Here is a 247,621-nt window from a genome sequence, read left to right on the forward strand (position 1 = left end):
GACACGGTGGTTGAGGAGATAAGAGGGACATACCTGAGAACAAGGGCGGGTGTGTAGACCAATAGTGCTATGTAAGAGGCGTGGCTTAGATGGAGCCAGGGACCAGAGTTACCAGAGTCAGCAGACAACAGTCACTGTGATCAGGCAGGTCAGGGAGGGCTGAGGGAGAAATCAAGTAGCCTTCAAGAGCTCAAGGACCCTCTTTATCTATAGTGTGTTCTGGTATAATTGACACTAAGATGCATGTATTTAAGGTGTGCATCATAATGTTTTGATATACATTGTGAGATGATCACCACACTCAATGTAATTAACATCCATCACTTCACATAATTACCATTTGTGTGTGTGTGTGTGTGTGTGTGTGTGGTGAGAACACTAAATATCTACCCTCTTTGCAAATTTCAAGTATCAGATACAGTGTTGTTCACTACGGCCACCATGCTGTGTGCCAGATATTCAGATCTTCTTCACCTGGCACAGAAACTCTGTACCCCTCAAGCAGCATTGCCACTCCCCAACTCCCTCCCCCAGCCCTTGGCAACCACCACTCGATTCTCTGCTGCTATGAATTTGACTAGATTCTACATATAAGTGAGATCATGCAGATTTTGAGTTTGTCTGGCTCATTTCACCTAGCATAATATCCTCCAGTTTCATCCATGCTGTCGCAAATGACAAGATTTCCTTCTGTTTTAAGGGTGAATAATATGACTGTGTGTGTGTGTGTGTGTGTGTGTGTGTGTACATGTGATATATCTATAGTAATAAAAGCGTAATATGCAAATCTACTGAACGGCCAAACAGCAGAACAACAGTCTGGACAACCTTTCGGACACTGCCAGAGCTGCGAAGGCCTACTCTTGCATGAATTTTGTGCATCGGGCCTCTGGTATTATATATTCTTTATTCATTCATCTGTTGATGGGCAACTAGGCTGTTTCCATGACTTGGCTACTACAACTAATACCTCAATGAACATGTGGGTGCAGTTATCTCTTCGAGATACTGATTTCATTTCCTTTGGATAGCCACCCAAAAGTGGGCTTGCTGGATCATATGGTCGGTCTGATTTTAAATTTTGTGTGCATCCTCCATATTGTTTTTCCATCATGGCTGTGCTAATCTTCATTCCTACCGACCGTGCACAAGGACTCCGCTTCTCTTCATATTCTCACCAACGCTTGTCATCTTCTGTCTTTTTGTTGACAGGCATCCTGTCAGGTGTGAAGTGGTATCTCATGGTGGTTTTGATTTGCATTCCCCTGATGATTAGTGATGCTGAGCATCTTTTCATGCATCTGTTGGCTATTTGTTGAGATAATCCTGTTTATTAAATACTCCTTTAAAAGTATGTTCTGGATATGTCTCCTCTCTCTCTCTTTCTCTCTCTCTCTCTTACACACACACACACAATGCTGTATTTGTCTTATCGGATCAGCCCTGTCTCTTGACAGGGGAGATGGCTGGTAGTAGGTCAGTGTTGTCATTGCTTCGCCTCAGCTTGAGCTGGACACCCAGGGCAGGTGAGCTCCCATAGAAACGGCCTCAAGTGATACAGCGAGACAAGAGCAACCAGACGCGTGAGCCAGGCACACACAACAAAGCCTGTTTGATAAGTTCCTTTGAACAGCAATTCTTAGAAAGCTTTCTGGGGCTGCCATCTGGAAGCAGGACTCTCGCCACGATAAAGGGCCCTTGCTTCCACCCGGCCGTGCACGTCTCACAATCATCTCGCCCCCACGGTTTCTGAGCCTTCCTTTGCAAAAATGAAGGGAAACTTTGCACATTTGCCTTTTCAATACAATTGTAGCACATTTTCCAAAATGCCAAGTACTCTGAAAGTAATTTACATCTCAGCGGGAATATGTTGGATTTTTAGGATATTTTCCTTCTTCTTTCCCCAACTGGGCTCTGAATAACGCAGTGGTAGGAGTAAACATTCACCTAGGCACAAGCGGCGTGGTTGGAGGGGTAGCTGCGAGGGCAGAAGGAAACCAGGCGGATTGAAAATGTATCGGGAGATCATTTAATTCACGCAGGGAGCGTTTCCCGTACTGCCAGGGCGCCGGCCGACGGGTTCATTAAGACGCGCCCCACGTGGAGTTAGATTAAGGGGTGATCATTCAGAGACCTCTCTAGTTTTCACACACAAATGCAACCCCATCGTCTTCACAGCACAGACCAGCTTACAGAGGCAGTTTCACCTGCAGGTTGTTAAAGTCAGCCTCTCTGGGCTGCATCCAGCAGAGACCACCGAGCCTGACTACACACAGCACCCCCACCCCCGCCTGAAACATGCTCACGGGCCTCGAGCTGTCTTCATTATAGCCCATCGCGCCACGTGATTTCTCAGGCCTCTGGAAACCAGCCCCGAGAAACCAAATCGAAGGAGGACGCCCAGGCTTTCAACAGACTCTAACCACCAAGGCACCCAGTGGCCCCAGGGGAGCGGGCAGAGATGAAGCAAGGTTCTCATCCAGCTCCGCCCCGAGGACACACACGCGCCTGGGAGTGTGGACTCTGGAAGCTGACCAACTTGGACCTGAACTCCAGTTTTACCACTTCATGACCTTGACAAAGCTGCTGATTCCACCCCCCCCCCCCCCCCCCCCCCGCCACACACAGCCCTGGGCCGTGATGGAGACACGCCCCTCTAACTTACCAGGTGGCAGCGAGGACCAGGTGACGTCATGGCGCATGCAAGCGCTTAGCGCAGCTCCTGACACGCAGAGTCTTGGGTCGAAGCCGACTCTGGACTCTGATCACTCACCAAATTCCTTCCCTTGGCTCCGCCTCCTCTCGCGCCCTCGCTGGAGCAGCTTGAGAGCTTCAGCTAAACCAGCTCCCAACAGCTGGAGGTGAGAAGCAACTGGAGCTCATCTGCCACGATGGTGTGAAAGCAGTAATCAAATCGGAATTACCACCCAACTCAGCCCGGCCCGCAGGGACAGGGTAGGAAGCTGGCCCTGTGTTTTTCCATCAGAGAAGGAGCGGAGCTGGGGTAACGCTGGGGCTGGCGGCAGAGGGTGTGGAACCGAGAGGACCGGGGAGCCCTCCTCACCTACGGCTCTCCCTTTAAGACTCTGTTCTTCACGCTGCGCCTGGACCAAGTTAAACCGAACCCAGGGTGTGCTGTGAGACCCCATTTCGCTCTGCTGACCCCCCGGCAGCCAGCTGCAGCACCTGGGTGCGTGGCAGAGAGGGGGTTAGGTTCTGTGGCAGCGGCCCCCACTCCCTGAGAAGCCAGTGAGGGGCGCGGCTGGCCTGGGCCCTGCCTCACAGGCAGAGCTTCCTGCGTTAAAGGGGCAGAAACGAGCAGGACGGCCATGCCGGGAGGTGCAGCCCCTGCTTTTTCCTGGAGAGGCCTCAGGGAAAGACAACGTCCAGTAGCAAAGTGAGCAAAAAAAAAAAAAAATAACTCAGGATCGAGTTAAGGTGAGTCTCCACTTGCTCAGGGCTCGCCAGGCCACAGGGAATGTGAAAAGAGGTCAGAGCAGCGGAAGGAAGAAAAAGGATGTATGCACGCGAGCACCGCAGACGTGAAATCGGTGTGACTCACCCACAGCGTGGAGATGACCCGGCCGGTTGGACCCAAAGGACCCGGTAGGGACAGAAGGCGGAGCTGGAACAGGAGCGAGGAACCTGCCCTCTGGTGCCACCCAAAGCAGCAGAGGCCCGGCCCATGTTCTCAGCGGTTGAGCATCGACCTATGAGCCAGGAGGTCACCTTTCAATTCCCGGTCAGGGCACAGGCCCGGGTTGTGGGCTCCATCCCCAGTGTGGGGCGTGCAGGAGGCAGCCGATCCATGATTCTCTCTTGTCGTTGATGTTTCAATTTCTCTCTCCCTTCCTCTCTGAAATCAATAAAAATATGTTTTAAAAAAAAGACAGCAGAGGGTCTCATTGTGAAAGCAAGACCACAAAAGACGGAGGGAAACAGCCGAGGTGTCCTGTGCTGGTCACCTGCTCTCCCAAGCCGTGGTGCCAGAGCCTGCCTACACGCGCGGCCCTCCCTGGCCGCCAGCTGCGGAGCTCACAGGTTCATCTTCACCCGCCTGCTGGGAGCGGCCGCTCAGCTGCTCAGAGACGCTAGGAGGCACATAAGCTCGGGGCCTGTACAGAAAGGGCGCTGTCTGTGCCCTCCGCCTCCAGTGAGCCACAAAGAGGAGCCAGTAGACACGGGACTGGGAATGGGAGACTGGGGTCATCTCACCGTCTTCCTTCCTCATTTTACAAGGGAGCCCCCTGTGGCCTGGGAAGGCTCACTGATTTCCATAGGGGCCCACACGCCACGATCGGGGGGACCTGGGGTGAGAATCGGGGCAGCCGTAGAGGAATAAACTGTCAGGAAGTGACACACTGCAGTGTACGTGAATTAATGGGACCCTCCCTAGTGACGGCATGAAAAACAGGCGGGTGTCCTCACAGCTGTAGCTCATGAGAAGCAAAGTCCTGCCCCTGCCGAAGGGTCTACAAACAGAAAAACAAAACAAACATTAAACAACAAAGGACACCCTTTGTTGAGCTGGACACCCAGGGCAGGTGAGCTCCCATAGAAAAGCCCCAAGTGTTACAGCGAGACAAGAGCAACCAGACGCCAGGCTGTCTTTTCTTTCCTAAAAGACCTTCCTTGGGATGGATCACGCCAGAAGCCACCCATTTCGAGTAGACAAGTCACCGGCTTTTCACCTGTTCACGAAGGTGTTCAACCATCACCGCAGTCAACTTCGGGACATTGTCATTACCGTAAAGGTGGCCCACGGACACCGGGATCCAGTCACGTGGGGCCATTCTTCTCCCTTGTAAGAAGGAAGCGCTAGGCATGAGGCACTCTCTGGTCTCGGCTGCAGGAAGGCTCTCTGCAAAGCAGCATCGGCGCTGGGAGCTGGAGAGTGAGCGGGAGAGCCGGGCTGGAAGAGCGGAGGCGGAGGCGAGGCGGAGGCGGCGGGGGAAGCGGGCGCCAGGGCTTTGTGGGGAATCAGGATCTGGGGAAAGAGTTTTGGCTTTTATTTCAGGACAGTTGCTTTCTTATAAAAAAAAAAAAAAAGGTTTCAAGTCTCCCTTTTCGCCACAACCACCACTACCCCATGCTCAGATTTTCATGTCAAAAATCCATTTCCAGCGGATCTGGGCCGGTGGGAGGGCCGCCGGGTGAAGAGGAAGGCGGTCAGGAGGCCCCACAGAGGTCCAGCTGCAGGGTGCGGGGGGCCCGAATCGGGGTGTTGGCCGGGGAAGTGAGAGCTGGGAGTTGAGTCAGTATTTGTTGGGACCTGAACTGAAAGACCTTGGTCATTGATTGACGGTGGGAGTGATGAATCCACATATGATGCAGGAAAACTGGAAGAGAACCAAGATTTTAGGAGTTGAGAGCGAGGTCATTCCAAGTTCAACTATTTTTTAAAAACTATGTTTTTATTGATTTCAGAGACGAGGGGAGAGAGAGAGAATTATGGACCGGCTGCCTCCTGCACAGCCCCTACTGGGGATCGAGCCCACAACCCGGACATGTGCCCTTGACTGGAACTGAACCCAGGAACCTTCAGTCCACGGCCAATGCTCTATCCACTCAGCCAAACCGGCCAGGGCCCAGGTTCAGCTATTGAGAATGTTGACAGTGAAGTGTGTCTAGACTGAGCGTCACACAGGTGGTTGACTGTGAGTCTGGCGTAGAGGTGAGGCCTGGACCGAGGACAACACAGGAGTCACTGTGCAGAAGGTTACTGCCCACCATGGCCTGCAAGCAGGTGAGAAGACCCGGGGAGAACGGTGGCCGCTGAGGAGAGCAGCTGCCCGTCCTGCCCTTGACCTGAGAACTCACGGAGCCTCAGGCGCTGCCCCCCCCCCCCCCCCCGGCAGAGTTCAGGGGCGATGGCCCTCGGTGAGGCGGGCCGGGCACGGGCACGGCTCTAGGGGGAGGGCACCACCCAGAGCGGGGCTCAGGGTCTGCGGGTGAATGGGGTGGTGGCTGGGAAAGGGCTCCAGCAGGTGACAAATATCGTGAGTCACGATGCTGGGTGCACAGGACACGGATTCCCGGAGCCCCTGGCCCATAAGGGAGCTCAGGTGGAAGGCCGTGCTGTCCCTGTTCTGATCCGACGTGCACGTGTGAGTGAGGCCCCCGGTGCCTCAGTGCCGTGCGTGTGCACAGCAAAGGCTTCCGTTCAGCCCCGGGTGATGGAGGAGCTGCAGGCAGGCCTGCTCGGTTCCCAGCATCCTTCAGGCACAGCCCACGGCACATTCAAGTCCCCGGCTCTTGAGACCTTCCTCATGTCACCCGAGTTCTCTGCACGGTGACCCCCTGCGGGTGGTGGGTCAGGACTGGTTTCCCTCGGGCAGCCGCTGGGGGAGGGAGGCCCCAAGAGACCTGGGGGGGCGCCGGGTTCCTGCGTGAAGCAGGGTGCCCTGCGGCCCTGGGTCCCCTCTTTGCTCCAGAAGCTGAGACAGTCTCACCGGCATCAGGTGTTTTAACCAAACAGTGGCCAACTAAACGCCCGTCAAGGATGTGGGGCCCTGGGCACAGAGCGGCAGGAACCCAGCTGGGATCACCCTCCGTCCACGCAACAGGGAGAATGAGCGGCACTGCCCTTCCCACACCGAGAGGACCTCCCGCTGCTGACTCGGGAGTCCTGGCTGCGCACGCCTCTGCTCCACAGAAGCTGAAAAATCGCTTGTTATTAATTTTCGTAAAAGCTTCCAGCTCCGGAACGCGACTACAAAGCTATTTTTGCAAAGCGAATTGGAATCCTCAGCTCTTGCTTTCGAACGACAAGCCATTCATCAGCGGTCGTAAGCAGGGAGCTGGGGATGTCTTACCTTCCATTGTCCCCGCGCGATAAACACGGCGGGGCTTAGCCAGTCTCTCCGGCTCCCTGCACACTCCTCTATGAAACCACCCACACAGCCCGGTTCCAGACAAGCAGGCAATCCCACCGCCCTTTGGGAAGGTCCCCGTTCGCAGCCCATATTTATTACCCAATCTCTTCTGTCAGTCAACAAGCATGCGTTCGGCTTCTGTGCAAGCTCGGCGCCCTAGTGGGGAGTGAGTGGAGACACCCAACCTATTTAGCCCTCACTGGGTGCCCGGCCCCCGAAGGCGTACGCTCCACCTGAAAGCGGTGGCCTCACGCCAGAGCCCACGACAGTGGAGAGCGTGTTCTATGCTTGGGGGGCACTGTCCTTGGGCATTCCGAGACAGACCGGGGGGAGGGGGACGGGGGATGGGCGACTGCGTAGGAGAGAAGGGGAGGAGGTATGTTTCAGGTAAGAGGACCATGCCTGTGTCTGGATGTTTTTCTTTGTGTGTGTGTTTTTTTTTAAGATAAGTGTTCTTTTATTTTTTAAAATATATTTTATTGATTCTAGAGAGGATGGGGGAGGGAGAGAGAGAGAGAAACATCAGTAATGAGAGAGAATCATTGATCAGTGCCTCCTGCACACCCCACACTAGTGCTCAAGCCTGAAATCGGGGCCTGTGCAAAACAAAGTGGGAATTGTCATTTTGCTTTTGAAGGACTAAAGCCATTCATGACGAGGAATCAAACCAGTGACTTCTTGGTTCATGGGTTGACGCTCAACCACTGGGCCGCACTGGCCGGGCCCTGTGTCTGCTTTGAGGACTATGAGTCGCCTAGACTGACTCAGAAAGGCAGACAATAGGGAGGCATTAGAGGTTCGTATACGCGATGAAGGAGGCTGAAAGGGAGCAGGAAACTAGACTTGAGTCCTGACAAAAGATGTACAAGAGATGCTAATACTGACCCCCAGGAGGCAACTGCAACTCGAGCCTCTAAGGTGGGCAACACTAGCTTAGGAGTCAAGGAATTAGGAATACCAGCAGGCGAACATCCTTTGTCCCTTAATGTGGGTCAATCAGAAACAACAACAGAAAGTAAAACCAGAAAAAAATATCTTCAATGAAACGAAATCTCTTCCATTGAGGGCAGATTAGTGATTTCAAAAGGCGGAGAATCACTGTCCTATTTTTTTGTTGTTGTTTTGTTTTGAGGATAAGAAAGTGGACGGAAAAGGGTGGACTCAAAACATGTCATTTCTGCTTGGGTTCATCCTGCTCCTGTTCAGCCCAGAGTCCATGTGAGGTTGAGCAGCAGGAGGACCTGAGCTGTACCTCTGTAACGAGGAACATCTCCATCAAACACGACTGAATCTGACAAGCTGCGGGCGGGCACTGCATCCGAGGCCTCGCACCCCTCAGGCTCAGCAGACAAATGCGTCTACATACCAACCCCCGTGACCCCACCTCCCGACGCTGGCTCAGCAGGGACTGGATCCAAATCGCCACTTCCGCCTGCCGTGCAGCTCACTGCACCGAGCGCACAAGTCGGGGGACCCCACGCCCACCTCACCTGTACCTCTCCACACACGGAACGTGCAGGGTGGGCACGGGCGGGGAGTGACTGACGTTACGGAGTTCCTCCCTTCCCACTGACTTAGGGAGAAGCTCCATGGGTCCCCGTGTGCTGTTCATAAGACGCCCCCATACCACCGAGGGCCAGGGCTGTTGCAGAGTGGGCGTGGGCTACGGGAACCCGATGTCCTCGCAAGAAAACAAATCCATGGCATTTAAGTGTTTACGTCCTGCTTTTATCAGCTTGCTTAAGGAAATGTGGTAGGTACCCAAATGAGTGTGATGGGAGGCACCACTGCGTCTCTCCCACTCCCTCTCCAGATTTAGTAAATAACAATGGTCAGGAGTCGGTATTGGGAACATGAGAACAAAGAATGTGCCAGATAAAACCATTCATTCAGAAATAAAATTCAGTAATATTTAATTTCATTTTTACTGATACAAACTAGGTAAACCACCCATACTTCTCAATATTCTTACACATGCCCTCTCTTTAGTAAGAACTCAACGAAAATGTTTCATCAGGCATATCGGTGTTTGCAATACAAACAGACAAGTCTTACACATGTTTGATCAGATTTATTACTGTATTTTAGTCCAACCGCTACAGTTGCGACAAATACAAAACCATCGTCACGTTTCCAAGGTAAAAACTGTAGAGCAGCTCTGTATCCTACAACGTTACCAATACTACAGCTTCTGAACATCAAGACGTCAGCTGGCCAACGCACTTGACGATGCATTTGAATCCGGGCAGCGTGACACGCCGTGAACAGCGCCGCTCCAGCCGCGTTCGTCCCAGCGCGCCGCGTGGCACATGCGCTTTAGTGGCGGCCAGTGGGGAAGCGATGATTACTTCTGATGAGCAACTGATCACAGAACATGCAGTGGTGACCCTGCCATCGTCTACTATTCCTACTGTTCAGTAAAGGTCACGGCTAGCTGGCGTGACCACGAGGACTTTCTCGCTTGCCTGACAGCATGTCCTACCATTTGCTTGGCGGTGGCAGCCAGAGGCCCAGTCCCTGTGGGAGGCGGGCAGCGCCGCCCTAGCGGGGTCAGTGCACTCGGTAGTGGCTGCCTGGACTCCACGTCCAGGCAGAACGTAACCCGCTCCTCGAACACGTGTCCCCAGGGCCCCCCGCGCCTCCTCACTAGCTGACCAGACACGGGTCCTCGCCGCCGGGCTTGACCTCGCCCGCCAGCAGCAGGTTCATCACCACCTTGGTCAGGTAGCTGCAGGTCCCGCGCCGGCCCAGCGGGGGCGTGTTGTAAAAGGAAGTCATGTCGTCCTGGGAAGGAAAAGGGAGGTGCGTTTGGTTTTCTGCCTGGTGAAGAGCTGACAGGGCCAGCTGGCGTAGCTCAGTGGGTGAGTGCTGACTTCCGCACCAGGAGGTCCTAAGTGCCCTGACGGGGTTGTGGGCTCGGTCCCCAGTGCGGGGCGTGCAGGAGGCAGCCAACCCATGACTCTCTCTCATCATTGATGTTTCTCTCTCTCCCTCTCCCTTCCTCTCTGACAGGTGAAATGAGTGCCGGCCCCGGGAAGGTAATTCTCAGGATTCCCTCCTGGAAAACGCGCTGAGAGCTTCCCTTTCCCGGTCCTGAGGCGTCTTCTCAGCGAACAAAACGAGACCGACATTTTCCGATTCTCCTCTTGGCTGACAATGCTTGTTTACTTGGGCCTCCTGACAGCTGGGCATGAATGTGACAGACAGCCTGTAGGGGGCGCGCACGGCGCCCGCAGAGCCTGGCCCGCACCCCTCCCTGCAGGGTGGAGTCCTGCAGCCTCCTGGGGCCAGCTCCTCTGTAAAGCACACTGGACCTGCTGCCTCCGAACAGGAAATGCACCTCTTCCCACGTTTCTTCCTACAGAACTTCCTGGTGGAATTGACTCGTAATTAAATAAAAAGTAGCCTGAATTCCTCAGGTAAGTCAGACCTCCTGCCCCTCCCCACCCCGAGTTCTCCCTTGTGCCATCTGGGAATCTGCCGGTTACACGGTAAGAGGCTGGGATAGTTTGAAGAATTGAGGCAGGAAAAAAAACCTACGAAAAGCTATTATCTCTACTCACTTGATTTTCAACGCCCTTGAGCTGACTCTCGTCTTTCTGAAATTCCTGAAACGCTTCTTTCACCAGTTTGTCCAGGTCGACTTTGTCCTGAAACTCGAGCTCGGGGTTCCTTTCCAGGACAACGGACACGACCATCAGCAGCTGGGAGAGACGACATTGAGGCCAGGTGAGTGGCCGGAGGTGGCGCAGGCCGGCGGGTTCACCCCTTCCCAGCCAGGTCGGCCCTGCGGTCCCCAGTGCGCCCTGTACAGCGATGGGCTTAGGCTCGTTGTGGCTGGAACCTTCCAAACCTTCCAAACCTTGCAAATCAGCAGCCTGCGTTCCACTGGGATTGACAGTGCTCTTCACTGTGGGTCCCTGTGGCCGTGCTGAGATGTTCAGTCGTTAAGAAAAGCTAGAGACTCGGAGAATGGCTGTCCCACCGTCTACAGTTAGTGCCCCCCCCCCCCCACATCTGTGTCTGCACTCTCCTGGCCGCTGGGCAGTAATCCTTGTCGGCCAGACACCAACATCAGCGTCTGCGGGAGGCTCCCAGAGGACATGGCAGGCAACAAAGCCAGAGGCAGCGGGTAAGTCCGTGGAGACTGTGGATGGAGGCTCACGATCACGTGACTCAGAGCCCAGCACCCAAATGAGTATATTTTTACTTTTTAAAATATATTTTATTGATTTTCCCGAGAGTTAGAAACATCGATGAGAGAGAAACATCGATCAGCTGCCTCCTGCACACCCCCCACTGGGGATGTGCCCGCAACCAAGGTACATGCCCTTGACCGGAATCAAACCTGGGACCCTTGAGTCCGCAGGCCTACGCTCCATCCACTGAGCCAAACCGGTTAGGGCCCAAATGAGTATAAATCCGTGACCCCACAGCAGTTTCTCCGGGGATTGTCATGTTGTTAAAAATGCACTCTCTCCCTCTCCCTTCCTCTCTGAAATTAATAAAAACATATTTTAAAAACCAGAAAAGGTGCTCGCTCTCCATGATGCACTTGCTGTTGAGGGCGAGAGTGCGCTGACAAAGCTGGACATTCTTCTGCCCAAGGACGTGGGACGTGGGAATTGTTCCTATGCCTCGGCTCGGGTCAGAGGTCAGGGCCCTGTCCTCTTCAGGACCCAGTGGGGGGCGGGGGTGGGGGCCAGGCAGGTGGGAAGCTCTGGTCTCCTGGCCCGTCTCTGCCCGGTTTTCAGGGAGAAAGAGAAAGCGCCCGCCAGCAGGCCACGCGCCCACGCACCTCCACGATGAGCTGCCGGTACTTGGGCTGGTCGATGTTGCCCAGCATGTCTTCCACGAGGAGCGAGAAGTTCATCTCGTACATGGTCATGTCCGACAGGGTCGGTTGCTGGAACAGAGAGCCCAGCGTCACCACGAGGAGCTCCACTCGCTCCCCAAGAACCCCTTTCGGTCTCTACAAACCCCGAGAGCCTCCCAGCTCTAGGGCTCGATCTCATGTCGAACTGCGAACCCCACGGGCGCTATGAGAACTAACCTCCCGTTTTCAGGAGCCATCGTCACCTCAGCAGTGTGTTTAGGGGAAGGGACTAGACTAGGAAACCACGTCGGCCCACGAGGGGACAGTCAGGAGCCGAGACGGCGCGTGGAGTGCACGCCGCGGTGAGTGCACGCCAGGCGTTCTGCTCAGCCACGGGCTGAACCGCATACAGAACACGGTGACGGGCCTTAGAACATGGAATGCGCGGCCGACGCCGGCAGACGCCACGTCAGTCCTCGCCGTGGAGTTTACCTCGTGTCTGCGGCAGTCCTGTCTGACCCGGCGCGTAAAAATGCACCAAATCAGCAAGGACAGCGCTGTGTGCGGGGAAGGCAAGCCACACAGAAACAAGCAAAACAAAAGGGTTCTCTCTGCCCTTCACGTGTCGTTTATAGAGAGGATTGCCTGTGTGCCGGGCACTTTTCACAAGCAACTGAGAGCAGGAGGTGAGCTGAGTCTGGGCCTGGGCGGAAGGAGCTCTGAGTGTGGCTCCGCGAGTGGGGGCAGGCGGAGTCGCTGGCATCCCTGGCAGGCAGAGAGGGCGAGTCACACTTTCCTACTTACTTCCGGCGAAGGCCCCTCAGCCTCACCACTATGCGCACCACTCACTCCCCAGGAGCCCGCGGGAACGCCCCCTCTCAGGGGAAGGACAGCACACTGCCTGCCTGTGCCAGGCCCGCCCTGGCCCTGCATTCCGTGCGGCCCCATCGGCAGGGCAGCCCCACCTGCCGCCACTGCCCCATTTCTAAGCGTGCTTAAAGGGGGTGGGGCGGGGCGTCGCATGCGAGGGAGGAAATACGAGAAAAGCCTCCTCGTCGCACTGGACGCATTTTTCCACCTGAGTTCCTTTCCCTTTTCGGCTCGGTGGCCTCTACAGAAGCCTGGCTCTACCGAGTGGCTGTTTGCTGGAAGGTTGTCCTTCCCGGCGTCACTCTCCCCCTGCCCCAGGGGAGCTCCGAGGACCTGGGACACACGGAGAGGCGCTGCCATGCAGAGGGCACAAGGCCCGGCTCAGGCCCCTCACAGCCCACCACGGCCGCGAGGCGGTACCTGCGGCAGGTGCTTCCCCGCGACAATGATGCCGTTGGGCGTCCGCTCCAGGATCTGCCACACTCGGTCGTAGAACCCGGCGGGCGTTCTGTTCAGGGACCCGTTGATCTGACGCCTGTTCAGCCAAGATCTGCAACCAGAGGAGAAGGCCTCAGGGCGGAGACGCCAGCCCGCCCTGGCAGGAAGCCCGGTCCAGCAAGGACCAGCCCTCCGAGAGGGGAGCGCTGGGAGCTGGGACCACCCGCGATGCAGACTCCAGCCCGTGTTCAAGGTGACTGAATATTTCAGAGGGAAAAGCTCGCAGGAAAGGAGAAAATCCCCAGCCTTTAAGAAATGTAACAGGTAGAACAGTATTCACTAGCAAGTTCCAAAGTTAAAAATCTCACCCTGTGATCACATGACTCTAATATCCAAAGCAGTTTCACTTAAAAACACAGGAGCAGCTTTAATAATCATAGGAAAGCCTTTTGTTATAAAAATGTTCAATTCAGTGCAATCACGTGTTTGCTTTGCCCTTATTCTAAGCTCCGCACAAGTCAAGTCTATGGACGGGTTCAGCCTGGAGAGGTGCTCCGTCTACTTAGGGAGGCAGAGAACGGCCACCTGCTCCACGTTACCCACCCAGGCCTTCGTGCCAGCGCGGGGGCTCGGGGAGCGCTGCAAGGCTCAGAAAGGGATGACGGGGGAAGGAGGCGCTATGTTCTGCACAGAATAATGAAAATGAAGGCGCCTTCATGAACGACACCTGAAAAGTGTCTCAATTCAAATCAGCACCGAGTGGCAGCTGAAGACAGTTTGATTCGCATCTGTCTGCACTGTCCCTGCGACTGCGCTGTTCTACTTCCTATCGGCATCTTCGTTCACACACACATCAAACAGGAGTGACTGTGGACCAGGGGGCCTGCGGGGAGCCCAGGGCCCCGTTACCGTCCGTTCTGCTGAGGCTGGAGAATGTCCATGAGGAGCTGTTTGACGGCGCTGGGCGACAGCTGGTACAGGTCCACGGCGGGCTGGTCCCCGGCCCGGATCTGCAGCTCGTACTCCATGGCGTGGATGATCCACCTGCGACAACACAGGGAAGAGCGGATCCATAACCAGGACCAGTCGCCCGGGCTTCTGGCTCAGTGCCCTTCTCAGCACCGCCCACCCGGGGCGGGGACGAGGCCTCTCAACTTCCTGAGCCCAGAGACCGACTCCCATCAGGGTTACGTGACGGGATCTGACCATCAGGGTTACGTGATGGGGTCTGACCGTGGAACGCGCAGCCTGTGCTTGCAGACGAGGTCAGGCAGTAAACGTGAAAACTGGTTAGAACTCGGGATCGTGCCAAATGAGATCCCATCCACCCGGCACGACAGGACACCACATGAACAGATGTCACACTGTCCTTTTTTATTTATTTACTATGTTTTTATGGATTTCAGAGAGGAAGGGAGAGAGGGATAGAAACATCAGTGATGAGAGAGTCATGGACCGGCCGCCTCCTGCACACCCCCCACTGGGGATGGAGCCCGCCACCCGGGCCTGTGCCCTGACCCGGAATCAAACCCTGACCTCCTGGTTCATGGGTTGACGCTCAACCACTGAGCCACGCCGGCTGGGGCTGAGAAGCTTTTCTAAGTGTGTTTACAGTTTTATCTCATTTTGTTCACTTACCGTATCCTGGGGAAAGAACTGAGATAAACTAGGTTTGCAAACCAAGGAAAAGTCTGGAAAGAACACAGTGCCCGAGGGAAGCAGCTGCACACACCATTAGGGAGAGGCAGGGAATGAGCTTCGCCAGCGGGTCCTGTGCGTTACCCGGGGAGCCACGCCCAGGACAGCCCCCATCACCCGGGAGGGGTTCCTACACCCAAGTGCCATTACTTCCTGTTGAAACGCGTCCCAGAAAGCCAGCCCCCACACTGTCGCAGGTGCGGAGAGGAAAGCATGGGGGGAAGGACCCCAAGGTTCAAGTCCTTCTTTCAGCAACGGGGTGCGTCCTCCCGGGTGGCGCTAGTTCTCTCGGGGGAAGGGACGGTTAGAAGACGGTCACCCTCCCCAGCCAACCAGGGACATGGACCCGGCGCACGGCCCTTCCTGTCCGAAGACCCTGACAAGCAGCTGGGAAAGCGGCAGATGCGCTGGGCTGACAGCTCAGCCTTCCTAAGGCTCGGGTTTGACTGGGGGACAAGGACTCCCGGGCACGTGGAGGGGGTGGGAGGGGACGCGCTCCTGGACGGGCCTGGGATGAGCTTTTCCTCCCAAACACTCTCGTGGGAGGCTGGGAAGCACGTTGTGTGCACCGGCAAGTTCCTTTCCCACGGGCCAGTCAAGCAGGGGAACGTGAGTGCATGGAATCGGACGTCACCCTGAACCAGGAAGGCAGCACTTTCCGAACAGAGGAAATGCCATCAGAATGCACCGATTCTCCCCGGAGGCGCGGCTCAGGGGTTGAGCGTCCACCTAGGAACCAGGAGGTCACGGTGCGATTCCCGGTCGGGGCACAGGCCCGGGTTGGGTGTTCACCCCCCAGTGTGGGGCGTGCAGGAGGCAGCCAACCCATGATTCTCTCTCATCATTGATGTTTCTCTCTCTCCCTCTCCCTTCCTCTCTGAAATCAATAAAAATATTTTTTCAAAGAACGTACTGATTCATAATAAGAAACCATTTTTAATAACCACTCTGAAGCTATTTTGAGATGCTAAGAAGAATTCACCCAGGTTGCTATTAAGCGAATGGGCGTCTGCATGCCCCACACCAGGCCAGCCCATAGGGGGCGGCGGGCTGCGGAGGGGACCGGTGCCCGATCCAGACGGGCACAGGGAGGGTGGTCTCCCTTCTTCCCTCTCATCGAATGTCAAGGCCTGTGAGGCATCAGCCACGCTAATGACCTCAGAGCCGTGTCCTCCCCTCCTCCCTGGGCTGTGTGGTCACAGAGGTAGCGGGGCATCGGGAGGGGCCGTGCCTGGACCGTCACTGTGTGGAGGGTGTACAGGCAGATGAGCGGGGATAACGCAGGCTGACAGCACATCCTCGGGCTCTCCCAGGCGCTGGCTGACAGGCCCGGCGCAGAGCCCGCCTCGCAGGCCTTACAGTAATGGGCCTGTCAGCGCTTGATCGACCTCAACGTGAAAGCCGAGCGCAAATCAATACCCGACAGCAAATCAAATCCTTACCGGACCAGCAACCGTCCGACCAGCGGGTTCACTGCTGGCCGGGGCCTGACGGCAGTCTCGCCGAGGACCCGCCCCGCGGACTGACCCTGGAGAGAGGAGGGCGGCGACGGGCGAGGCGCGACTCACCCCACGCGGATCTTGAGCATGCCGCTGAACAGCTCGGGGCTGTTGGCGATGGCCCAGCCCACGTGGATGACCAGCTCCTGCTGGATGACCGCCGCCCGCTCGTCATGGGTGTTGCACTTGTAGATGATGTCCTTGATCACCCGCGGGGACAGCGGGTTGGAGATCACCTCCTCCTCGTGCCCGAAGGCGCCCAGCGTGACCTGGGAGAGGCGGAGCTGGTGGGCCATCTGCTCGCTGCCCCAGCGACCAGAAAAGCCCAGGCTCGGCGACGGGCAGGCTGCAGGGCTCGCACAGCCGGGGGCAGGGGGGTGGCTGCTCCTGCCTTGATGAAAGTGGCTTTGAAAGCATGATTCCCACCGGGCCCGGGTGCATCTGGACTGAAAGCGGAGGGCAGGCGAAGGGGTGGGCGGGGGAGGGTGGGGGGTGGGCGCGGATAGGGCAGGGAGGAATATAAATGACTGTTAAGATGGAAGGACTGGAGCCCAGCAGGGCCCCGGAGGAGCCAGAGTGCACTGAGCGGCGTCTTTCCGCACAGTCCACACACTTAGCGTCTGAGCGAAGTCCTCCGTTCTCTCCCAGTTTCCCGTGGGACTTTTTAACGACACTGTCACCCTTTCAAGGGTCAGGGGAGGTCGCCCTGTGAATTCTAAACACTGGCTGCTCTCTCACCCGCAGAGGCCTCCCCACGGCCTCCCACAGGCGGAAACAAGAAAGCACAGAGGGTGGTGACGAACACTCAAAGCAGGGAGTGCTGCTGAGCAGGGGCCCTGTGTCTGCAGGGGTGAGGGGAGAGCACAGCAGGGCCCTGTGTCTGCAGGGGTGAGGGGAGAGCACAGCAGGGCCCTAGGTGTGCAGGGGTGAGGGGAGACGGCAGAGCATGGGGCCTTTTGCCCCAGTTTTGTGGTGGATAGAAACTGAGAACTTCTGGCTAGTCCAGGTGCAATACGTTTACTGAGATGCCAGCGAGGAAAGAAAACACACAGAAGGCACACGGGGGCCTCCAGAGGCAATGCCGACTGAACCCCAATCCATGCAGCGGCCTCGAAGTTCTCCAAAACCTTCTCAGATGCGGGAGATTAACTCTGCTCCCAGGTAAGGACAGGGAGAGGCTTCCCAGCCTGTCCTCGGCGGGCGCCACCCGAGCTGGCGGAGCGACACTGCGGTGAGGACGGTGGGCGCGCTGCCCTGACCCTGCCTGTGTGCCCGGCAGAGCGGATGGAAGTTCTACCTCAGCAACGTGAGAAAGCGAAAGAGTAACATCAGAAAGGTGATCCAACTTCTCTTCAGGCGTTTCCTTATTACTGTGATCTTTTTTAAAATTGGTTTTATAGAGAGAAACGAGAGGGAGAGAGAACCATCGACGTGAGAGAGACACATGGACCAGCTGCCTCCGTACGCGCCTGACAGCGATCAAACCCACAGCCCGGCATGTGCCGACCAGGAACCGAACCCACAGCATTTTTGGTGCCTGAGATGATGCTCAACCAGCCGAGCACCCCTCCGGCTGCAGCCACTCTGTTACTGTTACTAACATCACAGGATAAATAAATAACTTGCTCTCGCGCTTCAGAGCTACCATCGGGGGGGAATCACGTCAGTTATGAGGAGCTGAGCCCTGCACACGAGCAGCTGGTTGATTTCATTGAAGAGTTAGCCCTTCCTAACTTTAAAGCTCATGGGGCCCCGGTTAACTTCCAGGAAACAACAGTAAAGCACAATATCCCCCAAGAAGAGAAAGCAGCAAACAGGCGTTCACTCCGCCGGGCAGTCAGAGTGCAGGAGCACAGCCAGAAGCTGAGCAGCCCCCCCTCCTAAGCGCACGCCGGCTCCATGCAGCCGCGGCACCAGTGCCCATCGCGCCGGCCAGGCGGGCACACTGCACAGTGCACAGCCCTGCGAGCTGCGGTGAGCGCCATGCTTCCGTGAACTGGGGTCCAGAGCAGCCTGTGAGGGTCACCGGCCCGCCAGGAGGACCCAGAGCAGATCTAACCAGAGCTGGCAGGGGGGGCAGTGGACAGGAGCTGGGGGGGGCGGGGAGAGGGCGCCCCGAGGGCACAGGGCCTGGAAGTCAGTGTACCCCGAGGGGAGAGAATCGCACGTGAGGGGAGGGAGGCCTGCGCTGTGCACCTGTCTCTGCCCACCTGTCCTGCCCTGCGCTAGACCTGCCTTCAGCAGGTGCCCACGTTCTGTGTCGGCGTCGTCCCTGACCTCGAGTTCCCGCGGCAGCAGGAGCAGAGAGGCGACTGCCTTTGGTGCCGGCCTCTCTGAGGCGAGATGCTGGGGAAGACCCCTCTGCACGCACCTGAGATTCTGACAACGTGGCTACGAAGGCCAAGGACCCGAGGGCGCCAGATTTGAAAGCAGGGTCCCCCCAGGACACTTACCTGCTTGCCCTGCACTAACACATTAGTAATGGACGGGGCCAGGCTGTCCACTACTTTACTTAAAAGGCTCGCTGCGTGGCGCACCACCGACCTGGGGGCGAGAAGAGAGCAGCCAGAGGGTCACAAGCTGGTGACGCGTGCCGGGGCCCCGTGAGGGGGACACAGACCTATGCACAGCCAGGGCCTCGCCATGGCCTGCGGGGCCCCGTGAGGGGGACACAGACCTATGCTCAGCCAGGGCCTCGCCATGGCCTGCGGGGCCCCGTGAGGGGGACACAGACCTATGCTCAGCCAGGGCCTCACCATGGCCTGCGGGGACACTGAGCCCACAACATTGGGCCCAGCCGCTGACTGTCATCGGTACCGTCATCAGCTTCACCAGGAGGAGAGGGAGCCTGACAGGCCTGGGGGCGCGGGGGAAGAGGCGGCGGCGAGGGATTCGGTGGGAGCCCTGACTGCACAGAAAGGCTGGCTGATGTCTAACCCTGTCCATCATCTGTTCCTGGTACAAACCACCTTCAACCGTGTGTCCTTCGGGGCCTCGGACCGGAATGCCTGGCTTCCGGGGCTCGCTGAGTGCTGGGTGTAGGAAGCGTTACAAGGAAAGACCAGCATTTTTCTTAGCGGAAGCCAGGATGTGGGAGGAAGGAATTCACGCTGCTATTTTTACATTTCTGCAAAAGTCTTAGCCTTCGGAGAACAGATTGCTTTTAAAGCACAGCACATGCAATTTGTTTCTCCCTCAAAAGTGAAAATTCATGTGGAACTTTTAGATGAAAAAAGTAAAATACAGGTTTAAAACCGTTCTCTTGAAGTTCGGGATATTGGTGAGAGCTGGCCTATAAAGGCAGGTCCATGCCTTGGCCTCAGTGCGGAGGGAAGAGCAACAGCCAAGTCAGTAACTGGTCATCAGTTCGACAGACACCCCTGCGTTCAGAAAAGCTGTCACCCACACACTCGCCCAGCAGGTAGGCTCAACCTGCGGATGCAAGGAAGCCCACACGCCAGGCAGCCGTGGCCACAGGCCGTGCGTGTACCTGCTTCCCGTGGACCAGGATGGTGGTAACGTGCGGGGCTATGGAGGAGGAGAATTTCTGGGTAAATGCAGCCCCGGAGCGAACCGCCAACCTGGGTGTGTCAGTGCGAAGCCATAAAAGGGAAAATACAGTCAATACAACTTCCGGGAGCCTGTTCTTTTCAACATAACAGTCAGCACCGTCAGCGTCTGCTGGCCAATGGCCTAAGGTGCCAGGGTAACATTTACCTAAAAGCCAAGTGAAACATTTATCTCAAAGGCACGTGTAACATTTATCTCAAAGGCAAGTGAAGCAAAACCGGGGCTGCTTAGCCAAAGGAAGATCATGGCCACTCGGGCCCTCCCCGGCTGTCAGGCAGCACCTCTGAGCTCGCACGCTGCACGTGCGGAGGGTCTACAGTGAGAAACGGGGTCCCCCCAGGTTACGGCACTATGTCTCCTGGGCGGGAAGGGTGTGTTGGTGAGCATCACAGAGCTGGAAGGCTGCCAAGAGACTGGCTTATCAATACCCTGATTTCAGAGATTCGAAACCCAAGGCTCACTCGGGTGAAGGGAGTTTCTTACCTATCTTGAGACTTTTTTCCCCCAAAATTAGAAAATAATGGGTCACGTAAAAAATATATATGTATACTCTTACTTTCAAAATGTTAGATTCTGCCAGTAATGCTGTTAGAATTGCTTCAAAATGCAGAGAGCCGTGCGTTTAGGCCAACTGCCCTGCTGTGAATTTAAACTGTTTTATTTCGACTTACCTCATTTTGTTTCAACCCCTGGGAAGAGACTACCGCTGCAGAACTCATTAGTCATTTTCCGCGAAGCCACTGCGGGCCCTGGGAGCTATTCCGTCTAAGTGGTGAGAACTGCCTGCTCAGGGGAGGGGATGACTGGTGCCGGCGCTGACATGAGCCCCTCCCCCCGCGGCCTCCGCGGCAGCGGGCAGGGCTCCTGACACAGCAGAGCCGGAAGCACTGCTGGGCCCCGGAGGGCAAGGTCACGCACAGGCCGCCCGTGCACACCCCCAGGTGCTGCTTCTGGGGAGTCTCCCTCCCAGGCACTTTAATCTCGGGGAGTGTGGCAGGCACGGTGCTGGCCGCGGAGTTGGACAGTGGAAATGAGGGGGAACAGCATCTTCAGGCCCTTCACTAGGACAACACACGGGACAAACACCAGGACAAGGACACTCATACGAACCAGAGCTTCTTGCTGCCAGCTTTCCTACAGACTCTCTCGATGTGATCGGACACGGTACCTGGACATCGGGGAAGAGAGCGCGTCACATTTATTCTCCGCTTCCAAGCCCCTCGCATTTCCATTTTGTTTTGTTCCACGAGAGCTGGTACGCCCACACCGTGATGTCCCGCACTGCCTGACACAGGTAACATGCAGCCCGAATACACAGTGTGGTCCTGCCCTTGCTGCTAGTTCGTCTGAGCAGGTGACTTAGTGAGGACTGGATGTCTCGATTTTTTCTTAATTAATATGCAATCTCTAAGTTTCCAACACGTTAAAGTGTTACTTTAATTCACTGCAGAAAATAAAACACAGAACATAGCCAACTGAGCAAATGCTGGAGCCTCTGCATATATAGGGTGTCCCCCCAAAATGTATACATAGATATTTTTGATAGCTCGATTGATATTGTTTTCTTTTCAGATTTAACCCATGGGAATGAATAATTATTCAAAGTGTGTATACATTTTGGGGGGACACCCTGTATATGATTCTTCACTTATTTGTTCGGCAAAACTACGGAGGCGTATGCGCTGCTGCTCACACCCACACCACGCCCTGCGCTCCCTGGCGCCAGTCCCCACTGGCCGGGCCTCATGTCGGCTTTGCCAATGAATTAACCACGTGAGGAGACGGAGCACCAAGAGGAACAGGGTGAAGAGTAGGGTCGTCATTTTACCCTGAACTTACTTCTCTGGCTCTGTAACTAATTGGGTAAAATCACATTCAGGTTCTATACACGCTCGTGATTTTCACTCTATCGTAAGGTTTTACAGATTTAAACCATCTCAGTATCTAAGTGAAAGATGAGTATTACTCCCAAGTTTACAAAAAATGGTTTAAGAAATGATTCCCTCAGCATGTTCGTGATAAACTATTTACATAAATATTGTTCTGTTTTAAAGCACTACTAAAATACCCATCCTGGAGTCCAGGCTCCTAATGAAATCCTTGCTTTTATGAAATCCCATTGTTTTAAAGTGTAAATTTCAGTGAATGTCCTCAATATAATTGGGATTCTGCTTATACTTATAGTTTCAATACTAATTAGAAATGAGGGATTCTGTTTGAAATTCGCCTAAAGTTCTTCCGCCTTTAATTAGTTAAGAAAATTAAGAGTATTTAATTCGCATGTATAATACTCAAGGTTAGCTCTTAGCTACAATAATGCAAAAACTAATCGCCTTATGTGAATAAGCGATTATGTTTAGTTCACTACCAAAACTATAAATCTTATTAATTACACCGATGCTTAAAATTCTGACTCAATTTCCAGGTCCAACCAAAGCAACATGTCCCAGATGAGCCCAAAACGCTGAGTAGCTGGACAACACCCACATGAAGTGTATCCTGCATTGTTCTCTATGGGAAAACGCCCGATGGAGAACTCAGGGGCCCTTGAGAGCCGCGACTCAACGCAAAACTCGGGTCCAGGGGTAACGGGTTCCCCGTGAACACAGAGTGGTGGACACCACGGAAGGGGCTTATTTCTGCTCATCTTCAGAGCACACCCCCATCCCGTGCCGGTTCCGCCCACGTGGCTGCTTCGGACCACGGGGCGGCTGGTGTTTACAGCTACAACAATTCAATGTTGTTCTTGAAAACGGACAGAAAATAAAACTGGAAAGAGACACTGTCCGGGAGCCACCAGGTTCAGAGTCACAGCAGAACCCCGGCTCCAGCGCCATTCAGACCATCAGAGAAACACCCCGCGTCCCTGAGCCATGAGGAGCGCACACCTCCCCGCCGGCCAAGTGGCACGCATGAGCGTTTCCCACGTAAATGTTTAAAAGGGTCCAAGGAAGTCACTGGTGAGTCTGGTGTTGGGCAGAAGCTGCTGAAAACGTCTCCGCCCGCCCCTACCTTCCTTGGTGATGAAGGTGGGGCCTTCCCTCTTGAGCAGGATGCCCAGCAGGATGACTTGGCTGGCCAGGCCGCTGCAGTCCTGGGAACACAGATCACGGGGGTGACCGGGGGCACAGGCCTCCCTCGGGGCCCCCGGGAAGGGCCCGCCTCACCTCCAGCTTCTGCAGAATGTCCTGGGTGGGTCTGGCCCTCCACTCGGCGAGGCTGACGTCGGGCTGCAGTTCCAGCTCGGTGGCCTGGGAGGCGCTGCTCTGCCGTTTGACTTTGGAATGTTTGGGGAGCTCTAGTTCCTCGAAACTCTTAAATTCCGGAACCCTAGACACCAACAGAGAACGTTTCCGACGCCTGCACCTGCAATGGGACCCGGAGACACACCAGCCCCCGGGCGGGACTCACTCCTCCGTGTCGCTGATGCGCAGGAAGTCCAGCTGCTCCACCACCGCTCCCGATATCAGCGTCTGGAGGGCGGGAAGGCAGGCGCGAATGAGTTCATCAGGCCCAACTGTGTGACCCGTGCACATGCCTGACTGTCCCCATGTCATTCTTCAAATGGGTTTACCCAACACGATATCAACCCTGAAGCCATTTCTTCCGCTGGCGTTCTAAAATCAGACGGGTTTGCACATGCCACACACACACACACACACACACACAGCCCAGACACCGAGCTGCGGCCCACGAGTCAGAGTGAATAAGGACAGCAACACGACACCAACTGTACTTCTCTCTGCTCTCAGAGCTGTGGTCATTTTCAAGCCGAGATAAAATTCGTTGCCTATTAAAATGCTAAAAAATAATTTGAAATCAAAGAAAACACGAAATGCTGAAATTGTCTGGGCAGAGATCCTGTGAATCGCTGGGTGCCGCTCATGGTGGACAGCACACAGACAGAGGGCTCGGCTTCCCTGGGTGAGGGGAAGGCGCTGGAGGCCTATGGGCTGGGGAGAGCAGGAGCAGGGAGCCGCTGTGGCCAATAGGAACTTGGGAGAGGACTGTTAGGACCCAGAGGGGATGGTGGTGGCCTGGACCAGTGTCGGGGCTGGAGATGATGGGAACGGCTAGGCTCTGAGAGGAGAGAACCGTGTGATACTGGATTGTAATGTGGATATAAAGAAAGAGTCAAGAATTCATTTATTCTCAAAGCTGGTAACTAACACTGAAAACATAAGAAAATTAATTCTGATTTAATGTTTTCTGGTTTTATTAGCTTGGCCCCCCTTCTGTACTAATAGCCCGTAAAGGGAATGCTTAATTGGAGTCAATAGGCAAGTGGGCTGGGGAGCCACTGCACGGGGAGGGTCAGGGGGACAGGATGGCCGCGGGCACAGGATGGCGGGAATAACGCCCGAGACCAGCGCCTCCCACAGCACACACGTGGAGAAACACCTGCGCCCTCATGGGACTAACTGTCGTAACTAAATGAGGTGCGAGCTCAGCCTTGGCGCCGGAGGAACACCAGCTACCTGCAGGCGGTCCACGTGCACCTTCACGCCCCCGACCACACCCTTCTTGAAGGCCGCCAGCATGTCCAGGATGGGGTTGAACCGGCTGCCCCTAGAGATAGAAGCAGACAAGCAAGATGCGCACGTGAACGCAGGATGAGAAACGAACCACCTCCCACTGAGAGCCCTTCACACCTGCCCCGCGCCGCCAGCCCGAGGGGCACGGGGAGCACGGGCGGCACCGCCCCGCGCCCACCCACCTGATGTTGTCTTCCCGGACGAGCACGAGGAAGAGGGGCCGCCCGTGCATCTTCCAGTACTGCCGGATGAACTGCAGCGCGTTCTGTGGGGACAGCGGGGTGGGGTGGCACCTGGCTGAGCCGGCAAAGCCCTCCATGCCCAGGTCACTCCCAGTCCACCCTGGGGTGAGCAGGCGACCAGGGCAGAAGTCCAGCACCTACACACACACGGCAGGGCACGCACAAGCTACCGGAACCACCCTGCCTTCATACTTTGTTCTCTAAGAGAACACGCACGGAAGAAGGATGCTTGTTTTTGGTGTGTGGCCTGATGGGCACAGTCAGGGACGGCCCCGGGGGAGGCAGGCTCATGCTCACCTCCACCGTGAGCGTGTGAGAGGGGTGGCGGAGAGACTGGACTGAACCCACACGGACCTCCCGCCATGGGGAGGCTCTCCTCCGACTCAGTGTCTCCCTGCCCATCCCCCTCAGGGCCGGGCAGCGCTCACGCGGCAGCCGTGATGATGAGCAAACAGGGGCACCACGACCCTCCGCAGTGGAAACAGAAAAGGGAGGAGGCTTAACTAACGGGGCTACGAGTTGGCTGTCTTCCTTGACATTCTTCATAATAAATGGCTTCTGGCTCAGCTTTTGTTCCAGAGGAGATGACCCGCGGGCGCCAGAGGACCGCAGAGTCCGAGCAGCCACGCAAGCTTAAGCAGAGCAGACCCTGTCACCCAGACCACCAGGGTGACGGGTCGGAGCCAGGACCTGTGATGGAATTAGCCGAACAGCCCTGCCTGTGGGTGCGGGAGTGCTCCCGGCTACCTTTATGTCATCGATCAGCAGCAGGACGTCCTGGGACATGTAGAAGTCACTCAGGTCGAAGATGATGGGGTAGCACACCACAGTCTTCCCCAGAATGCGGTAGATCTGCGGGGAGAAGTTCAAAATAAACACAGAGCCGGCAGAGGCTGAGGTACCGTTACAGAGCCCTGAAAAAATGACTACGCATGTCCGATCAGAGGAGGCAAATAACAGACTCATAAAAAATATGTAACATGAAGGGTTTTAAAGCCCCTGACTGACTGGGGGTGTGAGGAAGCACATGACCGTCCCTCCACCACGACAGAGCCCCTCAGCAGCCGCCACCATCCCGCCATCTCAGGGCACTCAGAGGTAACGGAGCGGGGCGCTCACTCCCTCCCAGAAGACTTCTGTGACGTCACACAAATCCAAGGAGATTGGCTGTAAAAAATCATGACTCAGGCCCGGCCGGTGTGGCTCGGGGGTTGAGCATCGACCTATGACTCAGCAGGTCAGGGTTCCATTCCTGGTCAGGGCACAGGCCCGGGTTGCAGGTTCGATCCCCGGTGTGGGGCGTGCAGGAGGCAGCCAATCAATGGTTAGCCCATCATTGATGTTTCTCTCTCTCTCCCTCTCCTTTCCTTTCTGAAACCAGTAAAAATATAATTTAAAAAATGACTCCAGGGAGGAGCCCAAGTGCAGCCGCTCCCGCCCGTGGTGCTGCGGTGCCCACCCCCGGAGCCCGCGCACCTTGGACGTGCCGAGGCAGCCGATGGGCCTGTCCGGCCGCCCCGAGAGCCCCAGCTTGTCGTTGACGCCCAGGTGGAAGTAGGCCTGTAAGACACACGTGTTAACAGAGGGGCGCGGAGCGTGCTTTCCCCCCCTGCCCCTGCCCACCCCCGCCATCTCCTGCTCCCTTTCTTCTCTCTCCAGAGAAAAAGCGCGGGAGACCTTATCCCATGGGCTGGAGGCACACAAGCCAGCCGACGGCGGCCACTGGACTCTGGGCCCCGAGAGGTGAGAGCCAGACAGCCAGAGTCAGCCTCCGGCTCTGCCGATGCACAAGGAAACGAGACAGAGGCCCCGGGCCCACCACGTCCGCCAGTTAATGTCAGAGCACAGGCCGCAGGCGCCCTCCTCCTCCCAGCACTTCTCACCCAAGCGGGAGTGTCTCACTGATTTTTCTGATAAAAATTTTATTTTAAAGTTTAAGCCAAATGCTACTACACGGCCCCGCCGACTCTCACCACCCCTTGGGCAACGCTGGTGCATGTTAAAGGGGCGGGAGTTACCTGTGACCCCTAAACCACCAGCAGCAGCAGGACAGCTCCCTGACGCCATAGTCCAGTGATGGCGAACCTTTTGAGCTCGGCGTGTCAGCATTTTGAAAAACCCTAACTTAACTCTGGTGCCGTGTCACATATAGACATTTTTTTATCTTTGCAACCATAGTAAAATAAAGACTTATATTTTTGATATTTATTTTATATATTTAAATGCCATTGAACAAAGAAAAATCAACCAAAAAAGTGAGTTTGCGTGTCACCTCTGACACGTGTGTCATAGGTTCGCCATCACTGCCATAGATGCACGCACACCACACGCATCAGTGTGCAGACGTGGACATGGATGGTGCATAGATGACATCATCTGTGCGCTGCCTGTGCGTTCATCTACATCTCAGTGCTGATGTGACTGAAGGGACGGAAAGGCTGGGCAGGTCTGCGGAAGTCAGGGAAAGGGGCTCCCAGGGCGACGGTGGGGAGCCAGCACCCACCTTCACCAGCTCCTGCTGCGCCCAGATCTGAATGGGCTCCACCTGTTGAGGCGTCTGCGTCTGGATCCCGTACGTGTTGAGGAAAACCTGGAGGCTGCAGGGCCAGGCAGAGAGGGGCCTTGGGGACAGCAGGCAGCAGCGTGGAACCCACGGGCAGAGACCGGGCTCGGGGCAGCTGTGTTTGTCAGCGGAGCAGCACGCCGTCTGCCCTGGGACCCTGGGGCCCGGAGGCCTCACGGAACATCAGGTTGGAGCTCTGGGGACGGGCCAATGGGGGCGGGGGGCAGGCACAGGATTGGGGGATCCCCCTAATCTGTGTGCTCCTGTTTTAATGCTGCACCCCAGGCCACACTGGTGGTCACAGTGGTTAACACTCCCGTCACTAACACTGACAAGAACGTGGTCCTGCACTTACAGGGGCGTCCACGCCGTCCTAAACCCTGCCAAGGGCCCACACGGAATCTCTGCCGCCAGCCTCAGCATCGGGAGGGGAAAGCGAGCGTCCCACCCCCCCCCGCCCCCAGCCCCGCATGGCTCCCCACAGCGCACGCCGCCCTCCACGCTCCATACCGCTGGCTTTCCGCGATGAGCGCCACGTGGACCACCAGGTCGTTCTCCAGGGGGCCCTGCCACACAGAAAGGGGCGCGACTGAGAAGATCCAGTCACCGCGGCTGTGGGCGCCCGGGCAACGGTAACGTCTCCGGGTTCACCGAGAGGACGGCACGAGCTGCCTGCGGGGCCGCCCCTCCTGCTCTCGCTCCCCCCGTCCCTCTGACTCGCACAGTCGTGGGACAGGAGGGAGCCATCAAGCTCACCGCCCGGGAGGTGAGCCCTCGGGCTCTTTGGAATGAGGCCTGAGAGCAGTTTGGGGACATTGAGCCATTTTCCATCACGTCCCTCTGAGGGGAAGAGGAGGAGCTAAAAATAAAACCCAGTGTTTGTATTCTCTGTGAGACAGTGACTGGGAGTGAAGTTACTCGTTTGACATCTTAACGCGCACACGGCTCCTCCCGGTCCTGTTAGCAACTTGCCTCCGCACCTCATGCGTCCGAGAGCCGTGCTCTAAGGTGTGGCTCCCACAGGGGGGCTCCCACAGAGGCCCGCTCACTGCAGTCAGCACCGCGTCCCCGCACAAGCTGGGGCTCAGCGGTCCCCTCGGGGCCAGCGCTGGGCACGTGCTTCTGTTTCGGGGGACGGAGACGGGCTCTGGCCATCTGACGCCGAGCCCTACGTGACCCGCAGGGAGCACTCAGAAGCCCCGGGACCCCCGCGGTAGGCAGCTCTGAGGACACGGGCACACACCATGTCTTCACAGGGATGCACTGTCCACGGCCGACTCCGCCAGGGACTGCCTCTGTGGTTCTGAGGGGGGGCTGTGCGTGGCATGGAAGGCCAGGAGCACAGAACATGCGCATCAGCAGCGAAACCCACGCGGCCAAAGGCACGACCCCCAGGATCGCAGTGACAATGCCATTTCAGGCTGACTTCCGAGTGATTAAATGAACATATGATGTAACAGCCCAACAAAAATAAATATGTGTTACAAATGCTATAAATTCTATTTCTTTCTTTTTCTTTTTCTTTTTTAATCCTCACCTGGGGATATTTTTTCCATTGATTCTTAGTGAGAGTGGAAGAGAGAGGGAAAGACAGAGAGAAACATCGATGTGAGAGAAGCACATCAATTGGTTGCCTCCTGCAGGAGCCCTGACCAGGGCCCGGTGGAGAGGAGCCCACAACCAAGGTACATGCTCTTGACCGGAATCGAACCCAGGACCCTTCGGTCCGCATGCTGACGCTCTATCCACTGAGCCAAACCGGCCAGGGCTATAAATTCTATTTCTATTCGATAAAAACCTTAACAGTTCATGTTACTCCAAAGGGCGAGGAAGTAAATGAATTATTCAGAGGCCCATCGAGATTTCTAACGAGAAATCAAAACACTGAGCCTCATTTCTCTCGGGTGAAGCCTGGTATTTGCATCAGAAGGAGGGTGGGCTCTGACAGGGGTCGCTGAGTCTGCGGGAGTGAGGGCTCCTACCTAAGGGGCGAGGAGGGCGTGGGCTGGCAGGCAGCCCCGGGGCGTCCCAGGAGGGCACTGCAGCTCCCGGCCACGGCCTGGTGTTTCCCTTGGACTCGCAGGTCTGCTTACACCCTGTTCTCTCCCTCTGCCTGGCAGACCGGCACCAGCTCTGAAGTGCCCACGCCCAAGGCACCACGTGAGCATCGGCTGGGGGGCTGCAGGGGCTGAAGGACTCTCACGGTAAAACCCAGCCGCTCAGCAAGCCCCCCTCACAAACCACCTGCCTGCTGAGCGTCGGCCTCCGAGCCCCGCCCGGAGCTCTTCGCCCACCGTCCCCCCCCAGAAGGAACTCGGCGCCCACAGAGGTAAATATGTACGTGATTTACCGATCGATACTGGCTTCCATCCGGCTCTGGAGCTTGGAAAATAAGCTCTGACGATTAAAAAGCATCCCTCTCCCACCTGCCTTTCCCCCCAGACCCGCAGAGCAGCTCAATCCTCTCTAATTGGCCTATTAAACGCAATTCGCAGGCTCAACGCTGGGGTGTTGCAAAAATGATGACCGGGAACCCAAACTGCCTCAGGGTGCTTCAGCACATGTGACCTGCTCTACCACGATAATTAAACCAAAGACGTGAAATACTGCTTCAACGCGCCCAAAATACTCATGTTCTATTCACGAGACAATCCAACTCCCTGCGAGTCTCCGGAGCCTCGGGAGGGGCCCCCACAGCCCCGCCTGCCCTTAGGAGGGGCCGCCCTGGGACTGGGAGCACTGACTAAGGGGGAGTTCCGTGAGGACCAACGGAGAGGTCTTCTTCAGAGACTCAGACCTTTAAACCCGTCAATAGATTCAAAATGAGGAGAAAGGAAGCCCCAGGCAAGTGGCCTCTATTTATGAGCAAGTGGATTTCCCTCAGAGGAAGGAGCCAGGCGTCCAGTGGCTCGGAGGGGCCCGGAGGGGCGGGCGTGGAGGCCTGAGGCATTGGTTACAACGACACCAGCCACCGGCTCCGTGTGCTCCTGGGCGCCGGACCTCAGCCTGGTGTCCTGCCTCCCCCCCCATGCTCCAGCCTGGCCATGGGAGGCCATGGCCGTGTGAGCCGTCACTGCCCTCCCGCTGCTATTGGAGCTGCTCATCTTCATCAGCTCAGGGGCCGCTGGAATGGTGCCAGCAGTCAGCCCGTTGTTTAAACTTCCAGGTTGACCTCCCTCAGTTCTGGAGAGTTCTGACCCGGCGTGTCCTTCCCTTTGGCTCCGGGTAAACAGTGATTGACAGGAGGCTCTTCTTCCCTAAAGATGGGGATACACCTGAGAAGCTCCTCTGTGGCTGTGTGTGTATGTGTGTGTGTGTATGTGTGTGTGTGTATGTGTGTGTGTATGTGTGTGTGTATGTGTGTGTGCGTGTGTGTGTGTGTGTGTATGTGTGTGTGGGGGGGGGGGGGGGGGGGGTCCAGGTTCCCGGAGGCGTGTTTGCCACCTGGGCTGTGTCCTTCTGTGTCATCGTAACGACCACGGGCCCTGTGCTCAGCGCTAAAGACCCCATCTTGCAGGGAAACCCGGCTCTGGGTCCCATGCACACTCTCTCTCTTTGCCAAGCGAGTGAAGTGAAGTGTGTGTTAATCCTTTAAGTAGAAATTGTCTCAAACTGGTCCAGCGATCTGAGACCATTGGCATGAAGTGAACCAAATAAAGCGGAGCCTCGTGCAAAGTTTCCTTAAATCGCCCAAGATTCGTAAACCTCGAAAAACCGTGAGCAGCTCTGAAACAAGAACAACAAAGGGCGCAGGACAAGTCCGTGCTGTAGGAGCTGCACAGGAAGCGAATGCATGGAGAGGCTGCCCCCTGCGATGTCCACGCCATCGCTCCGAGGGTACCCGCAACCAGGTCCTGGGAGCCCGCGACGGCAGTGCCCGACTCACACACCACACCCAGCAACCACGTGACGATGCGTGAGCTGCAGGGCGGTGGTGGGAGCCCAGGCCGGGCGGCTGTGCGGCGGGCCCTCAGGTCTGCAGACCAGCCCCCGAGTTCCGGCCAGTTCTGTGCCCTTCCTCCCAGACGGCACGAAGTCAGCCTTCCTGACTGTCTCAGAGTCCAGCTCTCCCCACCTTCACACCTGCCTCCCCCTCGCACACCCCCACTCCTCTGCATCGCCGCCCCTGCGGGTGCGCTGCGCTGTCCGGACGGGGAGTGGACAGAGCCCGTCCCCGCCTGAGCGAGGGGCCCGCGGCCGGGAGACTCGTCTACTGTGTGCTGACTGCCACTCTGTGTCCTGAGAAAGCCCAGCGTTTATGTAACCGTCTCCAACAGCTTCTGCTCTTCGCATGTTTTGTGGGAAATGATCAAAAGGCTCAGAGAAATAGTGACAGGATCTAATGGGTCTGGTTGGCTCTCCCTTCCTCTCATTAAAACAAGCGTGTGTGTGTGTGTGTGTGTGTGCGCGCACACACGCCCACATGCATGTTTTTTAAACTAAAAGGAGTGCTGCCCAGGCCGGTCTGGCTCAGTGGTTACCGTGTGGGCCAAAGGACCAAAGGGTCATGGGTTTGATTCCCGGTCAAGGGCACGGACCTCAGTTGCAGGTTTGATCCCCCACCTCCATCCGGGCGCAGGCAGGAGGCAACAATCAATATGTTTCTCTCACATCACCGTTTCTCTCTTTTCTCTCTCCCTCTCTCCCTCTCCCCTGCTCCCCTTCTACTCTCTCTAGGGGGGGAAAGCCCATGGAAAGACAAGGAAGGGGCCTGTACACTGTGTGAGCCTCACTCCCGTGAGAGGGCCTTGCTGCTCTAGTCAACAGCGTCCACTGGCTGTGCCGGCCACGCCGACCTGCTCCCGTCCCTCAGGCATCGCCACAGCCCACGGCGCCTCATCTTAACAGTCCTCGTGACCGGTGCCGCTTACCACTGAGGTTTGCTGACCCTGCAAACGTTCATTCTGTGGCCACCACAGAGTCTGCATCCACAGGAATAACTACACAGAATGTAAACACCCCTCCGCCCAGCACGAGAGCAGGCAGCGGAACGCCCGCCAGCCCCGCGGGCCGCCCGGAGCTGCAGCGCTGAGAGGCCCCCGCCCCGCCCCTGCCCCCCCCCACCCCCGCCCGTGCACCCCGCACCTTCTCAAGCCCGAGGGACACCTTCACGTAACCCTGTGAAGAGGACGTTTACCGGGACACCTCTGGCTCACACTTCCTCCTTCACAGGCAGCCCTTCACCCCAAGTCATTTTTTAAATTCAAGTATAGTCACCGGCCCATGTGGCTCAGCCGGCTGACCATTGTCCTGTGCGCCCAGAGGCTGCTGTTCAATGCCCAGTCAAGGCAGGTACAGAAGTGTTTCTCTCTCTCTCCCCCCACTGCCCTCCCTCCCTCCCTTCCTCTCTTTGAGCATGCCCTAGGGCAGCCGTGGGCAAACTACGGCCCTCGGGCCGGATTTGAAATGAATAAAACTAAAAAGAAAAAAGACCATACCCTTTTATGTAATGATGTTTACTTTGAATTTATATTAGTTCATACAAATACTCCATCCATGCTTTTGTTCCGGCCCTCCCGTCCAGTTTAAGAACCCACTGTGGCCCTCGAGACGAAAAGTTTGCCCACCCCTGCCCTAGGGTGAGGATTTAAAAATTAAAGTAAATAAATCAAATGAAAGCAGAGCTGACATACAGACGCGTAAATCCTAACTGCCCGGAAGAGGGAGAGCCTTGCCCTCGGAAGGAGCAATAAAAACCGCCTTTGGAATACACTTCCTCCGTCAGTTAAGCTGCCAGTTCCTTGCATGAGTCTAGCGAGGAAACAGGTGGTCTCCTTACCTGGTTGGAGAACCTCATGCTCACGTTGCGCTGGCTCTGCAGCGGGACGTAGCGCTGGATAGGATCGATGTCTTTAGGACTGATCAGCTCATCCGCTGGGGAGGAAGGAAAGGGTGTTACCCAAAATGCACCTGTTCAACCCCAACACCAGCAAAACCTGATCAGCATTCACCGAACACTCTGCCAACCAGAGGAAATCTTTGTGATTTTAAACTAGATAAAACATCAAAACATTAAGTAACGAAAGAAAAAATGAAATAAATTGGATTTGGTCACATTATAACCTTTGTTTCTCAAAGGACATCATCAAGAAGGTCAAATTGACAGCCCACAAAAGAGGAGAATATATCTGCAAGCCATAGATCTTGTAGGGACTTGTTCCTTGAAAACACAGAGAACTCTTACAACTCAGTAATAAAAGACAAACAACCCAATTTAAAAATGGCCACCGTAGCCATAGTTATCTTAGTGTTTTGCTCACACATGTGAAAGTTAATTGAATAACATAAATAAAGACCCCACTTCTTTTTTATATATATATTTTTATTGATTTCAGAGACTAAGGAAGAGGGAGAGAGAGACAGAACATCAATGATGAAAGAGAATCATTGATTGGCTGCCTCCTGCACACCCCCTATTGGAACTCAAGCCTGCAATCCAGACATATGCCTGACCAGGAATCGGACCACCTGGTTCATAGGTTGATGCTCAACCACTGAGCCACACTGGCCGGGCTAGGCCCTACCTCTAAAATGAGTTGGCCCTGTTTTCACTTTCACTGCAGATAAGCTATGAAAACCCGCTCATTCACTCTTGATCTTCCGTTCTATCGCAATCATGTAAAAACAACAGCCTGCTGACTTCTCTAAATTCACCGCGTTTAATGTCTACTTAAAAAGGACTTCCACCTCGTTTCCTTAGCAGTGACCAGTTCTGGAAAACAGGGCAGGAGTCTGCCACAAAAACGCGTGCCCGTTTCTTGCAGTTTGGGGAGCGTTTCTCAGGGTATCTCTAAGTTGGGCAACGTCCAGGCACATGGCAATGCTACCCTTTACACAGATCGCCACGGCGTTTCTAGGCACATTGGGAAAGGTCTTTAACAATGAGCGAGTGACATTAATAACAGAGGAAGGAGGGAAGGGAGGAGCAGCGGTGGCCACGGCACCAGGTCATTCATCCTCACAACACCCGCATCCTTTTGCAGGTGACAAATCGGAGGCACCGCGTGGCCAAGCACCTCGCACCCGCGCTGGGGAGTGGCAAAGCTCAGCTCACACAGGCAGGCTCTCCGGGGCCTGGGCCCTGAACCACGGGGAACCTTGCCCTTTAAGAGCAATGCCTTTCTCTACACCTTGATGGGAAGACGCCAGGAGGAGGCCACAAACAGATAAGTCAGACCTACGAGGTGGTAGTGTCCTGCCCAAACCAGGGAGCACGTGCCAGAACATTCTCTCACGTACTTTTGCAAAATTTAAGTGGAACCAATATAGGCTTAATGATGGCAAATATCGACCTGTCATTTCCATTTATTAATAGCAGTTTAGCTCATGAGGCAGGGTTGATTAGTGCCGTGATATTCTAAATAGCAGCAAATTATTTCCCGGTCTCATTTGTCTGATCACTGGGATGTGGAAAGCTCCCACGACCATCAGCATTTTACATAATTAATGTTTCGCCGCCAGCCACGGAAACGAAGCTCTATCTTATTATTTTGTTAGCTAGAAAGGACGACAGATAAAGTAAGACGTTATATCCTTGGAAAGCATAAGGGCGAGTCTACTAACACTGACACGAATGAAGCAGTTAGCCGAGGCCTTTGAAAGCGCTGATTTCCTGGCGTGTTTTTCTCGCGCGCTCTGCGCTGCACCTGCAGGCCTGGCTTGCTGCTGATGAGCCTCCCTCCAGGCCAGGCCTTTGACGCGCGCCCCTCCCACCTGGCATGGAGCAGGCCCTCAGGAGAGTCAATAAGCAAAATGACAAACCGGCGCGGGAGCAGGTTAGAAACGTTACTTGCTGTCATCGCTCTCGTGGCCACAGCGATAAACGTGGCTCAGACCTTAAAGGTCAGAAATAGTTGTGTTTGTTTCTCGCTGCACTGGTTTCCGTCACTCGGGAAGCACAGCTGAGCCCCGGAGGTGCCAGCTCCGTGGCACCTGGCACCGTTCCCTGCGGAGAGGGGCCAGCCTGCAGGAGCACACCGATCCAGCACAGGATGGGGAGGTGGCTGCGGCTCCCCGCACAGGGCCACCCTCCGACAGCCAAGCGTTTCCACAAACACAGCAGCCGCCTTCAACCCTCAGCGGGTGGGTGGGCCATTCATATTTGCCTTTTAATGCACAGAAAGGTTTATGAAATAGACCCTGAGTTCAGCTCAAACCATCATTGTTGAGGGTAAGAAGATGCATGAAGAATAATTTTTGTTTCTTTAATGAAATGACAATTTAAAAAACATTTCACAGAGCCCGGCTGGTGTAGGTGGGTGGTTGAGCATCAACCTGTGAACCAGGAGGTCACGGTTTGATTCCCGGTCAGGGCACATGTCCGGGTTGCAGGCTCGATCCCCAGGGTGGGGCGTGCAGGAGGCAGCCGATCCATGATTCCTCTCATTATTGATATTTCTATCTCTCTCTCCCTCTCCCTTCCTCTCTGACATCAATAAAAATATATATATTTCTAAAAGATAAACAAACTAGGAAAATGCAAGAGAGGTTTAATACACGTAATATATAAAACACTATGCAGACTGAGGGGAAAAAAACATAAAACCAAGGTTAAATGGGCAGAGCGAATTAACGAGACATGTTACAGAGGACAGAGAAATGACTAAGAAATACGTTTTTTAATAATCAGCATGTAAATGAAGCAGAATACAAAGTCACATCTTACTAAGTTAGCAAAGTCTGTCTGTTTAATGAGCATATTTAATGCCACAGAGGCTCCGGGGGACACGCTCACCCTGAGGCCCTGACCAAACCCATAAAGTCCTGTGGTCATGGCTGTGTGGCCTGGGCGGGGGGGAGGGCTCTTCTGAGCCTCAGGGATGACACCCAGTACATGGGTTCATTGGAAAGAAGGAACTTGGAGATAACCCATCCCTTTTGGCAAGCGGCTTGCTAAAGCTCGGACCCCAGATGGCCATCACACGAGATGGGAATGTCATTCTATTCTATAAAGTGCATCGGCGCTCCCACAGCCTCTGCTAGAGCCCCACACGCCGCAGGTGCCCTGAGATCGGAGCGGACCACGCCTACTGGACATCTTCTCAGAAACTGCCCATCGGCACGCAGTGAAGGAGGTGCCTTCAGATGTCTGTGCAGACGAAGCAGCTCCCCGCCCTCCGCACCGCACCCACCCGCAGACACACTGTCTGGGCGTGAAGACCGGGGAGCCCGCCGCCCGCCGCCCGCCGCCCACTCACTCAGCAGCTTGGCGATGATGTACAGGGCTTGGCCCCAGAGGAACAGCTTCCCGTCCCGGCCACTGTTGCTGGGGAAGCGCTTCTGGCTGCCGGGGTTTCTCTTCTCCAGCTCCACGAAGTCGGCCGGCACGTAGTAGTACTTGGGGACGACAGGGTGGCCTGGGGGTGCAAGAGTGACTGTCAGGAGGCAGAGCGAGACTAGACTTGTGCAGGAGGTGACGGGCCCCACGGGCTATGGGAGGCGGCTGTGGGGCCCCTTTCAGAAACTGCCGGGAAGAACTTGAGGACCCCAATTCCACGCGCAGGTCACGCTTCCGCCAACACTTCCTGTGGCGCCTGGAAGCGCATCCACGGTACAGCGCGGTGCAGGTGCTGACGGGCGGCAAGGAAGCCAGTTTCAGAGGGAGGGTCAGTCGGGGAAGCTCACACCTGGGACCTGGTGCGGGGGGTCAGACCCGGAGCCCGGCTGAGAGCAGAGAGACCCCATTTCCCACACGGGCCCAGACCTCCGCGCCACACCTTCCCCGGCCGCCTGGTTAGACCTGTCCTTCAGGGGAAGCTACGTGTTACTGTGAGAAGACGGGAGTCTGGGTGCCACAGGGAGACAGCACTCCGAGCTTCTGCACGTCAGCCCGTGGGAAACTTCGCTCTAATAAAATGGCACAGGTTTCCCTGAAGCTCCGTCCCCTGCGTCGGGCAGGACTGACGTGTGTCTGACACCCACACGAGGGTCTGTCATGCGCTGGTTCCTCGGACAGCGCTGACCACTGAGCCCCACCGGCCAGGCTGGAACTTCGCCTGTGAAATTCCTCTGAGAAAGAGTTCTGTCTCACACAGAAGACTCCGTCCTGCTCCTCCCTGGGCCCTGCTGGCCTCTACCTGGAGCCCGCACGCTGCTCAGAGGACGGGGCCTGCGATCATTTCTAAAACATGAAGTCCATCCTCAGAGGGCGGCGTCTTAGCAGACATCGACATAACATGAGGAAGGTGCTACAGGCAACTCCCAAGAGGAGGCCAGAGCGCACCGGGCCCATGGCAGCCCTCTGCAGGCGGACTCCGCTGAGCACCGTGGTTCCGGGCCCTGATGCAGATCCGTCACGTCCGCCCTGGCTGGGGGCTCGGTGGTGAGAGTGCAGCCCCCAGACTGAGGCGGCGCAGGCTCGCTTCCCGGTCAAGGGCAGGTTCCATGGTTTCAGGTTCCATCCCCAGCCGGGTTGGGGCGCGTATGGGAGCAACCAACCAATGTATCTCTCTCACATCAATGCTTCTCTCCCCCTCCCCCACTTCGCTCTCTCTAAAGATCAATGAAAAAATATCCTCTGGTAAGGATTAAAAAACCAGTACTTCCTGTCACACCAGCACAGAGCAAAGGAGCTACAGCGGGTGGCGGAGGAGGACCCGCCGCCCGGCCTGCGTCCTGCAGTGGCTGCAGCCACGACCACCTGAATCCCCCCATCCCAGCCGTGCCACAGGCACTCCTTTCAGAAGACACATTTGTGACGACAAGTGAATAGATTGTTCTTTCTAACTCATCCAAGGCCCCCGTTTCTTTCAGTCTGACAGCAACTGCTCTAAGGGGAATCATGCACATTTGGGAGGCGCCTCCGGGACCCCTCGGGAGGAGCACCTGCAGCAGCCGCAGCCTACCTTCCGTGGTCCGGTGGAGCACGGGCGCCAGCAGGTCCTGGTACTCCTTCACCTGCGCGGCGTGGCCTCGGAAAACCCCTGCAACGCAGAACACAGCGCAGCGCCGCTCAGCGAGCACGCGGGGACTCCCCGCAGAGCCATCGGCCCACCTACAACTATTTTGGTAATTATCTAGGTAAATGGTCAACATAAAATTTTAAAAAAAGGTAATGAAAACGTGTGTGATAGTTTTCCAGGAAATCAATTTCAGAAGGTCATGTTAGCATTTAGGATTGAAAACTGATTATTAATTGAAATTTCTCGATGCTTCAGTGTGAATGTTAGAGATATCCGGTGTCGCAGATTATAGCATTCGTGGTTTCTACGCATGAAACTTTCTTCTTTCTAAATATGAAAATGGAGCTGTATCACTTTAAAAATAATTCAGCCCAGCCAGCGTGGCTCAGTGGTTGAGCATTGACCCATGAATCAGGAGGTCGCAGTTCGATTCCCCGACAGGGCACATGCCTGGGTTGCAGGCTCAGTCCCCAGTGTGGGGATCATTTATGTTTCTATCTCTCTCACTCTCCCTTCCTCTCTGAAATCAATAAAAATATATTTTAAAAAAGAATAATTCACAGTGTGGTTCTAATTCTCTAAGTGATTTAACATTCCGCCGGGAAGCGGGGAGCGTAAAATGCTGATGAGATGGCACAGATGCCGTCTGAGCGGCAGGACGCGGTGGCATCTCGTGCCTGCGCCTCCCGACACACCCAGCCCGCAGCTCCGCCGCAGGGAAGCTCACTCACCGTCGATGATCATGTACAGGAAAAATATGGGGAATTCACATTCGATGCCATCGAACAGCTAGAACAGAAAATAAAACATGGAAATGTCATGAACAATTAGCTGGGACAGTCACAGTGTCAGGGCAACGTACCAATCACAATTACAGTGGGATATGCAAAAGGAGTGGCTTATTGTATAACAAAACGGGGCTGATCTGAGCAGCAGGTTCATTGTTGTTTTTTAAATTCTCTGGACTCATTCAAGGGCTCATGTGCTTCATCATCGCTCAGCGCGCCTTCGCTCCATCATGTTTACGGGACTTAGCACCGCCCGTGCCCGGCATCAGCGGGACCAGAGCCGAGAACACAGACGCGCTCCCTCGAGGGCCCAGCCCACAGGGAGGCGGCGAGGACGCAGCGCCTGCCGCCTCTGAGATGTCCGTCCTCGTGTGTCAGGAACAGGGACGAACCCCGAGTCTGCCAGGGTCAGGAGGGTGTGGAGAAGGGAGCGGGGGTGCCTCACCACACACCCAGGGATTTAACTTCCTCCTCCACACAGCGGCACAGAGGGTATTTGAGGAGGCTCCTGGTCTCGCCCACTGGTAGCGGCCGAGCCGGACGCAAGCCCAGGCGGCACTTCTGACCCGCCGGCACTGGGGGTGGCATTCTCGGGTACCTTAATCTCAGCCGGTTTGTAGTAGCGTCTGTGGGGGTCCTCCAGGGACGTCCTATACCCGTCTCTCAGGAAACGCTTGAAGCCGTATTTCCCTTTCAGCTTCCGAACCACCTTGTCGAGTGTCTGGCTGAACAGAGCTTCGTCATCCAGCGCGAAGGCAGGGTAGCTGATGCAGGGGAGCAGGGCGGCGTCCGTGTTCTGGGGAACGAGAAGGGGGGGGGGGGGCGGTGGACCTACAGCGACATGGCCGACAGCCCGAGGAGACCCAGGGAGTCGGGAGTCGGCAGGGACCCGGCGCCAATGAGGCGCGCCCCAGGGACAGGGGCGTCCACGCGGCCTGGGGCAGTGGGCCTCAGAGGAGACCATCTTATCCATGAGTAAGTCTTCTCAAGGCGCAACACTGACCTCAGGCTTGAGATCTTCATTAAGGCAGTGTGTGAAATTTCACACTGGTAATTAATTAGTCCTTACAACTTAGTTTGTCATAACAACTTGTTTATAATCGCGAAAAACAGAACAATCTAAATGTCCAACAACTAGGACAGTATACTAGCAGCCATTAAAATGTGTACTGTGGACACCATTTTTTTTAATAAGGAAGCATGTCCGTTCATAGAACTCCGTTACGGAGCATTATTGAGAATATCCTCCAGTTTGTAAAGTGAAAACATTGTATATGTACATCAACCATGTGGAAACCCCCAAACATGAGTGTGCCGCCTATGATGAAAGTCTGGGGGTGCAGGAACGAGACGATATTATTTGTCTTTGTGGGTTTTACTTTTATCAAAATCTTGTGCTACGTCTTCTATACAATAGCTGTTTTTAAATAATTAAATACTCTCACTTGGGGTGTTTTCTAAAAAACAGAGCCACAAGCAACTGCCAGAAAACTCTGAGAAAGTCTCCTCCCGGCATATGAAAGTCACCCAGAGGTGACGTCACAAATGGCGTCTAATTCACGGTAAAGGTGCTCACGTGAGATCGCGATTCCCGGGGCAGCAGGGAGCACAGAGTCTGCCTGTTGCGATTATGAGCATCGAGATCCACAAATATGACTGACCACGAGCAGCCCTGGAACGAGAGAGACGGGGCTTGTACAGACTGGGCATCTGAACTGAGAAGAAACTTCACCCAAAACAACAACACTGCGTCATGTGAGAGCGGCGCTACTACGGAAGATTTTAATTTTCTTTTCAGCGCAGTCAGGTCTTCTCAAATATCCTGCAATACACACGTTAACTTTGTAATCATAACAAATGTTATTTTCCTATTTCCCTATTTCTCCTATATTTTCTTATAAATCAAAATATATTGATCACTAATCAATTAAAGATATTCAGTCTAATAAAATGCCAATATTAGTTAGCCTGCGGATAGAGAAAGCAGTAAGACTTACCATGTATGCTTAGGCTACTAATTAGGGAAGTTAACTGCATGCCACATCATGCAAGTCTGCCCCGAGTTGAAATTTTAAAGGCACAATCTAAGGAGGCTAATTTATAAGGAATGAAGTGAAATGGTAGCTTTGGTAATTCTTGCTCAATTTGATTAATTTGATTTGATTTGATTAATATAAACAGTCACCTGCTATTTTCTGCCAAAAAATAAATGGCCTCCTTGTCCAGGCCTCCCCTCTCCCAGCCTCCAAGGAAGGTGCGCAGGGGGACAGGCTCCGTTCTCACCGCATTCCTCACCGGGGCAGAGGCCAGTCAGTCACATGGTTTGCTGTCCTCTTACAAACGGACCAGCCTGCCCTGCCTGCTGAGGCTGCGTTGGCTGGGCATCGCTCTGAGCACCAAAAAGTTGTGGGTTCGATTCCCGGTCAGGGCACATGCCTGGGTTGCGGGCTCCATCCCCAGTAGGGGGCGTGCAGGAGGCAGCCAATCAATGTTTCATTCTCACATGGATGTTTCTTGCTCTTTCGCCCTCTCCCTTTCTCTCTCAAAATCAATTTAAAAATCTTAAAAAAACAAAAACAAAAAACCCAGGCCATGCTTTAGGCATATGGTCCAGATTTACAGGAGGATAAAAATCACCCAGGGCCATAGGCAGCTATTCGTATTCAGAAGCGATTTTTCAAAACCGTCCTTGAGGAGGATGTACAGATGGATTAATTATCACCTGCTGTAGAGATCAGACACATTCGTTCCAGCGGCAGCATTCAGAGGGAGGGAGGCGGAATGCCTTGCTCTGAACGCTCTGCAGAACCTGAGCAATCTCTCCTCACTAGGTCGCGTGGTGACTTCTCCCGTGAAGACAGGAGAAGGGAGAATGTTCTCTGAGGACGTGCCAGCCAGCGTGCCTGTGCGCCCTAGGGCAGCTTTCCATCTCCCACCTCCTCAGTCATCACAACTCTGCCCGGCACCTGCCTCCACCCCTGAGCGTATTTGAAGACCCACAGAGAGACCTGCCCACGCGGAGGTTCCTGACGGTGCTCCAGGGAACGCACCGCGTCCCCTCCCTGGACTCCTGTGTCCTCACCGGGAGTTTCTGCCTGTGACCCTCTCACCGGTTTTGCCCGCCCCCACCTCTGGCAACACCGATCAGTTCCCCGTACCTACGACCTTGTGCTATTGTTTATTTACCTTCCACACATCGGTGAGATCATACAGTATTTGTCTTTTTTCTCTGATTCATTTCATTTACCATAATTCCCTCAGGTACACCCATGCTGATGGAGATGTCCAGACTTTATTCCCTATGGCTGACTCCTATCCTATCGTGCACGCGTGCACCCATTCATCCGTCAGTTCCCATCTTTCTTGGCTGTTGTAACAAGGCTCAATGCCATTATTTATGCCATACTACCCTCCTATTTCTCTGTCGCACACACACACACACTCACACACACATGCACACACTCGCACACACACACACACACTCGCGCACACACACACACACACACTCACACACACTCGCACACACACTCACACACTCACACACGCACACACTCGCACACACACACTCACTCACACACACACACTCACACACACACGCACGGTTAAATGATGTGTGGAGAGGGAGGGTGAAAAGGAAATTAAACGACTGAGAGCTGCGTGAGCGCTGGGCTCCTCGGGAGGAGAGGAGTGTGGGTAGAGGCCAAGGACCCGGTCGGAGGCCCAAAGCCCCGGGCATCCCCGGGAGAGGCACAGCATTAATGCTCGTGATTTTCCACGGGCTCTCACACCCACATCCCACGAGAGGCCGAGTGTGGGCCGTGGGTGACGTAGGGCGGGCATGAGAGCGCCCAGAATGCGTGCTGCGCCCCTTTTCCCAGTCCCTTCCTGTCGGCCTCACTCTTCATCCTTCCCGTCCCGGGTGTGACGGGAGGGAGTCCGTCCCCTGGAGGAGGTGGGAGGGAGGGACAAGGGGAGGGGGAGACCGCTGGGTACCACTAGGAACTGTCTTACACTCACCGCTTGGGGTCCACAGTATTGTCATCGCCCCGACAGAAACGGCCACATTTACACCTCCGTTAACTCCCTCCAGGGCATCTGTACTGGCCTAGCATTTTCATAGCTTGGGGTTCACTGTAATATCAGCCGGAGCCTCCTTTGCCCGTCCGGCTTAGGAATCTTTACGAACATTGCTAAAGAACACGAGCGACTTCTTGACCCAGAGGAGGATGCGGTATTCTTACATTTCATTCCTTTCCATCAACAGCTCGGTCCAGGCTACTTGATTACGTGCAGGGACCGGTTAATGACCTTCTGAACATGTAAGGCAACCCTCAGGGTTTTCTCTCTTATCCCAAAGAAAATGAGATTTAGACATATTCACAGCCAGGTGAGGGTTAAGCTAGGACCCAGACTTGCAACTCTGTGGCTGTAGATGTTACACGTCCCCCTCCCCAGAGCTGGACGTTGATGTACATCACATAGAAACCGATGTGAGAACTGACGTGGGAAATACACGGCATATAAGGCCAGAAATGTCTTAACTGTGGAAGCTCATCAGCAGATTTGAGGGAAAAGTTATTGAACAAAGATGATGAGAATTCTGCCGGGCCGGTGTGGCTCAGTGGTTGAGCATCGACCCATGAACGGAGAGGTCACCAGTTCAATTCCCAGTCAGGTGCATGCAGGAGGCAACCGACCGATGTTTCTCTTGAATCCATGTTTCTCTCTCTCCCTCTCCCTTCCTCTCTCTCTCAAATCAATAAAAAAATATTTTTTTAAAAAAGGTAACGAGAATCCTTTACTAAAAGATTTTAAAAATGAAGCAATGCTCTTTAGTTAGGAAACTAAAATTTCACTGGCAAGTCCCAGGGCAGCCTGTTCGACCGCGCGACACAGATTTCAGACGTTCTGCGATACCGAGTAATGACTTGGCTAATGAGCGGCCAAATTAATTAAATAGGTAATTAAAAAAGTAATCAAAGTTTGCTGCTGCTGCTATGTTTTTTTACCTGATTGCCAAAGAGGTTGAATCCATTAATTGCTTCTAGAGCCGCTTTTGCTAAGCCCACCGAGCTGAAAGGGAAAAGGAACACGTTGTAACTCTGGCACATCTGGCCACAAAATGAGCACCACCGTCTGACGAATATTCACAAGCCAGTGTCTCCATTAACACTTATAACAACTTCCGGGAGAAGAAGGATGTCGGGGAGACCTCGGAATGACGTGCGTGCGTGTGTGTGTGTGTGTGTGTGTGTGTGTGTGTGGTTTTAGTGTTTCTATTTGATCGTTAGTGACCTCTGGGGGGAATGTTCCTAAGATCCCCTCGGTGTGGACAAAGGGCCATAGGACGGGTGGGAGCAGCGTTAACTCGGCAGCACGGGCAGCCCCGGCGCAGGAGGGAAAGGGCGAGCTGGGAGGAGGCTGCTGGGATGAGCGGTGGAGTCACCACCAGGCTGGGCACCGTCAGCTCAGACCAACGCAAAAGGGCTGTGCTGACATCAATCGAGCCTGAAAAGGACCTTGCGTCAGACACGACCGGAGCGTGGTCTGCGCACCCGGCCGAGCATCGTGCTCGGGGACCGGTAAACAGGCAGCGCTTTCTGTCCCCAGACGGCTGGTCAGCAGGCCTCTCATCTGCCGCTGCGTCCTTTCTTTGTGACACAGTGTGTACTCCTCTGCCGCGCACAACTGTGCGCAAAAATGGGGAGACCCAAGTGCCATTAAAAATAGGACACTCTTATAAATAGCAACCTTTAAGCATTTTAGACCTCCTATCCCGTTTATTCTCCTTACTGCAACTGTTTTCTGAAAGCAACTGCGTCCGCCGGGAACACTGAACAAAATTAATGATCTGTCATCCTTTCAGCATGTCTCCCAGGCAGTTAACAAAGCGGGGCTGGAGCAGCAGCCGGGCCGGAGCCTGGCAGCAAAGCCAGTGCTCCCTCCTCCCACTCTCTCTCTCCCTGCTCCCTCCCCTCCCTCCCCTCCCTCCCCTCCCCCCTCCCTCTCTCCCTCCCCTCCCTCCCCTCCCCCTCCCTCTCCTCCCTGCCCTCCCCCTCCCTCCTCCCTGGGAGAGGCCATGCCCAGGGCAGAAAGCCCTGCAGGTGCTGGAGCGTTCTGAGCGATCCGTGTCGCTGTGACCCATGTTTTCCGTGGCGTGGTCATGTGCCATCTCTCAGGTGAGCGTTATTTGTATCACAGGATGGTGAATAGATGGGAAACTTAAACTACGTGGTTGGGAAGTGGCGCACACAACCTTCTCTATGCCTCTCACGAAGTGCAACTAAAAATCCCGGGCGTTACAGGCAAGGAGACAAAGTCCCTGGAAGATGAAAGGCGGGCTGCCTCGCATATTCCAGACGGGAGGTGAAGCAGCACTAACGGGGAAATGCCAGTAGGTGCACACAAACAGAAAGGCCCCGCAAAAGCCTGCTCCCCAGCCAAGGGGCCCGGAAAAGGGCAGCCTAGCAAGACAGAAACTCTCGGACAATAGCGTCTCCGAAAACCTGTGGCCGAGTCTGCACCAGGGACGGCACCCACCCAGCCTCTCAGCCATGCGGTTCATCCGCAACAACAGGTGAGCAGGCAGGAACCGGAGCCGGGCCCGACGATCACGCACCCAGAACGAGGAGGCGGAGGCTCACTAGCCTCGCAGGCAGCAGGGAGGCCGCCAGCAGCCGCACGGGCTCCAGGCTCCGGGCGAGCACCAGGAGAGCCCCAGGTGTGTGGTCTGGGGCTCGTGCGGAGACATCCACCGCCAGCTCCTGTGCTGGCCTAGGAACGAGTCCCTGGGACCTAGGAGCCCCCTGGCCCCAGCGCACAGCTTTCCCCCTCCTGGAGCGGATAACAGAACCCTCCGTGAGTGACCCCTCATCCACAAGGCGAGGCCTGCGGAAGCCGAGCTGGAGGAGACACGCACGTAGGAGCCCGGCTCTGTCTTCTCGTGCAGACGGCCCGCCGGGGGTGGGCTTGGAAACCGTCTCCTAATTGAAGCATCACGGGAAACACACACTGCGCCCGGACTAGCGGGGATGCTCAATTCTTCCCGCTTTATCCTTTTCCCCGTGCAATCGGTTAAATAATTGGACTTAATTGAAATGTACAAATATGTTAATTTATTTTCTGCTGTATATCTAAGTCTCTGGCGACAGCAGGCCATCTAGAAAATAAAAGACTCCTAATGTGATCTTTTTAATGGCAGATACCATACATGCCGTTGTTAGAGCTGAAAATGTTTACCAGCACTGGACAGTCTGAGAAAGTGACTCCATCATTAGCTATGGGTACAGTAATACTAGGTGACCAGTACCAACAGAGCACACACCACTGTGACTTTTGCCCCGCGTGACTTCACCATTCATTTAAGAGGGCCAACGAAAAGTGAGGTTTGCTTGGGAGCTGCTCTGTAATAAAGTGATTTGTGGTATAGGTGAGCGGTCGCCAACCTTTCAGACCTCACGGACCACCAGTTGGTGACTGCTGGGATAGATCAACACTTTTCTAAAAAGATGATGGGTTAGGCCAGGTGATTTACAAACCCACCGTGAACCGGCAAGTGCGGGAACTGAACTCGGCCTCCTGGCGTCAGCACCTGCTCTACCTGCCAGCGACCAGCCCCACCTCCTGAGAGAGGGCTGTGCAGGGCTGTGGTTTCAGTGGATCTTCACGCATGGTTCTAGCAAAACCACATAACACGGCCCTGGCCGTTTGGCTCAGTGGATAGAATGTTGACCGGTGGACTGAAGGGTCCTGGGTTTGATTCCAGTCAAGGCCACATACCTTGGTTGCAGGTTCCCCGGCCCTGGTCAGGGTGTGTGCAGGAAGCAACCAAATCGATGGGTCACTCTCACATCCATGTTTCTCTGTCTCTCCCTCTCCCTCCCACTCTCTCTAAAAATCAATGGGAAAATATCCTCGGGTGAGGATGAACAAACAAGCCCACGTGTAGCAGGAAGTGGAAGAAAAGGACGCGGCCTCTGCTGTAGCTCGAGGACTGGAGCACCAGCGATGACTGGACGAAGCAGTCACTTTGGGAACGAGCGCTGTTGCAGCGACAACTCAGCCTGAGAGCAGCGCAGGCTGGCAGAGCGCTGGGGAGGGGCGCCTCGCCAGGTCCGTGATGGTGAACGCACAATCCCCTTCGCTCGTCAACTCCACTGCTCCCTTGTAATTTCACTGCTAACCTGGAGTGCCGAGAACTTAATTTGGATGATGGCTAAAATGCAGCACTATCTTCCTGTTTTACTTGCCGGGCTTGGCTTAACGTCTGCAATGACTGTCCTCCCGCTGGCGTCTGTTATTAAAATATTCTGAAATGTGCGTGTGCACTTGTATGCTAGTGCTTACCAAGGCCAGGTGTGCAAATGCTACATATATACGCATGTGTATATACACATACACACATACATATACACATACATGCTACACACACACACACACCTGTTAACATATATGTATGCTAGTGTGACCGTTACAACTTACATAGTAGAAACTATCATTGCCTTCGTTTGACAGATGGGGAAACTGAGGGATTAGAGACTTTATGCAACTAGCCATCTGGAGCCAGCCTTACGTTCACTAAACATCTTCCATCGGCTTAATTTTTCCTGTGATCAGCCCTTCAGTCCAAAAGGCACAGAGCGGCACAGCCCTCACCCAGTCTCCCAGCCTGCTTCCCCCTCCGCACACGTCTCGGTGATCTAAGCTGACCTGCAGCTCATAACCTTCACATTCGCAAATCCTTCCCTGTGCAGCACTAGGACCCACTGAGCTGCACTTTTTGCTAAAAGCTGAACTCCTGGGCATAAATTTAGAATGTCTGAAAGGCGCAACCAGGCACTAAAGCTACTTCCCTCACCCCAAGGAGCAAGGGGAATTCATACACTATTAACAAAGGGAATTCATACACTATTAACCGCAGTCGGCGGCCACTGCGGCTGACTCAGACCCACACAGCACAGCTCCCGGCTGCTCGCACCTCTTCCAGAAAACAGCGACCGACGCTACTCTGGATTCGAAAGGTCTGGACCTGCCGGTTAGGGTGAAGCTTGGCCCTGTGGGCAGGGGGACTCCACACAGCGCATGCACACTGGGGTCGGGCAGTTCCCTGGACTTGACTTTCAAAGAGCATCGCTGCCCTGCCGAGAGGAGGGCGGGTCCAGGCCAGCCAGCTCCGACCTGAGCTGGGGGCCGCCTGCTCCTCCCACAGCTGCTGGGACAGGGGAGCCGACTCTTTGACTTTAATTGTAAGTGAATTTCATCTGCATCACATAGAGGAAGGAAGCAGGTGAACATTAACACAGAAGCCACAGTTCCCATCTAATACTCTGATTTTGATTCATATTCCAACTCACACATTTAAATGAATGAAAACCACTCAGAAATCGGCAAGTTACCTCGAATGCAGCTCTGTGCTGCCGTTGTTGTATTTGCTTCCTCTTTCCCAGACACCGAAGTCAGGCACCCGGTAAACTCTCTCTACACAAAACACCAGGTTCTGAATAAAAGAGACCTGGAAGAAAAGAAGCGAAACGTGAGGACACGGGCCACAGCAGACGCTCAGATCCTGACGGAACAGTGGCGCCCAGTCTGAAACCAGCCCTCTGACGAGCTGAGATTCCTGTGCCGCTTACAGCGCTGTGACCCTGTGGTCCGTCCGCCTGCTACTCTCACCTCGGGCCTAAAGTGAGGCGCTAACATTACACCACACGGAAGAAGAGCCGACATGTCAGTGCCCCCACATTCTCCAGCGATGGGCTGCGCATCTCAAGAATGAAGGCAAACAGAAAGCGCTGCTTCATAGTGGGTAGCAGGTGGAATCGCAAATGCCCATATGAGATGTTACATATTCTAAAACCTCGGCGGTAAGAAGGCATGTCTCAGTTCTGAAACACGCCAGTTCCCCGTGGGGTCGACCTGGAGTCTCACTTCTATTCCTCCGGATTCTAATCCCCCACTTTGCACAGCCACGGGCACCCCTTCTTATAAACCCAGAGCTGACGGGGGGTGGGGGGGGGGGGCAAACAAAAGCCAGATCACGCGGCTTTTGCATAAAACTTTCAGACGCCTGATGATGTTTACACTCAGATAGAACGGTGACAGCAGAGACATGGTCCGCTCTTATTGAGCTCAAGTTCACTCATGTTCACGCAGGCATTTTCTAGGGGCCCCTGGTCCCGATTGCAGGGTCTTGTTTAGTCATCGCGTCTGGTTCAATGTGCCCGGCTGCACACATCTGCCCCCCTCATCACAGGCCCCCCTGGAGTGGAGATGCTACCGCACCTCCACCGGCACGCATGCAGCGGCAGCCGTTCTCAGAGCAAAGACCGTGTCTTAAAAGGAGCCTCATCCCTGAAAGGCTCTATGCAGCCCATTTACTGCCGTGCGACCCGGATTCAGCCCCCAGACTCTGCGGGTTACCCGGGATTTTAAGTGCGCACGTTGAAGGCTTATTGATATTGGCTACATAAAAATTTTATATCGCCAGATAAAACCTACAAGGCCGAGAAAAAGTATAAGAAAACAAGGGGGAAAAATTAAAGAGAAAAATACCAAAATTGCTTCAGTATGGATAAGCCATACAAACAGAATGCAAAGCTTAAAGCAATATCGTATTTATAAAATCCGTCAGTTGACAAAATTTAAAATGAGCCACAGCAGATATTGAGAAAGCAAAAAACAAATGCTGAAACTTGAAAATGAAAATAAAATACCGAACGAAACAAAGCCGCCACTGACCAGGCCTGTCACCGCCAGGAGTGACACTGCTCATTGTGCACGGGCCCCGCCCTGGTCCCGCCCGGACCGCCCCTTCTCCCGGCTTCGGGCGCCTCCCGGGGTGGGGAGCACGGGAAGCTGGGTGGGCGGCTCCGGGCCCTCGTCGCCTCGTCAGTCACGCTTCTCATGTTTGTTTACATTTAGGAGGCCGCTTACGACTGGTCTGAGATAGGAGTCCCCACCCCTCTGAGACCCAGAATACCTGAATTCCAATATTTCCCAATGTTATTAAAATTGAGGATGATTTAGATGAAATGAAAACATGCAATTCTTTGATGAATCGAACAGAGAAACCTTAGTGGTTATTGGTAATTTCTTCATACCATCCTTTCTCCTTTGCTATTTCTCTTCACTTCTAAATAGACTTGGCTTTCTGTAGAGCTGCATCTCGAGGGACCTAGGAGACTGAACACCACGAGGGGGCAGGACTGCAGGCACCCACGTCCCAGCGTCTCATGTGTCCACTGAGGGTCCTGGCAGTTCGTGTCTGGCCATGTTTTCCCCGTATGGGTCACGGACGAGGAAGAAGGACCAGTCCACACAGCACGCCTCCTCTTTGGGGATCTCCCACTGCGTGTACCGTCTCAATAGTAAGAGCCTGTGCTCCCACTGCGTGTACCGACTCAACAGTAAGATCCTGTGCTCCTACTGTGTGTACCATCTCAATAGTAGGAGCCTGTGCTCCCACTGCGTGTACCGACTCAACAGTAAGATCCTGTGCTCCCACTGTGTGTACCGACTCAACAGTAAGATCCTGTGCTCCCACTGTGTGTACCATCTCAATAGTAGGAGCCTGTGCTCCCACTGCGTGTACCTTCTCAAGAATAAGAGCCTCGCCCTAGCCGGTTTGGTTCAGTGGATAGAGCGTCTGCTGCGGACTGAAGGATCCCAGGTTCGATTCCGGCCAAGGGCACATGCCCGGGTTGTGGGCTCGATCTCCAGTGGGGGGCATGCAGGAGGCAGCCGATCAATGATTCTCTCTCATCATTGATGTTTCTCTCTCTCTCCCTCCCTCTCTGAAATCAATAAAGAAATAAAAAATAAAAAAAGAATAAGAGCCTGTGTCTGGCTGGGCTCAGCTGAAAGTGTGTCGCAGGTGTGTGTGTCCAGCATTACCGCCCATGAAAGAAACGCTCCTCAACTCTGGGTGGTCTGGGCGGAAATTCAGTTCAAATTTCCAAGAAGAATAAGAGCATGATATCTGTCTTTTAAAAAACATCCAGAACCCTACTGAGAGGCCCGCAAATGAAAATAATACAATATGATAAAAGTATCGCTCTACTTATAAAAGGAGGGTCACAAAAAGGAATGATGTAAAAAAACAAATAATAACAGAAAATCTGCAAATGCTATTGTACTTTCTTTGTTACTAAAATATCCTGAAAGCTCCTATTTCAGATCGCCTTAGAGCCTTCACAGGAGTACAATTTCATAACTTGCTACATGTTTGTTCATTTTCAAAGTGCTGAGCATTGAAAATGTAAAGACTTTGATTCAATATCCCAAATCCAGTCTCTGATTATATGAAATGAAGAATAATCCATTTTTTATTAAACAAAAAATGAGTTTTAAAAAGTAAGATAAGAGAGATCCTTGGAGATGAAATTCAGTGCTAAAGAATTGAGGAGCTCGGCCGGCGTGGCTCAGAGGTTGAGCGTCGACCTAGGAACCAGGAGGTCAGGGTTCGATTCCCGGTCAGGGCACAGGCTCGGGTTACGGGCTCCATCCCCAGTGGGGGGCGTGCAGGAGGCAGCCGGTCCATGATTCTCTCTCATCACTGATGTTTCTCTCTCTCCCTCCCTCTCCCTCCCTCTCTGACATCAATACAATCATTTTTTTAAAGAGCAGGAGGAGCGCGTACCTCGTCGGTGTTGTAGATGATCTGCAGCCCCGAGGAAATCATCTCCACCAGGTAGAGGAGGTAGAGGGACACCGCGTTGATCTGAAAACAAGCAGCACGGGAAGGGTTACAGGGAGCAACAGAAACGCTGTCATCAGATTCCATGTAAAATGAGACGACCAGCCCTCTGCTCCCGCTGCGGCCGAACACCGTCTCCTCCCCATCGTGACAGGTCGGAGCTGCGGCTCTAGCTCCTCATGAAACCCCAGCTTCCGGAGGAAACCCACCCCCTCAAGTCCTCGGGCGGTCCGCCTGGAGAGGGAACGGCCGCCGGAGGACCGGAGAGGTGATTCTACGCCAGTTGTTGTCAAAGACTCACTTTCAGACTTGGGGCTACACACGCCTGCGGGGGCACCGTAAACACTATGCAGCTAAAGCGCCTCCTTCAGAGGGCGCGGGGCTCGGGGGCAGCGGCAGGCACTGTCCGTTTGACTCAGCGGGATAGCAGAGCCTTTCAAATCTATGTGTGAACAAATGGTTTATAAGCAAACGAGTTTCCTTCTTTTAGTTTTTTGGTCTATTAAAGACAGACAAGGGCCTCGTCCAGATGCAGGCGGCCCAACAGAAAGACACAGGATGCTGGTTTTAAGGAATTTAGATGGACGTGGCTTCTGAGCGGCCTGTCTCAAGGGCTGCATGCACTGCCAGCCCCCAAATATTTATTCCAGCGCTGACACTGGCAAGTCAGAAACGGCTTCAGAGAGGTTCTATTTCCACGGACAGCCATTTAGGGCTCCACCTCCAGGAGCCCTCTGCTCCGACTTTCGGGGTGCTGCTGTGAGAAATGATCAGTGAGTGACAACTGCAAAGGGACTGCCAAGTAGCTGGTGACCAGCATTTCTTGAACACCTACTATGTGCCCTGCACTGCGCTTCAATTCTGGGATACAACAATAAATGAGCGGTGAACATCTGAAAACCCTACTTCAAGTAGGAAACATTTGCCAAAGCAAGAGGTGCCTGGAGCCTAATTATGTGAGAGCCCTAAGAGAAGGCTGAGCAACGACATACGCATAGGATCCTGGGTCCCACGTACGCATTGGTCACAATTAAGTACCGGAGTCTGTGCTGCACAGAATGGGGACGCCGCGCTGTTTGGAGGAGTCACACTAAGTAAGACATTTCTGATCGTTAGAAAGAGGGGAACTATAAGAAGGTCTTATTTTAGTACCAAATAATGGGTAGTAAGTATTCTGCCCTCCAGCTCGAGAAACTGCAAGAGGAGCAGGAAGGAGACGCATTAAGGATAAGTAGCGTGTATGGTATCTGGGTCTCAGGGACAGGCAACAGGAGGTCCAGCTGAGAGCAGCGGGCAATGCCAAAGCAGAACATAAAACCCTGCAGCGTGTTCTTAGCCCCGGCACCGAGGTCAATACATTATAAAGACGAAACTCAGGCTCCAGAGCCTCCGGAGTGTCGTTTCAGAGATATGTTTAGCTGTATGGGAAACTGACATATTAAAAATGAACTGTTGTGGAACAGGAACTTCTGATCTGCTGTGACGGCCCTGTCGATGGTCTTTTATTCCCTGGATCCTAAGTGTCGAAACTCTTTCAAGTTTGATGACAAGTACAAGCTTCCGTCACAGAAAAAAACTGTAAGATCTGCCCGACCGGTGTGGCTCAGTGCTTGAGCGTCGACCTATGAACCAGGAGGTCACGGTTCCATTCCTGGTCGGGGCACAGGCCCGGGTTGCGGGCTCGATCCCCAGTGTGGGGAGTGGGAGGGCAGGAGGCAGCCAATCCATGAATCTCTCTCATCATGGATGTTTCTGTCTCTCTCCCTCTCCCCTCCTCTCTGAAATCAATATACAAAAATAGCTTTTAAAAAGCCGTGTGTTCCTCCTTTAGGTGGTCCTAACATCATAACCTTTCCAGCTGCCCTTTTTGCTTGTGGACTCAGTATTCAGCCCCACAACTAACCCCGCCCGGCGGCTCCCAGCCATCCGCGTCACGCTGGTGCCCTTCCACCTTGAACATCCGTGAGTCGCTGTGAAACACTGCGAGGCCTCGAGCCTCCTCTGCGGGGAGGAGGGCAGGCCCGTGTGTCTCCTCACCTGCAGGTGCCCGTACTCCTCGTAGGAGAGGACCTCGTCCCCTGTGCGCACGTTGAACACGGAGTGGAGGCAGGTTGTCGGGCGCGGGTCCTGCTTGAACTGCTGGACCTGGAAGCAAAGGCGACAGGTACACAATGCTCGCCGTTCACGTTCACGGCCAAGCTACGGATCCCAAGTTATTCCTCGTGGAAGGTGTGAGTGAGGAAAGTTACCCCTTGTAGGTAGAGGGCGGAACAAGCCAGAGATGTGACTGTTTCTGAAGAAACAAAACAGGCAGTACCCGTAACTGCTGACTGGACGGCGTCAACCGGCCGTGGGTCCTGACTGGGATTTCACGGACCCAGCCACTCAGAGGAGCAGGACTGCCGCTTCGTGTCCCACTGACCGCGGGGCGCTGCCCTGACACGCGGTGACAGCGCTGCGGGCCACGAGCGGAGTCAGTGAGCACCGAACAGGAATGCTGCTCCAAGGGCGCGAACGCAGCCCGGCTCCTGTCCGCATGGCTCCTGCCCTCCCACCCGCTCCCCTTCCCAGGAACGCCGTCCACACCTTCCCTTGCTCGCTGGACGTCCACGTTAACATCTCAGAACATGACGGGCACCCACCGGACAGCAGCAGAGGGTGAACAGGACGGTACATGACTCAGTGGAAAAGCAACGGGGTTCTCTCTCTGAAAAGATGTGAGAGAGGCCCGGCCGGTGGCTCAGTAGTTTGAGCGTTGACCTATGAACCAGGAGGTCACAGTTCGATTCCCAGTCATGGCACATGCCCGGCTGTGGGCTCCATCCCCAGTGTGGGGCGTGCAGGAGGCAGCCGATCCATGATTCTGTCTCATCACGGATGTTTCTCCCTCTCCCTCCCTGTTCCTTCCTCTCTGAAATCAATAAGAACATATTTTAAAAATAAACATTACTCAGACCGTAACTGCTGGCCGTGGTCGTGGACAACACAGATAGACATCCATGTGGTCCCTCCTTCCACACCATGATTATCATCGCAAACACTGTCCTGGGAGATTAGACCAAAACATGGTCAAATTAGAACAAAAGCCATCTTGCCTGCCGGGTAAGGACCTATCGAAGGAGACGGTCTGATCCGTTTAATAAAGTGGTTGCCGCAGCTGCCGGGCAGCGTTTGTCATTTGTCTCCGAGACACACAGCACCCGGCAGAGAATTCACATTCAATCACTGAGTCTCGGGAAAGGCAACTGCTAAACGATTCAAGATGCTCAAATGGAAAATCACGTGCCTCTGCTTTCAGCCCTAAAGCTGCTAGAAGACAAGTAATTTAACATTTCAGACAAAAATAAGGCCCAGACTCTCTAGCTTTGGAATGCAATGGGGTGAGTTGCATGTGAATCATTGACAAAAAGCTCTCGTGAAAGCAGCCAAAATCAAGGAGACATTAATTCGTGCTTTACGGCGTCGGCCATCTGGCAAGTAAAAGTGAGGAATGATTAACAGAAAATTTGCTCGGCTAAGAAAACCTAGAGCCCTAACCAGTTTGGTTCAGTGGACAGAGCGTCGGCCTGCGGACTGAAGGGTCCCGGGTTCGATTCCGGTCAAGGGCATGTACTTTGGTTGCGGGCACATCCCCAGTGGGGGGTGTGCAGGAGGCAGCTGATCGATGTTTCTCTCTCATCGGTGTTTCTGATTCTCTATCCCTCTTCCTTCCTCTCTGTAAAAATCAATAAAATATATTTTAAAAAAAAGAAAACCTAGAGCCTTAGCCAGTTTGCTCAGTGGTTAGAGTGTCAGCCTGCGGACCAAAGTGTAGCAGATTCCCGGTCAAGAGCACGTACCTCAGTTGCAGGCTTGATCCCTGGCCCAGGTCAGGGTGCCTGTGGGCGGCAACCAATTGATGTCTCTCTCTCACATCGATGTTCTTTCTCTCTCTCTCTCTCTCTCTCTCTCTCCCTCTTCCCTCCCTTCCATTCTCTCAAAAAATCAATGAGGAAACATCCTCAGGTGAAGATTTTTTTTAAACCTAGATTCATGTTTTCTCTGTCTCTATTTTATTTGGCTTTTCTGAAAATGTGTCCTTGTAAATAAACAGCTTCTCATTTAGGAAAAGGTAACAGTACTGTGTCCTCCATTCCCAATGTGTAGCCTTAAAACATGCACTCAGGTAGGAAAACCCATCTCTCAAGGCAATCCTGAGAGAATCAGCTTTATGAAACTTTAATGGTTTCTCATGAATTGGAAATTACTTAGTAGCGTTTTAAGCAAACAAATGTTTAAGTCGATAAAGACATCAGTGTGCACGCCTGGTGTGAGGCAGATCCCACCCCACCTGCAGACTGAGCGACAGCATAGGAAGGCCTCTCCTTAGCGAGCGGGAACAGGAGCAGGAGCGGGAGCAGGAGCAGGAGCGGGAGCGGGAGCAGGAGCAGGAGCAGGAGCAGGAGCAGGAGCGGGAACAGGAGCAGGAGCGGGAGCAGGAGCAGGAGCGGGAGCGGGAGCAGGAGCAGGAGCAGGAGCAGGAGCGGGAGCAGGAGCGGGAGCAGGAGCGGGAGCAGGAGCGGGAGCAGGAGCAGGAGCAGGAGCGAGCCGGTGAAAGGGGAGGCGCGGACGCCGAGAGGGAACAGGCCCGGCAGCAGGTGAGCCCTGAGACTGCAGGACGGCAATAGCCGGGAGTCAGCTGTTCTCCCTCCTGCAGATCTAGGACCACCCCTCACCCCCTCAAATCCATCCTCAGTTCACAGCCTCTCTCGGGTGGTGTTTTTGGAAGTTACGTTGGGAAGCGTGTCTTATGACGAGAGATCAGTGGGAGTAGAAAGCCTTCGACTTCCTCCGCATGGTTTCACCTAAGACGACGGAGAAGGCCAGCCGTCCGGGCAAAGCCCAGCCAGTGAGCCCCACACAGGCTTCCTCCGGCTTTACAGAAAGGCCGAAGGACACAGTGCACGTTTTCCAATACGCAGAGCGACATGCCCTACTGCTGCGGCCCTAAGGGTAGGTGAGCAACAGGAAGAGGCGGAGGTGAGGGAGGCAGCGGGTGGGGGGAGGGGGGCTGCCCAGGTTCAGGCTCCCTGGGTCAGCCCCGCCCGGTCATCCGGGGGCTACAGTAACACCCTCCAGCCCTGCTCTGACAGGTGTGGGAGCAGGAAAGATCACAGCAGGAAAATGCTTAGAAGCTTTAAGTCCGGTGCCCTGTGGTCTGCACAGACTCCCAATCCCGCCCTGTGGTCTGCACACACTCCCAATCCCGCCCTGTGCCCTGTGGTCTGTACACACTCCCAATCCCGCCCTGTGGTCTGCACACACTCCCAATCCCGCCCTGTGGTCTGCACACACTCCCAATCCCGCCCTGTGCCCTGTGGTCTGTACAGACTCCCAATCCCGCCCTGTGCCCTGTGGTCTGTACAGACTCCCAATCCCGCCCTGTGCCCTGTGGTCTGTACACACTCCCAATCCCGCCCTGTGGTCTGCACACACTCCCAATCCCGCCCTGTGCCCTGTGGTCTGTACACACTCCCAATCCCGCCCTGTGCCCTGTGGTCTGTACACACTCCCAATCCCGCCCTGTGGTCTGCACACATTCCCAATCCCGCCCTGTGGTCTGTACACACTCCCAATCCCGCCCTGTGGTCTGCACACACTCCCAATCCCGCCCTGTGGTCTGCACACACTCCCAATCCCGCCCTGTGCCCTGTGGTCTGTACACACTCCCAATCCCACCCTGTGCCCTGTGGTCTGTACAGACTCCCAATCCCGCCCTGTGCCCTGTGGTCTGTGGTCTGCACACACTCCCAATCCCGCCCTGTGCCCTGTGGTCTGTACAGACTCCCAATCCCGCCCTGTGCCCTGTGGTCTGTGGTCTGCACACACTCCCAATCCCGCCCTGGGCCCTGTGGTCTGCACAGACTCCCAATCCCGCCCTGTGCCCTGTGGTCTGCACAGACTCCCAATCCCAACGTCGTCGCATCGCCTACAGCTCACTGATTTTAACGACCGGCCACGTGCTCACAAGGAAAACACGCTTAGCCCCTGTCACTGAGGGCTCAGGGCCGCTGAAGGCACACTCGAGCTGCACGCGAAAGACGCCGTCACTGAGGAGGCCGGGTAGTGAGGGTGAAGAGTGTTTAGGAAGGAAATGAAGAGCTAACTACAGCAAACCACAGAGAACAGCCTCGCTATTACATCCTTTCCCTCGGTCAGCGATGCTCACTGAGACCTACCTGCTCTCAAGGAGGCCTACCTCCCGGGGGAGAAGCTGGGTTCACAGACCACAGGCGCTCAGGTACACTGTGCACTTCACACACGCGGGAAAAAACAACGCGCATGGTAATCGCTTCAATTATAGGTGACACGCTCTGCGACAGCGTGTCAGCCTGACGCAGAGCTGCATTCCAGGCCTTAAAAACCTCATTGATGTTTCTATCTCTCCCCCTGAAATCAATAACATATTTAAAATATATATATTTTTTTAAGATGCACTTCTAAACCTTTACACTCGTGACCTGCGGAGTCAGGTCTCAGCAGACAAATGACAGGTGTGTCACGTGTCCCTATTACCAGCCTGCGACTAAATCTACTTCTTCTGCGAGGGACATGCTCTTGTTGCCATATTTTGACGGCAGAATAGAGGTGATTTTCTTTTTAAGTTTTAACTTCAGATATAGGTCTTAAAAAGGAAAGGTACCATCCCATTTTTCACCATTCCAAGCATAAATTAAAACAATACAATATTCACATGATAAGAACATACAAAATGCTACATACCCAAGACTGCCCGAGTAATCACTGGTGTGCACCTCTGCAATGAGCCTTCCGCCTGGGCTGGCCTTGGGGACACGTGACACACTCACAGACACTCTATTAGGACCCGGGACACAGGCATATAGGCAAGTAGGGAAATACCTCATTACATGTGTATGGTGCTTTGCCGTTTACAAAGCTTTATTGTGTATATTATTCCTTTAATTTCCACAATGACCTATACAGTCTGCTGTTTTCTTTGTTTTCTTTTTAAAATATATTTTTATTGATTTCAGAGAGGAAGGGAGAGGGAGAGAGAGATAGAAACATCAATCATTAGACAGAATCATGGATCAGCTGCCTCCTGCACGCCCCCTACTGGGGATGGAGCCCACAACCTGGGCCTGTGCCCCGACTAAGAATTGAACCGTGACCTCCTGGTTCATAGGTCAGCGCTCAACCACTGAGCCCCGCCCGCTGGGCCTGTTGGCTGTTTTCTAAGTCTGTGATTCCTGTCTTCTTTACAGGTAAATGAAGTGTTATATTTTTAAGTGACATTTACTTAAGCCAGAGTATTCACATGTGCAAAGGGAATTTTTAAAAAAATATGTTTTTATTGATTTCAGATACAAGAAGGGAGAGGGAGAGAGAGATAGAAACATCGATGATGAGAGAAAATCACTGATTAGCTGCCTCCTGCACGCCCCACACTGGGGATCGAGCCTGCAACCCGGGCATGTGCCCTGAGCGGGAATCAAACCGTGACCTCCTGGCTCATAGGTCGACACTCAACCACTGAGCCACACTGGCCAGGCCCAAAGGGCATTTTCAGGAGGGTTTTCTCCGGTACTGTAACCTTGGGTAGAATACGGATATTGAGGCTCCCGAGAAACTTCTTATCGAGCAAACACCAGATGCAAAATGCAAACAGACTGGAGCCTGAACAGCCACTCCCGACCACCCGCCGCGAGGGCTTCTTCGAAGGCGGTACTTCGGGCCGCACTGGGCAGGCAGGGGCCGTGCTGGCCCTCTGAGTGCCTCCCCCTCGGGAGAAGCTGCTGTGGGCCCATCGCTCCGGGGGGCCGAGGCCCCAGCCCGGCCGGCGCCTCACCTTATCGGCCTGCCGCATGTAGCAGTACAGGATCCCCCGCATGCACTTCACGGCCGAGTGCTCCAGCTCGTGCGTCCGCCCCTTGTCGTCGTCGATGCGCCTGGGCGGGAGAGAGAGCTCAGGCAAGAAATCGGAAAGGGACTTGGGAAGGGAGCTGAGCTTCCGATAATTACGTATTTAACTATCTGGCTAATCCCACGTTCTGGCGACGTCTACTAATTCTCTAACAGTGAAGCTCCATTTTCCCGGCAGATGCAGAAATGCTGCCAAAGAAATATAAAAATCCCAGGATGAAACTTGTGCCGATTTCTCCTTCTTTTAAGGACGGAAGGCAATTGCTCTAAAAATAGCAGACAATGTTTTCCACACGGAATTGGCTCAAATTTTAAGCGATATTTCTATATTGGAAAAATCTACCAAAAGATATTTTTAAAACTCCTGTTACAGGGTAGAGGCAATTTTTAATATTGATCCTTTTAGGTTATACAATGGCCACTTGATTTCTGAACCCTCCATACAACTCCATTGATATCTATCTCTCTCTCTCTCTCTCTCTCTCTCTCTATATATATATATATATATATATATACATACACACACACACACACACACACACACTAGTATATATATGTTTCATGCTAGTACCATACCGTTTTGACTATTACTTTACATTTTGATTTGCATTATAGTATTGACATCAGGGAGCCTGATCCCTCCCTCTTTGTACTTCCTCAAGATTTGTTTAGCTACTTGGGATCTCCTGTAGTTCTGGATGCATCTTAGGATTCGTGCTCCAGTTCTGAGAAGCAGCCGCGGGTACTCTAACAGGGCTGCATGCGTCTGTACACGGCTGCAGGTACTAGGACAGCTTAACAATATCAGTCCTTCCAGCCCGTGAACAAGAGGCTGGGGGCTGGGCTGGCACAGGAGCCCTGTGGCCTTGACTTAACCCTCCAAGTACTTGTATCTTCTCCCAGTTCCTTCCTGTGGCAGTTCCTCCTGCCAACACCTAATGCTGATCTGCAGGCCCAGAGGTAAGGAATTATGTGAAGCATGAAAACCAGTCCCCTGTCAACCCTTAGGCAGACGGGAAGGTGCCGTGGGTCCACAGCAGAGTCAGGGACAGCTGACCCGGCGTCCTGGGTGCACACCCCTCCCTAGCGAGGGACAGCGCACATGGCTCACCTGTACGCGAGGGCCACAGCCCAGGCGGCCGCAGCGCAGTACAGGCTGTCCTGGACCTTGGCCTGCTGGTCCCCGCCGCAGGTCTTCGTGGGGAAGAGGCCGGTGGTGGGACTCTGGTACAGCAGCACCGTGGCCTTGACTGCGAGGAGGCAGGAGAAGGGTGAGCGGCACAGCCCCCGCCCCCCGGGCCGCCCCGCCTCACCCCCTTCTGACGGTTTTGCTGCTCCTAAACTGAGCTGCAGCGTAAAACCTTTGATGATATGGGAATAGCTCCACGCTAAGCCACTGCAGCCAATCTTTGTAGCCAGTTAATGAAAACAGAGGAAATAAAGGGCAACATAAAATATATACCGGAATCCTGGACAAAGGAAGTTGAATTAAGGTAAAGTTGAAGCAAACAAGCAAAAATCCTTACTGTAAGGGAGACAAATAAATCAAATGTTACAGTATCTGTCCTTCCAGTCTAAGCATATGGCACATAAAGTAAATTGACACAAAACACAGGCATTTCCACTTAGTTCTGAGGAAAAATAGGGAACCTCCCCCCACACACACACACATATACACATACACACATGTATACATACACACACATGCGCGTACATACGCACACACATACACATGTACACATACACACACATACACACACCCACGCATGTATACATACACATATACACATACACACGCGTGTGTGTACACATACACACATACACACACGTGTGTATACACACACATAAAAAACAAAGCAACAGCAGGATAGGGACCTGACATGAGTGCCAGTGACCCGAGGTCACCGTCTGTGTCTCGATGAGTTAGAGACAGTTATGCGAGGTTCAGGGCTGCCCGGGAGCCAGGCCTAAGTGAATGAGCAAGCGAGCCCATCCACAAACCAGGCAAGCGCCCTCAGGAAAGCCTCTGGAATGTTCCCGAAGCCTGAAGGGCACCAGGGACCCCGGTGACAGCGCTACAACTATTCCAGGACTGATGTGATTGCCGGCTCCTTCTGCAGCCCCAGCACCCCATGCGGCCGGCACAGAGCGGCCTCCACGCGCCCCCTCACAGCCCAGTGTGGGGCATGACATGACGCTGATGCCCAGCGCATGACGGAGGGGAGCAAGCAGAGCAAGCGCTGGCCCGAGGGCGCGTCCCCGCCGCTCACCGATCCTGTAGTAACGATCCAGCTTCTCCCACAGACTCTCATGGTCGGGCTGCAGAAGGTGGATGCTCTTCAGAGGTTCGTAAACGGAGCCTGCGGGGAAGGAGCCTCGTCACCCTCGGTGCTTTCACCCCGCGCCCCAAGGAAGCCGCAGACCGAGCAGCGTTTCGTGCTTACGGGCGAGCGATCGTATCTCACTACGGTTTGCGTTTTGGGTGGAGAAAGGAGAGAAGAAAGCTCCCCTGTAGCAAGTCCGAGGGTCTGACTGTGGGGAGATCCCCCCCCCTCACCCCGCAGCCACCAGCAACTCGAACAGCTCTCCTGCTCAGGTGCCGTCACTCGCCCAACAGTTTCCCTTCCGCCTGAGGAATCCGCCTTCTAACCTGCCCTGAGGTCCGCGCGGCATCCAAATGCTCCAGCCGCACCAGGCAGCCCTCTGCCAGCCGCTCACCCACAACGCCCGGGAGAACAGGGCGCCCACATGCTCCGCAGCATCACCCACCGCTACTCGGGCGCAGGCAGGAGCTCTGATGCCCGGTCACCCCCCCCCCCGCCGCCTGGTCCCCGGCACGATGCTCTGGCCTCACGGTGCGGCCCGGACTCTAAGGGAGACCATTCCACGTCTGCCCGGGGACTGCTCCAGCACACGGCTCGAACGCCACAGAACTCACCGTGACCAGGACCCTTTGCCACTCAATCGTTCACCTGACCAGCGCCCACTCTCAGCGGCTGAATGACAGGAAAGCCTGGGAACCCTCAGCCATGGGCTAAGGAGCCCCCCAATTCCTGTGGAACGCGCCCAGAAACCACCAACTCAGGGTCACGAGGCCACCTCCGACCCAGGGAGCGCGCGGCGGCCTGCCGCCCAGCACAAGGACAAACTGTGATCTGCCTGGTTTCTGCCTAAAAAGGGGTGTGTAACCCCTCGGTTCACAGACAGCCACCCCAATTTTCTGCTCCATTTTTATTCTGTAAGAAAATAGCTCTTCCCATTGAGGTATCTGATGCACTGGGAATTAGGTTCCTAACTGATTTTAAAGTAAGAAGTCAAGTCCGTACATTTTTAAAAGATCCAACTGGCCCCTCCTTTTTTTTTTAGGTTACAAAATATTGAATAGAAAGATCCATTTATCCTAAATTCTAAGCAGAGAGCATCCCAAATTATGGGATTCAAATAGACCATTTCCTCTTGAGATAACTGCAATTTCATTTCCAAAACAGCATTAACACTGTAGTATCTGATAACGGAGCGTTTGGCCTACATGCATTTCCTCAGATGGAACAATGTTATGTAAGATCTCAAACCGACCATGGACATGTGATGTTTACCAATGTCTTCAACAATAGGCAGCTTTTGTGTGGCTGCATGAAGGTCTCAAAATCTCCACGCCTGGGGCAGCACGCCCTGATCTGCACACAGGATCTCAGGGAGCCCTTAGTACTGCGTACTGACGCAAAGTTGAAACATAAAGCACTTCCATCTTCCTATGGGTCTTGGGTTCTAGCAGAAAAATACACAAAATTCATGAAAGCAGAATCTTAGGCCGAGGGGAGAAGCAGCCAGTGTCCCCATCTGCAGTTTACAAACAATCCTCTCACACGGGGGCCGCGCTGAAGGTCAGAGGGTGCACGTTTAGGGTCTCCTGCCTTCGATAACGGTGAGCAGCCAGTTGCGCAGACCGAGACCGGGCTAAGGGCTGTGACTTCCGGGAACGAGTCTAAGAAGCCCGAGCCCACAGCTGTGCAGGCTGTGAGGGGCGGAGGCTGAGAGAGCAACAGGGCGTGTGCAAGGCAGCAGAGAACACCAGAACCCCTGGGCCGTCGTGCTGCACAGCGAGCTCACAGCAGTGTGCAGAGCCTGCCCTGGGGAGGGGCACAGTGCACAGCTCCGAGAGCTTGCAGGCTCCCTGCCCCCACTCACATATGCACATGGACAAGGGGGGAGGGCAGGCAGGTGCAGACCAGTAGGCACGGGATAGCAAAGAGGCGGACTTGTCTATGAACACACAAAATGCAGGCAAACCACACCTCTGGTTTATCAGGATACTAAAGGCCCAGTGCACGAAATTTGTGCCCGAGGGGGAGGTAGGGGTGTCCATCAGCTCAGCCTATACCCTCTCGCAATCTGAGACTGCTGGCTCCTAACCGCTCGCCTGCCTGCCTGACCGATGGCCCCTAACCACCTCTGCCTGCGGGCCTGATGCCCCTTAACTGCTCCCCTGCCAGCCTGATCGCCCCTAACTGCCCTCCCCTGCTGGCCTGATGGCCCCTAACCGCCTCTGCCTCAGCCCCCGCCACCGTGGCTTTGTCCAGAAGGACATCGGAAGATGTCCAGTCTAATTAGCATATCACCCTTTTATTAGTATAGATTAGAACATCAATTTTTCAGCTGCTAAGATTGCAAGGGTCCGCAGAGTACAGAATCTATATGTTTATCCTACACATCATCTATATATGACACAATATATTTTCCAGCAACTTTGAAACTGAAATTCACCATTGCCTTCAGATAATAATGTCCTCATCATACAATTCCCTTTATTCCTGCATCGATTAAAGCTAGAAGGACACTACCAGCAAAGGGACAAGTGACTCCGGTGCGTTCTCGGCCTGTGTCTCTAACGCTGGCGTGAGGAAGCTCTCAGCAAATCTTTACTGAATCAAACCGGGTGGTCCACATGCCAGGGGTCCCTGCCCCGCCCTCCGCAGCCGGCAGCGCCATGTGAACACCTAACAACAGCTCTTCCTTATCACAGAACATGTCATTCTCACTATTTCTTCCATGTGTGATCCACCCTGGAAGGTGCCTAGTGACAGGGACCGGATCTAGTACACAGCAGACGGCAATAAACGTTTGGTAGGAAGGAAGGAAATGAAGGAGACACGCTGACAAAACGTGTTTTAGGAAACGTTGCTGATCAGGTGACAGCTGCCTCCTCACAGGCCGCCCTGTCTGCGACCCACCCACGCCCTCGGAGTCGATGGTCAAGGGCCACCCATCAGACTTCCACAGTCAGACAAGTTGAAGAAGGGATCTCCTGGCGACACGGTCACTGTCCCAGTTAAGAGGTCTGAATACACTGTGCATGACTCAGCGCACTGAGCATCTTCAAGACGCCAAACTCTCCATGCACAGGAACTGAAACATTAAGGGACAGATGTGCCCCCGGCGAGGGGGGGGGGGGTGATGAATAAATGGTGACACCTCCATTTAATGAAATACCTTAACACAGTAAAGGGATGAAGTAGACCTGTTTGTAATACCGGGAAAGAACAAAAAAATATAGTGTGAAAAAGTAATGTCAGGGAACAAGGCATATAGTATGATACTACGTGTTGCAAACTAAGCCAAAATGACTACATGTGTGGTTTCACAAATGCAGATGAACACGCAGATAAACAAAGTACTTTACAAAGTCGGGACACACAGCGAACTAGGGAGAAGGACTGCCACCAGGGACAGGGCGGTGGCTTTTACTCTACATCTTTCTGATGGTCTCGAGCTTACGTGAGAGGGTATCCACTGGCTACTTGCATAGCCTTCTCACCCAGGAAGGGAAATTCTGAATGCCTCCTCCCAATACTGCGCGAGACACTTTGTACGCACTGTCCCACTCGCCCTCCTGGCAAAGCTGAGGTTGGCATCGCACTGGGGCGCAAGCCGGTTACTGACTGGAGGCTGCCTGCACCCAGGGCTCCGAGAGACAGGCTGACGTGGGCTCTGATCCCGACACGTGAGGCCTCCGCAGACGTCGGCTGAGAAGAGCGGAGCCCTCAGTGCTCGCGTTCCCTTCCTGCCTCAGGCAGCAGCTGCTCCGGAATCACAGGCCTGCTACCTGTACACGTGCATGCCTTTACTCAGTGAGCCCGTTCATCATCACAACTCATCCCAACCCCGACTTTTTAAATATTTTTTTCTTTATCGATTAAGGTATTACATTGTGTCCTTATCCCCCCATTGCTCTCCCGCCCCGCCCCCCCAGCCCAACTTTTTAAGCCTGTCTCTCTCCACGGCAGGTTGGGTAAGAAACCCGTTTTAAATGGGAAACGGCAAACAGGAAACAACACTTTATAAAAATACAGTAAAATCTGCCGGTTCAACTTATCCAAATGAGATGTGAAAAGGCCACTCCACAGTCCATTTTATTTCTAATAAAAACGCATTAAGCCCTCCCCGTGACCTTCAGAGAGGCGCGCAGCCTATAAACCTGCTTAAGGACATGGGAGCTGGCGGGCGCTTCCCGGGGGCCCTCGTGAATGCCAAGCACGCAGTCCGTGACCCCGTTCCCTTTCCCGTGTGTGGGCCGTCGGGTGCCTGGCCACCGCACCATGTCTGGGAGGTCAGAGCTGCAGCCCGACAACTCGCATCTCTCTCAGAACTGTTTGGAACTCTTTATAAAAAATCCTCAGAAACGGCACAGGTCCTTTCCTTCCCTTCCCTCAGCAGTGGTGGTGTCCGCCTGTGACAGCCCATGCCAGCGGCGTCTGGCACGCAGCGAGCTCTCAGTAAGCACTTAGCAAACAGGACTGACATCCTGAGGCCTGAGCGCTGCCAAAAGCTACGCAGATGCGGCGGCGATGATGGTGAAATAACGCGAAGTTAAACAGGACTCACTCCTCAGCGACCCACGCTGTGACCGTAAAGTAATTAAACTTGTTCTGTTCTTCTCTGTGGTTCTCTTCCGTTCTGTTCTTCCACTCCTCATAGAGGAGGATCTGAATGAAATCATAAAAGGACATGATTTGATCCCGAGAATAAATGCAGAGCCTTAGACGGGGTCACTTCCTAAAGGACAGTGCTCATCGGAACACATCAGACTTCTCAGGAGAAGCCTGGAGTCATGCTTCACACTTACACCGCCAGGGAAACGTTCACCTCCAAACTCCTGAGTTAAAGGATAGATAGAGCCTTAGCTCAGTATTGACTGAGTTACATGGAGGGGAAAAGAACTTCACACCATTCCCAGTCTTTACAAGAACTCTCTCACTGTGCTATGTCGCCTGCTATTATAGTCATAAAGCATGTGACGCTAGGCCTCCTGCTGTGTATGCGTCATTCTACACGAGTCCCAGGGAAATCGCCCGTCCAGCCGCTCAGCATTCTGAAACGGAACCACACCGTTGCCATCTGTCACTTATACTGGGACGGAACCTGGTCAGTACTTCCTGTCTTGGCAAAGTTCAGCAGTGCGTTTAATGGGAGTGTTATTACTGCTAATCAAAAACTGCCCCATAACACTTTGTCCAGTTGGCATGATGAAGTCTTGAATGGTAAGAAAAAAAATTACAATAAACTATGAATTAGTCAAGTCAGACGACTGTAGGAATAAAAACACTCATAACCAGAAAAGACTAAAGAGACTCGTGCACAGTCTCCAGCGCGGACTTTGTAGGGAACGAATGGGACCTAGTCCTTCTCATCCACACGCAGCCGCGTGCAGACGGCGGGCCAGGCGGGCCAGGGCCCACGCACACCCACACTGGCCACCCCTCCGAGGCTGCGGAGGTCCTGTGCGACCCACTGCCCTCTGTGAAGACCCGCCCACGATGGAGCCATTAACTGACCCAGCGTGTAAGGAACCAGGTCAACCCGTTTCCAAGCCGACCTTCACTTCCCGGTGAGTGAGATTAACCCCGGGTCCGAAGCCTGCTCTCCTGCCCCGCCCTCAGCCCCAGCGTGCAGAGACCTCCTGGACGGGGAGAGCGTCAGACACCCAGGAGGCTTTGGGAAGAACACGGGCTTTGGAAACAGGCCTGGGCTACCACCTCGGCTACATCACTTCACACGTGGGGCCCACACGACCCTCTGCCCAATAAAAAGGTGAAATGATTAGGCAACACGGAGTTCTGGAAAGTTCCCTCGGTACCCAGACTGCACTGATTCTTCCTGGCGTGACTCATTAGTTCATTCAACCTGAAGTCCCCAGCACCAGGCCCCGTATCTGGGGCTACTGGTTCAGAGCTACAACCCAGTCCGTCTCGGATCTGAAGAGGTTCGTCGCCCAGAAGGGAACGGATCTGTGCGTATCTAACAGCGATGCAGCGTGGGAGCTAAACGGAGCTGCAGGAAGCGCGGGGAGCCAGTGGAGCGATTCAGTGGAAGCTGGGCTGCAGGGACGGGCTCCTGGGAAAAATGTGGCGTGAGAGATGCTGGAGCAGGAAAGAAGATGGGGGGCATGCACCCGCACTCAGAGAGAGGCCTTGAACACAGAGGCCCCGGGATCAGGGTGCAGGAGCCAGGGCACAGGGCGGCATCTGGGAGCGGCTCGCAGGCAGCAGCACCGCACAGAGCACGTGCGGGGGAGGCTGGACAGCGCGGCCCAGGTCTGGCCTCCACCCTTTAGATGATGGAGAGGCGCTGGGAGGTGGAGGGAAAGGCGCCACGTGACGGGCGGCCGGGAAGAGGTCAGCCGGGGCCCGGGGTCCTCTGTGGGTTACAGCAGGCACCCTCGGGCCTCGAATTAAGAGGGAGAGCAGCCTCGCCAGCCGGCGTGGCTCAGCGCTTGAGCGCTGTCCCAGGTACCGAGAGGTCGACAGTTTGATTCCTGGTCAGGCCACGTGCCCAGGTTGTGGGCTCACTCCCCAGTCAGGCGGGTGCAGGAGGCAGCTGATCGATGGTTCTCTCTCTCCCCCTCTCCCTCCCTCTCTCTCAAAATCAACAAAAATGTGTTTTTTTAAAGACAGTGACAGCAGGGTGGCAGAGAGGAGGACTCTCCAGGAAGTATTGAAAAGGTAGAATAAACAGGGCGGAGGAAAGGCTGACGTGCGGTGCAGGTCTTGGGTACAAACGCCAATACTGTCCCGTGTGACGCAGCAGGAGAGAATCCAAGGATCGCATCTAATCCTCAGATGGTTTTTATTCCTTTAAATGGTAATAATTGACTTTGCGTCCTGCCAGGATTTTTCATCCTGGTGGTTATTGAACAAATGATCATTATCGGAGCTACAAGCCTATTGAGAATCAGGATTAAGTGGGTATAACAAATTAGCTGAGCGTCGCGGTGTATTTCCATGTGAACAAGGATCTCTGAACTGATAGAAACAGCAGATAACAACTCACAGGAAGAGCCCACAAAGCAAAGATGATTCCCCTCGGAAATACGTACACGAAGGAAACGGCTCTGGTTTTGAATACCTCTCTTTTAAAGACATTTAACAGAAACGCCCGTTACCGGCAGACACTTTAAAGATGTCCAATACAAACATGACGTAAAGGTCTGAAATCAGCTCGCTTAGACGAGCCATATTCAAAAGGGCCTCAATTTGAACAGAAAAAATTCCCATCGAAGAGGAGAGAAAACCAACGGAAATGATGAATACTCTGCCAATGCCCAGCCTAACACCACACGCAGCAGCAGAGAGGACCCTAAGTCCCTGTGAAATAACGGGACTCGGAAGTGTGCAGCCTGAGACGGCGCCCAGGGGGGCAGGCCCGCCTCCCGTCTGCAGCCCGAGCAGGGACCCCCAGGCTCTCCCCTCGGTGCCCAGGTTTCCACGTGCAGCCCCGTGACCCACCCGCAGCACCACACGGTCAGCCCTGTCCTTGGCCCTCCCGGAGCTCCTCCCTGTGCCGCTCGCTCCACCCCAGCGATCTCTCTGGAGCCCCGACCCTAAGGGCTCTTGTGACTCCCGTTTCCTCCTTCAGCTCAAACGCCCCTTCCAGAGAGGCCTTCGACCAAGTCCCCCCGCCCCCCCATCCCTGCAGGAGACGGAGAGCTGATGCCTGGTGGTCAGCAAGGGAGGAATAGGCCAGTCACTACACGCTGCCTTCTGAGCCACCTGCACCTCAGCGTGACACGTTTCCTCAGTCAAACGGCTGCTCAGAGGGCAGACACCAGAACGAGGGACAGAAATAGGCACTCGTGTTTGGTGTGGGTAGTTCCCACTTTTGAATGCACCCCAGCAATACTGAACAAGGCACGTGTTTTAAGAACATATTTAAAATGTACTGGCCAGCTCCTTAATAGCAAGTGTTTCACATACATAGCATCTTATTTAATCCTCGCCACAATAGCTTCGGGGGGTATTATTATCTTTACTTTTACAGACAAGGAAACCAAGTCTCAAAGATGTAAAGTCTCATCACAACACTGTGCACCTGGAACTAATATAACATCGTCTATCAACTGTAATGGGAAAAGTTTTAAAATTTAATACAAGAAGAAAGTAAGAAAGGAAGGGAGAGAGGGAGGGAGGGAGGGAGGGAGGGAAGCTGGACATTCAGATCTCTCTTTGGGTTTAAGCGGTTGAACAAGAGGAGTTATACTCGGCCACAGCGCAGACTGACACATAGCAGTCCAAGCACAGCACAAGCACCACACAGAAATGCAGGACACACACTACATTCAAGAAAGAGCAGAAACGGACAAAAGCCCAGGCCATTCCAGGAGGGATAAAGAGGATTAAAATACATGAAACGACCTAGGTACGTTGGAAAGGGATTTTCCAAAAGCGAGAGACGGGCTTTCATCTGGGCCAGGAAAAGCTCAGCTGTGGACCCGAGCTCCGAAATGACCGATAAATGACTCCATAAAACACGCGCCTACAATGACGACCTCCAAGGAACTACCTCGGGGAAACAATCATTTCCAACAGAAACTCGGAGTTTCCACATGAGCCCATAACCTGTACGTGCAAACCCCCCTGTGTATCCACATTTTAACAGATGAACGTTTCAGTATTTCTTCACAGTCACCACTACGCTTGGGGTAGAGGCACCTCCAAAAAGTATACACATCGCAAGTCAAGTATAAGGAATCGTCTATAAAATGGCTAACGGCAGTGACGCGGGTCTTTTTCTATTTTGCTTCTGGCCGCATTCTATTTCAGTGTAACGACGCGGTGCTGGGAACGCCTCCTGTGTGTGCCTTCAAACGCTGTGCAATGTCAAAGCCGCTCGGAGGTGTTGAAATGTGCAGGACTGCCGGCGCAGGAAAGCCTATCTCACCGTTAGCATTCGATTTCCCCATAACTGCCAGACCCTGCAAACGCCCGGGCTCCTACCGGGACTGCCAAAGTGGGGAACAGCCTGGTGCTTAAACGAAAGAAAACACAGTCCAAAGATATGTATATATATATCCCCTTGTTCTCTCAGTTCAGAGACTAAATCAAAAGTCGAACACTGGCAATGTTGCGTATGCTGATGCCATAGCTGATGACCACTGAAGACAAGAATTGTTTTCATTCTTTAATGTAGAAGCTTTTTTATCTCCCTGGAATGAGTCTTTCCTGAGCTATTTCTTATATTTTTCCAAGATTTTTCTCCTCCATCGTGCCAAAACAGGATTTGAAATATAAATGGAAATAAATGGTTATGGAGAAAACAGAACGTTTTCACTGCCACTTTTTGGCTGGCTCATCTCACACTCACCTGTTAGTGGGTCCTGAGGATTAGACATTCTTTTTATATATAGTTTATTTCGGAGAGGAAGGGAGAGGGAGAGAGATAGAAACATCAATGATGAGAGAGAATCATGGATCACTGCCTCCTGCACACCCTACACTGGAAATCAAGCCCGAAACCCAGGCCTATGCCCCAACGGGGAACTGACCCGTGACCTCCTGGTTTATAGGCCGACGCTCAACCCCTGGGCCACACCAGCCGGCGAGGCTTGGACACTCTGCTTAAGGCACCTCAGGGAAAAAGCAGCCTCTTGCCACAGGCTTCTCCTGAGTGGCCAAGGTGGCGCCCACCTACAGGAAAAGCCTGAGGACTCCAGCCTCCACTTCCGAGCCAAGGCCACTTAACTGGCCACATCCCAAGGCCCGGGTTCCAAACGGGAACCCGTAGCTGGTCCTTCCTGGATGCATGGACCTCCTCCGACCTGTTTCAACACCTGGGCCCCTGGGAGGAGCAGCTCCACAGCCTCCGCCCAGCAGGCGAAGGGTCTTACCAATACGGCCACCTACGAGCCACTGTGCCCACATCTCCCCCAGCCCGTCTACCAAGCACATCCCGCGGCTTTGAACCCTAAGTCTCGGGACCTGGATGAGCTGCTTCATCTCTTCACCAAGTGAGCTTCCCTTCCCGGCTCTGAAAATGTGTAAAAACACCTACTGCACAGCGAGCTGCTGACGAGAAAATAATCGGGAGGCTGACCGAAAATTCCCAACTCTGCAAGGTTACTTCCATGACGCAAGACGCCAAAAACCATCTACGAAGCTTTTCATGTAACCGTTTGACAACTGCAGCTCCACCGTCACTTCTCACGCCGCGCGACCACCCCAGGCCGGGCCACATTCAACCTACGGCGCACACAGCAGCCGCGCCAACCGGAGCGGGACCACGGTGTGCAGGCCCGGGCCCGCCAGAGGGCACGCAATCCAAACGCTATCCTCTGGCGACAGCAAACTTCAGAAACAAAGGTAAGTAAAACCGACCCCCCCGGGGGGAGGGGGGCCTCCACACTTACCAGACCTTAAGAAGGCTCGGGGAGACGAGGCGACCGCGTCGGGTGGGCTGGCCATGTCAAATGGTTGCCTCTGACCATAAGCGCCACCGGCTAAACTACAGCAGCGTTCACAACTGTTTAGTGGAGGTTAGAAGCAATCAAGGTTAGGTTCATTGAAAGCAGTGTGAGCAGGTATTAACACGTGATGCCGTGTGCAACGCAGGCCACCAATCAAGGTTCATGATCATCTTCCTTTTATGATCTGGAATTTTGCTTTGCTCTGGTTAAGTTCCGGTGGCCCGTGTGGGTTAGGCAGGAATACGGAATACCCACTTATCACGCATCACCTCCTGGGGCACCTCCCAGGGGCAGCGGGTGACAGGGCGGCTATGTAACCATGCTCGGAACTCCGCAGCGGCCCCTCCATCGGAGCCAGGTCAGTCCAAGGTTCAGACCAAGCTCCGTTCCTATATTCTTCTAAAAGCAGCAGCAAGCAAAAAGCGGGCGGGTTGTTCTTAATGACACGGGACGTCAATGATGCACTCAAGCAGCCTCAGAGTCTCATGCTACTTTGGAGTTAGCAGAAGATGCTGAAACCCCAATGATCTGGGAGCGAGGACCTCGAATGGTGTCTCTTCCACTACCTCGGAGCAAGCAAGAGTGCAGGCGACATGCGGACCAGGCGCCGAGCTGCCGTGCACATGAAACGGAACGGAAGTGGCTGCATTCAACAGCGTTAGATAAAATTGGGGTTCTTCTCTCAGCTAAGAAGGAGAAGGTAGGTCTTCAGGGCTTACTGTTACGACATGCACTTCAGAGGAAATAAAGAGGAGACGGAAATAAACCCTCCATGCTTATTAAAGGAAAAGAGAAATGCTTTTAAAACATGTTGAGGGCAGAGCTCAGCTCCCTGCAAAAAAAAAAAACCCTCGGTTGCTCTCTGTGGCCAGATAGCATCCACCCAACAACACTCTTCAGAACCCGGATCCCTACGCTGTGGCCAACTGCATACGCTGACTCCGCCCCAAAGACTTTAAGAAAAAGCGTGAAACGAGAGCACAGGTGACTCTTCCCAGGTACTGTCTGGGCTCAAATGGCCTTCCGAGACCTCCTCTCCTACTCCCTGGGTCGTCTTGGTCTCGTCCTAGTAAGTATGGAGCTTTTGGTGAGACTTTAAAAAAAAAACACAATGAAATTAGCAACGAAGGCTGGGCACACCTCTTCTGTGTGGGATTTATGAAATCAGATCATTTCTTTAAAAAAAAAGAGGCAGAACGCACTAGAGACGATGAGAACTTCATACGCGGCACGAACTCGGCATAACGGTAACATGAGCCAGGGAAGAGTTCCTAACATCAATGCACCAATGCAAGCTGCAGAGTTCGTCTGCCTTTGCTCGGCCATTAGCAACGCGGACATGAGCATCTCCCACCTCTGACCTATAGTAACACGGGTCCTACCAAAGGGGGGGCGGGGGGGGGGGGGGCTCAGTCCTGCTCACAGGCTCCCTCTCCCCTCCGGGCGGCTCACCCTGGCTCCCCGGGAGCCGCAGCCACAGGTGCCAGCGGCGGGCGCTGACGGTGCAATTTGAAGGAGTCAGCTCGGGACACTTGAACTTTTGGGGCTGCCGCCTCGGCCTCGGGTGGGAGCACCCCTGGGGCCCCTCGCCTGGGGAAGGCACCGGCTTCCTTTCGAGCCCGAACTGTGCTCCCCGGAACCCCCTTCGTGGCCTGGGCCCTGTCCCCCAACATTTTTGCCGCGAAGGTAACAGGCTGGGGCTGAGGATTCGGGGAGGAACGCAAAATGGATATGAGATAAGGCAGCCGGCAGGTATGAGATAAGGCGGGAAGCAGAGATGAGAGGAGGCGGCTAGCGGATTCTAGTCACGTGGCGGGGGGAGAGGGGGTGCAGCCACCCGGCCTCGGGGAGGGACCTCCCCCCCACCCCCCATAAGGACTCCCCTTCGCAGGAACGTGGTTTCTAAGGAGGGAGCCTGGAGCGAAGTCGGTGTCACCGCCTACTTGTGGGGGGCATATACGGGGTGATGTTAGAGCACCCCCTCATTTCCAGGGGGGAGACCTCGGGCGGAAGGCCGGGCCGCCGACTGCTGTCTGAGGGGCCCCAGGCGGGCACAGCTTCGCGCTGGGACCCCGCCGCCCCCCGCCCCAGGCGCCCCGGGGAGGGGGCGCCCCGGCCCGCAAACCTGAGCGCTTGGCCCGGGCTCTCTGCTCCAGGACCGTCCGGCTCACTTCAGCCATCAGCCCCGCCACCCCCGCCATCGCGCCGGGGCCGCCGTCTGGGCCGCCACCCCCGGGCCGCCTGTCAACTCGCCGGCAGGCCCCGCCCCCGCGCGCGACACTGTCGCGAGGACGCCGGCCGGAAGTGAGCGCGCGGGCGGCGCCCCGCTCAGCGCCCCGGCCTCGCGACCGTCGGAAGGCCGGCCTCGGGGCGAGGGTGACGGGCAGGGGCCGGCGGCGGGTCCGGGCGGGCGGCCGAGCGCTTCGGCCGGGGCGGCGGCGCGGTGCTTTACGGCTGCCGTCAAGCGCGGCAGCGGCGGCGGGCGGGCGGGGCCGAGGGCGGCCATGGCGGCGGCGGGCCGGCTGCCGGGGCTCTGGGCGCTGCTGGCGCCGCTGCTCGGTGCGCTCGCGCGGCTGGGGATCGGGCCGGCCCCGGCGGGGGCGCTGCACAACGTCACGGCCGAGCTCTTCGGGGCCGAGGCCTGGGGCGCCGTGGCGGCCTTCGGAGACCTCAACTCCGACAAGCAGACGGACCTCTTCGTGCTGCGAGAAAGTCAGTGCTCGGCCGCGCCCCGCGTCCTCCCGGGGTCCCCCTCGCCCCTTGCCCGAGGGCTGGCCCCCTGCATCGCCCGGGTCCTCTCCCCCAACCCGGACTCTCCCTTCACCGCCAGCTCCCCTGACACCTTGCCCGTCCCCCCATCTCCCTCCCCCAGGTCCTGGCGGGGTCCCCCTCAGTGTGATCTAACCCACGGCCCTGCAAACACCCCATTTTCCCCCCCGAGAGGCCCACGCACCCTCCTCCCCCCGTGGGATCCCCTGCCTTCCGAGTCCTTCCTGGTCCCCAGGACGCTGCACCTGCGCTCCTCCCGCGGCCCCGTCCCTTCCTGCTTCTCTCCCTCCCGCTTCCTCCCCTGGGAACCGGGCAGATGCATCCTGACATCTCTTCCCAGTGGACCTCATTCGCCCGCCCCCCCCCCCCCACCCTTTCTCGGGAGCTACTGGGCCCTCCCAGCCCCTAAACTCCACAACTCTCAGGAGCATTTTGCATGGAAGCGGGGTGGGGGGCGGGAGGAGTGGGAGGGTGTCCACCTGCCAGTTCACCGCCCTGTGCGGGGCCAGCTCGGCCAGGGGTGAGCCTGGGGGGGGGGGGGGCGGGTGAAGGGTTAGACAAGAGGATAAAGCCGGGGCTGGGTGGGACGCTGCCCTCTGATTGGAGAGATGGCGCCAGGGCCTGCAACCGAGTCTGTATTTTATAGCCAGATTCCGCCAGGGCGTGGTCAAGATGTTTACCATGTTCTCCCGGGTTTGGAATCTGCTCAATGACATGCACCTGGTCAAGCTTTGTTTACTTGCCGCACCTCCCGCAGCCCATATCACTCAGCCACGTGGGCCCACAGGTTCGGACCATAAGGTCAAGCTCACAGCCATAGCCTTTGGCTACCATTGTGCTGGGACTTGCACGTGGCAAAGCCACGAGAGGATCAGATCGGTGGTGCCCTCGCGTTAGTTAGTCCGAGGCTTGAACCTGTCCAAACGCTGTAGCCCTGTGGTTCTCAACCTTCTCTAGCCCTTTAAATACAGTTCCTCATGTTGTGACCCAACCATAAAATTATTTTCGTTGCTACTTCATAACTGTAATGTTGTTACTGTTAAGAATCGTCATGTAAATATCTGATATGCAGGATGGTCTTAGGCGACCCCTGTGAAAGGGTCGTTCGACCGCCAAAGGGGTCGCGACCCACAGGTTGAGAACCGCTGCTGTCGCCGCTCTCCACGCCCCCCTCCGGAGCCATCGGGCCTGCTGTGTGCGGCTGCCCCATCCTTGCTGGGGTCACTCTCCTAGTCTTCCATATCACTGCTTTCTTTGCCAACCCGGGGTTCTTGGGAGTTCCTTGCGCTCACCATCCCTGGGCAAACCTTTTTGTAAATCTCGAGGCTGGCCGTGGGCCTTACGGGGCCGGGGCATTCTCGAGGACCCACAGAACCAGGTACTGTTTAAGGTCAAGGCCAGGAAGACAGGAGCGAAGGGCTTATACCGAGCCTGACGGACGGGACCCCGGCCCAGATTTCTTAGGGCCCTTGCCAGGCCCGGGACCTCCTGCCGACCCGGATACTTTCCCTGCCTGTGTAGGGCCCCACATGTTGCAGAAAGGGTGCTACTCCCACACCTGTAGCTACTCCACCCAAACTGGGCACAGTCTCGTCTTATGACGTTCAAGGCGGCTCAGGTCTGGTTCTGTAACGTCCGTTCAGTGGATGCTCATTGAGTTCCACGGTTGCCTCCACCTGGAGAAGGGTCCGTGGGAGCCACAAGTCTGGGAGGACTTGGCTTGTTCTGCTTCAGTACGTAGCCGTGTTCTTATTAGAGCCCCGCTGCGGGAGTCCCGTGTCCTTCCTGTGACACGTGCGATGGGCTCAGCAGCCTTAATGAGGGGTCCCGTTGTTAGGTTTGGGGGAGACAGGGCTGACATATACACTGAGTGGCCAGATTATTATGACCACCTGACATTTGTAGGCAAATTATAATTTCGCGCTGAAGTTGCTAGAGGGCCAGACCATTATAAGTAGGGAAGCGAGTTGTTTACCACGACGGTAGAAGTGATTTTTTTTTCTGAAGAAATGGGTAAACAACACGATTTAACAGCATTTGAACGTGAGATTATATATATATATGTGTGTGTATATATATATACACATATATACATACATATATATACACATATATACATACAGTGGGGCCTTGACTTACGAGTGTCCCGACTAACGAGTTTTTTGAGATACGAGCTGTCTCTCGGCCGATTTTTTGCATTGAGTTGATAGAGTAATTTGAGTTAAACTCGTAAGTCAAGGCCCCACTGTGTGTGTGTGTGTGTGTGTGTGTATAGTAGTTACGAGGCACGTTATTTAAGGTGACCGGTCCGACTTCTGGCAGAAGTCCTTCCCGGCTACGTTTCCCATGTCCATCCTCCTTTGGGCCTTGGGTCAGTGATGTACCGCTAGGGGTCTCCGTCCCATCAGCTCGGGGACTAACCTCGAAAGGGCAGGTGAACTGGAGCCAAACAAAAGTTTTGTTGTTGAGAAAAGTGCCCGGAAAGTTCCTGTAAACACTGATTGGAAGTCTGACCAGGGAACCTTATTCTAACACCCTGTGTTCGCTTCTTTTAGGAAATGATCTAATCGTCTTTCTGGCAGACCAGAGCGCACCCTATTTTAAACCCAGAGTGAAGGTTTCCTTGAAGTAAGTACAAATGTATTTGTTTCTGTGAAACGGGCATCAGTGTCATAAGGGATAGCCAGCAGTTGGTTGGATTGTCGTTGAATTCAATGGCACCCAACTGTGGCGTTGACACAGAACCACTGATTAGGAGGTATGAGTCGGAAGTCATTTGTTTGGAAAAATAATGAATGTAGCAAAGGTTACAAATGATTTACTTAGAAAATAGATAAAAGTTGGTGAGTCCAGGTCTGTTCCTGCAGTCACCTGTCACTACCTTGCTCTCTAATCTGCTTTCCTGAATGTGTTGGGATTGCCTGTCCCTCCCCCTGAGTGTCCCGGGAGCAGCTCACTCACAGGCTTATCAGGTCAACCTTGTTTGGGAGGGGGAGGGGGGGGGGGAGGGAGAGGTGGGAGGTGGGGGGAAGGAATCCTTTGCACTGAAGATCAGTGACCTCTGTTCTCATTTTCTCTTTCTTTCTTTTTTTTGATATATATTAATTTCAGAGAAGGAAGGAGCGGGGGAGAGAGAGAGAGAGAGAGAAAGAGAGAGAGGAACATCAATGATAGGAGAGAATCATGGACCGGCTGCCTCCTGCACACCCCACACAGGGGATCGAGCCCGAAACCTGGGCCTGGGCCCTGACTGGGAATCGAATCAGTGGCCTCTTGGTTCTTGCCTCGATGCTCAACCCCTGAGCCACACGGGCTGGGCATGGTCTTGTTTCTTAAAACCACTCTGCATTCATCCTGAATTCTTCTGTAGACCAAAGGGGCCTGCGTCTGTGAGGGGTGATAAGATACTGAGGAGAGAATGAGATGAACTGGTTCTGGGAAATGGTAGCTTTTGCATTGGAAGTGTCCGCTGTGGGACAGCTGTACGGTGTCCTTTTCTCTCGCAGGAATCACAGCGCGCTGATCACGGGTGTGGTGCCGGGGGATTACGACGGAGACTCGCAGATGGACGTCCTGCTGACGTATCTCCCCAAAAATCATGTCGACGGTGGATTAAGCGCTGTCATCTTCTGGGGGAAAAATCAAACATTAGGTGAATTTGTCTTAGGAGTTTTTACTATTTACCATTGGAAAGGAAAGGGGATTCTCATGTAGCAAACATTTTGTTCTGAAGTCAGATTTTTTTTTTAAATTGCAGTTCTTGAGTGTCAATAATTGTGTAAAAAAAAAAGTCCATTTTCTGATTTTTCATTCTCAACCTCGACCTGTTCTGAGGTCAGTTCCAGAAAACAATTCAGTCTGGATAGCTTAAGAGAGATTTATTAGAGGGTTTTGATGGCTGAAGAGCACACCGTAGACTGAACTTTCTGGAACAGTCCCCAAAGCCTGCAAGGAAGCGACGGCCTCTTCACCATCAGAAAGTGGCCATTGCACAGCACCTGCCAGGATGCCCCTGTGCCGCCGCTGTGATTCTCCCCGCAAACTGGGTGCCCTGCACCTGCCTCTGGGGACTCACAGTTCAGTGATCACGCCCGAGAAGACGTGCAGGCCACAGAGTCCCCGCACGCTTGCCTTCTGGAACTCCCAGTGCACCCAGTGGGCAAGCCTCATGCTTACCTCGGAGTCTCGGTGCCAGGCTGGCTGAGAGGGGCCCCCGGGAGGCACTGCCAGGGAGGCACTGCCAGGGCGGAGCAGGGTTGAGAGTCAGACCATGTCCCCTCCAGACCTCCAGTCCTATCTGAAGCCAGTTCCTCGTAGCAAAGCGGACAGCTTTGTTCCCGGAGGGGCGCAGTCGTGTTTTCTGTCACATGGGGATGTAGACGGGACTCTCCTGCTTCAGACTCAGCCCGTCAGCACGGACCTGGAGGAGGAGGCCCGTGTGGTGGGTCGAGGGAAGCGCAAGTGGAAGTTGGTGTCAGGCCGGTCGTCACTGTGGCGTGAACTCGCCCAGTGGTTTGTCTTTACAAGCTGGCTGTCGGTTTGAGTTCTGTTTATAGTGTGTCCGTAATGGTAACAGTTGAAATTCGTTAGAGATGAGTCTTGAAAATAATTGAAAGACTATCTTTTTCCTACGGGAGGATATAAAAGGTAATCCAAAGGGCCTGTATTTATGTGTTTGCTTTCTTTACAGATCCTAATAACATGACCATGCTCAACAGGACTTTTCAAGATGAACCTTTGATTATGGAGTAAGTATGCGTTTGCTTCCCTTTGAGTCGTTTTAAACTTACAAACATAAAATAAAATTTTTCACATGAAAAACTACTTTGCTGCCCGGCCAGTGTGGCTCAGCAGTTGAGCATCGACCTATGAACCAGGAGGTCACGGTTCGATTCCCTGTCAGGGAACATGCCTGGGTTGTGGGCTCGATCCCCAGTAGGGGGCATGCAGGAAGCAGCCGATCCATAATTCTCTCTCCCTCTCCTTCTCTGAAATCAATAAAAATATATGTTTTTTTAAAACTACTTTGCTAAGTAGTATTGACACTAAATTCATTCTCCCTTGAAAGCCGATAGGGCCCGGGCTCTCAGTGATGTGTTTATTTGCCATGATGGAGGAGAGAGGAAAATGAAATTCGCTATTTTTGAAAGAAGAGGGAATTTGTGTTTTCTTTCTGTTTCAGTAGTTTTGATTGTGTCTGTTACGGATCCATGATAATTCCAGCCATGTCATTAATCAGAGAATTAAGAGAACTGCTTTGGGGTAAAACTGTTACTTCATGGGTGGATATCCAGAGTACAGGGTTTCCTCCTGCGTTTTACACGGGTTTTTATATTTAGGAGAAACTTTTGTCCTTTTTTACAGCTCTTCCTTAATGTTCTCACTTATTTCCTCAATGCAGACTCATACAGGGATAAAATTAATACGGATTTCAGGGTTTTCGGGAATGCGGTGGAGATCACTTGGGGGACAAGCAGCACATGGCCACTCTGTCCTTTCCTAGTTATCAAAGTCACAGTCATAATATCAATAGGTCAGTGGCCCTCAGAGCTCTGTAAACCCATGGACTGATCTCCTTACGGCAATGGTTTCTTCCATTGCTGCATGTTTTCATTGTTACCACAACATGCAGCGGCCCCTTTGGACTTGGATACCAGCCGGTTATTTCTCCTAAGTCCATGGACTGAACAGGTTGGGTCAGGTTCTGCAGTAAGTGGCGCCTCCGTGTCCCTCGGGGATGGACGCGGTCAGGCAGAGGTGGCGGCAGCCCCAGGGTCTAGAGCACAGGTTTCATCCTGCTCACCCCGCACCCCTGTGTGCAGCCGGACCCTGAGACACGTGCTCTCCTCGTGGCCACGGCAGGAGGGCCGGAGCGTCTGGTGACCACAGCTAAACCCTTTACCTGGAGGTGACCCTGGCCCTTCTGCCGACCTTCCTGGACCACAGCAGATGCTGTGAGCATCGTGATGTCTCCCACCCCTCCCGGGGGTCCTTTTCCTTCTAAAGCCACGGTGGAGAATTGGATAACATCGCTGCCTCGTGTTTTCTTTTCAGCTTCAATGGTGATTTAATTCCTGATGTGTTTGGCGTCACGCATGAAGCCAGCCAGCCACAGATTCTGTTAGGAGGGTGAGTAAACGACATGCTTATTACCGTGTAATTCGGTGTAGGGGTTAGCCCTACGGGGACTGTGTCTGTGTGAGCCGATTGCATTAGCCACTGGAAACCCTTGGTGGGAAAGACGCGGAAAGGGCGTCTGGTCCGCGTGAGCCCTCCCGGGCCGTCGGTTGGGGCTGCAAGTGCGCTCTGTGGAGAGCAGCCGCATCTCCCCGCCCTCTGGACACTGGAGACCCAGGCCCCGGGGCCATGTGGAGGCTGGGTCATTGGATGGAGCCTGATTCTCCGCCTCAGCGCCCAGGCTCAGGGATGCACTGCCTTCCTTTTCCTTGTATTTGTTCAGTGAGCAATGACTGCTGTCAGAGTCAACATCCCTCCCTCGCCCTGGGGCCCTTCCGTGTACACTCTCTCCTTGACCAGTGGTGTGCAAGGACTCTTCCCGTCCCAGCAGCTGTTCTCAGGAGAAACCATCCAGAGCCTTGCAATTCTAAGATCGTTTTTTAAAATATATTTTTATTGATTTCAGAGAGGAAGGGAGAGGGACAGAGATAGAAACATCAATGATGAGATTCATGGATCAGCTGCCTCCTGCACGCCCCACAGTGGGGATCAAGCCCGCAACTTGGGCCTGTGCCCTGACCGGGAATCAAACCATGACCTCCTGGCTCACAGGTCAATGCTCAACCTCTGAGCCACGCCGGCCGGGCCAGTTCTAAGATCTTCATTACATTCCTCTAGGCTTAAAATAGAGCTGTCCTAGCACAGAATTCATGACAAGGCACTTTTCACTACCTGTTCAACTTGGCTACTTGCTTTTGTATCTGATAACAAAACCGCTCAGAGGGATTTTGTACATTTTCGTTCCTGAGGACAGAGTACAGTGTTTACCCTTGCCTTCCCAGACAGACACTTCCCTGGACCCATCATCTGCCCAGGGGCTTGGAAATCAATGGTGGCTCCTTCTGTGCTTTGGAAAAGTCGTATATTTTTGTGGTTAGGTTTTGAGATGTGATTCACAGGCATACAGATGAGTCAGTTGTTAAAATTCAAGGTGATGAAGAGAAGTTCTCACACTTCCTGTCACTGTTTCCAAAGGTTTGCAGTAAAGAACGTGGGTGTCTTGCTGCTGTTCATAGTGACCTTTGACTTGCTGTGAATGCTGAACCAGAGACTTGTTTACCCCCCAAGCTTTGAAAAGCGCCTGGAAGAGAACCCTGGTTAACAGGCCAGTGGAGGGAGGTCCTGCTTTGGCTTTGCCAGCAGCCACGTGTGTGTGGGGTTGTGGGACCTGCCTTGGTGGCCAGGAGCCTCGTGTGTGTGGGGTTGTGGGACCTGCCTTGGTGGCCAGGAGCCTCGTGTGTGTGGGGTTGTGGGACCTGCCTTCAGGGCCAGGAGCCTCGTGTGTGGGGTTGTGGGACCTGCCTTGGTGGCCAGGAGCCTCGTGTGTGTGGGGTTGTGGGACCTGCCTTGGTGGCCAGGAGCCTCGTGTGTGGGGTTGTGGGACCTGCCTTGGTGGCCAGGAGCTGTGGTGGGTGGGGGGTGGGGGCTGCACGGGCCACTCCTGCCACGGCGAGGCCTGCGAGTTTGCCTGGGGCTGGGACTGCAGGAACCTGTCTAGTATCTTCGTGGACTTTCTCCTGGGTCTACAGGAGACCTACCTAGAATACCATGTGACAGTGGCATAGCTTATTTCCTTGTCAATTCTGTATTAGCTTTTGCTTCTCTGATGATTCATGAAAAACTGTGGCTTTTAGAACTGGTTCTGGCCCTGGCTGGTTCACTGAATGGTCAGAGCAGGGTCCACAGGCCAAAGGGCTGCGGGTCTGTTCCCTGTCAAGGGCACGTACTTCGGTGGCAGGTTTGATCCCCGCCCTAGTCGGGGGGTGTGGGGGAGGCAACCAGTCCTGTTTCTCTCTCTTTCTCTCCCCCTCCTACCTCCCTTCCACTCCCTCTAGAAGTGAGTCAGGGGAGGGGGTATCCTCAGGTGAGGATTAAAAAAAACTTAATAATTGTCAATCCCTCCTGCTGGTGTCATTTTAACATTGGCTGCTTTGGGTAGTCTGCCCTACACTCTGTCGTCTGTCCTTGGCTCGGCAGTTTTTATGATATTCCTTGAGATGCATATTCGCACATTTATGTGAACTGGAGAAATGAGGTCAGACTCCTTCAGACAGAAATAACTTTCTTTTGGAGGCTGGTGAGACAGTGAGGCCTGGCTCTGCGGATTGGATTATACGGCAGACGTTTCCCTACACTGAACCCGCAGCTACGCCAGCAGCTCTGCAGCTCCCTTTTTGCTTTTAATATGGAAAACCTGAAACGTATGGGGGGAGGGGGGGGGACAGAGCCATGAATTTGTGCATAACGCACCGGTCATCCAGCTGCCGTCATCAACACCTGACCAGTCTTAGCTCATTCACTTCTAGCTCCCTCCCCAGACGTGTGTAATCTGTGGCGAGCGGCACGGCCATGGCACACTCAGCCCCAGGGGCCTTATGTGCCACCAGCTCAGCCTGGTTCAGTGACCCTGAGAGCGGATGGTGAAAGGATTAGAAGAGACAGACAAGAGGATGAAAGCTGGGTCTCGGTGGGACGCTGCCCTCTCGGATGGAGAGAGACAGCGCCAGCCCCCACAGGCCGTGTCTTTATTTTATAGCAGATGCCACGAGGCAAAGTGAGGGCGTGATCAAGATGTTTACAACTTTCTTGTGGATTTCAGTCCCACTCAATTACATGCACCTGAACTCTATCACACAGGCACGTGGGGCCACGTGTTCGGACCCCAGGTTCAAGCTCACAACTACAGCTGTTGGCTATAATTGTGCTGGGAGGGCTCTGCCCTCCAAGCTGGGACTTGCACGTGGTCACGAGAGGACTGTGCCCTCTTCTCAGTCCGAGGCTTGAACCTGTCCAAACACTGTAGCTGCTCTCCACAGTGATCTATTCACGTTTGAGTATATAGCTTTAAAAAATACATAATTACAGTATATCAGACCTAACAAAATAAGAATAATTTCTTAGTATTATATTCCCAGGGAGATTTTAATAGGACATATGAACAGGATTTCTTAGCACCTAGTCTGTGAGGGCGAAGAGTGGGTGTAGACTGCTGATCCTGTCTCGCTCTAGCGGTGCCATGGGACACAGGAGCCAATCCATGATAAAGCTCCACTCGGCTCCTACAAATACCCGTTTCCCGTACAGTTTCACCTTTGGCTTAGTACGTGATCAAGCTGTATAATGTGTTCTTATCAATTGTACCCGTAGTTAAAATAACCTCAGAGGGTTTTTTTAAACACTTGGATACATAAACAAAACCACTTAGATACCAATTTTAATTGACATACCAACTTGTAGACCTGCATTTCTTCAGAGACATAGGATCGAGTGATCGCTAAGAAGATTTCAGATATAGAAACTTTTCCATCATGGTGAAGTTCTGTAAGGAAGTGGGATGGAGACTCAGCGTCAAGGATAGAGGGAACGGTTGCGTTAAAGAGGAGCGTGTCATGTTTGTGTGTGGATGGCGGTCCCCGTAGCAACTCAGCATGGTAGTTATATTCCACTGGATGCATTTTTAAGAGTAATTGTTTTATTTTAAAATCTCAACAATTCTAATAGATTTGAAGATTTCCTATTTTGCAGCTATCTAGGCTGATGAAAATATTTAGGTTACATTTCTTAGAAATGAATTTAAATCTGTGGTCAAGGGCACACAGATTTTCAAAATTCTTTTAGAGCCTGTCTGAGCAGAAATGTGTGAGGGCCGGTGGGCTAAAGAACCAGGCTGCCATGGCGGGTGTGGCTTAGTGGATAGAGCATCAGCCCCTGGACTGAAGGGTCTCGGGTTCGATTCTGGTCAAGGGCACGTACCTCGGTTGCAGGCTCAAACCCCAGTCCTGGTCAGTATGTGTGGGAGGCAACCATCTGATGTGCCTCTTTCACATCAATGTTCCTCTCTCTCTCTCTCTCCACCCTCCCAGCTCTCTCTTAAAATCAATGAAAAATATCCTCAGGTGAGGATATTTAAAAAAAAAAAAAAAGAACGAGGCAACTTGGAGAAGCATGCTAGAGCAGGGGTGGGTAAACTTTTTGACTCGAGGGCCACAATGGGTTCTTAAACTGGACCAGAGGGCCAGAACAAAAGCATGGATGGAGTGTTTGTGTGAACTAATATAAATTCAAAGTAAACATCATTACATAAAAGGGTACGGTCTTTTTTTTTTTTTTTTTTTTTTTTTAGTTTTATTCATTTCAAACGGGCCGGATCCGGCCCGCGGGCCGTAGTTTGCCCACGGCTGAGCTAGAGTCTCAACTAGACCCATCTTTATGCCAGAGCCATCGCCTCGTCAGTGCCCTCACTGGGCTCCCCTGAACAGTGATAATTCGGCACAGGCTGATGGAGGAAAGTGGGTGGACTAGCAGTCACTTCAAAGAGCAGTTACCATAGGCAACCAAAAGCTGCGGTTGACATTAATTACATTTAAATGGATTCTTTGATAAATGCTGTTCTTTGAGATTAAGGGTGATGAGGCCCACAAATCAGAACACCTTGACATGAGTATGCTTCCCGTGGGGGGAAAAGCTCATAATTGGAATTTTCTACAGAGGTCAAGAAATGTCAACCAATACACTCAACCTGGCTCAGAACTGCCCACTTTCATCGCTGCTGTTTCTTCCTTTGTAATCAGAATAGCTTGTACTTGCGACCTTGGCCTTCCAATGGAGTTGAGCACGGATGAGACTATAGCTTATGTGAGCACAGTTGCTTGAAAACTACAGTGTCTGCTCTTATTATTGAAAAACTGAGTACAAAGAGCCGCATTGAAGGTAGAAGGAAAAATGAATTCTATTTTGAACTATAAAATTTTAAACCATTTGATTCTGATAAACAGCTGTATCTGTATTCCATTCTCAACCATGAACATGCAGCACGCCGTGGTACACAGCAGCGTGGTGCATGGGCCCTGCATACACGTGAGTGTCAGGTAACCACCTGTGAGAGGTGTCCATGTGACACAGCGGAGGACAGGCAGCGCATGTCCACGTTAACACTGCGATGACCTGCAGGATTCATGTGGAATGTTCAGGGAGCAAGATCACAGTTAATGTTCGTGAGGAGTTTCCAGCTCAGACGCCTGAGGGGCCCAGGAGGAAGCGAAGGGATGGCGCCGCTGCCTGCGGGCGCTCGCCAGGGGTTGTCAGGCCTGCTGATGTTCCCAGCGGAGCTGGAAATCCAGGTTTTTAGGTGAAACCTGACTTTTTACTTAAGTTTTAGCAGTGAATTCAAAACTTGTAAAACATCGTAAGGCTCAGATAAAACATCTTTCTACTAGATACGGCCCATCCCCTCTTTATTACTCTTGCTTTATCACTATTCTCAATTCTTCATTTGAAATGCACATTTTTGTCAAATAGTTCCTAGGAAAAATATCACCGGTTATTTGAAGTTTTCCAAAATTCTAGTTGTAGCTTACTTTAAAGCAAACCTGTAGAAAATTCTATAGGCAATGAGATCAATAACTGTGCTGATAGTAATTAATCACAGACCCATGATTAACCTCATTAAGCTCAACTTCATAAAAGCCTGTTTTTAACTCAGTTTGGCCTATAATTACAAATTTGTTGGAAACACCAGGAAGCGCTTCTGAAATGACTTTGGGTTAAACTTGTCATAGAACCTCTAGCCTGAGTCTGATTATTTTGTTAGTAATTAAAAATACCTGAACGCTTAGCGTTTAAAGGACCGATGAATGCATGGCCTATCTTGAAAAGAAGTGAACCAGCCAGTATTCAATTGAACTTAGCTGAAGTTATTTTAAGCATTTCTAACCGTGTATAGTCTGAAAGAACACAGCATGAATGCCTGGCATTGAATTACCTTACAACAAATGCTAAATACAGTTTCTCAATTTATAAAATTCATCATAGCCTTATATCATGGGGTTTTGGTTAAAATAATAAAATCAGGGTGTACGGATAGTGCTGGGTTTTGTTTTTCCTGCCATGTTCAGCTTACAGCCGAGGCCCGATATGTGTTAAAAAGAGTGTATACGGAGGTCATTGGGAAGAAGTTACTCTGCAGAAAAACCCCTCCAGATGAATGCGTATTCTCTCCCAGGCTCCAACTGCCAAGCACAGATTAGCAATTGTTCCTCTCCCCGCTCCAAACACATCAAACCTGAACTCACAAGCAAACCTTGTTTGCTGCACAGCCAGTTGGATCCTGTGTGGGCAATTAAGTTGGACTTAATGAGCCTTAAATTGCTCTTCAGAGATGACGTGTCTGTACCTCCATAAGGGGCTGGACATAATGGGGGGGAGCAGATTCTAACTAGAAGCAGAGAGGGAGGTGCTACTGAAGCCTCTGACTCGGGGCGCCAGCATCTGGGCAGGTCCTGGTGAGGCGTCGCAGGCATAAAGCTAGGGGTCGGGGTGCCTGGAGGGGCTCACCCCTCAAAGAGAAGGTCCCTCCAGTGGCTGCAACGCAAACCACAGCGCTGTTAGTGGAGAACGTGTTCTAGGGAGAGGCCGGAGGAGAGCAAGGCCTTTTGCAGGAGGCTGATTTGGGTGGGGCCTTGCGGACGGGAATGCCTGCCGATGAACTGGGGGGTGCTTTCACGTAAGCATGCTCACCCCTCAGTTCTGCGGGTAGATGCCTCGTGTGGAAAGGCAGGGCCCTGTGTGAGTCTGTGTCTGAGCTTTGAGGGATGCCGACCTGTTTCCCACAGGCGCTGCGCCACGTCATACGCCTGGCTTTTGATGGTGCCATCCCCGGCCCGGGAGTGGTTGCTCGCCGGTTTTGATGTGCGTTTCCTCACTGACGCGTGATGTTAAGCGTCTTTTGTTGGCTGGGCAGCCATTTGTATGTCTTAGGAGAAATGGCTAGGCCGGGGCCGTTTTTAAATTAGGTTGTTCGTCTTTCTGATGTTGAGCTGTAAGAGTTGTTGATGTAGTCTGGGTACCAGAGCCTTATCAGAGATGAGATGTCTTATGATGTACAAAAGTTTTTAATTTTGATTAATCCCGTTCATCTATTTTTTCTTTTATTGCCTGTTATTTTCGTGTCATGCCTAAGAATCCATTTCCAAATCTAAGGTCATGAAGATTTATCGCTGTTTTTTTAAGAGTTTTCTAGTTTTAGCTCTTGGATCCATTTTGAGTTAATTTTTGTTATATGGTTTGAGGTAGAGTCTAAATTCTTCTGCATGGCTCAAACTTTGAAATTAATATTCATACAAGATAACCATTACTACAGTCTAGGAAAAAATATTTAATCATTTTTTCTTGTATTTAAAAAAAAGATGTATAAATATAAGAGCTAAAACTGTAAAACTCTCAGAAGAAAGCATAGCAGTAAAACTTCATGACCTTGGATTTGGAAATGAATTCTTATATATGACACCAAAAGGACAAGCAAAAAAGAAAAACTAGACATTGGCAAGTCATACATTGGATGAAGATCTAGTATTCAGTCTTTATAAAAAACTCTTACAACTCAAACATAAAGCAGTAAATAACCCAATTTTCAAACAGGCAACGGCTTTGAATAGACACTTCTCCAAAGAAGATATACAAATGGCCAGTGAGTACAGGATAGTTATAATAAAACAAATGGACAGTAATAAGTGTTGACAAAGAAATGGAGATATTGGAACCCTCCTACATTGCTAGCGAGAATGTAAGATGGGAAAGCTTGGGTTATGTGAAACAGCTAAATAAAGGAAATAAAAATTTTTACATGTCTGCATGCACCGATTCTTTGTTTGTTTGTTTGTTTTAAAACAATGCTCATTTGATGTTTGACTTAAGAAAATCTTTGTGTTGCTTTTAGGAATTTATCCTGGCACCCTGCATTGACCACTAAAAGTAAAATGCGAATTCCACATTCTCACGCATTCATCGACCTGACTGGAGATTTCACAGCAGGTGAGCTGCACGTCCGCGTAAACGCCCTCTTTTGAACGGCCAGAGCGTTGTGAGGCCGTATTTCCTATGTTCCTAGCAAGCACTTTCTAATCGGATGTTTAAATGCTTAACGAATGTGAGGAGGTCGGTGACATGGCTGCGTGGGGGGAGCAGGGCTGCGATGAGCAGGTACTGTTGTTTGCGGGCCGCATCGACATGTAGCTTTCCCACACGGAGCGTCTCAGGGTCACCTGCAAAGCTTAGGTCTGTGGCTGTGGGGACTTTATCTGAGCAGATGTAGACAATAATGGAGACTTTTTTTTTTTTTTAAGAATTCTGTCCATTTTTCTAAAAAATACAAATTAAACCATTTCCACCCCTAAGATCTCATAAGGCTATCTTACAAATCCCTTCTAAATGCATTCGGTTTGAACCGATTCAAATTCTGTCGTAAATAATAGCTGATCGTTATCGGGAAGATGGAGCGGCCTGTGAGCTCCAGCCGCAGTGTTTCTGCTGTTCCCCTCGGTTCTCGACAAGGACGGGGCTCCGGGGAGACAGAGGGACGGGGCTGCTGCTTGTGAGCAGCCTGCACCTTCTCTGACCCTCACACGTGTTTATTCCTGAGCACGTCTGGCGGCAGCATCCCCCTCGCCTGTTTCATAACTGCTAGCACCTGTTACTGTACCTGCGCTTAACCTTCCTCACCCGCGCTCCCCGACAGCCCAGAAAGCATTGCATCTGGTCGTCACTGTGCTTTCTGACACTGAGAGCACGTGCGCTGAAAGCAGGTGCACCTGCCATGACCGGTTTTGCTCAGTGGATAGAGCGTCGGCCTGTGGACTGAAAGTTCCCAGGTTCGATTCCGGTCAAGGGCATGTATCTTGATTGTGGGCACATCCCCAGTAGGGGATGTGCAGGAGGTGGCTGATCGATGTGTCTCTCTCATCGATGTTTCTAACTCTCTGTCCCTCTCCCTTCCTCTCTGTAAAAAATCAATAAAATATATTAAAAAAAAAAAAAGGCAGGTGCACCTGAGGCTCTTGGATCCATTTTGAGTTAATTTTTGTTATATGGTTTGAGGTAGAGTCTAAATTCTTCTGCATGGCTCAAACTTTGAAATTAATATTCATACAAGATAACCATTACTACAGTCTAGGAAAAAATATTTAATCATTTTTTCTTGTATTTAAAAAAAAGATGTATAAATATAAGAGCTAAAACTGTAAAACTCTCAGAAGAAAGCATAGCCTGCCCGCCTCACCTCAGGGCTCACGAGGCTGCTCCTGCACGTGGCCTCAGCCCTTGAAAACGTCAGGAAAGGCCGCTGACTCGCCAGCGGGTGAAAACGTGGGTGCCGTGGGAGCTGAAACGCTTCCCTCACTGAGGCCGAGCCTCGCCGCAGCAGCAGGTGCGCTGAGAAGGGCCTGCTCTGTGAGAGGCGGAGCGAGCCCCGCAGAGCTGCTGGCCCGTGGGGGCAGGACCTGGTCTGACGGAAAGTGTCTACTGAGGTGTCTCAGCGAGTTTTTCTTAAAGAAGGAAAGTAAAACGTGGGCCTCTGTGAAAATTCACTTAAAGGTGTCGCTCCCCTTACCCTTCCCTCATTCTCGCTGCATTTATTCTCTATTAATAGCGGGTGCCAGTTAACCCTGCAGCCAGTCAGGAGCCTGCACACCTGACCTGGGAGAGGGGGACGCTTAGGAGCTGATGCAGGGCTCTTCCTTCCCGTCCTGCGTCTCGCCCGCCGGAGCCTGCAGGACCTGCACGTGGCGTGCAGGGCGCTCCCTCTCATGTGCTCACTGACACGGGTCTGGTGGGCAGCGCTCTCCAGGGCCGGGGCTCCATCGGGCACACAGGAAGGAGCAGTGGCACCTTCGAGATTAGCATTCTGAGCGGAGGCCGCCGTCAGTGGGTGAAATCTCTACCTGTCAGGAAGGAGCTGAGTTATTTGGGGGCGTGATTGCCTCGGTGACCTTGCTCGGTGTCTCATTTATTTCAGGGACAGGAACAGGGGAGGCAGCCCAAATCAAGTTCATATTTTCTTCTTAGAAACAGATTGCCTTGGTCATACTCGGGCTTTTATAAACGACCGGCATCAGAGAGTCCCAGCTAACGGAAGTGAGCCACGCGAACGCAGAGCTGTCGAAACTCGGGCGACAGCAGCGGGCGGTTCCGATTTCCTCCCTCGGGTGCAGGTGGTGAGAGAGGTCAGGGCCACGTCTGAGCTTTACGCCTGTCCCCACATCGGGCAGTGGCTTCCCGGGAAGTATTTAGATGCTGGTATTCATTCAGCCCTTTCCTCTGCCGGCTCTGCTTCCTGCCCTCTCCTCGATCCTCCGCACATCTACAGGGACGCTCGGGATGCGGCGAGAGGACTGAGAGGGTCGCCTGTCCCTCTGTCGTTAGTGTTGGGCGCGTGGATGCTGCGGACAGCAGAGCAGCAGCTGCAGTCGGGCCGACCACTGTGCGCCTGCTCTGACGGGTCTCCCCGGGCCTGGCTGTGGCTGAGGAGGCGCGAGGAGCGTTGGAGAGCCCATGCTTCCGAGCGCTCGGACCCTGAACACGGTTGACGAGGCTCCCGTCACACTCACACCACCCGACGCAAAGGAGTCGTGTGAATTCTGTGCTCGGGGACCTCGGGGCCCCTCCGCACCCTCTGGATGGGCTGCCGTCCGGAGCCTGCGCACCCGGTGACGGGCCTCACCCCAGCTCTCAGCCCCGGGTCCCGCTGGTACCCGCCTGCGAGGGGCTGACCTCGGCCTTCCCCTGCGTGGCTCCGGGCTCCTCGCTGCCCTGCCCGGGCCTCTGCTGTCCCCTCTCCTCGGCCTCTCAGCTGTGCCCTGGTGACATTCCAAGCCGGGTACCTTTATGGTGTGGGGAACCCTGATGCTTTAGTCCCCCCTCCCCCATCCCCCACTTCTCTCCTGTCCACGGGCATCGCTGCGTCTCTTGCAAATGCACGTAACCTCTGGGCTTGACTCCCACTCAGACACAGACACCGGGACACCCAGCACCTGCAGGGGGGACGCATCATAATCACGAGCTGGGAGCGAGCTGGGAGCCCTCCTCAGTCAGGCCCCCTCCTGCCATGCCGGCCCTGGGCTTTTCTTCCTCCTGCCAGTGGCCCTGGGCGTGGTCTTCCTCCTTCCACAGTGTCAGGGTTTGAAATTGGAGTCTCCCTCTCATCCTGATGACTGTCAGGTGCTCTGTCTCCCTCCCGCCTACCCCCCCCCCCCCGCCCCCCACCCGCTCCTGGCTCCTCAGAGAAGGAAGCAGCACTGCCTGCTGTGAGCGGCGGCTCTGAGCAAAGTGAGCTGTCATTGTCAATAACTCGCTGTGCATGTCTCCTGCCTGCCGGGGACTTCCATTTCCTCAGCGCCAGCGGCCACCCTGCCCTTGCTGTGACTTTGCAAAGTGTTTGCTCCAGTAGCTCCAGAGGCGAAGGCAGACCTCCCTCCTTCTCTCCCCCCAATATTCGTCAGAAAATGGGAAGGACACGCGGGTGTTCCTGCCACTGCCAGACGCAGCAGGGAGGGCGAGGTGGGTGTGCACGTTCCTCACACACCCAGCGCTGGGGCAGCCGGGCCCCGAGGCTGTGCGGCAGCTACTAGAAGGCTGTGTTTCAGGACAGATGGCTTTCACCTGGCCCCGCGCGTGGCCGCTGACCATGGACACGCAGGAACACGGCATTTCGGCCTTAGTGGGAGGGAGTGTTTGAAACTCGGCGTTTTTGACGGCATTTTGAAATGAATGTTTTTTATTAATAGAACTCTAGAAGAGAGACTTTATTTTTAAACAGCCTTTGGTTTCCTTAAGTTCTGAGCTCCTACTGACTGTGTAATAATAAAAATCGGGTGTTTTACTTCTATTATATAGGGTTTCCCAGGTACTAACAAACCCCAACAGGGATTGTTAATTCCTGTCCATCTTTACCGCGAATGGACAGCACTGAGCTGGCATGGGAACGGGCTGGTTTCTGAAGGTTTGGGTTGTAACGTAGACTTTAATGAAGCCGTGGCCCCGATCTGTCTCCTTCTGGTTATTTGGTTCTAACTTACTCCGTACATGAGGAGGTTCACACGCAGTAAAACATCCGTGTTGGCCGCGTCAGCATTTCACTGATGTCAGCGCCATAAGCCCTAAAACGACGCACTTTCCACTGCGCTCTGTCAGCACAGACCTCGGGAAGCCCCACCCCCAGGCAGGGAGCCCTGGCTCTCAGGCCCTCAGACAGTCACCGTCCGCAGAGCCCTCCCGTGGCCTGGCTCCCCCTCAGCCTCCAGGGCAGCAAGTCCCTAGAGCCAGGGTTCCCTCTTTCCTGTTTCTCGGGACCTGGGGGCCAGGCACGTGGAGGTGCGCAAGAGACGCTGAGTGAGGGTGGAGGGCGCGGAAGAAGGGGGAGGCCTTTAGTCCAGCCGCACCCTCGGGGGCGAGGACAGGATGCCCAGTGCTCGTGCCCCCCTGCACCCTCCCCGGGACTGGGGTTCCTGACACGCGAAGAGTGTGATCGCTGCCCTGCTCTGGACTCGGCAGAAAGAGCCCCTTCCGGTGTCCAGAGCGGCCTGTAGGAACCTCAGAGGGCCGCAGGGAGCCCCTCTCGTGCCCAGAAAGGAAGCGGACCAGCTCGCAGGGAGGACAGCGCGCAAACCAGGAGCTTCCGGCCGGTGGGCTGCCTGCCGGCTGCTGGCGGCGGCTTCGTGTTAATAACTCGGATCCTGCCTCGCCAGCCGGCCTCGGCCTTGAGAGCGGACGGGCCGCGGAGCTCTGCCGCCCGAGCATGGTGTGCGGCAGTTCACTGTCGGAGCAGTCATCAGCGACGGCAGCTTCTGCTCCCAGGCCCTGCCCGTGTCACCTCCACTGATCGTGCCACTTAAATACAGTGCTCCCATTGCATTAGCTTTCCAGGGTTCGCCACTGTGCTTGTGAGCAGCACAGGGTTCTTCTCCAACCCCAGCCCCTGCGTAGGAGCCCTTCATGTGGTAAAAATTAAGAATTCTGTTGCCCGACCTGTGTGGCTCAGTGGTTGTGCATTCACCCCTGAACCAGTAGGTCATGGTTCAATTCCCAGTCAGGGAACAGGCCCGGGTTGCGGGCTCCATCCCCAGTAGGGAACGTGCAGGAGGCAGCCGATCCATGATTCTCTCTCATCATGGATGCTTCTATCTCTCCCTCCCTCTTCCTTCCTCTCTGAAATCAATAAAATATTTTTTTAAAAAAATGAATTCTGTGGTGCGCTCTATGGTCAGTGCCATGGAAGGGGGAAGGGAGCAGGGGGCCTGATTCAGTGTCAGTAACAGCCTCCTCCGCCCCCGGGCCCGGGCCGCTGCCCACAGAGCCCTGCCCACTTGCCGAGCTGTGACGAGAGCCCAGCCAGATGCCTCTGTGCTGACCAGTGCTGGACGCAGACGGGACGTGGCCTGTGAGAATGGTCTTTCAGCCACGCTGTTCCCGAAGGGACTGGCGCTTGGGGCTGGCTGTCCGTGCAGTCCCAGCAGCGGAGGGAGCCCCTCCATTTCTCAGGGCGTGGGTGGGTGTCACAGCACCCGCTCCAGCTACACCGAGTGCCTGCCCTCTCATTTCTCTATGAGTCCTTTTTTTTTTTTTAATTGATTTCAGAGAGGAAGGGAGAGGGAGAGGGAGATAGAAACATCAATGAGGAGAGAGAATCATGGACCGGCTGCCTCCTGCACAATCCCCTACTGGGATCGAGCCCGTAACACGGGCATGTGCCCCGACCGTGAATCGAACTGTGACCTCCTGGTTCATAGGTCGACGCTTAACCACTGAACCACACTGGCTGGGCTGTGTGAGTTCCTCTTAACCACAGGAGGCTGAGCCCCTGACTGCGTTGTTGACTGGGAGATTTTCTAGCGCTTCTATTCTCATTCAGAGCCAGAGGCATGACTCTTCATGTTGAGTTGTTAATAATTAATTGTCTCTATTTTTATTTCTCCACATAATGAATCATTTATTTTCTATAACCTCCGTGCGTAATTGAATAGTGAGATGAATGTTTAAAATCAATTTTACAAGGTACTTCCAATCCCTTATCTCGCTTCACTGGTTTTCAAAGTCTTAGCGCGGCCATGAAGATACAATCAGCAAAAATTTTGTTATAGTTCTTACATTTTCTAAACATGAGTGAAACGACGGGAAGCTCCTAACATCTTTTATGCAAGCATTCTGAGACTAAGGCACCATCTACAGAAAAAATGCATTGTTTTCCCAGGACCAGTGACGGGCTGCCGGTAGCGCCCACGGCTGTTCCTGCTTGGCCATTCGCTAACAACTCGGGGCGGTAAGGGCGGTTACGGCAGTGAGCCGTGGCTGCCTGTGGCACAGACGCCTCCTGGTTTGTGCTCACGTGGGTCCAGTTTGCACAGTCGCCTGTTCACATTAAGTGACGGCATCACCATCCCTTTTCCGGCTTCTGTTTCTTTCACGCTCGGCACTGGCTTTGAGGTGGCTCAGTGACCTTAGACATCTCTGTGGCTGGTAATCCCCATCACTTTCTTATGCTGATTACCCACATTTTCAGATAATATCTATACTAACAAAAGGGTAATATGTTCATTAGGCCGGATAGACCGGACGTGATGTCCTTCCGGACAAAGCCGCAGTGGCTGCGAGGGCCGGCAGTGGCGGCAGCAGCGGGGTGATGGGGGCAGTGCCTTCCCCTGATTGCCGGTTGCCTCCCGCAGGCGGAGGCCAGACTGCAGCTCCCAAGGGGGAATGGGCCTAAGCCGTCAGTAGGACATCCCCTAGCAGTGGTTCTCAACCTTCCTAATGCCGCGACCCTTTAATACAGTTCCTCATGTTGTGGTGACCCCCCCAACCATAAAATTATTTTCGTTGCTACTTCATAACTGTAATTTTGCTACTGTTATGAATCATAATGTAATATCTGATATGCAGGATGTATTTTCATTGTTCGCGACCCACAGGTTGAGAACCGCTGCTAAGGGCTCTCAGACTGTGAACGGGTACAGGCTGGGCTGAGGGACACCCTCCTTCCCCCCCAGTGCATGAGATTTTGTGCACTGGGCCTCCAATGATAATATAAAAATGTAATGGCTTTTCAGTGTTCTTAGTAGTCACTGCAATAGGTAAAAACAATGCTCATTTTAATGAAATGCTTTAACATAAGACCTTTCTTCTCCCAAGACTTCCCATCAGAAACGCAATCAAGTGACTATTTTTAGGCAGTCCACGCAAATTTGCAATATATACAGTATGTCATAATCCAACAGCCTTTGGAGCACCTGCTGTTTCCAAGCACGGAGGAAGCAGAGGGAGGTAGAACGCACTTCGGCGTGACCCTCCCCTGCGGGAGCTCAGGAGAGGCAGACGGAGACCAGGCTCCCATGGCCACTGTGATGGCCGCAGCGGAGGGAGAGCTAGGCCCAGGCGGAGGAGAGGCCTCGGGAGGGGTGGGGCCATCCCAGCTGAGTTTGAGGACAGCACCAGGTGCTGGGTACACCGCGGAGGTTCCAGGAGGGGTGCAGGGAGTGAGCGGGCTTCACCGGCACGAGGAGGTGAGGAGGCGACCCCACACCCGGAAGACCGTAGAGAGCTCAGATGTGTGCTTGTGCTGGGTCGTGCTGACGGTGGTGTGGAGGGGCCTGGTGTTGTGTTGTAAATCAGCGAGTGAGATACAAGACGCCTTAATGAGCCAATCAATTAGGAGTCGTTTATTGTGCGCGGCCCAGAGGAAAGTGTCTCTTCCAAATCTCTGAGCAACACATACAGGAAGTTTCCCGTATTTATACTTTTGAGCTTCTTTATCTGCAGGTTTTACAAAGGGCTCTGTGCGAGTGATTGTTACAGACAGTTTGTGATCTTGGACACATAAAGAACAAACATTTGGCATGAGAATATGGGAAGTATTATCAGTATTAATCCATTACGTTAGATGCCTAGCTTGCGAGGTCAGACAGTTAAGTTTTTATCTTTTTCTATTATTCAAACTAAAACAGTTATCTTATAGAATAAGAGACTATCTAAAAATGACAGAGTTTACAGAACAAGGGCCTATCTCACAATAGCAGAGAATTCAAACAGCAGTTTTATACAAGATGGAGGTCACTGTGCTTCACTGGGCGGGGAGAGGGGCTGGCTGCGGTGTCATCACGCAGGCCTCAGACTGTGTTCGGGACCCTCCCGGGTGAGTGTGCGTTTGACCGAGTAAAGGGCTGTCTTCGTAACAGACCACTTTCTGTCCAGGCAGAGCCTCCTGGGCGTGGTGACCCGCAGGCGGAGATGGCGGGTGCGCGGCAGAAGGATGGGTTCACGTACCCGTGCCAGGAGCTCTGAGTTCAGCTAGTAATAAAGGGAGCAGATCACTCACCTCCCTGGGGGTCTGGGGGGAGCCTTTATTATAATGACTACATAAACTAGCTTCATCAAATTCACATGTCATCTTTACAGAAAACACAAAACAGGAATGACCTTTTCCTGTACGTATTTCCTTTAAAACAGTCAGGTCTTCCCATCACTCTGCACAATTCCCAGTTTAAAGCTCGAAAGAATAACCTCGTTGGAATGTGCCTGGGAGTCGGCTCACCCCTTTGATCCCCACGCTCACGCTCACCGAGCACAGCTGCCACCGCGCAGCCACAGGGCAGGTGCGGGCGAGCTCCCAGCTCCCCTGACCTCGCACAAACGGTGTCTGATCCCTGCGGCCTGTTGTTTAGTGAATTTCATCAGTCACTGTGCTTCTCTCTCCAGGTAGAATATATGGAGGTTATTTTTCTACTCAAAATTTGAAATACAACTGGCTCATTTAACACGAATGCTAGAGACCTGGGATTCTGTGGGACTTCGGTGTGAATAATACTGTGGCTTGGACCTGAGTGGGATATACGGGTTCACGCTGCTTTTAGGGAGAGACAGCAAACTGTGATTCCGCCCAGAATATCTTTTCTCAAAATAGAGTCTACCTCATATAAAAACAGACAGAATGCCCAGGTACAGGGGGAGATGTAACTGGCTTTATGGAGTGACTCAGGAATGGGCAGCGCCCTCCAGCAACTAGGAGGGGCCCGAGGGGCCGCGCAGGGGGAGGGTTCTATAGGGAGAAGGCGGGGCAGGGAAATGTTCCCAAGGGAAAAGGGGGTTGCTTGGGGCCTAGGCCTCTTCTCTCTGGGGGTGGGGGGAGGCTGTTATGAGGATGGTGTGATTGCTGCGGAGGGGAGAAGCCTCGTTGGCGCTGAGAGCTATCGGAGGACTTCTCCCTCCCGATGCTCCCTCTCCCAGCACCTCCCTCAGCGCAGCAGCCCGGCTCGCCTGCTGCTTCCTCTGCTGGGATCGGGCTCCTTACAATATCGCTTAACGCAGTGTAAGCAACTGAATGGTGACGGCTCTGTGTGCCCGCTTCTTCCTGTTTCCGAGCACACACATCAGTAACAACGCTGTCAATTCGGTTCTTTTTCTTCTAGATTTATTCCTCACGACATTGTCTGCCACGGGTACCTCGCAGTTTGAGATCTGGGAAAATGTGGTAAGAAATCTTTCCTTTGAAGCATTTTTAAACGATGTATTTCAGTAAAAGCACACAGTTTTAGAAAATAAAGCGAAAGAAATCACTGGTCGGTTGGTTACAATAATAAATAGAATGAGGTGAGGAGTCTTTGGCTGGGCTGCCGCGTGCAGGCGGCCGAGCATCGCGAAGGAATTGCTCCGCTCAGCATTAGCTCCTGCATCAGCACCCGCTCCTGCATCAGCACCCACGCCTGCATCAGCACCCGCTCCTGCATCAGTGCCCGCTCCTGCATCAGTGCCCGCTCCTGCATCAACACCCACTCCTGCATCAGCACCCGCTCCTGCAGGCTCAGGGCCGCTGCCAGTTACACCCGCCAGGCGGCCCCATGGGGGTGGGAGCAGCCCCCGCTGGGCTGTCTGTCAGCTGTTGAGAGACGGGGCTGTTAGTTAATTTGTCAGCTGATGGTTTATTGAAGAAAACTCTTTATAAGAGACTAACGTTTTCCTCCTTGCCTTCAGGCTTATATTAAAATACACACACACACATACACACACACACACACACACACACAAACAGATACTGAACTTATTGCCAAGTTGACCAAGATTAAGGAAAGATTAAGGAGTTTTTTCCCCAATACATATTATTTTGTAATTGCAGGTAGAAGATTCTGAAACTGATTTCATGATTTGATTTGATTTATTCTTAGCTTGCTCTATGATATGAAAGGTTCATTCATGAAGAATAAATCACTCCAATCTTAAAGTTGGATTTCAGGCTATAGAGTACGGGACAGGATCTAAGGACAGACCAGCCTGGCCGATCACACACACCAAGTCAGGGCCCTGACTCTAAACAAGGGAATTTGATCTTTTAAAAACTTATAAGTGGCCCGGCCGGTGTGGGTCAGTAGTTGAGGGTCAACCTATGAACCAGGAGGTCACGGTTTGATTTTGGGTCAGGGCACATGCCTGGGCTGCAGGCTCGATCCCCAGTGTGGGGTGTTCAGGAGGCAGCGATTGATGTTTCTCTCTCATCGATGTCTCTCTCCCTCCCTCCCTCCTTCCCTCCTTCCTTCCTCCTCTCCCTCTCTTTCTCTCTTTGTAAAATGAATAAAAACATTTTTAAAGGTGTATACGTTTTTAAAGGTTTTAGGACAGGGAGATGCCTCAGGCTTTTATTACTGCAGTGAGTGTGGTTCTGCATGTCAGACGGGTCTGTATGGAGAGTTCTCATCTAAGCACCTGTGTACTTACCTCTGAAATGTGTTTGTACGAGGCTTCTGTGAGGATCAGTGGGATAACGTATGTAAGGGCTTCCTAGCGTGTGCACACAGCGGCGCACACGGTTAGCGGGACTGTCAGTGAACAGTGTGGTCACACCGTTTCTGCTTCTGCACCGCCACCTGCACCACCTCCACCTGCACCTGCACCACCTGCACCTGCACCACCTCCACCCGCACCTGCACCACCTCCACCCGCACCTGCACCCCCTCCACCTGCACCTGCACCACCTCCACCTGCACCTGCACCACCTCCACCCGCACCTGCACCGCCACCTCCACCTGCACCTGCACCACCTGCACCTGCACCACCTCCACCTGCACTACCTCCACCCGCACCTGCACCACCTGCACCACCACCTCCACCCGCACCCGCACCACCGCACCTGCACCACCTCCACCCGCACCACCTCCACCCGCACCTGCACCACCTGCACCACCACCTCCACCTGCACCTGCACCTGCACCACCACCTCCACCCGCACCCGCACCACCTGCACCTGCACCACCTCCACCCGCACCACCTCCACCGGCACCTGCACCACCTGCACCACCACCTGTACCACTTCCACCTGCACCTGCACCACCTGCACCTGCACCACCTGCACCTGCACCACCTGCACCACCTGCTCCTGCACCACCTGCACCTCCACCTGCACCACCTCCACCTGCACCACCACCTCCACCTGCACCACCTGCACCTGCACCCCCTCCACCCGCACCTGCACCACCTGCACCACCACCTCCACCCGCACCCGCACCACCTGCACCTGCACCCCCTCCACCCGCACCTGCACCACCTGCACCACCACCTCCACCCGCACCCGCACCACCTGCACCTGCACCACCTCCACCCGCACCTGCACCACCTGCACCACCACCACCACCTGCACCTGCACCCCCTCCACCCGCACCTGCACCACCTGCACCACCACCTCCACCCGCACCCGCACCACCTGCACCTGCACCACCTCCACCCGCACCCGCACCACCTGCACCTGCACCCCCTCCACCCGCACCTGCACCACCTGCACCCCCTCCACCCGCACCTGCACCACCTGCACCACCACCTCCACCCGCACCCGCACCACCTGCACCTGCACCACCTCCACCCGCACCACCTCCACCCGCACCTGCACCACCTGCACCACCACCTCCACCTGCACCTGCACCTGCACCACCACCTCCACCCGCACCCGCACCACCTGCACCACCTCCACCCGCACCACCTCCACCGGCACCTGCACCACCTGCACCACCACCTGTACCACTTCCACCTGCACCTGCACCACCTGCACCTGCACCACCTGCACCACCTGCTCCTGCACCACCTGCACCTCCACTTGCACCACCTCCACCTGCACCACCACCTCCACCTGCACCACCACCTGCACCCCCTCCACCCGCACCTGCACCACCTGCACCTGCACCACCTCCACCTGCACCACCTCCACCTGCACCTGCACCACCTGCACCTGCACCACCTCCACCCGCACCTGCACCACCTCCACCTGCACCACCTCCACCTGCACCACCTCCACCCGCACCTGCACCACCACCTCCACCCGCACCACCTCCACCCACACCTGCACCACCTCCACCCGCACCTGCACCACCACCACCCGCACCTGCACCACCACCACCCGCACCTGCACCAAGAATCAATACAGTTCTCACCTCATTTTAATATTTTTTCTTAATTGTCTCCAACAGAATCTTTCCCCTTGAAATCTGTAAAGCATCGTGTCTTTGCGACTATTTGTACCGCTGATAGGTCACCTTCAGAAATTCTGATTTCCTGATTTAGACCAGTCGTCACCAACCGGGGGTGCGCGGGCCACTGTTGGTCCGTGAGGTCCGAAAGGTTGGCGACCGCTGGTTTAGACCATATCTCCCAACTGCACATAAGCCTTTGAGGGGAGGAGCTATTTTTTATAGCACTGAGCATTTCCCAAACTCAGTGCACATGACGAAGAGGGCGCGCGGTATGTCTGCAATTAGGGTGACGATGCAGTAGAGGGTGTCACACTGGGACCGACAGGGAAGCTGGCCAGCTGCACGGCTTCATCCCCCCACAGCACTTCCCTGTGTTTTATGTAAACGTGGAGCAGGACACTGGGACGGTGTTTGTGCAGGACAGCAAAAGCCTAAAATTATTTTCTGCTTTCGTTAAAATGTTTTCTTTCACGCCTGACAAATGAATTACAGAGTCTAATCCGAAGTTTTCTGCCTTTAACAGGATGGCAACTTCTCTAGCAGGACTGTACTTGAGAAACCTCCAAATATGATGGTGGTGGGACAGTCAGCGTTTGCAGACTTCGGTAAGGTTGTTTCCGTCTTTCACTCTCACCCCCACACTCCGCCCCGGTCGGATCAGCTCCCTGGGTCAGCAGACAGCTGCCTTCAGAACCAGGCAGCGTTGTGCGTGCGATGTGGGCAGACCTTCATGCAGCGGAGCAGTTTACAGCGTGTGTTTAATATCAGAGCGAGCCCAGGTGCCTGTCTGTAGGGAAGGTTCTTGTACGTCCAGGTTACGGAACCAAAATAGCAGAAGGAGTTCGCCTGCCTCTGGCGACGTGAACACCAGAGCGTTGTATCTGCAGCCAGTGGCAGGGAAGGGCACACCTGTTACGAATTCCTGCAGGGGCCTGTGGTCTCCACCTTGCATAGGTTCTGTACCGCAAGCCAAGCTGATGTTGGCTGGACACCCCCATTGGCTGGGGGCACCCAAGCACAGATGCTCTCTCCTGCGCCCTCGGGGCTGAGCTGGAAGGACGGGGGTGGGTGGGAGGGGTCTGGATTCCTCCTGAGAGGTGGCAGCTCTCCCTTCCTCCTGCCAATAACACCTCAGCCTGACACTCGGTGCAGGCGGCATGCCACCCCGCCCAGAGGCCTGTCTCCCCATTACCAACCGAGGGTGACGGTGACGGGCACCTCCCAAGGCTGGCTGAGGGGAGCACAGGGCATTGCTGTCTTCCCATTGGCCTTGCCTGGTTCTATCCGATGGCTGAACGGGCGCGTCCCTGCCACAGCGACAGTCCCTGTCGCAGCCGGAGGTCCGATCGTGTCGGTGGAAACGTGGCCCTGGACCTCCGTGGCGGCCCGTGAAGCACAGTGCAGCACACCGTGGTCTTGAGCACATGCCTGGCGCCTAGTGCCGTCTCTGCTGCAGCAGCCACGGATGGATGCGTGAGGCTGCGTCAGTCACAGGCCCTCCGCACCCCCAGGGCGATGTCTGTGGGCCAGTCACTTCTCAGGCCTCCAGACCTCCCTGACCCCTGGCTCAGTGGATAGAGCGTCGACCTGCAGACTAAAGGGTCTCGGTTCAGTTCCAGTCAAGGGCATGTACCCGGGTTGTAGGCTCCATTCCGGTCCCTGGTCGGGCGCATGTGCCCGACACATCGATGTTTCTCTGTCTCTCCCCCCTTCCACTCTCTCTAAAAACCAATGGAAAAATATCCTCGGGTGGGGATTAACAACAAAAACCGCACTAACTATAAACATAGACATTTATATGGTGGCACTTTTTAAATGTGCAAACTATAGGATACAGTCAATGAAGAAACAATATTTCTCCCCTATTTTTAATAACTTTAGGTAGCATATGAATAAACATATTCTAGCTTGCGTATGAATTAACGTATCAGTAAACTTTAGATAAATATCCCACAACTTCTACTTAAAAGTCCTGTCCATCTGGTGTGGCTCAGTGATTGAGCGTCGACCTATGAACCAGGTCACGGTTCAATTCCTGGTCAGGGCACGTGCCTGGGTTGTAGGCTCAATCCCCAGTGGGGGGTGTGCAGGAGGCAGCCAATCGATGATTCTCATCGTTGATGTTTTTGTCTCTCCTTCTCCCTTCCTCTCTGAAATCAACAACAATATTAAAAAAAAAAAGTCCTTGTATTCTTAGTTGGTTTTAGAAAAAAACAAGGCTGCTAATGAGTCCAAAAAAGCAGATGGCATTGAGTAAGTCTGAGTATTAATATATACAGAATATGCGTTTTCCTATACGTTAAATAAGCCTATGAATATTAATATGTACAAATTATGGATTTTCCTGTGCATTTGAGAAGCCTGTGAACTGCATCCTGCCCTCATCTGCCGCCCTCCCACTTCCTTTGAACCAAGTCACGGGAATGACTGACAGGCAGGAAGTCAGCATGACTCCAGACATTCACCATTCATTTGGTGTAAAAAAAAGAAAGGAAAGAACGGAAAGCGCATGCTTGAATGAATGCTGAGCTCACAGGAGGAGTCCGTTCCAGAAAGGAGTCTAGGAACCGAAGCTTTCCACAGCTGTGGTGGAGTTTTTAGCTCCGAGCATAAAATCCTAAAAGGTCCTTTTAAATCTTTTAAATGGGGCCGTTCTGGTGCGTCCGCAGCGAGGTGGGCGCTGCTCTCTCAGGAGGCCGGCACCCACACTGTCCCTTCACCGGTGCTCCCTGCCCTGCCCTGCCCATCACAGTCCAGCTGCTTTGTTCTGTGTTAACCTCCCAGGAAGGGTGTGTCACCACAGACGCTAAGCACGAGGAGCCTAAGGAGTTAGCCCAGGAAATTCAATGAAAGCTTTCATTGTCCTTTAAGTGAGAGGGGCCGCTGAGGTCCTCCCACTGCCAGGTTCGCCCGCTCCGCCCAACACGCCTTCCTTCCTCCTGGATGCGTATGGAGACTCGAGGGGCTCATCTGTCTCAATACCCAGCCCCGCCAGGGAGGACATTTCTTCCCGGTAGCCCTCGCACAGCCTCGGGTGCAGGCCTGTGTCGGCGCAGGAACGGAAACATTAGGCCGTGGCGATGAGTCGGTGATGAGAGCAACGCCGAGGCAGGCCCAGCCCTAGGAGCCAGGGGGCTCCTCCCTGGTGCATTAAAATCTTTCCCCCCCCCCAAGCTCCGGGACAGTAGATGGGGGAGCCCTGAGGGCCGCCCCCAGGGTCCTCAGTCACCCCCTCTCCAGAGGTCTTTGCAGACGTGCACTGCTTGAAAATGCAGCAGCTGGAAATGACATCTTTTTCCTTCACTTGCTCTTTTATTGATGAAAATGTATTGCTTTCTGGAGGTCGGGGCTGCGAGCTTTGTGACCGTTGTGGTCCCTGCTGTATAGGCGACACCTAAACGTGCATGTAACACAACCCATGTGTAAACACGTGTAAATATGCCTGATCATGGGTTACTGCTGACACGCTTCCTTTCTCCCGGGGCAGCAGGGATGAGGATGTAAATAAGTCAAAAGCCCCATTTTTTTAAATGGGCGATTTTAACATTAGACCCTGAAATGGGGCCTTGTTTCCCACTTTGGGTAAATATTTAGCCCAGAAAGGTGAGCAGTTAAAACAGGGAGCCAGTTCCACCAGCTTGCCCAGTGTGCCCGGGGAACGGGCAGGAGCGTGCCTGCCCCGGGAGCACGCGTGTGGGGGCTGCTGGTGGACTCGGCGCTTCTTTCGCAGATGGAGACGGGCACATGGACCACTTGCTCCCGGGCTGTGAGGATCGCGGCTGCCAGAGAAGCGCCATCTACCTGGCGAGGTCCGGGACAGAGCAGGTACATCACTTCGCTAACGTCGATGGGGTCCCGCCTTGAAAAGCAGGCTCGGAGGTCAGGAAAGATCACCTGAAGAATAGAGCAGAGAGGAACCGAATGATCGACGTCCTCACTTAGTGAAATGCGTTTCCATCTAGTCTTGATTGGTTTATTGAGGGGGAAAGTGCTGTTGTAATCATTGTGGGTAAAGAAAACCTGTTCTTGATCCTGTAATTAAATGATCTGTTAGCATTTTATATGCGGGGGGGGAAGGTACACGCACCATAACTCTAACCAGGGCTAATGAAGAGCATCGTATCCACTTTCAGGCTAATCGGGTTTCTGTCTGCGATATCGAGATCTATGTCATCTCCCGCCGATTCCTCCCTTAGCCTGTAGGTGGACAATTTAGGATCCGATAGTCACGGCCAAGGATAACGCGGAAACAATAGGTCATGACATTGAAAATTTCTCCATGTGGACAGCGCCTGGCGGGAAAGCAGTAATAGGGTAGAACTAATCCCTTTTCCTTTCTCTTGGAGGTAAAGAGGATGGAATAACACATTGACTTTTAGCCCTTACAAGTACAAACATCGCCTTTTATACTAAGACCCTAACGAGAACAAGTCTCCACAGACAGCGGGTGCGGTGATTGCCCAAGGGAAGGGGCGGGGAGAAGACGGGATAAATGGTGATGGAAGGAAGCTTGGAACACGAAACACAATACACAGGTGATGTATTGTGGAGCTGTAGGTCTGAAACCTGTGTAATTCTATAACCATTGTCATCCCAGTAAATGTAATAGCATTCTAAACACACTTAGCTGTTACAATCCTGAGTGTTATTATCTTGAAGTCTCTCAAAGTTTGAATCACTGAAAACATGAGGTCACTCACACCTCACGTCGGTTCGTAGGTGTCAGTAAGCCTGGTGGTTGGGGCCGTCTTCAGGTGGCAGACCCCGCAAGCTCATCCGCACAGTCAGCCTCTGGGAGATGCATGTCCCAGGGCTGTGGTGACTGTTAGGGTGTCGCGTCAATGAAGAAGCGTTCTGCTTTTCAGGCCCTAATGCGTTTACCTTCACAGGAATGCATTCTCATTAATAAGCTGTCAGCCTCCAGAAATCGGTGATCAGTTGGCACTTTATGAAGTTTCCCACCTTCCCAAACAAAACCAATCTTTTTCAGTCCAGTGAAACATGAGAACACTTTGATGCTATTTAATACTTTTTTACTTTATGAGATTGAAAAAGCGGTTAAAGATAGACAGGTTTTTTTTAAGCGCCTTGTTTTCTGTAACCGTGTCTTTAAGTGTCTTTCTTCTCCACGGCAAGTTATGCTTTCTTCAGAAGCCTGGAGGGTGTCCGGGTACCCGTGAAAGGAGTCCTTTTCCAGGAGCCGTTTTCACTTTAGCTCACCTGCTCCTAAGAGAAACCCTGCAGGGGTGCTCGCTGCCTGCCCGTCCGGCCAGCTGCGCCTGCTCTGTCGCGGTGTCTCCAGCTACCAGCCGGTGTCCCCGCCCTGAGCTCACTCTGGGCGCATCTGTGCTTCTAACAGCGTCTTCCCGCTCTTCCCATTCATAGTGTGCATTAGGCTGCACAAAGGGAAAATGGGGGCATTCGGAAAAGAAAGGGATTTATTTCCAAAAGCTTATTTTAAAATCAACCTATTCTCTCTGTTCTGTTCATTATTAATTTAGAAATGAAGAACTTTCTGACTTTGGAGCTTCCGGCTCTTTTGGTGATAAAGCTCATTTCCAGGGCAGGCCGGGCTCATCGGGCTGGTGGGTGGGTGCTGGGGTGATGGCCAAGCTCACGGTCACGTATCAGGCCCAGCAGGGAACGAGGTCGTCCAGAAAGAACTTGGTCATGTTCTAACTCCCCCCTAACCGGTCCTCCTGAAAGGACATCAGCTACATATTGCAGTTTGCTCTAATTTTTAACAATATTTATTTGAGGTTATAGTTCCAGTCAACACAGGTTTTAAAATGGGCAATTCAGCTATGTCATTAGTCATGTCATTTTAATCCTAAGATTCTGGAATTCTGTGAAAAACCTTCTGAGGCTGTATGTGCCTGTTCAGTGAAAGATGACTAGTGATAAATTTTAAAGAGAACTTTCTCCCAGAGTATCAGTTCATCAGAGTAAATTATGATACCCCACCCTCTTGTAGAGAGAAAGAACTTAAATAAGATGATGTTTCCCTTGAGGACTTTAACGGATTCCTTGTTTTGCGAATGGTGAATTTTTTTTCTAAACTGACTGTAAAACAGTCTGATCTCTCTCTCCTATTCATAGTGGGTTCCAGTCTTGCAGGATTTCAGCAACAAGGGCACGCTCTGGGGCTTTGTGCCGTTTGTGCAAGAACAGCACCCGATGGAAATTCCGATTCCAATCACCCTTCGCATTGGCGACTACAACATGGACGGCTACCCGGACGCCCTGGCCATACTGAAGAACACCTCTGGCAGGTACGGGAAGTGAGTCACGTGAGACGTGTAAATATCATCATGTGACGCTTTGTAACTAAGTAGCACCCCAGTGTGGTACCGGCCCTTACATAACAAGACCAGCTTGGATCCTTTCTTTACGTAGTCCATGAACTTCCTCCAGCTGCTTAGAACACCCCTTCCGCCCACCCGGCCTGGCTCAGTGGTTAAGCACCAACCTATGAACCAGGAGGTCACAGTTCCATTCCCAGTCAGGGCACATGCCCGGGTTGCAGGCTCCATCCCCAGTATGGGGTGTACAGAAGGCAACCAATCAGTGGTTCTCTCTCATCATTGATGTTTCTCTCTCTCTCCCTCTCCCTTCCTCTCTCTGAAATAAATAAAAGTATATTTTTTTAAAAGAAAGAGAATAAAAGAACACTAGTTCTTTTTCACAGATTTATTTTCTGTAGAACAAAGGTGGACATCTAATAGAAAGTGAAAAACTTATTTTTTATTCAGTGAAGTCCAGAACCGACAGCTTCCCAGGTGAGTTTTACCAAACATTCCAAGAAGAATTCATCCCTATCCTGTTCTAAGTAATTTAAAAATTGAAGAGGAGGGGAAGTTTTCAAACTCATTCTATAAGACCAACATTATCCTAATACCAAAACCAGAGAAAGACATTCCCAAAAGAAAATTACAGGCCAATTTCTTATATGAACATAGATGGGAAAATCCTCCAAACAAATTCAGCAATACAGGATGTGAGGGCGATCTGGCTGCGACATCTGTCACCCCATTGATCGCCAGGGTTGATTCGGCTGATCTGGCTGGCTAGGCGGGTGTCCCCCTCCTCCCTCACCGATCCATGTGCGTCCCTCCCAAATTCAGCAATACATAAAAAAATCATAACCATGATCAACTGAAATTTATTCCAGGGATGCAAGGATGGTTTACTATCCACCAGTCAAGCAGCATAATACATCACATAAACTGAATGAAGGATAAAAGTCATATGATCATCTCAGTACATGCAGGAAAACCACTTGACAGAATTCAACATCCATGTATTATAAAACCTCTCAGTGAAGTGGGCAGAGAAGGGACATACCTAAACACAGTGAAGGCCAGAACCCACAGCTAACGTAGTGATGAAAAGCTGGAAGTTTTTTCTAAGGTCAGGAACAAGACATGGATGCCCGCGCTCACCTCTCTTATTCAGCATAGTATCGGAAGTCCTACCACAATAACCACCAGAAAAAGATTTACCGCCACCATTTTCGTTTAGGCCCACACGTGGTGTCCTTTGACATTCAAAACCAGCAGTTGAGGAAGCGTAAGGGAGAGACCTGGGATTCTCACCTTCCGAGAAAATACATGTGTTACTCATTCTAAGTCCTTTCAGGAGGGGGGCGACCAGCGTCCCCCTCACAGAGCAGAACGGCAGGCTGACACGCTCAGGTTCCTGTGGGAAACGTGGCGCGTGGTTTGTGAGCAGGAAACTGTTACTGTGACAATGCCGTGGCCATAGGCCTTGGAAACTACCTCCCTCCCTCGCGAGTAAGTGAAGGTCCGAACCAAGTAGACCCCAGTGACATCACTTCATGTGCCACGGCGCCCACGGAGTGAGGAGGGGCCTGGGGCCCGGGCTCGCCTCCTGGCGCGTGGCGGCCGGGGGGGTGGAATTCTGGGAGAGCGGTGTCAGTCTCTGAACCGTGTTCCTGCGCTTACTGCCCCGAGTGCCCTAACATGGGAGTCGCGGCTTATTAGTGACATTTGCTGTAAATTTCCATGATCACGGCTAGGCCATGACGCGGCAGTTTCAAGCCATCATTATTTCAAGAACTGAGACTTCTCTCACCTCCCAGGCAGGGTAGAAGGACTTCGCATGATGAGCGTGAGTCTTAAATTGGGGCCACTCAAGGCCAAGAAAGACCTGACAAGGAGAAAGTTTTCAGCTTCATAGAAGCTCTAATTAATGATTTTCATCTGCTTTTTCTCTGTTAGTTAATTATCTAAATGTTTTGTCCTCTGCTTAAGAAAGGGTTTAATAGGTGATTGTGTATACATTCCTGGTTTAATGCGTTTTCATTGATGGGATAATGCCCTTTCCTTAAGGTACGTAATTATCTTAACTCAGCATGTTGTCAAACTTTCCCCAAGAAGATAGAATTGAACTTTAAATGTGGTTAGTTCTTGTGCCTGTGTATGTAGCCACCGGTGGACCTGCCCCTGGACTCCCCATCGCACCCAAACCCCGTCTCAGCTGGTGCCTCACGCCCAGCCACTCGGAGGGAAATGGGCAGCCGCCCCTCATCCCCACCCCTGTCCCTCCTCCCTTCCTCTTCCCCGTCCCGTCGCCGCGGCACAGCTCCCTAACCGCACGGTGCCTCCTGCGAGCGGACGATCGGGGTGCCCGTCGTGATGTCTCACCCTTCACGTCTGAGTAGCCTGTCTGTGTCCGCGTCCTAAATGCCCGTCCTCCCTTGCAGCAGCCAGCAGGCCTTCTTGCTGGAGAACGTGCCCTGTAACAACGCCAGCTGCGAGGGGGCGCACCGCATGTTCCGCGTGTACTGGGAGCTGTCGGACCTGAGTCAGATCAGGGAGGCCCAGGTCGCCACCTTCTTCGACATCTACGAAGACGTAAGTCCACGCTGGTGGGGTCTGATCGCTCCCCGCTCTCTCACTCGCCCTGTCTGACCAGGAACTAGATGAGGCCCTGAAAGCAAATGCGTTCGTTCAGGAAAGCCCCTCCGAGGCTGGAGGAGGGGGACACACTTCCGACACCACTGGCCGAGCAGCGCAGGGAAACGTGAAAACACCCCTGCTGTGCGTGTTTGCCCCCCGAGGGAAGCTCTGAGATGGGCAGGGGTGTGTGCACCGCAGACGGAGCGCCGCCCGCAGGTACCAGCCCCTGCACCTGCCCAGGGCGGGAGTGGCTCGGGCTCCTCACTGTGTGAGCTACGGGCGCACCTGTGCCCGGTGCTGTGCGTCGGCCTTCAGCTGCGGTGAGCGTGGGAAAGGCACGCAGGGCCTGGCTCCCTCCTCCCGTGAAAGCCAGGTCCCCGCTCAGGAGAGTCGTGTGTCCGATACAAATGCGTTCAGCTCCAGCGCTGATGCAGGCAGCCTGTGAGTGCCCTCATCATTTCAGAGTGAGAGGCCCCCAGGCAGGGCGGGCGCGTCTCTCCTGACCCCCCTTTGCTCTTGTTGTTTGTTCTTACAAGCGGCTGGTTCTCAGTCATGGATTATCCAGGCCCTTGTTCTGTGTCTGCCACCAAACCTCCTGTTATTTCACCTTTATTAGCAGTTTGCAAGCATAGAAGTAACTGGCGAAAAGGTCCCAGGGAATGGCCTACAAATCAATTTTCAATTCCTCTACAGAAAAGACCTCCCAAATGAAATTTAAATGAATGAAATTTAAAATTGTTTTTGACTCTGGGAAATAAATTTGCTATGAAAGAATCAAATAATTAATATCCTTACTATGAAAAGGGCTTATATAAACTGAAAGAAGTCACCAAAACTCCCTCTCGAGAAAAAGAACATCATCAGTTTACAGGAGAAACCCAGGCGGCTAACGGGGGAAGCTGGTCACTGGTCAGCCTCGTGAGGGAGCGGCGGGGACGCTGAAGGGCGCACCTTTTCCTCCAAGAGGATGAGCGGAGCTTCCCCTCCGCAGGGAAAGGGAACGGGAGCGGCGGCCGGGCAGGTGTGGCCATGCTGTGGACGTCCCTGTCCCGGGCCTTCACATCAGCCTGGAAGGAAGTCTAGCAAAGCGCTGTAATCCCTGGGGATCTAAATTAGCAATGTTTTTCATTTGTGTTTTCCTACTCGGGGCTTAGATCTTGTTAATGGCATTTGTACAGTGGGGCCTTGACTTACGAGTGTCCTGACTAACGAGTTTTTTGAGATACCAGCTGTCTCTCAGCCGATTTTTTGCGTTGAGTTGATAGAGTAATTTGAGTTAACGAGCTCCTTAACGAGCTCAGTCTCAGAACGAATTAAACTCGTAAGTCAAGGCCCCACTGTACTTGGAACATGGGGTTGAGTACGGTGCACATTTAGGTGAGAAATGTGCCCTGTGTGTCCAGCACTTCCCAGCCGCTCGGGTTGGCTCTCACCGCTCCCGTCTGTTCACCCAGGGCATCCTGGACATCGTGGTGCTCAGTAAAGGGCACACGAGGAGCGACTTGGCCATCCACGCGCTAAAGAACAACTTCGAGGCAGATGCCTACTTTGTGAAAGTCATCGGTGAGTGTTCGGTTTGTGCTCTATTATTTGTATTCACACGAATTCCTACCATGACTCCCGTTCCCAACCCAATCACTTCAGAGGCTCTCCGTCACCTTCCTGTTGGGGATGCCTTCTCGCTCCATCCCCCGGTGTACTCACTCACTCAGTGCCCCCGGTTCCTGTTCCCGCCCCCGCAGCCGTCCCTCGCTGACCCCGGCCACACACAAACACTGCCCTCGCGCTGTCAGCGTCTGCCTGTGTCTGTTCCCTTCGAGTGATTGTAAATGTTACTGCTGTTTGGTCTGGTTTCCGCATGGGTGTGTTTTTTAGGTTCCAGGGGACTTTCTCCATAGACGGTCATGTCGTTTGTAGAGGCCAGTCCCATTCTTTCTCTCAGGGCTATGGCTTTCCCCTGCTCTTGCTCTCGCCAGAATGCCCGTCCCTGTGTGGACATGGTGAGAGCGGACGTCCTTGCCTGTTTCTGATCAGGGGAAGCCGCCCGTCTCCCCACTGAGCATGATGAGCCGTGGGCCCTGTAGGCGCTCTGTGTGTGGGAAGTCGCCCGTTTCCGGTTTGCTGGGAGTTTTACCATGATCTGGTGTTAGAAGGGAACTGCCTCTGTTATTGCTGTCATTACAGTTGACACCAAGACAGCCAACAGTCTATTTGTTAATGAAGTGACATGTATTTCATATGAATATTACAGTTTTGAAATGGTCCTAATTAGCTGGACATAGAAAAGCCACAGAAATATGAGTGAGTATTAGGAGATTTGAGAAATGAAAATGACAGAGCATGTAATTTTGCTTTCTGAGAATTTTCTAGCAAATGCCCTCTCATTTGAATGAGCGAGGATGACTCCCGGCTCCATTACCCATGAGGCCACAGGAAGCTAGCATGAGTCTACACTTATTGTCCATGTGACTGTTCCCTCAGCCATTTCAAAGGGGTATTATTTGGCTATTTTAGAACTAAAAATTTTTTGTTTGTTTCTTTTGGGTGTTTTTGTTTTAATCCTCACCCGAGGATATTTTTTCAATTAGCTTTTAGGGAGAGTCGAAGAGAGAGGGAAAGACAGAGAGAAACATCTCTGTGAGAGCAACACATTGATTGGTTGCCTCCTGCACGTGACCAGGGCCCGGGCCGGGGAGGAGCCCGCAACCAAGGTACTTGCCCTTGACAGGAATCGAACCCAGGGACCCTTTGGTCTGCAGGCCGATGCGCTATCCACTGAGCCAAACTGGCTAGGGCTAAAATAAATTTTTTAAACATGCTGTATATTTGGTATGCTTATCTTGGGTGGAGAGGATCTGTGGTGGGAAAGGGGGACATCTGTAATACTTTTAGCAATAAAGATAAATTTAAAAATAATAACAAATAAAAAAACTGAGTCCTAGTCCAGTTAGGGCGGGGTTCTCCCTGAAGCAGACCAGAAACAGGGCCACAGTGGCCGGCAGCGTGGACACACGTGGCCACTCAGAGAAGGCCACCTCCTTACAGAAGGAGCAGCCGGACAGCCACGCGCTGGCACGGGAACACAGGCCTGCGGTTCCCTGTGGGCCCCGGAGCAGGAAGTGGCCGTGGACGTGGTCGGCCACGTGCTGCTGACAGTTGAAGCTATGCGGCGTGTCCGTGGGCTTCCTTATACTGTTCTAGGGCGTGTGCTTGAAAAGTCGCGTGCAAAGAGTGTAAAACCTAAGAGTCTCCTGAGGCTGTGGCCCGTGACTTCCTACCCACGTCGGAGGGTACCCAGGCCGGGCCACCGCCCGAGGCTCCGGGGCTGCGGGTCCTGGGAAGCGCTCGCAGTCCCGGGCACAGAAAGTATTACAGAAAGTGTTACATGTTAAATATTAGTGACGCTCAAGCACTGGGCTCATTCCTTCCTGAACCGTGTAAAAACCAAGGAAGGCACATTCGGGAACATATGTGCAACATGTATCGACGACATACTGAAGGCTTATCATTTCTGGCCCCGTTGCTCCATATGAAACTTCACGTTTGACAGAGGAAGTTTTGTAAAAACAAAAAGAGATACAGGATACAAGCCCGTTTTTAGCTTGCTCTGTACAGAACACGAGAGCCCATCATGTGACTGAGTAAAATTCTCAGGTTGCTAAACACGACACAGCATCCCCTGTACAGCAAACAGCGGTCCCGCGGGCCTTCCTCTCCCGCCTCCCCTGAAGCAGGGGAACGCGTCTTCCAGGCCAGTCGGTGTCCAGTGGCTACGTGGCCGTTCAGAGCTCCGTGTGCTTTGTGCCTGGAGTGGCGTCCGGGCCCAGCTCCGGCTCCCCTCTGACTAAGGGGCGGGGCCACTGCACTTACCTCGCAGTCTTCCTGGGAGGCCTAAGGACGAGCATCAATGACAAATCCGTGTGCAGAGTCCGCCACTCACCAAAATATCAATGAAAGAAGTTTGCAAAAATGATGCTTAGTAATCTCTCCGGAGGTAGTTCCACTGTCCCTGCCAAAAGCCTTAAGATAAAACCCAGAAGTAAGTACCGTGGATGCATGTACCCCTGGTCACCGCCATTCCACTGTCCATGAACGTGGCTCCTCGGGCACCTCCTTGGGTGGAATTGTGCAGCATCGGTCCTCTGGGGTCTGGCTTATTTCTCTCAGCACGACGTCCTCAGGCCTCCCGTGGGTGGCCCAGGACAGGATTCTTCCCTGTGCAGGCGGAGCGCTGTCCCTGGCGTGTTTGGAGGCCTCTGTGGAGGGCGTGTTGGGTGCTTCCGCTCTTGGACTGAGTAGCACGCACTCGCTGGTTTGGTGCGAGTTGTCCTCGCTGCTAACGAAGCCGCTCACCTTCTCATGAACTTGTCCGTCTCTTCTTTGGAGAAATGCCTGTTCAAATCTTTTGCTCATTTTTAAATTGTCTTTTCATATTATTTGGGCCACTGCCAAATGTAATTTTCATGTTCTCCGTTCTAGTCTAACTTCATTTTCCTCCAAGTGGCCCATTATCCAGTACCGTGTACTGGATAATCCATCTTTTCCTGCCGTCCCGAGTATTTACCAAGCAGCGACGTTGGCACAGGCCCCGCGGTTGTGAGGAAATGACGCAGAGCCTACCTGCTGGTCAGGAACACAGACTGTGAGCGGATCATTACTGTTCAGCAGAATGGTGCTTTCAGCGAAGGCTTGTGAAACTCACTTTGGGACAAACGGAGAAGAAATACTAATGCCTGCCTAGAGCTGAGGGAAGATGAACAAAAAAACAAACAGAAAAACCCTTGAGAAGAAACCAGTGAGAACCAGTCACTGTCCCGGGATAAGAACCTTAACCATTGAACACTGTGTTGCAAGTAGAAGACATTTACTTCACTCTTCCCTGAAGTTGTACTTCATGTAAACATGAAGTTACATTCACGCCTTCAGTGTGTGAGCAGCTCTCTTCTCTCACGATGAAATAACCACACTCGTGTCTTAGTGCCTTTGTACTCCCATTAGAACAATTGTCATTTTATAGTCACAGAACAGAAGTAAATTGAAGAACCCATTTTCCTATGGATCTGTTTGAACTGGCACATTCGTAACTATTATCGAGATAATTCCTGCGTGCTGAGCGGAACTGTCAGCTCTCTAACTCGTCACACACAGGATGTTTACGTAATAGCATGTGTCTGCTTTGTTACACGGCGTCACCGCACCTGCAGCAGCAGTAGCACAGCTGTGTCTCATACTCAGGTGGCTCCTAGAAAGACTGTTCACATATTCTCGCCTTGTCTTTTTGGGTGATTATAGAATAAATGTGTCTTTATTTTTGTATATTTGTTGTACATTAGACTCATCAATTATTTTATAGTTATGTTTTCTATAACAGCTATCAAACGTGCCCAAAATCTGTGACCAGAAACTTTGACTATATAAATGGGAAAAGTCTAGTTTGAGACATAAAGAACTAAATGTTCTATTTGTTTTTCTCAGCAGGCATTTTAATTGGTTTGCGTTTGGCACTTTTGTCAGATTCCAAGTCATCCTTGAAATGGAGCTAACCAGTTGGAAAATAAAACCCACAGTAGCTATAGCTGGATGTAACCAGAATTATCGCACCTATATATTAGCATTCTGATTGCTTCACATAGGCTTTTGAAACACTGGTATAAAGTGAACAACAAAAATTTAATTTACTCAGATCTAAAGAAATGAATTGGTTTCTGCGTGTGATTATCAGCCAAAAGAGCGTATTAATAGATTTTAGGTGAAACAGTAAGAGTTTTCTTTAAATATAAGCTTACATTTTATCAGTAACTAGAGGCCCGGTGCACGAGATTCGTGCACTGGGGGTGGGGGGCAGTTGTCCCTCGGCCTGGCCTGCGCCCTCTCACAGTCCGGGGCTTTCGCAGTTCGGGACCCCTCACTCCTTACTCTCCACCTTCAGCGGAGGCAGGAGAGGCTCCCACCACCGCTGCTGTGCTCGCCAGCTGTGAGCCCAGCTTCTGGCTGAGCCTACTGACCACCAGGGGGCAGCTCCTGCGTCGAGCGTCTGCCCCCTGGTGGTCAGTGCGCGAAATAGCGACCGGTCGTTCTGCCATTCAGTCAATTTGCATTATTATGCTTTTACTATATAGGATAATAAAGAGCCTTTTCTTTGTTTCTCCACAGTTCTTAGTGGCCTCTGTTCTAATGACTGTCCTCGTAAGATAACAGTAAGTAAACTCTCAGTTGTAAATATTTCTGAGAAATTCTTTGCATGAAAATAGATGCACACAAAATAGTTGTCATAGGTTACAGTCACATCGGCACTCTGGAGATTGTTTTTAACAAACAGTCCCGCCTGGTAGGGCTGTTCACACAGAGCAAGCTCCAGACGGGAATGCAGCCATGCTGAGGGCGGGGCTTCTCAGGGGCTGCCCGCCTTCAGTAGTGACCGTTCTCCGGGGAGAACTGCTCAGGACGCTGACCCGTATATGAGAGACAATGTCAGCTCCTAGACGTCCAACAAGATGACCTGCTGCTGCCCCAGGCTCAACTCCTTTTTTATTGCAGCCCTTTGGCGTGAACCAGCCTGGCCCTTACATCATGTATACAACCGTGGACGCAAACGGATATCCGAAAAATGGTTCGGGTAAGACCGGCACCAGTTCACAACGCACAGGACACCTGCAGTCAGTCTCCTGGCAAAGTCCGCTGGTGACAACAGCCAGCAGGCTTTCACGCCCTTCATAAACCTTCCCCTTCATATCACACTTAGTCTTTCTGTGGGCGCTCATCAGCAGATCACAGAAGCTCCTCATGACAAATATATCAGTTCCTCAGATTTCCCGATTGTGATGAAGCCAAGTGGTTACACGATTCTTCAGTTGAAGTAGCAGAGATTGAGAGAAATTACTGGAGTTACCTTGATCAAATTGTGAAGTGGTAAATTAGTTAACAAAGCGCCTCTCAGAAGAAATAAAAATTAGGAATCCAGTCTACAACCTAAAGCAATCCTAGTTTTTTCCTAGTGGAATAGAAGCTAGAATATTACATAGAGCTAGTTTTGATATATGATCATAAAGAAAAACTCTAGCTCTACTTTTAAAGCAACAATAAAGGGAAATGCAATTCAGACAAAAAAGAAGTAAGACTAAGCGAAGGGTGTGAGCTCTTGACAGACGCTCACACCCTTCAGGTCGCAGTAAATGCAACTGTGATTGTTCCGATTCTCTAAGTAAGAACAGGGCCGTAACCTCTCAGTGCCTCTCTGAGGCGCCAGGGGCCGCGCCGTGAAGAAGCATCAGCGGAGCTGCTTTTATTCCCCATTTTTATGGACCCGGAATACGGGAGAGCTCACTGTATGGCCCTTGTTGTTGTATCTGGCGGCCTCAGCAGTGCACCCCAGTGAGCCTCCTGTTTAGCTAACTGTACACGCTTAAACTCCCAGCCGTGCTCCTGCCTCCGCGCAGAAACATCCCATAATACAAAAACTTTCCAATTTCAAGGAGAAATTGACAAACACTTATAATCAAACACTTTAATAGACGATGTTGGTCAAGGAAACGTAAATGAGGATATCGACAGCTTGAACAAATTACTTCTTTACATTGTAATTCAGATGCTTGTTAAACCAGAACATCCAGGACTCGCTGGTGTTACCTTTCTTTAGCTTGAGCAAACATTATTCAGGCTTATTTTTGTGTCAAAAAACATAAATCGGTAACAAAACGGAAAGAGAATGCCCTCTGGAATATCCATGACATGATTTCACTCTGAAAAAAAATGAGTTTTTGCAAGAATTGTCCCCTTACCTTAATCTCACATCAACTAAAGATCTGACAGGATGAGCCACGTCAACGGGCGGGGTGGCGGGGGGGGGGGGGGGGGGGGCGGGACGTGGCTTAACTAGCGATGGTGATTTTTTCTCACTGGAAGGAAAGAGGGAGGGACGGAGGGACAATGCAGATACCTCTAAGAGGCAGCTGACCCCTCCCTTTGGTATAAGGACAGAAATCGGATGACTGAGTGAATGAACGCCTTACATCACACGGAGAGTGTGAGACTGAGAAAATGTGCAGCTCATTCAGCTGCTCAGCAGTTAGAGATCCCGTCTGCACAGATGCAGTGAGTCAGACATAGTCTGAAAAATCAAAGAAAATCAGAAACTGCAGGGCCAGACTTGTTAGAACAAAAGATTTTGCCTCATGAGGTTCTATTCATATTTTTAACAGTTTATCATTTTAATATTTGACGAGCATTGTTTCCAAAGGTGTCCTTTTCTTTTTTTTTTAATAAACGTAGCTGGACAACTCAGCCAGTCGGCACATCTAGCCCTCCAGCTGCCCTACAATGTGCTTGGCTTAGGTCGAAGTGCGAATTTCCTCGACCATCTTTATGTCGGGATTCCCCGTCCATCTGGAGAGAAGGTGAGTACAAATACGTTTTGTTTACAATTAGCCTATATTCTAATATTCACTGTCCAAACGTCTGAATTCAGAATCTTGAATTAAATTGAATTGCAATGATTCACATCAAGAGCTAAGAGAATTGCTGGTAGTGGCCTGGCTGGAGCACGTCCTAAGGGGAAGCTAGAGTTCCTGCCTCCTCGCCATGAGCCTCGTGACCCCTGGCCCTCGCCTGCTTTCCTCGCCATCTCACTCACCGATCTCGCCAGTACGCAGCACTGGGAACGGTGCCGGCTGCGCATAAATAATACTGTTTGTTGAATGAACGCACCCGGAGGCGGAAATGCGACCCTTCCCTGAAAGACCACACACATTGTGCCTCAGGGAGCCCTGCCTGGGCGCCGCATGTGATGCAGCTTCCAGTGCCCAGGGCTCCCCGTGCCCAGGGCTCCATGAAGCCAGAGAGCGCTTGTCCGCTCCTTTTTCGAGAGGAGAGAGTGTAAGTGGACCAGATGCTGAGTCCTCCCTCCTTCTTGCAGTCGGTGAGGAAGCAGGAGTGGACCGCCATCATCCCCAACTCGCAGCTGATCGTCATTCCTTACCCGCACAACATGCCTCGGAGGTAAGGCCGCCTGCGCTCCCTCCCTGCTGTGCTCCCCCCCGGAGGGCCCCCCCCCCCCCCGCACTGCACTCCCCCCCCCCCGCCACACACACACACACACACACACAAAAGCCCCGGCGCTCCCATGTGACAAATTAAACCTTATCCGAAAACCAGCAGGTAACAATGAGGAGTTAGACACGTTCCACCTAAATAAATCGGGCCTCAGTTTACGAGCTGTAAATTCTAACATGTCAGGCTGCTGGGTTTTTAATAAACAGCGATCTTTTTCATAAAAGCGTTCGCGGGGGTACATCCACAGTAGTCAGGTGACGTGCCGGGAGCAGCCAACCTCAACTCGTTCCTGTTTTCTCCTGAGCTTCCGGAAAACTGTCACAGCTTTCCTCTACAGTCTCCACATTCCTCATGGTTCTCTTGTTCTTTCTGAAGAAATGTTCTTTCCAGATTTATGTACATAATAAAAGCCAAATTGATTTTACTTTGAGGTGTATTTTGAGATTTACTCACTAGAGACTAACTTATGGATCAATAAATTTTAATTAGCCCCAAATAAATCAGTCGCTACTTGCCATTCATAGAACCATCTTACCTTTATTAAACTTCTAAAATGAAAATATATCCATTAGCTCTTTTTGGGGAGAAGAAAAGTGATTTGTGTAGCACCCCCTGCATAGACCTGCCTCAGGCTCCCGGGCTGTGCAGGGGCTGGCTGTGGGCTGTGTCACAAGAAAGACCTGCGTCTGTTTACGCTAAAGTCTGCCTATGCCACTGACGCAGAGCGACTCGGGTGATTCTGTAAGGAGGCTCCTGTCCGCGTGGGCGTCAGCCCTCCCCCGCGACGCAGGGACGACCCAAGCTCCCCACAAGCCGTCTCTCTGCACCAGCTGGTCACGTGGTTGTCTTAGTTGGTCGTAGTACCTCTGTGAGCAGAGGCCAAAAAAGGATGATATGGAATCTTACCGAAATCCTGTGGCTACATGGCGTAGAGTTCAAGGTGTCGAATTAACAAGACAAGCAGGATGTGAAAGCAGCACCTAACATTGTCCCAAGTACCCTTGTCAAATGCACCTCAGAGCAGTGTCCACAGGAGCAAGGAGACATGTCACAGCGGCCCGACGCCAGGCCGCCGAGTAAAAGCTGACCCCTCAGGGCCAGCATGGTCAGTCCTGCCTGAACGCAGTGGCTTCTGCGTGTTGGTAACACATGGACAGATGGGGGAATGACGTGAATGAATGAGGGGATTCACTCATAAGCTGTCCTGCTTTTTGGTCTCGGTAGAATTGTATCTTTAAGTTAAGAACTGTATCTTATTCTGACTCTTTCGTTGCATCGGCAGCTGGAGCGCCAAGCTGTACCTCACGCCGAGCAACATCGTCCTGCTGACGGCCATCGCGCTCATCGGCGTCTGCGTCTTCATCCTGGCCATCATCGGCATCCTGCACTGGCAGGAGAAGGTCCGTGCGCGCCAACGAAACGCTCGCTTTGGTTAAGTAATAGGCTGCTCTGCTCTCAAACACCGGGTCTTAGGCCTGTGACATGAGTAAGGTTTTCTGATTTGTCCATTTCTGTCCATGATGCCTTGTTGTTGTTCATCCTCGCCCGAGGACATCTTCCCCAGTGGCTTTTAGAGAGAGTGGCAGGGACGGAGGGAAAGACAGAGAGAAACATCCATGTGGGAGAAGCGTATCGATTGGTTGCCTCCCGCACATGCCCCAACTGTGTCCAGGGATCGAACCTGCAGCCCAGGTACGTGCCCTTGACCAGGAATCGAACCCTCGACCCTTCGGTGCGTGGGCCAACGTTCTAACCACTGGGCATGCTGGCCAGAGCCATAATGTCACCTTATTGAGACTTGCTTTATCCCCTTAAGGGACTATGTCTCGGCAGGTCATACAGATTACAGGAGACGATCTACTTTAAAATGTTGATGTTGTGCAATAGTGGTAGAGTGATCGCCCCAAGTCACCAGGTACATGGAAAAATTTAATTGAAAACAATTTCCTAACGGCCTGAAGAAATGGTCATCATTTTTGATGAGTGTCCATGATTTCCTGGGAGAGCCTTGGACGGCCTTCTGCGGGGATGACCCCTCTCCTCTCTCTCCGTCTCCTTCTCTCTCCCTCCCTCCCTGAGAAGAATCGAGCCCACAGGCTCACAGCGGGCCCAGCTCTCGGGCGAGGAGCTGAAGTGGCCCATCTGCCTTCTGTCAGGTATTCTCTGCACTGAACTGACTTTGGCGCTTCAGTGTAACACCCTGAATAATTAAAACCAAAACTCCACATATGCAGGTTTTCACACAGCGCCCATGAGGGGACCAGGCGGCAACCACAGTTTGTGGCGGTTTAGATGCAAATTGAAAAGGCTCATTCCTACTCGTACATGAATATAAGTACGTAACTAGCAGGTCACAAAGTGCTTTCCCGAAAAGGGCTCCTGGCTCCTTGCCTGCCTCCCGCCCGTCCACCCACGCTGGCTGCTCCTTCCTTCTCCCTAACCACTCACCCACCCGAGCTCCCTGCTTTCCACACGTGCCCCCCAGCCTCAGCTACAGTCCTCTCCCTCTCAGGACATGGGCAGCATTTTTCACTTTTAAACATATATATATGTTTCTGTTAACTTCAGAAAGGGAGGGAAAGAGAAGCATTGACGATGGGAGAGAATCATCCATCGGCTGCCTCCCGTGCACCCCCCACTGGGGACCGAGCCCACAAACTGGGCATGTGCCCTTGACTGGAATTGAACCCTGACCTCCTGGTTCATATGTCGATCCTTCAACCGCCAGGCACATATTTCACTTTTTATTCTGAAATACTGTGCAGTATGTTAGGCTTTTTTCTTTCTAGGCTTTAAGTTCCTTGAGAGCAAAATACAAAAATGAGGGTCTTTTTAATCCCTCGAAGTACCAAGCACAGTACTTTGTTGGGAACAGAGTCAATTAATAGCTGCTAAATCAATAGGGTAGCCCCAAAATAATGAATGTACTTTAATATGACTTAGATTCGCTGACTAACATCAGGCAGGGGCAGGAGTGAGAAATGTGATCGCTGTTCCGTCCATACAGAACCTCATGTTTACTTCGACTTTCACATAAATGCTACGCGATCAAAAGGAAGCGTTTAGGGAACAGCTCCTGTTGGCTGCTAGAGTCCGTGTGGCTCAGTATGTAGAAAATCACTGCTGCAAGCTTCAAACCTGGGCACAGACTGTTCCAGAAGCACCTGTGTCCGTCCACTGCTGAGGCTTTTCTAAATGAACCTCTTTATCCCAGAGCTGAGGCGTCTGCTGCCACTTCCTGCGTTTATAACCGGGTCTGCGTCTCTTTCAGAAAGCGGACGACAGGGAGAAGCGGCAGGAAGCCCACCGATTTCACTTCGACGCCATGTGACCTGCCCGGCGCTCGCTGGATTCACGGAAACACCGGGTTTGGCTGAGACAAGAAAGGGGGGTGAACATTATTTATAAGTGACGCGTCCTTTGTGATTTGGGGACCGCCGGAGCTCTGGCAGCGGGCGGGTCTGGGGTTGTGCCGAGCAGTCTATTCCTCTGTGGGCGGTGCATGCGCTGTGTCCGTGTTTATAATCCTCGTAGAATGATGGTGACGGGAAAGCCTGTAAATAAACTATTTAAATGAGCAGGGGTTTATGTTCCGCTTGACTTGGTCTCGTTTCTCACCCCAACGATACCCTGGTGAGCGTCTCTCAGGTGAAGCTACCCACCTGCCCACTGTCTGGCAGGTCGGGGCCTCACTAATGGCAAACAGCACGGGGCTGGGAATCCGGCTCTGGAATCCGCTGGGACAGGCTGCCTTAGCCCCGGTCCCAGCCTCGCAGGCGGTGGGAACGTGGCCGATGCCTAGCCCCAGAGCCGTCTCCTTGGTCATCAGTGGGGTGGGCGCTGGTCAGCGGGGCCCCCGGGAGCGTCTGATGGGACGGGGGCATCTGCCGGGAGCTCAGCGCCCAGCACAGCGTGAGCGGTCAGGGTCATTGCTACGTTGGGTACTTCCTTAGACATCCACACTGACATCAAAATGCACAGACGCCCAGAATCTTATTTCCGGCATCAGGAATCCATGCGGAAAAGCTAAGTTCCCGGTGGCTGCCATCTTAGAGGGTGTGTGTGCTCATATTAATACAGATATGGCGGTGCCCTCCACCAACGGACGGCCCTGAAACTTCACCCCTCCCCACGCAGAGCATGGATTTCCGGGCGGAGCCGCTGCGGGCGCACCCGGAGGCCACGGCCACAGTCGCATTTCCTTCTCCGGCGCTTACGGGAGCCGAGGCTCACCTCCCGACACCACGTCTGTGCGAACTTCCGTGGGCTCCACCTCGCCGGAGTTCCCACAGGCTCAGGTCCGAGCGTGGGGCGCTCACGGAGCAGCCCCCACAGTTGTCTGCTGTGAAAGGGACATGCGGCGGCTCTGAAACTGAAAGTCCCCTGAGAACAGTCACTTTTGCCCTCGAGGCGTTTTCTTCCCTGCGGGTCCCCGAGAACGTGTCTGCGCGGCTCTGTGTCTAAGCATGTTAGCGTGTCTTCCTGATAAACGTTCCGGCCTGAGTCCTCGCCAGGCATGTCCGTGAGTCTAAGCCAGGGGTGGGCAAACTTTTTGACTCGAGGGCCACAATGGGTTCTTAAACTGGACCGGAGGCCGGAACAAAAGCATGGATGGAGTGTTTGTGTGAACTAATATAAATTCAAAGTAAACATCATTACATAAAAGGGTACGGTCTTTTTTTTTTTTTAGATTTATTCATTTCAAACGGGCCGGATCCGGCCCACGGGCCGTAGTTTCCCCACGGCTGGTCTAAGCAATGATCCTGGAGCAGGAAGCGGCTGGGCCGTTAGCACGCAGTTCGTGGACCCGCCCTGTATGTCCCCATCTACCCCCAAAAACCGAGATGCCTTTTCAAAAGCGGGATTCCCAAAACGGTTCTCCCTCCTGGGCCTCGGGCGGAAAGCTCACAGCTTCTACACACACTGCCCTCCCCTCCCCGCTCTGGCCAAGGAAAGGCGAGACCCGTTACTGGAGAGAGACCGAAACAGGCACCCTCACCTCATGGAGCACCCGCACTCCTGGCAAGAGCACCCCACAGGCAGGTTCTCACCAGCACAGAGCACAGGAGCAGGCTGCACGAGTAGGCGCCTCCTGCAGGGAAGCCCAGAGCAGCGTGTTGCAAGATCAGGAAACGCAGGACCACTCGAGTCCATCATGAACCTCCGGTTCACACGGGCCCAGTGGATTCTGACAGTCACTGCAAGAGAACGAGTTTCAGTCCATGTTTTAAAAAATAATTTTCCTTCTGTCCTTCAGAAGACCTCCAAGAAGGAGCAAAGCCAGTAAATGGTAACCCTCACAAACAGCTAGAGCGACTCAAAAAGGCAGCTGAAACTGGCCTTGTGTCCAACAGCCAGTGCCTTCTCACTGGAGGCCTCAAATGAGCCAACAGTGCGTTTCAAGATCGGATGAGCTCCCCTGTCTCCTAACCGGTCCCAGGCTAGGTTAGAGGGCTGCGCCTTGCCCGGCCGGCGTGGCTCACTGGGTGAGCATCAATCTATGAACCCGGAGGTCACGGTTCAATTCCCAGTCAGGGCACATGCCTGGGTTGCGAGCTCCATCCCCAGTGGGGGGCGCGTACAGAAGGCAGCCGATCCACGATTCGTTGATGTTTTTCTCCCTCTCCCTTCCTCTCTGAAATCAAGAAAAATATTTTTTTTAATAAGAAGGCTGGGCCTGTATGCTCCCACACTTACCAATCATTGGTGACAGGCTGCCCCAGGAGCCTCTATGAAGGAACAGAAAAGGGAACATTTTATATGCCACTTGGGACATCTAAACTCCGATTGAAAATCTGAGAGCAACAGTCATACTTTCGAATTTAAAATTACTCCTACCTATGCCCTCGCCGGTTTGGCTCAATGGATAGAGTTGGCCTGGGGACTGAAGGGTCCCAGGTTCGATTCCGGTCAGGGCACATGTCCGGGTTGGGGGCTCGATCCCCAGTAGGGGGCGTGCAGGAGGAAGCCAATCAATGATTCTCATCATTGATGTTTCTATCTCTTCCTCTCCCTTCCTCTTTGAAATAAATAAAAATATATTTTAAAATATATATATTTAAAAGTAAATAATTAGCCGAAACCGGTTTGGTTCAGTGGATAGGGCGTCGGCCTGCGGACTGAAAGGTCCCAGGTTCGATTCCGGTCAAGGGCATGTACCTGGGTTGCGGGCACATCCCCAGTGGGAGATGTGCAGGAGGCGGCTGATCGATGTTTCTCTCTCATCGATGTTTCTAACTCTCTATCTCTCTCCCTTCCTCTCTGTAAAAAATCAATAAAATATATTTAAAAAAAAAAAAGTAAATAATTAAATAAAATTACTCCTACCGGTAGTTTCCCCCGATTTGAGATGGATTTGAAATAAACAAGCCAATAGTGTATCTAGTGAGGGCTGGTGATGGCACTTTCAAAACCCTTGGGTATAAAGCAAACATACATTACCGAGGACTGTGTACGGGGTAGCATGCTCGGCCATCGATCAGCATGGACCACTCTGATTGTGCTCCTTACCTACCTCATCAAACTAGAAGGCTCCCTTTCCCGTAACACATAATTCCCCATCACTACATCAATCGCAGTATTTCTTTAAAGGACAGTAAATGTCCAGGTCAGCCATGATTTACAGACTGTGTAATTTACTAGCTGTATGGCTGTGATATGCCATTCTGCTTGCAATGTGTGTCTTCATAGATCTGTGCCTACAAAAAAGGGGGGGGGGAAAGGACACAAATAACCAATGTCAGAAATGAGCGAAGGGAGAGCTACAGATAATGTAGCAAAGTCCACCACGTCTCTGCTGGGCCGACGGTGAAACTCCTCTGAGGAACATGAAACAGATCTTCAACAAACGCACAGTCATACCATGTTCATGGGCAGCACCACTACGTATGGCGACGACGTCAGATCTCTCAATACCCAGTGGGTTTTGTTGATGTTGCTGAACTTGATGAGCTGTTTCGAAAATGGACGTGGGAATGCGAAGGGCCAAGAGCAGCCAGACGCTCTTGGAAAAGAACAAGAAGTTGCCGTCGGGTATAAAAATTTAAGATGAAATGATGATAACGAAGACAGTGTGGTGTCCGTGAAGAGATGGGTGGCCCAGGCACCTCGATGTGAAATGCAAATGCATAAGCTCGTAGTGTTTGGACGTAAGTAGCTTCATGACCCTGGGAGAGGGAGTGGCGTTCTCTTTAAGTCACAACACAATCGATAAAGGAGATGTTTGATCGATTGGAGTACATTTACACAGGTGTTCCACCTGACTGTTAAGGAAATTTCAAATGATAACTTCACGGAGATGCCACTAAACATCTATCTACCAGGTTGACAAGTGGTAGTAACAGCTGGCAAGAACCAAGTGCTGGTATGGAGGTGGAGCGAGAGAAATCTTACCCACCTTAGTGGGGCTTCATAAAGCAGTGATTGCTCTTCCTTTTGCGTGAAATTGACGCTCTGTATCCTGTCATCCCACACCAACAGAAATCCTTGCACATGTACACCTGGGTATAGGGGTGCCATCCATCCTTGGTATTGCAGGGGAGTGGTGCGAGCCCCCCCACCCCCCAGATACCAAAATCCGTGGATGCTCAAGTCCCTTATATAAAACTAGAGGCCCGGTGCACGAAAATTCGTGCACTGGAGGGGGTCCCTCAGCCCGGCCTGCCCCCTCTCACAGTCCAGGAGCCCTCAGGAGATGTCCTACTGACGGAGTCTGGCCTCCCTCTGCGGGAGGTGACTGGGCCGATCAGGGGAAGGTGCCACCCCCATCACCCCGCCGCTGCTGCCGCTGCCAGACGCCGTGGCTGCTGGCCCTCGGCTCTCGCAGTCACCGTGGCTTTGTCCAGAAGGATGTTCAGCTGTCCGGTCTAATTAGCATATTATGCCTTTATTATTATAGATAGTATCGTATTTGCATGCAACCTGCACACATCCCCCTGTGTACCTTAAGTCATCTCTAGGTTACCTGTCAGACCTAAAACTACCTACACAGTTCCCATCCTGTGACGTTAGGGAATGACCAGGAAAGGCTGTATGTGGGCGGTACGGACCCAACCATCGCAGGCCCAACCACAGAGTGTAGTCGTAACGTTTTCCCCAAGTACTTCCAACCCACAGTTGTTGAATCTGAGGATGCCACACCTGTGGAGAGCCGACTGCAAACACGGCAACAGCGTGCCTAACGGCCAATAGCCACCGGCTGCCGAAATGCCCGTCTCGGGGGACTGATACGCAATGACATACCGTGCAGCCGTGACACGTGATGACATCCAGCTCCACAAAACCGCACGCCCACGTTCATCCCATAAAGCTAAGCAAAGACACGTAAGAAGGCAAGACACGTAAGAAGATACACAGCACGATACTCTTCACATAAAGTTCAAACACAGGGACAGGAGCCCGGCCGCGGGGCTCAGTGGTTGAGCATCATCCCACCCACCAGGAGGTCAGGGCACATGGCCGTCTTGGGGGCTGGATCCCCAGTAAGGGGTGTGCAGGAGGCAGCCAATCAATTACTCTCTCTTATCATTGATTCTTCTCTCTCCCTCTCCCTTCCTCTCTCTGAAATCAATAAAAATATATTTTTAAAAAAGAGCAGGGACAACTAAACTACAGTAGCTCCACACGTATTTTCACCTGTGTGGGAAGTGACCCCCTTTGTATTGTAACCAGGCATCCATGGGTGGGAAGCGCTAAAGGAAAGGACTCCCCACGTTAACATGATGGCTTCATGTTGTCCCACTGAACCAGCCTGCGTTTCGGCTGCGAGTAAACAGGTTTAAGCAACAATCACTGGAGCAGACGCCGTCCTGGGGCCGCAGGAGAGCCTGGGGGGCGGGACTCTGGGAGGAGCCGCAGAGGCTAGGCCTGTGCCAGGAAGGGCGGGCAGGAGGCCAGGAGCCCGTGCAGGGGCGCTGGCAGGTAAGCGGGGACAGACCGGGCGCTCCTGGTGGGCTTCCGGGAAAAGGCAGCTGGATCCAGAACCCCCGGCTGAGAGGCATGCACAGGGCTCGCCTCTCGCTTCGGGAGCATATGGCCTCTCCGCAGTCTCGGCCACAGTCTGTGCTTCCCCTCCTCCCTGCAAACTCTACTCCACACGCTGCTGCCCTCGCACAGTCCATGTGAAAGGCGTCCCCCCGGGAGCCGCAGTGACCACTGCCAGCCCCTCCCCGGGGCTGCTCCCCAGTCACCCCCTCTCCGGGGGGCTGCTCCCCAGCCAGAGAAGAGCCCGCTGAGGCTCCATCACGGTGGCACCACCAGTAAGAGCTGCGAGGCTGAATGGACACGTGCTGTGCGTGTGCTTGTTACATGACTACGGTGGGCCCGGCCATGGGGCTCAGTGGGTGAGCGCCGACCTATGAACCAGGAGGTCACGGTTCCATTCCCGGTTGGGCCACAGGCCCAGGTTGCAGGCTCGATCCCCAGTGTTGGGCGTGCAGGAGGCAGCGGATCCATGACTCTCTCTCATCATGGATGTTTCTCTCTCCCCCTCTCCCTTCCTCTCTGACATCGATAAACATATTTTTTTAAAATAAATTACTACGGTTGCTTTCATCTCTCCTGTTCCAGCCTGAACTCGCTGCCACCGAACCTTCCCCTGTGAAAACCTGTGCCTCTGGCCTCCTCAATCAAGAGCAGACTCCGCTGCCTGTCAGTCCAGCTGGGTCTCCCCGGCCAAAGCCCACCTCCGTCCCCTGTAACCACTGCCTCCCAGCACAACACTCCCCCAGACGGACGCTCCCCTCCTCCCCTCTTCCCCTCTCCACTAGCCACTGGCCCCAGCCCTTCTCCTCTGAAAGTGTCACCCCTCCACCGATGACATCACACACACCTTCTCCCTTCCCTGGGCCACTGTGCCTGTGGAACCTGCCGTGTTGCAGAAGCGGAGACGGCGCCTTCCTCCCAAGACCTGCTGCCCACCCGCACCTGTGCTCGGAGCTGACTCCCCGTGCGTGCTGGTCTCCCCGTGGGCCCTGGATTGTGTCTGTGGAACGGGCTTGTAAACGTTGCCATCTCGATGTGACGGCGGGTGATGGGCGAGCCCACACATGCCCCTGTGACCCCTCCTTGGGCACGGCCATGGGCTGGAGACCTTGGTGCAGTGGTTCTCAACCTTCTGGCCCTTTAAATACAGTTCCTCATGCTGTGACCCAACCATAACATTATTTTCGTTGCTACTTCATCACTGTCATGTTGCTACTGTGATGAATCGTCATGTAAATATCTGATATGCAGGATGGTCTTAGGCGACCCCTGTGAAAGGGGTCGTTCGACCGCAAAGGGGTCGCGACCCACAGGTTGAGAACCGCTGCCTTGGTGCTTACTGGGGTCGCATATGTTCACTAGCAAACCCTGCGGACACTCGCTCCTCTGCCTCTCGGAGGGAGAGAAGGAAAGAGCGTTCTTGACCACCTGGGAGGTTTCCTGCAGGTGCCCGACATCGTCCCTAATGAGACCTGGCCGGACAGATACGCTGGAGGTCCTACTGTGTGTCAGCGCAGGCACAGATGATGCTTCTTGGGGCAGGGATGCTCCCAGCAGCTACCGTGGCCTCCGGGACGTGGCTAACACTCAGTAAGTGCTGAGTGCATGTGCGAGCCTCCCTGCCTGCAAGCAACTTTATAGATTTTTTAAAAATTTATTTTTATTGATTTCAGAGAGGAAGGGAGAGGGAAAGAGAGAGACATCAATGATGAGAGGGAATCACGGATCCGCTGCCTCCTGCAGGCCCCCTACTGGGGGTTGAGCCAGCCACCCGGGCCTGTGCCCTGACCGGGAATCGCACCCTGACCTCCTGGGTCATAGGTCAGTGCTGGCTGGCGGGCCAAGCAGCTCACAGGTGGATGGAGTGGGGGGTGGGGGGACCGGGGGGAAGAACAAATAAACAAGTAGGTGATCAAATCACTACGGAGCACATGCAGCCGGGCCCTTCACACCGAGCACTGCGCAGCAGCTGGCAGAGCTGGAGCTTTTTCTCAGCGGAGTCAAGCGACCCAAGAGCCTGGCTCCGCGGCTGGGAGGGCAGGTCTGGGGCAGGTGTGGGGGTCCCCAGCCCGCCCGCCCTCCCTCCCTCCCTCGCCGCCTGGCTGTGCACACAGCCCCCTCTCGGGCCTCCGATTCCCCAGCCTCCGCGGCACCTACCGCGGCGAGACTGAGGGTTAAAGCTCAAACGCGAGTGCTTGGTCCGGTGCCTGGCAACCGAGGAAGCGGTCAGGACGCGCTGGAGACGTTCCCGCGGGTCAGGCCAACCACCGGCGCCGAAGGGCGGGTGACGCTTGAGGGCCCTGGGCCCCCGGCGGGTGGGGAAGCGGGGCTGAGCCGGGCAGCTTTGACCTTGAACTGCGGTCCCAGGAGGCCGAGGAGTCGGTGCCGCTCCCCCAGGGCGCCGGCCTCCCGCGGCGGCGGTTCCGACCCATCCCGGGCGGGGACGGCGACCCCAGAACCCCGAGACCCCGGGACCCCAGGACCCTGAGGCCCAGCCCATCCGCCCCTGCTCGGCGACCGCGGGTCGGAGGCGCCGCCCTCCAGGGGCGATTGGCCGCGAGGGCGAGGGGCGCGGGCGGGGCGGGGCGGGAGGGGCGGGACCTGCGCGCGGGCGGCGGCCGGCACGCGGCGCTCGCGCTCCGCGCTTAAATGAGCCGGGCTCCCCGCGCCCGCCGCCACTGGAGCGGGGCCCGCGCCCGGGCTGTCCCTCACGCCCGCGCCGCTCGGCTCCGGGCCGGTCGATGGGACGGGGCGCCGGGAGGCCGGAGGCGGCGCCCGTCGGGGGGCTGGGGCCGGCCGGGGGCGCGGGGATGAGGCGCCGCGGGACCTGAGCGCAGCCCGCGGGGAGGCCGCCCGGTGGCCGCGATGGGCTCGGCGCGGGGCCGCCTACCAGCCGGGCCGTGAGCGCCGCCGCCTCGCCGCCGCCCGGCCCCGCGCGCCGCCGGGAACATGGCCCTGGAGCAGCTCGGCTCGATCCTCAAAGGTAAGCGCGGGGGCCGCGGGGCACGGCGCCCCCTGCGGGCCGAGGCCGGGCGGCGTCCCTCCGGCGCCCGCGCGCCTTTGTCTGCGGGCGCCGCGCGGGGCTCCGGGCGCTCCGGGCCGGGGGACGGGGGACACGCAGCACCGAGCGGCGGGCGTCGCTCCGCGAAGTTGTGGGGTTCGCGTCAGTGCGGCGGAGGCCGGGCTCCCCCGACAGGTGAAGACCCAGTCGGTGCCCGCGAACGGCCACGGCCGGTCTGCACGACCCGCGGGGGGCGCACGGCCTGCGCGCCCGGCCGGGTCCCACCTGCAGCGGCCGGAGGCTGCGGCACCACTGCGGCCCCGCCACCCGCTCGGCTCGGCCCCGCGCCGCCCGGACCCGGGCTCCGCCTGCCGCCCGGCCGCGCTCCGCTGGTCGGGGCCCGGAACCCCCCGGCGGCCGCTCCGCCTCGGGGCTGGGGGCGGTTCCCATTCAGACGTGTGAGCGGAGGTCGCCGGGACCGCGATACAAAGTTGCCGCTGAAACTCGCACCGAATGAACCCCGTTTCCAGGCCTCGGGGGAGAACAGCCCACCGTGCGGGCTTCCCCTGATGACGGGGGTGCCGCCGAATAGCTCGGCATTTGCAACATTATGAAATGCGCGCTCTCTCTCTCTCTCTCTCTCCCTTCCTCTCTCTCCCTCTCTCTAATGGGGAAGGCGTGGAGAGTGGCATGTATCGGTGCCTTGGTGTTTGGGGTGCTGCTCCCCCTCCATGCCGACACTTTTCCCTCCTCCGTCTGATCCGCAAACGCCGTGTGAGCCTGCGTTTCAGTCTGAGCGGGACACGCATTCTGCCCGGCTCTGCCCGAGCTCGCTGCCGCCGCCGAGGTTTCAGTCCCTGGGTGCAAAGCACCGACCTGCCGGGCTGTGTGCCCGGGGGCCGGGTTCCTGATCGGGTGACCGGGACCTTCCGGCCAGTGCCTGCTTCTCAGTCGCCCCCCCCCCCCCCCCCCAGTGCCCAGCGGCGCCCTCACTGTTACAACCCCAGACGCTGGCCTGAATCCCGTGGTTTCTCCCGCCCGCCCCTCCTCGACTCCGTAGCCGCGGCTCGGACATGAAGGTTTTGTTCGTGCAGAGTGGGGTGCCCGGGCGTTCCCGCTCCTCGGCGCTTTCCCTGAAAGCGCCCGGTGGCGGCGGGTTTGTCTCCTCCTGACAGTCCGTGTGTGTGGCCCCGGGGCAGTCCCTGGGTTTGCAGCACAGCCTCGCAGGTAGAACTTGGAGGACAGGATCGCCCGGGGCTCCCGGAGCGGGGAGGATGGAGGGGGGTGGGGGGGCCGCCTGCGCCTGGCGCGGGGGTGCGCACTGCCCCCTCTGGCCCGTGCGCGCCGCCGCTGCCTTTCAGGAAAGGATTCTGTGCGGATGGCGGCCGTGAGCCACGGGGAACACAGTGTAGTATCCGGCTTTCCTCCGGTGATGGTTTCCCGAGCCGCACTGTTTGCACGCGCCCAGCCTCGCTGGTGGCGGCTGCAGGCCCCTCGCCCGCCCGCCCGCCCGAGAGCAGGCTGTTGGGGCTCCTGCAGGGGGTGCGCCTGCCGCCGCGGAGATGGGGATGGAGACAGCGGTCTGGGGAGATTCGGGAGGTTTTTTAAAAAGTGGATTCTGAGAAGGGAACCTGCGGGCACGGAGAAGCGAGAGTAACGAGTGTGCATCAGAGTAAGTGGGTGTGCATTCGGTTAAAGGGATGTGCGTTCGGATGAGATGCATGTGTAGAGATCGGGGGAGACCATGATACAAAGTTGCCTCTGAAACCAGGACAGAATAAGCCGTATTTCCGGGCCTCGGAGGAGAACAGACCACCGGGAAGGGAAGGTGTCCCTTGTCCCTACTCCTGATTTTTTTAAAACCAAGTGCATGTGTTACCTATGCAAAAATTGGGTCCTTTAAGTTTAAAAATTAAAAGGTTTGGCGTTCCGCCAGCGCTGCCATCGGTTCTATTAAATTGGGAGCGCTGGAACGCGCTCCGTAGCCTTTCCCATCCGTCACTCGGTTACCTAAGCCGTGGCTTGGAAAGGAAGATTTTGTTTTGCTCTTTCCAAAATACAACGTGCAGAAGGCGAGGAAGTATCTTGGCAGCCTCCTGCGAGGGGATTGCTTCAGCGGCAGAGGTGCTCACGGAAACAGTTCGTGGACGTTTGCATAATTACAGGCTTCACCTACCCAGAGCCTGGCTGGGAACGCTGTGGTCAGTTTCTGCCCAACAAATCGGCCCTTCTGAGTGGGCTTCTGGGTGGAAGGTCGTTTCTTCAAGAGGCCATGGCTTCTTTCTGTTCCGCTTTCAGCAGCGAGAACAGAAAGAACAGCTCTGGGCTGTTTCACCCTTCGCCCGATTGTTCCAACTCAGCGGTTCCCTTCGAGTTGTCTGAGGTCACTCCAGGCGTATAGCGTTTGACCGTTGGTCAGAGCGAAGCATCGTAGTCGCGTGAGCTATTATATCGGGGTCATAACTCACCGTTTCACAGTCCTTATTCATTCTGCACGCGGCCGCAGAATTCCATCGCCTTCGTTACGGTGAAGTCTGTAAGCTGTGGCTAGATTTGCCGTGTGATGAAGCGTAAATATCCCCTGGCACTATGTCGGAAAAAGTCTTACGTGAGGCTGTGACAGATACCAGCTCCTGTCCTTTATTCTTCAGCCTCATGTCTGAGAAAGCAAACAAGGCAGAAACAAGTTCAGTACTGAAAAGCTGTGTCTTCCTCTTTAATTTATTGGGGTGACACTGTTTAACACAATTATATCGGTTTCAGATGTCCAGTCTGTAATAACGTCATCTGTGTATTGTGTTGTATGTTCCCTTGTCTGTCTGTGAGTTTGTTTGTTTGGCCGGGGGGGGGAGGGGTCTTGCTTTGCTTAATCCCTTCACCGTTTTCACCCAGCCCCACATCCTACTCTGCTCTGACAGCTGCCAGTCTGTTCTCTGTCGCCATGAGTCTGTTTCTATTTTGTTTGTTAACTCATTTTGTTCGTTCGGTTTCACGTGAGTGAGATCATATGGTGCTGGTCTTTCTCTGACTGGTTTACTTCACTCAGCATAAGGCCCTCCAGGTCCCTTCCCGCTGTCGCAAAGGGGAATAAGATTTCCTTCTTCTTTATGGCCAAGTAGTATTCCTCCTGTAACCGGACCACAGCTATTTTATCCACTCACCTACGGATGGGCACTTGGGCTGCCTCCAGATCTTGGCTGTTGTAAATAACGCTGCAGTGAACATAGGGGGGCATGTATTCTTTCACATCAGTGTCTCGGTATCTTCGGACATATTCCCAGCAGTGCGATCGCTGGGTCATGAGGCAGCTCCATTTTTAATTTGCTGAGGAAACTCCGTGCTGCTTTCCACCATGGCTGCACCAGTCTGCATCCCGCCAGCAGGGCACGAGGGCTCCCTCCTCCCCACATCCTCGCCAGCACTGGTCGTTTGTTCATTTACTGATGGTCGCCCCTCCGACGGGAGAGGTGGTATCTCATCGTGGTTTTAATTTTCATCTCTCTGATGATTCGTGGCGTTGAGCGTCTTTTCATGTCTCTTGGGCACCTGTAGGTCCTCTTTGGAGAACTGTCTATTCAGGCCCTTTGCCCGTCTGTAATTGGGTTGTTTGGTTCTGTGGGGTTTGGTGTTGAGTTGTATAAGTTCCGTATACATTTTGGATATTAAACCTTTATCAGATGTGTCATTGGCGAATATGTTCTCCCATCAGGGGCTTGTCTTTTCGTTGTGTTGATGGTTTCCTTTGCTGTGCAAAAGCTTTTTAGTTTGATGTAGTCCCGTGTGTTTATTCTTCTTTTTGTTTCCCTGGCCTGAGGAGATGTATCAGAAAAAAAAAAAAAAAATATATATATATATATATATATATATATATATATATTGCTACAAGAAATTTTACTGCCTACATTTTCTTCTAGGATTTTTCTGGTTTCAAGTCTAATACTGAAGTCTAATCTATTTTGAGTTTATTTTCGTGTCCAATTATCACAACAGCACCGAGTGAATAGACCATCGTTACCCCATTGTGTGTTCTTGCCGCCTTTGTCGAATATTAATTCGCGCATGAAGGCATGGCTTTATTTCTGGGCCCTCTATTCTGTCTCCTTGATCTACTGATTTTATGCCAGTGCCGGACTGTTTGATACCAGGTAGTGTGATGCCTCCAACTGCGTTCTTTTATCTCAGGCTTGCTGTGGCTGTCCGCGGTCTCCTGTGGCTCCATGCGCGCTTCTGGAATATTTGTTCTAGTTCTGTGGAATGCGCCGTTGGGGTCTTGATAGGAATTGCGGTGGACCTATAGGTCGCTGTGGGCCGTATGGACATTGAATGATGTCGAGTCTTCCTACCCGTGAACACAGTACATGCTCCCACTCAGTTGTATCTTCTTCAGTTTCTTTTTGTTTTCTTTTTTTTTAAAAATATATTTTATTGATTTTTCACAGAGAGGAAGGGAGAGGGATAGAGAGTTAGAAACATCGATGAGAGAGAAGCATCGATCAGCTGCCTCCTGCACACCCCCCACTGGGGATGTGCCCGCAACCCAGGTACATGCCCTTGACCGGAATCGAACCCGGGACCCTTCAGTCCCCAGGCCGACGCTCTATCCACTCAGCCACACCGGCCAGGGCTTCCGTTTCTTTTTGTTTTTGTTCGGTTGGTTGGTTTGGCGTGTGTGTGTGTGTGTGTGTGTGTGTGTGTGTTGTTGTTTGTGCTTTTTATGCACCTGTAAATGGTGTTATTTTCTTAGTCTCCCTTTCTAATAGTTCCGTTTTGATCTATGAAAACGCAGCTGAGCCGGCCGGCGTGGCTCAGTGGCTGAGTGTCGACCTGGTCGGGGCATATGCCCCAGTTACAGGTCCATCCCAATAGGGGGCGTGCAGGAGGCAGCCGATCAGTGATTCTCCTCATTGATGTTTCTCTCCCTCTCCCTCCCTCCCTCTGAAAATCAATTAAAACATGTTTTTTAGAAGTTAATCAATAAAAGGCTCTTCCAAACATAAAGTCATTCACTGTTGTCGATTGAGCCTCAGAAACGTTCAACACGGGGAGAAAGAAAGAGCTTCATTCTCTCCTACGCGAGCCTTTGTCGGCTTCATGTGACACAGCCGTAAGGCGCCTGGCACTGATTTCTGGGAGACTGCTGCCCCCTTCCTTCCGTCTTTGTTAGGAATGTTCCCGCACGCCCGATCATCTCGTTGAATGTTTGCTGGCGTGCTTCGTTGCAGAGCTAACCATAAAGCCTGGGAGCTCCTGGAGGTGCACTTCAGTGCCTACGGGAATAATAGGGTCAGCAAAACTTGTAAAAAGAAAAAACAAATATGTGTTCCTTGAACGCATCATCAATTAAAACACGCTTTCCTTGCCGTGTGTTCTCAGGGCTCGGATACCCGAGCACAGGGCCAGTTATCTTGTGCTTGGGTTGTCTTCAGTGTCGAGTAGTTCATCGGAACATAACATCTCACCCTTAAAAGCACAGCTCCGGGTCTTCACTGACACTCCCACAGTAACTCCCGCGTTTGCACAAAGTCCTGGGCCGATGCCCACATTGAAATATGTGCGGTGCTTTCACCACATGTATTTATGTAAGAAAATCAAATGGTAAAACTCACTGGCCTACGCAACAAATTGAAAGGAAAAAAATGAAAAGGAATGTGAAGAGAAAACGTATCTTTAAACTTCTTGTGGGATCGAGATATTGACAGCTGTGTCCATCAGCAGCAGATTCCCGCTGGCCACTGTGGCTCAGTGGTTGGACGTAGACTTATGATGAACCAGGAGGTTGCGGTTCGATTCCTGGTCAGGACACAGGCCCCGGTTTTGGGCTTTATCCCCAGTGTGGGGCGTGCAGGAGGCAGCTGATCAAAGATTCTCTCTCATCGTTGATGTTTCTACCTCTCTCTCCCTCTCCCTTCCTCTCTGAAATCAATAAAAATATATTTAAGAAAATATTTTTATTAAAAAAATAAGAAATTTTTATTGGTTTCAGAGAGAAAGGGAGAGGGAGAGAGATAGAAACATCCATGATGAGAGAGAATCTTTGATCGGCTGCCTCCTGCACGCCCCACACTGGGGATGGAGCTGCAACCCGGGCCTGTGCCCTGACCGGGAATCCAACCGCCACCTCCGGGTTCATAAGTCGACGCTCAAGCACAGAGCCACGCCAGCTGGGCTTAATAAAAAAATTTTTTTTAATTTTTAAATCTTGAGAGCAAATGTAAGAAAAGATGGTTTTCATTCCTCTTTCATCGTCTGACCTCCCTCATAAGCTGAGCGAAATGTAACATAGGTCCGACGTTCTAACGCGTCTCCTCTGTCCTCCCTCCAGTGCTGCTGATCACGGTGCTGGTGGTGGAGGGGATCGCCGTGGCCCAGAAGACCCCAGGTAAGGTGCTCAGGGGACCGCTCCCCCCTGCGGATGGTGGGGGCTCACCTGGGAGGACCGCAGCCCATGGGGACCCCTTCCGTCCTCCCTCGGGGGTGCCCATGACCTCGGGCTTCCCGTCTAGCCCTCAGCCTGGGTTTCACGGGCTGAGCCGCAGGCAGCCAGAGTCCATTGTCAGCGGCAAGCATTGCCCTGAGACACCGGACACGCAGGCGTCCCCAGCGGCCCGGCTCGCTCCTCATCCGGCCGACAGTTACATGGGGCTCGCGCTTTATCGCCGAGCGGAAGTCAGCGTCCATTTCCCCGTTAGACTCATTTCCGTCGTCTCCTTCAGATCCCCTGGGGCCTGGGCCCGTGGGTGGCGCCGGGGGGCCGTGCTGCCTGGAAGGGCCAGGGTGTGGGTGCCGGTGGGCCGTGGGGAGGAGAGGAGGCGCCCTCTTGCTGTGACGGCTGCTCGGACCTCTGTTCCCGCCAGATGGACAGAACGTCGGGGTCAGGCACGTGGCTGGGACCCAGTGCGGCATTTGGGTTCGAACCAGCAATGGAGGCCACTTCGCTTCGCCGAGCTACCCGGACCCCTACCCGCCCAACAAGGAGTGCGTCTACGTTTTGGAAGGTATTTGCCCGATTTCTATCTTTTTATTCAGGGCCTTTTTACTTTTCTTCTTCTTTTTTTAATCCTCACCCGAGGATATTTTTCCATTGATTTTTTAGGGAGAATGGATGAAAGAGGGAGAGACAGAGAGAAATATTGATGTGAGAGAAACATGTCGATTGGTTGCCTCCTGCACACACCCTGACCAGGGCCCCAGCTGGGGAGGAGCCTGCAACCGAGGCACATGCCCTTGACCAGAATCAAACCCAGGACCCTTCAGTCCACAGGCTGACACTCTGTCCACTGAGAAACACCAGCCAGAGCTTTTTTACTTTTCTGGTAAAACTAAATCCATTGGCTAAAAGGCCATGTTTTAAAAACATTGAGCCCTAACCAGTTTGGCTCAGTGGATAGAGCATCAGCCTATAGACTGAAGGGTCCCAGGTTCGATTCCGGTCAAGGGCAGGTACCTTGGTTGCAGGCACATCCCCCAGGAGGCAGCTGATTGATATTTCTCTCTCATCGATGTTTCTAACTCTCTACCCCTCTCCCTTCCTCTCTGTAAAAAAATCAATAAAATATATTTTTAAAATTTTTTGAACAAAATTCAACGCATATCTGAACTGAACTCTAGTAATGCATACATATTCCTGATTACGGAACACGTTACCAAGGCAACAGTTGCAATGACAGGAAGTTGGAATCTCTAAGACAGCACCCTGCAGCCAGCCGCCCCGTGTGGCTGAGAAATGCCTCCTGATCAGGCTTCATGCCCGTTCACGTCCTCGGATCCACTGGCCGTTCATCGCCTGAGTTTCTGTTCATGGTGCGTTGTAGGCATGAACCAAACGTTAGCTTCTCGACTCTCCCTGTACTTCGACTCTGGTTTTAGTCAGCTGCCCACCTCTCACTCACTTCCTCGGCAGCGGAGGCCCAGGGGAGGGTCCTGCAGCCCCTGAGCAGCATCGCTATCGGGTGAAATGAACACTGTGAATTTTATGTGTAATGTTCCCCTTACGCCCCTCGGCGGGAGGGGTGTGCGGCCGCGGCGGCCTGTCCCACTAGAGCAGCGATGGCGAACCTTCTGAGCTCGGCGTGTCAGCATTTTGAAAAACCCTAACTTAACTCTGGTGCCGTGTCACATGTAGAAATTTTTTGATATTTGCAACCATAGTAAAACAAAGACTTCTTTTTTTGATATTTATTTTATATATTTAAATGCCATTGGACAAAGAAAAATCAACCCAAAAAAATGAGACATGCGAGTCATAGGTTCGCCATCACTGCACTAGAGCGAGGACAGTCCTGCTCTGGCTCGCGCGTGGCCCTGACTGGCTCGCTCTCCCCTCCCAGCGGCGCCCCGGCAAAGGATCGAGCTGACCTTCGACGAGCACTTCTACATCGAGCCCTCGTTCGAATGTCGCTTTGACCACCTGGAGGTTCGCGACGGGCCCTTCGGCTTCTCTCCGCTCATCGAGCGCTTCTGCGGCGTGAAGAGCCCTCCGCTGATCAGATCCACGGGGCGCTTCATGTGGGTCAAGTTCAGTTCCGACGAAGAACTGGAAGGGATGGGATTCCGAGCAAAGTACTCGTTTATTCCAGGTAACGAGCCGGTCTTCCCCCCGGGAGGCCTGCCCGCCGTGGGCCTCCGTCGGCCAGAACTGCGCTCACTCAGTCGGGTTAACACTGGGACCGCAGAGCCCTGTCCGCTGCGAACGTGCGCCAGTCCCCGCTGGGGACTCAGGGATACGGGTCATCCGCCGTCTGCCAGGAGCCACGAACTGACACGGTGACAGGGCAACACGGTGCCGCAAGTGTGCCGTCTCTTGTTCCATTTAGGTTTTCGTGTCAGAAATTTACTTGAAAAAAACGAATCTCGACCCGTGTGGCTCAGTGATTGAGTGTCACAAAGTTGCAGTTTGATTCCGGTCGGGGCACAGGCCTGGGTCGTGGGCTCCATCCCCAGTGGGGGGCGTGCAGGAGGCAGCGATCCGTGATTCTCTCCCATCGTGGATGTCTCTCTCTCCCTCTCCCTTCCTCTCTGACATCAATGAAAGTATATATGTTTTTTAAGTCTATGCATTATCACTTAAAGGCATTGATGCTCTCAGTGAACATGCGCATAAGTAACAGTGGTCTCTAGTCAAACCAGGAAGCTTTCTCTCAATCTGTTACTAAATGTAGCGGCTGGTACTACAAGTAGCATCTGTTACTAAATGTAGCATCTGTTACTAAATGTACCATCTGTTACTGTAGCAGCTGTTACTGTAGCATCTGTTACTAAACGTAGTGTCTGTTACTAAATGTAGCAGCTGTTCCTAAATATAGCGTCTGTTACTACATGTAGCATCTTACTAAATGTAGCATCTGTTACTAAGTATAGCGTCTGTTACTACACTAGCAGCTGTTACTAAACGTAGCATCTATTACTAAATGTACCATCTGTTACTGTAGCGTCTGTTACTAAATGTAGCATCTGTTACTAAATGTAGCAGCTGTTACTAAATGTAGCAGCTGTTACTAAATGGAGCATCTGTTACTAAATGTAGCAGCTGTTACTAAATGGAGCATCTGTTACTAAATGTAGCAGCTGTTACTAAACGTAGCATCTGTTACTAAATGGAGCATCTGTTACTAAATGTAGCAGCTGTTACTAAACGTAGCATCTGTTTCTAAATGGAGCATCTGTTACTAAATGTAGCAGCTGTTACTAAATGGAGCATCTGTTACTAAATGTAGCAGCTGTTACTAAATGGAGCATCTGTTACTAAATGGAGCATCTGTTACTAAATGTAGCAGCTGTTACTAAATGGAGCATCTGTTACTAAATGTAGCAGCTGTTACTAAACGTAGCATCTGTTTCTAAATGGAGCATCTGTTACTAAATGTAGCAGCTGTTACTAAATGGAGCATCTGTTTCTAAATGGAGCATCTGTTTCTAAATGGAGCATCTGTTACTAAATGGAGCATCTGTTTCTAAATGGAGCAGCTGTTACTAAATGTAGCAGCTGTTTCTAAATGGAGCATCTGTTACTAAATGTAGCAGCTGTTACTAAATGGAGCATCTGTTACTAAATGTAGCATCTGTTTCTAAATGGAGCAGCTGTTACTAAATATAGCAGCTGTTACTAAATGGAGGATCTATTACTGTAGCGTCTGTTACTAAATGTAGCGTCCGCCATAGTGAGTGACTCCACACTGTCTCAAAATGCCAATGACGTTCTCCTCTTTTCTGTTGCAGATCCAGACTTTACTTACCTCGGAGGTATTTTAAGCCCCATCCCAGGTTTAGTATCTGCCTCTTTTTCCTCCTGGCGCCTCCGATCCACCGGCGTTCCCGTTGACTGTGCTCCTCTCTCCCTTCCAGACTGCCAGTTCGAGCTCTCGGGGGCGGACGGCGTCGTGCGGTCCAGCCAGGTGGAGCAGGAGGAGAAGACAAAGCCCGGCCAGGCAGTGGACTGCATCTGGACCATCAGGGCCACCCCGAGGGCCAAGGTACGGCCGCGAGCGAGGCAGCGGGGAGGCCGTCGGGGCGACTCCTGTGAGGCGCAGTCTGGGTTTGTGCAAGCACTTACTGGTTATATAAACCGATGTTACAACTTTATTTTGGTTCCCTTATGACAGTGGTTCTCAACCTTCTGGCCCTTTCAATACAGTTCCTCATCTTGTGGCCCAACCGTAACATTATTTTCGTTGCTACTTCATCACTGTCATGTTGCTACTGTGATGAATCGTCATGTAAATATCTGATATGCAGGATGGTCTTAGGCGACCCCTGTGAAAGGGTCGTTCGACCGCCAAAGGGGTCGCGACCCACAGGTTGAGAACCGCTGCCTTAGGAGGTACCAGCTAAGACCTCAGCATTGCTGACGTTAGATAAGCAACAGCGTCAGTTTCAGGAGGAGCACGCATATGCAGTAAGACTCTTATTTTACGATTCTCAAAGTCTGTGGATTCCCAATTCCAGAGTGCACGTATTGATCGGGATGGTCACAGATTCATTTAAAAAGTTTGATGACCCCGGCGGGGGGGCTCAGGTGGTTGGAGCGTCACCCCCTACACCAAAAGGTTGGGGATCAATTCTCAGTCAGGGCACACACCTAAGTTGCTAGTTTGATCCCCAGTTGGGGCACGTATGGGAGGCAGCGATGGATGTTTCTCTCTCACATCGATGTGTGTTCTGCTCTCTCTCCCTCCCTTCCTCTCTCTCTCTAACATCAATTAAAACATCCTAAGGTGAGGATTTTAAAAAAACATGTTAAGTTTTGTGAGGAAAAATGGATCACAAGGAGTTAGAGTGTGCCCTGTCAAAGGTCTCAGAGTTGGTCCAGGCCAAACCCCAACGCGGCAAACCCCAGGCCCCTGTTCTCACCCTCGTCCCCCCGCCCACCCGCCGCCCAGCTAGTCACAGACTTTCCCCGGAAAGTTCCGCGGGGAGGACGGTTTTAAGTAACTGACAGATGGAGGTTGGAGGCTAACTACTCCTGCTTTTCGCTTCTAGGAATTTCAACGGTTAAACTGATATGTAACGTGTATTTATGTTAAAAGAGAAAAGAGAGAGCGAAGCATCGACTTCCTGTTCCACTTCTCGTCCCCTCATTGGTAGATGCTTGTCGGTGCCCTGACCGGGGCTCGAGCCCACAGCCCTGGCGATGTCGGGCGATGATGCTCTCAGCGGCCGAGCCACCGGCCGGGGCGCCCGGTGCCTGGTAAGAGCCGCGTGTCCCTTTGTGTGACCGTCACAGATCTACCTGCGGTTCCTGGATTACCAGATGGAGCACTCCAACGAGTGCAAGAGGAACTTCGTCGCCGTCTACGACGGGAGCAGTGCCATCGAGAACCTCAAGGCCAAGTTCTGCAGCACGGTGGCCAACGACGTCATGCTCAAGACCGGAGTGGGGGTGATCCGCATGTGGGCGGACGAGGGCAGCCGGCTCAGCAGGTTCAGGATGCTCTTCACCTCCTTCGTGGAGCGTAAGTGAGCAGCCCCTGTCGAGTGGGATCGCTGGCGTCGTTTTCATTCATTCATTGAGCATCTCCTTTCTTTTTTCTTTTAATATATTTTTATTGATTTCAGAGAGGAAGGGAGAGAGAGAGAGAGAGAGAGAGAGAGAGAGAGAGAAGCACCAATGATGAGAGAGAATCATGGGTCAGCTGCCTCCTGCAGGCCCCCCACTGGGGATCGAGCCCACAACCCGGGCCTGTGCCCTGACCAGGAATCTAACTGTGACCTCCTGGTTTGTAGGTCGATGCTCAACCACTGAACCACACTGGCCAGGCATGGAGCATCCCCATGGCAACTCACGGGATGTAGAAATAACTGAGTCTGAGTCCCTCCTCTCAGGGTGCGGACCGTTGTGGGTGAAACAGCCATGTTGATGCAGGAGGTGCTGCCTGTCTTAGGAAGTAGTGAGCCCACGGTCGGGAGAGCAGAGAGGGTAGGCTCCTCTCAAGATTTTCAAAATTAAAAATGATGATCAGGCCCGGCCGGCGGGGCTCCGTGGTTGAGCATCGACTGATGAACCAGGAGGTCACGGTTCGATTCCCGGTCAGGGCACAGGCCTGGGTTGTGGGCTCCATCCCCAGTGTGGGGCGTGCAGGAGGCAGCCAATCCATGATTCTCATCATGGATGTTTCTGTCTCTCTCTCCCTCTCCCTTCCTCTCTGAAATCAATAGAAATATATTTAAATATTAAAATGCTGCAGAAACCGGGATCCCTATCTCGGAGCTCCACCCCTGTGAGGGAGGGAGGGCACCCCTGTGCGTTTGCCTCGCCTGAACTTCCATCCCCACCAGAGGGCTGTCTGCTGGCTCCTCCGCCAACGAGCTGTGACTGTTTTCTTCTCTGGTGACTAACGAGTCTCCTGGAGGCGCCGCAAATACCCGTGAGCTCCGGGACCTCAACACCGCTTAGGGTTTCTGCCTGAGCATCCTGCCCTGGCGTCCACCTGGGGGCGGCCTTCCGCCTCCTTCCTTCCCGGCGTCACTGTCCGTTCCCTCTGAGGGAGCTGTTCTTCTCCTTCCTCACTTCCTCAGCTTTTATCCAGGGCGGACTCGTGGCTGTTTATTTTTGCCCCATTAATGTACTTACTATGCATGTAAAGCACATTACTCTTTAATACGTTATTGTCGCTCCGAGTCCCCGCGTTGGCCCTTGGGGCTCCGTGCACGGGCCTCCCGTGCCCTTTCCATAAGCCGCTGTGGTTTAAGCTCTTCCTTCCTTTCCCCTCGGGGTGAGCCAGGCGCAGCCCCTTACGTCACAGTAAAAACCTGGCTCGGTGGTTGAGCGTCGACCTAGGAACCAGGAGGTCCCGGTTCGATTCCCGGTCAGGGCACAGGCCCGGGCGGCGGGCTCCATCCCCAGTGTGGGGCCTGCAGGAGGCAGCCGGCCCATGGTTCTCTCTCATCATTGCTGGTTCTATTTCTCCCTTCATCTCTGAAATCAATAAAAATACATATTTTTTTTTAAATAAAAACAACCGACCTGGCTCCCCTTCCCGACCGGAGTTCACCGCTCAGTCCCGGGACAACATAAAGGCTTTCTGAGCGGCTCCCCATGTCCCGGCAGACGCGTCCCCGCGGAGCAGGTCTGCGTTAGCCTAACTGTGGGCCCGCGTCCCCAGCTCCGGCGGTGTTTTCGCCCCCCTTTCCCGAGGCGGCAGGATGCGCCTGTAACCCATTCAGGTTCAGTTGTGACTGTTTCTACTCCCTGTCACCTTCCCCGCCCACATCACCGTTCCCTTCATTTGTTCTTTTTGGGGAGCAGGAGGAGTATGACCGTTGTCCCAGCCTCACCTCCCCGTCCCGGCCCCGCCCATCCCGGCAGCCTCCCCTCACACTCTCTGTACAGTAGCTGTTCTAGTATCTTCTCTCTCTACACTAACGATGTCTCCATTCGTACCAGTCTCATAGGGAAGCAGGCGAGGGGCCTCTTCCAGCGAAATCCTTACCCCGATCGCAGCCACACACTCCGCGGAGGCTGCTGCCCGCGCGGCTCCATGTCCCAGGTCAGCGCTCCCCCGCGGACGGGGAGGGCGCCCCCCTCCAGAGCACAGCGTGTGGGGGCGAAGCATCCCCTAAGTCTATAAAACCAAAGTGCCAGCCCAGCCGGGCGCTCAGTGGTTAGAGCATCGGCCTACAGACCGAAGGGTCACAGGTTCGATTCCAGGTCAAGGGCACGTACCTGGATGGCAGGTTCCCCAGCTCCAGAAGAGGCACGTGCGGGAGGCAACCAGACGACCAGACGATGTGTCTCTCTCACGTCAATGTTTTTCTCTCTCTCTCTCTCTCTCTCTCTCTCCCCTCCCCCCTCCCCCCTCCTTTCCACTCTCTCTGGAAATCAATGCAAAAAATATCCTCAGGTGAGGATTAGACAAAAAACAAAAGTTCCGGTTTGAAGGCTCCTGGTAAACACGGAGCGCTCCAGCCGAGTGTCCTGTGCTGTCGCTAATCCGGGTTAAGTGCCGCCTCTGCCCCCCTCTGGGCCGTCCTGCGTCTGCGAGTGACCCAAGCCCAGGAGACGTTTATACTCAGGGCCCAGTTCTGCTCGGAGACTCACTCCCTACCCGCCCACCGGAGATCGCAGCCGAGACAGGAATAGCCCAGCTCAGGAAGTGCCAAAACGGACCGGCTGTCAGAATGGGCCGCGGCTGCCCCCCCGGAGTCCCGCGCGCGCGCTCCTTAAGAGCGGCTGTGGGTTTAGGCCAGGAACTTCTAGGACTGGCAGTGTGAAAGCGGGGGAGAGGTTTTTGTTAGAATAAGCCCATAATGCCATTTCCAGTGACCTGCAGCCTGCAGGCCCCCTGCGGGCTTGGTTGAAGGACAGCCATCTTTCAGCATCATCAGAAGTGGGGCTGAGCTCTAGCTGGTTTGGCTCAGTGGATAGAGCGTCGGCCTGCAGACTGGAGGGTCCCGGGTTCGATTCCAGTCAAGGGCACATGCTGGAATTGCAGGCTTGGTCCCCAGTGGGGGGCATGCAGGAGGCAGCCAATCCATGATTCTCTCTCATCATTGATGTTTCTATATCTCTCTCTCCCTCTCCTTTCCTCTCTGAAATTAATCTGGGGTACTCACAGGCTCAATGCACCAGATCTTAAAATTCTAAAAAAAAAAAAAAAGTGGGGCTGAGCCCTGGCCAGTGTGGCTCAGTGGATAGAGTGCTGGCCCGAAGACTGAAGGGTCCAGTCAAGGTCACGTACCTCAGTTGCAGTCTCCTCCCCAGCCTGGGCCCTCCCTGGCCAGGGCGCATGCAAGAGGCAGCCAATCAATGTGTTTCTCTCATCAATGTTTCTGTCTTCCACTCTCTCTAAAAATCAATGGAAAAGTACCCTCGGGTGAGGATTAAGAGAAAATTAAATAAATGAAGTTTGCACGTGGTCATCGGGGAGCGCCGGCCCGCCTGCCTGCCTGTGAGGTGCAGAGGGTCTCCTGGGAAGGCCGCCGGGGCAGCAGCGGCAGCGAGGGCAAACACCTGGGGACGCGCTCGCGCTCGCTCTCTCTGTACTTCGCGTTCTTAGCAACGTTTCCTTTCGCCCCACAGCTCCCTGCACCGGCAGCACCTTCTTCTGCCACAGCAACATGTGCATCAACAACTCGCTGGTCTGTAACGGTGTTCAGAACTGTGCGTACCCCTGGGACGAGAATCACTGCAAAGGTGAGTCCGAGCGCAGGCCCGCCTTCCCGGGAGGAGTGGCCATCGCCTCCATTAAATGTGTGTTTATTGCTTTTTAGGGAGAGAAAGGAAGAGACGGGAGAGAGAGAGAAATTGATCAATCAGTTGCCTCCTGCACGCCTGGGTTGTGGGCTCGATCCCCAGTAGGGGGCATGCAGGAGGCAGCTGATCAATGATTCATTCTTATCAATGTTTTTATCTCTCTCCCTTCCTCTTTCTCTAAAACCAATTTTTAAACATTTTTTTAAAAAAGCCCTGGCTGATGTGGCTCAGTGGATAGAGCGTTGGCCTGTGAATTGAGGGGTCCCGGGTTTGATTCCGGTCAAAGGCACAGGCCCAGGATGCGGGCTCGATCCCCATTAGGGAGCATGCAGGAGGCAGCCCATCAATCATTCTCATCATTGATGTGTCTATCTCTCTCTCCTCTCCCTTCCTCTCTGAATTCAATAAAAATACCTTTTTTTAAATTAAACAAAAAGAGTGAACAACCGTAATTTTAAATTGTATTATCTGTGGTGTATGTATTTGACCCAAACGGCCCCTAAAAGCACTTTCCTGGTCTGTGACAAGCTCCCTTTTTTTTTTAATACTAAGGTTTTTAAAATACAGTGGGGCCTTGACTTACAAGTGTCCCCACTAACGAGTTTTTCGAGATACGAGCCGTCTCTCGGCCGATTTTTTGCTTTGAGTTTCGAGCTAAAAGTCGGGTTACGAGCCAGCTTCAGATACCCCACCGCTAGTTGGCGCAGCGAACGTCACAGTGAACGCCACCACATCAGCCCAGCATCACGTGTCTCACTCGTTCACTTTATGATTTGACATACGAGTAATCTGAGTTACGAGCTCCGTCACGGAACGAATTAAACTCGTAAGTCAAGGCCCCACTGTATTTGTATTGATTTCAGAGAGGAGGGGAGAGAGAAACCTCAATGATGGGAGAGAATCATGGACCGGCGGCCTCCTGCACGCCCCGCACTGGGGATGGAGCCTGCAACCCAGGCCTGTGCCCTGACCGGGAATCGAACCGGGACCTCCTGGTCCCTAGGTCGCCACTCAACCCCTGAGCCTCCGGGCCGGTGCCCGGGTTCCTTGGGCTCTGAGGCCCCGCACGTGTCTCTCCCGCAGAGAAGAAGAGGGCCGGCCTGTTCGAGCAGATGACGCGGACGCACGGCACCATCATCGGCGTGGCGGCGGGCGTGGTGCTGGTGCTGCTCGTGGTGTCGGTGCTGGTGCAGGTGAAACAGCCGCGGAAGAAGGTGCTGGCGTGCAAGGCCGCCTTCCACAAGCCGGGCTTCCAGGAGGCGTTCGACCCGCCGCACTACGAGCTGTTCTCGCTGCGCGACAAGGAGCTGGCGGCCGAGCTGGGCGAGCTGGGCGAGGAGCTGGACGGCTACCGGCCGCTGCGCCGCGCCTCCTCCGCCTCGCGCTGCGTGCACGAGCACCACTGCGGCGCGGCGCCGGGCAAGCCGGGCAGGACCGACCTGGCGGCCGCCGTGGAGCTGCCCTTCCGCAACGACTTCGCGCCGCCGCCGCCCATGACGACCTTCAACAGCACCTTCCCCAAGAGCCGGTGCGCCTTCCCGCCGGCGCGCCCGGGCCCCGAGCCGGCGCGCGAGGACCGCGTGATGGAGGAGCTGCCCTGCGAGATCTACGCGCGCGGCCGCGACGACTCCGCGCAGGCGTCCATCTCCATCGACTTCTAACCCCCCCACCCCCCCAGCTCACCTCCACCCCCCTCGCCAAGGACCCCCCTCGCCAGGGACCCCCCTCGCCAAGGACGTGCGCACGCGGCCCCAGCGCATCCACGTCTCCAACCCTTTCCTCCTCTCCAAGCGACCAAGACTTGCACCTCCCGGCCTCTTGTCCTAACAGTGACTTTGTTTTTTTGTGGTTTTTTAAAATATATTTGTATTGATTTCAGTGAGGAAGGGAGAGGGAGAGAGAGAGAAGCATCCATGATGAGAGAGAATCATCATCGATCGGGCTGCCTCCTGCGCGCCCCCCACTGGGGATCGAGCCTGCAACCTGGGCCTGTGCCCTTGACCTGAATAGAACCCGGGATCCTTCAGTCCGCAGGCCTGCGCTCTACCCACTGAGCCACACCGGCTAGGGCGACTTTTTTTTATATGTATATTTTTATGGATCTCAGAGAGGAAAGGAGAGGGAGAGGGAGAGGGAGAGAGAGGAGCATCAATGACCAGAGAGAATCCCCCCACTGGGCATGGAGCCTGCAGCAACCTGGTTCATGGGTGGACACACAACCACTGAGCCACACTGGCCCGCGGGAATCTGGACACGGCTCTGTCGAGACCTTGGTCCCACGAGAAGTTTAAAGATAAGATTTCTCTTCACATTTCTTTTTTTTTTTTTCTCCTTTCGACTTGTTGCGTAGGCCAGTCGTTTTTACCGTTTCATTTTCTGACATAAATACGTGTGGTGAAGGCGCCGCACATATTTCGACACGGGCATCGGCCCAGGACTTTGTCCAAATGCGGTAGTTACTGTGGTGAGTGTCAGTGAAGACCCGGAGTCATGCTTCATCCATCTGTTCCTTCCTGACAGTCCCTCTGTCGCCGCCTTTTAATTCCCGGATCCTCGGTCTTTATTTCCTGTGAGAAGCAGATGAAAGGGTGTCATTTACCGCCTGTAAGTCATGTTTTGTCTTCGTTCTATTATAGTCCCAAGATTTCGCAATTCTGGGACGTGGGTCCCTCTGCCAGTTATGACTAAACCCTTGAAAAAGATGAAGGCGTCTAGAAATCCTTTGAAATGTCCCCAATTAGGCTCCCATTCACTCCTGCGAGCGCAGCGTCGCTTCCTCCCATGGTGGAGAGGCCCGGAGCTTCATGGCGAGTGGTCCTCGCCGTCGCCGGATGTGTTCCCCCTTACTTTCATGAAGAGACCACTTAGGTCCCTCTGTCCTAGCTCCTCTCCCAGCACATGGTAACCAGGGCTGCGCGGGCGTTCGAGGAAAACGCAGAAGCTGTAGCAGCCTTCGGACCACGTCTTTCTTGGGACAAGACATTTTTCTAGTTCTAAGAATCACAACTCCCACCATTTTTTTTAAATGCACTTTTGACCTGATGGTGTTTTTTGATTTTATGGAATAGACACAATCATTTATAAACACGATACAGAAACTCCTTGTGTTTGTTCAGGCTTTTTGATATTATTTGATACTGTCCGAGCGTTCTTACGTCGAGATTGGAGACTTCCGGGCCGGGTTCCTGGCGCTGCTCACATTCCCACGCGGGTGGCTCCACGCGAGGGCCGGGTGCGCTGTAGGCCCCTGTGAAGACCTCGGTCGTGGTACATACGCTCTTGGTTTCCTTGCGTCGTTGCGTTTGGTTTATGATAAAACTATTCGCTGTGTGATATTTATTCTAAGTCACTACCCAAGTCTTGCATTGACCTGCACATCGTCACATGGTTCTTCGGCCATGCTGTTTATGGCATGGAGGTTTCGGATCTTGGATAGGCATAGAAAGGCACCGTGTATTGAATTATAACTAATACAGACGTGCCGTTCAAACAGGACAACTTCTCATTTCCTATGGGTAGCGGGGGGGCGGGGGGCTTGTCGTAAATTCTCAATGAAATGAGGCATTGAAGCTTCATTGGGTTTTGTTCATTCTTTTAAATAGCTATGCTTTCTCACAACTGTGATCTTAAATGATAGCTATGTAATACGATTTCACAATAAGTCTTGTATATCGCTTTTTTTTTTTTAAGTATATAATGTGAAGAAGATAGAAAAACCTGCATATGGTGTATGCTCATGATGTAATTGTTTTAAGTCAGCCTCATTCCTTGTCTTACAAATGCAGCTTGGGCCCTGGCCGCCGTGGCTGAGTTGGTTGGAGCGCCGTCCCAAAAGGTGGCGGGTTTGACTCCTGGTCGGGGTGCGTACCCAGGTTGCAGAATCCACCCCCAGTTGGGCAGGTTCAGGAGGCAACTGGTGGATGTCTCTCTCTCTCTCTCCCTGCCTCCCTCCCTCCCTCCCTCCCTCTCTCTCTCTCCCTTCTTATCTCTAAAATCATTTAAAAAATGCAACTTGGGAAAGTAAGAAGACCAAGTGAATGTAGTATTCAGTGAACCGAGGAACCAGAGCCAGACCGAATGGCTAAGTTCCCCCTCTCACGACGTTGAATGCGCCTTTTCATAGGTAACTTTCCAGCCAGCGTTTGGACAACATGGTAACCACTTCACGTAACAATGGCTCATCTCATTCTTGGCGAAGATGAAAGGAAAACCAGTGCATTTTCTTTGTAAAATCATTCCCATGCTCAAAGCAGCGCTGCCCGTCTTTAACGTCTAAGTTATCGTAGAAACCATGCCGGCTGCTGAGCCACACTAGCCACTGTGACCTTTACTCCTGAACAAATGTGTGTCCTTCTCAAGGGGCACGGAGACGCCTGTGAAGAACACGTTGGACGTTAAAACGGCACAACGCAGCCCGGGAAGCTCGGACGACAGAGCGGGTTCTAAATCGTCTGGCTGCTGGGACCCATGAGATCATGTTTGTTTTTCACAGTGAAAAACCCAGCACCTGCAGTCTGGTTTTCCCCCTCCTCCTCCTCCTCCTTCTCTTTCTTCTTCTTTAATTTATCTTTATTGTTGAAAGTATTACATGTGTCCCCTTTTTTACCCCATGGACCTCCTCCTGCGGCCCCGCTCTCACCGCCCCATGGTCTGTGCCGTGGGCCGTGCATCTAGGCATAGGGGGCTCTTGGTTGGTCATTTCCCTCCCCGGCCTGCCCTCCGCGTCCCGCCCTCTGTCCCAGGCCTCCATGTAGAGACGGGATTCGATGTCACTTACTTCTTGGCCGCCTGGCAGTCCGCGCGGAGAGGAGAGAGCAGGTGCGCTCAGCATTCCGACAGCACAAGGCGCGTCGCTGCAGGCAGAGCCTGTCATCGCTGAGGTCGGTGGGAAAACGTCACAAATCCTTCCCTCAAGTCAAAGCCATACCTGTTGGTCGTGGGAGACGAGTGCAGCCCTTCACAGTGAACACGGCGCCCAGTGTCACGGACAAGAGAAGATGGGGGGCCTTCAGTGCGGGAGCAGCCACCCGGCAGCGCCCTCACGTCTTCCTCCGGGACGCGTGGACCCCCACAATTGTGGCAGCAGTGGGAACCCCACGCCCAGAGTGTGGGCACAGCCCGGGTGCCTCGTGGGGAAACATCCGCCTAACAGTTCAACAGAAAGCAGAGGCTCCCCCTCTGGTGTGTCCCCAGCTGTGGCGGGTCTGTCCTGTGTCACGAGTTACGGCAGTGAGGGCTCCACGTCTGCTGGGCAGGGCCTCCCGTCGCGGGATGAGTCAGCGGAGGAGCCGGGAGAAGACCGGCCCTGGTGGGGGCGGGGGGGCGGGTGACTCCCCGGCACAGGCAGGACGGACGCTCTCTCGCCAGACGGTGTCTGCCGGCTTCCTGTCCCTTCATTCCACGCGTTAAACACAATCTATTGGATCCGACTCAGGAGACTGGTCAGAGGAACCTTGAGTTCTCGGGGGGGTTTTTTAAGACCCAGAAAGGTGATGTGGTCCAACCTCACTCGTGAGAAACCTGAAGGCGGAGAAGAGAGGGGAGCGCGCGTCTCGGAGCTCGGCCCGTGCTCCCCGTGCTCCCGCCCGGCGCCTGCCCTCTCCCGGCCCGGCTCCGGGCCAGGCCGTTGGACACAGCCTCCCGCCATCTTAAATGTCATGAATCTTGTACCCGTTTGTTTCTTTCAAAGCATTACCTGTTACTCCTTTGTCTCCAACTATGGAAACTGTGTCATCCCACAACCTGTCGCCATCATTTCTTGGCAAGACAATTACTGTGAATTCCCAATAAACAATGTTTGTTAACAATGCGTAGGCTTGACAGGAAGCTTCAGTGTTTTGCTTTGGTGATTTTTTTTAATCACCCGAGGATATGTTTCCATTGATTTTATTTTTTTAGAGAGAGGGAAAGACAGAAATATTGATGTGAGAGAAACACATCACATTGTTTGCCTCCTGCATGAGCCCCAGCCGGTTTGGCTCAGTGGATAGAGCATCGGCCTGCGGACTGAAGGGTCCCAGGTTCGATTCCGGTCAGGGCACATGCCTGGGTTGCGGGCTCCATCCCCAGTGGGGGGCGTGCAGGGGGCAGGCGATCAGTGATTCTCTCTCATCATTGATGTTTCTATCTCTCCCTCTCCCTTCCTTTCTGAACTCAATAAAATATATATATTAGTACATATGTATTTTTTTAAAGTGTCCACTGAGGAGGAAGCAAAGGAAGGCAAGAGCCCCACCCCTGAGACTTAGAATCATGTTAGACGCAGGTCACGGAGCAAAAGAAGAAGAAAAAGGCAGTGAGCACCAGTCTGTCCGCAAACGGTTGCAGAGCGAACGGACCTGGTGTGACTGCGGATGAAGACACGGCTCTCTTCCGCCGTCCCGCGGTGTCGGACTGAGGCCTGGCGCCCGCGGGCCACCGAGCCCGCACCGTCCTTCCCAAAACATTCAGAAACATCCGAAACCCAGGCACTGAGCCCTGCCTTTCAGACCCGGCTCCATCCTTCCATTGGCCACTTGGCTCTGGTGAGCTGGGTGGCGGAGCTCAGGATGGTCTCAAATTCTGAACCAAAACACATAGTCCTGCAAATGGGGGCGGGAGGGAGTTCTTGCTGCACCCGGAGTGGTTTCCCCCTGCTCGGTGTACGGTCTCCTGAGACTGTAGAGCTCAGGAACCGCGCACAAGTAGCAGATCGTGCGCTTGCTGCCAGGGGCCGGCATACACTCGGGGGAGGCCTCTGCCTTCCAGTCGCAGCCACCGGCAACCTCACCTCCTCAGCCATTAAACTTTTTTAAATATATATGTTTATTGATTTCAGAGAGAGAGAGAGAGAGAGAGAGAGAAGCATCGATGAGAGAGGGGCCCGCAACCCAGGCATGTGCCGCCCTGACCGGGAATTGAACCGTGACCTCCTGGTTCATAGCTCATCCCTCAACCACGGAGCCACGCCGGCCGGGCCTCAGTGGTCAATTTTCAATATAAAAGAAAGACTAAAGCTGTGGCAGGAGGCTCCTGCGATGGTCCCGTCATCCCTGCCTCCTCCTAGGCACAATCCTGGGTCCGGCCCTGCCTCCCTGGACCTGGTGACCTGCATCTAATGCCTGGAAATACGGCCAAAATGCCCCCTCATTTCCCAGGGGAGGTGGCGCAGCCCCTGCTGCCGTCTGGCCCGCCCACGTCCCCGTGCTCTCCTGCCGGAGGGAAACCAACCACAGGGTCTGAGATGCTCCGTGGACCGGCCCGAGCGACAAGACACGGACATTCCCAGCCAGCAGGCAGCGTGGCCCCGGGGCGCTCGGACCAGCCAGACAGGCTCATTTTTTCGTTTCCTCTGAACTTTTATTTTGAAAAGTTTCACAACTACAGTAAGTTGAAGAAATAGAACGAGCATCTGTAAACATCTCACCTAGATTCACAAATTGTACCATTTTGCAGCTTTATTTTGTCTGCCACCAACACATGTAGATTTCTGTTCACATCAGAGGGAGTCACGTGTCTAACTGCGGACACACAGGGGTCTAGGGAAGGCCCCCCTCCTCCCCTCCCCTCCCCCCCACAGAGACCAGCACCGATGTTGCCTAATCAAGTGCCCACACTGTCCTTTGCAGGTGGTGCCGCAGGTAGGGGAGCATGCGTGGGGGTGGGGGTGCATCTACCCCTGTGAACCGGAACGTGAGTGGGGACCGTGGTCTGGTTCAGGCATCGCTGCTGCTGGGATCCTCCCGGGACGCCGCTGGCCGCCAGCCCGCGTCTGCCTCGCGTTCTCTCTCATGGCCGTCGCGGCGAGCGATGCCAAGCAGACTTCCTCTGCTGATGCCAGCAACGCAATTAGGCAAAGCCGGAGCCGCTCATGTCTGTCTCCCTCCGGCGGCGGGCGACGATCAGTTTCTCGGGGGGCCCGCGAGGGAGAGGGAAGGCGCCTGGGTGCTCACTGACCCCCACACCCCACCGTCCTGAGAGGCATCGAGTCCTGACTGCAATAGGGCTGGGGCCCGGCCGGCCTGGCTCAGGGGCTGAGCACTGACCTATGAACCCAGAGGCCACAGTTTGATTCCCAGGTTGCAGGCTCCATCCGCAGTGTGGGGCGTGCAGGGGGCAGCCAGTCCATGATTCTCTCTCTCCCTCTCCCTTCCTCTCTGAAATTGATAAAAATATATATGTTTGTTTTTAAAATAGGGCAGGGGAAGAGGTTTGCCTGCCGGTCCCCCCCAGCGGCCCATGAGGCTGTCCTCAAAGGCACAGGGAGCAGGGGAGTCAGGGGGCTCGCATCCCAGGGTGCCCGGGGGACCGGGTGGTGGGCCGCTGCGGCCCCACTAGGGCGCCCCCTCCTGGGTGGGGAGGGACCGCGGCTCGGGTTACCTGTGGGATAATGAATAAGCCCTCTCACCTGGACATAGAACATCAGAGCCCCTGAGAGACTGACCAGGGGAGAGGGCAGACCTTGCTCCCCTGACTTCCAGGCAGACCCCCCACCCCCCGGGAAGACGGGGTGCCCGGGTTTCTCTCCTCTTTGACTTGGTTTCAGAGCAAAGAGCAAGGGGACCTCTCCCGCCTCCTGAAACCCCCAGTCTCCTCCGCAGGATGGAGAAAAGCATCTCACAGGCCCGCCCGCCCCCTGGCGGCCAGAGTGGGGGGGACCAGCTGCGTTGATTTCCATTCCAAACCCTTCCCGCCCAGCCCAGCCCAGGAAGGCACCGCTCAGGAGGCTGTGACTCTTTTTATTATTGATTTCAGAGTTAGGAAGGGAGAGGGACAGAGAGAGAGAGACATCAAGGATGAGAGAGAATCCTTGATCAGCTGCCTCCTGCACACCCCCCATTGGGGATCGAGCCCACAACCTGGGCATGTGCCCTGGGACCCTTCAGTCGCAGACCGACGCTCTGTCCACTGAGCCACACCGGCCAGGGCTGGGCGTAGGTGATTGCAGACTGTCCTCCTCCCTCTGTTCCTGCCGCAGCCGGGGCTGGGGGAGTGTGCGAGGGGGTGTCAGGGGTCAGCCTAACATTGGGGTTTCAGACCATCTGCTGTCTGTTTCCTTCCCCCTAAGGCCAGGGCAGGGCGCTGGTCACGGGAGCCCAGGATGGGGGACGGCTCCCGCCTTCCCCCTGAGAGAGGGGGAGCCTTCGGGGAGGGGGCACCTGACTCCCCTAGTCCGGAGGCTGGGCCTGAGGGGCAGGGGCGAGGGAGCAGCCGTCTGCGTTGGTGAACGGAGTGTCCTGGCCCCACCCTGGACGGGGCTTCCCTGCATCCCCTCCCATCCACCCCTGAGCCCGACAACTCCGAGCCTCGGAGCCAGAACTCCCGCTGCTTCCGGCTGCCCACGGGGATGAGTCAGCTCAGCACCTCCAAGCAAATTCCCCCGCGCCCCTCGCAGGGCGCCCTGCCCCGAGCAGGGACCCTCTGACCTTCGATGCACCAGCAGAAGCCTCCCCTTCCCGTGTCTCCTGGGGCACGCCCCTCGCCCTCGGCCCCACAGCAGGTGCTGCTGGTGTCCGGCTCATCCCCCCCCGCGGCTGGTCACAGCCGGCCAGGGGCACCGGGACACGGCCCACGGCCAGGATCTGCGTGGAGCAGCGTGGGAGTCGCTTCTGGGCCGGCAGGAGCTCGGACCCGGGAGCCGCCTGGGCGGCGGCGCCTCCCTCGCCCCGGGGGTGGGTGCGTGTTTTACACCATTTCAGTTTCCTGCAGGCCAGGCCCAGGGGCGGGATGAGCTTGCTGGGCCCGCGGCCTGTGAGCTGCCGGGCGCCTGTGCCGAAGGGGCCGGTGCGAGGTGAGGGCCGGAGACAGCGCTGGGAGATCCCCAATGATCTGTGAGCAAGAGCCTCCGGAGGGGCGGCCTCGTGGGGGGGTGAGTGCCCCCTAATGGAGGCCCAGAGAGCGCCCCGTCCCTTTGGCCCATGTGAGGGCACAGCAAGAAGACAGAGTCCATGAGCCTGGATGAGGCCTCTCACCAGAAACCAAATCAGTGATGAGCATCGACCTATGACCCAGGAGGTCAGGGTTCGAATCCCGGTCAGGGCACAAGCCCAGGTTTCAGGCTCGATCCCCAGCAGGGGGCGTGCAGGAGGCAGCCTGTCCATGATTCTCCTCATCATTGATGTTTCTATCCCTCTCTCCCTCTCCCTTCCTCTCTGAAATTAATAAAAAGAGTGATTACAATTTTAAAAAAACAAAGAAAAGATATAAAAGAACTCAGGGCATGCCTGCCGGAGTTGAGAGCTGTGGCGCTGGCCCTCAGGTCACCACAGAAACGGTGGCTGTCCCGTCAGCAGGGCCATCATGACGCTCCTTGGTCTGCCAGTCCACGCATCTGCCAGGAGACAAACACTTCAATGGCTTGTGGGGTTTGGGGTGGGGTTTTTTTTTAATATTTTTATTGATTTCAGAGAGGAAGGGAGAGGGAAAGGGAGATAGAAACATCCATGATGAGAGAGAATCATGGACCGGCTGCCTCCTGCACACCCCACACTGGGGATGGAGCCCGCAACCCTGGACATGTGCCCTGACCGGGAATCGAACCCTGACCTCCTGGTTCCTGGGTGGATGCTCAGCCCCTGAGCCACGCCGGCCAGGCCAGCGGCTTGTGTTTGATTTGCTGAGAGGAATGTTCAGAATGGGGCCGCCTGCCCAGGAGGCTGACCTGAACGCGGTCATTTCAGTGAACTTCATCTCACGGAGATCGGGCTCCCCAGCGAGCACTCTACCTCGGCTCCCTGCAGAGAGGAGAGGGCTTCCCAGCCAGGCCCGCGCCCCTCCGATGGCGTCCGAGTACTTTTCCAGGGACCCGAGCAGCTGGTCTCTGTCGTGGGGAAAGTCTGCTGGCCGAGTGAGTGCACAGCTAAACCGCCCCGAGAGGAACGTCTCCATTACATCGACCTAGAAACTGTAATTCGAAGCGACTGTCCCTGGTGCTGTTTCGAGGTGCTGTCCCCTGAATCGCAGGGAAAGCTCACGACTTCGAGCTCAAGTGGTAAGTGCCGATGCTGATGGCTGTTGGCTTTCTTTCTTTCTTTCCTTTTTTATTTTTCTTTATTGATTTCAGAGAGGAAGGAAGAGGGAGAGAGAGATAGAAACATCAATGATGAGAAAGAACATTGATCGCCTGCCTCCTGCACCCCCCACACTGGGCATCGAGCCCACAACCCTGACCGGGAATTGAACCGTGACCTCCTGGTTCATAGGTCGATGCTCAAAACACTGAGCCACACCGGCTGGGCTGGCGGTTGGCTTTCTATAGTCCCCTGGGAGCTGTTTAATTTTGGGGTACGAAAAATGAATGCCCTCTGTACTACAGAAAACGTACATTTTTCTCTTGATTAAAGCAATGTTCTTCGAAATTAAACTATCAAAAGTAAATTCAGAACTTGATTCAGCCTTGTAGAATGCCCCTGAGGAATTAGATCCTATTTTCTCATGGTTGGGAAGTAAAGAATAATTTCTAAGGCCTTTTCATTTCTGGCATAGATACGTATCTTACTGAACAGATAACAAGTCAACTGCTCATCAATAAAGAACTGATTAAATGAATCATGATGTATGTTGCTATATTTCAATAAAACTTTTACCGAGAGAGAGAGAGAGAGAGAGAGAGAGAATGAGGATAATCTACATACTGATGCGAATTTTCAGGATTTATTAGATGACCAAAGCCCGTGCAGAGCAGTACATAGAGCAGCCGTGGGCAAACTACAGCCCTTGGGCCGGATCCGGCCTGTTTGAAATGAATAAAACTAAAAAAAAAAAAAGACCGTACCCTTTTATGTAATGATGTTTACTTTGAATTTGTATTAGTTCACACAAACACTCCATCCATGCTTTTGTTCCGGCCTCCGGTCCAGTTTAAGAACCCATTGTGGCCCTCGAGTCAAAAAGTTTGCCCACCCCTGACATAGAGTATCCTACTCTTTCTATTAACAAAAAGTGTAGATAAGAATATAAATTTGGGGCCCGGCTGGCGTGGCTCAGGGGTTGAATGCCGACCTATGAACCAGGAGGTCATGGTTCCATTCTGGGTCAGGGCACATGCCCGGGTTGTGGGCTCGATCCCCAATAGGGGGGCGTGCAGGAGGCAGCCGCTCAACGATTCTCTCTCATCATTGATGTTTCTGTCTCTCTCTCCCTCTCCCTTCCTCTCTGAAATCAACTACACACACACACACACACACACACACACGTATAAATTTGTATTTGCATGACTTGCATAGAAAAAGAGAAGGATAATAAAGAAATATCAGCAATGGAGTGAGGTAGAGAGGATGGAGGTGGAAGCAAGATTTCTTTGTATAATTTTTAAGTAGGTTAGACTTTTGAATAACATAAATGTATTAATAAAAAACATTTTCATCTTCATTTCCTTGTATGGGTCTAACAAGGAGAGATCAGCACAACCGTGAATAATAAGTTGCTGGTGAACGTCACTTAGTGACATTTTTCTCCGGTAGATTAAATCAAGCTCTCTTTCTTTTTTCTTTTTCATTTAGGAAACTGGTCAGTCCTGCCTAGCCGGTGTTGCTCAGTGGTTGAGCATCAACCCGTGAATCAGGAGGTCACGGTTCAATTCCCGGCGAGGGCAGCCGGCCGATGTGTCTATCTCTCTATCTCTCTCCCTTTCTCTCTCTCTCAAATCAACAAAAAACATATTTTAAAGCAGTGGTTCTCACCTGTGGGTCACGACCCCTTTAGGGGTTGAACGACCCTTTCACAGGGGTTGCCTAAGACCATCCTGCATATCAGATATTTACATGATGATTCACAACAGTAGCAACATGACAGTTAGGAAGTAGCAACGAAAATAATTTTATGGTTGGGGGTCACCACAACATGAGGAACTGTATTAAAGGGTCGCGGCATTAGGAAGGTTGAGAACCGCTGTTTTAAAGAGTTTAGTGATATTAAAGGCAGGCAGCAAAACGCCTCCCTGGCCCGCCTGAGCCACATACACACAGGGCTGGCTCACGGGATGGGTCGCAGGGGTCTGTGTTGTTCGTGGTGAGCAGTGGCAACATCCTTGACAATATTATCATTCGCCCACTCCCTCCCCAGTCCTTACCCACCTCCTCCCACCTCCGCCCCGCGGTTGCACAAGTGCACCAAGCTGCTGAAGAGGAACTGAGCGCGAGAAGCCTGGCAGGAATCCATCTCTCCAGCCTCGAACTTGCAATCCCTGGTGAGGGCAGCCCGAGGGTGCACCGTGACTCAGCACTCCGTGGTGCCTGAGCCGCGCCATGAGGTGCGGGGCTGGCTCCCTTCCCGGCCCGAGCTACGTCTGAGCTGCCATACGTGAGCTCCCTGCAAAACACGCAGAACACGCGTGGGTGGCTGAAGTGTGCGGCAGGGCTCACCCGGACACGGTGTGACTCCGTGTGTGAGGACGGGGAGCGGCCGTGTGTCCTGGGAGTGCAGGGAACTGTTCCGAAATCACCTGTTGACCTAGGAGATCAGCCGGTAACGATGCTGACCACAGCAGCCCTCTGAAATGGAGACAGTGTGGTAAATAAAGGAAAACACACACAAAATATGAGCTGGAATCAGGTCAGCAATAACAGAGGTAGAGACGAGTTTAGGCTCGCAGTAGCCAAACATGAACCACCAGAGGGCTTTTCCCCTGCCAAAAAAAAAAAAAAGAAAGAATAAAACTGAAACACATGAGAAAAGTCCAGCTCTTCTGGACTCTTTAGAGGAGAAAGAAAATAAGACAGACGATGTGAACGCCACTGACATGTGGGAGAGGATTTGAGGACCCGGTGGAGGAGGAGTTCATGGTCCTTGCCGAGCAGGGAGACCTCGAGGGGTGAGACCATGAAAAGGGAAGGAGGAGGGCAGTCCACAGGCAGGGAAACCCCCCCGGGGGAGCCAGGGACTAAAAGGGATGAAGACGATGAGCAGAGATGCGGAGAGAGCCTCTAGGCAAATGGACGCAACATAAAACTGCTCGTGGTTATTTGTTTTAGCTCCTGTGCCCGGTCCCCTGTCTGTGTTATTTTAACCCACAGAATAAGCCCATGCTGTAAATACTGTGAAACGCCATTGGACACAGGAGGAAACAGCCTGGGAAGGGCCACTTGCTCACAGCCACGTGGTTCATCCACGGCTGGGCCGGGCCGCAACCCACACCCTCCGACTCCACCACAGCTTAATGCCGCCTCTTGGGAACCTCTCAACATGTGAAAAGGAAGTGAGGAGTCGGAAATGATCGAGGCCTCCCCTGCACTCAGATCCACGCCTTGTGGGGCACAGAATTACCCCCAAGACACCTACAGCCTATTCGTGGAGTTCAGACTCACACCCAAAGCCCACTGACAGCCCACATCAGACCTGTCTCCAAAAGGCCCAGCCAAGCGCATGGGACCTCCACGGAGACAGCCTGCCCCGGGCCGAGGGACCCAGGAGGAGGGCACTGAAGGAGCAGCATTTCCCATAAGATTTGTGGGAAAGGGAGGAGCTAGGTGGAAGGAGAGTTGGGGTTTGCAGGGATGAATTTGCAAACTCCTTGGCATGTACTTGAGGCCCTCCACAACCAGGTCTTTAAAACGTGGGGGGGGGGGGGGGTTGTTTTGTTTAATGTATTGTTATTCTTGATTTGAGAGAGGGAGGGAGAAGAAAAGAGATACATCAATGTGTGAACATAAGAAAGTATCATTGATGAGGCACCTCCTGCCTCCTGCACTCGGGCATGTGCCCTTGACCTGGAATCAAATCTGGGACCTCTCCGAGCCGGGGGGAGAACGCCCAACCCACTGAGCCACACGGGCCACGGCCACACCAGGTCTTAAGGAACAAGGAGGAGAGGTTGTCCTCAGATGCTGGTGCTGGGTCTTTACTGCCAGGGCAGGCTCCAGAGGATCGGCATCCTATTTGTGTGTGCTCTTTGTGTTCACAAATATGGCTTATGCTTTTGGAAAACTTTTGTCCACACGCCTTGTGGACACGAGACCATTGTGAAGATCTAAGTGTGGACGAGGGATGCGATGAAGGAATTCGTTAAGTGTGATGCCGCCTCACAAAGTCCTCTTTTTTTTTTTAAATTGATTTCAGAGCAGCAATGATGAGAATCATAAATCCGCTGCCTCCTGCACGCCCCCTGCTGTGGATGAGCCCGCAACCCGGGCCTGTGCCCCGACCGGGAATCGAACCCGGGACCCTTCAGTCCGCAGGCCGCCGCTCTATCCACTGAGCAAACCGGCCGGGGCCACAGGCACCTCTTAGGTGCACACGTGTTTAGGAAACGGTGTTTAGGAAAGAAGCTGAAGGTTAGGACATAGGGGGGTGACACGTGACTGCCGTGCTCCTGGGTGTCATCTGCCCGGAAGTGAAACACGCGAGACGCGCACGCCCAGGGGCTGTTTTCACCGCCAGCCCCGAGGGAGCCGGCCCCAGGGCAGCCGGCATCGGGAGGGAGGCTCCCCGCGCCGGGCTGGATGCCGACCGCCGGGCCGGCTCCGTGACCGCCCCCAGGAGGGAGCCCCGGCGGGGGGAGCGCCGCGCAGGGCGCCCCCGGCGGCCGCCCCGACCCGGACGCGGCGGGAGGCGAGCGCACGCGCGCTGCGTTACCGCCCCGACCCCAGCGGCCGCCGGCGCCGGGGACGGCTGCGCGCGGTGACGTCACGACGCGCCGTGCGCCGGGTCAAAGTGCAGCCCCGCCCCCGCTTCCCCCTCGCTGTCTCCTCGGCCTGCGCCGCCGCTGCGCCGCTCCGTCCGCTCCGCCGCCTTCCTGCCCGAGCGCCGCCCGGCCGGCCGCCATGGCGAGCGTGGTCGACACGAAGCTGTACGACATCCTGGGCGTGCCGCCCGGCGCCAGCGAGAACGAGCTGAAGAAGGTACCGGGGCGGCGGGCGGCGGGAGGGGGCGCGGGCCTGCGCGGCGGCGGGGAGACCAGGCCGCGCTCCCGGGCGGCCCGCGAGCCGGCGCCGGGCCCAGGCCGGGGAGCGGCGCGGCGAGACCGGCCGGCTGCGGGCCTCGGGCCGCGCGCTCCGGCCCCGCCTGACCTTGGCCGCCGGCCCCGCCCGCCCGCAGCTGCAGCAAACACGACCCACCGCTGCGCGCACGCCGGGCGCTTCCTTCCTCCCTCCCGCGGCGGGCGCCGGGGTCACCCGCCTGGAAAAACAGGTTGGACCGAGGCTCCCGGCCCCGGGAGGGACGTCCCCGCCGCGGACGCCGGCGCCGCGTCGGGCGGAGTCCCGGACCCCGCGGGAGGGAGGGTCGCGGCCGCCGGCCGGGGCGGCGGGGCGGGTGGGCTGTTTGCTGGGGCCGCGGCTCCTCCGCCCTCCCGGCCGCGTGGACTCGCGCGGCGGGGGCCTGCGTCTGGGCGCCTGGGCCGGGCAGGTAAGCGGGCGGTGCTGCACCCGCTTCGGGCGGCGGCGTGGGTCCCGGCCAAACACCTGAGTGTCCGCCGACTAAAAATAAACGCGAGGCCTCGTTGTCGCGCCGCGCAGGCCGCGAGGCTGACCGCGCAGGATCGCACAGCGCCCGAGGCAGCGGATGACACCCCCCCCCGCCCCCCCCCGGCACCTCCACGGGCCCGCAGGCTCCGCACCGGCGAGCGGAGAAAACCCGAATCGGCCCCTCGGGCGGCGGGACGGGGACTGTGGGGAGGCAGAGGGACTTCCTGTTGCCCTACCGGAAATGCCGGCCCATTATGTAATGCGTGGGCCTGTGGATGCAGACCTGGGTGCAGGGCAGCTCAGCCCCCTCCACCCGGCATGTCCCTGCGCTCAGACCCCAGGTGAGCCCCCGCCTGAAAAGAAAACACGACCCGGAGCTCCTCCTGGCTGCCCGGGTGTTAGGCTTAGAGGGTCCGCCCATCCTGAGCAGGATGCTCCCCTGGGCTGGGTTTCCAGTGGCAATGCCCTGCAGTTGCTTCCTGGAGTCTTCATGACCCGGTTACTGGCCATCGGAGACACTGGGCAGCAGTGAAGACGAGGAGCGTTTCAACCTTGTGGGTTATTTTTTTTCCTGCGGCACCGTTTCATTGTTTGCATCTGACTTCTTCAGTATAACCTCTTTTCAAGCATAACTGCGCTCTGCTTTCTTGTATTAAATCAGTGAGTAAACAGCGTTAAGATGGAAAGCGGCAGTGGTTCCAGGGAATAAAGCTGTTTTTGAAAGCTTATGATGCTTCTCGGAAAAGTGGTTATTAAGTTAGTACTTGCAAATCTTTAAACCGGTCTTTGTATCTAACCCTCCCTTTTTTGTTTGTTTGTTTTTTGCCCCTTATTGAAGGCGTACAGAAAATTAGCCAAGGAATACCACCCTGATAAGAATCCGAATGCTGGAGACAAAGTAAGTAATTTGAGACTTTCCCCCCCCAAGGTTTCAGTGCTGAACTTAAGTTGCCCTCCTTGTAAAAGGAATGTAAGAGAAGTCCGTCAATGCCCGTGAGCCCAGTTTTTATGCTCAGAGGATTTTGGTTTTGTGACAGGAATACCAACATTCTGGGCCGGGGTGGGTGATAAATAGGACCAGGATCAAACCAAAGGCAGCTTGCACCTTCTAGAATTAAGTGGATTCTGGGTTCCTGTAGCCTTTCTCCACTCTTCTATTTAAAATCCGATTGTTTTCCTTTTCCTCTATAGTTCAAAGAAATAAGTTTTGCGTATGAAGTACTATCAAATCCTGAGAAACGCGAGTTATACGACCGCTATGGAGAGCAAGGCCTTCGGGAAGGCAGCGGCGGAGGCGGTGGCATGGATGACATCTTCTCTCACATTTTCGGTGGGGGACTGTTTGGCTTCATGGGCAATCAGAGTAGAAGTCGAAATGGCAGAAGAAGAGGAGAGGACATGATGCATCCACTCAAGTGAATATCTCTTTCTCCCTTTTTTTCTTTTTTTTTTTAAGTGCTTTCTTTCAGGTAGTAATAGTAGAGGAGAAACGGCATCAAAAAATGTTTTATCTTTCATCAGAAAACAGTTGTCCATGAGCCTTACCGTCCTCACTGGGTGACTAAGTTAAATTTGGTAACCTGGGTGTTTGCGTTTTGCTACAGATCTTGAAGGGTGGTTGGTGTTTGCCCTGAGTGGGAAGATGGTTTTGTTCATGTGCTCCCCAGGCAGAGTACACGATTGACGTTTCCAATGATGGAGGTTCTCCTCTTTGAAGTATTTAAGTCTTCCAAGTCACTTTTTATTAAAAACATACTAGCTGAGTGCCTGCCCGGCTGGTTTGTTTGCGTGTTGTAGTCGCTCATTACTTGATCCTCAGTGAGAACTCCGAAATTGGTTTCCATGGAGCTTGCTGGCTTCGAGCCTGACATTAACCTGCCAACATATGAATGGGTCTGACCTTCATCTTAGACTGTGAGTGAGCTCATGAACCTGCTATAATTTGAAACTAGCTTTTTTACTTTGTAAAATTTGTGAGGCCTTGGGTCCTGTCAGCTTTTTAAACTGACAATGGTTTTACAAGCAAATGCCAGGGACTGAATTTCCAGTATTTAAAATATTTCATATTATCTATTCATTTGAGCAGATTAGAGGAAGTAAAGCATAACCTGTTACATTGTTTGACTCTCATTCTTAAATTTGTATATTAAAAGAATTTATCCTTAGAAATGTTATCATTTGGATATTATTCCAAGGGTAACACTGGTGCAGTGTTGGTTAGTTTTTCATATTTTTCTTTAACAAAGAAATCGTCTAAGGCCTGGCTGGTATGGCGCAGTGGTTGAGCATTGACCTATGAACATGGAGGTCAGGGTTTGATTCCCAGTCAGGGCACATGTCCGGGTTGCTAGCTCGATCCCCAGTGTGGGGCGTGCAGGAGGCAGCCGATCCATGATTCTCTCTCATCATTGATGTTTCTATCTCTCCCTCTCCCTTCTCTCTGACATCAATAAAAACATTAAAAAAAGAAAAAGAAAGAAATGGTCTAAGAAGTAAATAAAATCAAGAGTGCTTGATTTCATGGTTCTTCATATCTCCTTTACATTTTGTTTCATGGTATGCAGTGCATGCAGTTTGTTTCCTGCTGTGTTCCTCTGGCATCACTTAACACTTCCCTGGTATGGCAGCATTTCGCCTGGGTGGCTGTATACTGCTCCAGCCGTGGTATCAGTCGCTCCCCTTTCCCTGGGAGGGTGCCAGTTTCTCCTGTGATCAGCGGTGCTGCTGAGGATCTGCGTGCAGCTCGCTCCTTGGCAGAGATTCCCAGGCCGGCAGCTGTGTTTTGAGGCCGAAAAATACAGCCCAGTTTCCTGGTAGAAACTGCCGGTTTAGTCCCACTGGCGAAGGGTTCCAGCTTCGCAGACCATTGCCCACGTTTTTCCTTTCTTGGCCACGTTTGTTGGAATGAGGACTTTTCTGGCCTCTTGGTGTGGTCTTGGTGCTGTGATGTGAAGTGCCAGGGAGAAGCCATCCTGTTTGTTTTCTGTCCGTGATTTGGTTAAAGGTTCGTATGAAAAGTAAAAGGCAGGTACAACCAGGGCCTTTGGTCCGCGGTGACGCTGGAAGTGGCATGACTCCGGTGCGGGGAATGTTCGTCCGTAAGTGTTTTATTCTCGTGCTGCCTGGAACATGGACAGTCTCAGCTTCAGATAACAAGGTTGAGAAAGTTTGAATACCGCAGAAGACTGTTCTTTGTGGAATACTTCCAACTATTTTTTTGCTCCTCTATTTTAAAGTAAATCTGTACTCACCAAAGGAGATGTACCACACGGTTGGGAGGGTAAGACCAAACTGCACTCACGAAGAACAGTGTGAGATTCCATATACGTAGGTCCCTGGAGGTTACTTTGGAAAAGAATGGTCCTGTAATTCATCTGTGCTGTATGAGTAAAGGCACTTTGGGTTTTATAAGTCATATTTTTAAATATATTTTTATTGATGTCAGAGAGGAAGGGAGAGGGAGAGAGAGATAGAAACATCAATGATGAGAGAGAATCATGGATTGGCTGCCTCCTGCACGCCCCCCGCTGGGGATCGAGCTGGCAACCCAGGCATATGCCCTTGACCGGAATCAAACCCAGGCCACTTTAGTCTGCAGGCTGACGCTCTATCCGCTAAACCAAACCAGCTAGGGCTACGTCATATATTTTTAATAGACTTTTTAACTCCACCCTTTTTGGGTCTTAGAGCTCTGAAAATTTGGTAAAAGTTGATGCAGTTTTGCTTAAAATTCGCTGGGTTCTTTAGAGCTTTATTAAGACTGGTCGGCTCTCTGTTAAAAACCTGTTCCTCTCCTCTCTGTCACACTGTAGATAAGGCCACTTTTTTCCCTTTCTTTTTTGAGACATGCACTCCGAGTGCCACCACCAGTTATAATAGGACTTTGTAGCCTTTCTGAATCGTCCTTGGAGGGTGAGAGCCTTGTAGTGGAGGGAGGACTGACTTAGCCTCGCTGTGCCCGTTCTGTCCTGGAAAGGGGGTTCCTGCCTGAGGCCAGAGGAAGGTTGTGCACTTGAGTTTGCACTTACCAGCTTTATCAGAAAACGCAACAGCACACGCTGGCCTGACCCTGGTGCTGGCTTTGGGCGCATCTGTACTGTCTGGGACCGTAAAATCTTTCTGATACTTCAGGCCACAAAACAAAACCTCAGTCGGTGGCTTCATGAAAGGTGTTTTAAATTCTTTGTTTGAGACGGTTATAGTGAAATTTGCTGTTTCAGCTGTCATTTACGTCTGTATTTAAGAGAACTGGGCAAAATTTGATTGAACCCAATTCTTTTCTCCCCAGAGTGTCTTTAGAAGATCTGTATAATGGCAAGACCACCAAACTACAGCTTAGCAAGAACGTGCTCTGCAGTGCGTGCAATGGGTAAGTGTGTCCTGGCTTATGACGTCAATCTCATCTGCTTTCTCAGTGGCACCCTGAGTGTCTGCCAGAGAAAAGTTGTTCTTGGTTTAAAACTCACTACTCAACAGAACATCTCCTGGGCCCTCCGCGAGTCAGTTTAATAGTTGCTGAGGGTTGAAGATGAAGGTGAAACGCACAGTCTTGCTAGTCTTGGTCGGTGGGCAAAAGCTAACGGATGCCTTTGCTTGCTTTAGCCAAGGTGGAAAGTCAGGGGCTGTTCAGAAGTGCAGCGCCTGCCGGGGTCGCGGCGTCCGCATCATGATCCGGCAGCTGGCCCCGGGGATGGTGCAGCAGATGCAGTCCGTGTGCTCCGACTGCAACGGAGAAGGTGCGTGCTGGGCTCCGGCCTCCAGGCTGGGGGGTGGGTGCGCAGAAGTGGGGAGGCGCAGTTTTCCTTTCTCGGCGTGGTTGTATCTTCCTGTTAAATAAAGAAAAGCCAGAGAGTTCTGGAAGGAAAATATGAAAAGATTTACTCCATCAGGCCTAGGCCCAGTTAACCCAGATGAACCATAAATGTGTATTCTGTCCAGGGAAATGTTTCTCTTTTCTAATAGCAGGAGAGTGGACAGATTTGTCCTTCAGAATTGTAAGGTGATGTTTGATGGAGGGGAAGCAGCCAATGGTCAGTTACCCTTCTGAGAAGAGACGGCTTCCTGTGAGACAACATGGAAACCGCCGGCCTGCTGCCTCCCGGGTAGACAGGCCTGGCAGTCGGGCCTGTGGCCTTGGGCCCGTGCTGGCCCAAAAGGACTTTTCTGTGATGACCGAATGTTCTGTGTCTGCAACGTCCAGAACAGTAACCACCAGCTTCCTGTGGCTCCTGAGTTCTTGAATGTGACGGAGGGACTGCGTCCTTAGTTTAAACGTAGAGCCGTGGCTGGTGGTGGCTGTCGTAGCGGAGAGCACGGGTCTAGAGCATCCTTTTCCCAATGCTTCTGGGAGGGACAAGGTCACTTGGGGAAGCTGCCTGTTACCTTCCCCGCGAGAGGGCTGGGGGCGTTTCCCTTTCACTGTGGCTGTGAGAAGCCAGAGTTGGCAGACCTGCCCGGGGGCCATTGCCACTTGGAGGCACTGATATTTTGCAGAAAATGCTTTGCAACATGTTCTAGAAACAGACTCAGAAGTTATTGATGACACATGTCCTCTAAGCATTACAGGGTACCAACCAGCCATTAGAAATCGACACTTCTTTCACAATCTATGTACAGCTTCCATTTTATTTATTAGACACTAATCAGATGTTTCCGAAGAGTGCGTAGGGAAGAAAAGAAGCTGCGTGTTCTGAGCGTGGTGTGGAGGGACTCATGCCACTAATGTTTCAGCAGTTGTCCTTGATCGTGAACTACGTAAAGGGAGACCCATAGCAGGGCGCCTGTGCAGCTTTTCGTCTGCGAAGGAAATGAAACTCACTGCCAACTGCACAGTAATAATGAGCCATGAGGATAGTTACATTTTTTAAATATACTTTACTGATTTTTTATAGAGAGGAAGGGAGAGAAATAGAGAGCCAGAAACATCGATGAGAGAGAAACATCGATCAGCTGCCTCCTGCACACTCCCCACTGGGGATGTGCCCTCAACCAAGGTACATGCCCTTGACTGGAATTGAACCCGGGACCTTTCAGTCCGCAGGCCGACTGCTCTATCCACTGAGCCAAACCGGTTTCAGCGATAGTTACAGTTTTATTTGGGTTAAACACATGAAACTAAGGCTGAACACAAAAATGAAGAAGCGTTTGTAGAGCCCAGCACCCGACACCCCTTGTTTTTGTTTTTTGTTTTTGTTTTTATATCGTTTATTTCAGAGAGGAAAGGAGAGGAGGAGGGAAGCATCCATGATGAGAATCATGGATTGGCTACCTCTTGCACGCCCCCTAGTGGGGATGGAGCCCGCAACCTGGGCATGTGCCTTGACTGAAATCGAACCGGGGACCCATTAGTCCATAGTCACTCTATCCAGAGCCAAACCAGCTAGGACACCTGACACCCCTTTTGTTTCCGGGCGCTCGGCTTTGTTTTCACTCCAGGAAGAGAGTCAGGACCAGGAAGGGTTTAAGACACATTGTGCTCAGAAATAGAGGAGGCCTGGGTAGGTTGGCCCTCAGGGAACCGGCAGTAAGGTGTGAGTTTTTGATATTAAGAATGATTCTCTAATCAAAATGTTCGGTGGCCATTAAAGGAGTTCAGAAAATGTATTTAATGAATAAAGGCCTTAGCAAGACCTACCTGACCTAAGAGGGCAGCCGAGTAATCTCACTGGAAGCTTGCCTGGCCTCTCTTCCCAGGAGAGGTCATTAACGAGAAGGACCGCTGTAAAAAGTGCGAGGGGAAGAAGGTGATTAAAGAAGTCAAGATCCTCGAAGTCCACGTGGACAAGGGCATGAAGCACGGCCAGAGGATCACGTTCGCGGGGGAGGCAGACCAGGCGCCCGGAGTGGAGCCGGGAGACATCGTTCTCTTGCTGCAAGAGAAGGAACATGAGGTGAGGTCCTTGGTGTTGGCTTTATTCGGGGTGGGGGGTGCGTGTGAGGGGTGGGTCAGGTGTGCCTGCGCTTCCCGGAGCAGCGCTGTGCACGGGGAAGTGCCCAGTGGTCCGGCTGACGTGTGGGGCTGGCCTGGTTACCCGGTGGGGCCCCGCCGTGGCGTTGACTAGCACTGTAGCTCGTCGTCTCGTGGTCTCTGTCCCCGGCCTCCTTGTCTGAAGACGAGGGCCGGACAGAAGGCGGAGGCATCTCCCTTTCCCTGTACAGCCCCCGGGGGGTGGAGGGGGCGGCGGACAGGGCTTCAGTCCTCAGTGCTGCTCTGTTGACTTGTTTTACACACTGGGTGCCCAGGCGAGATTCTCTGGAAAGGAAAGGTTCTGCAGTTGAACATTTTTTTATTTTAAATTTCTGATCAAAGTGTATTGCATGTTATGTACAAGGCAGAATTAACTGGTCCAGCGATGGGACCTAGTGTGGTCCTTGGGTTGTGCCGTTGCGCTTGTGTTTGAGGAGCTGTGCAGTGCGCTGCAGACCTTTATGCAAGGAGAATAGATCAGGCTGTTTGTGAAACAGCCTTCAGTAATCACCCAGATTCTTAAAAAAAAAAAAAAGTTTTTTAATTGATTTTAGAGAGGGAGAGGGCAAGAAGGGTAGAAACATCAGTGACGAGAGAGAATCATTGATCAGCTGCCTACTGCACGCCCCACACTGGGGATCGAGTGCGAAACCCGGGCATGTGTCCTGACCGGGAATCGAACTGCTCATAGGTTGGTGCTCGACCACTGAGCCACAATGGCCGGGCCCCAAATGCTTGGCTATGGACGCATTTGACGGGTCTGGCTTTGTCCTTGGTCCCGTTGACTCAGGTTCCAACGAAAGTCTTCACAGGTCATCCCCCTTCTTAGTTTACACGAAAATTTTCTCCCTTTTGATGGTGATTTCTACCAATGAAGGTTTTAAATCACTTCAAGAACCCAGTAGAGGGTGAAGCTGCCTTGCGATGCAGATTCTGGGAATGTGACTGGGTTCCATTCCCTCGCTGGGTGAGTTGCTGCCCCAGCCTTTCTCAGGGGTATCAGTCAAGCTTCTAGCCTCAGCGAAGCTATAGATTGCTCTATACATCTTGGCTCTTTGTGGATATTGCCAAGCTCACAAAAATCGAGGATCTCTTAGATTGCTGGAAAATAGTAATTTCTAGAAGGCCTTGGGGTCTCATAGCCTGGAATATTTGTAGCTCTTATGAGCTTCTCTGTTAATTAGCACTGTGTTCAGCCGTGCCTTCCATGCACAGCGCCATACAAGGCATTAAAGGCACAAAGATAGAAAGGTGGCCAAGGAGTGGAGATGGTTAGAGTCCGCTTGGGCACAGAGCAGGCCGGGTTGTAAGATGGCACAGCTGTGTGTGGTGCTCCCGGGACACCTCACAGGGAGTGGGGGCAGTTACCGCGTGGTGCCTGCACGCAGGGCAGGAGGGTGGTGAGGAAGTCGGAGGGGGTAGGAATGGTGGTTGGTGTTCTGGCATGTCGGACTTGTCCCCCTAAGTTCAGCCTGTACTGTGGCTGTATGATTCAGTGGGGATTTAAACATGGAGGTCAGTGGACTTCAGTTCTGACTCCCGTGTAGCGGCGTTGGCCTCCCTGGGCTTGGCTCAACTGCATACAAAGCCGGTCCTCCCTCAGGGCGGTCATCGGGCCCAGGGAGGGATGCATAGGCTGCCTTTCTGTTGGGGCCGCGGGGAGGTGTCTGAAGTGATATCACTGTGGCTCGTGGGCCGCCGGGGAGTGCATGGCTTTCCAGCAGGCGGCGGTCCCACTGGTGGTCTAACCGGAGATGGCAAAGGCCAGCAAGGGGGCTCACCTCGGGAGAGGGCAGGGTGGGGCCAGGAAATCTGACCCCAAGATGAGATTTGGGCAATTGTTTTTTAATTTTTTTTTTTTTTTTTTCAGAGAGGAATGGAGAGGGGGATAGGGAGATAGAAACATCAACGATGAGAGAGAATCACGGATGGGCTGCCTCCTGCATGCCCCCTACTGGGGATCGAGCCCACAGCCCAGGCCTGTGCCCTGACCAGGAATCGAACCTTGATCTCCTGGGTCATAGGTCGACGCTCAACCCCGGAGCCACGCCAGCCGCACTGGGCAATTGTTTAATTTCTACCACTGAAAACATTCTGAACCGTTTGAAGAAAACTTGACTAGTTTGAACTCGTTCATGAAAAATCTTGTACTTATTTTGTTTTTGTGTTTTTCACTCCCAACTCTTGTGCTGAAGTAATGGTGAGGCCATGAGGCCAGGGTGGGGCTGTATCTGAAGCAGCATGTAAATCTCCTGAGGGAAGCACTCGCTGCTGGGATGCTGTGTATCGTGTGTGTGCGCGCATGTGTGCACATGCGTGTGCTGGTATCTGGCTGCCAGGTGCGTTTGCACAAAGGACTGTAGGACCTGGTGAGGCTAGTCCCTCCTGTGTTGGTTTTTCAGACGTGATTGTCACTTTTAAGTTGTTTGCTGCCTCGTTCTTGGTAGTTTCTCTTCATCAATCCTGTTTTTCAAAAATTTCCCAATTGTTCTTGCTTGTGTGTCCTCTGAATTTTAGCATCAAAATGGCTAGCCTAACCCCCCCCCCCCACCACCCCAGAAAAGCCAAAAAACTCAGACCATTTTTTATTGGAACCACATCAAGGTGAGCCCTCCTGTCCAAGATGCCCAAGAGCAGCGCCCGCGTCTTGTCCCTCCTTCCAGCAGAGCTGCTTTTTGAAGAAGTGAGCCCAGGTGGCTGCTCCGGCTCGCTGGGAAGGCAGAGAAAAGGGGGCCTTGAAAGCAGGGTCAGGGGGTGAGTGAGCCTAGAATGTGCTGCTGCCCACTGGCTCTAAGTCTTGGGGGGCAGGGGACGGGGGAGAAGGAGGGAGAGCGCGCCGATGTAGCCTTAACTGAAGGATATGTGGTTCAAAATGGTCCGTTCCCTGCTGCGGCTGCGGCTGCGGCTGCGGCTGCGGCTGCGGGCCCCGGGCCCCACTGGTCAGGAGGATGTGTGAGGTCGGCTTTCTTTCGTGGGCATTTGGGGGAGGGTTTGGGACAGGGGCTGTCTTTCATTTCCTCTCTGCTCGGAACTGCCCAGCATTCTTTGGAGGAGAGACTAGCATTGAAAAACATCTAGGTGACCATTCCTGCAGTTCGTTTTATTAAACTTCAGAAGCGAAGCGTCTGGATGTTTGTGAAAGCTGTGAGGCAGGCGTGTGCAGGGGGACGTGTTTTCCTGCCGTGGAAGCGCGGAGACCTTCTGGATGTTGATGGAGTGACCTGGGCCCTCGTGGCGAGTCCACGGGTTTATTGTTGATTTGCATTCCTCTAGACAGGTGTGGGGTGTAGGGGAGAGGAAACGTGTTCGTACCTGTGCGACGTGACGCGTGGCGTTAGCGCCTTCATTGGCTGAGCATTGCTGGTGGAACTGTTGATGTTGAACTTGGCCCTCCCTTGCCCTTGTTGGGATCCTGTCTGGGGAGCACTCCGGGGGCGAACCTGCTCCCAGAATCCCGCTGGCCCTCTGCGCCCTTAGCTCGGAGCCGGGCCAGGAAGTGGGCCTGCAGGGCACGCCTGTTTGTTTCTGTGGCCTCAGCTGTGACTTAGGTTTGAGCCATTGCCTCCCAATTCCAGGGCTTGCCTGGTGGAAGTTTCTGGCAGATTACTTGAGAACGGCTAGGTTTTCTTACATAAGTTTAGGGTGTGGACACGGGGCTTTGCACTGGATGGTAAAATGGAAGTTGTGAAGTCGGTTCTAGGCACCGACTGGCCGTGTGGCTCCGTCTTGAGGAGATGTGTCTGCTGCTTTCCCCCAGGTGTTCCAGCGGGACGGCAACGACCTGCACATGACGTACAAGATAGGCCTCGTGGAGGCCCTCTGCGGCTTCCAGTTCACATTCAAGCACCTCGATGCCCGTCAGATCGTGGTGAAGTACCCGCCCGGCAAAGTCATCGAGCCGGGTGAGTGTCCTGCCCTGAGCGGGCTTCCTGTGCTCTTTCGGAACATGCGCTTTTCGAGTAGTAGGTGGCTCTTAAAAAGAACATTACTGAGTGCTCTTCTTGGGTAAAGTTCCTCATACTTTCCCCACGACTTACTCAAATACTAGGGTGCGTCCGGGTGGTTCGAGGGGAAGGAATGCCGCAGTATCGGAACCCCTTCGAGAAAGGCGACCTGTACATCAAGTTCGACGTGCAGTTCCCTGAGAACAACTGGGTCAGCCCCGACAAGCTCTCCGTAAGTGCCCCCGGCGTCCGTAGCGGGCGCTGCCTTCCGGCCGGTGCCAGCTAAAGTTCTTTGTCACCTTCCATTGTTTGTGGTGCCAAGAGGAGGTCAGCACATAAATGTGCTTTTTAAGTATTTGCTCGGTGGCTCTCCTGGCTGCTACTGAAATGAGGATTGTTGGGGTCAGTGTCCAGGGGCCGGGGCTGGTGGTAAAGTAGAGCCCACGGAGCGTGGTGTGCTGGGGGGAGGAGAGTCGGGGGGCTCCCTCGCCTGAAGGAGGCACCCCCAGCCCAGCCGGCTGGTTCTTCGTGCAGGAAGGCGTGTCTGCGTGTCCCATGTTTCCGAGTGGGCAAGTGGTGGCTTGTTTTCTAAGCAGTAGAGGTCACACAGAAGAGATGTCTGCAGGTGTGGCCTGCGGTCTCGGCTTCACTCTCCAGGGCAGCGCTGCTCACTTGAGAGGAGCCCGCCCCCGGGCTGTGTGTGGGCAGGGGTTCCTGGAGACGTTGACAGCGACCTTCTTTGTGTTTGTTTTAACGAAGGAACTAGAAGACCTTCTGCCATCCCGACCGGAAGTCCCGAACATCATCGGGGACACAGAGGAGGTGGAGCTTCAGGAATTCGACAGCACCCGGGGCTCGGGAGGCGGGCAGAGGCGCGAGGCCTACAACGACAGCTCCGACGAGGAGAGCAGCAGCCACCACGGCCCCGGCGTGCAGTGCGCCCACCAGTGAGCCGCGCGGCGCAGGCGGGTTTCCTCCAGCGGCCCAGCCAGAGGGTCTGTCGATCCGAATGAACTGATGGATATTTCCTGGTCTATGTGTAACTTTAAAGTCGGTATAGTATCTACAGAGTGTATAATTTAACTAACCAGAGCTCTGCATCTTCGTCTGACTGGTCTGTACAGAGGAGAGCACTCGAGGAGGCAGGACTGACACGCGTTCCCAGGCCCGCCCGGTCTGTGCGCGGTTTCTATCAGTTCCGTGTAGATTTTTGTTCCATGTTTGCAACTCGAAGCCCACGTTGTAAGTCTGTGTCCAGTGTGTCCTGGAGCTTGTGTTTGGCTGCACCTGCGTCATAAGCTGCTACAACCAGAATAAAGAGTTTCCGAGCCTGCGTCTCGCTTAGGTGCATGGGAGTGGGCTTTGCGCACAGGGCTTGGAGCTGACGGAACAGTGGGAATGACATCCGCGCTGGTGGTCACGTTGTTGGGTTTTTTCTTCTTTTTCTTGTTTTTTATCATCTTGTGAAAGGTTTTGAAACTCGATAATAAAGAGCAGTTGGTGTAAATTATTTTTGTGTCACATTTTTAGGAGGAAAAACACTTTTTAAAATTGATTTTAGAGAGAGGAAGGGAGAGAGAGAAACATCGATGTGAGAGAGAGGGAGACATTGATCGGTTGCCTTCCAGACCCGGGGTGGAACCCACAACCTGATATGTGCCCTGATCAGGAATGGAAGCCGCCACCCTTCAGTGCATGGAATGATGTTCCGACCGACGGGGCTACACCGGCCGGGGCAGCAGGAAGAGCATATTTTGAACTGTCAAATGGATCCTTAACCTGGAGAATGGATTCTTAGTTCTGGCTCCCAAGCCGCCCTTAAACCTGTGGGCCTGGCGCTCAGGCACACGCCCATTTGATCGTTTTACACCATGAATGAAAGTTTGAAGGTAGAAACAGGCCAAACTGGCTTCCATTGACGCTTTGTAGACTCCAGGACACCCGAGTTACACGGCTCCTCAGTTACGGCCCTGTGCATTGGGGCGACATAGCCTCTGCACCCCACCGTCGCCCGTTTATTTATAAAAGCAAGGAAACCGCAAATCAATATTAGAACCATGTCTGCATATTGCCTGTTTCCATTAAATGTTAAGTTAAAGATTGTCTTCATCAGACTGCGTGTTTGAGACGGGGGAGGATTGACTCTCGCTGCTGTTTATGGAAAAGCCAGCCTGGGTCGGCGTGAGAACAGCCGGGCACAACCACTGTGTGAAGGGTGTTGTGCTGCTCTTCCCACCTTGTCGCTCTGACCTTTCCCTTCCCAGGACACACTTGAATTTGAAAGAAGAGACTCCGTGTACACTTTACATTTGTGAGAGAACAGGAGAGAACTGAGAAGGGAGTTTTTCATGTGATGCCATCCCTGCCCTAAATATAACGCACGTAGTCTCTCCTAGGTCCGCAGAACCTGAATGGGCAGAAAGGTGTCCTGGCATTTCTCCCGGCCGCGAGGCTTCGATGACTGTCCTAGCCACCTACCTCTGTTGTACAAAAACTACAGCCAGCCTGGCGAGGCAGCAGCAGGCAGCTTTGTATCCGAGTTCCTTCCCCACGCACCACCTGACGCGTAAGGAACGGCGATACAGTTTGTCGCCTTCCCAATAAAGGGTTACAAGCAGCGGTTCAGTGTGGCCTTTCTTTCTGTGCAGGTGGTTGTGACCAAACCACACGGAAGCAGGTGGTAGACAGCGTTCTGATCTCTCATTCCCCGCAGTCGTCCTGCTCTGCAGAGCGCCTGCCCAGAGAAGAGGCCTTTAGAGCGCCTCCCGACAGGAGTGATCCCGCATAGACCATTCAGTAGGCCCTTTCCAAGGGGTGCAGTCCGGGGCTGGGGGCTTAGAACATTCAGAACTTGGCGGCCTTGGCCACTCTCCAGAACATTCCACCTCAGAAAGGAACCCGTTAGCATTGGCGCTCTGGTCCCTTCCTCTGGTGCAGTCGCTCATCTGGTGTCTGTTTCTCAGGCCAGTTTTGGACTATTGGTATAAAATGGGATTCTTTTTTTATTTTTTTAAGTCCTCATCTAAGAGTATGTTTTCCATTAATCTTTAGAGAGAGGGAGGCGAGAAAGAGAGAAACACTGACGTGATCGCCTTCCCCACACACCCCAACGGGCCGGGGATCGAACCTGTGACCCATCAGTCCACAGGCTGACGCTCTAACCACTGAGCGAAACTGGCCGGGGCTCCAATGGGATCTAACTCAGTCCGTGTCCAGGGCTCATTCCTGACAGCGCACAGCAGCGCTGCCTTTCCATTGCCAGGTCACTCCTGGCACGGCTCGCCGGCCGGTGGGCCCTGGAGTCTTCCCGTGGGGGATCGTGCTATGAACATTCACATACGGAGTTTTGTGTGGACATCTTTCCAGTTCTGGGCAGATGCCGAGGAGTGAAGTGACTGGTTCCCATGGTAACCTTTTAATCCTTTGCCAAACTTCCAAAAGAGGCCACCCCGTCTTACAATCCTGCCAGCAGTGGAGGAGAGAACTCGTTTTCCACAACTGCAGCGTGGACCCGTCTCATGACAGCCTCCGCGGTGGGGGCGAGGGACTGAGATCTGCATTTGCCTAGTGACGAATGCTACGCATCTTGCCATGTGCTCACCGGCCACGTGTGTCCGTGGGAGCAGCGTCTGTTCACAGCCTCCGCCCATGTCACTCAGGCTGTCTCAGTGTTCAACTTCCTCTGTCTCAGTGTTCACGTGTCACCTCCCGCCCTGCCGCGCCCCAGGTCACCAGCAAGTATGCGGTAGGAAGGCTTCCAGAGAAGCCACAGGCCAGGAAGTGATGAAGAAAGGGTCCCAGGTCAAGATCAACCCAAGGCCACACTCCAAGGACGGGCCCCACGAACTGCCAGCAGCCTGGGAAAGCTGCTCCCTTCTCCACACTTCCAGCACAAGGCCTGGGGGTGGGGGGCGGGGGGTGTCTCAGTGGCCTGGTGTCCGTCAGCGCCACCCTTGAACCCATCGCCGGGGTTAGGCTCACTGGGCCTGGATCCCACGCCCAACCGTTCTCACCTCAGTGAGGTGGCCTGGGCAGTGCCCGCGTTTCCGTTTCCGTTTCCGTTTCCATGTAGAGCAAGCATGTCAAACTCAAAGGCTAACACGGACCAAATAAACGAGTTTGACATGCTTGAGGTAGAGGAGTTTTGTGTTGGAAGGGATCACGTCTTAGGTGTTTGAGAGACATCCATTGTCAGTGTGGGAGGAGCAGGGAGAGGGTGTTGCCTTTCGTCCTGGCCTGGGGCCTCTGTCCTTTTCCACTGCTCTCTCTCTCTCTCTCTCTCTCTCTCTCTCTCTCTCTCTCTGTATATATTAGAAGCCCAGCACGTGAATCGCGTGGCCCCGCCCACCCATGCCGGTCTTTGGTGGTTACAAAGATTTCAGAGAGGAAGGGAGAGGGGAGAGACAGAAACATCAATGATGAGAGAGAACCATTGATCGGCTGCCCCCTGCACCCCGCCACTGGGGATCAAGCCTGGAACCCAGGCATGTGCCCTGACTGGGAATTGAACCGTGACTTCCTGGTTCATGGGTCCACCCTCAACCACTGAGCCTCGCCGGCCGGTTCCCTCTCAGACCAGCGGGAATGTTGGGAGCCGCCCTAGAGCCCCCTTCCTGACATACGTGGGCAGCAGCGGGCCGGAGCCACCTCGGGGGTAAGTCAGCTGTTCAGTATCTCCATTTCCTTCCCTGCAGCCGGGGACGGAGTCGCACAGAGCTCTCAAGGCCAGTCACGGCCAGAATAACCGCCAGGCTGCGTGCAAAGCGACAACGTACCAGGAGGAACGGCCTGACCTCGAAAACCTGCCCAGCCAGTAACACAGCCAGTAACGCCGACGCAAGTAGGTTCTCGACGGCACCCGTGTGCATGCCCACCCCCACCCACCGCAGTGCAGTCTGGAGTCACATCATTGGCATCGGGCACCATGTCTAGTCAGCCCACACGCCCGTCTTAGCCAGAGGCACGGGGGCCAGGCAGTGCTCAGGACCCGTGTCCGGGTCTCGTCACAAAGCTGAACCACCACAGTGCAGGTGGGCCCGGCTGCCGAGTTAGAGGGCGTGTGTTTGCTTTTAAATGAAATCCTGCCGAGCCCTGGCCGGGTGGCTCAGTTAGAGCGTCAAACCGATATACCAAGGTTGCAGGTTCGATCCCTGGTCAGGGCCCAGACAAGAATCAGAGTGCATAAATAGGTGGAACGATAAGTCAATGTTTCTCTCCATTCCTCTCTCTAAAATCAATAAATTGGGAAAAAATTAAAATAAATGAATAAGTAACTGCTGGCAGGGATCCCATTGGTGCTTAAACCGTTTTTCATCTGGAAACTCCCTTCCTCGGAGGGACAGGGTGGCCACGCACAAGATCAGCACAGGAATGTCCGCGGAGAGACGGACTGTGATTGTGAGTGGACGCCACCTGGACACCCCATCGCATCTCATAGCATCCATTCGATGCCCGGTATGTAGTCGTTACAAAGCAATGTTGTGAAGTGTTTTATGGCATGTTGTTAATTAAGTAACAGAAAATGCATCTGAAGTGCTGCTGTTTTAAGACACATATATCACTTTTATGTGTCATATTAATATGATACATGGGTGTCATATTAATTTTAAGACACATGCCTCCCTGTGCCAAGAGCAGGCACTCCGAGTTGAAAATGATGACGTCCTCTGCGTTCAAGGTTTGCAGTTGCTTAAATGTTTTCATTACGAAAATATACACAAAAGTCAAATAACAGAGCGAGGCTCCGTACACCCATTGCCGCGGTATTTGGGGGAAACGCTCATTGTGCTGGGAATACGTTGCCGAGCGAGGATGTCCGCTGAGTGTGAAGTCTACACAAGGACAGTGAAGCCCGGGACCGTTTTTGACACAAAGTGTTTTATTTTGAAATTCCCAGCAGAGCTCTCATCCTCAGTGCCTTGCTCAGGAGACGCCTGTGAGAATCCAGACTGGAACGGGGGCAGACAGGCCTGTCGCCCCTCCCGCAAATCCGTACCTGGGGACGCACAGCCCGGCCCCCAGGCCCCCCACTTGCGGGTCTAAATGGACAGAAAACCTCATGGGTGTGGATTTACAGTGTGGCCCCAAATGGCCAATGTCTCTCTCTGGTGGCGCCCAAACCAGACACCAGGATGGAAGCTGTAGGAGACGAGATCGCGCGTGACCGTGACCGGCGCTCCCACCCCGCGCCCCTTGCCAGGCCTGCACTCACTGTCGACAGGCAAACCAAATGTACGCGGCGGCATCGTTAAAAACCATGTAAACATTGCAAAGACGTCAGGGGTTACTCAGAATCCGAAGAGATATATATAAAAAAACTACTGGGCTTGTGAAGACTACAAATACCAGCCCTCCCTCCGCCCATGAAAAAAGCAGTTGTTACAAAAATATAAAAAATAGACCCGCCTCTGCGCATCCTGGTTCCGGACCATGCCAGAGCCCCGGCAACGTCGAGCTTTTTCAGGAAGGCCGAGTTCCCAGAGACCCTGTTCCTCGAGGCTGTGGCTGCCTTTTTCTCGGGGGGCCGCAGGGAGTTCACCCTGGAAACGGGAGCCCCGGAGGCTGCTTTCCAAGCTCAGATTCTCAATCCAGCTGCTTCCTTTTCCCCTTGGGACGTGCTGGGTCCCCAGACTCCTGAGCTGGCCTTGGGCTCCCTCCCTGCCCCCTGGGGAGGCGGGGTGGGAGGCGGCACGCCTGCTCCCTCTCTGGAGGGCGGTGGGCCCCGGCCAGGTGTGCTAAGCCAGGGAGGCTGCGGCAAGGGGGGGTGCCCCACCCCCGGCCTGGGGAGGTGACAGATGCTGCGGCCCCCTGGCTGTGGGGAGGGCAGCCAGCAGCAGGTGTGGAGGCAAACGCTGCGGGAAGCGAAGCACTTTTATGCACTTCAGATCGACCGCACGGCAGGCGCGTCGGCCAGTTCATGGGCAGGGAGTGGGCCAAACGCAGTTTGCAAGGGCTCAGCGGACGCTGTGGAGACGGGGTGACTGGCCAGTCCTCGAGGAGGCCCCTCGGGCACTAGGACCAGGTCAGTGTCTCACTGTTCCTGCTCTCGCCAGCAGAGGGTGCTGTGTGTCAAGGCTCAACCGGGCCCTGGGAGAGAACCATTGTTGGGGAAAAGCAGGATGGATCCACTTACAACCAGGCCGACTCCCCACACACGACTGGCATAGCAGGGTAGCGCTGGGCTGTACCCCCGTCCCAGGTCCCAGCCAACCCGTCACCCCCAAGGCCTCGTGGGTGCACGGAGTCCTTGCTCCCTGGGAGCCTGGTCACCTGGCTCACACCCACTCATCCCCTGCAGGACACAAGGAAAACAGTACCCACCACCACCCACCCGGCATCCCCCGCGACCCCTGCACCCCTGCACTGAGACACACTGTCTGCCTCCGGCCAGAAGGGGGCGCCCCACTGAGCCTGCAGTGGACTCCGGCCCCCGCTGGGGGCTGGGTTCTGCACCAAGGGTTTTATTTCACAGATCACGTGGCGGTTGGGATGTCCAGTCCTCCCCGGGGTTCAGCCCTGCACTTCCAGCCTCTTGTTCCTCCGAGCAGCCTCTCACCCCGATGAGCCCCGAGAGCAGCGGCGGCAGCAGGTCCAGACGCGCCCCCCACGGGCGGGCCACGTCCCCTCGACTTTGGTTGCATCAAAAAACAAGAAGAGAAACAGGGTTTCTGGGACATCCCCATTCACATCGGCTCGGGAGAGACGTGCTCCCCACATCAAGGCACAAAGAAGGAGGCCTGCTGGGGCAGGATGGCGGTGACAGCCTCCGGTGGCCCGGGCAGGGCCTGAGGCAGGTCGCTGGGAGGGGTTCAGTGGGGGCGTCGAGGAGGCGGCCCGGGGCCTCAGGCGAACTCCCCGAGGAACTGGATGTGGAAGTCCTTCACCCTCTGCAGCACCGTCTTCAGCTTCTCCACGGGAGGGAGGATGGTCATCCTGGGGAGAGAGCAGCGTCAGCCTGGCCGCCCGCCGCCCCCAGGGGCAGAGGGCAGAGGGCAGAGGGCAGAGGCGCGAACCCTGCAGCTCGGGCCTCCCACCTCCCACCTGCCACCAGGGGCACGAGGAGGAGCGGGCCAACTGCCCTGTCCACAGCCAGGGCTCCAGCCCCGACAGCAGCTGGCATGGCACCCGGCACTGTCGAACCCCCCCCCCCAGTTCCTATACTGCTTTTACCTTTCCAACTTTTTTTATTATTATTGATTTCATAGAGAAACGTCAATTTTGAGAGAGTCATGGATCGGCTGCCTCCTGCACACCCCACACCGGGGATGGAGCCTGCAACCCGGGCCTGTGCCCTGACTGGGAATCGAACCGTGACCTCCTGGTTCCTAGGTCAGCCCTCCGTCACTGAGCCGCGCCGGCCGCACTCCTACATTGTTCACCCAAGTGACACATGCAAACAAAAGCCACAGCCAGGGCAGCATTGGGCCCAGCAGCCCGGCCATCGTGGCAGACGGTGTGCGGACACGGACGGCGTGCAGACCTCCCAGAGCGGACTCACATCTCCCACGGATAGACACCCACTCCCCCAGAGGGGCCTCTAGGTCTCCACCGCGGTCTCTTCCAGGGAGAACCCCGAGGAACTCCCACACCCTCCAGCCCTGGCCGCCCAGGTGAGCCTCTCGCGAGGGGGAGTGGCCAGCCATCGCGTTTGTCCACGGGGCACGCTGCCCACGACCTTGACCGGGTGGAGCCAGGCCCAGGTGCTAACTGAGCTCAGGACGGTTCTTTCTTCAGTGTCTGCCCAGGGGACAGCTGAGGGCCCTGCACGGAGCAGGTGCCGTCCTGGACGGGCCTGGCCTCTGGGGAACCTGGGGCAGCGAGCGGCTCCAGCGCACTCAGCCCGAGGGCCCATCACGCGGGGCCGCTGGGAACCTTGCGTTCGGATGCGGGACCTCAACAGGCCTGTGGGGCAGCGGACAGCACCGCCGAGCACCAACGCTCAATGCGACTGTCGTGGGGTGAACAGGGACAGGGACTAAAGTCAGCCACCAGCGGGAGCGTCCCAGATGGTAGGCGCCGGATGGAGGCAGCGAAGGGGCGGGAGGGACGGCCCAGGAGCGACCCTGGCACAGCGCACGGGGCTCAGGGGGCTCTGCAGGACAGCGGGGGTGCGGGGGTTGGGTAGCCCAGGGAGGCCGGGCTGTACGTGTCTCCGTCCCTGGGGAGCCCGGGTGGTACCTGAAGTGGTAGGTGCCTTCGCGCTGCCCGAAGCCGCTGCCGGGCACCACGCAGACGCCCGTCTCCTCCAGGAGCTTCATGCAGTAGAACATGTCGGGGGCCATGTTGTGGGCCTGCGGGGACAGGGGGCCTCGGTTCACCCGGCTTGGCACCAACGCCACCGGAAACGCCAGCAAACAATAGGATCGGAGGTTCCTTCCGTGGCCAGGGCCTCCCCGCGCCCGCCGAGGCCCGGCCAGACGCTGGACGCTGCGTGGCTGGTGCAGGGAGCAAGGACCCGGGGGAGGTCTGAGGGCGGAAACACTTGATCCTCCAAGTAGGGCCTGTGGCACCGCCTGAGAACGGTTAGAAGCGGATCTCGGGCCCTCCCGGCTCCCTGAGCCCGAACCGGAACGTGACAAGTGCGCGGAGGGAGGCTCTGGGGCCGACGGCCGGGTCGAGGGGACGAGAGAGGGCCTCCGGCTCCCCCAGCTGCGGTCGCCGCCTCCCACTGGGCCCAGACCAGCACCCCGCCAGCCCACACAGCAAGCAGGGGCTGGGCCTCGGGCGTCGCCTTCACCCCAAGGGCCCACGGAGCGCAGAGCCCAGGCCAGGAGCAGCCCCAGCCCCAGAGCCCCCCGCCCGGCGCCCCACCTGCGCGGCCTCCACGGCTCTGGGGGGCAGGACGATCCGGGGGAAGGCGTACATGGCGCCCTGCAGGGGGTTGCAGCGGATCCCCGGGACTTGGTTGAACAGGTCTTCTGTCAGCTTCGCTTTCTCCGCCAGGTTACTCAGGACGGACTCCTTCTCCTGACAGGACAGAGAGCGGGAGTCAGCACCGACGGCACTGCGTGGCTGCAGCCACCAGAAACGGCCCTTCCTCGCCAGGGCCGGGCAGACGTGAGGGTGAGCCTGTGTGCATGAGCACAGCCGGGTATCGTCACTTGCTATTGAAAGGGTCCAAATGGCCCGGCTGCGTGGCTCAGTGGTTGAGCATCGACCTATGACCCCAGAGGTCAGGGTTTGATTCCTGGTCAGGGCACAGGCCCGGGTTTCGGGCTCAATCCCCAGTGTGGGGCATGCAGGAGGCAGCCGATCCATGATTCTCTATCATTGATGTTTCTGTCTCTCTCTCCCTCTCCCTTCCTCTTTGGAATCAATGAAAATATATATTTTTTAAAAGGGTCTGAATGGACCACTTTCAGCGCTGAGGATGTCTGCTGAGGCCAGAGGCAGGCCCGTGGCCTAGAATCACTGCTGTCCACCCACTCCCCTGGGAGTTTAAGAACAGAATCCCCGGGGCTCTCAGGATACAGTCCTTCTCTCTGGGTGCCCATCGTGGGGCCCACGGGGGAGGGAGAGGAAAGAGGTGGCCACCTCCACCCCAACACTCGCCTGCCACACCCTCAGGCTTCGCCTCCTGTGGGTGCTCCCCACGCCCGGAGGAACCACGCGTGTCCCCCGGAGAACATGCCCTGAGCACCTGGGCCCTGGCGGGGGCGGGGGTGGAGACAGGCCCCGGGACCCGCACTCACCCTGAGGAACTGCTCGAAGGACTCCTCCCCGGGCACCGGGGGGTTCACCATGATGTCCATGGCGGCCTGCCCCGACACGGGTGGGCACAGGCGCACCGACAGCAGCTTCACCAGCTGGCCTTTGATCTCGGGGTGCAGGTTGATCACCTCCATGTAGCCTCCCCGGTAGCCGCACCTGCAGGGAGGGGGGGCAGGAGACACACTGAGTGCCGTCCACCAGCCGGAAGCTTCCGGGGCCGTCCCTGGAGCTCCTGCTAGGGGAACGCGACGGGAAGCGACATGGGCGCACTCATGACTTCTGATGAGGAACAAGCACGCTCTCTCTCCCTGAGGTGGAGGCGCTGGGGCGGTAGCCTCAGAGCCAGAGCTGGACCCACATGCCGGGAGGGCAGGGCCGGCCACCCGCCGCCCCTGCCCTGGGACTGTTATGTCACAGACACACGCTTTCATCTTGGTTGAGCCGCTGTATTTTGGGGCCTCTTTGTTATAGCAGCTGAGCCTGAACCCCAACTAATACTCTAGCCTGGTTCCAGAGGGCCCGATTCAGGCCTGGCACCCCCTGCACAGGGGGAAGGTCATCCCCGGGGCATCGGCCTGAGGATGTTTGCTGGGCGTTTTGCTGCCTGAAAACAGAGTCAGCCCACGGAGAGCGGCGCTGAGAGCAAGGGAGGAGGAAGGCAGCACAGCCCCCTGGCGCCTCCCGCCCGGCCAGCTCTCCTCCTGCTCGTGCTGAGGGACCAGGTTCTGTGACTTCGCGCTGAGCGGAGCCAGAAGGTCCTGTGCAGATACGCTGAGATGTACGAGTTTAAAATAAACCACGGCCTTTCGGAACGAGGCCTGCCCATCAGGGCATCTTCTGGGGCCTGGCCGCCCCACCCCCTCGGGACCGACTGACAAACGCAGGCACCGAGGCAGGAACCGGGCCCCCTTCCTCGCTGCACCCGACCCTCCACCTCAGAGCCCGGCGTGACGACACCCCGTCCAACGCTCTGAGTCCCTGGCGAAGACGCTTCCCGTCTGACCCCGCGACTGGACTCCCCACGTCCCAGCAAGGTTTCCTTCCATCTGCCCTCAGGCCTGGCCTGGCTGCAGACACACCCCGCACCGGGCTGCCCCCCGACCAGGCTGCCCCTGCACTGGGCTGTCCCCCCACCAGGCTGCCCCCCGTGTGGCCTTTCTGGCATCTCAGATCAGCAGAGGCCGTGGTTAGGGAGCCCTCATTGTCGGGGGGCTTGGGGGGGCCGGGCAGCGGGAGGCGGGGGGGGCGGGGACGTACTCGCCCATGTAGCCCTTGGAGGTGGAGTGGAAGGAGGCGAGCTCCACGTTGCTGGAGAACTCGGGCCCCATCTCCGACAGCACCTTCTTGAAGGAGTGGAACCTGCAGTCGGCCGAGTACACGTTGTCCTGGTACACCTGCGGGACAGGCGCGCTCGGCTGCTTTCCGGGACCAGCAGCGCGGCCCCCGGAACCTTCCAGAAGCAGAGGCCGCGGGCCACACGAACCCCCACCCGGCCTCCAGACCTCCTTCCCGCCTCGTGTGACCAGCCCGGGCAGGGGCACCCAGGAGTGTGAGGTTCCTTCCTTCCAAGGTTAGTGACGCGAGCAGTTCCCGGGCGGGTCCCGACCCCTTGCACCTGCGCCCCCAGGAGAGCGAGACCCCCCGCCGCGCCGTACCTCGTCCGCCAGGAGGAAGAGCTTCTCCTCCCACGCGAAGCGGATCACGTCTTCTATGCACTTCCTGCTTTGCACCTGGCCTGGAACCAACAGCCAGAACGGAGGTTGTGCTGGTTAGAGTGCCCCCGAGTAAGAGCTCCCCCGGTGACGCGGGCGTCACACCCGTTCCCTGCGACCGCGAGGGCCGCCTTCCCTCGCGGCTGTGCCTGACGGGGTGTAATGCACACAGACGTATATGCACATCCATTATCTGTACAGACGTAGGTACCTGATGCAAAGCAGTACGTCGAGTATGTTCTGTCACAAGGAAACATACCGACACTCTTGTCTGTGCAGGAACATCAAGAATGTGCCTGAGCCGAAACCGGTTTGGCTCAGTGGATGGAGCGTCGGCCTGCGGACTCAAGGGTCCCAGGTTCGATTCCGGTCAAGGGCATGTACCTTGGTTGCGGGCATATCCCCAGTGGAGGATGTGCAGGAAGCAGCTGATCGATGTTGCTCTCTCATCGATGTTTCTAGCTCTCTATCCCTCTCCCTTCCTCTCTGTAAAAAATCAATAAAATATATTTTTAAAAAAAAAAGAATGTGCCTGAAAAGGACGGAGCTGAGCCTCATGAGCGCACAGTGTGACTCAGCTGGTACTTTGGCCTTGAACTGTCTCAGCAATGAAGCAGTGCCTCGGCGAAGGAACCACCAGGCTTCCTTGAAGCAAGCCCAGGGTTCTGGGATTCGGGGGGTGAGGGGGAGGGCAGCACCCTGGGTGCTCCAGGTGGGTGTCTAGCTGCCACACCCCATCTCCCAGTAGCTGCCTGCGTTTCACACACTCAGACCCCAGAGAGCACAGGGGGCCCTGCCCGCTCATCAAGTGACTCCTTGTAAAACCTGCTCGCTCACGGTCACACGCACTCACACAGTAAGAAACGGTTATTTCTTCCCGGGAAGCCGGGTCCCCATGGACCCCCTGGCACCTGCACAGGGAAGGCAGGACGCCCTGGGACACAGCAGGACTTGCAGCCCCGAGGGAGGGACCGGCTGGCTGGGAGCGCTGGCTGGGAGCGTGTTGGAAATGCAAATTAGCCCAGCCCAGCCCAGCCAATCAGAGCAGAGCGCCTGGGCGTGGGGGCCAGTGGCTGGTTTCCTTGAGACGGCTGCTCAGAATACTGATGCCCCCAAAACTCTGGGGTGTGGCCTGGCCTGGATTTCAAAAAGCCCCCTTTGTGGTTCTAAGGAACAGCCCGGATGGAGGCGCCGCTCCGGCCAGAACATTCTCCCCACCCCAGGAGCCGGAGCAGACACACCGGGACAGCCGGCCGCCTGTCGGAGCTGCAGGGTTCGTGTGGCCCGAGCAGCTGACGGCCCCAAGCAGCAGGTGCCACCGTGAACTCCAGGCGTCCTCGGCCCTGACCCAGTTCACCTCAACCCAGGAGAGGGAGCCCTCGTCCCCGGCACCCGGGCGGCATCCTAATCGCAGCCGGGCCTGCGAAGCCCGCAGCCCAGAGACCAAAACGGCGGGACTGTGCTTTCTGCTTTTTAAGAAAAATATGCAAAATCAGGAGTGATTTTCAGCTTGTTGGAAACAATTCTTGCTTTTGTTTCTATGTGGCATTTCCTGTTCAGGCCTCCAGGTCCAGGGCAATAGCGCCTCCAAGAAACACAAAAACACGTCCCCCTCCCCCCCAGCGTTTTTCAGAAAAACAGCCCGAGCCCCACGCTGACCGGCTGCGGCACAGGAACCTCGAGGAGGAGGTTGCAAATGCAAGAACAGGAGAAAAACCGGCTGGAGCGATAGCACAGCCCCGCCCAGGGGAAGGCCACACCAGGCGTGCGGCAAATTGTCAGCGGAGTTTATGCTGCGAATCTGGACCGGGGTCGGGAAAGCGGGAGCAAAGGGGACTTCACGTCACTCCTTAACTCCTCAGCGCCCAGACGCAGGCGCACCAGCCCCGCCCCCCGCCCCCGCCCCCGGCCCCCCGGCCCCACCAGCACCGGCAAGGAAGGAGGAGCAGCCGCACCTGTGGGGTTCCCGGGGTTGATGACGCACAGCACCTTGGGGTCACAGTGCTCCTTGGCCGCCCGCACGGCCCGCCGCAGCTCCTGCACGTTCAGGGCCCAGCAGTTGTCCTCGTCCAGGTAGTAGTTGACCTGCACGGCGCCCAGCTCGGAGAGGACCGCCGAGTAGAGGGGGTACTGAGGGATGGGGATCATCACCCCCGTCCGCGACTTGCCGCCCCCGGAAACCAGGATCTTCAGGATCGTCTGCCACGGAGACAAATGGCATCGTCCAGGGCCACCGCCGCTGACAGCGGACGAGCCGGGGCCCCCAGCCCGGCCTCTCCCCAGCCGCCCCGGGGACGGGGCTGCCTCACTGTCCTCATCTGTGAAATGGGCTCTGCCGTAGGAATAAGCAAGATCAAATGCTCTCATGTTCCCAGCACCGTGCCCGCCGAGGAGGTACACGGTTCGAGTCGAGTCAGAGAAAGGACCACGTCGCCAGAAATGGGGGCTCCCCGAGGGCCCCAGGGTCCCTGCCCTGCTGGACCTGCTGCTGTGGGCTCTGAGGAAAACTGAGGGTGCAGCACCTCGGGCTCCTGAAGGAGGAACAAGGTAAGGACCGCAGCTCCCGGGGTGGGGAGAGAGCAGGGACCAGGAGGCCCACGCACTTGCCCTCACATGCAAGGCTGCCCTTCGTGGCTGAGCAGCGGCTCACCACCGCCCCCCCGCCCCCCCCACGTACAGTGATGCCGTCGCTCGCGCCGGTGGTCAGGTAGATGTTGTCGGGGTCCGCAGGCACGCCGCCGTCTCGCCGGGTGATGTAGGCAGCCACGTCCTCCCGGATGCAGTTAACGCCCTGGCTGGCGCTGTAAGCCCCTGTGAGACACCCAGCGACACAGTGACCAGGGCCAGTCGGCCATATCCCCACACGCAATTAACAGAGGAGGGGGTTTTGGGGGGGCTCGGTGGGGCCCGACTCCCACTGCTCTAAGCTCTGGAATCGTGGCGAGCTGTTGAGCCACCTACCTGGGCCTCAGCCACCCACTAACCTACCTACCCACCCACCCTCCCACCCAGCCACTCACACATCCGCCCAATATTCGCTGAAACCTAGGCTTCTAACCAGTGAAATGGTGTCCGTACCTGGGTCACCCGCCCCCTGGGGTTTATACACAGCCTGTGACAGTATCAGTCATGACAGCTGGGATTGCTATGTTTTTAAAAAATATATTCATATTGATTTCAGGGAGAGGGAGGAACATCAATGATGAGAGAGAATCACTGATGGCTGCCTCCTGCACGCCCCACCCTGGGGACCGAGCCCACAACCCGGGCCTGTGCCCTGACCAGGAATCGAACCCGTGACCTCCAGGTTCATAGGTCAATGCTCAACCCCTGAGCCACGCCAGCCGGGCTGGGATTGCTGTTTTATCACCAGTGCCTACACGTGGTCCACCGAGCTGGACAATGTGCCACGCACAGTGCACCGCCTGCCCACCCAGGGGTCCACAGCCCTGACCAAAACCAAGCCCAGGTCCTGGGGCTGCTGGGCATCAGCCCTCCTCCCACCCCGTTGAGGGTCAGAATCGGGGCCACCCTCTACACACAGTCAGAGACAGGCAACGCCCTTTTCCCATGCCGGGCGTTAGCGCTGCGGTGACTGCTCGGGCTCGGGGTGTTGACTGGGAGGCGACAGAAGGTTGCCGTCTTCCTGCCCCCGGCTCCCCTGCCCCCCAAATTCCCAGGCCCTCGCCCGCCTGCTGCCCCAGCTCCTGCAGACCTCCTGGCTTTTGCCTTTAGATCTCGTCATGCTCCAACCCACGCGGAGCGCGAGCATCCCTGTCCCACTTTCCGGAACATTTGGGCAAGGAATGGGGCAAAAATAAACAAAAACAAACAGGAGATGGGAACAAAGAGCAGAGGCCCAAAGGCCGAGTCCCTCCTCCGCAGGGAAGGGAGAGAGAATGTTATTTTCACATCACGGGGGCCTGGCTCTGGGGAGGAGGCTGGGCAGGGCAGGGCAGGGCAGGGCAGGGCTGGGCAGGCCAGGGCCGGGCTGGGCAGGGTGGAGCAGGGCAGGGCTCCCAGCAGCGAGACCCTTAGGCCTGGAGATGGGAACAATGAAGTGTGTGTGTGGGGGGGGGGGGGGGGGGCAGTGGGAACCAGGGAAGCTGCTAAAAGGGGGGCCGAGGCCTGTGGCCGCGCTATCCTTCCCCAAGGACGGACCGCCGGCCCCCAGGCCATGCCGGACGAGCAGAGGGCACTGAGCTTCCGTCCGCCCCCTCCTGTGGCTGAGCCAGGCGCTGCTTAAACCGTCGGCTGACGGAGGGCTGTGTCCACGTGGGCTCCCAAGGCTCACCCCAAATCCAGCCGAGGCGGGTGGGGGACCTCCAGCCTGCCCACCCACCACAAGCTGGCATGTACCCGCTCGGCCCTCAAACAGGAGGCTCACAGCCGGACAAGAGGGCCCCGCCACCCCCCACACTCACCCCGCGCACACCCCTCGGCCCAGGCCCAGAACACTGGTTCACTGCCCCTCGCCCTGCGGGCCCTGCAGGGGCCTCACCCAGGCTGTTGCCGCCGCAGGCCTGCAGGATCCGCCGGGCTCGCTTCTTGGCATCTTCTGGGAAGCTGGGGCTGTCCAGCAGGTTAGGGTAGGTGCACAGCGCCATCACCTGGGGAGGGGGCGCTTGGTGACCTGGGCCGCCATGGGAGGAGCCGGGGACAGGAGGCTGCTGCTCAGCCCCCAGCCTGACGCGGCCATACAGGCCAGCGGCTCGCACACCCCCGGCCACAAGAACCAGGGGTTTCCTGGGCAGGAGGCCAGGGCTGAGCAGGCAGCACAGACCCCCTCCCGACGCCCAGCCTGAGCCCCAATCCCTGTCCCCGGGCCACCCCCCTCCTCACCATCACCCTTTCCTGGCCTGAACAGAAGACCCGCTCAGCTTTCTGTCTCTGAAACAGAAACCCACCCTAACCTCACAGATTAAGAGGATGAAGCAAGGAAATGCTGCCAAACGGCCAGTAAGCCCAGCTCCGGGGCAGGTCCCAGCGGGAGTGTAGGAGCCGGGTCAGGTGCGCTGAGGGGTGCATGGCTCTGACTCCAGCTGGGCAACTTGGAGCCCGGCTTCTCTGCCTTTGGAGGAAACTGACCCGGCCTACCCCTCCCAGGGCCCTGCGGGGAGCAGGGGGGCTGGAGGGGCCAGCACAAGCGGGAGAGGCCGGGCCTCCACTGGCCCTGCAGGCCGGGGTCTGGAAATGCCAGTCCGCCCCCAAAGGCTGAGGCCACAGGCGCCTATGCTGCTGGAGCCCCAGGGGTACACTCCCCAGGGGAGACCCTCTGCTGGGCCCCGCCCCTCCAAACCCCATGCTTCCAGGGCAACCAGGACCCCGACCTCCTCAGCCTCGACCTCCCAGGGGAGCCAGCCCGTTTGCGCCGATCCATTGCCCTGTCCTGGCCCAGCTGATGTGCAGGGGCAGCCTCGTGGGAGCTCCCTGCAGGCCGAGCCCCCCCCCCCCCCCCTCACCCAGACAGCAGGGCGGGGGAAGGGGAACCGGGGTGCCCAGCTCCCCGCCCGCCCCACCTGGACCAGAAGCCACACGAGGAACATGTCTGGCTCCCACAGGGCTCCGATTCCCTGTGGGGAAAGCGCCAGCCCCCGCTGGTCTCGACCTCGGTCCCGGAGACCCCACGGCGTCTCCCCTCTCCCACCCGCCCCACAGCTCTGGCCCAGGCATCTCTGTGGCTGGCACGGGGTGAGCTTGCCAAAGCCACCCGGGCAGAGCCAGCACTCACCTGGGAAGCCCCGCTACCCCCCACCTTTCCAATGCCCTCACCAGCCAAGCTCCAAACTCAGCAACCAGAACCCCACCCTGGGCAGAGCCTCCCTGGGACCTGGTCCACCAGAGCAGCCCCCAACCCCCCGGGCTCTGGAATTTCAGACAACCATGCAAGGGGCGGGGCTGAGGGAGAGACCCAGAGACAGTGGGCGCTGGGGGGGCCGCTACTTCACAGGCACCCCGGTGGGCTGCTGGTGCCCACCTCGTCCTGAGGGGCTGGCCAGGCAGGGAGGGAGGCAAAGGTGAGAGGAGACGCCGGCCCTCCCAACCTGTTCCCGCCCGCCCCTGGCCTCGGCCTCCAAGGGCTCGCTCACCTGGCGGAGGAAGGTGATTGGCTGCTGGCCCATGGCCTGGGCGTCCCCGATGTTGGCACGGATGACCTCGGTGAACGGCTTCTTGATGCCCTGAGCGGACAGAAGGCCGCAGCTGGTTACGAGAGCCTCTCGGACGCTGGATTCCCGAGGCCGAAGCGAGGATCCCACGGACAGTTACCAGCAGCCCTATTCCAGCCTCACCAGGCGCCGGGCACAGTGCCAAGCCCGGGACCCGCCTGGTCCCACTGAACGGGCACCACCAGCCCATGAGGAAGAATTAGCATTAACCTCACTTTACGATGTGGACACGGAGGCTTCAAAGGCTGCAGACACGTCCCGAGGTCACGTAACAGTAAACACAGCCCTGGGGTTTGCAGCCAGACCCATGAGCATTCTTCTTAACCACACGCTCGCCATCCCGCCTCCCCCCGCCTTCCCAATAGGCCACAAGAACCATCCTGTCCTGCCAGGGCCCCCGGGAGGCAGCTGCAGACCACAGCCCAGGGCGGCCTCCGAGCCAGGTCTGAATGAGGGAGGCCAAGGTCACAGGGAGAGGACCCCGCAGCCCCAGTAACGGGCCGGGGACTGCGGACACCCCTCCCAGAAGACGCCCGTCAGCAGGGAGCGCTCAGGGTCATTCCCTGGCAACCTTGGCTTTGCAGAATGAACGTGGGCTGATTTTCACATTAGAAAAACAAAAAACATCGGGGAAGAAGAGGCTGGCTGAGGAGCAAAATCAAGGCCAAGGCCAGAGCACAGAAAACAGATCCCAGAGAGCGGAGGAGCCCGCCGGCCGCTCAGGGGGTTCAGCAACGACCTGTGAGCCAGGAGGTTGAGGTTCGATTCCCGGTCAGGGCACAGGCCCGGGTTGTGGACTCCATCCCCAGTGCGGGGCGTGCAGGAGGCCGCCGATCCATGATTCTCTCATCATTGATGTTTCCATCTCTCCCTTCCTCTCTGAAATCAATAAAAATTTATTTTTCTAAAAAGAGAGCGAAGGAATCAGAGGCCCCGGTGGGGACACCACAGGGTGACAAGCACACGGGGTCTGGACGGAGGGCAGCGGGGACCTGGAACCGTGGGGGTGCCGCCCTGCTGCCTGGCACTCCGCTCAGCCTGGGAGCGTGAGAAGCAACAACAGGTTCAAGGCCCTCCCGGGGCAGCTGCAACGATCATCTGAGACAAACAGGGTGAAGATCTCCCGGCAGCGCCCGGACCTCACCATCTTACAACACTGCCAGGAGCGAGGTCGCCAGGCCCCGGTGGAGGGAGAAGGCCGCGGGGCAAGGCGGTGGCGGTGCCCAGGGGTGACCGGGTGGGAGGCCCGAGGCACCCGCAATACACATGCTAAAGGCAGGAGGCGATCACTTTAACACTGGCCTTCCCCCCACTTCTCACAATGTGTGAGCAAAAGCAACTTGGGGAAACTTTCCTTTAAAAAAAAATTTTTTTTTTTATTGATTTCAGAGAGGAAGGGAGAGGGAGAGAGAGATAGAAACATCCACGATGAGAGGGAATCATGGACCGGCTGCCTCCTGCACGCCCCCCACTGGGGATGGAGCCCGCAATCTGGCCATGTGCCCTGACTGGGAATCGAACCTTGACCTCCTGGTTCATAGGTGGATGCTCAACCACTGAGCCACGCCGGCCGGGCAAAACTTTCCCTTTTAAAATCAATAATATACACCTTACGTAAAAAACAGTGGGCTTACGGCAGTGGTTGGCAAACTCATTAGTCAACAGAGCCAAATATCAACAGTACAACGATTGAAATTTCTTTTGAGAGCCAAATTTTTTAAACTTAAACTATATAGGTGGGCACATTGTTATTAGTTAGGGTACTCCTAAGGCTTAGGAAGAGCCACACTCAAGGGGCCAAAGAGCCGCATGTGGCTCTAGAGCCGCAGTTTGCCAACCACGGGCTTACAGGATGAAAGCAGCTGCCAATCAAGTGTTCCCGACCCTCCTTTCCACCCCCCAGCCCCTCCCCCATAGAAATTCTCCAGGGGCTTCTGGAGGAGGGCACCCCAGAAATGACCTTCGCAAGCAGGGCCTGACACGTCTCCAAAAGCCATGTTTCTGGGGGGAAGGGGCCTCTTCATCCCCTGGTGCCCTTCCGCCGAGTCCCCGGGGCTGGCCAACACGGAGAGCTGTCCCGGGGCACGGAGAAGGAGGCACAGTGTCCCGAAGGCCAGCGGGGCGTGGCGCTGCCCCTGCTCCGGGACTGGGCCACGGGACTGGGCCACGGCACTGGGCCATGGGTGAGAGGAGGCGCCCGGAGACCGGCCGCCGGCCTGCGGCCTCAGGGCTCATCTCACAGGCGCAGGCGGGAGCCAAGAAGGCTGGGACAGGAGTGACCGAGGCCACGGTGCAAAGGGACAGGCCTGACACACCCCCGGGCCCAGGCCGGGGCTCCTGGCGTGGCCCCTCTGTCAGCAGCTGAATCGCCCGGCCCCTGAACGCAGGTGATCCCCATGGCGTGGGCACGGCCCATTCTTCCGCAGGGAGTCACGTTCTGGGCCGGGAACCAGCACAGCTGTGGGCGCTCGGCCAGCCCGTGCGGGGAGAATAATGCCTGGAACGGGGCCTGGGCCTGGGCCTGCGCCGGCCTTGCCCTCCCCGGCACGGCTCAGCCAACCAGGGCCTGGGAACACCGGGCACCTCCTTTCTCGGGCCCGGGGGCTACGATGGATGGGGGTGGGGGTGGGGGTGGGAGCCAGCCTGCCCAGCCAAGGGCCACCATACAGGACACCGTTCTGGGCTGACTCCGGCCCACACTGCCTCATCCAGGCCTGGCGGGCACACCAAGGCCTCCGCCTCGCCCCCGGGGCCCGCCAGGCCAGCAGGTAGCATCCCTGCCCCTCGAGCCCACCTGTGTCACCACCTGCACCCACCCTGCCCGGCTGCCTCGCTGTGGACACTCAGGTGAGTTCTACCCACGGGGCTCCCTTCCCACCCTTCGTCCTGAGCAGCGGTGGGAGCAGGCAGCCGGCGGCTTGCACTGAGTGTCGGTGGGGAGGAGTTAACAGAGGTGTCACGGGCTTTCTCACGGGCCCAGCGTCACCTTGAGGGTCAAGGGGACGGTGTTGAGTCCTACACTAGGCATTTCTTTCTTTTCTTTATTTTTTGTGAACCCTCACCTGAGGGTATTTTTCCGTTGGTTTTTAGAAAGGGCGGAAAAGAGGGAGGGAGGGAGACAGAAACATTGATGTGAGAGAGACACGTCAATTAGTTGCCTCCCACATGTGCCCCAACTGGGGCCAGGGACTGAGCCTGGAATTGAACTCAGGACGCTTCCGTCCACAGGCCAACGCTCTAGCCACTGACCCAAGCCGGCCAGGGCCAAATTTCCTTCTTTTAAAGTCGCCGCTAACCGGGAAGGAAATGACCCATCGATTTCACCACCTGTGCCTGGGGCCCCGGCTTCCAGTCTCAGAAGCCTCGGTTCTCAGCTGCTGCAGGCACAGCCCGGGGGCCTCTGAGGTTACCTGTTACACACCCTGATGTCGCCAGCAGTGACCGCTCTTCCCTCTGACCAGGGACTGACTAGAGATGTTCTGCCCCAGCTGGGACTTAACAAACAACCCCCCTCCCCCCCACGCCCAATACAAAGCCGGAAGGACAGGAAGGCAAGGGACGGAGAGGAGGCTGAGGAAGGGCTGACGGATCTTCAAACATCGCTGCCGGCAGCTTTTTTTTAAGCGCTGCTCCCAGTGAACACGGAACAAACAAATCCCCCGCTCCCCACGCCCAACACAAAGCCGGAAGGACAGGAAGGCGAGGGACAGACGGAGAAGGAGGCCGAGGAAGGGCCGAGAGCTTCAAACTCCGCTCCCTGCGGCTGTTTTTAAAGTGCGGCTCCCAGTGAACACGGACCGAGACGCCGACGGGTCCTTCCCTCGGAGGTACCGCCAGGAGGAGGAGAAACAGCCCCACACAGACGGCCCCCTGAGCGTGCCCTGTGCCCACCGAAGCGGGAAGGCCGGGACTCGCCAGGGGTGCCACCCCAACGCCAACACCGGCCCCGCGTGCAGCCAGCGGCCTCACTGTGTGCAGAGCACCTGCAGACGGAGGGGTGCAGAGGCCTCGGCAGACAAAGCTGTGAGGCTCACCCCAGTCACCCTCCTCCCTACACATCCTTGCCCATCCCGTCTAGAACCAAGGGGAACCGCTTATAACAAGTCCAGCGTTCATCACTACAGTTCAAAGCAGAGCTGGAGAAACCAAAGTGGGGCCAAGCCAAACCAAAAAAAAAAAAAAAAAAAAAAGGCGGGGAATCCAGGGCTGTCTCAGAGGAGTGCCGCTGAAGCCGGCACAGTGCAGAGGCTGTCTCCGGAATGAGGGGTTGGGGGGGCTGTGCTCGCCTGGCCGGGCTCTCTCGCCAGCGCCAACAGCCAGGCGCCTGGGACCCAACAAAGGAGAAGGGACGGGCCAGCGAGGGCACTAGAAGCTGTAGGTGGGCAGAGAGAACGGCTCAGTTCACGCAGAGGTAGGGCGTGGGGGGTGGGGCGTCTGTCCCAGAAATCATAGGGTGTTTCTGGCTCCAGTGACCAAGAGATGTGTCCCCCTGCAACCATCGCGCCTTACCCTGCGGGAAACCCTTCCCGGTCCCACCTTCACCCCCAAACTTGGCACCTTAGAAGCCTGAGCCCAGCACACACGTGTCTCACCCATCTCATCTCCCTCTGCCCAGCAACTCTCCAAACAGCACCAGCCCCTCCCCAAGTGCCCAGACCACCCCACCTCCTCCAGGCTTTGCTCACAGCCTCTGTCTGCTGAGAAGTCCCCCTGACCCTTAAGAACCGGGGGGAGGGGGCTGATCCCAGAGGACAGAGCAGCTGGCAGTCTGGAGGCAAAGGTAGCGTCCCTTCCTGTCCCAACCGTCCTCAGGTACTAACACTTCCTTCTAGGAGCCTACACCCACGTTGATATGTAGCAAAATGCAGAGTTAACCCCTGACCCCAGCCGGCTCTGGAGCCAGAGAAATCAGCTGGAAAGTGATAAACCTTGAACAAGGTAACCTCAGCTGTGTGGTGACAGGGAGATGGTTATCACTCCAGCGTGCCAGGTACCAGCCAGGGGCAGGGCAGCCGTAACCTGCGTGCCCCGCCCGGCCCACGCCCGGCCCACGCCCGGCCCACCTCCGGGCCAGGAAGGGCCAGAAACCAGACCCCGCCAGCCTTCGAGCCAGCTTCAAACTTGGCCCTGCAGGGAGCCAGAGGGAGTCGCTGACGCTGGCTTGTCCAGCTCACGGTTTTGCGTCAGCAGAACTGGGTGTCCCGAGCGAGGTGTCTGCAGGCCAGGAGCTCATCCAGCCCCCAAAGGCCTCCTGGGAATGGGGACCCAGCGTCGCGCCCGCCACAGCCTCCTGCCTGGGGACCCCTAGTGATCTGCTGCCTCTGAGAGCACATCCAGGAACCTCCCCACCCCCATTCCGGGTCAAACCATCCTGTTCAACTCTCTTCAACTCTTTCCTACAAACCGGGGGGCGTTTACCCTGTGACATGCCCCTCCGGACGCCCCCTCACCAAGTCCACCCTCACGCCGGCCACCGGGCCTGTCCAGGGGCAGAAAATGACTCCTGGGCATGTGGTCACTTTGACACACAGCTATGATCCCCGCCAGCTGGCCCCCAAGACGAAGGAAGTCCCTACCAAGCCCCAAGGGCCCATCTCCGACTCCCAGACAACTCACTGGGGGGTGGCTGTGTCCTCAAACAAGAACAAACTGTGGCTGCAGATCAAGGTCCCAGAAGGGGCCTCGGCGGGGCCCCCACCGGCCCCTGCTCTTGTCAGGGACTCACTACGGAAGGACCCGAAAGGTCTCAGACATGGAGAGAGCAGGCTCGGGGCACAGCCCTCTCCTCCTCCCTAGCGACCGCCTTCCCACCCCCACCTCCCATCACCCCATCGCGGCCCCTCCACTGCGCTTCCTCCAAAGGACGCTTTCTCCAAAGGACGCATTCAGGCTCCGCACCTCTGACCTCGCCCCTGCTGGTTGTTGTCTCTCTACCCCCGCCCCCCAAGGATCTGGATTCCAGGCGAGGAAGGCAGCCCCCTAACTTGCAGCGCCAGGCACATCGCGGCTCAACAAGTGACCCGCCTCCGAGGGCCTGACTGTGCCGAGTGCGGGCACTGGTGGGTGAAGGGGTGGGAGGAGGGCATTGTCTTGTTCAAGTCAAGCCTGGCCGAAAGCCGGAGCCGCCGCGGGGGAGGGAGGGAGTCGGGCGCGCGGGCCCCGGCGGAGGACAGCTGCTCCGCGCCCCCATCGCGCCCCCCAGCTCCGCGCCCCCATCGCGCCCCGCGCCCGCGCTCACCTTCTGCAGCTCCAGCTCGATCTCGCCCGCCTTGAGCACGATGGGTCCCCGCACCGCGTACTCCACCGCCTTCACCCGCGGGTTCATGGATTCGAGCGTCAGGATGCGCTCGCGCCGGCTCCGCTCGGGCCGCACTTGGAGCACCGCCGGGGCCTCGGCGGCCGCGCTGCTCAGACATCGGCCCCAGGGGCCCGGGGTCCGGGGGCAGCAGCCCCGCCGGACCAACGCCGCCGCTCGCTGCATCGCGCACCCGCACGGAGAAACCTTGGCACAAAACAAAAAAGGAAAAAACACGTCGCTCACAGCCCATGGCGGGCACCCAGGCGCCGGCCCCCAAGCCCGGCCAAGCGATCGGGCTCGGGGAGCGTGTGCCCATCCCCCGGCGATCGGACCCTCCACGCGCCACCGCGGAGCCAAAGCGCCGCCGCACAACCGGGGACTGCAAAGGCTGTGCCCGGTGCATGCATGCAACGTGCCTGTCGCCGCCTGGCACCCCTCGCCGGTCGGCCCCGCTAGCGCGCGAGTCTCCAGCTGCTCTCAGGCTCCGGCGTCTGCTCCCGCATCCCAGCGCCAGGCGTCCGCACCGCCAGGTCCCCCGCGCTCGCACACCCACAGCCCGCGGGTCCGCCCCGGGCTTCCCGCTGGCCCCTGGGTTTTGTAGTTCTCCAGGGTGTTTCTGGAGCATGTATGGAGGGCTAGCTGAACTACAAGTCCCATAGTGCACCGCGCTGGTCTGTCTGAGGAGGGCGGGACGGAGGCGGGCGCTGGAGTCTGGCTCAATCCCGGGCTGAGCGGGCGGGAGTCGGGGTCTGGCTCGGCCCCCGCGGGGGCCTAGCAGGGGCTCTGCGCGTCTCAAACTTCTGTGAATGTAAAGCTGTTTGCAGATTCTCCCTGGAGGCGCCTCTCCCCCAAACCCGGACCCGTGCAAGGACGCCCGCTGAAAGGTGGGGCAGCCCTGCACCGGGGTTTCATCATCCAGGTGGCAGCGGCTGGTGGGAAGTGGTGGGTAGGAGTTTGGGACTGGACTGCCTGCCACTCTCACCCCGTCTGAAGGTGGGGTTCCTTGTTGGCGAAACGGAGATGTGCCCACAGCCTGTGAGGGTGGGTGGGAGGATGGGCGGACCGGCACCTGGCATAGCACGTGGTCGGGCTTCTGGCCCCGACGTCGGAGCCCTCCCCCGCCTCATGACCCCTTTTTATCTCCTTCCAAGCATCCGACATGATCTTTTTTTTAAAATATATTTTTATTGATTTTTTACAGAGAGGAAGGGAGAGGGATAGAGAGTTAGAAACATCGATGAGAGAGAAACATCGACCAGCTGCCTCCTGCACACCTCCTACTGGGGATGTGCCGGCAACCAAGGTATATGCCCTTGACCGGAATCGAACCTGGGACCCTTCAATCCGCAGGCCGATGCTCTATCCACCGAGCCAAACCGGTTTTGGCGGACATGATCTTGCTCAGATACTTTTTGCTGGTTTACGGTCCTCCTCCATGGAAGCTCCAGAATGGCTGGGCAGCGCGTTTCCTGGTATGACCGCCCCTCTCAGGGTTTCCAGCACGTAGTAGCCGCTCTAAATGTTGGCTGCAGAATGAATGCTTAACACAGGGTGGATTATTTTTACATTGATTTCAGAGAGGGAGAGAGGGATAGAAACATCAGTGATGAGGATCATTGATCCATTGGTTGGCTGCCTCCTGCACGCTCCACACTGGGGTTCTGAGTGAGCCCACAACCCGGGCATGTGCTCTGACCGGGAATCAAACCGTGACCTCCTGGTTCATAGGTCCATACTCAACCACTGAGCCACGCGGGCCTGGGGGTGGCTGTTGTTTTTGGCAAAAAGGCTCCCTGGCTCACCGGAGCCCGTGCAGAGCCGGAGACACGGGGTCTGAGAAACCCAATCCCCAGCGAGGATGTGGGAGAACTCGCTGACCTGTCAGAGCCTCAGCTTCTCTACCCGCAAGTAGATTGCACAAGTGACCTTCAGGCCCTTTCCCCTCTGGAAATTCTGTGCCTACACCAGCTCCTTCCAGGCCTCGTCTCAAAGGCCAGCCTCCAGGTGACTGGGGGAGCTTAGCATTTCTAAGAACTCCACAGCCATCCACGTCATGTTCTCACCCGCTCTGCCCACTTAGGGAGACGCACATCCAGCCACTCCCCGCCACCTCCACCTCCAAAACACACGTAACCTTGACCTGCATATGACCAAAGCGCAGGCCCTCACTGCTCGCCCGAGGGTCAGTGCACTTCCTGCTGCCCTACCCCCAGCAGAAGGGACAAGGGAGCCGGGAGGCGGGGCGGGCTTAGGTGGGTGAGTACACATTCATTTGCACAACTGTGTTCACCAACGTGCAGCACACAGCCCGTGACAGCGGCTCCCACGTCATCACTGTAGGACACAAGTTGGTGTCCCCGTAATGTCCTTTGCCCACCGGTCATGGGCGCAGGAGAAGAGCGCTTCCTTGCCTTCTTGTGAGCCACACCTGCCAATCGGCAAAGCACGGCCTGGCCTCTCCCTGCATGTGAACCTGGCAGACCTCAGTGAGGAAGAAAAGGCAGGCACTGTCCCCATCTTACAGGCGAGGCTCTAAGAGGGTGAGCGACTTGTTCGGGCGGCACCGTTAAGTGTAGAGCAGGGACCGAGATTCCTGGCCCAGGGCTGCAGCCCCTACACACAGGGACCAGGCTCCCTGGGTGTGGATATTTAGGTTGCCCGTTGCAATGCACTGAGTCCTTAAAGGCTTGGGGGTGGTAGCTGTGGGGATGGATGGGGCAATAGTGTGATCTTTGTCCCGTTTTTGCCCTCCAGAGCAGGTAGGGGTGGGGCAGGAAGAGGCTCCTAAATATATACATATATTTTTAAATATATCTTTATTGATGTTAGAGAGGAAGGGAGGGAGAGAGAGAGAGTGAGAAAGAGAGAGACATCAATGATAGAATCATGGATGGGCTGCCTCCTGCACGCCTCACCCCGGGGATTGAGCCTGCAACCCGGGCATGTGCCCTGACTTGAATCAAACTGTGACCTCCTGGTTCAGAGGCCAACGCTCAACCACTGCACCACGCCGGCCGGGTGAGGCTCCTAAATAGGAAAGATGACACCTGATCAGAAGGATCCTGAGTTTCCTCCCTGGGAATGGAATGAGCCTCAAAAACACAGCCAGCTCCCGAGGCTCCTGCAGCTCGGAGAGTCCCATGTTCAAAGGATTGCGCTCCGAGCTCCGGAACACACTGTTACTGTCCTGCGGTGAGTCAGGAAGACGGCCCCTGCCTGCACAGAGGGTAGAGTTTCTTGGGGCCAACAGGTATCAATTAGATAATCGCACCCGTGACCGGTCATTCCTGTGATAACTGCTGGGAGGAGAGGAGGCGAGTTTTATGGCAGCTCAGAGCCCAGAGCCTGAGCAAAGGTTTCCCTTAGGAAGTGTCAGCGGTGAGGCTGCCCTGAGGCCTGGCAGGGGGTGTGGGCAGCAGCACATCAGGGCCTGTGCCCTCCCCAGTCAGGGGAGCGCTTGTCTCCATCCAGGGTGGTGCAGTCGGCATTCGGCCTCCGCTGGCCAGTGCCACCTCCCCTGCACGGGGCCACCCTGCCTGAGGTCGCCATCATGCCCGAGCTGGAGAAGTCTGCTCAGTGCTGAGCGAGACTTGGGACTTGGCCTAGTCAGTTTGCTCACTGGCTAGAGCATCAGCCTGTGGACTCACGAGTCTCAGGTTCGATTCCCGTCAAGGGCACATAGCTCTACTGCTACCAGTTGATGTGTTTCTCTCTCTCTGTCTCTTCCCCTCCCCTCCACTCTCTCTAAAAATCAATGGAAAAATATCCTCGGGCGAGGATTAGAAAATAAGTAAATAAAATAAAGCCTCCGCTTTAAAAAGAAAAGACTCAGGACCTGTTAGCGCCGTCTTTACCCCAAGGCTTCCCAGAAGGCTGGCCCGGCTCGGGCAGGCCGCCTCAGGTTCTGCCCCTGCCCCATCCTGCTTCCTCCCACCTCCTCCCACGGGACTGGTTCCCTAGGGTCCATCTTGCACCCCACGCTCCATCTCACTCAGTGGTGAAGCGGACAGCACCCCAGGCCAGGGAGCACCGAAGGCCTGGGATCTGAGGAGCTCAGGGAAGGCGGGTAGGGTGCCTGCGGGGCAGTCAGAGAGGGAGGGGCAGGTCAGAGGTGAGCGGTGTTGGGACAGGCAGGTTGGGTCCTGAAGGTAAGAATTTTGGTCTTGCCCTGGCCGGGTTGCTCAGTGACGGGTTCGATTCCTGGTGTGGGCTCATACCCAGTTTGTGGGTTCGATCCCCATCAGGGTGCATACGGGAGGCAACCAATGGATGCTTCTCTCTCACATCAATGTTTCTCTCTCCCCACTTCCTCTTTGTCTAAAACCAGCGGTTCTCCACTGTGGGTCGAGACCCCTTTGGCGGTCCAACAACCCTTTCACAGGGGTCGCCTAAGACCATCCTGCATGTCAGATATTTACATGACGATTCATAACAGTATCAACATGACAGTTATGAAGTAGCAACGAAAATAATGTTATGGTTGGGTCACAACATGAGGAACTGTATTTAAAGGGCCAGAAGGTTGAGAACCACTGGTCAAAGCCAATAAAAACATCACCTTGGGTGTCTGGCCAGACTGTTAGGGAAGGAAAGAGCCAGGAGAGCTCAGGAAGCGAAGTGTCACATTTGTTCCCAGGGCTGGGCCAGGCCCCGCACCTGAGCCTCCGGTGGGGGGGGGGGGGGGGGGGGGGGGGGTGCGGGGGGGAGAAGGTGGGTCCCAGAAGCGAACAACCCCCTTTGTGAATTCCATACCGAGAGGCAGAAACACGCCAGGCGCCCACTCGGCGTTTCCTGGAACCGGTCCTTTGCAGGCTCCCCGGCTCCCTAAACAGGAACGCTCACCCCCAGCTAAGGTGATGCAGTTGCACGACTTGCCATTGAACCCTCACTATTTTAAAGTTCATTGTTAGTTATGTGAATAATTTACAAATGTGCTCCTTTCTGAGATGAACATAGAAAAGGCTAAAGTCCTCCCTGGCCAGACGCTCTCCCGGCCATTTTCAGACGCCTGGCTGACTTCGCCCCGTCTCCCGCCACCGTCCGGCTCGTGACCCCCTTCCCTGCTGAGGGAGCGCTTCAAGTCTCTTGCACGTTAGCCAGCGTGGGCCCTGGCTGGTGTGGTTCAGTGGGTTGAGCGTCGTCCCGAGAGGCTGCTGGGTCAGTCCCTGGACCAGACAATCCACATGCCCGGGTTTCGGGCTCGGAGTCCTGGAATAGGCTGTTAACCTCCAGGAAGCTGACCTCCTGTGTCTGCTGTAAATTACTCTGCAGTTTGTCAGCCCTGGGCCTCGTTTCCCCATTCCACTTGTCAAGGCCTCTTCCTAGCTTTTTAGGATCCGGCCTCCTGCGGGCCTCGCTTCCTCATCTGAAAAGTGGGGGATGGTAGCACCCCCATAAAGTTGTGACAGCAAATTGATTCAATGTGCACAAAACACGGTGCCTGGTGTGGGCAAGGCCTAGGTACGTCTCTGTCATTCTTGAAAGGGGTAGGTCCTGAGCAGAGGCTAGGGCGAGGGCGCCCACAGTCTGCGTATTGAACAAAGGGCTGCTTTTAAAAAATACTAATAATTGTATTCATTTCAGAGAGGAAGGGAGAGGGAGAGGGAGAGATAGAAACATCCATGATGAGAGAGAATCATGGACCGGCTGCCTCCTGCACGCCCCACACTGGGGATGGAGCCCACAACCCAGGCCTGTGCCCTGATGGGGAATGAACCGTGACCTCCTGGTTCTTCGGTGATGCTCACCCGCTGAGCCGCACCAGCCGGGCCAAATGAAGGGCTCCTTTGCCTGCGGCTGTGAATCAGCTCATCCCTGGTCACTTGGGGTGAGAGGCGCTCCCAGGCCTGGGTATCTTGGTGCCGGGGGTGTGGCTCCCGTTGAGGATCCCTGCTGAGTGGCACGGAGGACCACCATCCATAGTGAGATCTGATTCACAGACTCTGTCCTAGAACTTTAGCCTCTGATCCAGGACTTCACCACCAGCCTGTGACGCACCCTGATTTCTTGATGAGTCATTTACAGCGGCTCTGCACAGCCAGGGGCTGGGGAGGGGCAGAGGGGAGGGACCCGGATTGAACTTTCTTTCTAATGCATAGCGCTGTCTTCATAAATCTCAGGTCGCAAACAGGGTGACTCACCGGAGCCTGGAGAACAGGAGCTGAGTGTTGAATTCCCGCGGCCCCTCTCGGCCTGGCATCCAAGGGCCCTCGCCCGCTCTCTGAGTGGCAGCGCCGGCAGCCAATGGCCTGTGGGGCCGGGCACATGTTATTCTGCACAGACAGGGTTACATAAACCTGCCCGTTTTAATGTAATTTCCTTCGCCCTTTAGTTCTTTTGTGTGGCTTTGGGAGTCTGCGTGGGCTCCCAGTGAGGCCTACCCCTGGCTGGCTTCATTCTCTGCTTTAACAAAAACCTGGCGAGCCCCGGCCTGTAGCTCAGTTGGGGAGTCAGTTGGTAGGCACATGTCCCGATACACAAGGTTGTGGGTTCCATCCCCGGTCAGGGCACAGACAAGAGTCAACCAATGAATGCATCAGTAAGTGGAACAACACATCGATGCTTCTCTCTCTCCCTCAAATAAAAGAAAAAAGAAAAACCCATTGATTGCAATGACGTTCCCCCAGGCATTCCCTCATTTACGGAGGGGCCACTGTGTGGCAGCCGCCCTGCCAGGTGCTGATGGAATCTGACAGCTGGTCCCCAGCCTTTTAAACTAGTGCTTTGTCCAAAACATACATTCTCCCTTTGACACCACCCCCTTTCCTTCCTTCCTTCCTTTCTTTCTTTTCTTCTTTTTTAAATATATTTTTATTAATTTCAGAGAGGAAGGGAGAGGGAGAGAGAGAGAGAGACATCAGTGATGAGAGAGAATCATGTATCAGCTGCCTCCTGCACGCCCCACTCTGGGGATGGAGCCCACACCCAGTCATGTGCCCTGACCGGGAATCGAACCCTGACCTCCTGGTCCATAGGTCCACACCCAACCACTGGACAACACCAGCCAGGCTCTTTCTTTATTTTTTTTTAATATATATTTTATTGATTTTTTACAGAGAGGAAGGGAGAGGGATAGAAGTTAGAAACATCGATGAGAGAGAAGCATTGATCAGCTGCCTTTTGCACACTCCCCAGTGGGGATGTGCCCGCAACCAAGGTACATGCCCTTGACCGGAGTCGAACCTGGGACCCTTCAGTCCGCAGGCCGACGCTCTATCCACTGAACCACACCAGCCAGGCTCTTTCTTTTAAAGAAAGGCATTGGCTTAACCAAAAGCCCCCGTTCCTGCATGGTGACTCCTGTTCTGGGGGTTAACGCTGAGGGACTCGGCCATCAGGCCCCCACCCCGCTGTGCTGCATTCCCTTGCTTTTCACCGTGTTTGTGAGGGCCTCCTCCTCTTCCATCCTCCCCCTCCTCCTCCTCCTCTCCTTCACCTGGCTTCTGTCTTCTCAATGTTTTGAACTTTGGCCAACATCATGTCCTCAGGGAAGCTTTCCTGGATCCCTGTGACTCAGCTGTTTCTCCCCGGGCTTCCTGGAGCTGTGCTTGGAGAAAGCATTGCAGTTGGCCAGCGACTGCTGCCGCCCAGCCTGTCCCCCCAGGGCGGGAACCTGTCCACCCCCCCGCCCCCCCGGGCGGAGCCAGGCAGGGGCCATATCTGCGTGGACTTACGGTCCCAAGTCTAAGGGATTAGTGGCAAACGGAGGAGTGGACACATGCTTACTGAGCATCTACTATGTACCGACCAGTCACCGTCCGAGGCTCTGGGGACACCCAGATCTTGTCTCTTGGAAGATTATCTGCCAGAGCAGCTGATTTTCAACCTTTTTCATCTCGTGGCACAGAAATGAGTTTCTAAAATTCTGCGGCACTCCAAAAATATATTACATTTTTGCCGATCTGGCAACAACAATAGGTACAATTTTGATTCATTCACACCGGACGGCTATGATTATGTTGGCTGTTGTCATTTTTAATTTCATTTCATTTATTTATATTTTGTTGTCATTTTTTAATTTGACAATCCAAGGGGGAATGAGGTCAGTGCCCCTGGCTAAATAGTCAGGTATCGCATGTTTTAAAACTTCTTGTGGGACACCGGGAGAAAGATACGCACTAGTTTAATAATCACACATGTTACTATGCAATCTTTTTTTTATTTTTTAAAAATATATATATCTTTATTGATTTCAGAGAGGAAGGGAGAAGAGAGAAACATCAGTGATGAGAGAGCATCATGGATCAGCTGCTTCCTGCTCGCCCCACACTGGGGATGAGGCCCAAAACACGGACGTGTGCCCTGACCGGGAATAGACCTGTGACCTCCTGGTTCCTAGGTCAAAGCTTAACCACTGAGCCACACCTCCAGGCTTGCTGTGCAATCCTGAACTGACGCAGGCTTTGAAGAAGAGGATGTTAGGAGGCGGTGGTGGAGCCCAGCGGCTGGGCGAGCGGCACTGTGACCTGGTAGCGTGGGGACACGCAGCCCCAGGGGGAAGCCCGGGACTGACATCGCACCCCCGCTAGCAGGGCGCCGGGAAAGGCGCAGACCCAGCCTGGCCACGCCAGCCGGTGACTAACAGGGTGTATTAAGGGAAGCTCGCCTCCCAGGCATGTCTTGGGCAAGAGCAAGATGAAATGGATCCCCAGGCCGCTTGGCAGGGGCCAAAGAAGTCTATGGGGTAAACGGTGGGGAATCGTCACGGGGCGGGTACATGCGTGCCACCAGGTGTAGGCAATTCCTCCACGTGCCTGACCCGGTCAGGACAGCGACCCGTTCCAGGAAGCAGCACGCCGCTGGTCCAGGAGGCACGGGAGGGGTGCTGATTCATGTCTGAGTGAATGTCAGGCACGATCAGGCCGCCTGAGAGCAGGGCTTCCAGAAAGCAACCTCTGCCCCATGGGGCCAGCTCGTGGGCCAGAGGGCGGCTGAGTCATGGAACAGCCTCTCCCCCCCAGGCCGGGCCGCCCGGAAGTCACGCTGGGTGTGCTTCAGGCAGGACACAGGTAAGATGGGGGGGTGGGGGGGAGTGGGCATCTGCTGACTTGGCTCGTCCTGGGTCCCTTCTTCAGGTGACAGTACCCGGGTGGTTTTTCTCGGGGAGCCAAGCCTCCCTCGTTCTCATCCTGACCTCTGCCTGCGTCTAGCCAAATTGGATAGCCATCTCCCAGGACTCCTCCCGTGTCAGTCTAGGCATGAATTGGGACCCAAGTCAAGTCTGGGAGTCTCGAAGAAAGACTCCCAAGACTGTGAAGAGAGACGTGGATCTCATTCAGCACGTGGGACTTTGTGCTCAAGAGAGAAGGGAAGAGATGGATGGAGACAGATAGGTGCCTCATGATTTTCCTCCAGCACCTGGATCCAGCCATGCCTGAAGCCCATAGGGGTATAATTGTGCCTGAATTTAGATACTACCTATGGCCCTTAAAGCTATTGACTGAACAATTCTCCCATCTTTCTAGTTGGCTTAAGCTCATTGTCACAGGGCTTTGGTTACTTACAACTAAAAGTGCCTTTATTAAGACAATGGTTTTAACTCATGTCACTCACTTGCTAAATCCAAAGGCAGCTAGGACACCAGTTAAAGTCATTGTGGACCTTCTCCTTCCAGAGAGTAGCCTGTGCCATTCTCTTCCCCTCCCCTCCGCACTAAGGGACCCCATGAAACTTGCAACGAAGGGAGCAATGGGCAGCAGCAGCTTGTCCCAGGCTCACCCCCAAATCCGTCTCTAAGGCCCCCTATTCTCTGACTTCCCAGTGAGCCAGAGCAGCCCGGCCTGGGCTCTCCAGTTGCTTCTCCTATGGCCTTCCTTATGTCACTACCTAAGTTTATTTTTCCTGTGGTCAATACATTCTTGCTTGTTTTTCTACCAAAAAAAAAAAAAAAATAGCCATTGTGGAAGTCGGTCATTTAGCAAGGGCGAGGGGCAGCCCCAACACACCGATATTCCTCCTAAGCCTCAGACTCTGCAGCCTCGTCCCCAGGGACCCAGACCCTTGGGTGTGCAAGGCTGCCTAGCAATAGACACCCCGGGGACGGGCCAGGACAGGGAGGTACACACAGGAGCATTCGTGGCCCTGGCAGGGCAGGGAGGCCCCGGGCCTCAGGTTCCGTGTGGAGGAATTGGGGGGTGGAGGGCTGCCCTGATTTGGGAGTGGGGACCTGGCAGCAGAGCTGGCTTTGCTGGACTGTGAAACCTGAACCGCAGGGCCAGGCAGGCTGGCACTGGCACTGGCCGGTGAGCCAGGGCACCGGCGTGTCACAGCTGCCATCTAGTGCCAGCTGTCTCCTTTTGCAAGTTGTTTACCGCTGCTTCCAGCTGGAGGCCTTCTCTGTGCCTGTCAGAGGGAGGAGGCCATTGCCTCTGCCTTCACAGCAGGAAAAACCTCCACATCAGACTTTCTATATCATCCCTACTTCATTATTATTTTTTAAAAATATATTGTTATTGATTTCAGAGAGAAAGGGAGAGGGAGAGAGAAAAACATCAATGATGAGAATATGGATCAGCTGCCTCCCGCACGCCCCCTACTGGGCATCAAGCCCGCCATCTGGGCCTGTGCGCTGACCGGGGATGAACCCAGATTGGCTGGCTTCCTGCTGCTCTTCCCCTCTCCTCCCACCAAAAATGTACACGTTTCGCCCTGACTGGTGTGGCTCAGTGGATAGAGCGTCGGCCTGCGGACTGAAGGGTCCCGGGTTCGATTCCGGTCAGGGGCATGTACCTGGGTTGCGGGCACATCCCCAGTGCGGGGTGTACAGGAGGCAGCTGATCAATGTTTCTAACTCTCTATCCCTCTCCCTTCCTCTCTGTAAAAATCAATAAACTATTTTTAAAATGTACAGGTTTAAAGGGCTCTCGGTGGAGACTTGATGTTCTGAATGTTACAAGGATGGAGGGGAGGCGGGGCTGCTACACCTCAGTGCTCGGCCCCTGAGGAAGCCCACGTCCTAATGACAGGGAGACGAAACAGCGGCGTTGAACAGCCACTCCGGCTCTCGAGTACATAACACCCGCTATTAGGGACGCCAGCCTGCTGATTGCTCATTGTGAGCCTGGCACCCGCCGCTGCGGGAAACATCCTGTGCAAAGGCAGAAGCAGCCTCCGAGGCGGGCGGAGAGCGGGCTCCTCCACACCCGTCCTGGTCTTTCTTTCCTTTTGTCTTCTGACCTCGCTGATCCTGCTCAGTTCTCTCAGTGTCTGTGGGACCCCCACAGCCCCTCTCCCTGTCACTCTCTTTGGGGAGCCCTCCCCAGCAGGCCCTGACAGAATTAGCCACTGCTTCCTGTGGGCACCTGTGGCGGCCAGCGGTCAGGATGACCCCGGGGCCCCTGCTTCCCGGGGTACGGGCCCTGATTGAGTCCCTTCCACGCGGAATGAAGCTGACCTGGGTGACCAATAGGAACCTGCAGAGATGGGTGTACAGAGATGAAGTCAGGCCATCAGAGACACTGCGGATTCTTTATGTTTCCTCCCGGATCACTGCTCTGTGGAAGGCCGGCTGCCATGTCATCAGGCCACCCGAGCCGTCCTATGGAGAGGCCCCGTGGGGAGGAGCTGACGGAGGCCTTCCGCCATCAGCCAGGGGAGGGGCGTGGTTTTGAAAGATGCCCAGAGATTCTTCCAGACACCTCCCTGCAGGAGGTGGGCCTCCATGCCCTCCTCCTCGAGTGTGCAGTGGACTTGTTGATTCACTGCAATCGTAAAGAACATCGTTATCACCCAAAACGATCCCCCGTGGCAGGTCCACCAAGCTCAGTGACTAACCACACAGGCTGGTGTGACCCCAAACTCCTAACTGGGCAGGTGATGTGGGTAGTCCTGACCCAGGCCTACAGCTCAGGCCTATAGCTCCCTTACAAGGGTCAGTCTTTACCTTAAGAAAACACTGCCCAGCCCTGGCCGGTTTGGCTCAGTGGATAGAGCGTCCGTCTGCGAACTGAAGGGTCCCAGGTTCGATTCCAGTCAAGGGCACGTGCCCAGGTTGTGGGCTTGATCCCCAGTAGGGGACTTGCAGGAGGCAGCCGATCAATGATTCTCTCTCATCATGGATGTTTCTATCTCTCTCCCTCTTTTTTTTTTTTAATATACAGAGAGGAAGGGAGAGAGATAGAGAGTCAGAAACATCGATGAGAGAGAAACATTGGTCAGCTGCCTCCTGCACATCTCCCACCGGGGATGTGCCCGCAACCCAGGTACATGCCCTTGACCGGAATCGAACCCCTTGAGTTCGCAGGCCGATGCTCTATCCACTGAGCCAAACCGGTTTCGGCTATCTCTCTCCCTCTTGCTTCCTCTCTGAACTCAATAAAAACGTTAAAAAAAAGAAAAATAAAGAAAAAAAATCACTGCCCAGTGTGTGTGTGTGTGTGTGTGTGTGTGTGTGCTTAATTTGTTGATTTTAGAGATAGAGAGAGGGGAGGAGAGAGAGAAATGTGATTTGTTCCACTTACTTATGCATTCATTGGTGGATTGTCCTAGGTGCCCTGACCAGGGATTGCACCCCCACCCTGGCCTATCAGGACAAAGCTCTAATCCCCTGAGCCACTTGGCCAGGGCTCCCTGTCCATGGTTCTCCTGCATCTAAGAAAACACACGTTTGAAATGTCCAAGTACTTTTCTTTTCCGGACTCCTCGAAGGCACAGCCATGGGCACCGGGGCTCAGGACCACCAGAGCACGAGACCACAGAACCCCTCACTGTCACCTTGTTCCCCTCATCGTGCCGCCTCTGTGGACTGTAATGTTAACTATTCATTATCCTTACCACCCAGGGGGAAGAAATACGCGTTTCTCCACCTGTGACCCAATCCTGAAGATTTCCCCACTTGGTTTTCTCCCGCCTCCTTAACCTACCGCCAATGGACGCCATGGGTCTTCTTTACGTTTTCCCTTCTGATTCACAATGCAGAACTGTCATTCTCTGGAGCGTTTTCTCAGTCTCCTGAGATCTTACTTCTGGGTGTGTCCTCAAAAACTTGGCTCCACTAAACTCTTTCATTTTTTAGAGAGAGGCAAAGACAGAGAAACATCCATGTGAGAGAAACACATCGATTGGTTGCCTCCTGCACACAGCCCAGACCAGGGCCCGGGCCAGGGCAGTGCCTGTCCTTGATTGGAATTGAACCCGGGACCCTTTGGTCCACAGGCCAATGCTCTATCCACTGAGCCATACCGGCGAGGACTCCAATAAATTCTTATTAAATTTTTCTCCATAGCTTACATTGACAAGGAGAACTTAGAAATAGTTTAGACATAAGTTTTCCTCTGCAAGTAATGCTTTTATCACTCCAGCCTAGGTTAGATAAACGACCAATGAAGGAACAATCTCACTTGTAACATTGAAAGTTTTACATATTTATACACATTGTATTTATTCAAAATGTGCTTACAGGCACTTAATGTGCAGAATAGAAATATCACTCACACCCGTGTTTTAGTTACAATAGGACAACCAGTTACCAGTGTAACAGCCATTGTCTGTCGTGAACGCTGATGGGCATTTCTCTGAGCAAAGTGTACAGTTTCTTAAAGTATGTTCTCTCTTATGTTTGTTCCTGTTGATGGTTGAAATGTGACTTATGTCGACTTCCATATTTTAAAAAATGAACTTGCATTTGTATACATGTTTTGTCACGTCATTTATGAGGAATTGATCTTTACCCTCATTTAGGGAGATCTATGCCTAATGGATTAGAAGCAGGTCTTGCACCGCGGAGAGGAAGCAGCCCTGGTCTAAATGGCTAGACTGCGCTCCTTGGGGGGCATCTCACTCAAACTGGCCCGACGGTGGGCCTTAAGCAATTATTTATTAAATGAAGGAATGGCCATAGCCGGTGTGGCTCAGTGGATAGAGCGTCGGCCTGTGGACTGAGGGGTCCCGGGTTCGATTCCGGTCAAGGGCATGTGCCTTGGTTGCGGGCACATCACCAGTAGGGGGTGTGCATGAGGCAGCTGATCAATGTTTCTCTCTTATCGATGTTTCTGGCTCTCTGTCCCTCTCCCTTCCTCTCTAGAAAATCAATAAAATATATTTTAAAAAAATGAAGGAATGGATTTTCAACCCCGACTCTGGGTCCAGGGCGTTAATCAGGTGTGTCCTCCAGCTCCCCCATGAGTAGACTTGCTGAAGTCTGAAGTTAGCTAAACACCAGGACCCGGGCAGGACCTCCCACTCGCTCCTCTCCGTTTTCCCTCCCGGGGGAGGCGTGCCCAGCACAATCTGCATCCTGTGCACTCATTGGTGGAGCCCGACGCCCGTCACTGCCAGGTTCCGCCCTAGCCGCGCCCCCACGTCGTTGCAGACCAGAGAGAAGACGTGGTCATTGTCTCGCTGGAGGGCCCGCCCTTCGCGTGGGTTGGTGGGAGCGCGTCCACGAGCCAGCGCACGCTGCACCCGCCCCGCCCCCTCGCAGTCGGGCCCCGCCCCCAGCACGCAGACTCCGCCCAACCTCGCGCATGCGCGCGCGCACCCGGCAGTGCCTCAGTCTGGGCAGCGGGACCCGGCGGGCGGCGGTCTGGCCGCCGAGGTGCGAAGGGAGGAGCCCGAGTCGCCGCCGCCGCCGCCGCCGGAGAGGACCATGTCTGCAAATCGAGCCAAGAAAATGAAGATGGCCACCAAATCGTGCCGAGAGTGCGACCTCCAGGTGGGCGGCGGGCCGGCGGCGCGGAAGGGGCGTGGGCTGGTCCCCGGTCGCCCGGCGGTTCCGGTGACAGCGGCGGGTCTGTGCCCTTCAGCCCCTGTGTCCCGACGGGGACGCGCGTGGCCGCCTGGAGGGTGGCTTTGTTCCCATCGGACCCGGGACCCGACTGTCCCCGCCGCGCCCTTGGGTCCCGGGATGCTCAGCGCTCCAGGGCCTCCTCCCACGGCGCCGGTGGCGAGAGACATGCCGGGCTCGCGGTGGCGAGAGCGCCGGTGGCCGGGAGGTCCTGTGTGCAGCTCACCGGCAGGCCGGCGTCCGGGTGTGCAGGGAACGGCGTGACTCCGCTGTGGCTGCGGAAGCCGACCCAGGCTGGTCACCGGCGGGGATGCCGGCCGGGGTCCTGCCACCACCATGTCTCCTAGGAGCACAGGTGCCTTCCCACCCTGCAGGCCGGCGGGGCCGGAGCGCTGGGAGCGGGGTAGCCAGCTCCTTCTTCGGTCCTTTGGAGGAGTTCTGTTTATCTTTTTGTTTTTAATATGCGTTTTAAAAAGATTTTTATTGATTTCAGATTGGAAGGGAGAGGGAGAGAGAGAGAGAAACATCAATGATGAGAGAGAATCATGGATTGGCTGCCTCCTGCCCGCCCCCTTCAGCCCGCAGGCCCACGCTCTGTCCACTGAGCCAAACCGGCTAAGGCTTTAATATGTTTTTATTGATTTTATTTTTTAAAAATGTATTTTATTGATTTTTTGCAGAGAGGAAGGGAGAGAGAGTTAGAAATATTGGTCAGCTGTCTCCTGCACACCCCTACTGGGGATGTGCCCGTAACCTAGGTACATGCCCTTGACTGGAATCAAACCTGGGACCTTTCAGTCCGCAGGCCGACGCTCTATCCACTGAGCCAAACTGGTTAGGGCTTAATTCCATTTTTTGGATTGTTTATTGCTAGTGTATAGAAATAACACTGATTTATGTTTGTCTCGTATCCTGCAACATTGCTGTATTCCTTCATTTAGCCCTAATACTGTGTGTGTGTTTATTTAGGATTTTTTATCTGTAAGGTCATGTGACGTGTGAATGGAGATAGATTTACTTCACTTTTTCAATGTGTAGGCCTTTAACTTCTTTTTCTTGCCTACTTTCTCTGGCTTTCCATTACAATGTTGAATAGAAGCAGCAGAAGCAGATAGGGGTATCTTGTCCCTGGTATAAGGAGGAAAGGTTTCAATTTTTCCTATTGAGTATGATGTTAGTTGTGGGCTTTTCATAAGTTCATTTTGTCATGTGGAGAAAGTTCCCTTCTGTTTCTCATTGTTCAGTGTTTTTTGTTTTGTTTTTTTTTTAATATATTTTATTGATTTTTTTACAGAGAGGAAGGGAGAGAGATAGATAGTTAGAAACATCGATGGGAGAGAAACATCGATCAGCTGCCTCCTGCACATCTCCCACTGGGGATGTGCCCGCAACCCAGGTACATGCCCTTGACGGGAATCGAACCTGGGACCTTTCAGTCTGCAGGCCAATGCTCTATCCACTGAGCCAAACCGGTTTCGGCCATTGTTCAGTGTTTTATCGTGAAAGGTGAGAGACATTGTGTCACCCAGGAAATGCCAAGGGATTTAGGGACTTCCAGTCAGGAATTGGGATCAAAGACCACACACTGAACAGAAGATGCTCATAGAACTGTTTTTTTTTTAAAATCATCTGTGTGTTTTTTTAAAATATATTTTATTGATTTTTTACAGAGAGGAAGGGAGAGGGATAGAGAGTCAGAAACATCGATGAGAGAGAAACATTGATCAGCTGCCTCCTGCACACCCCCCACTGGGGATGTGCCCACAACCAAGGTACATGCCCTTGACCGGAATCGAACCTGGGACCCCTCAGTCCACAGGCCGACGCTGTATCCACTGAGCCAAACCGGTTAGGTCTGCTCATAGAACTCTTATGAGATTGCAAGGCTTGTAGGAGCTGCCAGGAACCAGGGGCCAGATATGTATATTCTAGAGGCCCAGTGCACGAAATTCGTGCACTGGGGGGTGTGGCGGGGGGGGGAGGGTTCCTCAGCCCAGCCTGTGCCCTCTTGCCTCAGACATCCTTAGCGCTGCCGCCATTGTGCTTGCCAGCTGTGAGCTTGGCTTCTGGCTGAGCGCACTGACTACCAGGGGGCAGCTCCTGCGTTGAGCATCTGCCCCCTGGTAGTAAGTGCGCGTCATAGTGACCCCGTCTTTCCGCCGTTTGGTCGACTTGCATATTAGCCTTTTATTATGTAGGATATCCGTGGTTATATGTTTATTAATAGTGTGTGTGTGTGTGTGTGTGTGTGTTTCTGTCATCCCACAGTGGTGTTTCTTTTTATTTTTTTCTTTCAACTTGTTAGTGTCTGGCCCTCTTCCCCCTCCCGATCCAACTTTTAGACTAATTTTCAGTTCTGTTTTATCATCAGTAATTATTTTGTATCCAAGTCTTATTCTTTTCTTCCTTTGAAATGTTTGTTAAATGTATACTTAAAAAAAATACATTCCCCCTGCAAGCATAGTAGAGCAGGCCAATAGCCTCTCATCCTGGGATTATGTAATAATTTCCTAAACCAGTATCTTTCTTCTAGACTAATCCATTTTGTAACTATTCTGACACTGACAGTTTAGGAAATTATTTTTGCCCTTCACATTCAGCATTATTAAACATTTGCTATATTCATGGAACTGTAGAGGATGAGGAGAATAGATGTGATTTTTTGTTATTAATCCTCACTCGAGGATATTTTTCCATTGATTTATAGAGAGAGTGGAAAGGAGAGGAGAGACAGACAGAGAGAGAAACATCCATGTGAGAGAGACACATCAAGTGGTTGCCTCCTGCACGGGCCCCTACCAGGGCTGGAGCCTGCAGCCGAAGTATGTGCCCTTGACCGGAATTGAACCTGGGACCCTTCAGTCCCCAGCCCAATGTGCTATCCACTGAGCCAAACTGGCTAGGGCTAGATGTGATTCTTATCTCAATTCATATGAGGAGATAGAATTTAAATATAAATGTGATTTCTTCCTTCAAGTTACTTATTGTTTAGTTGCAGAGACCACAGAAGCACTTGAGAAGTCTAATAAATAGTAAATTGTAATATATATTTTCTCTTTTTCCCCTCCAGGTTCCTGTTGCATGTAAATCTTGTCCCTGTGGTTATGTATTTATTAATAGGAATCTCCTAAAAGTAAAACAGTCAGATAAGTCATCACCTTTTACAGGTAATTGCAAGTTTACCATCTTTTCAGCTTTTATGGCTTTTGTTATATAGATTAAAAATTAATTTTTGTTAGTTAATTTTTTTTTCCTGCTGCTGAAGTTATAATATTAAAAGTCTATTGATCCCTGGCTGGTGTAGCTCAATTGAGCATCGTCCCATGTACTTTGTGGTCGCTGGTTCTATTCCCAGTCAGGGCAGCCAATCGATGTTTCTCTCTCCCGCTCCCCTCCCCCCTTTTTAAATTGTTGACACTATTACATATGAAACAATTCTTTTTTTCTTTTTTTTTTTTTAATATTCTTTATTGCTTTTTAGAGAAAGAGGAGGGGAGACGGAAAGAGAGAGAGAGAAACATCGATTGGTTGCTTCCTGTACACTCTCCACTGGGGATGGAGCCTGCAGCCAGGGCATGTGCCCTGGCCAGGAATTGAACTGACAGCCTTTCGGTACATGGGACGATGCCCAACCAACTGAGCCCACCGGTCTGGGCTGGAACAATTCTTTACAGTAGAATTTCAGTTAATAACTGGAGGGATTGCGGGTAATAGAAAACCAGCACTAGCTAAACAGTAATCATGGTTGCAGTCAAGATCGACCAATGGATGGTAAAGTTGGTGAGTGAAAATTTGAGGAGAAATAAAATTTTTTTATAAAATCAAAGTATTCCCCCAAGATCTCCATTAACCACAAAGGGAAAGATAAGAACTTTCCAGGAGTGAAACCTGCCAAAATTTACCTTCATCAGGGATCATGGTGAACAGCACAATAATAAAACATCTTGCCGCCATGAAGCCTGTGATAGGGACTGAAAGGGCTATCGGTTTTGTGTACTCTTGCCAAAAATGCAGAACCTTAGTCCAATCATTAGAAAACATCAGCTAAAAGAAATAAGAAAAACGAAAGAAAGAAACATCAACCAAATTCAATGAGATACATTTGACAAAAGACAAAAGAACCAACCAGTCGGTATTCTGCAGAAGAGTCACGGTCGTGAAAGATCAGGGAAGAGGAGGCACTGTGTCGGAGATGGGAGGAGACCGAGGAGCCAGGGCAAGTAACTAATGAGGGGTCTTGCTTTTACAATGACCTGTTTTTGCCTAATGGAATCTCTGTTTTCTCTTTGAATTTTTAAGGCATGTTTTAGAATGTCTTATTTTTTAAAAATATATATATATTTTTTAACTTTTTTTTTATATGTATATATTTTTATTGATTTTTTTACAGAGAGGAAAGGAGAGAGATAGAGAGTCAGAAACATCGATGAGAGAGAAACATCAATCAGCTGCCTCCTGCACATCTCCTACTGGGGATGTGCCTGCAACCTAGGTACATGCCCTTGACCGGAATCGAACCCGGGACCTTTCAGTCCGCAGGCCGACGCTCTATCCACTGAGCCAAACCGGTTTCAGCTTAAATATATTTTTATTGATTTCAGAGAGGAGGGGAGAGAGAGAAACATCAATGATGCAAGAAAATCATTGACCGGCTGCACGCCCCACACTGCGGATGGAGCCCGCAACCCAGGCATGTGCCCTTGACAAGAATCGAACCCGGGATCCTTTAGACTGTAGGCTGACGCTCTGTCCACTGAGCCAAACCGGCTAGGGCAGAATGTCTTATTGTAACTTGCCTGAAAATGTCTGTGTTTTAGATTGTTCTATTATTTGTATGCAGTTCTGAGGTATGAATTCTATTCCTGTGTCCCCTCACCACAGTGGCTTTGAGATCCCCCCCCCGCCCCGCCTTATGCATTTGGGAAAATCTTTTGCTTTTGGATTTAGCTCTGTATTAAAACAAGTTTTGTTTTTGATTGTATCTTAACCAGCATGATTGTTTGAAGTAGAAGAGGCGGCTTCTTGCATTAATTAAATCTATATCGACAGGAAACCTTTCTTAATTTCTATACCATTTAGGAACAACAGGGTAAATGGCTTTCAGTGTATTAGGAACTAAAATAAAGCTACTCACTTCCCTAATATCTTGTAGTTGCAAGATGTAATTTTTGTTTTTTGGTAACAGTATATTATGGTTGAGGTCACATTGTTTCTGCTCTGGTAATGGAAGATGATTGACTTATTTGAAATAGTGTAACTTAGAATTTAAGCAAGGGTACTTCACTGTCCTGGAAGCAGAGGGGGAGAAAAAGGCAGAAAAGTTGCTATGAAGGGATGTGTATGTATAAGGGGCTGGGATTAAAGCTGTTGAAAGAGAAATCTTCCTCCTTACTGCCCCACGATTTCCCCAAACACTGTCCAGAATGGAATTCTGCTGAATTTCTCTTCCTTTTTTTTTAAAAAAAAAAACCTTCAGTGAGTTTAGAAAAGGAGTGTTATGGTTGTGTTTTAAACAATGCACTGGGCAATGGACTATAGTGCCATTTAAAACACGTAAAAGACGCGACTGCCAGGGTGGGGTGCACACTTAGGCAAACGGTTCTTTCACGTCCCTAAAGTGTATTATTTTTACTCGTCTGCACCAAAATTAAGTATGAAGCCAAGAGCAGAGAATTAGAGAGGCTGAAAGAGGATAAAGAGGCCGTGAAGTAGCGGCCATTCAGATCATCTGCACAGGGAAGAGGAAGACCTGAAACACTGTCAGAGCATAAGGAACAGGCATTCATCAGCCCGTCCTGGGAGGATGTTTTCCAAGCATTAGACTCATCTGTGACCCTAATTCGGCAGCACTGAAAAAAACAGAAGGCGTTGAGTTCCTGGATCTCAAAGCACAACTCATATTTTAGTTCCAAATAATGTTTTCTATGGTAGATGCTTATAAAATTACTGGCAATTGGGTTCCTGTGGGAAAACCAAAAGACTGAAACATAACATCCACCTGATAGAAACTGTGATCCAAACTTCCCCTCTGAATGAGATTGCTGCTGCTCCCGGCGGCAACGTAACTGATGGCCAAGTAGGTGTCAGGCCTGTTCACTTGTGTTGTTTCGGGTTCATGATGATGGCGTGCCCTGCAGTCTTTGATGGCTGAGCTTTTATTGTTTATTTTCTCCGCAGAAGTGAGCCATACCATGTCTTTGAAAGATTTGCGAATACTTTTCTTATATGAGTTTAAACTCGGACACAGCGCAGCCACAGCCAGCAGAAACATCATCTCCGTCTTTGGAGAAGGCTCTGTGAACGAAAGGACCATCCGGTGGTGGTTTGAGAAGTTCCGTTCCGGGGATCTGAGTCTGAAAAATGAGCCTCGCGGGAGACCCAGGTCGGTCCTAAATGAAGACGAGCTGCGAGCCATGGTGGAAGCGAACCCCAAGAGCGCCATCCGGGGCCTCGCCGCAGACCTAGGCGTTTCTGCTACAACCATTTCTCGACACCTGGCTGCAATGGGAAAGGTGAAAAAGTTGGACAAGTGGGTGACAGCAGCTGATAGGTGATCGTGAACAGGTGGTTGGAGAGACGCTCATCCCTTAAGATTGGGAAGAGCGGAGACCTTATGAGAGCGTCCTGAGTGTGACAGAAATGAAATCGAAAGGGATCTGGACAATGGCTGGATGTTGATGAAGTTCCCCAACGTGTTAAAACCTTCCTTCTACCAAAAGAGGATCCGGTAACTGTGGGTGGTGTGCACACAGGGTGTTTCAACACTGCGTGTTCGCCCGAACTGCTCTCCCTGCTTAAACGAGCTCGCGTTGCCCAGCAGTGGAACTCACGGACCCAGTCGCTCTACAGCACTCTGCGCTGGTCCGCAGACGGGGACCTGTCCTGCCCAGGACAACAGCTGACCACAGATGTCACAGACCGCCATGGGGAGGTAACGGAATCGGGCAAAGGAATTTAGCGCATCCATCAGCTGCTCCTGAGGACGCGGCTTCTCCCCGGGAGGCATGTGGCGCAACCCAGGGAGCGCACGTGCACGCGTGTGCGTGTGTGTGGTGTGTGTGTGTGTGTGTGTGTGTCTGTGTGTGTGTGTGCGTGTGAAAGATGCTTAGGAGTCGGCCGAGCAGAAACCCCGGTGAAGAGTGCTTCAGCCTCCTTCCCTTCCTTTGACCGCAGCTGCTTTGCTCCTGGTGTGCTTTCTGTCTGAATGTTTGCTGTTCCTCTTCACCTTATTAACTCTACCCATCATGCACTTTTCCTCCAGGAAGTCTTCCCTGGTCGCCCCACCCCCGCCCCAGGTCAGGTCCCCTTGACGATGGCCTAAGAATCCCAGTATTGTTCCTGCATAATGTGATCATGGTCATAATATATTTATTTGTGTGATAATGTGTGTCTATCTGTCTTTTCTGCTAGATTATAAGGTTCACAACAGCAGGGACTGAGTTTGTTTTTTTTTTTTTAAATATATTTTATTGATTTTTTAACAGAGAGGAAGGGAGAGAGATAGAGAGTTAGAAACATCGATGAGAGAGAAACATCGATCAGCTGCCTCCTGCACATCTCCTACTGGGGATGTGCCCACAACCCAAGTACATGCCCTTGACCGGAATCGAACCCGGGACCCTTCAGTCCGCAGGCCGACGCTCTATCCACCGAGCCAAACCGGTTTCGGCAAGGGACTGAGTTTTTGCTTATAAGATCATACCCCTGTCAAGGACACAGGTCTAGTACAAGCATGTCAAACTCGCGGCCCGCAGGCTACATGCTGCCCACAATGAGTATTTTTGTGGCCCAGCCAATATAACGGTCTGTAAGAAACACTTTAATAAAAATTTTGTAAGTTAATTTTTACAATATCCTGTTATACATAATTAATAATGAGCTACAACTTTCGATCATGACTGATTACTATAATCGTGTTGCATTCATTTCCCTTATGCACCATTTCTCTCCACTAATAAAAGCAGCGAATTTTTTTTTTTAAATTCTATTGATTTTTTACAGAGAGGAAGGGAGAGGGATAGAGAGTTAGAAACATCGATGAGAGAGAAACATCGATCAGCTGCCTCCTGCACATCTCCTACTGGGGATGTGCCCGCAACCCAGGTACATGCCCTTGACCGGAATCGAACCTGGGACCTTTCAGTCCGCAGGCCGACGCTCTGTCCACTGAGCCAAACCGGTTAGGGCAGCAGCGAATTTTTTAGCAGCCGATTGCCACGTCATTTGTCTTGGACTGACTTGTTTGGTGTGCGCAACAGGAAATATTTCACTTTTGGAGAACAAGAAAAATAGGTTTATTTGCATTACGCTTATTAATTTGTGCAGTTATTCATTGTCTGGTAAGTTAATGTTCAAGAAAAGTATTAATTTTTATTAAAATGTTCTATTAATGATGACTTATTTATTTCAGCCCTTTGTATTCAACATGTCTCTATTGAAATAAACCTATGTTTCTATGAAAATTGAAGCTTTTGTTTTTTTGCGGCCCACATAAACTTCCACCTTGTTTATTTGGCCCGTGTTAGCCTTTGAATTTGATATACTTGGTCTAGTACATAGTAGACACCTATTAATGTTTGTTCAACGAATAAATAAATGCGAGGGCCAGTTTCATCTACTTTGTAGAAAATTTGACAGCAAGTAATTAAAAACCAAATGAACAGTCGTTTAAATAAGTAGGTTTTGTTTTCTCTAACTGATGAAAATGTTCAAACATATAAAATACTTGAATTTTACAGTGATCCTGTGTAGCCTTTTATGAATGAAGCTGTTATGAATCTGCATTCTTGCAGAGTCTTTTTGTGGACATATGTTTACATTTCTCTTGGATAAACACCTAAAATTGGAGAACCTGAGTCATAGGCTATGTGTATATTTCATTTTCCCAAAATGATTACACCATTTTATATTCCCTCTCACTAATATTTGATGTTATTAGTCTTTAAAAAAATTTTTTAAATCCTCACCTCAGGATATTTATTTTCATTGATTTTTTTAAAGGGAGAGTGTAAGGGAGGACGGGAGGGGGAGAGAGAGAGAGAAACATCCTGGGTGTGGGCTGTGTCTTATTTTGAGCTATTTTCCCCTAGGGATGCAGGCCATCATCGGGGTAGCTATGTAACAATACTGTGGGGGCCACTTTTTAGCTTTCTGCTCATCCTTAGTGGGTTGAGGATGATCCCGTCACGCCTCCTCGGGAGGCAGCCTCCGAGATGCTCTTAGGGATCCCTACATCTTGCCATTCCTGTCCTTACGTAATACCCTGTCATCCAGCGTGGGCTGGACTTAGTGACTTGCTTCTGCTAGAATTCAGCAGAAGTGATGGGCTGCCATTTTGGAGATTAAGTTATAAAAAGCAGGCGGCTTCTGCCACGCGTGTTCTTCCTGGCTCTATCTTAGCTCACTCACTCAGGGCCGAGCCAGCTGCCATGCTGTGAGGCAGCTCAGTGAAGAGCCTTTGATGGGGGCGGGGGGGGGGGGGGGGGGGGGGCGAGCGGGGGAGGGGGAACGGGCAACAATCCAGTGAGTGAGCTTGGAAGTGGGCCTCCCCGAGTTGAGCATTCAGATGAGATTGCACAACCACACCTGGGTTTCTGACCCACAGACATTGAGAGAATATTTAAAAAATATATATTGTTACTGATTTCGGAGCGGAAGGGAGAGGGAGAGAGAGAGAAACTTCAATGATGAGAGAGAACCCCGAGTCCTTTTTAAGCCCAACTCCTTCCCAGGGTGACGAAGGCCCTGCGTAGCTGAATATGGCCCACCTCTCCTGGACTCTGCCCTGCACGGGGCGTGCCCTCAACAGGAAACTCCCCTTGCTTACACTGCCCCCCCCTCCCGGGGGCCGTCACCGTTCACAGGTGTTCACCTTTGATCGGGCAGCTCCACCTCGCATCCTCAGGGACTCCGCTCTGGATACAACTCTTCAGAAAGCCTGCGAGGACCACCGACTCCCTCAACAGCGGGTCGGGGCCTCCTCAGTAGCTGTGTGCAAGTCCTTATCCCTTTTCTTGGGGCGGGGGTTGGAAAGCCTAAATTATTAGCTTGATCTAGTGGAAAGTTAAAATAATGCAATAGGACATGGGATGAAAAACAAGTCTTCCTCCTACCCTGCCGTGCTCTGTACCTTATTTTTCCAGTGCACTATTCATACAGCTCGAGCTCGTCCTTCTGAGGAGCTGCGCTGCCATTGCTTCATGCACGCCTTAATCTGCTCAGGCCACTTGGCGGTGCTCCCTGGGCTGTTTCTGGTTTTGCTCTGAAGAGCGGTGCTGTCAAGTGCAACATCTTTGCACAAGTGGGTTTGGGTGGGGAATGTCTTTCCTTCATTCAGATTCTTAGGGATGGGATTGCTAGATCGGAGGCTCAGTGGCTTTCGGCCGCTTTTCTCTTCCCATCGACCACCCTCTCCTCTGGAGTCGAGTGTTAGGTCGGCTGCACTGGACGGGGTGATCGTGAGGGCAGCGCTTCCCAGGATTCCCATTTGCGTGGCGGATTGGTCCTCAATAAATACTTGACGAATATTGTATCTCGCGGCGCCGACTCCACGGCCTGGCATACAGTAGACTCATCAGATGTCTCCAACTCCTCCATGATTAGACTTACTAAGAGTTACTGAAGTTAACGCCATAACGGGTGGCGACTAACCTACCACCAGCTCCGCACACTCCCTCTCTCCCTCCTTCCGGGGCGAGGCGTGGCCAGAACCTATGGTATTCTGTGCACTCATTGGTCGATCCAGATGCCCGTCATTGTCAGATCCCGTCCGAGCCATGCCCCCACGCTGTTCGCCTAACCCAGAGAAGGCGTGGCCATAGTCTCGCGGGAGGGTCCGCCCGTCTACCTCTGGTGAGAATCCCGATGCACTAGAGGGCCGGCGTGAGTAGGTGGGAGCGCCGTCCCAAGTCCCACGGAGCTGGCGCACGCCACGTCGCGCCACGCCCCCTTGCAGCCGCGCCCCCTCGCATGCAGGCTCCGCCCCCAGCACGCAGGCTCCGCCCCCAGCACGCCACGTCGCGCCACGCCCCTCTGCAGCCGCGCCCCCTAGCACGCAGGCTCCGCCCCTAGCACGCCACGTCGCGCCACGCCCCTCTGCAGCCGCGCCCCCTCGCACGCAGGCTCCGCCCCCTTGTGCGCCGCGCCCCCTCGCACGCAGGCTCCGCCCAACCTCGCGCACGCGCGCGCGCACGGGGCAGCGCCTCAGTCTGGGCAGCGGGACCCGGCGGGCGGAGGCTGGGCCTGTGAGGTGCGAGGGGAGGAGCCCGAGCCGTCGCCGCCGCCGCCGCCGCCGCTGCCGGAGGGGAGCATGTCCGCGAGTCGAGCCAAGAAAGTGAAGATGGCCACCAAATCGTGCCCCGAGTGCGACCAACAGGTGGGCGGCGGGCCGGCGGGCGGGCGGCCGTTGCCGGCGGCGGTTGGCTGTGGAGAGGCCCCGTCGCCGGGTCCCGGCGGCCGAGCGGTGGGCCGGCCCTTGGGCTCGGCGGCCACGGGGCACCCGGACCGCAGGCTGAGCCAGGGGTGGCCGGGCCGGCGCCCACCTGGCGGCGGCGAGATGGCCCTGCGGCGGGCGGCGCGGAAGGGGGCGTGGGCTGGTGCCCGCTATCCAGGCGGCTCCGGTGACAGCGGCGGGTCTGCGCCCTGGAGCCCCTCGTGCCCCGACGGGAAGGCGCGGGTGCCCCCTGGAGCCGGCTCCTGGCGCCGGGCGCCCCGTCCTGCCCGCGGGGCGGCTTTGTTCCCGTCCCACGGGAGCGGGGACCCCCCTGTCCGCGCCGCGCCCCGGGCGGACGCCCACACGTGACAAAAGGGGCCGCAGTGTCACGGCTTTCTATTTCGGCGACTTTGGAGATCTTTTTTTTTTTATTATTATTTTCTTCCAAACACACTTCCTAGGTTTGTGACGTGAATTCTTTCTTTACGTTGTTTTACGTGATTGACTAACGCCCCCGGGAAGCCCTTCCCTTCGGGCGCCCGCGACCCCCACCCGCCACGGCATCCTCTGCTGGAAACTGGGCGTTTCTGCTTCCAGATCTTAAAGTAAAAATGAAATATATAAATATATATATTTCCGTGCATTTTAAATGACTGCGTTCTGCACAGAACTCCCGGTGTCGGACTGTAATTTTAAATCCCCATTTATTGTGTTGTCGTGTAAGCAAGCCTCTTTCTTCACCAGAAACATAGCCGTCCCCCCCCCCCCCCCCCCCCCCCCCCGCCTCCCAATTAAACTCTCAATTAAAACCAGTCGTGGGGCTCGTTTCGTGCCAGCATGCGGATCGGGGTGTGTTTTTTTTCTTTTCCACCGAGAGGATTTTTTTCAAAATGACTCCCTTTCTCCTCCCCCTCCTTTTTTATTTTTATCTTTTTTTTTTTTTTTTTTTTGATCAGGAGTGATTTGAAATGGCCGGAGATTTTGAATAAGCTGACTTTTAGTGCATTCGTTCAGGAGCAGTCCTGCAGCGTGATCAGAAAACGTTTGCCCGTTTAATTCAATATCTTTTATGGGCAGTGGTAAGAGACTCCGATCCCACAGTTTATTGATCGTAGGAGTTGGAGTGTGCGTTATAAAAATAATTTATTTAGTCCCGGCTTCCAAAGGGAGGAGTTCAACTTCCATTCTTACCCGGAAACCGAATTTGTTAAGTTCAGACGAAATTAGGGCTTTGCGGTTTAAGTTTCTTTGCAGGGGTTTATGTCCGTCTCTCAGTCCTTTCCGTCCATCCCAGTGACTCGTGCGGAGTGCAAGGTTTACGTGGTATGTATGATGCATTCCAGTTTCTGTCGGCTGCAAGTTATTGCAAATCCTGACCTTGTTTTCCTTGGCAAGGAGTAACCTTTTGGGGAAAATAACCTGCTTTTGATATCCTGGCTAACGTAAGAGGAGAGAAGAATAAACTCATAGGAGTCCTGTAACTTCAACAAATGGTGACGGGCATGTTATGTGGGAAGATCACGTCGCTTTTGTTTCACACACAGTCGCCCCTCCAGCTGCAGGACCATCCCACGGAGGGTGGCTCCCACAGCAGTTATTTCTCAGTCTGGGGGCTGGATGCCCAGGGTCTTGGCCGAGAGCGCTCTGGGTCTGTCATCCTAGTGGCACTAACCTCCTCCCGAGGTGACTGCTCATCTCCTCTCATCTCATCTCCGGACGCCACCCGGTCGGGCTGGGGCTTCGGTGCAGGAGTGTGGATGGGCGGTGGGACACAGTCCAGTCCACAGCAAGCTGCCCCACGGTGTGAAAACACTGAAGGCGCACTTGGTTTATAAATGTAAATACAAATGGAAAATCTTTAGCACTGGCCTGTGTGGGTCAGTTGGTCGGCGTGTGACCCCGGTGGGTTGGATTCCGGGTCCGGGAATACACCGGGATTGCGGTTCCATCTCCTAGGGGTGAGTGTGTTTGGCAACTGATGACTGTTTCTCACATAGATGTTTCTCTCTCTCTCCCCCCGCCACCCTCCTCTCTAAAAATCAATTGAAAATTAAAACAAAAAAAAACTTCAAAATTTGAGGAGATGGCTCCCATTAGATACATACATGTGTGTATAAGTTTAAAAACAGGTAGAGAGAGAGCAGAAAAGAAGACAGCCCTAGACTTTTAGTTGCCTTTGAACATCCCTTTTAAATGCCTCCATTTGAAAATACAGTTCTGAGACATCTAAACCACATACTTTTCATTCTCACATCCACTAAACCCAAATTCCGGAGCCATTTTGTGCATAATACTATTGATGATTCTGGTTACTTTTCTGGTATTTTTGTGTATGTTTCTCTTTTTGCCTTAATTTTTAAAAATAGAGCAGCTGTTTGTTTTTTCAGTTATAAGAAATTTTATGTGACATTTAGCAAACATGCCCACTATAGGTAACTTTCTTTTAGCAGCAAAGAATATAAATTAGTTCTCTATAATGTGGTTATTTTAGAGCTTTTTTAAATCACTGAAACAATATAAGAACAGGATTTTGTTTCTTGTAGTTTTTTTTTAACCTGTTTTACCTGTAAAACATACAAACCTAAATACACTTTTCAAGAAATAAATTGATACACAATAAGCCATCAGTAAACAAAATTTTGGATTTTTTCTATTTATTTATTTTAAATATCTATTTTTACTGATTTCAGAGAGGAAGGGAGGGAGGGTGGGAGAGGGGAGGTAAGTGGGGGGGAGAGAGAGAGAGAGAAAGAAATGTCAATGATGAGAGAGAATCATTGATCGGCTGCCTCCTGCACACCACCTACTGGGGATGGAGCCCACAACCCTGGCGTGTGCCCTGACCAGGAATCGAACCATGACCTCCTGGTTCATAGGCCCATGTTCAACCCACTGAGCCACACCAGCCAGGTTGGATTTTTTTTTTCTATTTTAAATTCCTAAAAGTGTGGCATTAGAACTTTCAGTATCTTTGACATTACAACTGAAATTTGAAGGAATTTTAGGCTGTTTAAAATCCAAATTATACTATAAAGAGGTTAATATTAATGAAGTTGTCTACCCTATTTAATAATCATTTTTATAGGATTTGGGTTTTGGTGGTGTTTGGTTGTGTGTGTGTGTCGGGGTGGGTTGGGGTCGGGGAAAGGAACTTTCCTTTTTGAAAAGGACTTTAGGGTGACTTAGCTCAGGTGCATTGAATGTTTCTTGAGCATAAAATGCATTAAGGGATGAAAATCAACCTATTAAGTAGTCAGTATTGGTGTATTCTTCATCCCAAAGCCAAATGTACATTTCCCATCTAACTGTAGCAACCTCTGCAAGTTCTGGATATGGGCTGGTACATGTGTGAGTGTACAGGGCAGAGACTTAACTAGAAGTGTGTTGAGTTTCAGCAGGTAGAAGAAAGGCTTGCTGAGGAGCAGGAGTCTCTTAAATGAGAACATCAGGTTTTCTGTGGTTTTGAATGGCATTAATTTAAAACAATTTATATCCCCGTGGCTGCCCTTAATGATGTGATTAAGTGTAAGGGAAATGAGTCAGTGCCTTTTAGCTTGGTTTCTATGAAGATGTGAAATTTTTAAAATGACAAACATAGCTATTTTGGGCAGATTTTACCCTATTAAAAGTGTAATGTTACATTTTCTGTCATGGTTTGAAAGAATCTCATTACATTTTAAATAGAGCAAGCTGTTAGACATATCTGGATTTTGATTATCTTTATAGGATTTATTGTTTTTTTTCTTAAATTCAAACTAGGTATCCTTTGTTCAGTATTTTTATGCAAAGAAAAAGAATTCTGCCAAATTTTTTATTTAGCTTAATGAAAGTATTTATATTCTAGAGTAGGAGGCATTTCACACACGCACGGATAAAAAGCTTTATGATTGTAACTAAACTTTTAACAAGCAGAACAATGGGCAAATTAATTTATCTTACAAAGGGAATTGCAATTTTCTGATTAATTATTCTGAGTGTTTTTTGTTGAGATTAATTTCTGGTTTTTTATTAACATGTCTGGTTTTTTATTAACATGACTCCAAGGATCATGAAGGTTAATTTAGTGAAATGGTTACTGGGGGAAATGTAAAATTTTTTTCAATGATTTTCAAGAACATTTGAAATGGAGAAAGGAGCCATTGGTATTTTGCATTTTTAGAAGTAGAAGCATGAAGAGTTTAAGTGCTGTCAACTGATTGTTGTTGGCACCGATTGAACACCAACAGGAATTCCCAGCTTGGAGAGTGGTGAAGAAAGAGACTCAGTGCCAGCAGCTCAGTTGTGATACAACGCGGTGTTACAGCTCCATTGTGAAGGGCACAGCTGTGAGGTGGCGCCGGGCGAGGCCGCTCTGGCTGGACAGCTGCGTTCTGCCCTGCTCTGCCGTTCCTCTCCCCTCGGCGGGGAGGCACTCTGGTGTTCCATTGTCAGTGTTTCCGCTCCAGCTGGGGAAGCAGTCTTCAGTCTTCAATGAACAGGGTGTGGGAGCTGACTTATATACCAGGTCCCTGCTCCTGGTCCCTGATTGGTTCAACCTCATGCAAATGAGGACTTCAATTCCTCACAGTTTGATTGGTCCCAAAAGCACTGTCCTGATTGGTCAGAATGGAGCCACTCTGATTGGTTGGTGAAGATGTTACTGGTCCCTGAAGCACAGTTTGTCTGAATGGCCCCCACGTAGAAACAGCCCGCAGGCTCCATTTTATAATCTTGAGCCCAGTTGGCCTTGAGCCTTCCTAGTAGGTACCTTCTTTCTCAGCCCATCACATTGTTTTATCCGGTGTCCTCGCTGGAGCTGAGACTGTATGACCCTAAATCTCAACTACCACCTTCTCCTGCATTCTCTTTTGCTTGTAATACAATTTTGCCCCTCAAACTGGTTATTGTAAACTGTGTGTGTGTGTGTGTGTGTGTGTGTGTGTGTGTGTGTGTGTGTTACTGGTAATTGTCGTCTTACATTGTCATATAAGAACCTGAGTCATTTTCAGTTCTTTCTTCCGTTTGAATGTCTGGCAGAGATCTACCTTTTCTCCATCTCCGTTCTTACGATTGTTTCCGCGTGGGCCCTCATACTCTTATGCTTGGGATTACTTTAATGACTTCCAGCCACGTTCCCCTTTCCAATTTGTTCTATGTAAACTGCTAGTCAGGCTAATCTTTTTTTTTTTTGAAAGTAAAAAAATCTTTTTTTTTTTCATAGAAACCAAGCTAAATTTTTTTCCCCTTTGAACCACAAAATAGAGTCTTTGGTTGTACAAACATCACTAGTTACAGTCTTGCCAAGAGATAATGGCTAACAAAGTAATCTTTTTTTTTTCTTTTAAATATATTTTTATTGATTTCAGAGAGGAAGGGAGAGGGAGAGAGAGAGAGAGATAGAAACAGCAATGATGAGAGAGAATCATGAATCGGCTGCCTCCTGCACATCCCCTGTTGGAGATTGAGCCTGCAACCCAGACGTGTGCCCTGACCGGGAATTGCACCGTGTCCTCCTGGTTCATAGGTCGACACTCAACCTCTGAGCCACAGGAGCCCGGCCAAACTAATCTTTTAAGAAATGTTACCTTTCTTTTCCACGTATTTTCTCTGGCTTTGATTCTATTATGCTTTTCTATTGGTCACTTTCATCAGGACATGTTTTTTATTCATTTACCTATTCATGGTATTGTAAAGCCTTATGAAGCTGTATAGGACACAATACCCATCTCAAATAATTTGTTGTAAGGAGCTGGAGTTTAAATAAATCTATGATTCCTACTTTAAGTAATTTATCATGCAGTTCAGGAGACTTTGTAAACATTGGGAAGGTTACCAATAGAAAAATAGTAATAATATATATATTTCTTTTTCCTCTACAGGTTCCTGTTGCATGTAAATCATGTCCCTGTGGTTACATATTTATTAGCAGAAAACTTTTAAATGCAAAGCACCCGGAGAAATCACCACCTTCAACAGGTAATTGAGAATTTACTGCTTTTTTAGATTTGATGTAGAAATTTAAATTTTTGTGTGAACTTGCTATTTACATTTTTGTTGAAGTTAAACATTAAAATCTATTGAAGTATGTCTGGTTTTTATTAGCTGTTGGAAGTCAGCTTATGACATTAGTTTGCTGTTCATTCATTTAAATGATGATCCCTTATCACGCTGATAAAGCTTGTAACAAACTTTCTGTTTTTGGAGTACAGAGAGCCATTGAAGGATTTTAATGCAAGGGTGTGTACCTGATTTGATTTTTTAAAAAAAATCTAAGGTATAATTGACATTCAACAAGTCGCACATACTTAAAGTGTACAGTTCGGTGAGTTTTGTCATGTGTTTACACCAATCAGTCACCACAATCAAGATAATGAACGTGTCCTTCATTCCCAAAAGTTTCCTAGTTCCCCTTTGTAGTCTTGCTACCCCCACCCCCAGCCAACTGCTGCTCTGTTTCCTGTCACTATTCCAGAACTTAATAGGAATAGAGTCATATATGTAATATGCATTCTTTTTTGTCTGGCTTCTTTCCCTGAGCGTAGTTTAAGACTCAGCCACGTTGTTGTCTATGTCCATTCTTTGCATGGATGTGCCACCATCTGCTTATCTAGTTACTGGTTGATGGACATTGGGTTTTTTCCTCTCATCGTGCTGATAAAACTTATAACACTTCAGAGTTTTTTAAACTAGTGACTGGAAAAATATAACTTGATTTTGGTGTGAATGTAATTTTTAGATATATTGATTATTGTTTATAATTTCCTGATTTAGAAGATCTAAAAAGTAATTTTATTTTACATTCCCATTAACTAGACAGATTGGATTTATTCAATGGATATACTTATTAAAAGATGAAATTTTGTTACTTATTCTTTGGTAAAATCAGACTTCATATAGTGATGATCCTCAAATAAGAGTAGATTGATTACAAATACGTTTTGAACACCTGCTATATGCTAGGCGCTATTCAGAGCCTTGGCCATACGTGAATGAATGAATGTCCTATCAAGGCGGGCTCGCTGCTGTCATGGAGCTTATGCTCCTGTGAGCAGGAGATAGACAGTGAACAAATACACGGAGAATATTAGCTTGTGATGAGTGCCTTGTCGGACATTCACATAGAGCACTGTGCCAGTGTGTGCCTGGAAGGCTCCTTCTGATTGAATGGTTGGAGAAGGCCTCTCTGAGGAGTGCCATGTAAGGTGAGGCTGAATGGAACAAGGGACTAGTCATGATCAGATCAGGGAGAACATTCTTGACAGATGAAATAGCAGATGCAGAAATTCTAAGGCTCGAAAAAGATTGGTATATTTTAGGAACATGAAGACTAATGTGGTTGCAGTGTAGACAGCGGGAGAGTGGAGATGAGGCCAGAGGGTTAGGCGGGGGCCAGATGAAGTAGGACTTTGTATACCAGAGTAAGAAGTTTGCATTTCATACAAAAAAAGAGAACCGTCTTTAAACCTAAAATTGCACTAACTTAAAAAGTGAAATCAAGCAATAAAAGATAATTTTTTAATTAAAAAAATATTTTTTTAAATACTTATTTTTTAACACATTGGATGCGGGAAACGTATTTATACGTTTTACGTTGACTGGTAAACACAATTTTCCAGTGAGTTTTCCAGTATTTGTCTGTTTAAAATTTAAGAAAAATAATTCAGTATACATTTTATAGTAAATCACAAAAAGTTTCATTGAAAAAAAATGTAAAACTAAAGTTATCGTAATTTTACTGAATGTTGCCATTTGCGCAAAAAATTAAGCAAAAACGGCCCGCATACAATGTGTTAATATATTTTATTGATTTTTTACAGAGAGGAAGGGAGAGGGATACAGAGTTAGAAACATCGATGAGAGAGAAACATCGATCAGCTGCCTCCTGCACACCCCCTACTGGGGACGTGCCCGCAACCAAGGTACATTCCCTTGACTGGAATCGAACCTGGGGCCCTTCAGTCTGCAGGCCAAAGCTCTCTCCACTGAGCCAAACTGGTCAGAGCTAAAAATAGATTTTTATTGATTTCAGAGAGGAAGGGAGAGAGAGAGAAACTACAATAGATGAGAATCATTAATTAGCTGCCTCCTGCATGTCCCCTACTGGGCCTAGAGCCCGCAACCCGGGCACATGCCCTGACCGGGAATCGAATTATGACCTCCTGGTTCATAGGTCGATGCTCTACTACTGAGCCACACCGGCTGGGCTTTAAGACCTTTTTTAATAGAATCCTCTGACTTCTAATAAGAACGGTTTTAGGCCTTTGCAAAAGACATACGAATTGTGTGTTGCAGGCTCCATCCACTGTGGGGAGTGCAGGAGGCAGCCGATCCATGATTCTCGCTTATCATTGGTGTTTCTATCTCTCTCGTTCCATCTCCCTTCCTCTCTGAAATCAATAAAAATAAACTAAAAAAAAAAAAAAAAAGAATGGTTTAGGTCGGCTGCACACTGTCAGACTAAGATTTCTTTCCATTGCACTCCAGGGATAATCCCACTTTTTCTTATGTATCTTTTTTTTTTTTTTTTTAAACCATGTGTTTTTATTTCTGGAACAAATTTTGCAGAAATTGTTTCAGACTTGGAAAAATTTTCATGAAAAACATGTGGTGGTGTGCTGGGGTCCAACCCTAGCAGGTCCAGGGGTTCCCAAAGGTGTGGACAGAGTCAGCGAAGAAGAAATGACACGGAGACAGCGTTCAGTTGATCAGGAGCCTAGCCAGGTTCTCTAGTCAGGTTCTCCAGCCAGGTTCTGTAGTCAGGTTCTGTCTTTATTCTCCCGTTACATCTGTATTTATACCAGTTGATTTTAATCCTATCCATTCTATTCCAAAGGTTAGGGCGTTTGTTATCTCCATCCCAAGGTCACTACTCTATTGTTCTGTTAAGCTACAAGGAAGTAACTGAAGAGATTATCTAAGTAAAGATTACGTAACTTAAGCGTGATTGTTCGTAGTTACAGTGATTAACTACCCGCCTGGCACTTAGTTAAGGGGTTTTACTGATTTATTCCCTTCCTTAGTCCTGTTAATCCCTAACTCCAGGGAAAAATCCCCACCTGGGGAAACAACCTTTCTTGGAGAGGTGACCTTGGTTAAAACACATAGTGCTAAGTAGGGGAGCAATCATATTAAGAACAGTATGCCATATACGCCAGGTCATATGCTGTGCAGATGTTTCTTCCTTGCAGCGACTGTGTCAAGCAGCAAGGATGGACCGGCTTCTGGCAGTGGTGCATTTCCTATCTTGCATGTGGTAAATGCCTTTGCTTTGCACTTAAGTGTTCCCATTCTTCCTTGGCATGCAGGCCTTTCCACTGAACGCTCCAGGGTGCAGCTTAGGGCAGTTTTACCTCTAAATCTTTCCCACCGTTATTCTCTCTCTTCCTTTTGGCAATACTTACTGGATGACATATAAGGATCACCATCCACAGCACACCTGGCTGGCCCTGTGTTGGACAGAGAGTTTTCTGTCACAGTTTAGTGAAGAACGATGACTTTGGCCCCCCAGGACTAGTGGCTCAGTGATACCATCGAGGACCTAGGTTCTTCTCTTCCTTCCATCCTGGGAAGCTGTGGCTTCCACCCTATGACAAGGCAGCTGTTTCACCCCAGGCAGCTCACAGCACCCTAAGCAGGAAGAGAGGGAAGGGCAGAGGGGCTGGCCAGCCATGCTCATCCTCTTAAACAGTCTTTCTGGAAACCTTCCTCACCCACTGACATGTCACTGGCCAGAAGTGGATTTCACGGCCGCTTCACATGAGGAGTCTCAGATGTGTGAATTTTAGCTCACACGTTGCCCTAGTGAACAGAACAGGATTCCGTTCTTATTCAAGAGGGGAGACTGAATGAAGATTGTGTAGATAATTACAACACTGTCAGAGATGAGCAGTATTAGATTTCTTGGACCTTTCTCATTTCTCTTCATTTACTGTCACATATTCTCTCTTTTTGTCCTGTTTGTTCCAGGAACTGTAATCGAGTTTCCTTTCTAGATCTGTAATTTGGTCTGCAGACCTGCCATCTTTTAGTGTGTCTTTTGCACTTTATTTTTTAGCAGTTCATCTTGTTTTCTACTTCTTTTTCATCAAACCTTATTTTTTCATCTTTTATTGTGGTAAATTCACATAACAAAATTTAGTATTTTGATCATTTTAAGTGCACAGTTCAGTGTTATTAAGTACATTCTTATTGTGTACTTAACCATCATCACCATCCATCTCTAGAACGCTTTTCATCTTCCCAAACGGACACCCTGTACCCGCTAAACGGTAACTCCTCATTCCTTCTCCCCCCACCCCCACCCCCGCCCCAGGCAACCACTATTCTTTTTGTGCCTGTAAATTTGACTACTGTCGTAAGTGGAATCATACAGTATTTGTCCTTTTGTGTCTGGCTTATTTCAGTTAGCCTAATGTTTTCAAAGTTCCTCCATTTTGTAGCATGTGTTTTGTCTCTTCCACAGTAATTTTTAAGCATTTGGGGAATTTTCTTTTCAGGTATGTATTAAGGCAAGTTTTGGTTTATGCTGTTTAAAATTTTTTGTTGTCTTATCTACCATTTTGATTTGTTTGGAGTGAGAGGGTGGTTTCTTGTATTAATTAAATTACCATATTGAGTCAAGTTCCTCTGTTGCTATTCCATTTAGGGATCAGCATGATCTTAGAATATCAGAAATGACCTCCTCTGTGGCTAAAGTGATGAAAACTGTTACTTTCCCAGTGTTGTCATATTTTCTGTGGATGCTTTCTGTTTGTTTTTTATTGGTAACTTTAATATGTTATGGCTAAGGTCAGTTTCGCTTCTGCATACTTGACATATTTCAATATATAATTTGGATAGTGGCAAAAAAGAATGAAACTTTTTCCCCCCCTTTTCTGATTCTTCACCATTCTTAGCTTGGAAGCAGAGAGAAAAGGGCAGAAAGGTCACTGTGGAATTGTGCAGACTTGTAGGGGCTGAAGTTAAAGGTGCCAAGTAAAGAAAAGCCTTCTATTATAAGACTCCTTCATGTGTTAATGGATCACCTGAATTCTGTTGAATTTCTTTTTTTCCTGTGAGGATATGAGAGGCATAAATGTCATGGTTGAGGTTTAATGAAATTTGCCAGGCAGCAAACTCTAGTGCTTTTAGAAAGAAAAAAGCAGACAGGGAGAACCTGGACAAACAGTTCTTGCTAAGCCCTAAAATATATCACTTTTATTCATCCATACAGAAAACAAACATGAGGCCAAGAGGAGGCGCACAGAGAGAGCTAGGAGAGAGAAGATGCACCCGACAGGACATAAGGACTTAGAAAACAGAAAGAGGTCTCGGAGTAACAGCCATTCAGATCATAGCAGGCGAGGAAGAGGAAGACCTAAAAGTGCATCCACCAAAAAGCACGAGGAAGAAAGAGGTACGATAAACCCCAGCAGCCTGTCTCCAAGTACTGCGTTTTCTGAGATCTTATTAGACAGCAGCGACGGACATGCTGGGCAGGCCTTGCGCTCCTGGACTTAACCATCCCCAGTTATGTTTCAGTTGAAAGCATTTCCTTGCTTGGCACACCAGTGCGGCTCCAAGGTTGAGCATCAGCCCATGCACTAAGGGTCTCCGTTCGATTCCTGGTCAGAGCACATGCCCAAGTTGCAGGCTCGATCCCCAGTAGGAGGAGGCAGCCAATCAGTGTTGATGTTTTTCATCACTGTAATTTTTATTAGAAAACTAAAGGCTTAAATTAGGTGATACTCACCTTGCTATGAGTTGATGATAGTAGAGTGCAGAGATGATAATGTGTATGTGACATCTTGTTCAAGTGGTTGTGCTTTTTTTTTTTTTTTTTAAATAAATCTGGGTTCTGTTAAGACTTATTTCAAACTGCTATACTATGAGTTTTTAAAATTAGTGAAAATGTTCTTCAGTATAGTTGCTCTTTATAATTCTGTAAAAACCTCTTAAAGTAACTTCATCTTCAGTGACATGCGTTTCTTAGTTATTTGTGAGTTATGCCCTGCTTTTTCAGGCACTCAGTCTTAGGTATTCAAGTATTGAGCATAGATATAAATTTCTCTTTTTATAGACATTGAGAAATTTTTACCTGTTTACCATTTTCTCTGCTTTTATTTGAATAAAGTAACTGCTGTTAGGGACTTCACTGATATGCTGTCCTTAACTTTTGTCAAAGTAAAGAGTTTCTGTTGGATGGCTAAAGGAATACCGTGTATATTGTGTTTGGCTGGCTTCTATGAAGACTGTCCTTACTCATTAATTCCTTGGGTAGTTTTACTGCCTTTTCTCTTTCCTTCTGTTACACTGCTCTCCCCCAGAGAGTTTGAGTTACTTCCTCAATTTGAATGTGTTGCTTTAACAGTGGGATGATCAGAAAACACTAGGTAAATAAAGTCAGCAGAAAAAAGAAAGAGGAAAATACTGCTTGGCCCAGAAAACAGAGCATTCTTTTCAGTTGAGGTAAAGGGAATATAACGGAGGACCGAGAAGGAATGATCTGGTGGAGGGTGAGCGGCGAGGAGAAAACAGGCAGGGAATGAAGTCGGGTTGTGCCTGGACCTTATGTGCAGGTTTGAACTTCTGTTTCATGGTCACGTGGAAGATGGAGCATTGATTTGGCTATACATTTTTTCCAGTATTTTCAATTTATTATAAAAAAGTTTTAAGAAATTATTTCTAGAATAAAATATGGCTTAATTTATTGGCTCCTAATACAAACAGGAAAGTGCTCAAAGCAACTTTTGTAGAATAAACAAATCTTTTAATGTAGACCCAGGGGTGGGGGTGGATGGTCAGCAAACTTTTCCGATAAAGAGCCAGATGAATATTTTAGGCTTTGTGGGCCACACAGCCTCCATCACAGCTACTCTGCTCTGTCATTGCAGCTGGAAGACAGCCCTAGACACTATGTAAATGAATGGCAGGCAGCGTGCCAGCGAGACTTGATAAAAACAGGTGGTGGGCCAGACGGGCACCTAGGCTGTTCTTTGCTAACCTTTGAGGCAGACCAACTTTTCTAAATATAATACAGAGAGGAAACATGACTTTCCGAGTGTCTATATATTTTAGAATAGACTTCTTTGATATGCTTCTGAGTGTTAAGTAGCTGTTTAGTTTAGTTTTTATCGTCTGCTCATGAGGCACTTGAAAAGTTTGAAGCAAGGTTTGCCATTATTTTAATAAGAACCACCTGACAGTGTTTCCAAAAACACATTTTGAATTGACTTTCTTGTTTTCAATATTTTGAAAAAGGACAGGAAGGAGAAAGAATAGAAAACGAAAGCTTGTTAGGCATCAGATAACAGCATATCTTTATAAAATGATAAAAACAAACCATTGAACATAACAAGTTTTGGTTTGTTTAAGATAAGTCTTCATTTTATATGTGGGGAGTGTGATTACTTGGGATATTAATAGTGCAGTGACACTTTTGACTAAAATATATTGGGCAATTCTGAATATCTTATTAATGAACATATAGAATTCCTCTAGACTTCAAGTTAAACATGGTGGTTTAAATAAACACATTTAGCTCTGTAGCCTCCCCAAATCCTAGTAAAGGGATATTTTCAAAAATCCCACAAGGACAAGGAATGGGAGAAACAGCGAAATTCTGGAAAATGAGAACTGCTTTAGCACACCTATGAAACCTAAATTGTAAGCTCCTTTGGCGAAAGCTAAGAAAGAAACTGATTTTTATTACACAACTGCCTTAAGATGAGGAATTTGTACACCAGTTATGTCTGGAAGTATAGCGGTGAAAGTGAGGCTAAAACAATATTGTTTGAAAGACTATTTTTTAAAAAATCCTGTTAAGGCTGTTTACCTTGTCCTCGCCTCTCTCCAAGTTTATCCTTTGAGAAAGATGAGAGGAAGCGAGTCTTTGGCCTAGGGAACACCGAGCTTCCCTGAGGGCAGGGGTACTACATGAAGATCAAGGTGAGGTGAGAGTTGGAGATGCTAGATAATGAGTTCTGCGGGTCAGGCTTATGTCTTCCAGGTAAGAGATGAGAAGTATCTTCTCTAGGGACTCTGAAGAGCCCAAGAGCAAAGGCTTAAACTAAAGACATTCTCATCGTGATCACACAAAGACACGGCCCAGGCGGATCATCCTGAGTGACGGCCACAGTCAGCTCCTTGTGTGCAGGAGCTAATCAGCTTTTTTGGTCCCACTCCCAAGTATGAGCATATCGCCAAGAATCACCCGGATGTATGGAAGAAAGCATCTGGTGCATTGATGGCGAACCTATGACACGCGTGTCAGAGGTGACACGCGAACTCATTTTTTTGGTGGATTTTTCTTTGTTAAATGGCATTTAAATATATAAAATAAATATCAAAAATAGAAGTCTTTGTTTTACTATGGTTGCAAATATCAAAAAATTTCTATATGTGACACGGCACCAGAGTTAAGTTAGGGTTTTTCAAAATGCTGACATGCCGAGCTCAAAAGGTTCGCCAACACTGATCTAGTGTGAAAGGCTAAGACAAAATCAACAGGGAAGAGGAAGCATTTGAATAAAACAAGTTTTTGCAGGGAGAAGAAAAAATTAAGGCTCTTGTAGTCATAACACAAGAACAAGATGACATTTAAACAAAAATTGCCAGTGTCAAAAAGTACCTGGAAAAGGAACTTGAAAATATGAACATATATATATGATTTTCAGAAATGAAAAACCATCACCAAAGGCTTATAGACAAAAATTGAAGAAATGTACCAGAATGTAGAACAGTGATGGCGAACCAGTGTTCTACACACTGGTGTAGAACAATAGGATATGACGTGAAAAAATAGAAAAGGAAAGGTAAGAAATTCAGAGGACCAGTTTGAGATCAACATCTATAAATAATTGACATTGCAGAAGAAGAACATAGAAGATGGAGGAGAAGGAAGTCATCGGTGAAATAATCTAAGAAGTTTTCCCAAACCTGAAGAACTTTGAGTTTCATATTGAAGCGGCCCACCAGATTCTCAGTAGATGGTTAAACGTAAAGTTCTGCCAAAGCATATTATCATAAGCCATCTCTCTCTGGTTAAAGGGAACCCTCCAGTATTCAGGGAAAAAAGACAAAAGAATCAAAATGGATTAGAACTAATACAGTGGAACAGTCTATTGATACATGAGCAGCATCAGTGAATTTCAAGAACAGGTTAAACAACAGAAGCTAGACACAAAACAGTACGATGTCATTTATATGAAGTTTAAGAGCAGGCAAAATTATTCTATGGCGATGGAATCAAGTCATTGCGGATGGGGTGGGGAGGGATTGTCGGGAAAGGAGTGTGAGGAATTTTCTGTGTCTTGAGTGAGGTGTGGGTTACATTGGCGTATGTTTGTTAAAATCCCTCCAATTATACACTTGAGATCTAGTTTATGTATTTCACTGTAGATTTAGCAATAATGTTTTAAAAACTGTAAAAGGGGTGTTGGGTTTTTTTTTTTTTTTTTAGCAGTAGCACCAGTTAATGGAAGACAGTTTTTTGCCTTCATAATACTGAGTGGAAATCTATGAGTCTTTAGTCAACCTCACTATGAGTTAGTGGGAGGGGAGACTAAAGACGTATTTTGGACCTTCAGGGTCTCAAAAATTTGCTGCCTGTATCCCTTTCTCAGGAAGCTACTGCAAGATACATGCCACCAAAATGAAGATGTGAACCAGGAAAGTATCCTGGGACGTGGACACAGGGTCCAACTTGAGAGAGGGTTGAGAATCTGCAGCATGATGTTGGAGAGAGATCTCAAGATGATAATGTGCCATGAGGAGGCTCAGAAGGCGGCCATTTCAGATTGGAGCAGAGCAGAAGACCTGCAGAGATTGATTCAGGAAGAAAAATTGATATAAGACCTAATTATGTGCAAACATTCTGAAAATTTTATACAACTTGGAGAGAGTTTGGTTCAATTAGTAATGAAAATTAAGCAGGTGTAAAAAGAGAATCTTTTCAGGGAAGACAGTGTACGTGAAAAGTGAAATCATTTACATAGTCAGAATAATGTAAACATTGAATAGTAATCTCACCAAAATTGTGATATAACTATAATGGGAAGATGCGAGGGAAGCGTGTAGTGGGGGCAAGAGATGGAAAAACAATACAATTCTAATTTTCCGCTGTGGAAAGTCAGTTAATGCCTAAAATAAACAAACAAAAAAAATAAGCAGGAGCATCACGTACAAATGTTCTTTACAGAGAGAGAGGTAGAAACAAGAAGGAACAAGTGAAAAAAATGTGGGTGCATCTGAGAGTGGGAAATGTGTGTGGGAGGAGGACCTCTGATTGTGGTAGCCAGTTCTGTAAGAGTGATTTGACTCTAAGGCATATGAATATTTAACTTGGGTTAAAGAGCAAAACAATAACAGCATAAAAACCAGACGAAAGTAGAATCATGGTAGAGCTTGGAAAATTTTGGAAGAATGTGCACAGAAATGCTAATTGTGATTTTAGCTGACTTATGAGACAGGTGCTTTCTTTCTGTCTTTCTGTATTTAAAATGTTTTCTACCAGGAACTTGCATTACATTTCTAATGAGGAAAGGAAAAATAGAAATAAATGTTTGTTATTCTTCTATTTGGTAGCAAGGCTAAGGTGAGGTTAATATATTCACAAAGACACCGTTGATTTTCAGGAAGGACTATCTTTAGGGTGAGAAAATTCATTTTGGTACAGTCATTTGGCCCATACCAGTGATGAGAAAGAAATATTTGAGATTCTTACAGAAATGATGTAGATATTGAAGATATCTAGAAATATATATAGTCTCTCCAGTTAGTCTTTAGAATGTAGTTCATGACATTTCAATAACTCCTTTGAAATTAAAATTTTTTAAAGTTCAGTAGCATAATACTTTGAAATACTTAATGTACATCGTACTATCATGTATAATATTGTCATTTAAAGAAATACTTTGAAAGCTGTAAATTTTTAAACTAAAATGCTGCATCTACCGCCTTTATAGTAAGCTTTCCCTTTTTCTTTTAACAGAAAAACAGGAAAAGGAAATTGACATCTATGCTAACCTCTCTGATGAAAAGGCTTTTGTGTTTTCAGTCGCCTTGGCAGAAATAAATAGAAAAATTATCAATCAAAGACTTATTCTCTGATATCTGTCTGCAGAATGTGTTGACACTTTCTTCAAGATTGCATCAGCAAAGCCTCAAACAGCTGTGGACTCTCGGAAGCATTCTGAGGCATCGGGAAGGGCCGGTGACGGCTTCCTGTGTCACCGCGCCTGTGCCACGCTTGGGGAGCAAAGCTGTGGGCTGGGCTGTTCTGGGGTCTCCTTGGTTCCCAAGGAGCATTGTCAGTGTTTTGTGTTTGGGATGTAAGTAAGTGTATTTACAAAAAAAAACAAAACAAAAAGAAAAAGCTGGATGACTGTTAAAGGTTAAAGGGGTAGGGATGGGAGCAGAAGTATGAAAACTAGGGAAATAAAATGCTTGATAATTTTCAGGTTTGTCATCAGAGATGCAATATTTTAAATACTTTGAGGAAGAATGACTTTTAAAAATATATATTTCAGATTTTCAGCACTAACGGATTGCATATATACAGTTCATTTACTTTTAACAATTGGCAGTTGGTATTTTATTGAGTGGGGAATTAATATAAATTGTAAATTTTGTCTTAAATTGATTTTTTCTTGGCCTTTATTTTTATGACTTAAGGTATGAGTTATATTTTGGGAGACACTTTCTAGGCAGTTTGGAAGTTTGGGTGCTATATTAAGAAAAACATTTGAGGCTATCTGATACTTCACATAGAAACACCTTGTTTTCCCGAATGTAATTTATTTATTGGTTATGAAAAAACACTTTTCTGCTCTCGAGATGGTGCTTGTTAACCTAAACATTAAATATATTTATTATATGCAAAATATTTCGTATTCACTTTTAAGCAGTAATGTTTTATCTGAATGGATGTTCATTTATACATCCTGATAATTATTTAAATTGTTACTTAATCTCACTCTGAAAAAAATAAACCTTAATATTTAAACGAATAGATTAAATAATATTACAAACTTATTGTTCTAGTGGAGTTTGTGAAATATATTTAAATTCTTAATTTTCCAGTGTTAAATGCTAACCGTTTATAATTGCTTCATTTTATATTAAATGCTTTTGTAGTTTTGCATATCGACTTAATGATTAACATATTCAGACTTGACAAGAACTCGCCCTATTTTAAACCTACTCCCCTGGGCCAACTCTGGAAGTCCTACAGCCTAATTAGGGAAGGCAGGCGGCAGCAGGCTTAGCCTCAACCGCATCCCCAGTTCCACCCTGCATCTCCCAGCAACTCTCCCAAGAAAAGAGGCTTATGGCTTGGTTTTGTTTTTTACTCTATTTAAATGGTAGCCAGCAGAGGGAGCTTAAGAGATACGCTAGCGAGGACGTAGCATTTTCCTGAGTCCCTTTCCCTTCAGCCCCCATATTTATCTGCAGGTACTAGGACCGTTTCCTTGTGTGCATTTTAAAGCCCTAGCAATAAAGTTTATTCCTGAGAATACTAATGTGATTTTTATCTTTGAAACATAATACAAGAACACTATTTCATTTTGAGAAAAAAATCATAAAAATGGTTAATACCAAAAAATGCCATGAACCAAATATATGTCCCCAGAGAAAGCAAGAACAGCTTACTGCGTAGGCGCCTCCTTAAGGAATTCTCGATGTCAGAGTCTGTCCCTTTAAGGGAAGCCTTAGAGGAGTCAGGCTGAACTAGCCGTTGGATGAGGGAGGAGCCTGGTGACGCCGCAGCGTGCTGTGCTGCGTAGAAAGTAATGTGTTTCAGATGCTCGTCGTGCTGAAGCATTGGCTCATGTGAAAGTTCTTTGGCAGAGGGACAAGCAGCTCCCCCTGTTTGTGATGAAGCGATTTAACCAATTTCTTTCCCTCTCAGTGACGGAGGCTCTGGAAAGGCTTTTCCCTGGGGGGCAGGCCTTTGTCCCGGAGAAAGGTCCCGGTGAATTTCAGGACGGTTGGTTTTCTTCTCTCTGCTGGAGCTGTGCGGGGACTCCTCTTGGTTCTGAATGCGAGAGCCTGGCAGGATCCTAGGAGTAGCCATGACAGTGTGCCCTCTGCCCACCAGGACTGCAGCCCAGGTGTGTCTCACACGCGTCAGAAACACCGTGCGGGTGCTGTCTGCTCCAGGAGGCCTTTCCCGCAAGGTCTGTGTGTGCACCTCTCCCGGTCCCGGGGCGGCAGTTGGCACCACAGCCTCAGCTCCTCGGTAGGTCCCAGAGGAGTCGCTGCGTTCTCCGTTTCTTTAGCTCTTTTCTGATAAGGATGGGAGTGATGGCTTCCAATCCATTTCCGTGTCAGCTGAAACTGGAAGTCTCCTTATAGACGGTCATAGCTACAAGATATCGTAATAACAAAACCTAGATTAATATTTAAAACTAGAAACTGGCCCAGCCAGCATGTCTCAGTGGTTGAGCGCCGACCTATAAAGTAGGAGGTCATGGTTAGATTCCCAGTCAGGGCACATGCCCGGGTTGTGGGCTCGATCTCCAGTAGAGGGCGTGCAGGAGGCAGCCGATCCATGATATTCTCTCTCATTGTTTCTCCCTCTCCCTTCCTCTCTGAAATCAATAAAAATATACTTTAAAAAGTAATAAGAAATATAAATAAAAATTTAAAAACAAGTGTACTCTTGTGCTACTTGGTCATGGCCAGAATCTCACAGTACAGACATGGCTGCTGGGAGGTGTGATGTGGACTGTGAGGGACATTCTGGAAAAGGCAGAATGTTTACCAGCCAGGCACTCACCCAAGCCGTCGAGAAAAGTCCTGATGTCCTTGTAGAGGGAGCAGAGTGCAGCATAGGCAGGCGAACAACCAATCCAAAGAGGGTGGACTGGCCTTAGCCAGGAGGCAGGGCCTTGGTGATGAGCAGCAGGGCTCAGTCCCCGGCCCTGCTTGTAGCATCTCTCGCAGCGACGCAGATGCGTTATACCTGGGGTGCACGTGCCCAGGGGACAGAGGGTATATGGCCCTGGCTCCCTTGGTGCGGTCAGGCCACATCAACAAAGTGGTATCACTTGCCATTTCCTGACCACCAGCACCCCTTCCTGAGTACACCATCCCCCAGTCTGGGGTGCTAAGTCCAGGGGCTCCCATCCGAGGTCCCCTGAGAATGAGTGATGCAAAGATGGGGGAGTGGCTGGCTTCATCCACCCCTCCTCTGCCCTCTCAGACCTCCATTTAGTGAGCCCTGGGTTTCTGGATTTTATCTGTTCCTTCACATTTTCTTTCTCTCTTTTTTAAAAAATATATTTTATTGATTTTTTACAGAGAGGAAGGGAGAGGGATAGAGAGTTAGAAACATCGATGAGCGAGAAACATCGATCAGCTGCCTCCTGCACACTACCCACTGAGGATGTGCCCGCAACCAAGGTACATGCCCTTGACGGGAATCGAACCTGGGACCCTTGAGTCCGCAGGCTGATGCTCTATCCGCTGAGCCAAACCGGTCAGGGCCACATTTTCTCTCTTTTTATCCTGTGCTCCAGTCGATTGTCTCTATTTTATCTTAGGATTCTTCAGAACATCTTGTTTTAGCGATCCTATTTTAAATCTCGAATTGCTTTTCAGATTGTTCTCTGATTATTTCTTTTTGCAAATCAACCTCTTCTGGTTCTACCAAATCTTTCTGAAATCTCTCTGAGCCGAGTTTTCTCCTATTCCCTGCCCGTCGTCGTTCCCACCAGGATTTCCACATCTGTAGGTCTATGCCTTTCTCAAGCTGCTGCGTCTGCTCTCATCTAGAGCTTTGTGGGTAAGGCCCATGGGCCAGGTGGCAGCTCCCCAGCGACACTTCTCCCTGGTGCTCTGGACCCGAGGTGGGCGAGGGGAACAGGAAGGAACTTGTGTTTAGGCCGAGGCCACCTGATCGCCAGGACGAGAACTTGACTGGGGGGCCTCGAGCCTTGATTAAAAAGCCTTGGGTTCTCCAATGTGAAGTTTAATGTCTTTCGAGAAGAGCTGCCAGGGATGTGTCTTTGTTTTTGCCGGAGGGCCAGTGCCAGCTGCCTGTTCTCACTGAGTGTGTGTGAGGGATGGGGGTGGTGAGCGGGTGGTGGAGCAGAGCAGGTGGGGACAGTTGAACACCCCTGCCTGGGCTCCCTCAGCCTGAGTGACAGCCCCCCTTTGCAGCCCTCAGACTCGTCCTGCCCTCCTAGGTGTCCTGTCTCTGCTAACTCTCTCCCATCAGCCTCGGGGCTTCCAGGCCCGCGTCAGTCTCACCCTGCTTGGCACTCGCTTCCCTGTCCTCCTTCAGGCTGCTGCGCTCCTTTGTGGACTTCTGCCCTTTCGTGCAGAGAATAAAGCAGAGAGCACGTTAGATCATTAGTAAAGGCTCAAGGACAGCACACGTTTACTGATTGTTACCCCACAAGTGGCATTTCTAGCAAAAGAACTATACATATTCCCACTGAAATAAATTTTATTGCTTAAAAAGTGTACAAGTGATAAAAACGTGCGCCTTATGAAAATGCAGATGCAGAAGCGTGGACTACGCAGGGGAGTTGGCTTTTCTAAGCAGACCAGCTGTCTTCCACCCGACGACGCTCTGAGTGGCACCCGCTGAGAGGCGGTACGGAGGGGACCAGGGTTTCTCCGTTTGGGTGGAACCTGGGCTAAGGGCCAGTGAAACAGAAAAGCAGTAGATTTTGCCTTTTTAGAAAAAAAGAAGAACTGCAAACTAAAATGTTAACCAGGAGGGGACAGAAAGTTACCCAAGGTGTATGGCCAAGTTAAAGTCCACAAAGCAGCACGTCAAAAGGTTGATCTGCCCGGCTGGTGTGGCTCAGTGGTTGAGTGTCAACCTACGAACCAGGAGGTCACGTTTTGATTCCCGGTCAGGGCACAGGCCCGGGTTGTGGGCTCGATCCCCATGTGGGGTGTGCAGGAGGCAGCCGATCCATAATTCTTTCTCATCATTGATGTTTCTCTCTCTCTCTCCCTCTCGCTCTCCCTTCCTCTCTGATATCAATAAAAACATTAAAAAATAGTTGATCCTATCTAAGTTAACGAAGTGGACAGCCCGAAAACAAGATGCTTGGGTACAGACATGTAAACATATTAATTAGCAGAGTCCAGGCTGTCCACCCAATACCAGCTGCATCGTTTCAGGAGGAGAGCAGGTGTCTGAGGGCTGCTCTCCCCGAGGCTGAGCTGGGGACCAAGGAGGTGGCCTCTGACTTGCATTTGTCCCCCCAGCTCCCAGAGACGTCACGGCTTCTCTGTGGGTTGCTCTGGGCT

General features: G+C 53.1%; 7 protein-coding genes across 13 annotated transcripts; 5 read left to right on the forward strand and 2 right to left on the reverse strand.

Annotated features, from left to right (window-relative positions):
* Positions 1 to 8,926: 8,926 nt before the first annotated feature.
* On the reverse strand, positions 8,927 to 74,392 carry PHKB (phosphorylase kinase regulatory subunit beta). 3 transcript variants are annotated; one of them, XM_070399003.1, is made up of 32 exons: positions 74,274 to 74,356; positions 72,092 to 72,204; positions 61,683 to 61,772; positions 60,524 to 60,662; positions 59,339 to 59,438; positions 53,527 to 53,634; positions 51,433 to 51,513; positions 48,191 to 48,306; positions 43,805 to 43,868; positions 40,372 to 40,467; positions 39,394 to 39,591; positions 38,739 to 38,796; positions 37,951 to 38,028; positions 36,304 to 36,462; positions 32,886 to 32,980; positions 27,617 to 27,672; positions 27,047 to 27,140; positions 26,020 to 26,103; positions 25,291 to 25,395; positions 24,484 to 24,566; positions 24,245 to 24,335; positions 23,178 to 23,239; positions 22,934 to 23,096; positions 22,779 to 22,860; positions 20,877 to 20,934; positions 18,650 to 18,740; positions 16,266 to 16,465; positions 13,909 to 14,043; positions 12,982 to 13,111; positions 11,674 to 11,781; positions 10,439 to 10,579; positions 8,927 to 9,659 (listed from the first exon to the last, which is right to left on the reverse strand). In XM_070399003.1, exons 2-32 carry the CDS (start codon positions 72,144 to 72,146, stop codon positions 9,522 to 9,524), a joined length of 3,258 nt encoding a protein of 1,085 aa, XP_070255104.1. In that variant the 5' UTR covers positions 72,147 to 72,204; positions 74,274 to 74,356; the 3' UTR covers positions 8,927 to 9,521. The 3 variants fall into 3 exon arrangements, with proteins under 3 accessions (XP_070255104.1, XP_070255103.1, XP_070255102.1); XM_070399002.1 differs by lacking the exons at positions 18,650 to 18,740; positions 72,092 to 72,204 and adding an exon at positions 19,687 to 19,777 and having other exon boundaries at positions 74,274 to 74,392; XM_070399001.1 differs by lacking the exon at positions 72,092 to 72,204 and having other exon boundaries at positions 74,274 to 74,391.
* Positions 74,393 to 74,639: 247 nt separating this feature from the next.
* ITFG1 (integrin alpha FG-GAP repeat containing 1) lies at positions 74,640 to 122,968 on the forward strand. 2 transcript variants are annotated; one of them, XM_070399101.1, is made up of 18 exons: positions 74,640 to 74,860; positions 77,473 to 77,545; positions 78,424 to 78,569; positions 79,608 to 79,665; positions 80,972 to 81,046; positions 88,869 to 88,963; positions 98,380 to 98,441; positions 101,945 to 102,026; positions 105,152 to 105,246; positions 107,521 to 107,693; positions 110,147 to 110,297; positions 111,797 to 111,905; positions 116,496 to 116,539; positions 116,880 to 116,958; positions 118,611 to 118,735; positions 119,254 to 119,336; positions 120,673 to 120,790; positions 122,662 to 122,968. In XM_070399101.1, the coding sequence occupies exons 1-18, from the start codon at positions 74,653 to 74,655 to the stop codon at positions 122,719 to 122,721; spliced, it is 1,836 nt and encodes a 611-aa protein (XP_070255202.1). In that variant the 5' UTR covers positions 74,640 to 74,652; the 3' UTR covers positions 122,722 to 122,968. The 2 variants fall into 2 exon arrangements, with proteins under 2 accessions (XP_070255202.1, XP_070255203.1); XM_070399102.1 differs by lacking the exons at positions 120,673 to 120,790; positions 122,662 to 122,968 and adding an exon at positions 119,615 to 119,781.
* An 8,158-nt stretch (positions 122,969 to 131,126) lies between these two features.
* NETO2 (neuropilin and tolloid like 2) lies at positions 131,127 to 150,162 on the forward strand. Of its 2 annotated transcripts, none has more exons than XM_070398038.1 (9): positions 131,127 to 131,355; positions 137,696 to 137,752; positions 138,228 to 138,368; positions 139,701 to 139,949; positions 141,589 to 141,612; positions 141,715 to 141,842; positions 143,093 to 143,321; positions 146,888 to 147,001; positions 148,145 to 150,162. In XM_070398038.1, the coding sequence occupies exons 1-9, from the start codon at positions 131,322 to 131,324 to the stop codon at positions 148,720 to 148,722; spliced, it is 1,554 nt and encodes a 517-aa protein (XP_070254139.1). In that variant the 5' UTR covers positions 131,127 to 131,321; the 3' UTR covers positions 148,723 to 150,162. The 2 variants fall into 2 exon arrangements, with proteins under 2 accessions (XP_070254139.1, XP_070254138.1); XM_070398037.1 differs by having other exon boundaries at positions 131,129 to 131,355; positions 141,589 to 141,633.
* Positions 150,163 to 162,700: 12,538 nt separating this feature from the next.
* DNAJA2 (DnaJ heat shock protein family (Hsp40) member A2) lies at positions 162,701 to 175,858 on the forward strand. Its single transcript, XM_070398758.1, has 9 exons — positions 162,701 to 162,876; positions 164,279 to 164,338; positions 164,632 to 164,855; positions 167,729 to 167,809; positions 168,043 to 168,176; positions 170,134 to 170,330; positions 174,165 to 174,309; positions 174,456 to 174,583; positions 175,111 to 175,858. The coding sequence occupies exons 1-9, from the start codon at positions 162,799 to 162,801 to the stop codon at positions 175,300 to 175,302; spliced, it is 1,239 nt and encodes a 412-aa protein (XP_070254859.1). The 5' UTR covers positions 162,701 to 162,798; the 3' UTR covers positions 175,303 to 175,858.
* Positions 175,859 to 180,208: 4,350 nt separating this feature from the next.
* GPT2 (glutamic--pyruvic transaminase 2) lies at positions 180,209 to 199,758 on the reverse strand. The gene is made up of 12 exons (XM_070399111.1): positions 199,655 to 199,758; positions 199,179 to 199,442; positions 192,863 to 192,952; positions 191,275 to 191,383; positions 189,451 to 189,584; positions 188,729 to 188,972; positions 186,717 to 186,796; positions 186,319 to 186,455; positions 185,043 to 185,217; positions 184,162 to 184,317; positions 183,529 to 183,641; positions 180,209 to 182,283 (listed from the first exon to the last, which is right to left on the reverse strand). Exons 2-12 carry the CDS (start codon positions 199,419 to 199,421, stop codon positions 182,193 to 182,195), a joined length of 1,572 nt encoding a protein of 523 aa, XP_070255212.1. The 5' UTR covers positions 199,422 to 199,442; positions 199,655 to 199,758; the 3' UTR covers positions 180,209 to 182,192.
* Positions 199,759 to 210,559: 10,801 nt separating this feature from the next.
* LOC138996914 (uncharacterized) lies at positions 210,560 to 222,432 on the forward strand. Its single transcript, XM_070398190.1, has 4 exons — positions 210,560 to 210,586; positions 213,658 to 213,888; positions 217,031 to 217,127; positions 220,138 to 222,432. Exons 1-4 carry the CDS (start codon positions 210,560 to 210,562, stop codon positions 220,512 to 220,514), a joined length of 732 nt encoding a protein of 243 aa, XP_070254291.1. The 3' UTR covers positions 220,515 to 222,432.
* Positions 222,433 to 225,183: 2,751 nt separating this feature from the next.
* Positions 225,184 to 243,976, forward strand: LOC138997407 (UPF0547 protein C16orf87). 3 transcript variants are annotated; one of them, XM_070399036.1, is made up of 4 exons: positions 225,184 to 225,334; positions 231,250 to 231,346; positions 236,583 to 236,765; positions 242,340 to 243,976. In XM_070399036.1, the coding sequence occupies exons 1-4, from the start codon at positions 225,269 to 225,271 to the stop codon at positions 242,456 to 242,458; spliced, it is 465 nt and encodes a 154-aa protein (XP_070255137.1). In that variant the 5' UTR covers positions 225,184 to 225,268; the 3' UTR covers positions 242,459 to 243,976. The 3 variants fall into 3 exon arrangements, with proteins under 3 accessions (XP_070255137.1, XP_070255138.1, XP_070255139.1); XM_070399037.1 differs by lacking the exon at positions 242,340 to 243,976 and adding an exon at positions 240,973 to 242,327; XM_070399038.1 differs by lacking the exon at positions 236,583 to 236,765.
* Positions 243,977 to 247,621: the final 3,645 nt, after the last annotated feature.

The sequence above is a fragment of the Myotis yumanensis genome, unplaced genomic scaffold (genome assembly GCF_028538775.1).
Source record: "Myotis yumanensis isolate MYYU_CA2020_CCGP unplaced genomic scaffold, mMyoYum1.0.hap1 SCAF_18, whole genome shotgun sequence".
Taxonomy (NCBI): domain Eukaryota; kingdom Metazoa; phylum Chordata; class Mammalia; order Chiroptera; family Vespertilionidae; genus Myotis; species Myotis yumanensis.

What these genes read in the sequence shown, in the direction of transcription:
- PHKB (XM_070399002.1), bottom strand. Translation starts at nt 74,349, where the DNA reads ATGGCGGGGGTGGCGGGGCTGATGGCTGAAGTGAGCCGGACGGTCCTG. An exon ending in TGCACGTGGACCGCCTGCAG is followed by an intron (nt 23,240 to 24,244) that starts GTAGCTGGTGTT and finishes CCCGCCCTCCAG; the next exon opens with ACGCTGATATCGGGAGCGGT. An exon ending in CACCTTCATCACCAAGGAAG is followed by an intron (nt 20,935 to 22,778) that starts GTAGGGGCGGGC and finishes CCCGATGTCCAG; the next exon opens with GTACCGTGTCCGATCACATC.
- ITFG1 (XM_070399101.1), top strand. Translation starts at nt 74,653, where the DNA reads ATGGCGGCGGCGGGCCGGCTGCCGGGGCTCTGGGCGCTGCTGGCGCCG. An exon ending in CCACAGATTCTGTTAGGAGG is followed by an intron (nt 81,047 to 88,868) that starts GTGAGTAAACGA and finishes TGTTGCTTTTAG; the next exon opens with GAATTTATCCTGGCACCCTG. An exon ending in CCCGTCCATCTGGAGAGAAG is followed by an intron (nt 118,736 to 119,253) that starts GTGAGTACAAAT and finishes TCCTTCTTGCAG; the next exon opens with TCGGTGAGGAAGCAGGAGTG.
- NETO2 (XM_070398037.1), top strand. Translation starts at nt 131,322, where the DNA reads ATGGCCCTGGAGCAGCTCGGCTCGATCCTCAAAG. An exon ending in AAAGTACTCGTTTATTCCAG is followed by an intron (nt 139,950 to 141,588) that starts GTAACGAGCCGG and finishes TTTCTGTTGCAG; the next exon opens with ATCCAGACTTTACTTACCTC. An exon ending in GGACGAGAATCACTGCAAAG is followed by an intron (nt 147,002 to 148,144) that starts GTGAGTCCGAGC and finishes TCTCTCCCGCAG; the next exon opens with AGAAGAAGAGGGCCGGCCTG.
- DNAJA2 (XM_070398758.1), top strand. Translation starts at nt 162,799, where the DNA reads ATGGCGAGCGTGGTCGACACGAAGCTGTACGACATCCTGGGCGTGCCG. An exon ending in GCGAGAACGAGCTGAAGAAG is followed by an intron (nt 162,877 to 164,278) that starts GTACCGGGGCGG and finishes CCCTTATTGAAG; the next exon opens with GCGTACAGAAAATTAGCCAA. An exon ending in CGGCAAAGTCATCGAGCCGG is followed by an intron (nt 174,310 to 174,455) that starts GTGAGTGTCCTG and finishes CTCAAATACTAG; the next exon opens with GGTGCGTCCGGGTGGTTCGA.
- GPT2 (XM_070399111.1), bottom strand. Translation starts at nt 199,421, where the DNA reads ATGCAGCGAGCGGCGGCGTTGGTCCGGCGGGGCTGCTGCCCCCGGACC. An exon ending in TCGAGCTGGAGCTGCAGAAG is followed by an intron (nt 192,953 to 199,178) that starts GTGAGCGCGGGC and finishes CTGTCCGCTCAG; the next exon opens with GGCATCAAGAAGCCGTTCAC. An exon ending in TCTTCCTCCTGGCGGACGAG is followed by an intron (nt 186,456 to 186,716) that starts GTACGGCGCGGC and finishes CCTGTCCCGCAG; the next exon opens with GTGTACCAGGACAACGTGTA.
- LOC138996914 (XM_070398190.1), top strand. Translation starts at nt 210,560, where the DNA reads ATGACCCCGGGGCCCCTGCTTCCCGGG. An exon ending in CGGGGCCCCTGCTTCCCGGG is followed by an intron (nt 210,587 to 213,657) that starts GTACGGGCCCTG and finishes GCCCCCTCGCAG; the next exon opens with TCGGGCCCCGCCCCCAGCAC. An exon ending in GCCGAGAGTGCGACCTCCAG is followed by an intron (nt 213,889 to 217,030) that starts GTGGGCGGCGGG and finishes TTTCCCCTCCAG; the next exon opens with GTTCCTGTTGCATGTAAATC.
- LOC138997407 (XM_070399036.1), top strand. Translation starts at nt 225,269, where the DNA reads ATGTCCGCGAGTCGAGCCAAGAAAGTGAAGATGGCCACCAAATCGTGC. An exon ending in GCCCCGAGTGCGACCAACAG is followed by an intron (nt 225,335 to 231,249) that starts GTGGGCGGCGGG and finishes TTTCCTCTACAG; the next exon opens with GTTCCTGTTGCATGTAAATC. An exon ending in GAAATCACCACCTTCAACAG is followed by an intron (nt 231,347 to 236,582) that starts GTAATTGAGAAT and finishes TCATCCATACAG; the next exon opens with AAAACAAACATGAGGCCAAG.